The following is a 204,043-nucleotide window of genomic DNA, read 5'->3' on the forward strand; positions in this document are numbered from 1 at the left end:
CTGGGAGCTGGAAAACCAGGCCTCTTCTACTGAGGTGCCTGGACATTGACTTTAGGCACCCAGCTTGCAGAATTCTGACAATCTTGCCTATACACAAAAATAAATTAGACTTGTTGATAATTAAAGCCATTGGGAGTTGACTTTGCCAGCCTCCAAAAAACAGATCACAGCTTCCTTCCTGGAGTTACTGCTCCCTCTAGGGCCAGATTCTCAGCTGGAGGAAACCAGCAGAGACCCATTGAAGTCAATGGAGCTATGCCAATTTACACCAGTGGAGGATGTGGCTCACTTTACTTTGTTTCGTAAATTCCGTTCAGTGGTGGTAAAAGTTTGTAGAGGCAGTGAGTAAGCTTCCCCAAACAGCCCCACGGCTAACCTGGCTCAGGCCACTTACAGAGACCCATCCACTGCTTGACCTCTCTGCTGAGGCTGCTAACAAAGGTGCTAAGTAGCGCCAACTGTGATGTGGATCTCTCTCCACTAGGAACTGCACAGAAACCGAACAAGTCTTGCACATGAGCCTCCAAGCCGCTGCTGGGCTGAACCAGCCTTCAATCACTTAGTGGGCTGCTGAATTAGGAACCCCACAACTCAGAGAGGTAAAAAAGCTCCCTAACCCATCACTGCTAGATAACCCCAGCAAGCCAGTCCCTCCTCCCTTTCCCATTTAAATTAGATCCTCCATGCCTTTAAACACCTCCCCAGAGAATGTTTTATTTCAGTGTCAGTTAATTCTCTGTGTAAGAGGCAATGGGCCAAGTTCACCCAGCTGTCACGCTGTCAGTCTAGCCCATCAGGATTGTACCTGGTGTTGAAATTTATCTATATAAAAACATAGATTAGAGAGGATGTGGGCGGGGGGGGGGTAGGTAGATCTAATTAAAATAAAGGAGACAGCTGTGGCCAGATAAGGGGAACTTCCAGCCTACTGAAGTGCTTAGCAAGGGGAGAGGGCAGGGGGCATGTGATTGGGCAGAATGGGGAAGGACAGCGGCTTACAATGGCTGCTCTTGGGAGTTTGCTTGCGCTTCTGGCTGAGAGGAACATGTTTGATTTGGCAGCTCTCCCTCCTGTCCCTGTCCCCATCCCCATCCCCATCCCCCTCAGCCTGTGCATGCATAGTGACGCCAGCCTTGGCCGGATCCCAGGGTTCTGTGAGAATGGCAGCTCTTTCACATGGCCCACACGAGCCTGGCCTCTGGCTGCTCGCAGGCTAAGGGGCACCCATCACTGTTCACATTGCTGCAGAGACACGGCTGCGCTCGCAAAGCCAAAGCGCCTGGAGTTGGGTAGGTTTCAAAATGGGCTTTAGTCAGACCCTCCCACAGACCTGAAACCCGTGGCAGGGTGAATGACTCCACCATGCAAGCATGTAAAGAGCTACTTCCCGCAAGTCACCACCACTAAGGGCAGGGCAGGGTTTGCAAAGCTGAACCATGTGCTTCCCCAACCTTTAACAGCTGCCAAAGGATTGTTTGGAAACTGGAGACAATTCGGGCTAGATGGGGATGTCCTTCTATAGACTAGCATGGCTCCTAACAAGAGTCAATAAAGCAAAAACTGGAAATTCAGTGCAAAAGCAAATATAGGGGCCTGATCCAAAGCCTTTGGATTAAACAGCTCGGCTTCCATTAATGGGTGTTGAATTAGGCCAGTGGTGCACCGTGTTTCTACAGAGCCACCTTTCTGGAGTCTTTCAAAGCATTTTACAACCATTAATGAATGAATCCTCATAAAACCCTTGCTACTCTTATCCCCACTTTACAGATGGGCAAACTGAGGCACGGGGAGGTTACGTGACGTGCCCAAGCTAACACAGAATCTGTGGCAGGGCTGGTAAGAGAACTCCAGCCTCCTGAGCCCTGTAATTTGACAAGTCCATCCTTTCCCATATAGATACAACCATGAATGTCTGTTTCATTTGATCTGAATACTCTTCAGAACCATGGCACAACACAGGTCCACCAGCGAATGGGACATTACAGCAAAATATCTGTCAAAGGGTAAGACAATTGCAGTGTTTGAATTAAGTAACTTGGAGAATAAGGGGTAAACTTGGGAGGTAAGAGTTCCAGGTGGGGAAATTAGAAAATAAAGATTTGGTGTAATCTGATTTATTCCAAAGAAATTACTTTTCAGAGATATCTTGTCCTCCTCCTGAACCATGGATGCCAGTGGCTGCTGTTATCACTAGACAGGGCTGGCCACTGGCACGGATGACTTACAGGTAGAAGTGGGTGTATTTGGAGACAGAAATTTCTCCCACCCCCTGTCCACCTGTATAGTTCAAACACCCACCAACCACATAAGCACACCTTCTGCAAGCACAACGTCCTGGTGTCAAAGCAATCAGTTTGTCTCACGCAAAATACAACCATTTTTTAAAACAATTAAAATGTCGCAGCTTCAACACAGCATTTAGAAGTGCAAAACCTTAATGAAATTAAAGTCACTGAGACCTGCAAAAGCTCTGATACTTGAGAGGGGGTGGGGAGGGGGAATCTGATGCTTAAATGAACTACTAGGTTTTAGCAGAAAACTTCTATCATCCTGTCTTTTGACATTGAAAAAATAAAAAAAACTTGTTCAGAACTTACCTCTCTGTGTGATGCTTAATTTGATCAGATGCGTAAAACATGTCTTGTATCATTACCTTATGCACTAGAAGGTTTACACACAAGCCTTAAACTGAAAGAAAGTTATTACTGGCATTCAGGGGACATCGCTGTTCGTTACCTTCTGTTTCTCCTCCCCCCACTAAGTACTTTTTGCAGCCTCTGCCAGTCCACAGTGTTCCTTTAGGAATATCTTTCGACTGGGTTCCTAATTCAGCGTCTGATATTTTTCCAAGAAGAGCTTTTGTAACTCTGAACTTACAGTTCTTTCAGTACAATCCCTGTGCCCAATAACTTTCTACATAAAAGCCTTCATTATGAACCTCTCGGTCACCGTCCCTTGCTGACCAGACTTCTGAGCCCTGGATGGTACTTCCAGTACAGTTTAGTCAAACCCCAGGGAGAGTTTCAAATACTGTACAGAGTAAACACTGGGGTGGGGGGGGGGGATTTGAATTGTAATTGGCATCATTGTAGTCTGCCTGTCCTTCCATTACTTCCTGATGGCTGCCATCTCATTTACATATTTTTTCAAAAGCCTTTTCTTTGCTATGTTACATAATTTGTGTTTATCCAGATAAACATTAATTATTTCCAGGTCTGGGCAATAGTGGATTTTTTTGTTTTGTTTTGTTTTTTGGTATCGGCAGAAAATTAACCACAGCGAAATGAACTCTGATTTAACAACAACACTTAGCCCATGTGTGGCATTCTGGAGAAGCTCTGCAAACATTAGCTAAGGATTCTTCCCAACCCCCCAGTAAGGTAGAGGAATGAACGTTATCCCATATTACAGACAGAGGTGAAGGCTCAACATTTTCAAAGTGTCCAGTGACTTTGGGTATTCAACTTGAGACCCTAGGGGCCTGATTCACCAGGGTCCTGCACCTTGTAGTCAATTATACCACTGCAAAAGGGGTGCAAAGACATTCACTTTGCACTGGTGTAAATGACCCGGGGCAAAGCAATGAAGAATCTGAACCTTAGGACCTAATTTTCATAAGTATTGATTTGCCTGGGCCTAATTGATGAGTAAAGACAAGCACACGTGAAATAGGGTGACCATCTGTCCTGAATTGGGTGGGACAGTCCCGAAACGCAGAGTTCAAGCCCTGGTCACAGACTGAATGACTCCTGCAGCTCTTGTGCTGTGGGGCTGGCTTGGCATGGCTCTCCACTCCTGGTGTTGCAACCTCTGGGGTTGCAGTGTCGTTCAGTTTTGGCTCTGCCCCCCTGCCTAGACCAAATTTGTGAGAGTGGAGTTGTGACCTGGCTCATAGGGTTGCAGGGCCACTCACTCAAATTTGGCCTCCCCTGCCTCCCCTCACCATGACAGCTGGGTTAAACCTGAGTGGTGCTGGGACCCCAGAGGTTGCAGTGCCTGGACCAGGGAGGTGAGCCCAGCCACCCCCATGGAACAGAAGCCACAGGCTCTGCCATGCGACCCTTTGAAACATTCTGGAGATCCAGTTTTGGGTCCTGACCCACAGGTTGAGAAATCCTGCTCTAGGCTGCCCAGGTACAAGAGCAGAAATCCAGATTATAGCAAATCTTGTTGCTTTGCCCAGAAAATCTTCTTCCTTGAGGTTTATCTACCTGTCCAACTGTCCATCCTTAGACTAAGCCCCTGAGTGTTTTATATGTCTGGAAAGCACCTAGCAGATCATGGGCACTACAGTAAATAATAAATATGAAGTATAATCCTTTGCTGCTAATATTTTTGAGTCACTATATGTTAAGGTCCCATTTACAAAGGTTAACTAATATATTTTTAATAGATGGCTAATCAATTGCTATAGATTCTTACAGAATCCAACAAATCAACAGGTATCTTATAAACATCTATATCACACTCTGGTGTGCTTATTAATAGGTCTCTAACCTATTGCTTGTGTCTGTAACATACTTATAACACCTACTAACTCTTTATAAACCATTTATAAATGGAACCTCAGTGTAAAGTGTGACAATTTGTTTCCATTATTAGTGCTGCAGTAATCTCATGTTTCCATTCACTGATACAGGCTTTTCGGTCGTCAGGACATAGGTTGTCCACCAGATAGTCCTAACGAAAATAATTCCACCAGGATTGAAATGGGGAAGCGATGCGATGGAACAGAATTCTACTCCTACTCCCCCTCGTTTATTCCCTGTAATTCATTAGAAGGGCATCTCTAGAAATCTAGAGCCTTATAATGATTTACACTTGGTCCAAATTTCATGTGGATCAGCAGCCAAAAAGAAATATTCCAGCACAGCACACACAAGCCTTCTTCCACAACCAACCTATATCCCCGTCAGCTCACGACACAACGAAAAGAGAACTTGCAGTTTGACTGGAAACGTCAACGGATCCCAACTGTGCTGGACCAATGGGAGAGAGTGATTTCCACAATCAAGCACCAATCACTGAAAATGTCCTGTCACGACCCTGCCTTTTAAATCTAGCATGTCTGCAAGTTCATATGCCCCCACAGATAGGGTGACCAGATGTCCCGCTTTTATAGGGACAGTCCCAATTTTTGGGTCTTTCTTATATAGGCTCCGATTACACCCCCACCCCGTCCCGATTTTCCACACTTGCTGTCTGGTCACCCTACCTACTGATCCCAACCATCACAATATTTGTACTGGGGCAAAGGGGAGGTTTGATGCCCACAGATTAAAGATTTGCCTTTGTTCATACCAAAAAAGTTCTCCTGAAGTGGATTGAGGGTTATTAGGCAAAACAAAAAGCTAGCCCAAGGGTGATCTGGAAGGTTCTGGAAGTGTTATGCTCACGAAACTCAGGACTTGTCTCCATGGTGAGGCAGTGTGCTTAGGGAATAGTGCACTGGAGTGGGACTTGAGAAACCTGGGCTTTATTTCCAGCTCTGCCCCTGGCCTGCTGGGTGACCTTGCTGGGCCCCTCCGTGTATGTAAAACAGGGATAATGATCTCCCTTTATGAAGTGGTTTGAGGGCTACTGGTAAATAGTGCTCTATGAGCACTAGGAGTTATTAGGAAATGCCACAGGTACCAACCATCTTTCCAATAGTGAGAAGCACCCTGTGTCCACATGCAAATTTTTCCCCATTGATAGTTCTCTGGACAGACAAGGGGAGAATGAATGAAGCAAAGTGACCCCATTGGATTCAGACCTGTGGCCTGATGCAAGGTCCAAATGCTAATGGGAAACTGAAGTTGGAAACCAGGCCACAGGGCTCTTTCTGATTGGCTGAGATAACAATGGACATTGTCACATGGTCAGAGACCAATGAGCTGTACTAACAAAGGAGGATGTGGCTTGGAGGAGATACAGACACCATGGGGGATCGGTGAGGTTGAGGGTAACATTTCTAAGCTACCTACTAGCACCGAGCTGTAAGTAATCTTCCACGCTAGTAACAAAACAGCCTGAAGCCCACTCAGTGAGATTCATCACGAGATTAGCCTAGAGTGTGTTAGATTATCCGCTTTTTATTTTATGATGCTCTGTCTACTTTCTCCTCCACACAAACTCACTTAAATTAGGGCTTATCTACAGCACAACTAAAACCAAGTCTCCTGATTCCTAGTCCTGTGCCCATCCATTAGGATAAAATGTTACGGATGGAGGGAAATTTGCAGCGTGTTTATAAGCAAAATGTCATACAAGGTCAGTTTAACAGCCCGTGGATGCCAGGCTCCTTTTAAGACATTTGAGAAAATGCCCTAGGCGTGAAACATTCTACCAGTTTCCCATGCAGTGAAAACTTGAAAACAGGTTTGGATTTTTTTCCTTTGGTCAGCTTGCTTCATCTGTCAGGTCTTTGTCCTGAGTCAAATTAATATTGGAAATGTTCACATCATTTCAATTCCTGATGCACCTTCTCTTAGAGGACTGTATCCTGCACTCACATGGGTTCTGGTCTAAATAGGAGACGGGAAAGACCCATTAGATCAGGGCTGGGATCCTATAGTGCTGGCCACGCAAAGCCTGGATAGAGAAAAATAAGAGGAAAACAAGGGGGGGGGGGTGTTCTAACTCCACTGAATGCATTGGATGCAGTGAGCTGTAGCTCACGAAAGCTTATGCTCAAATAAATTGGTTAGTCTCTAAGGTGCCACAAGTACTCCTTTTCTTTTTGCGAATACAGACTAACACGGCTGCTACTCTGAAATCTAACTCCCTCTTGTGGTCACCAGGAGGGCTGTCTGCCAAGGAATCCACTGAAGGCTATTCATGTTTTCTTTGTCCTCAGGAAAGGAATTCACAGCAACAGGCAGGAAGGGGGTGGAGGAACAGATCCCTGTGCTGTCCCCTGTGACAAGGAAGATTGACTCTGCAGACTCGCCATCGGATCACAGGCAGCCTCAGGGCTGGAGCCGAGCAGGTGAAGAGCTCCCCCTCCCTCTAGAGCTTTCACAGCCCCAGAGAAAAAGTCTGCATGCAACTCGGCAAATTACTTATTGCAGTGATTGTCAACCAGGGGTACGCATACCCCTGAGGGTACGCGGAGGTCTTCCAGTGTGTACAGCAACTCATCTAGATATTTGCCTAGTTTTACAACAGGCTACAGAAAAAGCACTAGCGAAGTCAGTACAAACTAAAATTTCATACAGACAGTGACTTGTTTATACTGCTCTATAGACTATACACTGAAATGTAAGTGCAATATGTATATTCCAATTAATTGGATTTATTTTATAATTCTATGGTCAACATGAGAAAGTCAGCAATTTTTCAGTAACAGCGTGCTGTGTCACTTTTGTATTTTTAAGTCAGATTTTGTGAGCAAGTAGTTTGTAAATGAGGTGAAACTTGGGGGTACGCAAGACAAATCAGATTCCTGAAAGGGGTACAGTAGTCTGGAAAGATTGAGAGCCACTGCCTTATTGTATTCAAAGTAATTTGGGATACAGAGGAAGGAGGTGGAAATACCACCCCAAACACATAGCACCTGGAGACTAGGTTGGAGCTGAGTCTATTCCAGGACGGGGGCTCACCCGAACTCTTGGTAAACAGCAACCACCAAACACTGCCCCTCCCTACTCACACCACGCTTCCTGTTTCACAGATTTTGTTGGTAGAGCCCTAGTTTAGGGTTGGGTTAGTATTACAGGCAGTTTCAGTTTCGTTTCTCTCCCTACAGCCTGACCAAATAAATAATGAAAGACAAAGAGGGGCACAGCCCGAGAGAAACCATGGAGGAGGAGAGCAAATTCTGCAAGAACTGGTAAGAAATCCTTTATTTCCCCAGTGTGATATTTATATTTGAGGGTTGTAGGGGCGCTAGACCAGGGTACGCAGAGGTCTTCCAGGGAGTACATCAACTCTTCTAGGTATCTGCCTAGTTTTACAACAGGCTACAGAAAAAGCACTAGCAGAGTCCGTACAAACTAAAATTTCTTACAGACAATGACTTGTTTATGCTGCTCTATATTCAATATACTGAAGTGAAAGGACAATATTTATATTCCAATGGATTTATAATTCTATGGTAAAATGTGAAAGTCAGCAACTGTTCAGTAATAGTATGCTGTGCCAGTTTTTTATTACTAGGTCAGATTTTGTAAGCAAGGAGTTTTTAAGTGAGGCGAAACTTGGGGGTACGGAAGACAAATCGGACTCCTGAAAAGTACTCTGGAAAGGTTGAGAGCCACTGCTCTAAAACAATGAGGAGTTGGCACCCTAAAGACTAAACAGATTTATTTGGGCATAGTCTGTTAGTCTTTAAGGTGCCACCAGACTCCTTGTTGGTTTTGTGGACACAGACTAACATGGCTACCCCTCGGATACTGCTCTAAAGAGCTCCCCTTAGTCTCTCTCAGTGAGGAGGAGGTCAGGGCCAGGGCAGGCTCTTGAAGCTCACCAGCAGCAATGAGGTGGCAAGGGTTGTTATCTGCTTTGTGTTAAACTTTGCAAAAAAGCTGCCAAGAGTTTTTAAACTATTTTTTGTATTTTAAAAACACGTTTCCCTTTATCATGGGCAGATCCTCCCCCATTGGTTACTGTCCACATTCTGCTTCTATATACAAACATCTAGGAACACAGGAAATGCCACAATGGGTCAGACCAGAGACTCATCTGTCTCTGGCAACAGCAAGTACCAACTGCTTCAAAAGAAGCAGAGGGAATTCCCGGATTATGGAACAACTGGCCTATAGGGAAAGTTAGTTTTCATGGAGTCTGGAATAGGGATCTGTAGCAAGGTGCCTCCAAACCCTGCCAGTGCCTCAGTTTCCCCTCATGCCCAATGGTTCTGTCACCAAAACGACTTAACTCTCTGGCTAAGTCCCCAGAAGTTCCCACATCCAGGCTAATCAGTCTCTTCAACCTCCCATTAATAGCATGGGTCACTATGGTAGCCTAGGGTAGTGGTTCTCAACCAGGGGTACGCAGAGGCCTTCCAGGGGTACATCAACTCATCTGGATAGTCACCTAGTTTTACAACAGGCTACAGAAAAAGCATTTAGCGAAGTCAGTACAAACTAAAATTTCACACAGACATCGACTTTATACTGCTCTATACACTGAAATGTAAGTACAATATTTATATTCCAATGGATTTATTTTATAATTATATGGTAAAAATGAGAAAGTCAGCCATTTTTCCATAATAGTGCGCTGTGACACTCTTGTATTTTTGTGTCTGATTTCTTAAGCAAGTAGTTTTTAAGTGAGTTGAAACTTGGGGGAACGCAAGACAAATCAGACTCCTAAGAACATAAGAACAGCCATAGTGGGTCAGACCAAAGGTCCATCTAGCCCAGTATCCTGTCTCCTGACAGTGGCCAATGCCAGGTGCCCCAGAGGGAATGAACAGAACAGGTAATCACCAAGTGATCCACCCCCTGTCTCCCATTCCCAGTTTCTGGCAAACAGGGGCTAGGGACATCATCCCTGCCCATCCTGGCTAAGAGCCATTGATGGACCTATTCTCCATGAACTTATCTAGTTCTTTTTTTAACCCTGTTATAGTCTCCTGAAAAGGGTACAGTAATCTGAAAAGGTTGAGAGCCACTGGCCTATCGGGAACCCATACCTATCTTCCCATCCTTGGAAAGCCTAAACAAATGACCATAATCGGGACCAAAAATCTAGGGAGATGTACGTTGTCCTAGGTCCATTAAAGACCAAAGTTCTCCAAACCTGAGGACAGCTGGAATCCACCTCCAAACTTTGCAGGTCCCCTACATGAATATAGGGCCCAATCCTCCGCTCACATCAACTTCACCCCTTTGTGACTCAGTCGGAGTTATTCCTGATTCACACATGTGTGAAAGGAGAATCAGACCCAGATATTTTGGGCCTAAATCCACTGACCGTGCCTGTCCCCTTTAAAGATGTTCATAGGAGAACAGTGCAACCTCAGCAACGGAGTCCAAATGTCTCAGTCAAACAGGGCACAACTATAAATATTCATCTCTAATTTTCAGGGACAAGCCAGTTGAGTTAAAGGAGGTCCAGTAACATTCCTTTCCTTCCCCCTTCCATGCCATACAGTAAACGAGATGTGTCTGCTGCCAATTTCTCTCTCCATGAGGCCCACTGCGTGCGGTTTCTCGCTATTTGTCCAGAGTGTGATGAACCTATAGCTCTAAAGGAGATGGAGGAGCATCAGCAAGACGCACATAAGCAGGTGGGAGTTGCTCTATTTCCTGAAACAAGAGCTCCCAGTTATGAGCTATGTTTCATTTTAGTCTGGCCATGCTATTGGATGACAAATAGCAACGAACGTCTATAGCTGAAGAGCAGAAAATATCCTCTCCTCCCTGCTCACAGCTCCCATCCAGCCACATGGCACTTACATGCTCAAGCTGAGGGTCTGTGGCCTAGAACACATGGACCTGACTCCACTTTGTTACACCTGGTATATGCTGGTGGGACTCCATTGATTTCAATGCATAAAACTAGCATAGCAGAACTAGCATAGGAATCAGGTCCTACAGGAGCCATCTTCAGCAAGCATAAATCTTCTTAATTCCACTGATGTCAACAGAGTGATGATATCTTACCCCAGTTGAGCATCTGTCCCTATATTGATGGGGCTATAGGCTCCTAACTTCCACTAAAATCAATGAGAGTTAGGACCCTACATAAATGTGAGGCTCTTGTCCTTAGCATTGAACTTGGGGAACTTTCAGGCTCGAATGCCTGAATAAAGTGGCCAAATCCTGCATTTGAACAGCCAGATCAGAACTGTATTTTCCACTAAATCTTGCATAACATAGCTCAGTCCCTGCTGCAAAAACTACAATCTCCACTAGCTTTTCGTCAAACGGGATGAAAATAGAAACACCACCCTAGGCAATGAGCCTGAAGCAGAGTTGGCATGAGATGCCACCAGACATCTTTGAAGTGTTCCCCCATGATCTGTTTCGTATTTTACCCTAAGCAACCTACTAAATCTTTTCCCCCTTCACTTTCAGGTCAGATGTAAACTGTGTCACCAAAGCATGCAGAAATACCTACTGGAGAATCATGAGGTGAGTAGAGTGATGTACAATATCAGAATCCTATTCAGATGATTTCTGACAAATCACCTTGATATGCACTGAAGAGGAATGACTTCAAAATAAACATCTTGCCTGCTGAAATGTAGCAGCCCCAGAGTCAGACAGCTTAAGCATGACAGTTGTTCCTTAGTTTAATTTAACAGAACATTTTACATTTAAATTAGCATGGTGAGCACTGTCCCTACCCTCTTCTTCCCACATAGATTCTCCTAGCCAATCCCTGCAGAACTATCACCTCTGCACATCTCAGGGGGCCCACTGTTTTCATGGATAGTGACACTTCTGCCCTGCAGCCCAAGCTCACATCTCACAATTCCAGGGAGGAGGCTCTGAAAAGCGAGAGGCCGTTCTAAGCATAGGGATGGCCTGCAAGAAGGTGCAACGCTGTGGTGGGAGAAGCAGACAGTGGGAATGGTTGGGAAGGAGATGTGGAACGAGAGGAAGATGGAGAAGTTAGCGGGGACATTTTCAGAACCGGCAGCAATTGCTGCAGCCCAACATCCTTATGCTTTCAGCTTTGATTTACGGTTTGCAATAATTTCCTCTGCCCACATGCAGTCCAATGAATGTAATGAGCGATCACTGAAATGCACATTTTGTGAGCTGGAAATGCCCTTCAATAAGCTACAGAGGCACCTGGAGGCCTGCGGTAGTCGCACTGAGCTCTGTTGGGAGTGTAACAAATACATCATGTACAAGGACTTGGACAAGCACAAAGACGTTTGTCAGAATGGCAGTAAGCTATCAAGCAATGGTGAGATGCACTATCAACCCAGTGAGGAGTCTGCTCGTCAAACCTCGATTCTCCCACCCTCAGGTATCCAAAATCCCTCATGATCTGCAACAGGGTCAGGTCTCTCCAGCACCTGTTGCTTTGGAAATTCCCATTTATCTGTAATTACTGTATTCACAATTCTCTATGAATCTTGATAATCCACGTTGTTTTGTATAGTGTGAAATTCCCCACAAGGGGTTATTGTCTAACCAGCCACAGCTAAGGGGCCAAATTCTGCTCTGAATTACACCAACAATTGTAAATCCAGAGCAGCTCTGGTGATGTCAAGCGGAGTTGCTGTGCATGTATAGTGGCATAACTCAGAAACATGGGGCCTTATTTTTGTCTGCAAGAGGCCCCTGGCAATGTAAAGGGGCCTTAGTGTAAATAAGAATCACACCATTGACTTTTCAGCTAGAGTGACATCTTAGGGCTTGATCAACCATTCCTTATTTCCCCCAAAATTCCTGTTGGCTTTAAGGGCAATTTGGGTGTGCAAGAACTGGAGGACAGCGTTCTCTCTCAGGCAGGGACCCCGATCCCATTAAACCAATCCAATTAAGTTGGCATAACAATCCTACTTCTACTGCAAACTGCTGAGAGTGACTAAACAAGCAGCTTTGCAAACACTAGCTAAAGCGCAACAAACTCACCCCCTTCCTGGGGATTGGCTTAATCCTCAAGTATTCAGAGTCCATGTTGCCAACCTGTTACAGTGACCTTTAAAAGTAGCACATTTGAGATGGACTTTCTTCCTACTGAAGTGTCAACAGCCAGGCGCATTACTGAAGCATTCGATAGCATCATGCTCCCCTGGGGCTGGGGACGGTTTTCCGTTGGGTAAGAGAAGAGGCCTGACCAGAGGGTGATAGGATAAGTGGGTGAACATTTGTGAACACTGTCCTTCCTCAGAATTATTGGTAGGCACCACAAAGAACAATGGGAGACAGAGAGCAAGAACGTACTCACTGGGAAATATACAATCCTTTGTGGGATAGCACTATGCAGAGATGGGCCTAAGGGGCAAAATGTGGATCCAGACTCAGATTTCAACCACTCCAAAGTTCAGCAGGGAGGGAAGGTCAGAACTTGAGTTTATTTAATAGGGGTCAATAGTGAAATCCAGGTCCATATCTGCCTTAGGCTCTGGTCCCTTGAAGTTCAGTGGTGTTTGGATCAGGTGCCTCTGGTACTAGCCAGCGTGACCCGAGTTTGAGGAGCCTGGGTACAGTATTTTACGGACTCGTGCCCGCTCTGCGTATTACCAACAGATCGCTTTCCCTTTTTCCTCTGAAGGTCTCAGTGACAATCTTTGTCTGCAGTGCAATAAGTGCTTCCCAGATGACCAGTACCTCCAACACCTGGTAAGTGGTTTGGGAGCTAAACCAGCAAAGAGTTTGGGCTTCATTCAAGTCAGGCCTTTTCTGTCGAAAGCCACATGTTGGATTCGGTAGGACAACATGTTTTGGCTGCTCAGTTTGCACAGCCATTGCTATCCCACGTCCAGCTAGCAACAGCTACACATGCCCTCGTGACCATGAGCTTGGCCGTTAGCACCAGTCTGTGTTTGGCAGCGCTGCCTCCAGGGCTCTTAGCCTCTCACTGCTGATGCAGAATGCAAACAGCTGTGACATTACATGCCCCCTGCGTCCTTCTCACCCACTGCCTAGGAAGTGGCATATCGAGATAGACTGGTTAAAGCAGCCCTGAAGAATGTAGGCCCCAATTCTGTTGCCCTGAGGGGTCTCTCTGTTCTGAAAGGGCTGTCACTAACCTTTGAGCCAGTTTGATGGTGCCTTTGCTGCAGAAGCTCCTAATGAAAGCCTCACTCCCCATTGGAGCATCTACCTGGACTCCATCCTCCTCGCTTTGTAAACCACCTGCAAACCCTGACTTCCCCACCCCAGAGGGGACTTTTAGTTGTAGTCTGCTTTATAGAATCTCTCTCCCTCCCTCCCCAGTATTTTTAAAGACCTCCATCTTTACTGGCGTTTAAAAACATCAGAAGGAGATAATGGGAGACTAATTTTCTTATATTCAATCGCTGTGCAGACTATACCTTTTCCCAATACTATCAAGGCCACCCATCATTGGTTCACCATCTGGCTATTTCCTTTGTTCTCTCGTGATTCTTTTTAACTGTTCTCCACAGAATGAGTGCAGCCCGCTCTCCAAACTCGCGGAGATTCTCGCCAGCCAGTCTGTTACAAAATCCCGCCCGCTCCCACCTCCCTCTCTGGTTACGTCTCCCCCCCACGAGAATGCAGCCGCGGCGTGGAAGGACGTTCGCCCAAAGAGGAAGGAAAAAGACTTTTCTGCCTCCAGGCCCTTGCTCAAGCCACTGAAGAACAAAAAGTCAGCAGGCCGCCCTGCTTTCACTGCCACGCTGGATCCTGTACTGCCTAAGGCTCTCGAAGACCCAATGACTTACGATGTGTTGGTGACCTGTTCCCAGTGCAATATCCTTCTCCCTGGTCCGACTCTAAGGAAGCACGAGGTGAGAAATGCTACGTGCCCCCTGCACGCTCTTGGGGGTGGAGGACAGCGAAGGGGTGCTGGGGACAGCCGGACTTTAGACAGCCTCAATCTAGAGACCAATGATACTTCAGCTGTCACACCTGCCTCTTCTATTATTCACTACTTATTGAGAGCTGGCAGCGTGCGCTGCCCTGAATTGGGCATGGAGTGGACAACCGACCAGATTCCATTTTTGTTTACACTCATGACAATCCAGCAGAACTTCACTACTGTTTAAGCTGAAGGACAACGTTGGCTCTCAAGAGCAAATGGGTATAAATTGGCCATGAATAAATTCAGGCTGGAAATTAGAAGAAGTTTTCTAACCATCACAGGAGTGAGGTCCCAGATCAGGCGTGCAGTAGAAAGGGCAAACCACCTAAGTAGTTTTAAGATGGAGCTTGATAAGCTTACGAACGGGGTTATATGATGGGTTTGCCTGTGGTAGCAAGGGGCTGGGCTTGATGACCCTGGAGGGCTCTTCCAGTCCTATGTTCCGCTGACTTTAATGGAGTTACTCTGGATTGACACTGCCCAACTCTGCCCTCCACAACATCTCTCTTCTGCCTGATTTGGGGGAAGTTACACCAATGTAAAAGCTGGTGTAACAGTGGAGAATCAGCCCTTAGTATTTAGGGCCTAGTCCTGCAGCTGTGACTCATGGGTGCAGACTGGCATAGATCCATGGAAGTCAATGGGGCTACCCCTACTTTAAATTAACTGAGAATCTGGTCTGGTAAATCACACTGGGCTTGACTCTCAGATACGCTAAGGGCCTTTCAGACTATGACCACGCAAAGGGGCCTTAAAAGGGGTGCAAACAGTCCCCAAAGGAAAGCCCCTGGGCAGAGCCAGTGCAGAGCTAGCATAAGGTTTCTGCACAGCCCTATTCCCATTCCCTGGTGTAGGAGGGGGATCTGTAGTGTGACCAGGTGCATGGCTATTGCCTGCTTCCCAGGGTTCATAAGGGGCCATGGACAAGCTCCTGCATAGCTCCAGAATACAGAGGTGGCAAAGATGGCTTAAAACCTCCTTTACTCTCCCTCCCATCCCTGCCTCAAATGCAGAAATGGAGGGTCAGATCCTTCAAGGTACTCGGCCTCTTCTTCCCTCTTCACTTCCCAATATGCTTCCAAATACATAAATACAGCATGATGAGTGTGATTAGGGTTATTTTGTAGCAGGGACAGAGCTTGCCTCAGGTCTCAAGGCCTGGTGCAGGGACCCAGTTGTCTCCTAACCAAGTGTGGATACATAAAGGACGCAGGGCTATGTTCTTTTGTATTCATTGTCATTATTATTCATTTGTTCAGACCAAATGTCTGCGTCTGGCTTCTTTGCAAAGTCTCAGGAGGAAACCAAAATGGAATCCTGGAAAACAAGGTACTATAATATTTCTAAGAAATACAGTATAACTCAGTTAGAGCCATCTACAGTTACTAGGTGCTGGGCTAGTCGGGGCGATGGGGCATTTCCCATAGCAGGTGCCTCTGGAAATGTTAAAGATCAAAGCATCACAGGGCAGTTGGGTATTTCAATGTGGATAGTGGTATGTTTTCCTAGACCATCTCCATGTTTAGAAACTATGCTCTGATCTTCAAGGCCCCATTCCCTAGTCAAGCTAACTCAGTAGGAATGCTTGAATTTGGCCCTAGCTGCATTGCAACTGCCCATAGCTATACGTTAAGGCAGAGGCAGAGAGACTAGAACTTGGGTGCTCCCAACATCTATTCTTATATGCTTGCCACTTGAATAAGCTGCCACAGGTCAATACTGAATTTTATAGCCACTCTCCAGTTGGAGACTTTAAAAAATATATATATCTGCATTTTCATACCAACTCAGTTACACACAGGAACTTAAAATCAGCTCCCTGCTGTCCTTTTATAAAGCATGAGGTCTTCAGCTGTCCTAGCAGACAGGATTTTAGGTACTCAAGATGCACGACAACACTGAGAACCAACCACAAGTTTCTAGTAATCACATCTTAATTAAGGGCTTGTGCACCCGCCCGTGTTATATGACTTTAATTACAGTGTTATAATAAAAACAGTACAACCCCACTAGAATGGGCACAATTATGCCAGTCTAAAGATGCTTATACTAGTAGAGTTTATTTTAGAGTATGCAAAGGGGCATAAGCTATACCCCTTTATACCGGCACCTTTATACCGGTATAATGGCATCCACACTAGGGGTCGTACCAGTGTAACTGTACTGATAAAACCATAATAATAATTTCCCTGACAGTTATACCAGTGCAAAAGCTGTGCACACACCTGGCCTAAGTGATGTTCACTATAAGGACCTTTGGCCTAATCCTGCAGTCCATACTCAGGACAATCTCCCATTGCTTTGTGTAATATTTTCCATAGACAAAAATGCTACCTTCTACTTTTAGCCAGAACTATCATTGTTTTATATCAAGGGGAAAAAACAAGAACAAAAATCAATGAAAGAGCATACAGTGTATGTCTCTCCTCAGACAGACTGCACCAACCTGGACACAAAATGGCTGCCTTTCTCTGTAGGCAGCATATTTACATATTGAAAGATGCCATACAACTAAAACAGAGAATGCACCAGAGTGTGAAATTAAAGGGAGTTTTGGCTGACTAGGAATATGGGATCGTACCCTGAAATAATTACCCATCCATTACATAGTTTGTACTCACTTTCCTTGTACTTTGGACTGTTCTAATGGACTCAGTCAAAATGGGTCAGGGGAGGTAAGGGCATAAATTCATGGGCTTACCGGTTTTTTTTTGTTTTGTTTTGTTTTTTTTTAAAAACAATGAGAGACATTGGGTTTTGTTTGTTTTACAGAGGAGCCTTTCTAAGGCACTCCTGGAAGAAACTGGAACCAGAGATGCCCCACCAGACCCCAGGCTTCAGTTCAGCGCTAGTAACGGCATTCTAAACACATGGCTTTATACATAGTGAATAAAAGCGTCATGCTAGACTGAGAATAAAGAACCATTCTCGGAAATTTATTCTGAACCAAATAGGCTCATCGTCAAGCTCCACCAGAAAGGTCTGTACAGCTGTGCCCCAAGTGCCATCCTTTTGGGCATTAACATGTAGTCCCTCCTTAGGGACTCACTTGTTCTCTGTGCCCTGGCTGTCACAAGAGCGGAGGTTAAAGGTTGAATTCTCCTCTCAGCTATGCTGGTGCATCGTGGCTGAAGGTGCAGTAACGTGACAGAAGTACTTGGCCCACAGTGCTTACACTGAAGCCTTCAAGGTGTTGGCTTTCAACTTTGACCCTAACTTCCCATAGTGATCCATCCCACACCACTAGACAGGTTGTACTCAGGTCTGTTGGGCTCGTTCACAGCCCTTCTCTCCCAACCAAACATACACACCCCTCACCACTGAGAGCAGCTTATGCATCATAGTGTCTTATTGGGGAAAATATTTCCCCTCAAGGAATTCATAAGCACTGTAGATTTGCTGAGCATCTGCCATTCCCATTGACTTCAATGAGAGCTGTGGGCCTCACTGACTCATAGCGCGTGGCCCAGCACAGCAAAGGGCTAAATACTGGTCTCATTGAACTTTATGGGAGCTTAGTCATTGACTGCAGCCCACGCGGTTTAGCCCCCAAGGTTCTGAGCACCCTCATTGGCAGATGAGAGTCTTCAGCCCCTTGTACGACTGAGCCCAAACTGCTTCCACATGAACTGATCGATACAAATGGTGGAAAAGTTAAATCTCCAGAGCAAGTGGGGGTTGTATATTGAGGCAGATGTTGAACTCTAGTTGAGTGGGAACAAATAAAAATGTTAACTGTGAATAAATAAGGTTATTTAATTGGTACCGTGTTTTCCCTGCACTGAAGCACTCCTAGCTGTATGTGATCCTATCCACTGGTTGCTGGAAGTGGAGTGAATCAAACAAGTGACCTTGTTTGCTAAGTGCATTCTCACCCAGTTCATCTGAATCCATTTGAAAATGAATGTTGATTTACATTATCTGAAGAAGCCATGCTGCCAAGCCACTAGTACGTAACTGAATACCCTTTGCTTTGCGTCTCTGATACCTGGACGTTTTGCTGATGAGAGCGTCAATGAACGAAATTTGACTATCAAAATGAGACCTTCAAGATAGCTCTAAGCAGGATAGGATTTTCCAATGCTGCCAGCACTAGCCTCACTCACTGCTTCAACTGAAGTCAATAGCTGACTTTTAAAGACGTCCACCGGTTTTGACAAGCCCATCCTAAATATCTGCTGAACATCTCTACGTTATGGAATATGGATAGCTACACAATTGCTTTTTTGAGAGAACGGGTGTGTAGCTGGGGTATAAGGGCTAACTCACACTCTGTAGCAGTTTCTTACATTAGTTTTACATTCAGTGTTTTACAGATGTGCATAGGATAATAAATTTAGTATCCCAAGACATAAAAGTCATTGTAATGTGCAAAAAGCCATAAGATCGTAATGTCTCTCAAGCAAAGTGTGTTTAGTGTCTGTGCAGAGCCCTACCACGATGGGGCCCTGATCCTTGACTGGGGTTTGTTCCTCAGTGCTACTCTAATAAACTTTTATTATAATAGAAAGATCTGCTAGATTAGTCTCTTCATTTTTTGTCTGCACAGCACACTGAGGCCTAGATCTGGAGTCTTTGGGTCCCAGACTTTTATTTGCAGTAAATGAATTATAATTGGGCCTGTTTCAAACACTTTGAACTAAAAACAGCTTTAATTTTTTTCCCCACAGAAATACTGCTCTAACCAGCACTAGTCATGAGAATCCCCTCCCTCCTTTGAAAGGGAGAGCTGGGGTGCGACAATACAGCATAGTAACTACAGCTCATGTTTCAGACTTTGGGGCGGGGGAAGTCACATTCCTGGGCTGATCGCGGTAATCATGTTAAACTCCACATCACCAGAAATAATAAATGTAGTTTAACATAGCAGATTGATTATTGGGGGGGGGGGGGCCGCACAGGGGCACAAGGAGAAGGGGGTAAAGTGAATGAACAATAATGTTTTAAATGCCACTGGAACAAAGTTTTCCACTCCCACAGGCCTCTTATTAATTCCCCAAGAGTCCAGAACTAAGTCTGCTGTCATTCTGCACACACACACCCCCAACAACCCCCCTTATGTCAATGGAATTGTACAGGTTTTAACAGAGAAGCATTTAGCCCCCTGCAAACAAGGGCTGATAGGAACGAATTGAGGTTTAACTCCACTGCCTTCATGGGGTGTTGGCTCTGCTCATAGCAGGGATGAATTTGACTCATAACAGTTCAATATGGACTGAATCCACCAAAGAAATGAGACTTCAAAAAAGCCTGCTTGCTTAGCCCTGGGAAGCAGATAGAGATATAGCTGCAGGGGGCCTGGATTAGATAGAGGCAGAATCGTTAAAGGCTAGTTTGGTAGCTAGGCTCCTAGTCTAGGAAGTGGGAGAGCTAGGTTCAAATCCCTGCTCTACCACAGATGTCTTGTGAGAGCTCAGGCAAGTCACCTAGTCTCTCTAGGCCTCAATTTACCATCTGTAAAAGGGGCATAACAGCAGCATTTCTGTAGCCCATTGGCCTGACACCCTTCCCAGAGTCTGGAATAGGCCCTCTTCCTCACTTCATTATTCAAACACAAAACTCACCCAACAAAGCTAGTCCCTTGGCCAAAGCAGACAACAAAGGCCTCACCTTCTGTTCCGAGGCCTACCCCAGAAGCCTGTTTGCTTTCTGTAGTTTTCTTCTCAGTGAGCCCCTTTCAGCCCTTATGGATCACCTGATCCCTTCCCAGCTGGGTGTGATAATGGAACAGGGCTGGTGCCCTCTGGCCTTTAGAGGAGCAGGCCACCTTGTTACAACTACCCTAACTCGCAGGGGTATTGTGAGAATAACGACATCAACGACAGTGAAGTGCTCAGATAACTACAGTAATGGAGAGCTGATAAGTATGATAACTAGATTGGCCCTGCCACCAACTGCTACATCTTCTGTATGGGCTAAATTTGATCTTCAGACACATGTGTGCAATTCCTACTGAAGTCTAAGGGCAGAATTGGATTCTCTTGCTAACGGCCCACTCTGTTTAATAGCGGCCACTTGGGTGTAGTAACATAAGGACCGTCATCAAAAAACAAGAGATGGAACTTGGGCTGTAAATCAGATCTGTATTTCAACACCACCACCACCACCCCCACTCACACACACAAACTCTGGGATGCTCTTCTCTGAGCACAGGCTTTGGCTCAGGCCCATCAGAGTTAAAAGCAACGTCGTAGAACCCTGGTGCACTCATGCTTTAACTTCTCTGGCATGTATGTCACATGTAAAACAAAACACTGTGGTACAACAATTAAACTAAATGGGCTGGGGTTGAACGGAGCAGCCAGCTTGTGCTCCAAAAACTAAGCATTTGTGTAAATATAAATATATATCCCTTGTTGTTAGAAAGAGAATTTTCAAAAGTTGTACTTACAAACAGTGACAAGTCTGCCTGAGTATGTGGACAGCCTGCAGCCGTAGTGCAGGGAGCTGGGAGCTGCTCTCATTCTTCTCAATTGGGGGTTAAACCTGAAGTTAAGATTGACCGTTCAAATGGCAGCCTTGTTTACTTCACAGCTAATCAAAGCATGTAGGGATGATCATATTAGGAAAATCTGAACAGTATACTGTGAGTAGCATCTTATACTGGTGTCACAAATGGGTGGGGCTCATTTTGTGGGTGGAGCTTGAGAGAGTACAGCTTTCTTTCCAATTTCACTGCCATAGGGACAAAAGTGATTTTAGCTACTTAACTTAAAGCTTGAGTATGGTGGAGCTATTTTGTTTAAAGATAAATTCACTCTCCGGTGACTGCAAAAATAGTGACAATCCACCAGCTTCAGATGCATCTGATCCGTAACACGTTAAATAAGTGAGAAAGTATAGCCTAACATCTTCCTCAAGCAGATCAAAACCCAGTGTCAGAAAACTGAGCAAATACTTGCAGATTATTCCATGCACTTGTTTTGCATTGAGTGGTCTATAAAAGGATGGAAGCATTATCTTGTCATAAGTGGAAACCAACTTGCATTGCATGCATGAGGTTTGGGTCCCCTAGGTTAAAAGCTGGAGCAAGCACCACTTTCTTCCCTTGCAGTTTGCGGCTCAGCTTCCAGACGCATCACCTGGTTTCATAGAGGGAAGGGGAGGATGTACTGCAGCAGCCCCCAAGATTCCTTGTATGCTGTTTGCACTGAGCTCCCAAGCAATGCATCTTTCTCTCCTTCCTGCCTTCACATCAAGGACACTGTTCAACTGACTTCCTCCCCATTTGTACTGGGATAAAGCCAGGCTGGGCCTGCGACATCACAGAAGCTATGTGCTGTTCCCTCATAATGGCTGAGTGCAGGCACATGACATGTCTCAGTGCTCACTGAGCCCTGCCAGGACAAGCTCAGAGAGGGAAGGGTGCTGGGGTATGAATGCCTTCCCACCAGTCCAGCATGGAAATCAGAACCGGTAACTAACTCTTCTTGCATGACATGCCTTGTTCATCTAATTTTATAACCCTCCATCAGGTTTCCTGACTCCCTACCTGTGCCCTATCCATTGGACCACACTGGACTCCTAAAATGGACTGAATAATTGGATCACTCCATTGGCTGAACAGCTTAATGTTTATTCCCCTAACTCCCTGGATGTGATGTTTCCATAGACCAATTTTCAAAGTTTTTTGGAAAGCTTCAAAAAGCTTCTTTACAGTACCTCCCAAAATAGGCTGTGATGTTAACCCAGAAGAGCAGCTGAAATCAGCAGGTTTAGCTGGTTCATCTCAGGCAGTGCAGTTAATCTGTGCAGTACAAAGGAAATCAACTCTTTGTACAGTACCAAGAACACTGAGTTGAGGCTGCTCAAGAAATAACTGATCATGCAGAAAAGCCATCTTCAATTACACTGGTGTTTTCCAGGAGCTTCTGGAGTCTGCATAGATAGAAAATTTAACAAATTGATCTGGAACTTCTATATCATTTTACCATCGAAGGTTTAAGCATTATTGGAGGTCAAGGAACTGAAACAGTACCTTTTGGTGTTACATAATTTTACAATTGCCCCTTTGGCCACAGCAGTGAACCAACGCTTGGAGCTTTGTAGGGTTGTTTCTGCTGAGAAGAGAAATTGATTATATGAATCAGGTATTTCTTTGTTGCAATCCTGTTAACTTACAGAGAATGTACATAAAGTACTGTCTCCCTAAACAAAAACGGCAGGCAATTTCCTTGCTCAGAAATTTCCAGGACTGCCACTCCAGCAAGTTCTTTGTCCAGAAGCTCTGTCTCTCTGTTTCTTCTCAGGCCTCGTCTACGCTGGAGAAAACGAGGTATATTCCTAACACGAATTAGCTAACTTGAAGTAAATCCTAGTGAAGACGAGGCAGTTGTAGTTGTCACACAAGTGAGCAGGTAGTTTTTAACTTGACCTGCTAACTTGCGTGAAAACTACAAACTGCCTTGTCTTCCCCCGGAACTTACTTTAGTTAACTCAAGCTAACACACCTTTTTTCCTAATGAACACTCAACCTCAGGGTTGCACTCACAATGGCTTCTTTGGCTTTCTGTTGGTTTCCTTTAATTCATGTACATACTTGTGTATCCACACCTTGCAAAACAATACCCTAGCCCCTTGCATTGGCAATCAACTAAGCCTTTCAACCCACATGATTTTAGCTCTGCTTAGTCCTCATGCCTTTTATTTTCTCCAGCTATCACCACATAAAGGGGGTTAATTGTTCCTTCCATTGAGCTTGAAAGAAGGGTGCTTAGCACACACATTGCTTTAACCTGGTCTGCCATTGTTTTTGGATCACAGACCCACTTGAAGGCAGCCATTAGCATCTTTCAGCATAACAGTATTATGCTTATTTTCTCTTTTGCTTCTCTTTTGGTTAGATCACAGTTTAGACCCAAGAGCTCATGTGGTCACCGTCGTTCGGATGTAAAGAGGCAGGATTTTTGCTATTCACTTGGAACGTTCTTGTTCTAGCAAACAAACTACCCACAGCCTTCCTGATCCAGAAACCATCTAGGTTTGATTCTGCACCCAACAGGAACTGACTGTCTCCTTCATGGAGGATGACAGTGAACCAGAGCAGAGTTGCTGGGCCTATTTGCCTGACGTCTGCCTGAGCAACATGTTCTGGTGGCTAGATGACAGGGACAGATCTCGGGCTGCTTTAGTCTGTAAAAAATGGAATCAAGCCATGTACTCAGGCTCTCTCTGGAGAACCAGAACAATCACCTTCAGTGGGCGGCCATCCAGGTCAAACACATCCGAGTTTGAATCTGCTCTGTGGTACGTCAAGAGATTCGGCAAGTACTTGGAACACCTAGAGATCAAGTTCCTGAATCCTTACAATGCTGTTTTGACCCGAAAATTTCAAGTGACTATGAGGGGGCTTCTCTCGCGCTTGGGCAAATGTAACAGCCGTCTGGTATCCCTGACTATTCAGCACCTGGAGTTGGACCGATTGGTCTGGAAAAATGGGATCAGGACTCAGTTTATCAAGAACGTAAGTACTTTCCTGAAAAGAATGAGCAAGCACCTTGATTATCTCAACCTGAAAGGAGCAAGAGTGACACTGGAAGAAGGCTGTGAGCTTTTGAGCTCTTTGAGCTACTTGAAAAACAAAAGTTTTGCCTCTGAAATCAACATAGAAGACTTCTTCAGCCACCATCTTTCCATCTACAGCAGCCCCTTGTTCCACCAGACTATGTCCACGTTCCGCAACCTGGTCATCCTGACTCTCAATTACAACTGCATCTCCGATGAATTGCTGGAAATCCTGTGCGAGCACAACGCCCATTCTCTCTGGACTATAAACATCAAGTGCCACATCCATGACCCTCACGGGCAGGTGGTTTGGGGGATGTCCTGGGCCAACCTAGCCAAGAGAGCACCCAAACTGAAAGTGAACTTCTTCTTTGAAAGAGTCATGAAGCACAACAGTCTAGCCAGGATACTCTTAGTGGAGATCCCACTCAGGAGCATCAGTCTACGGAGCTGCTATTTCAGTGACCCAGACTGGTCGATGAGGCCGACCCTCACCTATCTCTTACCAGCCTACAAACACATTCTGCAGGTATGGTGGGAACAGCAATGTTTTACCGTTTTGTCACTAATCTAACCAGGTGGCCGTGTGGGCATTGTACCAAACTATCGGTGTAAAAATGAAACCCTGACCCATGAGGTCATTAGAGCTCCACAAGGCAGTTTTCACAAGAGATGAGTCCCATACATAACTGCCCTGCCCATTGGTATAGACATTGACACTGTTATTTATTTTCAAGAAATTAACACTAGAGTTCAACAATGACCATGAATTGCTGGATGAGGAGCTGCTGCAGCTCGTGTTATCGTGCGAGAGGCTGTTCTTCCTCAAAGTCTGGGCCTTCCTCAGTGTGGCATTTGTGGAGAGGCTGCTGCAAAATCGGGCAGAGGGGAAATGTGTCTTGTGTACCATGAAGGTAAAAATCTCTTTCCAAACCTCCCACCATCCACCCCGTCGAAATGTAGTTTACGAACATACTAATGCAGCAGTGCCTCTGAATGTGGTTTGAAAGTTACTATTAATATGCAGGGAAAGGGATTGTGAGGAAGTGTAAGAATCCTGCGTGTATTCCCAAGGTCCACTTGCAGAGATGGGTCTCCCATGTCCTGACCAGCCCCACAGAGAATGCTCAGAAACGGTACGATAAGGTGACAACCCCGATGTCATCTCTTCCAGAATCCCATGCTCGGGAGCCCCTATAAAGAAGGTCCTTATTCAAGAAAACATTTAAACACGTGGTTAAGTCCTATTGACTTCAGTGTGACTTAAACATGTGCTTATATTCTGTCCTGAATAGGGATGCTCTCCTGAATCATGGGCAGGGACAGCTGCAGCCAGGGGAAACCATCCTGCCAGGGAGACAGCAGAACCCCAGAGCCCTGATCCTCCAGCAGAGACCCCAAGAGCTGATCCTGGGGATCAGAGAATGAGGCACTCGTTTTCCTAGCTATTCTGCTGTTGAAATCCCCAAAGGCGGGGAAGTCTAGGTTTTCATTCAGTCTGTAATAAGGCAAGTTCTCACTGATGGCCCTAGGAATTTTGTCTGAGCAAAAACTGAGTAAGGACTTCAGGATCTGACCACATTTACTAGCTGGCTGGCTTATCTAGCAGTCTCAACAGCCACCTGGGCTTCTCCCTATTACGAGCTTAACTGCAGTGGCAGCTTTGTGTGTCTATGATCCATCCACGCAGGTGAGGATTTACACAACCAGGCATGAGACCAGTGAAGAGGACCGACTGCTGCGAGACATTTACAAGAAGTTCAGAAACCTGATCGACTCAGAGCTTAATTATTTTGTCATCGCCTACCCAATGGTGTGAGCAGTGTGTGATGAGCCAGGAGTTAAAATAAAAACCAGTCACATTAGGAAATGTCTGATCTGGTCCTCTGAGGAAGTCTGTGGGGAGACTAATGGTATTAACAATGTCCCTGAAAGAGAAAGCCAATGAAAGGGAAAGACCACTAGAACTGTAACAAGCAGCGAGCAATTTTAGAGGCCCACGTATTAAAATTCTGGCTTTCGCAGATGGCCCGCAGTGTCTCATCTTTGTTATTTTGTCTTGTCTTTGCAATGGCACCGAAGGAAGAAGAGAATATTATTCTGCCAGGACAGTCACATTTACAATAATACCTAGCTTTTATATAATGCTTTTCATCAGTAGAGCTCAGTGTGCTTTACAAAGGAGATCGTTATTCCCATTTTAGAGGTGACGAAACTGAGGCCCAGAGTGGGGATGTGACTAACCCAAGGTCACCCATCAGGCCATTGACAGAACCAGAAATAGAAGGGAGGTCTCCTGAGTCCTAGTCTAGTGCCCTATCCATTAGCCAACACTGCTTCTGCCAGCAGTTATCTTACGTTTGGTTGAAGTACATTCTCCATCCAGTTGTCAGTGGACAGGTGTACACATCACCACAGCTGGCCCTAACTAGCATGATCTGGCTTCCTGTCTGTCTAACATAACCAGTGACTTTGTGTAGGAATATCTGTTCATGCTTATGTAGTTAAAAAAATCTGTTAAAGAAAAACAGTGACACTGACAGCACCCAAGATATGCTAAGTGGCTGGAATGAAGGATTTTTTCTTGTTGTTCCATAACTTTAATGTCTACTGGAAAGCTTCCAATAGACTTTCTGGGACACAGGCAGCTGTGGAGGAGGCATTTAGGTCTGTTTTAATTAATTCACACACCTAAGCCAGGTTCTGCTCTGAGTCACACTTGTGTAAACACAGAGGCGCTAGGTTAATGTTCAGTGGGCTTACTCCGTCTTTGCCCTGGTGTATTTCCCAGTAGAATCTGGCCCAGTGTGGGAGAATGCTGTATCCGACACCAGGGCTTCAGAAGTTGTTAATGGAAATGGACTCCCTCATCTGCATGCACAGCACTTCGTCGATGTACAGTGTGTTCTCCTTGACCTGGATCTCCTCCTCCAGTGAAAGCTGTCGACGGCTCAGACCTTTCAGCTCCACCTCAGCTTGTGCCAATGTGTCCTTTAGTCTAGGGGTGAAACAAAGAGCGACGTTAGTTTTGACTACATGTACCTTCTTGCTATTGAGCGGCATCACTTCCTCCCAACGGGATGGGTGGGAGGAAATCTCTGTGAAGATCCCCTTATGGTTTCTCCCCACATTGTTCCACTGCGGGGGTGGCCCATCCATGCAGGACAGATGCCCCCGCACCTTGCAGGTCCCGTGGCCTCCTACAAGGAGCTTCTGTGCCTCCAGGTGTTTGGGCCTCTCTGTCCCGCTTTGCTCTCCAGCAATGCAGCTCTTTCGGAGCCATGCTATCAGGGACTTCTCCTGGCCATGGTTGTCCAGGAGCCCTTCCCCTCTCCCTCTTAAAAAGGGGTATCAAATGGCAAGATAATATGTCTCCTGGCTCCATTACCTTTTCCTTATAAACTCTGCTGGGTACAGGGGGATGCCACTAATCCCCAAACCCCCATAACAACCCTGCCCCGGCCTGCCAGCCCTTCCACCAGATATATCATCTAATCAGCAAAGAGCACTCCACAGAGACTGGGAGACAATGCCAAGTGGGAGGGGATAAGTCCATTGGCTAAGGGTCTCTTCCACATATGATCCAAGAGGCGCAACCTCCCTCCCTTTGTAAACAGCACCATTTGATTGGGAACACACTGGGTACTGACGATTTTGCAGAACTGACTCTCCCAATTAAAATGATTTGAAGGAGGTTGTTAAGCCACAACATCGAACAGTCCTCAACATTCGCTCTCCTCAAGCAGAAGCAGATGGGAAATGGTATAATTAAAGGACAACAAAACAATGTACAAAGTACAATTTTTTCTTGACAATAATGGCAAAGCTGGGGCTGGGATGCTCCAGGCATTCCCATCACATCTTCTTTTTAATAATTTAAAGATCTAACGAGTGGAAAAACCACAGTAATATCCATAACTCTCTCAGGGAAAACAACGTGGCACTAAGGGTACGTCTAGACAGCTAAGCTGTGCGCAGGCTAGCATACCCAAGCTAGTTTGAATCCAAATAACACAGGTAATGACTGCAATGAAAAGAGCACAGCACAAGCTTCAGAGCAGGCTAGTGAGACAAATATGTAGCCAGGGCCTGGGCTGGGCTTGTACTACCCATGCTGCGCTGTCTTCACAGCTGTTAGAAGAAAAGGAGGACTTGTGGCACCTTAGAGACTAACCAATTTATTTGAGCAAAAACTTTCGTGAGCTACAGCTCACTTCATCGGATGCATACTGTGGAAAATACAGCGGGGAGATTTATATACACAGAGAACATGAAACAATGGGTGTTACTGTAAGGAGAGTGATCACTTAAGATGAGCTATTACCAGCAGGAGAGCGGGGGGGGGGGGGGCGGGGGGAGGAAGGGGGAAGAAAACCTTTTGTAGTGATAATCAAGATGGGCCATTTCCAGCAGTTGACAAGAACGTGTGAGGAACAGTGGCTGGATTCAAATTAATTCACGTAGACTAAGCAATGCATAGCTTTTGCTGTGTAGACATACCCTTTAACAGGGTTCTGTTACTCTACCACCATATCTAGAAAAATAGGTATACAGAATATTGAAAACATGTGGTAACTGTGTGCGAACAGGTATGTCTGTGCGTGTGTCTGTATTTATTACTTCTTTGGCTGGTTACATTTGCCCAGTGACCAACACCACTGACTTCTTGCTGTTTCACCATTTCACTTACCTCTGAATATTGTTTGTGATCTCCTGAACCTCACTGATCAGCCTGTATTGGACCATATCACGACACAGCTCCACGTTGGGACGATGGGTCCTTGTCTCCAAACGTGTGTGAGCAACCTTGGCAGGTCCTTCTTTATCGATTATAGCTTTCTTTAAGGCCGCAATGTTTTTTTCCTGGGATGTAATCTCATCCATCACCTTAGTAAATCAACAAAGGGAAGTGCTGCACGGTGCCACTTGAAAACTTGACATCCTCTTTAATAATGATACTTTGCAATTCTAAGGCGTTACTTCATAGGTGGATCTCAAAGTACAGAGGTGAGCAAGGATTATTACCCCCATTTTACTGATGGGATAACTGCAGCACAATGGGCAGCAAAGGATTAGGACCAAGATTTTCAAAAGTGGTCTCTAACACTCAATTTTTGGGTGTCCAATTTGAGATACTTAGGGCCCGATTTTCAGAGGTACTAAGCATTCACAACTCAAGCTGAAATCCATTTGAATTGTGGACACCTGTGTTGTGGAGCATCTCTAAAACTCAGGGGTGAAATCCTGACACCATTGAAGTCAGTCACAAAACTCTTGTTGAGTTCAGTTGACCAGGATTTCACTCCAGGGGTCGTAGGTTGGGCACCCAAACACTGAAGAATCCATAATTACAGGCCACTTTTGAAAATTTGGGGTTAAATGACTTGTCCAAGGTCACACAGCAAGCGTCATCTGATTCCCAGGTCCAGACACGGCCACTAGACCATAGCTGCCTCTGAATGGCTACTACCTAATATGTAGCACTGTGTTATCATCAAGAGCCTCCAAGCTTTCATGTGCCTTGTAACACATGCAATCATGAGGATTTGTATAACTGGGAATGGAAAAGCCAATGGTACTTTAGCTATAAAAACAGAAAAAGCACTGGACTTTGTCCAGCTTAGAACTGCAAAGTCAGAATTCTTAAGGCACAATAGCTCAAGACATTGGATCAATAGAACTGGCTGATGTCCCTGTCCTATTTTCTCTGCTGACTGTCCTCTAGTGCAGGAGTGGGCAAACTTTTTGGACCGAAGGGCCACATCTGGGTGGGGAAATTGTATGCAGGGCCATGAATGTAGGGCTGGGGCAGAGGATTGGAGTGTACAAGGGAGTGCAGGATGTGGGAGGGGGTGTGGTGCGCAGGAGGGGGCTCAGGGCAGGGGGTTGGGGTGCAGGAGGGAGTGTGGGGTATGGGAGGGGGTGCGGTGTGCAGGAAGGGGCTCAGGGCAGGGGGTTGGGAGTGCAGGCAGGGGTGCGGAGTGCAGGAGGGGGCTCAGGGCAGGGGGTTGGGATGCAAGGTGCAGGAGAGGTTAGGGGTGCGGCTCCGGCCCAGCGCTGCTTACCTCGAGCGGCTCCGGGGTGGCAGCGGCGCGCAGCAAGGGTAAGGCAGGCTCCCTGTTGGCCCTGGCCCTGTGTCGCTCCCGAAAGTGGCCGGCATGTCCGGCAGTGGCTCTTGGGGGCGGGGTGGGGCAGGCGGCTCCGTTGCGTGCTGCCCTCACCTGCGGGTACCACCCCGAAGCTCCCATTGGCCATGGTTTCCCGCCTGCAGGCGAGGGCAGTGCATGTAGCCCTCTGCCCCCACACACACACACTCCCCAGGGGCCGCAGGGACATGGTGCCAGCCGTTTCCGGGAGCGGCGCGGGCCAGGGCAGGCAGGGAGCCTGCCTTAGCCCTGCTGTGCCACAGGGCCGGCAATCCTGTGGGCTGGATTGAAAGCCCTGACGGGCCAGATCCGGCATAGTTTGCCCTCCCCTGCTCTAGTGTTTACCTTAGCAAGGTGGATCTCCAGTTTGTTCTTTGCATCTTTTGTCTCCTTCACCCTGTTCTTAAAAGCAATGTTCACCGTCTCGCACTGCTTGCGCATGTCACTTGCTGTCTGGGATAAGATTCGGTCAATCAAGGCCCTGAGCATCAAAGAGTTGTTCCTCTGCTTGTCAGCCTTTTCAACATTTACATTTGAGAAATCTACCCAGTCTTCAGGGCTCACAGAACTATAATAAAATAAAAAAAGTCTCTTTATGTATCTTCAGCCCTCTTTGTGTATTCATAAATGCATTAACGACAGCAGATCTCTATTAATATGAAAGAAGCAGTATTATTATTGCTTATTATTATAGGTTTCAGAGTAGCAGCCATGTTAGTCTGTATTTGCAAAAAGAAAAGGAGGACTTGTGGCACCTTAGAGTCTAACCAATTTATTTGAGCATAAGCTTTCATGAGCTACAGCTCTGTAGCTCACGAAAGCTTATGCTCAAGTAAATTGGTTAGTCTCTAAGGTGCCACAAGTCCTCCTTTTCTTTTTGCTTATTATTATGTTCATCATTATTAAGCATCATTATAATTATTGGCCAGAATCAACATCAGGCTCAATGGTGCTAGGCATTGTACAAACATATAGTAAAAGACTTTAGCTTAAGAGTTAAACAGACAAAAGTTGGGTGGGGAAACAGAGGAAGCAACTTGCCAAGGTCATACAGCAGATTAATAACAAAGCCAGAAATTGACCCTAGATCTCTTGACTCCTACTCCAATGGCCAATCTACTGGACCACATTCTGCAATCATTATGAGGTGGAACTGGAAGTTAGATTAGTAAATCCATTGTGGGTTTCCAGTGCCATGAAGTTTTGCTTTCATAAACAATTAGCACCAGATCCATTCAACAGAACAATGGTCCATTAGGAACTTCGTTGTTAGTAGTGATTTTAGATGAAAAGCACTCAGATACCATGGTGATGGGCTGCGATATAAATCCCTAAGATAGACAGACAGACGGACAGACAGACAGATAACCTTATTATAAACTGGAGTGGGTATGTTAGGCTTTGTATTACAGGGACAGTTTATATTATGTCTGTATAACTACTGGATGTGTAGCTAGGGAAATAACCACTTACTTTCCTTCAACCTTCAGTACATTTCTGGCATATCTTATATCAGGTGTATTATTTGTCAAGTTGGAACAATAGTTATCAATTGTCAAGGCGGTGAACTTGTCTTTCAGATCCATCTCCAGATTGTATTTAGCTGAACGGTTTAACCTCGGGGGAAAACAATTAGACTCTCTTAATTTGAAACCTAACAAAATACTTATCCCCTTCTCTTTTTAATGGAGGTAAACCACCACTAAAGGGCCAAATTCTGCCATCCACTGGCACTCAAAAATCCCACTGACATCCATGCAGCTTGTTGGCAGGATCAGGTAAATAAGAAAATATGAATGTTATTATCATAATAGGCAATACTGTGAGTTACAAGTTGTAAAAATCTAGGGCATGCTGCTGCTGCCGCCATTGAAGTCAATGGTAAAACTCCCACTGGCTTCACTGGTGTGGGACCAGGACTGGGGCCCTGGGAATCAACGGATGCTGGGGCATATTGTGCCGTCAGTGTCTAAACAGAACTCTCCACTGAAATCAGTGCTGTTAAAAATCGAATGGCGTGGTCTAAGCCCTGAGAAGTACTAACTCCTGCAACTCCCCTCTGATTTCAGCAGCTGCTTAGCACCTCTGAGGATCTGACACTAGCCCTCCTCCAACCTCTCCAGAAGCACTCCCCATTCTGATCTATCCGGTGGTTTGTTCCTTTGTTGACCCCTTGATACCTAATTTGCTCATTGGTTTGTTCCAGTGTGCGCTCAAGCAAAGCCATAATCCCTTGGAGCACTTCAACTTCCTTTATCAGTTCCCGCTCCGCTGCGTCATGGACCAAGTCAATCCCAACTCGCCTCTGCCTAAGAGAAAGAGGAGAGAGCCATCACTCTGTGTCGACCATTTGAGTATTGCAGCTCTGGAGACCCAAAGCCCTTGTTCTTGTTATAACTGATTGGACATAGCCACCTTTCCACTCCTAGGACCTGATTCTCCTCTGGTGTACATTAGCGTAAATCAGGAGTGACTCCATGGAAGGCAACCAAGAAGAGAATCAGGCCCTTCATTTGCAGGGTCAGGAATAATGCTGCTTTTCTCTTTCCTGGCTTATTTTACAAAGGTTTTTTTAAGATGAATTAAGCAAAGAGTTCTGCTCAGAACACATGACGAATGGGCCTGGGCCTTCAGCCTTTCTTCACACGCTTAGTCGCAGTGAAGCACAAAAAGGACGGGATTCTGTGACTCGTTCACTTTGCTTTCATATATTGATCATGTTTCTTACATACTTGTTTATTTAGGGCCTCATCTTGAGGGGTGCTGAGCAGCCTTAATTCCCACAGAAGCCGATGGGAACTGTGGGTGCTCAGCACTGTTGAGAATCCATCAGGACCTGAGCTCTGAGGGCAGTCCTCCATGCCTGCTATCAAAGTCCTAGAATTCCTCAAGTTTCATCCACTTTACAGCCTGAAACTTGATGACCCGCTTCATTGTCACCATCGTTCCAGAGGAGGAAGACTGCAGTGCACTTGAAACCTATCAGCGCTGCTCTCCACTCAGCCCAGTGGGATGCTCTTGGATTTCCCTTATTTTCCCTGCAAAGGCCTGGAAGCACTGTCTCCATAGCACTGCCAGCTCCTGCTGCCTGGAGCCATATGGGAGACGGAGGCTGGGAATGGGAATCTAACCCAGATCTCCCCTGCTGGAGCACAGGGTACAAAGCATTTCCTTCTCTGTGGGTGTCTGTCTCTCTTATGAAGAGCCTAAATCTGCAAAGTGCTGAGCGCCTGCAAATCCTGCTGACTTTGGCTGGGATTTCTAAAGACATCTACAAGAGCAAAGTTCCCAACTCCCATCGGATGTCAATGGGAGCTCAGTACCTATTTCCCATATACCCCCTTTTAGAAACTCCATCTTTAGCAGGCGTTGCAGGGGCTCTGCACTTTGCAGGATTGGGCCTTACATGTCATACATCCCAGACCCAGACATATCATTTATCCATAACACGGTCAGGTTTTTGGTTTTTTAACAGCTTAGCAATTCATTTTCTTACCCCCTTAATTATTATTATTGTTGTTGTTGTTTTGCTATTACTCTTACCTGTTCAAGAGACACTCTTGAGCAATGAATAGTGGCTCTTTACAGCTCTCCAATGCTTTCTCTAGCCTTGTCTTAAAAGTCAACAGCACCTCTGTCTCATTAAAAACCTGTTCTAGTTTGTCATCTAATTCTTGCTTCCAGAATTTTATTTCATCAAGTCTCTGTTCTGTGGAATGAAGAGAGATTTCACATTAATTATAAATAAAAGCCCAACTTTTTCTACAGAGCCTCACGGCCCAGCCTTAGCCCTGGGCAGAAAAGGACTCGAGCCACAGAAAGTGCCGTGCACATAGCTCTGTATGCTGATGTACTGCAATGGTTTTGCTAAGGCACTGGACTATGAGCCAGGAGATGTGGTTCAATTCCTGCCTCTGCCACAGACTTCCTGTGTGACCTTGGGCAACTTGCTTGATTTCTCTGTGGCTAAGCTCTTTATTTGTGAAATGGAGGGGATGATAATGATACTTCTTCCTTTGTCTGTCTTATCTCATTAGACTGTAAGCTCGTTGGGGTAGGGTCTGCCTCTGACTACATCTAAGTACAGTGTACCATGAAGCTCTGGCCACACTGGGTGCCTCAAGGTACTACTGTAATAAAAATAATAATGCTTTCAAAGGGTCAGATTGTAACTGGCCTTTGCAGAGATACATGGGTAAGAAAGAGGATTCTCAAAGGCAAATCACAACTGCATCCACCTTACTCCTGGCACCCTGATGCACAATTTCTCTGAATTCCCCATGGAACATGGTGGAGCTACACCATTTCCAAGCTGGGACAATGTAATGTATGACTCAGTGTGAGCCAAGATATGTTTTTTTTTTTCTTTCTTTACTCAGTCCAGGCTCTTGCCTTAACAATTAGTAAATATTATACCAGGACTGGATTTATCTCCCTATATCTAACAGATGCCTGAAACTGTTTGGTTATAAAAATATAAAATCCATCACAAAGTGTTTTTAAAAGGATTTGGAAATGCATCCCATTTTTCTAAGGGAAGGAGAAATAAGCCATTAAAACTTGCTACTATTTAATATTTCCTGCTTTTGAGAGTCTCCCTTAATCATATCAATAAAATAACAAAGCCCACACGATCACCTATTTTCTTGTTAACATCGCTTTGGGTTTTCTGAGTTGTTTTTTCGATTTCATCCACCAGCCTCTGGCTCTCAGCTACAAGTCGCTCTGACCTGGATCTCTGACTCTCTGCACTGGCATATTGTGTCTTGTTTGCAATATGCCACTCTGGGGGGAGGAACTTGGGTGGAGCTTGCAACAGTTTGGCCATTGTCTTTTTGAAAGATCCTGAACGTGAAGCAGCAGCTTAGCTCTTAGGATGGAGAACCTGAAAATGGGATAATATTGCATCAGGTCATTGGGGCACAGATAGCAAAAGAATCTGCCTTCAGGTCAGGGAGGATAGGATGGAAACTGGGTAAGTAGTAGCCCCTGAATGAAGTAGGTGAAGATTTCACGTGGACCAGACTTTGGGTCAGCTTGGAGGATGATGAAGGAGAGGGAAGGCACTGGCAGCCAAATGGCTCATGAAAATCTGAGGGATTGAATAAAGGGCGAGATGGGGCTTGTAGGGCAGGGAGGAGTAGGGAAAGACACTGAAAAGGAATATGGAAGAAGGTGAGAGATAACCCAGGGAAAGAAAGAAAACATGGGAAAAGGAGGGCGAAATTACTCAAGGGACAAATAGGGAAAATAAAAAAAAAGAGAGGAAGGCAAAATCAGAAAAAGTCTCTTGAAGAGAAAGAAGAGATGTAGAAACAGGCATAGAGGTGAGCTGAGCTGACCATTTTAAAAAGAATTAAGCAGAAACATTAGGCTAAGGGAAAACAGACCTGAAAAAGATGGAGGAGAAAATACACCAAGAGGTACAAGGGAAGGAAAAAGTGGAAGGAAGGACAGAAGAAAAGAAAAGAAAAACGAAGGCCCACTAAGGTAATTTTTGTTACTTATGGAAATGGTGATGCCAAGAGGTCATGATAAAATACATGAATTTGGTACAAGATATAAACATATTATAAAAAGAAAAGGAGTACTTGTGGCACCTTAGAGACTAACCAATTTATTTGAGCATAAGCTTTCGTGAGCTACAGCTCACTTCATCGGATGCATACTGTGGAAACTGCAGAAGACATTATATACACAGAGACCATGAAACAATACCTCCTCCCACCCCACTCTCCTGCTGGTAATAGCTTATCTAAAGTGATCACTCTCCTTACAATGTGTATGATAATCAAGTTGGGCCATTTCCAGCACAAATCCAGGTTTTCTCCCCCCCCCCCCCCCTTTTCCAAAAACCACACACACAAACTCACTCTCCTGCTGGTAATAGCTTATCCAAAGTGACCACTCTCTTTACAATGTGTATGATAATCAAGGTGGGCCATTTCCAGCACAAATCCAGGTCCCCCCCCCCTTTTCCAAAAACCACACACACAAACTCACTCTCCTGCTGGTAATAGCTTATCCAAAGTGACCACTCTCCCTACAATGTGCACGATAATCAAGGTGGGCCATTTCCAGCACAAATCCAGGTTTTCTCACCCCCCCCCCAAACACACACACACAAACTCACTCTCCTGCTGGTAATAGCTTATCCAAAGTGACCACTCTCCCTACAATGTGCATGATAATCAAGGTGGGCCATTTCCAGCACAAATCCAGGTTTTCTCACCCCCCCCACCCCCATACACACACAAACTCACTCTCCTTTGGGGTGGGAGGAGGTATTGTTTCATGGTCTCTGTGTATATAATGTCTTCTGCAGTTTCCACAGTATGCATCCGATGAAGTGAGCTGTAGCTCACAAAAGCTTATGCTCAAATAAATTGGTTAGTCTCTAAGGTGCCACAAGTCCTCCTTTTCTTTTTGCGAATACAGACTAACACAGCTGTTACTCTTGAAACATATTATAATACACCCTTGTGCTGAAAACGAGATTTTGTGCTTTCATCCAAGTGTTTCCCCAACAATCCCTCCCCTAAACACACACAACACACCAATCCCTCCCTTCAAATCCACCCCCTCCCCAACAAATACAGACATACATCAGTCCATGCCGCCAAACCCACCCACGCCAATCTGTCCCCTCAAACTGCACACCTACTTTTGCTGTCTGGCTACTGGCCTGACTGTTGCTTATGGCAAAAGCTGGCCAAGTTCTAAGATCTTGGCTTCCCTTAACTTGCCGAGTCACTCCAGATTGTGACCTCAGCCTCAGTCGCTGCAGCAGTGAAGCATGTCCCCCCCCCAGACTGAATATTCCAGGAGCAGTCTCAGAAACAGCCTGGAATATACACAAACCAGTTCCTATGGGAACAAGGCAACACTTCACCTTGGCAACAGGGGCGGGGTTCTGGAAGAGGCACATGGCTGGAGAATAATAGTCCTTTCCCTTCCAGCACATGAGCATCTATCTATCACGCAGAGACTTAATGCACTTGTATTTATTGTTACAATTAATTATGTTAGGGTGCCTACAGCCTGGGATAAGCGGCTTTATTATTTTAAATCTAGCTAACTAACTAAATGAATTATCATCTACCTTGTACTGAAACCTAGTTACAAGAGCTTTAAATGACTGTCTAAATTGTAACTAATTAAATACTTTAAAAAACGTTAGACTTTCAACATATTTTATGAACACTATTTTGTTTTTAAACAGGCAATTATATGTTTTTTCCTTTCAGGGGACAAAAGGAGATCAGTAGCCAGAGACAAGAAAAGATGGAGCTGAACTGAAAAAGGGATTAGTCTAGGCATATTAGGATAATTCTATGGCAATCAGTGCTCTGTAAATACCAGATAGCTATAGATTACTGAGAGGAGAAGGATCTGGTATTTAAGAGATGGAAAGAAGGGAGAAGAAAGGACAGGAAAGAGAGATGTGAAACTTGGAAGGAGACAGAAGCTGGAGCTGAAAGAGTCAAAAACTGGGGAAATATTCCAGATCACCCTGAGAGCTGAACTGTGCACATAGACCTAAATCCATGTCTCAGTCACCCCAGATTGTAAAGTCCACCCCAAAATATTTTAGTGTGATCCAGTGGTATCCCATTAGCTTTCTTTTGATTCTGGAACTTTTGCTCTGACAATCTAGGGCCTGCTCCTGCTCCTGAGAGTTAAGGGCACTCAGCACTTTGCAGGATTGGACCTTTGTTTATTATCTGTTATGTAAAGCCACTAAGAACTGGTGAACCTCTTTACCTGAAATAAGTGTTCTGTATTTCTCTTGCAGCCTTCATCATTACCCTCTGTTAGTGTCATCAACTGGAGGAGGGAAAACATAAAACTTTGAATTCAAGTCCAAGAGGAAATACACTCAAAATATTTTGCTTGTAAAACATATTTATTTGTAAATATCAAGCCTACACATATTCTGTTTATTGGTTTATGTATCTAAAACTGCCTCTTTATTTTTAAAACATCTCAGTGAACCCTTAAAGAAACATTATCAAACAATTTTATTCCCTAACTTAAATTATGGTTAACACAAGTTTTAATTAAACTTTTGGATGGAGAGGATTTTTTAAAATTAAAAACAATGAGAATAATTTTATTCTTAGTAATTAGAACAATTTTTAACATTCCCAGGCTATTGTGAACCCAAACACCATCTCATGTTAGTCCATGAGAACCAGAAAGAGAAACTGAGCAGTCAAGGTTCCCTGTTTGAATGAAATATAATAATAAACAAATGAAAATAAGCAACTGAACAGCATAAAGGGAAAAAGAAATGTGATCTTTCAAATTTTTCTGATTTTAATAATTTTTTAAAATAAATAAAAAGAAGATATGTAATAACATCAGACAGAATCATAGAGATGTAGGGCTGGCAGGGACCTCAAGAGTAGAGCCCTGCATGGATACAAAATTTATAACCGAGGATGCTGATATCCACGGATATAAAGCAGATATCCACGGAGCTGCAGGGCTCTACCAGGAACCGCAGGGGCATGTCGGGCCGCTGGTTGCAAGAGCCAGCGCCCAGCCCCGGCAGCTCCCCCAGCATGGCTATTCTGCCCCCAGCCCTGCCCACGGGGACGGGCACCAGGCTCACCAGCAGCTGTCCCTGATCACACTAGTGTGTGCAAGCGGCTCGCATGCTCCCAGACAGGAGACACACCCCGCTACGTGGAAGGGACGCCTGTCTGGGAGCCACTCAAACGCTCGCGTGACACGGGACGGTTGCCAGTAAGCCTGGGTGGGCAGGGCTGTGGGGGCGGTACGGCCATGCCCGAGGAGATGCCCAGGCTGGGTGCTGGCTCCTGCGAGCAGCAGCCCAACATGCTGCTGGTTTCACGGCTGCAGCTCCTGGTAGAGCCCTGCAGCGCCGCAGATCTCCGCTTTGTATAGGTATATACATTTTGTATCTGCGCAGGGCTCTACTCAAGGTCATCTAGTCCACCCCCTCGTGCTGAGGCAACATTACTATACCTGGCCACGCCTGACCAGTGTTTGTCTCACCTGCTCTTAAAACCTCCAAGGATGGGGGCTTCCACAACTCCCTCAGAAGCCTGTTTCGGTATTTAACTATCCTTAGGGTTAGGTTTTCCCTCCCTTTAATCTACCTCTCCCGTGCTGCAAATTCAGCCCATTACCCCTTGACCTATGAGGCGTTATTGTGAGCCATGTCACCTGATGAGGCCCCCTTCCCAGACCCCAGACCCCATCCCCCTCAGTGCACTGGGCCCTGGTTGCAGCATCCCCCCCAATGCACAGAGCCTGCAGACCTCAATGCACAGATCTCAATGCACAGAGCCTGCAGCATCTCCCCGCCCCGCCCCCCTCGCCTCACCCACCGCCAGCCAATCCCAGAGCCGCACTATCCCCGCAGCCAATCAGTGGCCCCCAGGCTGAGCCCGCCCCGCGGCACCACTCATCAATATTCATAAGGTCTCATGAATACGCAAAGAGGGCGGCCGATGGGGGCTGCCCAGCTCGGTCCCGCATTGGCGGGCAGAACAGTGGCGGGGGCGCGATTGAATTGCGATGCGGGAGGGCGCAGACAGAGCCGCCTGCATGTCCGCTCAGCCAGCGGTTCCTCGGGCCGTGGCTGCCGCCGCAGCTACCGCAGGAGCCAAGCTCACCCACCCGGGCAAGGCGATCCTGGCCGGTAAGGAGCCTCCCCGGCCAGGCGCGCGTGGAGAGGGAGGAGGAGCCGCCGCCTCCCGCCCGCCCCGCCCGATGCGCAAGGATAGGGCCGCGAGGGCGGGGAATTCAGACTCCCTGAGCGCCCGCCCGCACCGCACCTCCGCTGCTACAGGCGCCGGGGGGTGTCACCGTGTGTGTCGCCCGCCGCGGCCGCGGCTTTCCCGGGTCCCAGCTGTGTGTGTGGGGGGGGGGGCTGGTGGCGGTGATGCGGGGGGTGGGCGTGGCAGCGCGTGCTGGTGGGAGGGGGCGTTGGCTCCAGTCGGTCTCAGCGGGGCTGCGGGGGGCGGGAGTGCTCGGCTTCAGTGGGGCTGTTGGTGGGGGGGGCCCAGTGGGGCTGGAGAAGAGGGGCTGGTCTCAGTGGGGCTGGGCGAGGGTGGGCCTGTTGGAGGTGGGTGGGTGGGGGGACGGTCTCAGTGGGCCTGGGCGAGGGTGGGCCTGTTGGAGGTGGGTGGGTGGGTGGGGGGACGGTCTCAGTGGGCCTGGGCGAGGGTGGGCCTGTTGGAGGTGGGGTGGGGGGACGGTCTCAGTGGGGCTGGGCGAGGGTGGGCCTGTTGGAGGTGGGGGGATGGTCTCAGTGGGGCTGGGCGAGGGTGGGCCTGTTGGAGGTGGGTGGGTGGGTGGGTGGGGGGGGGGGGACGGTCTCAGTGGGCCTGGGCGAGGGTGGGCCTGTTGGAGGTGGGGGGGGATGGTCTCAGTGGGGCTGGGCGAGGGTGGGCCTGTTGGAGGTGGGTGGGGGACGGTCTCAGTGGGCCTGGGCGAGGGTGGGCCTGTTGGAGGTGGGTGGGTGGGTGGGGGGGGACGGTCTCAGTGGGCCTGGGCGAGGGTGGGCCTGTTGGAGGTGGGGGGGGGATGGTCTCAGTGGGGCTGGGCGAGGGTGGGCCTGTTGGAGGTGGGGTGGGGGGACGGTCTCAGTGGGGCTGGGCGAGGGTGGGCCTGTTGGAGGTGTGGGGGGCTGGTCTCAGTGGGGCTGGGCGAGGGTGGGCCTGTTGGAGGTGGGTGGGTGGGTGGGGGGGGACGGTCTCAGTGGGCCTGGGCGAGGGTGGGCCTGTTGGAGGTGGGGGGGGATGGTCTCAGTGGGGCTGGGCGAGGGTGGGCCTGTTGGAGGTGGGGTGGGGGGACGGTCTCAGTGGGGCTGGGCGAGGGTGGGCCTGTTGGAGGTGTGGGGGGCTGGTCTCAGTGGGGCTGGGCGAGGGTGGGCCTGTTGGAGGTGCGGGGGGCTGGGCGAGGGTGGGCCTGTTGGAGGTGGGGGGGGACGGTCTCAGTGGGCCTGGGCGAGGGTGGCCCTGTTGGAGGTGGGGTGGGGGGACGGTCTCAGTGGGGCTGGGCGAGGGAGGGCCTGTTGGAGGTGGGTGGGGGGATGGTCTCAGTGGGGCTGGGCGAGGGTGGGCCTGTTGGAGGTGGGGGGGGACGGTCTCAGTGGGGCTGGGCGAGGGTGCGCCTGTTGGAGGTGGGGGGGACTGGTCTCAGTGGGGTTGGGGTGGTTTGGCTGGAGGTGAAAGGGGGTGTTGGCCGGATCATGACAGCTGTAACTTACCCTGTACTGGGACAGCCATGGAAGGTGTCACTGCCGTTCCCCTAGCTCCTTGCTGCTCTAGCCTCACCCCAAAGACAGTGGTGCTGACCTGGCTGCTGAGTCCCACTTCTTTTTGTGTTAATTTCCTTTAATGACACAGAGTGAGCTTCCCCCAAGGGGTAGGGAATGGTCGCAAGGAGGGGGCTGTGCTGTGCAGAGAGATTTTTGGGGTGCGTGGAGCCATATGAGTTTCCTTCATCCTCCCTTCTGCAAGAAGTTGTCAGTCCCTGGGACTGAAGGCCAGACTTTCAAAAACTCACATTTAGGGACCCAAGTAAGGGCTGTATTCTCCACTGCTTTGCACCTTGTTTAATCACTCATGCATATTCAAAGAGCATGTAAAACTCTACTGTTTTGCTTTAGTGGACTTTTTACAACTGTTTTGCACTGGGATAAATGATTGTATAGGTACAAGGCAGTGGAGAATCAAGTTGTAAAAAAAAACTGATTTGCAGTCATATCCATCACTTGAAAGCTGGAAATACACACCCTCGAACTGCATTGAAATATTATAATTTGGAGGGGTTTCTGGATTAATGGAATGGGGGTAAAAATGGTAAATTAGCTTAAAAATCGGGACTGATCTCTTGAAAAGCATGATTAGCATGTGTGCTATATAAGGACTAGGCGCCTGATACTTCTAACATTAAAGTCAACTGGAATCCTTCCTTTAACTTCAGTGGGAGAAGGATGAGGCTGTATGGAGATCCTGAAAAGTGATCTCATTCCAGTGAGGGCTTCTAAAAGGTTATTTTGAAATTAGCAGAAGCCTGAGATGAAATATTCCTTGGTTAATTGTTGCTGAGTAATATATTACTCTAAGAAGGATTCTGTGGGTGAAGAGAGAAAGGGGACCTCTTAAAGTTTTTATAGGTATGGTCCCAAGAATAATAAAACCTTCAGCTGGATATTAGGAAGAGTCAACGGAGGGGAACAAGATTTCCAAAAATGGGTATCTATAGATACTGGGCTGGATTTTCACAAATGCTGAGTACCCACAACTCCAGCTGAAGTCTAAAGTGAAAATCATCTGATCCAACTCCCACTAAAATCAAGAAGTGTGGCTGCTGGATTTGTATTAGTGTGTCTGTTGGTTTTTATGTCATGTTTATTGGTTTGTTTAATGATCTGTGTGTATATGTGAGCTGGGTGTTAAGCTAAAATTATACCACCATCCTTGTGATTTCCATAGTTAATATTTTAGCCTTTTTGGTGTTGAATGGAATCTCTCCTCTCTAACTGCACTTAATCTTCACTAAAAGTAACCAAGCTTTTTGTTTTTGGATTGTTGGTGTATTGCATTTGTAATTTAAGAATTATTTCTCATTGTCTCAATGGAATTCTTTGATCCTCTCCCCTTTTGTCTTGGCTGCTTGGTTTGTAATAGTTACTGGCTGAGCCAGTAATTTTTCTGGGTGTCTTCTGGTTTTGAAATGTTTCTGCTGTGTTGCTGTACTTTATTGCATTGTTGCCAAAACTGTTAATAGGATCATTAGCAATGTTGATTGGCACAGTGCAGTTTGGCACAATGTGTGTGTTGCTTACTTTTTGTTTCTATAAAATAACAGCATAACATTTCAACCTCTCTGTTCTGTGCAGGTGGCATTGCTGGAGGTATTGAAGTCTGTATCACTTTTCCCACAGAATATGTAAAAACACAGTTACAATTGGATGAAAGAGCAAATCCCCCTCGGTATAGAAGCATTGGTAAGAGGATAACAACTCGCATTTGTGTGCATTTAAAATATCAAACAAAGTTTCTAGTAGACTGTTAGCCTGGCAGGCAAAGCTGTATGATTCATTTGTAAAGTAAAAGTTGGAAATTGTCTTGCAGGTCACTGTGTGAGGCTAACCATTCAGGAACATGGTGTCAAGGGTCTGTACAGGGGCCTCAGTTCTTTGTTGTATGGCTCTATTCCAAAATCTGCTGTCAGGTAAGATGATCTCTAAATTATTATTCATAAATATAATAAAAATGTCAAGATTTGTGGAAGGACTTTGCTGATGGGTTTTCATCAATTTTACAGCATGATTTTTTCACCTATACATCTTAAAGTGCTAAATGAGACTGGTTTTTGCTTTCTGCTTTTTTTTTTTTTTTTTTTTTTGCATCTTATTTGTAACTATATCCTTTTCCACCATTTCCCTCCTCTCCCCCCCCCCCAATTTCTAAAGAACTGTGGTGTGCTCAGTACAGTTCTCTCTCTTGAGCTCTATCTGTATCTTATTTGCCTTGCAATGCGGGTCTTGGAAAAATAATGTTCTGTATTGAAACTTTAAGCAGATTTTTAGGCCACATGAACATCTTGGGGGGAAAAAAGACACAACATCAGTTTGACTGTTACACCATTCGAAAGAGGAAAATAGTGAGTGGTCCATTTTATAAGTATTCTCTCTTGTTAAAGACCCAGTTTGGGATCATAGTGCTTTAAATAAAGTACTAGATAATATAGATTTAACATCACGAGGCTATTTGTGGTATGCACTGGATCAAACATTCCAGGGTCAGATAGTGATCGCTGCAAAATGTCAACTTCATTATCTTATTGGATGCTGCTGGTAAGAATAAGATGACATTTTTACTTAGACATGTGATATTGTTTCATTCTGTATTTCTGTCTTCTCTTTGCATTTTTTAGCTGATGCTTTACTGAGCTTTATCATAGCACACAGTCTCCTTTTGACTTGTTTGTCATAGTTATTACTTCAGTAATATTAAGGGAAACTCGCCAAATCACACAGGGTAAGATTGAGGAAATTTGTGGTGGAGAAAACAAAACTCTTCTGTTCCTTGCAGGTTCGGAATGTTTGAGTTCCTCAGCAATATTGCAAAGGATTCAAATGGGAAATTAGACAACAAAAGGAGTTTACTTTGTGGCCTTGGAGCTGGTGTTGCAGAAGCTGTCCTAGTCGTCTGTCCAATGGAAACTATAAAGGTGGGCAGAATGTTAATATTCATAGGCTATAACATCTACTTCTTGGAAACTTCTTCCTGTCAGCTAAACAAGTCTATCACTCTTTCCTCATTGTGGTTCTTAAAATGGCCTACCACATTTTAGCTTGTGCTATTTTCATCCGTCTTAGGGCAAGTAGACCAGAGTATTATCACTTTACTGTGAAAACTTATGTAGTTATGAAATTTTTTTTGTTTAAAAGGCAGGGGAGGGTTTTTCCTGTGAATTGTGAAGTTGGCAGTATTGCAAAACCTAATAAAATAGCCCCTATTCATATTAAATGATGGACTAGAGGATAATAGTCATGAGACAACGTTGTGCTTAAAGTTTTGTTTTAAATTGTTACAGGTGAAGTTCATTCATGATCAGTCCTCTTTAAATCCAAAGTATAGAGGGTTTTTCCAAGGTGTCCGGGAGATTGTTCGGGAACAAGGTATAATCATGTAGCAAAAACTATTGTGGTTTTTATCTCTGCATAACTTAATGGGGGAACCATAAACATCCTTTGTCCTATTTGAGCCTAATAGTATAAGATTAATGTTTTGAGAGAGATCACTGTTTGTTCCAGTGAATCATCCAGTGTTTCAGTAGACTGGCAGATTCATTCTGGCTGTCTAATTTTCACTCGCATTTTTTTAAAATGTGTATATATAAAATGAAAATTACGTAATCTTTTACAGGCTTACGTGGCACATATCAGGGGCTGACAGCAACTGTCCTCAAACAAGGTTCAAACCAGGCTATCCGTTTCTTTGTGATGACTTCCCTTCGCAATTGGTATCTAGGTAAAATGAGTCAGGCTGGCAATTGAATTATATTATGAGAAGTAGATAAATCTTATTTAATTTTTTTAAACTTGCTTAAATGGCAATGTTATAAAAGTTTGATCAATACTTCCTACTGTTGACCACTTAATTGAATATGACAATATATATTCTAAATTAAGTACAAATGCTAATGCTTTTAGAAATTTAGTTGAGGTATATGGTCTAATTGCCTTATCTCCTGTATGTGCTTGATCAGGTGATAATCCCCACAGAAAGGTGAATCCATTTATTACAGCTGCATTTGGTGCTACTGCAGGAGCAGCCAGTGTCTTTGGCAATACTCCATTAGATGTCATCAAAACCAGGATGCAGGTAAAAATCACTACGGAAACTAATCTTAAAATGAACGGTCTCTCCATTCTCCGGACACTTAGTTAGCAGAGCTCTGATCTTTCATTTAAGAAGGCAAAAAGAACCCCATATGCTGGTCTTTTACAGCTACAATTTCTCTGGGTTACTGTGACTCTTGAGGATTATTATTATTATTACTGTAGTTGTGGACCAGTACCCCATTGTGCTACGCACTGAACAAACACCGAGGAAAAAGACTCCTCACTTAACAAATTTCAGAGTAACAGCCGTGTTAGTCTGTATTCGCAAAAAGAAAAGGAGTACTTGTGGCACCTTAGAGACTAATAAATTGGTTAGTCTCTAAGGTGCCACAAGTACTCCTTTTCTTTTCACTTAACAAAGTTTGCATTTGACTTCAGATCTAGCATAGTGCTCTGCTAGTGGCTGTGTCAGGTACCACACATCACAACTACCCTAAAGGGAGCCACATTTTTGTGAAGAAATCCTTGGATTTGATTGGTTTCTGCTGATGTTTTAAAAGCTTAATTTCCATTTGTAAAGGAAAGGTGTATTAATGATGGCACATCATTGGATTTGTCTTTAAAAATGAAAACTAGGCATAAAAGCTTCAAAATTTGTGACTGGGATTTTTTTCACAGATAAACTAATCCAAAGTGGCAGGTAGAATTTTGTGGAAATCCTGCACTTTTCTCTCTGGGCCTCCCATGTTTTTCCACTGTTCATATAATTTTAGCAGATAGTACTGTGACAATTTTGGGATTCTAATTGAGGGGTGGGGAAAAAGCCATTTCTTAATTACAATTTATACTGGAATTTGCTAAAAGCTGAGATCTCTAATCACTCAACTCACTTCACTTATATTTTTCATTTCAGGGCCTGGAAGCCCATAAATATAAAAATACACTAGATTGTGCCTATCAGATCCTCAAAAAGGAGGGCTCATTAGCGTAAGTGGATTCAACTATTGTCAATATATGTGGGATATTATAGCTGCAATATTTCAGTGAAACTATTGTTTTCCATATTTTGATGGGTAACACTTCTTAGCCCACCGTACACCTCTTTGCTAGAATGGCATTTATGGATATTATCTTAGTACTGTTTTGGTGTCTGTCTTCATGGGTTCACTTTTAGTGCAGTCTAGAACTAGTATATGCCATTTACAACTACTGTTCCTTGCCCTGCCCCAAATGACTGTCTGTCACATGCAGACTGGTCACAGAGGAAAAGAAGATGGAAGCATATTTGATAACTTTCATTCCTCTCCATACATGCTTGTGGAACAGTTTATGCTGTTGATCTTTTATAAGAACTATTGCCTATTTGCCAACGGATGGGACTGATCTAACAGGGTTTTTTCATTGCCAGTTTATGAATCTGATCTAATCAGTTACTGTAGGCAACTTGTTTTAGGAATACTTATTAGAAACTATTTGCAAAACTGTAGAAGTTCAACTTGCCCTTGAGATTGACTTTGTGAAATAGATTTATAGCTGTATAGGCAACTTTGTTGTTCAAATCATCTGAATTTTTATTCCAAAAACTAAAAATATGTTCTTCTGTGAAGCATTTTCTTATTTATAATTCTTCTACCTACAGATTTTACAAAGGAACAGTTCCCCGTCTTGGTCGAGTCTGTTTGGATGTAGCAATTGTGTTTGTTATTTATGAAGAAGTGGTCAATGTTCTCAACAAGGTCTGGAAAACTGCCTGATGCTGCTTGTATAAGTCTAACGAGGACAGTTTGGATAGCTGGCTAGCCAAGGCCAATGAGTGCAGATCTAAATTGAACTTATTGCCTATGGTTTATTATCAAAGGGGTTTGAAATGCAAAAACTATCACTCCGTCCTCATTCTTTAAAGTGACAAAACTGTAATCCAAACATTACACTACTTCAAAGTTTATAAGTTGTATGGTATAGAGAAAAGGTTAGTAGGGCAGCATTACTAACTGCATACATACTGGCTCCTAACACAGCTGAAATTGATGATCTTGGTAGGCAGAAAACCAATTAAAGTAAAAACATTTGGCTGGATTCTGCTGTTTACATGAGTGTATCTCTGGATTAATTTTATTGACCATTAAACTCGAAAGAGGCCCCATCGAAACACAAAGCTGTGTCAAACAACTAAAAGTTTTTTGTTTGGTTTTAAATGGATTTTAGTTACTGTTAACTCGTGTATGGACACTCTCATTTAATTTAAACCTGGCTTATATAGATTTTACCCTGACGCATAAACTAGTTTTAAAAGTGCACTGGTTCCAAAACAGATTTAGGTAATCTGATTTTTAAACATGTGCAACTTGTGTGTGTAGACAAGGCTTGAGTGCCTTCAATAGAGTTACTGTTTACTTACACTGGTATAAATGAGAGCAGAGTCTGCCACACTGTTCTTGAAAGATCACATATGCTGAAAAATTGGAGAAGGGAGCAAACTTTCCATGCTGGCTGACAGCATCTGTCAGGCTGAATAGCAAGTGTGTAAATAGGGGTTTTGTGTTTTTTGTTTGGGTTTTGTTTTTACTTTTGAGTTTGATTTCTGGGCCAGGAGGAAGCTGCCTTTTGGGCTTCTGCTGTGGAGAGAATGCTGGACCAGCTTTCTGATCTGAGGCATTAGAAGCGGCAAGGAATGCTTGGGACCAGATCACTGGCCTATAATAGGGATGTAAATATCAGTTTAAAAAGTTAACCGGTTAAATGATTAAAATAATATTGTTTAATTGGTTAACCGAGGTCACTCCGGGGCAGGGGGCCCACTGGCCGGGGCTGGGGTTGTGCTGGGGTTAACGGTTAAGGTCCAGTTAACGGTCAGCGTAATGCTTACCAGCTAACTGTTTAACCTTTTACATCCCTACTATATAAGGGCCCAGTCCTGCTATATTTACTTAAGTAAAGCTCATGTTGAGTTCAGTGAATCTTACTTGAGTAAGGACTGTAGGTCTAGCACTATTCTAAAATTGCAGAATAAAGTTTCCAAAACTTCTGCAGTGTTTTATGCTCTGTCTGTATTCTGGTAACTTTACTTGGCCATTGCAGTCTTACTGGAGATCTGGCCCCAGATTTCACTAACCCCTGCTTCCAGCTTCTTGAGGGACATCACTGAAAGTTGCTCTGATGTTCTGTCTGGTATAGGAACTCAGGGAGCTGCATCTTCAAGGGTTAGATAATGCCCTAAAACATATTTTGTAGTCTTGTATTTATGAACAGATAAATACGTTGGTTCTTAATATATGCTTTAGTAATCAGCCTGCCAAACTGGAACACTGAGCATGGCAAATGGGGTTTTTTCCCTGAAAGAGAGAATAAACTTAAGACATTGTAACACTTGTTCTTCAAAAATGATTCTAGTTGACCTCTTTATTTTGGTGTTACATTAATCATTAACGCATATGAAGACATTTCATTTAACCTGTGTGCATGGATCCTCCGGGAAATGGGGGCGGGGAAAATACTTCTCTCTTACGCTAGTGTAAATTCAGAGTTACTTCAAGGGTTACACCAGTGAATCTGAAGATAATTTGGGCCCGAGGTGCATATAGTTTTAAAAAGACAAGCATTAAAAATAGTTGTTGAAAGGTCCAAATCAATGTAGATAAAATGTCATCTAGCGTACTCTATCCTACAGCATAGACTTGCTATGGCATTTAGACTTGGGCAAGTCGGAAAACGTCAAACTAGAGCTAAGCTCACGGCAGTTTAGGCAAAGGATCATGTCAAAGCAAAGGTACTGCCCTGTCTCCTATTATCCCTGTAGTATATGAACCATCCCTTCCTCTTGTGGTTCTCACCATTAGCATGTCGTTGGATTTGTCACCAAGTACAAGAGATTGGAAACTTAGTTGTAGAAGCTTCCTTACTCTATAGGAAACTTGTGCCAGTCCACTCACTTGCCCTCAGCAAGCATTGGCCAACAGAGTGGTGCATGTTTCTCTATGAACTGGCCATTTACATTCTATATTAAAGTATTTCTGTAATCTGCGATTTACAGATAATTTGCTGCTGGGTTTTGGTGAATACAAAGCACATATAGAGCATATTAGGAACCCCTCAAGAATTGGGACCCCATGTTACTACCTATAACAGGTGTTGCTTTTAACTGGTCATCAAGAAATACTGTATTTAACATGTCTGCTGAATTATTGGAATTTTAAGCACTCCACTCTAAAGCCATATGCATTACTTCATAACTGCCATAACATGGCTCCTTTACATAGTCACTGTTACCTCCAGAATAGGCAGGGCTTCCACCTTCATAACTTAAAGAATAGTTTATTGCCAAAGTCATTACAACCCTCGTTACTGTCTCAATAAACAACAAGGTTGTCCCCATGCACTATTGACTGGAGTTTCCACATTGACCAAAATTGTGTCCACTAAAATCACTCTGTAGTTGCCAAAACTTCTTGATCCCCAGTGACCCATCTGTCTTAACTGCGCCATCAAAGGGACGTCAGGTGAGTTCTCTTGGCAAACTGTTTTCTGTTTCTACAGCTCTACTTTCAACCTTAGATGATCTGCCATTTATAGCTGTATCAGCCACTTCAACTCTGATATAGATAACCAGTTCAAAGCCTTTGTAAATGTCCAAATTCCTCATTGCCACAGAGCCTAAGTATGATTCATTGCTAAAAATGGCTTTAGTGGCCACTTAGTTTCAGAGCTCAGCTGAGGAGGAAGCAACACCTAAGGTGACAAACTACAGTGACTTAAATAGTTATAACAGTGCCTATATGAAAGGAGTTGGCTCTGGCCTATCAAATAGAAATAGCAATAAGACTAAATACTAGGACATTAAGCTTAAACAGGAGAGGAGAGCTGAGGAAGTGACAGGAAAGCATCAAGCCTGATCATGAAGTTTAAATGTTGTTGAGGGGGCTGACTTTTATAAATACTGACAGCTGTGTTAAGTTGTATGTGGGTTTGGGGACTAGTGTTTTTAGCTTTGTTCATTTAGCCATACTGGCTCATTAGCCGCCTATTTTGTAATCCCGAATCGGCTGGACCAGAAATAGGAACACGTTATCTTCAGTTGTAGCAAAATCAGAATGATTGTGTTCACCTACAGACAGCATCTTTACAAAGCTACCACACTGGCAAGTAAAAATACTGTACAGAGTTATGCTTATTTGTACCTAATATTGGTCCAGTCAGTAGTACATGGACTTGCCAGTTGTTCTGGTCTGTAGTACATGGAATTACTAGAAGGTCTCTAATTTTATCCATTACTGGGCACCATAACCAGGAAATGCTATGTTGATCAATGCTTCAAGGAAGCCACTTTCTAATGTTTGTGCCTTTTTCGGTGTTTCTTAAACATTTCTAACTTGTTTGCTCCATTTATTTTTAATGTTAAATAATTGTTTACAAGTTCAATCTTTTGTTTCTCTCAAAAAGAATTAAATCTAAATATGGAGCTTCTTAAATTTTTGTTTGTGGATTTCATCAGAGAAAACAAATGAGAATTTGATACATTTCAAAAGTGTTTAATCACTGGGTGAGAAGATAATGGACCAAATTTTGTTTTTCTTTATACCAATGCAATCTTGATGCTTTCACAAATAAATGAGAGCATAACTTGCCCACTGTAATCTGATTAGTGATGTAGTTCATATTATTTGGGTAAATATATCCAACTAAAGTGGAATCCCTGCTGCAAAAGATATTTGTTCTATATACCTCTATATTCTCCACAGCTGGATGGTGCAGAAGGAAACAATCTCAAATTCAGTAGAATTATATGGATGGGAAGGTAATTATGCTGGGACATCCTCTTCTCAGTCAGCATCACTGCCAGTGTTCTCCTTAGAAACTCCACATAACTTCTGGATGGAACAGAGGTAGGAAGCACCTATCCAGCTACTGAAGGTGATTATTTGTTTAATTTGTTAACTTGTTCTATCTCTGCATTTTTACTGTGGAGACACACTTGGGGCCCTTAAATAGATACAATGGTAATTGGTTCTTGAAATCTAAATATGGGTTTCCTTGTAGGCTGCACAGTGATTGAAATATAGAAATTCATCATATGAAAATGCGTATTCACAATCTATACTGATCAGATTACAATGTTCAAGCACGCCAAAGGGAAGTGTGTTACATACAACTATTATGAATGCATTCTTAAAGTCTTGTAAGGGTTTCTCATCTCTCACTAGCAGGGTCGCAGAGGAGTATGGTTTGAGAGAGGCTGGGGGAATGGAAAGTGAAACCATGTTCTTCTGAGTGTTGCCTGTGGCCCTCTCTAGGGGAGGCAGGTATGATAGTGAGGGTCTGGCTGCACTGAAGTTTGTTGGAGTTCCTGGCAATGTAGCTTCTCTCCTTTGTTCATTCAGACCCCCCTGGTGCTACACATGTATCTTACTTTGTCTCTGATGTAATAATTAAAGTTACTATTGATCATGTTTTAAAACGTCATTATGGATATTTCAAACAATGCTCTTAACCAGGAGTGGGTGAACTATATGGCCCACGGGCCACATCCGGCCCCTTAGACCATTTAATCTGGCCCTCAGCTCCTGCAGGGGAGCAGGGTTGGGGGTTTGCCCCACTCCGTGCGGCTCCCAGGAAGCAGCCAGCAATCCCCCGCTCCGGTTCCTGCGTAGTATGCGGAGGTATGGCCAGACGGCTCTGCGCGGTGGGGCTTTGTCCACAGGCGCCGTCCTTGCAGCTCCCATCGGCTGTGGTTCCTAGCCAATGGGAGCTGCCAGCGGGGGGGTGCCTGTGGACGGGGCAGCACGCAGAGCCGCCTGGCTGAGCGTTGGAGCTGGAGGGGGGACATGCTTCTGGGAGCCGCCTGCCCTCTGAACTTATTGGTCCCAACCCAGAGCACTCCAAAGCCCGCACCCCAATCCGGAGCCCCTCCTGCACTTTGAACTGCTAATTTCTGGCCCCACCCCAGAGCCTGCACCCACTCCCTTACCCCCAGTTTCCTGAGCATTCATCGCCAGCCATACAATTTCCATACCCTGATGTAGCCTTTAGGACAAAAATTTTGCTGACCCCTGTTCTAAACTGTACATGCACAGTGATGTCTCTTAATTTTCAGACACTGCTTTTAGTCTGGCTTTGAAAGTAATCAGATAATTCAATGCATTTTATTTATTTATATGAGATATGCGTTTGGGAATGTGTTCAAATGAATTTGCGTAGTTGAATTAGCACTACACAGAGTGATCTTGAACTGATTTCTAGCCATTAGAGGTCAGTGTTCTACTGCAAATGCTTAGAAGTACAGCAGAGAAATGTTCAGTCGCTGTTAATACTAGATCAGCTGCTTGCTACCAATGTTTAGAGAGGTGTGTCTGACACACTTTACAACCAAATAAAACATGGCATGTCTCTATCCTAAGGAGCCTACAATTTGATAACTATATTTACTGAAGGCCTAAGTCTGCAAACCTGCTCCCAAAAGTGAGGATTTGCAGGCTTGGGCCCCCTAATCAGTTACACTGAAATCCAGGAAATCTCTGAAAAGGAAAAAATTAACATGTTTCGTGTTGCAGAAATTGAATGCAAAATAATCTGGTCTTATAAGGAGGCTTGAAGTGCCACTGAACAATATGATTGCTCTTTTGTATGCATTGAGGACTGGCTCTGAAGTTGTTTTAGAAGGACATTAGAAAACCAGTGAGCCATCTATTTCAAAACTGCCATTTGCCGTTGACTCTGATATATACCACTTTTATTAATCTCTATTAAATGCTGGTCTCCTGTTCTCCCTTTTGAAGAATAGGTATTTGTGGAGCCGGAAAAATTAATATAAAGAAATCCAGCAGAGGTGTCCCTTAAAGGCTTCAGTTTTAGTGCAAGCTCGTGCACAACTAATTTTATATTTCATTATAAATTAGATCACATACTATTAACAAATTGAGAAAGCCGACAAGATGAAGAAGGCGTAAAAGTTGCCAGTGCAATATACATACATGTGTGTGGTGTAGAGCTGGTTTGAAAATTTTCAAAATTTGCAATGTTGATTTAAAAAAAACAAAAAACTTCTGACAAGGCTAAATTTAGCTGAAAGTGAATTCATTTTTTATAATGAGCTCTCATATTTCTTCTTTTTTAAAACAGATGTCCAAGAATATCTCATAATTGTAAAATAATAGTTACTTGCCACTAGCTAAATGCAAAAGACAAAGTCAGTGGCCACGTCTGAAACGGTGAAGGAGAGGAAGTCTGGTGCTGCACAATATTTGGCCTGTGACTGCTTCATGAATATATCTTCTCTATAATGCTATTAATCAGTGTATCTTGCAGAGCTCTGTACAAACCAGGTCACTATTATTATCCCTATTTTTACAGATGGGGAACCTGGGGCATACAAGCAGCATACCCCCACCATACAAGTAGTAGAGCCAGGAATAGAACCCAGGTTTGCTGGAGGACCTTGGGCAAGTCATTTCAGCTTTCCGTGCCTCAGTAGATTTGCATTTGGCTTTGATTTGGCAAAGCACCTAAGTTCATGCTTGTGTCCTATTGAAATCAATGGAGCGCGAGCCCTTTGAGTGGGGGCCTATGTGAATGAATCTGGGGTGATGCAAGGTATATGGCTAGTAAGAATCATACTGTAATGCCCCTACTGACCATGTTAATGGAGAAAATAGTGATGCTGTGCTGTGAGAAAGGGTCTGTATGTTCTGGCTCTAAAGACAGGTTTCCTTTCAGAGCATTTCAACAGGATAAAGACTTTGACTATTACTGTGAAATAGCAATCTAGAGCTTTCCAACTCAGAACACATTTTGCTGAGCAATAGTTGTGTATACATCTTTACTCTCCATCATGATTTTGGTCATTCAGGACAATGTTAAAACTCAGAACACCAAAGTGTTATCTGACAAGTTGGCAAAAGCGTGCCAAACCTCCATCCACTTCCGTAAAAGCTAGAAGGTTAGCAGTAACTGGGATGTGGCACCTTATATTTTTCAGATGTGCATAAAGGCTTTCAAATTGTTTCCACTGTGACACTAGCAACAGGATATCTGCATTATAAGCAACAGGATGCCCCCCAGCTTGAACTGTCAGTTTACGTATTCGGTTAATGGCTTTTCCTTATTCTTTTCCAGTTTGCTAGAAAAGCAAGAGCCCCAGCCTTGTTTATATTGGGCAATAATGTATTCTACAAGAGATGGGGCCTGAGCCAAACTCCCACTCCAAATGCCATTGAACTTTGGGCTGTTTGGTACCTGATCCAAAACTCTGACCAAACTATTTGGATTGGAAGAAAACTCTCTCCATCCAAATCCTTCTGAACTTTGGGAAAGTTCAGACCCAGATTGGAATGGTGTAGCTTGGGCTCATCTCTCTGATTGAATTGATCCAACACTTTTCAGCATGAAGGGGGTAGCAAAATATTTCACAATTGAAGTGCAACTAGGAAATCTCAGTGTGTGTTTCCTGTTTGAGGGATTCCCTTTGAAAACTGTGAGGGAAGTGGTGGGGGTAACTACAGTCAATAGCTCTTCTGTTTGTTGTCTTTCCCCCAACCCCCATGTGTTGGTTTGTTCAGTTTCAGGCCAAACTTAGGCTGATGCAACTGAGAGAAGCTCCTTGGAAATTAATGGAGTTGCATGTGTTTACACCAGCTTATCAACTGGCCCACTGTTCAGAACAACCAAACTTTAGAAAGTTGTTGTAGTGAGAGAATACTTGGTTATTGCCTGGTCTTTGCTATGCAGTTGGCAAAGGAGGGGCTCAGCCCTAGGCTTGTGATGTAATTATCTCTGCAAGGTATCTGGAAGTCCTGCTTCAGATGTTGGAACAAAATAGGCTGGATAAGATGAGAACGTGGCAGTGAGGGGGAGAAGATCTGTAACTCAACAAACTATGACCTGGACCATGTAAAATTCATTTGCTGAGTTCAGTCCATTGGACGAACAGATCTGGAACTGCCTGAACCACCTCAGCCTGGTAATTTTTTCGACAGTTGCACGCACATTTACGCGTGCTGGTTCTCTAGTGATTGCTCACAGTGTAGTTCTTATAAGGAAGAGAGTAATCCTGCTCTCATTGAAACCAACAGAAGTTTTGTCATTGACTTCAACAGGAATAGGAATGTGGCCAAAGGAGTGAAAATCCTGCAGGGATGGTGCATTTAGCAATCCATGTTAGCATCATGTTAGCATCATTGTCCTTTCTGGGCTGGCTCCTAACTCTGCAGTGAGAGGCCAGCCTCCTGTCCCTCTGTGTTGACTCAGTTGAGCAAGCTTGTGCATTGTACAGAAGGGGACTGCAGTGACGTAGTTGGGCCAGATTACTGTAGCTCCATTGACTTCAAGGGTGCCATGGTGATTGACCCCAGCCGAGGATCTGGCCTGGTGTATTTAGCAAGTCCAGCGTTTAAGCTGCACATGCTTAAAAACTGTAGTTTCAACTACTATTTACATTTTAAAAAACTCTTGTTGCCAGTTTTCTGTAAAGTGGGGTGGGGAGGAGTGGGGGGAAGCAGGCAGCAGTTGCTGGCTCTAGAAGCCAACTGAGGAGAAGCAGGATGATCTGTGGGACAGTCTGAGCTATATCTATCTTAGGTACCCATATGGCTCCCATTATCATAGTATCGACACATCTTACCATATTTACCCTCACAACACCCCTGGGCAGTAGGACAGTGCTGTTTACCCCGTTGAGCCTCAGTTTCTCATCTCTACAGAGAGATTAAGTGACTTGGCCCAGGTCACACAGGATATCAGTGGCAGAGCAGGGAATTGAATTCAGTCTGAGTCCTAGGCTACTATCCTTAGTAGTGGGTCATCTCCGTGTAGATGAAGGAGGAGCCTTGGTAGGGAGCACAACACTCATACAGAGAGCAGGTGTGATAGTCCCTACCATGCAAATAGTTGTAGCCTACTAAATATTACTATCCTTTGTACTGCAGAAGGACCCAGCGGCGTCAGTCACATCCTGAAGCCAATGACGTTGCTCTGGATTTACAGCCCTGTGACTGAGATCACAATGGGACCCAGTGTGTTGTTTTTTTTTCCTTTAAATTCTAAATATATTTCAGTTTTGAAAAAACTTTTCTGGGAATCTCTTTCCTGCTCTATCCTCCACTCAGCCAGAAGCACTGAACCAAAAGGAGTTTGACATATATTTTATTATAAATGGTCATCAATACAGAACCAAAGTCATTTTTATAAATATCTGTGAGGAACAGAAACAGATACAGGTAAAAAAACCATTCTTTAGCAAGAGCAATCTGCTTGCCTGGCAGTTGTTACGTTCTATTAGTTTGTTCGGGGGGGTGGGACTTCAGTTTTTTTACATTCATTGCAAAAACAAAGCTGCTGATCTAGTGAACAGAAGCCAGAGGGTGGAATCTGATCTTTTTTTTTTTTTCCCCCACAAGTGTAAATTTGGAATAACACCACTGACGTTACTGTGGGTTAACTGAGATCAGAAATAGCCCAAGGTGTTCCAAAACTCCCAAATCATTTATACTCAGTGGCACCTTAGCAGGCCCCCTCAGCAGGGAGGCCGAGGAGGGAATGGATCATGGAGATCTCTCCTAGGGCTGGGGTGGAGGCACGTCGCTGCTGCCTGTGCTGCACCTGTTAAATAGGACTCCCGAGGACTCGCTGGTTTGTAAGCACTAAATTTATGAACACGTACATAAATGCGTACAAATAACAGCCCTGCTCCCCCCATGCCTCCTTAGCAAGGACTTAAGCCAGGACCTGCACAGGCCTCAACCAACCACTGGAGCAAAAGATTTTCAGGTTTGGCCCCCCCACTAGCACACGCTGGTGGAGTATGTTACACAGTAATAGCCCATATGGGGATTTGAGCTCAGACACTTGGGTTGTGTCCCTTGCCCCTAGCAGCTGATTCAGATAAAAGATAATAGCTTACTACTGCTGCAAGTGAAGTATGTAACTCCTTTAGCCCTGGGCTGTGGTTTCAATCCCCATATGGGCCACTGATTTTTAAAAACCCCCACCAGAGGCTGTCACGTTGCGCGCACACACATAACATAATAAGCACACCTGAGCACGGTGATATTGCAATGGTGGAAGTCAAATAACTTGTATTCACTAGAGCAGAGGCTGCCTTCCTTTGTAAAGTCTTGGTGTAAGCTGCCTTCTGTTTCTTGTGTGTTACACTGGGTAGAGGAGTAGAAAACATCATCTACATTCTCCTGTGTGGCTTAAACGGTGGTAGGAGAGAATGACTTTGAAGCAGAGGTGCTCTTACCATACAGAGCCATGTGTCCCAAGCTGACCAGAAGGAGACTTATAATTTAGCTTTCTTCAATCTTTTAACACAACTGTATTTAAAACAACTTATCACTAGCACCAGAATGACAATTTCTGCCTTTCCCTATATTTTACTGGCCCGTTGCTGTGATCAACACTATTTGGGGCCCTGCTTGGCAACAGTATAAGCAGGGACAAGGCTGAATGCAAGCACAGGGACGATAACGAGCTTCTGCGTGAACAATAGTGGCCACATTCTATTCTCAAAACACTGCTCTCCTTTTGTTGAGAAAACACTGGAGTCATCTCAGTATGGGGTTGTATTCAAGCTACCCTGGTGGGTTTATTCAAAGCGACGCAGGTGATTATACAGTGACTGCACATAGGTGAAAACACACATGGGATCTGGCTTGCGTCCCATCACCATCATGTCATCCACTTCTATCAGGCGGTCGCAGTGAGCCAGTTTCCTGCAGTAACACCAAAACAGATCCATCAAACAGGGTTATTGCCAACAATTTCCAGTATCCATTTGCTACCCCGATATCGGAATCACTTGGGCTTGTATCAAACAGTGGAATTTTCTATCAAAGAAATCTCAATAACACTGTAGTTAACACTGAAACAGTCAAGCTCATGTATTGCTTGAAGGCTGCCATTTTCTGTAAGCAGGGAACATTCGTGTTCCACGTCTCTCCTTTCTTCTCATGGTCTGATTCAAAGCTCAGTGGGATTTTTTTCTGTTGGTTTCAATAGACTTTAGATCAAGCCCTTAATGCTTTGCTGGATGCATCCCTATCTCTCATCATGCCACAGTACCCCTGCCTTGCCCTGGGCCTCAGCAAGCAGGGTCCCTCGGGTTTGCAAATCCTCTTCTCCCACTTGCAGGAGAAAGGAAGCCCAGGTCACTCCAGTTGTTCAGAGGAGAACCCAGGGCTGTTCTGTCAGCCAGTAGGGATGCTTGCAGGGGACAACAGGGGTAAGTGAAATGGCCAGGGAATTCATGAGGAAGGCCTGGATGTTTGTTTTAGGTGGGAGTGACCCAGGCAGCAGTCCTGGATAGTCATCAGGATCAGGGCTGACAGGCTAGGATCCAGGATGAGGCAGAAGAGCAGATGTCTGTTGAGGCCTGGGGTGACAGAAGGGCTGTGGAATGATGCACACTGAGCAGACAGAGGTTTGTCCAGTAGAACCCAAGTCATGTGGAAGGAAATGAGAGAGACCAGTCTTTCTCTGGTCTAAAAGAAAACACCAAGGTCGCAGTCAACAACAGCCAGGGGGAAGCCTACATTTCCACAGGCAGCTCTTCTCTAATAGGTTACTACTGAATTTTCAGAGTCTCTTGTGGTCTAGCCCACATTTATCTCGGCACACCATCTTGGCTATAAAAAAAAGCTGGGTTTGGGCCACAGGATGACTGGTCCCTTGGAGAGGGAGGGAGGGGTCCAGTGCACCTGGGACTGATTACCTGCTGCCCAACTGGGCTTAAGGGAAAGCACTTGGGCCTTATAAAGGGGCAGGCACCAGTAGGGGAAGGTTGACTACCCACGGATCTCTCTCAGCTCCGGCTGGGGAGACGGCTGTGGTGGAGGGTACAGAGCCCAGGAGCCCCTAAGGAATAAGGGGAGGGCTAGTGCGTGAGAAGGCTGAATTCCAGCTAGGAAGGACCGAGAGTGGCTGCTCAGTGAAGAGCCAACAGGGACAGCAGAAGAGCTCCAGGACTGGCTGTACATGCTAAAGCTGAGTATGAATGTGTGTGTGGTGGTGATGGACTTTATCTGAGGATTTTTTTTGTTTTGGAACTGTAAATATTATTGAACCAGCCCTAGGCTGGGATGGTGTTAACCATAAGGAAACCTAAGAGAGTCCTGAGAAAAGGGGAAGCCCAAACCAGGGCTGTACAGAGCCACCCTGTGACATGAGAGAGGCGTGTGGGAGGTAATGCATTCTATTATAGTTCATGTCAGAAATCAACCAGCTAAAAAATCTTGAGGCTTACTCACGGGATTGTTAATGAGCAGCAGGAGTAAGAAAGATTCTTCCCCTATCATTTTATTTATCTATGACTGACCTCGCTTGCAGTGAGCTCAAATACGGTGCATGGCCTTTATAGTGCAAGTTTTGCTTCATGGCAAACGGTGATTCCAGTTCTAATGAAGTTTTGATTTGAAAAACTTCACTCCGAGTGGGGCCTACTGTACATCAGTGTTACAGTGTTTGAAGCTACATCAAAAGCTGTAGGTGCCTGTAGCCGTGCATTGCTGCATCCTGTGATTATTTGGAAAGAGCATGCTGAACCTGACTGTGTATCCCATGGAGCGCTCTTATTGTTACCCGAGTTAAACTGCACCGCAGCTGAGTATGAGTCATGTTTACATTGGGTCAAGCAGCTTAAAATTTCCTTCCTTCTGTAATTGAACAAAATTATCAAATAGCTGAAAAATGCCCCTTTGTTATGAATTTAGCAAACCCTGGCTGGTCTCACTCACTGATCCGGTGTGCCAAAACACGCAGGATGACGCAACTGCGTGGTGTGATCCCTCAATCTGTTTTACAGAGCTTCGCCTAACAAGCAGGGCTGAGATTTTTCAGAAATGCACAGCACTAGCCCCTCTCTGCTACCACTGAAGTCAACTCTCATGGACATAACTAGGAGGAGACTTGCAAATCTCACTCCAGAAAACTAAACCACTTGCTGCATACTTTTGATCTTTCCAGCGGGGCGAGATTCGCATGCAGACCTCATCTAAATCGGGTATTAGGGTGGGATTTTCAAAGGGGTTTCAGAGTTCGTTGCCCAATTCCCGCTGAATGTCAATGAGAGTTGGATAACTAACTCCCTGAAGCGTCTGTAAACCTCGGTTTCTTTGTTATGATGGTTACTTGAAAAGTTCAGGTTTCAGAGTAACAGCCGTGTTAGTCTGTATTCGCAAAAAGAAAAGGAGTACTTGTGGCACCTTAGAGACTAACCCATTTATTTGAGCATGAGCTTTCGTGAGCTACAGCTCACTTCATTGGATGCATGCCGTGGAAACTGCATAAAGTCTTATAAAGTCTGCTGCAGTTTCCACGGCATGCATCCATGAAGTGAGCTGTAGCTCACGAAAGCTCATGCTCAAATAAATTGGTTAGTCTCTAAGGTGCCACAAGTACTCCTTTTCTTTTTGAAAAGTTCAGTAAGAGTCACCTATGACTTGTATCATAAAAAGCTAGAAAGGATGTAGGTTCTTCTTCTCTGTCCAAATAGAGGATATAGAGCCCATTTTCCCAAAGAGTAGTGAAATAACACTGTAAGGCTGGTTATAAAATCATCCCACTGAGATGGCACAGTTACATTGCAGCCATTACCTAATAAAGCTTCAGTATAATGTCAAACCCCTTAAGACCAGTAAATGTTTTTTTATGTAGAAAATGGCAGAACGGAATTTAGTGGAATGCTTTAAACTGTTAAAATGAGCCACTTTCCATAAACTCAGGTTTCAGAGTAACAGCCGTGTTAGTCTGTATTCGCAAAAAGAAAAGGAGGACTTGTGGCACCTTAGAGACTAACCAATTTATTTGAGCATAAGCTTTCGTGATAAATTGGTTAGTCTCTAAGGTGCCACAAGTACTCCTTTTCTTTTTCCATAAACTGTAGCACTTCAGAGCTTTCCTTGTGATTTGCTTTGACTGCTGTTTGATTCTTGATTTTAACTTTGAACGCTCCCAATACATGTTGACGACTGGCCTAATGGAAAGATTAGCTTTTATAGCACGACCCAGAGTTTCAGACATCAGGTCCTTTATGAAGCTACAATGAGCTAGAGCACACTAGGGTTTTAACAAGAAGAGTGCTAATACTACATTCTCCATTAGGCCATCTGCTCCTTCTTTAGCTTGGATTTGGTCTTTGACTAGGCCAAAGCTTTGTTGATGCTTACTCTTGGGAAGAAAGAGAGGAAACATCATCTGAAGTTCCCACTGGCCTGCAATAGAAGACACAGCTGCAGGAGTCTGGAGGGATATATCTGCAGACCTTTGCAGCTGGGAAACGCAATTAAATCGGCTCTGCCTTTAATAGCAAGTGAACCTGTACTCCATGTGACACTGGGAGAGTTCTGTGATCTATAATCAATAGTCCACCAGCTGGCATCCCTTGGTAGTTTTGCTTTTCTTGCTACCGTCTATGGAACAAAATAGTACTGAATATTTTTCAAGTCCTAGTTAAGAGACTTAGAGTATATAGAGATAAAAGACCCACGGCATGGCTGCAGTTGGCCTGGGGTCAGCTGACTTGGGCTCAGGCTCCGGGGCTACAAATTGCTGCGTAGACCTTAGGGACCTTCCATCTTTGCAGGATCCCGCAGCTTGAGCTCCAGCCCAAGCCTGAACGTCTGCACAGCGGTTTTACGGAGCCCAAGCCCCGTGAGCTCAAGGCAGCTGGCCCGGGCCAGCCGTAGATTTTTTTACCCCTGTGTAGATGTACCCCAATATAGACAGACCTTAAGGGTATTTGTGCCAGTGTAGCTACACCAGTGCCAACGACTAGTGTAAATGTACTGCACTGATGAAATACTGGTGGCTTGTCTACACAGTGTGTTAGTCTGTATCTAGAGTGTTAAACATTAACTGGCCTGTGTGGAGCCCCTGGCGTGCACTAAAAGTTCCCTAGTGCATGTTAACATAGTACTGTTTGAAACAGGACTCAACACACACTAAGGAACTTTTAGTGTAGGTTAGCAGGGTGCACGTGGGCCAGTTAGCGTACAACATGCTGGTGTACACTACAATTCAAACCCCACTGAGGCGCACTAACGCATCGTGTAGACAAGCCCTGCTGCAGCTTACTCCAGTTTCAAACCACACTAAGTTGCACTGGTGCAGCACGTCTACACTGGGATTTGTGCCTGTCTAACTACACCCGTACAAATCACTCCCCAGCAGAGACGGGCCCTTAGACAAATGCGTGTGTTAACAACAGAGCCCTAGGCTGACATTTTAATTGCTTTAATTGACAATGATAAGAGTGTACAGACATAACTTTCGTCCCTCCTAACAGTATTTCACAAAGCAAAATAAGTGTTGTTCTAAACAACAATGGTATTCCACTAAAACAAAAAAACCAAACGTGAGAGTCTGATAGTATGTTCCTTAGTCACCCAAAAGTCAGGAGAAATTCAGTTTAAGGAAAGTGTCGATTGCAGAAATGCAAGTACACAGAATCTTGCTGTGTATATATGCCAGCGGCATACTAGTTCTGTACATCCTATAAACACACATAGCAGGACCAGTAAAAGGCCTTTGGTACTGCATTCCACTTTCCTCGCTATTTCGTATGTTAACACCACAACTAGTGTCTGCCCAAAGACCACTCATATACAGCCTCTTGACCGATGCATGTTTTACCTTTGTTTCACCACTTAATTTTGTGTTTATTTCACGGATCAACATCATTTTACAGCTACAGAAGAATAAAGACAACGGCCATGTCTTGCACATACTTTGCCATGATAGGCTTATTGAGAGGTGGGGGGGATAATCTCTCATTGCAAGTGTCCTTGCAATAGCCACCCTTGTTCCCTTTCAGGGGATGCCAAAAGGCAGTTGTCCTATCTGCCAAGTTAGAGTATTGTAAATGTGAGTTTGACTGATTAGGCACCATGGTATCATGACTCTTGGGACTGTTGTTTTGGTTCCTGGTTCCAAATCCTAAACTTTTCAACTCAAAGGCAAAGAATCCTTGACCTCGTAAGTTAAAGTTGGAGGGGCAGATCCCAGGCTGCTGTAAATCAGTGTAACGCTGTTAAAGTCAATGGAGCTAGACCAGTTTAGTCAAATCAATGGCATCCGCCAATTTACAGGATCTGGCTGAGAGTAATTTTTAAAGTGACCCAATTTTCTAACAATGGAATAATAACTTCTTTTAAATTCAGTTTGTATCTTCCAGTGCTTGTAAGTCACCCTGTATAACCCACCCTCCAGCTGTCTCAAGGAAAGTGCATGTATTCTGTTCTCTGCTACATTGAAATCCAATAGGCTGTCAACAGTTACAAGTCATATGGTCTGATCTGGTTACTTTGTCATAGTTACTACTAATCCATCTTAAGACCATTTCTGGTTTTTTCCAAATCTCAATTAATAAAATTTATAAGGTTTAAGAGCTTTCCAGATGGATATTTACATGGATTTAGAAAAGCCACCTGTCGGGAACATGCAGTAATAACTGTCAGCAGAATTTGTAAAAGCTATTTTAACTTATTTCCCTCAAAGGACTAGAGGGAAACAACATCCGATTAGATAACAGCCCAGGTTAATTTAAGCTACTGAATGGAACCTGAATGGAAGCTCTATGATGTGCAATAGAAAGGTCAAGTTAAGTCTTCTGAAAGTGTTAAAGTGAAAACCATGAATTTCCAGACCTAAATCAAGTGCATCAGAACTTCATGTTAGTGCACGTACCCACACTCTAAAGACACAGTCCTGCCTCCCACAGATGTCAGTAGCAAGACTGCTATGGATTGCTGTGGGAGCAGGACCCAGCTATTAGAAGCTACAGTGATAAGTGCTTTATAGATACTCTGGTGCTAAGCGTTATGGGGGAGATTTTCAAATGGTACTGATGCTCCTAAATCCCTTGTGTATATAATAGCTCTGGTTGATAGAGAACTGGAGTTGGCAGGCAAGAATCTGAGTGCATGAATCCAAAGACAGACTGGGACACAGAGCCCTGGAGTTTCTTTGCAACAACTTATTACCAGTCATCTGCTAAAAATGCCTCTTTTGATTCCTGAGCCTCCTGCTTCATGTGATGTCTTGTAAAGTCTTACTACCCTTTTCTGGCATAAGAAGGGTGAGCTTGTGATGGAGGGTATGAGAGAGAAATGATCACACTCTGTTGCCGCACAGTCTTGTGAGACTTTAATTGGATGCACTTCACAGAGATCTAAAGTGATACTCACTCAGCCATGGTGAAAGCCAGCTCAAAGTTCCGCTTGCGGTTAGCTGGGTCAAGCGCATTATAATCGAAGGCTTCGGGGAAGAAAGAATGCACCAGGGCACAGAATGCCATCCCGTCATTCCAACTCGAGGAGAAGTTCTGTAGATCAAGGTGCTGTCAGAATGCAAACAGAGCTTTAGGGCCATGTACAGAGCTGGGAACTGCAGCCGTCTTCACTCATGGCTGTATTCTTGCCCTTCTCTTACTCACCAAAGGGAACATGCAGAGTACTTGGCAGATGCCTTATGTTTTTTTTCCTTGTTTGTACACCCATTACGTTATTTCAGCTAAGAGGAGAATTGGCATCCTCAGCCCTTTTGCGAAAGTTAGCACAGGTGCAAAGCAGATGTTTAGTCTACGGGCCTGGTCCAAAGCCCAGTGAGGACAATGGAAACACTGCCATTAACTTCAGTGGGCATTGGATCAGCCTCTGTCTTTATCTACTCTTACTCGAGAGTATTACTTATACCTATGGAGTAGTCACTAACCGGAGGATGGTATTTTTCTGTGCAGTGCTTAGTGTCGTATAAAGACTAACCTGTACTTGCTTGCTTCACATTTAGGGTCAAATTAGTACTGACTTAGCCCTGTTAACTTTAAGGGAGTTGTATGAAGGTAAATGAGGGGACACTTTGCCCCAGAGGGACTGCACACAGTGTAGGACAGTGCAGAAACTGGCCCATTTGCCGTTACAGCAAAGAGCCAGAGTCACTCTGGATTTGCACCCATGTAACGAAATGGAACGGGGCTCTTTTGCTTCATGATGCTAGACTTTTCCCCACCCTACAAAAGTCAGACTGATGGTTTCATTATCTGTTGGAACATACCCTTGAGTTTAGTGTTCAACAACAATAATATTTTGTTTTCTCAGAATGGAACTGTAGCATGGGCATTCTTTTGTTCTTATAAATCTAGGAAATTGTCCCTTTCCCTCACAATTGCATTAGGCAATGCAGTTTAATGCTATGTAACATTAATGGAACCTCCCCCAGGTCAGATTCTCTTCAGTTACACTGGAGCGATCCCATAGACACGAACATGCTGAAACTGGGAGAATTTAACCTCAAGCATTTAATATGATTAAACATCTCTAATTCCAATGGAGAGTAGTCTGGTCTACTGCATAACTAAGTTATCTTTGTCTCCAGGTAATAGTACTACTGAGTAATCTCCAGCCCTATCCACATCTCACTATATAGAATAAAGGAGGCACACACTGCCATTAGCAGAGAGTGCACAAACGTAAGATGGATCCTGTAAACGCAAACAATTCAGACCTCAATCCAGCAAAGCACCGAGGGCCAGATTTTTAAAGAAATTTAGGCATCTAACTCCTATTGCGAGTTGAGTGCCTAAATATTTTAAACAATCTAGCCCTTAAGCACTAACTTCAATGATGTGAGTAGTCTCATTCACTTCTAATGAACTAAGCAATACACACACCGTTTCTTGGGGTTTTTGGAGACCAGTGATAAATGTAACCCATGGTCTAGTGTATTTTAGATTCACTAGCTGTGGAACACACTTTTTGAGTACAGTTTCTCTAGAAATACTCAAAGAAGTTCCTGGAAAGAATTAAAATGGAAAGCAGTGACGTCTTCTCACCTTGTATCCTATGGTTTTGGAGCGACACCAATCCAGTAGAATCTGCTTAATGCTGCTTGCACTGGCAACCCCAAAACTCTGTGACCGCTTCAGCTTTGCTTTGGACTCTCCTTTTCCTCTAGAAGAAGAAAAGGGAGAAAACCTTGACTAGAGGAGACTAATCCGAATGTCTTCACATCAGCTGCGTGCCCTGACATAGACAGTAAAGAACCCATAAACACAACCTTTCTTCTTCCACCCCTTGCCTATGTGAGGCATGCATAGGGGAAACCTGGTCCTAACCATGCTAAAGGGAAAACCCCTGTTGACGTCAAAAGAATCAGAATTTCACCTCTACCTTCTATTTACAGTATAAACATTGAGGCAAGGACCATGTCCTGTAAAGCACAGTACATATTGTTGGCTCTCAGATAACACTATAAGACCATGAAATCCATCTCCTTTTATGAGCCATCCAGAGGGAGGTTTTTACAACACTCCCTTCTGAACAACACCCACTGGGCCAGGGGAGTGAATATACAACAGCTTGAGCTCTGAATTTCCTGGCTTCTGTCCCTTTCAGATTGACCTCCTGACATTACCGGATCTTCATTCTTGGTTGGAAGTGTCCACCAAGGGCTTGAGCCAGCACCCACTGGAAATTCTCCCACTGCCTTCAGTGGAGTTGGATCAGGCCCGAGCTTTCCTTTGCTCAAATTCCCAAATCTGGAGATCCCTCTGCTATAAGCTGTTAGCAGAATATTTTCCCATTACTGAGCCCCCTTTGGATGCAAGAGGGACTAAGGAGTGACATACTTCCCACTGTCCTGCTCAAATTTCTCAAAGAGCGCTTTCCTGGCCTGTGTTCCTGAAGTGCGTGGCAATGTCTGAGACCGCACCAGTTCTCGCCTCCTTTCCACTTGGCGATGTACAGTCGGAGGTGGGGAGCAGGATTTGGGTGTCACATCATAGTAACTGTCAATGGTATTGCTGAAAGAGAACACCAAAAACACTCTAAGAGAAACTATCCGGAACATTGGGTATCGCCACCAAGCACTGAGATCAGTAACAGCAAAACTTCAGCAGCCTAAACACATGGAATAAACATTTTCAAAAGCGTGTGAATAACTTAGCCATTTTCAAAAGTAACTTGGGTATTTCGGAACCTAAATCAAACTGAAAGGTCAGAGGACGTAGACTGCAAAAGGCCAGGTCTCCAAGGGTATTTAGATGCCTAACTCCTATTGAAATCAGTGGGAGTTAGGTGCTTAAATAAATATCTAGGCCTAAATCACTTTTGAAAATGGGACTTAGCCATCTAAATCAGCCGTTGCAATTCTGAGCAGAGCAACTCCTAAATCCCTTTAAAAATCTAAGTGTTGGGCACGTAAGGTCTGAATCCTTATTAATTTGCAATGAGATTTAGGCATCTAGGGGCATAAGTCACATTTTTGGTACTTGGGCTCCTAAATCACTCATACCAAGCCCAATCCTCAGCTCCTGTAAGTCAGTGTCGCTCCACTGCCTCCAATGGACCCTGGCCAATTTACACCAGCAGGCCAGTTGGATTATATTATACAGGATTATCTATCACTTTGCACTTCTATTTGAGGTTCCCAAAGCACTTGACAAACATTAGTGATTTAAACCACATATTACACATGTGAAGATGGGTGTGTTCCCACCATTTCCAACAGGGGGAAACTGAGGCACAAATGGGGGCACTGACTGGCTCAAGATCACCCATTATCCATGACAGAGCTGTGAATCAAACGCAGATCTACTATTAAGCCCACGATGATCATTCTCCTATGACTTAGCCACCAAGGAGCGGGTGTAGCATCCTAACTTATTAGTTGTTCAAAAGAAATGTAAAACCCTGTGCAGGGAAATTTTCAGGGCAGATGCAAGCCCAGTTTAAGAGGTTTAGGTAACCTGTGCTCCCCTGTTTCCTGATGAGGTTTTGCATGCTGAGGTTTTGCATGCTGAGGATGCCTTGCTATTGCTGCAGTAATTGTGATACCGTGTAATCCTATACTAAACAACTGTGACTTTGAGTTAATCACAAAGGTGTGGTAGTCAGCCTTTTGGAGTGAAGGCAGAAAGTCATAGTGTGTTCTGCAAGGAGTTTAGAAACTTAAAGCTGCAAGCTAAGCTGCAGGCCAGTCAAACTAAGGATGTTTGATAGGGGTCATGCATTCAAGTGCCAAAAATAGACCCAAAATAACAACTTTTACACAGCTGAGTGCTTTAAAAGGAGCTTTCAGAGGCCCAGGCATGGCTATTAAAGGACATCTCTAAGCTTTTTACATCCCATCTGTGCCTGTTCACGCTGGGATTAGAACAGGGCTAGCAACGTGGCAATTAATAGCAAGGTTCTGAACTTGGTGCGTTCTGACAGTGAGATTTGTATGACGGTGGAACACTCCGTGCGTGAAGACATAGGTCATTAGCCTAGCTAAAGCACAATAAAGTATACAGCAGGGAACAATCCTGCACTGGCTGGGGGAACCGGCTAGATCAAAGGTTATCACATTATCTTGGTAATTATATGGCCCCCTCGCTGAGCCCCTCACACAAAGTAATGGACTTATCTTTCCAACATGGCTGTGATGTAGGGAAATATTGTTACCCACATTTTACAGGGGGGGTGCTGAAGTACAGAGAGATTAAGGGTCCCAGGTCACACAGGGAGTCTATTGTAGCACCAGGAACTGAACCAAGATCTCCCAAGTCCCCATCCAGTGCCTGACCCACAAGCCCATCCGTCCCTTATCCTGTAATGCAGGGCAGGTAACCACATGCTATTCCCAACCTGCTCCTAACACAGTAACCCATTTCTGGGGTTTGCCTTTGCTGTTAATTTACGTTACAAACTAATCCCAGTCTAAGCATCATTGTGAGCTTGACAGTTCCTGAGAAAACCTGCAGGATCTCTCTTTGTTCCGGTCTCTAGTTCCTTCTGCCTCAGATTTCAGAGTAGCAGCCGTGTCTGTATCCGCAAAAAGAAAAGGAGTGCATGCATCCGATGAAGTGAGCTGTAGCTCACGAAAGCTTATGCTCATATAAATTTGTTAGTCTCTAAGGTGCCACAAGTACTCCTTTTCTTTCTGCCTCAGAGACACTCAAACTCTTTTTTAGACCGAAGCCAGTAGGACCCACTTGGTCTGGCTGCCAGGGTGAGTCAACAGAAGACCTCTGCATTTAGACTATGTTGAACACACTCAGAAAAAGTCTCACTGAAACAATCAAGGAAAGATCCTACCTTTCACTAGCTTTGGTTCCACTAGTCAATCCATAGCTCATGGCTGACGTAGACTTTGTGACGGAAGTGCTTTTCTCTGTATAAACAGCAAGAAAAACAAGATGCATCAGTGTTGAAAGTATTTTCTCTCCTTCCCCCACATGTTTTCAATCTATTTCCTGACATGTGGCCACACATTTATTCTTACAGCAATGAAAAGTTGCAGATTTCTCTATAAAAGACCTCTGCCAGTATGAGCTAATGATTTCCTGTGGAGAGATTCTCCCCGCTGTCCCAGGCACCACTATAGTCGCATACAGGGCAATAAACAGCTCCCCAGGGGCTATGGGACAATTCCCCTGGTGCAGACACTGGGCTGGGACACCGCAGGCAGACCTACACTGGCCCTCCCGCCAGTCCCAGAGTAGAGGGCATGCTGGAGATGGAGCCAGGGCATGTCAGGGCAGAGCATCAGGAAAAGGTACTATATCATAGGCTGCTGTGGTCACTCTGGCAAGTCATAAGCAGCTGTGGGGAGGCTGATATAATTTAAAGCAGCTGCCCCACAGGCTGCTTTAGTTCCACCAAGGGCCTTTCAGCCCCCCCGAGCAGCCCAGGTTCAGCAGGGTGCAAAGGTGGCTGACAGCAAAGCTTTGCCCCTGCCTCTCCCTGGGCTGCATCTTCTGTATCATGCCTCCTGGAGACACAACCCAGGGTCTCCGCCCTGTTCAGTACTTGTGCATGGGAATGAAGCACATGCTCACCCAGCATTAACACTAAGGGGCCGGTTCTCTTCTCCATCAGTTTCATATGCGTGTAGCTGCATCGACCTCATTGATTTATTCCCTGGTACTGGAAATGAAAAGGCAATTGGGCCCTAGGTTTTCAAGTGTAAACTTAATCGCCCTTTGAAAACTGAATGTAAAGATTCTTCATCTCAGGCTTAATCCTTGGACGGTAAAGGGACAAGTTTTCCTGTGCTCCTCTGCCCACAGCTGGTCTGGATCCTCAACGTGCAAGCCTGTGGGAGACCCTTGTGCTAAGAAGTAATGTGTTTTCTAGGCTGTGTCGTTCTGCATCCCTGCAGAACTGACTATGCAAATCGGTTCCAAATGGCATTGCTGTCTACAGAGAGTAACAGCTTTGTGATGTGGACTAACAGCATTCTAGGATAGAGTTCAAGTCATTTGTTTCGACGTGAATTGAGAGGCTGAGGCATTTTGTCCTTTTACACATTCGTGACTTGAAGAAGGGGTGAGATGTTGAAAAGAAACGTTTTCAAACCCTGCTACTCATCTCCAGTGAATTTGCTTTGCCATGGTGGTACCAGCAATTTCAGTCTCCCATGCTGTGTGGCTGCTGTACCAAAGCAGCTCTGTTTAGCAGCCTTCCTGATATGTACCAGGGTTTGATCTGCCTTCATTTGTATACCACCCATGTTAAAGTCTTTTTCCACCAGCTCTACAGGCTGCAGCTTCACACAGCCCTTACTCCCTCCATGTTCCCCACAGCGGAGGTATCTGGTCATTCTCTCCTCTAGAAAATCAAGTTTGCCCCAATATACAGCAAAGAACGCAAAATCAGTCTGATCTGGTAGCACCATGGCCTCAGTGCTAGACAAACCATTCGAAGGCTAAGAGAATAAATTCCCTTCTGGGAGTGTGATTTATGAAGTGTTTGTGGTAAGGACAAAGAGTATTGTGGAAAATCCAAAATAAACTGAAGGCTTTTCTTTGCTCTGGCTGGATCATCCAAACCCCAGTGGCAAACTACTCCAAGGGCATGTCTACACAGCAAAAGGTGTGTACAGGCTAGCCTACCAGAGCTCTTTTGAATCCAGCTAGCACAGGTGAACAATAGCAGTGAAGACAGTATAGCACGGGATTCAGCGCAAGTAGTTCAAGACTGGCACAGACCCTGGGTATGTACTTGGCATGCTAGCCAGCTCTGAAGCCCACGCGGCACTATCTTCACTGCTGTTACCTGCACTAGCTGGATTCAAGAGAACAGCTTTTGCTGTGTAGACATGCCCTGAGTCTGAATGGACCATTGCCCTCTGCTAAGAATTCATTTATTAACTCTCACTGAAGTCAATGGAAAGACTCTCCTTGACTTCAATGGGGCTAAATTGGACCTCTGCATGCAGCCTTGTAACGCTCTTAGTGTTACTACATACTGATGTAATGTAACCATCCAATTAAAGATTAGTGGATAGACAAATCCTACTCAGCAGAGATGGGACCAGATCTGAACCCCCAAGCACTGCAGCATTGGCTACCCTGTACTATTTAGCATAATAATGTGAGTTTTGGATATACCTTCCATGCTGAAGGGCAGAGAAAATAACACCCACCTGCAGCTATGGAGGTGCCCATTGTTCTCACAGAACTTGAATTCCAGGTCTTCACAGCAGTCACTGAAAAGCAAAGAAGACAGAGGAGGGGTTTGCTTGTTTCTTTGTTTTAATAAAAGGGCAGGTAGAGAGGAGGGATTTTTTTTTTTATTTGGACACAATTTCTCTCGTTGGCAATGAGGCTGGACTTTCCTTTCACAAATAAGGAGTTCAGTGACGTTCCATCAGTGTCAGACTGGTGCATTAGGAGAATCAGGTCCATAGCCCCTACCCCACTCCTATTTTCCAGCCCACTCTAGTCAGGATTCCTTTGTTTTATTCCAGGCTGCATTTCTCACTCCTCTTTGAAATCTCAGGCAGGTCACTTGAACTTTCTGCACCTGAGTTTCCTCATCTGTAAAACAGGAACAACAAGACTTTCCTCACGGGGAAGTTGTGAGCAAACCACTATGGGCTTGATCCCAAAACTACTGCAGTCAATGGAAAGACTTTCATTGTCTTCAGTGGGCTTTGGATCAGGTCCTATCTAACCCCAATGGGAGCAACGTCTATGTAAAATCTGCAATGTGTGACTTAGACTCAGATAAACTGGACTATAAACATCACAGCCACTAACCTTTGCATGAAGTGCAGTTCAAAAAAGAACACTGAATAGTGTGAACAAGAATCAAATTATATGAGCTTTTTTTTTGTTGTGTTTTTTTTTTAAATCAGAGCTGGCTTCAGTGAGCAAATTATTTTCATATCTAGAACTTTCTTTTACCTGATTGGCTGGAAGTTTTTATCACAGCCTCATTCTGGCTCCTGCTCTGCCCTATCAGGCCACTGGTAGCATTACTAGTTCCTGATAAGGTGGAGGTTTCTCCTGAAAACTTCTCTGATACTCTTGTTATTGCAGTAACTGGAAGGTGGGGCATCCGTAAGGTTACTGCAGGGGCATGTGCCTCGGGGGACGAGTTTGACATCTGAAGGGAAGAGGTCACTTCCTGTGAGACTTTTGTCTGACCTAGGGTATTAAAGGAAACAAGTAGAGAGAAATACTTTTATTGACAGATATCTTTAATAATACACAACAATATCTATTCACCATGGCTTTATTTAATTTTATTTTAGGAAAGACTGGAATAACAATCAAATTTTCCCCTAGCAGATTATGTCATTTATTTCACAGACTCAGATATAAATTAGAAGTAACTGATCATATTCTACTCTTTAAAATTCTTAATTAGAGAAGCTTCTTCAGACGACTAATCCACTTGTGTTTTCTTTTAGGGCCACTAAGTCTAGTGCCTACTGCTGGGGATTAGGAAGCAGGACTCCTTTATTCTTTCTTGGTTCACTTAAACCATCCGTGCCTCAGTTTCCTCTTCTGAGAAAGAGAGATAATAAGACCTTTCCCACAGACAGGTGGTGAGAGTTAATTAATAGTTTTCAAAGTCCTTTGAAATGTATGGACAGGAAGGCATTCAGAATACAAAGTCCTGTTATAGTAATTGGAAGTCATGCTGATGATGGGTCTTAAGCATGTGCCTAAGGGATTGCAGAACCAGGGCCGAACAAGTTAACGGGGCTAATTATGGTAATAAAACCAAGCATATACCTAAGTTTTCAGGGTCAGGGCCTTAGTACAGTATCCATGCAGAGCAACTTCCAGAGGAAGACACTGGCTACATTAGAGAGTTACTCAGACCCTGACAGACTTGAGCTCTTGACCAGCAGCAATATTTTGCATTCACAGTTGATCTTGAAAAGACTAATTTCGAGCACTTCTCTCCTCTTACCTGACAAAGACTGGTGTCCGTTTTCAACTATGGCTGAATTAGAAACTCTTCTAGTCTCAGGTTCGTTGTGGTCATCCAGGTCCACGCTCTGCCAAAACATGACACGCAACACTTGAACGATGTTCTGGCTTTCTAATTATTAATGGTAGTCACTGTCATAGCATCCAGAGGCCCCAGCTGAGATCAGGTCCCATTGTGATAGTCTCCAGGCAAAAGAGTGGGAGACAGCCCCTACCCCAAAAAGCCAAATTATTCAGGAGCACAGTGTGGAAAGGAGGGGTTTCTGATGCTTAATTTTTGCCAGGGCTGAGCCCCAGCGCCTCTGGGTTTGGCAGTTCAGAGCCCCGACTACTCTGGGCTTGCTGCCTCAGTTATAAATGTAAAAAAATTGTTTGAGCCCTGGCACCCCTTTCATGACAAATTACGCACGGGGGGTTTCCCGTCCTATGGCACATAGAGGATACACTACGCTCAGGTGGGGGACTTTCTGTAATCACAGGGGGCATCACACAAAAGACTAATTTCTGCCTTTTCCACCCTCTGTTACTTTAATACCTTGGAAGTTCTGGTGCTCCTTCCCCCTCCCCCCACCCCCCAACCTTACAGAGTTGTGTTGCAACTTAAAACAAAGCCCTCTGCTATACAGAAAAGACGGGCAGCTAATATTAAAAGCTGACATGCTTTTAATATTAGCAAATACCACTGCCATCCACTTGTAGGGAACTGTAGGTGAGCACATCTGCTGTTAATTTAACACAGTGTGGAAAATGAAGCCTGATCATGCTCCAAGTGAAGTCAATGACAAAACTCCCGTTGATTTCTTTGGGAGCAGAAAGAAGCAGGATCAAAATCAGTGCTGTCTACTTTAGATCAGTGGTATGCACACCACGGGTGAAATCCTGGCTCCACTGAAATCAATGGCACAACTCCAATGGACTTGAAGAGTGCCAAGATCTCACCCCAGGACAAGAGACGTGCAGTCTGTACCTTTCAGTGAACTGAGTGTGATCTTTTTCACAGATGCACATACCAGTCATGCGTCACAGTTCTTCTGCACAAAGTTAATTTATTCTGCTTTATAGCCAACTTTGTCATGTCTTCAAATGATTCTGCACTGTCTTTGACACAATATCTCCATCCTGCAAAAGCTACAGCATGTGCATATCTCTACACATGTGGGTAGTTCTGTTGAAGCCAGTCTGACTATTCACATGTGTAAAGTTAAGCCTTTGTAGGATCAGGGCCTAAAAGAGGTGCTGGGTGTTTAGGGTGCTCAGCACCTCACAAGATCAGACCCAGGATTTGCATGCACATTATGAAAATCAATGCAGAAACAGAGTGAGGGCCCAAGTCTGCAAGCACTGATGCAGATGTAAAACTTCACTGAATTGAATAGCCCCATCCACTTAAACAGGTCTACTCCTGTGAGTAAAGTTAGTCACACACATCAGGACTGACTGCAGGAGTGAGGTCCAAGTTATTACAGCAGTATCCCAGTAAATCTATTCCCCCTCCTGTACAGGTTGGGCAAAATAAAAGACAACTTTTTCTCCACACAGACAATCCAGTTGCTGAGCCTAACTTATTGTAAGTTTAAATCCTAACGTAGTATTTTTACCTTAGGAATGATTTAATGGCCTTTGTGTACAGCGGTGGTATAATTTATGACCCGTAAAAGTTTTCCACTGGGACAAGCTGTGGAGTAAAGCCCATAACTCTTCTCAACATTAACTTGAAGAGTCCCTTATGTTTACACATGAATCTTCTTTATACAACATGTACAGGACATTGCATAAAACTGCTTAATGTTCTACACAAGTTCTTTCGACTTAAGGCAGATAAAATGACAGTCATTACAATTAGATGACATATGGAAAGAGTATTAGGGGAAAAGTAAATATCATAGCACTTTATGACTCAGTTACAATTTATAACTTTTGAAATGTTGTTTTTGGAAAGCTACACTACTTTTAGATGTTTGCTAATTTAATTCCAGGCAAATCAGCCAAGAATGTTTTGGTTTTGTCATCCAACAGAAAGTACACAATTTTTGGTTGCAAGGGACCAAAAAAAGATTTTTTTCGCAGTCACATGATTATTTTGATTAAAAAATGTTTGTGGTATTTATACCTGTTCATGGGAAACTGCGAGTTCCCTAAGTTAAAGTCCATGGGAAAGTTTGATGTCACTGTAAATAGACTTTACACCAGACTGGCCCAAAAGTTTAAAAAAAAATCTGCAACACATCCGTGTGTTTACTCAATCTAAGCAAATTATGAAAGAAAACAAAGCAGTCAGTTGTGCAAGTGGGTTGTCACATTAGATGCAACAGTTTATATGTCAATTTCTCTCTCCCTGGATTCAGAGTGCAGGATTAAACAAAGCAAAACAAAAAATCCCACCAGACGCAGGGTTGCACACTCACATCATTTTATCCCAACCCTCACAATATTTGGTGTTTATCTTAAAGCCTCAGCTCCTGGAGGCAGGTGATTTTATGAGTCTCTGTTTTCATTTTCTTTTTAAATGGAAATTTCTAACCATTATGGTTATGGAGAAAAGCCTGAAAATGTGAACTGAGCATGACCTAAAGATGCAGAAATCTGGAGGCAAAGAAAAATAACGCCTTATTATTATTATTTTTTTTTAAAAAAAAATCATAATTAAGCCAATGATGATTTTAGAGCCTGATTCATAACTTGTGAACTCTTGAAATTGGCAAAAATGCAGAAGGACATACTCTATTCCCAGTTACACCAGTGTAAATCTGGAGCAACACAGTGGATTGAATGGTGTTCCCAGAATTTACCCCCAGTGTTACTGAGAGCAGAGTTTAGCCCAACATGTAGGGCTTTATTGTTTACACTTGTGACAGCGTGTGGGGTAAGTGTAGCTATGTATCACAGTGAAAAGCCAGCTGCATCCACACTGTGGTGTGTAGCTACACGTGGCAGTGAAAGGATCTGGCAGGGCAGAGGGCAGCAGGACACTACACTGCTAAAAATAGCGTAGACGTAGGTGGGACTGCTTGCACGTATAGAGAGAGCCATGTAGGATATATATACCCTAAGCCTCGGGTGTGTCTGTATTCTACTTGTCTAAGCAGTGCCTCACCATCGACACTGCTATTTATGTCTGTGCTAGCTGGGTGTGCAGTATCTGTATGCTACACTCCTCTGTAAATGTAGACATAGCCTAGAATGCTGTTAACTTATACGTCATTAGCCAGATCCTCAGCCAGTGTAAATCAGCATAGCCCCATAACACTTGATTAAACTACACACATTCACAGCAGCTGAGGATCTGGACCCATAAGTTATAAACAAACACATTTTACCTCTGTTGCTATTAGAATTTTAAAAATCCAAATTACCTGCCACTAGTTACTCACTTCTTGTGATTCACACAAAACTTTAGAGAAGCCAGCCTATCCTGACCTCAGTGGTACTACTCATCATGTTAAAGTTAAGCTCACGCTGAAGTATTTAGCCCGTTTGGGCCTGTGCAGAATTGAAGCGTAAGGCTCATTTTAAAATGAAAAGGGCCAGGTTGTAACATAAATGGGGACACCTCTGACTTGTGTTCTGTCCATTAGCCAAGCTTTCTGCTTTGGCTTTTGCTATACAGTAAGTTACTTCACACAGATGTTAGTCATGTTGCTTTATCCACTACTGGAAGACACTCAAATACTATGGTAATGAGGGTGGTATAAGCTCCCTCTGCAGCAGTGATCAGTTCCCTCTGCAGCAGTGCTCAGCACTCCCATTGGATGAGGCGCTCCCGCTCAGGCGGTGCTCAGCACTCCCATTGGATGAGGCGCTCCCGCTCAGGCGGTGCTCAGCACTCCCATTGGATGAGGCGCTCCCGCTCAGGCGGTGCTCAGCACTCCCATTGGATGAGGCGCTCCCGCTCAGGCGGTGCTCAGCACTCCCATTGGATGAGGCGCTCCCGCTCAGGCGGTGCTCAGCACTCCCATTGGATGAGGCGCTCCCGCTCAGGCGGTGCTCAGCACTCCCATTGGATGAGGCGCTCCCGCTCAGGCGGTGCTCAGCACTCTCATTGGATGAGGCGCTCCCGCTCAGGCGGTGCTCAGCACTCTCATTGGATGAGGCGCTCCCGCTCAGGCGGTGCTCAGCACTCTCATTGGATGAGGCGCTCCCGCTCAGGCGGTGCTCAGCACTCCCATTGGATGAGGCGCTCCCGCTCAGGCGGTGCTCAGCACTCCCATTGGATGAGGCGCTCCCGCTCAGGCGGTGCTCAGCACTCCCATTGGATGAGGCGCTCCCGCTCAGGCGGTGCTCAGCACTCCCATTGGATGAGGCGCTCCCGCTCAGGCGGTGCTCAGCACTCCCATTGGATGAGGCGCTCCCGCTCAGGCGGTGCTCAGCACTCCCATTGGATGAGGCGCTCCCGCTCAGGCGGTGCTCAGCACTCCCATTGGATGAGGCGCTCCCGCTCAGGCGGTGCTCAGCACTCTCATTGGATGAGGCGCTCCCGCTCAGGCGGTGCTCAGCACTCTCATTGGATGAGGCGCTCCCGCTCAGGCGGTGCTCAGCACTCTCATTGGATGAGGCGCTCCCGCTCAGGCGGTGCTCAGCACTCTCATTGGATGAGGCGCTCCCGCTCAGGCGGTGCTCAGCACTCTCATTGGATGAGGCGCTCCCGCTCAGGCGGTGCTCAGCACTCTCATTGGATGAGGTGCTCCCGCTCAGGCGGTGCTCAGCACTCTCATTGGATGAGGTGCTCCCGCTCAGGCGGTGCTCAGCACTCCCATTGGTAGGGGTGCTGGAACAATCTGTGTAGTGGGGGGTGCTGAGAACCACTGAACCAAACTGTAAACCCTGTGTATGATGGAAACCATTTCAAACCAGGGGGTGCACCCATAGTTCTAGCACCTATGCCCATTGGATGAGGTGCTTCCCTCTAGGCAGTGTTCAGCGTTCCTATTGGATGAGCTGCTCCCGCTCAGGCAGTGCTCAGCACTCCCATTGGATGAGGTGCTCCCTCTCCATATCATGCAGTAGCAAGCCCCATGGTCCAAATGTGCTCTTATCCACTAAAATCCATTGTAAGCATGGAACCGGAAGTGAGTGGAGCATCTTCACCTTGAGGACCGGAGTGTTTTACCAAGGCTCTGTGCGCTGATGTCTAAAGAGCATGCAGCCCTCCACCCATTACTGACTTAGGCCCTGGTCCAGCAAAGCACTTAAGCAATGTGCTTAACTTTAATGGAACTGCTCACAAGTTTGAAGTTAATGATGTGATAAGTGTAAACAGTCAGTCCACCGGCCCAGTTCAGCTTTCAATTACACTGGTGTAAAACTGGAGCAACATAACTTTAGGGAAGTTACTCCCCATTTGCGCTGCTGTGGGGAACAACATTTGTTTCCTGGGGGTTGCCCAGAGACAGCATTCTCTAGCCTCCCCTGAGGGCAGGGATTGCACTTGTTCTTGGTCCTAGAGAGGGGTGAGAGGAAGGGCTATCGCACTCTGGCACCAGCCAGAGACAGTCTGACCCTAAATAATGGCCCATCTATTCAAATTTCAACAGGGCGTAAAGTGGACTCCACACATGGTTCCCATCTGCACAAGTCACAATTAGCATGTGGGCCCAATCATCTTTGGCATAGCTCCATTGATTTCAGAAGTCACGTCAGTGCTGATGGTGGCGCATAGTCGGTAACGAGTCGGAGGTCCCATGTTTTGATCATGCAGTGAGCAGGGATGTAACATGGGGGTCAGGCTATGCCCTGGTGTTCTGATTTGCTGCCTTTACACTTTGGCCGGGTTGTTTGCCTCCTCTCTGTTGTGCTGAGGCAGCATGCAGTCAGGGTTCAAGATCAAACTTCGCTCCATAGCCCTGCAGAGCAGCTTATCATTGATGACAGCCTCCTCCTGAATGCTGAGCTGCTGTTGCTAGGTTTGGGTGGGATTTTCACACATGCTCAGTACTGGCCTCATTCTGCTCCCATTGAAATTAGTGGTAAAGCTCTGATCAGCTTCAATGGAAGCAAAGGGAAATAAGTGTGGCGCGCTTCTGAAAATCCCATCCTTTCATAATAGATGTTTGTAAAAACCACTGACTTTTTTTTTTAAGGAAAACCCACAAAGAATTCCACAAGCTTTACAAACAGACACAAAAAAGGTAGCTCAGTTCTTGATCCTTCTACCCTTGATAATGTCAATTTACAAACTGTAGGGAATCATTTTCTCATCTGACAAAATATTTCCATGACTGGTTTGCCACAGATGAGGCAAGCAGAATAAGAGTTACAGAAACACCCCCATGATGCTGTATGTGCAAGATAAATAACAGCAAACCTCCACTGAAACAGAAAGTACAGCTAACCCAAGTGTTCCTGTATAGCATGCTCATTGCTCTGGCATGCACAGAAACGGATGCCTCCGACAGTAGACACACTCACTTTCTCCGGTTTGCAACAATTCAAACACAGTTTAGTTAGGGAAAGGTGAAATCCTGCTCCCATTAAAGTCAACAGTGAAATTCCTGTTGGCGTCACTGGGACTGGAATTTAACCCACTTTGTACAAAGTGGCCGGATTGACTTTTTTTTTTTTTTTTTTAATGCCAAAGGACACTCTGCTGCCACTGTTCTCTGTACAGAACTCACAGTGACTTTGATGGGAGCTACTGGCCCTTGGCTGGTAAATGTGGAGAATGGATTTTTCATTGTTGGTTAGAGTTGTTCAGGGGGGTCTTTATCTGTTAGCATCCCCTTGCAGAGGCTTGCCCACCTGACTCCATCCTCCCCTCTGCTGTCACTCTCAACTCTGCATTTGTCAAGTCCATGTCAAGGACCAATCCTTCCTCATTAGACTCTGCCCCTGTAGGATAAAGGGGAAGCAGAAGTTCCATGGCTTGAGTAGGGGCTAATCAGCCCTAGTTTTCCAGGATTTAGGAGTTTCTTCTCTAAGATGGGATACACAGGGGAACCCAGGCCCACCCACTCCACTTGGTTCCAGCTCAGGACTTTTGTCAGAGACAGCCAGACCAGGACCCCCTCAAACCCTTGGTGTTCCCTGAGCTACTTCCTACCTCTGTAATCTTCCCCACACCGTCTCCCTCTTTGGTGGGTTGGTTTGTCTAGCTGCGTCTCACCAGTCTGCTGGAGGGATCCTCTCTCTGCGGTCCCTCCGTCCCTCTGGCAGCCTCCCTACCTGCCTGTCTTGCTGCCCTTTTATCTTCACAGCACAGCTGCCATGTGGGTCTGCCAATCAGCTCTGGCTGAGCAGGCGGGCAGTTGCTTTGTCCGCTGAACCAGCATGGGGTACATAGACCACATGAGACCTACGAATAGCACAGTTGTAAGCTGAATGTGTGTAAGAGGGAACTGATTGTCTATGAGCCAGGGTTCCATTTCCAGCCCTTCCTTGGATTTCCTCTGTGGCCCCAGGCAAGCCACTTGTGCTGAAGTTTTCAAAAGTAGCCTCTAATTTTGGGTGCCCAACTGTAGACCTCTGGGGCCTGTTTTCCCAGGTGCTGAGCCCCTGTAGCTCCCACTGATTTCAGCTGGAGTTATGAGTGCTCAGGAGTTGTGAAATGTAAACTGCAGGTGTCCAGAGCTGGGCACCCCAAAATTCATGCACTCAAATTTAAAGACCACATTTGAGAATGTATTTTTCCTCCCGTGTAAAACAATACTTTCCTACCGCCCAGGGATACTGTGAGGTGTCATTCATTAATGTCTGTAAAATGACCCCTGGATAGAAGGTACAATTATCATGAGACCCTGGTGATTGAGAGCACTGCTCTGAATCCTTCCGTTCTCTCTCTCTGCTGCACCCCGGAGCTCCCCAGCACTCAGATGAAATGGTTTTGTTTTAAAGCCTCTTCAGAAAGGTAACAGTTCCTTTCAGCTGGATGAGCCCCCTGGTAGGAACACAGGTGATGATGACATCGCTCTCCAAGGAATGTGCTGCCTGGGGTTGCTGTATGGTTTGGAAAAGCTGAGAGAACAAGCATCTGCCTGAGACACCCGGAGAGACACTTAATTACATGCTCAGAAAATTGCCTTTTCAGCCCGGAGCTGTCAGTCTCTCTCAAATCCATATTTACCCAGACCCCCGAGCCCCAGTTAAAAAGAAGTCATTCTTTTTAAAAGGAACACTTAGAAAGAAACAGATTCCAGACGGAGGTACGTGTTGATTCTAATGGACCCGACGACGGCCGAGAATAGGCCAGTGAATTCACTGACAGCAGCAAAACAGAATTCAGGCAGATTACGCGTCATTCTTTGCAGACAGTGCATTATCCTACCCATTACACTGACTTCCTACCACGCTGACCATTGTTCTGTGGATTTACTGTAGGCACAGTTGATAATTACAATGTCCTAGATATCAGCAGTGTGGGGGAAACCAAGGTTGTGTTAAAGGAGAAGCTGGCTTTGTGGTTAAGATAGTGATCTGGGATTCAGGAGATCTGGCTTCAATTTCTGGTGCTATCCAGGCAGAGTACTACTATTTAGGTGCCTAACTGGGAGCTGAGCAATTCTGAAAATCTGGTGCTTTGCACTTGAAAAATCTATCCCTGGGCTCTTTGGAAACTTCGGCCTTTAACCTCTCCATGTCTCGGTTCCCCATCTTTGACCTGGGGAGAGCAATATTGCCTTTGTCTGTCTTGCCTATTGAGATTGTTTGTTCTTGGGAGCTGTCTCTGATACGCCATATTATGTAAATCAGCTCCTTGGACAATGGAGTGCCGATGTTGGTTGGGGGGCTTTGAGTGCTACTGGGAGGCACAAAATAATGATGGGGGTGGGGGAAAAGACCTGATAACAGGAGAGAAGACGCTTAGACTCCTGAGTTCTCAGACTCCACCCCTAGGTGCATCCCATAATCTCTCTTTGCCAACTCTAGCGATACAATCGTTAGTCTCTTGATAGCTGGTGTTTTTATGAAAGCCCCCTCTCCTGGAGGCATACGATTCAGTGACAATATGAGCTTCCCTTTAAAAAAGGTAAGTGTCTAGCGCTCGTGATTGCAGAGACAGGCTTGAAAATGTGAGCTCAGGGCAGCCTCGAGGCTCAGAAACCAGAGGGCAAGTCAAAAGAACGCAACATTTGTTATTTTTTAGAAAATTTCATGATGGTGGGGGTCTGACTCATGATTTTTGAACATTTGGCGTTGACAATACAGCATAATGGGGCTTTGAACTTCTCTAACTGCTTCCGCCGGAGGAGCTCAAAGTGCTTTGCAAACTTTAATGAAATGAGCTTCCCAGCAGCCCTGTGAGGTAGCAAAATGTCATCATCCCCACTTTACTGCTGGGCAACAGGCACTGAAGTCAACAGCAAAACTCCCATGGATTTCAACCGCGCCGAGAATTCACCCTCTATACCTAGCATATCACAGATCACTGATACTACAGAAAAGGGGAAAGGCACAAAAGATGGGGGGAACACAAGCAGGCCAGGAAGAAGCATGACATGGTCATTCCCTCTTAAGTCTTGTGTCAGAGTAAGAAGCCATTAAAGAAAATGATCTATTAGATAACACTAATATTCTCCAGTAGCAAATGACCCTGCAGCTTTGAAAAAGCCCTCAGCAGTGACTGTTATTAGCACTGCTACTGTCCTTGGAATCATCTCCCAAGAGATGAGACAGAAGCCCGTTTCTTGGCACATTTTTAAAGCTAGACTGGCGAAAACAGTAGTAAGTGTAGAATAGGGTGCAATCCTGCACTGGCCGAGTGATAGACTAAATGGACTACTAGCTCTTTTCCAGCACGAGGCCAAATTTGTCCTTAGCTGCACCAATGTGAATCTGGAGAAATTGCACCTAGATCAGTGGGGCTTCTCCCATTTTGGAGCTGAGAGCTAAACTTGGCCGTATGATTCCATGACAACATCAACAGGAAGCTTCTTCCTTACTCCTCCTTCACGTTTTTCCATCTGCTTTTATAAAACACTGTGCATGTCATATACGAAAGGCCATTGGTCTGCACGGCACACTGGGAAGAAAACTGTGTTAGCCAGGTTTTCTGTAGCAAACACAGGAATGTAGAAGATTTCATAGTGTTTAAGGTCAGAAAGGACCATTCGATAATCTAGTGCAGTGGTGGGCCACAAGCGGTTGGCAGGCTGTAAGACAGTTTATTTACATTGACTGTCTGCAGGCACGGCTGCCTACAGCTCCCAGTGTCTGTGGTTCTCTGTTCCTTGCCACTGGGAGCTGCGGGAAGCGGCACGGGCCACAGGGATGTGCTGGCTGCTGCTTCCCACCACTACCATTAGCCAGGAACGGTGAACCGCGGCCACTGGGAGCTGTGGGCGGCCGTGCCTGTGGACGGTCAATATAAACAAACTGTCTCGCTTTCCGCCAGCGGATTACCCTGACGGGCTGCATGTGGCCCACGGGCCGCAGGTTGCCCACCACTGGTCTAGTGTGTCTTCCTATATATCACAGGCCCATTAAATTTCACCGGGTTACCCATATGGAGCCATCTCTTTACAGCAAACCATTCAATAACTGCAAATGCAAGACAAGCTGATCTTCTGCCAACCCAACCAGGTACCCTGTCACCAGAGTTAGGGATGGCAAATGACAGTTAGGTCATCTGGTACAGGAAATATTGACCAGGTGAAGCTCCAGCCCACATAACCTCGTGGGCAATGCTTTGCAAACAGATCTTCCTGAGCATGGCTTTTGCAATGGTGCAAGAGGAATGATGGGAGAGGCACTCCTCATCCGATGCCACCAGTTGGTATTCGATAGAAAGCCCTGCCAGCTGTTCCAAGGCCTTTCCGAGAAGGGACATAGAAGCAAGGAGTTACCGTGGTCCCTGTCTCAGCCAAGCTTGTTTGCCAGTTGGAGTGCAGAAAGTATGTGGCGCATGCCGAAGGAACACTGGAGTGACTCATGAAGATGCTGCCATGTGTTTGGTGGATGGCATGTTAAACACGATGAAAGGGGACTCTCCTACAACAGAATCCAAAGAGAACACTGTTGCTACATTTTTAGACTATCCTATTCAGACAGGCACGGAGCCCAACTACAAACACTACAGAAAGATCATCGGAGATAGGGTTACCACTGGCATGTCAGAGGTGATTAGTGAGAAAGGACAGAGGACTTCTTCTTCCACAAACAATCAGAGGTAGGGAGAGGAGGGAATGCAGGGATTAAAAAATCTGACAAACAGCAACAGATTTCCCAACAAGGAGCTGATCCTCAGCAGCACTGCTGTTGCTCCAGCAGCCTGCTTTTAAAATCATCCTTCAAACATATGACATTCTTCTCCACCTTCACAACAGTGGTTCCCAGATTTGGGTCCATTATGGTGTCACATAAAAGTTTGGTGCCAAGAAACCAGATCAATGGCAGAAGCAGGAGTGTGCAAAACAAAAGCTTCTGCTCTAATAGCAGGAGCAGGACCAGGGGAAGAGAAGTGCTGAGCTCCAGACTGTAGATAACTATTTTATGTTGTGTGTTCTCTCTGTCCATATGCGATATTCATCTTATGGCATGACCAGATTTAAGGATGGCAATCTGAATGAAACAAAACTCTGTGAATATATATTGGTATCCTCTTGTTCTTTCTCTGCGGATATACCTTTCGGCATTCCCCTCTGAGGGATGTAGAGGATGCCAGACTTTACATCTGTTCTTTCTACATTTATACATTACATCTTTTGTAAAAAAAAAAAGAGGTAGTCTGCAAAATGTTATGAAACCAGTTAGAATCTGGTTTATTTCTTTATGGGAAGTTTTGAAAAGTGGCCTTTAAAAAACAGTGATTTCAGATGTAGTTCTCAAGAACTGGTAGTTTACAAACTATCCTAGAAGTCAAGGTAGCTCAGAGGCAGGTTGAGTTGTTTGCTATGGAGATGAAGAGTCCGGAAACCTGGATTCTTTTGCCAGTTCTGCCCCTGGCTTATCAGATGGCTGTGGTCAAAACACTTATTCACCCGGGACCTGATTCTGATTTCACCAATGTAGAACAGGATTCAATCCACCAATGGATTTATGCCAGCGTACACCCAGTTTAACTGAGCTCAGAATCTGACCTTCTCTGTCTTAGTCTCTTTTCCTGTAAACTAGGGTAATCAGACTTGTTACCCACCTTTGCAAAGTTCTTAGACAGCCTCTGTCAAAAGGTGCTATATACATGCAAGGTATCTTTATCTTGAATGAAATACTCACATTAGCGCTAGCTCCGACATAAACTTGTCTGTTTTCACTTCTGTGTGAAATAATGGAAGTTAAAATGAATCACTTGTCAATACTTTCCATCAGAAATAAATGACCTGCCATTTTCTTCATTTAGATTTCTGTCAGCACGCAGCTGTACTCAGCCTACTACTTCATGAGCTAAATTATTCCCTGGAAGTTCAATGGAGTTACACCAGAGATGAATCTGGCCCCTTCAATATGCTATCGGGAATCAATATGCAGTTGAAAGCACCTTGCTGAGATTTTAAATGCTGCCTATGGGACTTAGACACATGGTTCATGCCAAAACTAATGGGAGTTGTGCCTCTAAATCCCCTGGGTAGCTTTGAATATCTCAGCCTTTATCGCTGAAGGCGGGAGTGCTAATTTAACCTGAAAACACTTACACAACCCCATAACACTGTCACCTTGTGAACCTTTAACTCCTATGTTTAGCTTCATGCTGAAGCATTGTAAATCGACACTATTTGTCTCACGAAACACATTTTCTGGTAGCTACAAATTTGCAATGAGGTGCAGACATCTGGAGTAATTACCAACTTCCCTTATTGGTTCTCTGATAGCTGTTTCTGTTGGCAATAAGAATTTCATGCTGGGGTGTTAAGAGAGAAAATAATGGCAAATAAGGAAAAATAGATGCTAGGGACAGGCCAGAACCAGCATCTCAAATCTGAACCCCTTTGAATTTTGGGAAGGACGCTGGGGTGAGCTTGCATTTGGAAGTGGTGACATTCTGTGATGGGTTAAAGTGTGCCCAAGGGATCAGGCTGCCGGACTTCCAATTCCCCAGGTAAGCCCAGAGGGGAGGAGAAGAATGCTGACTGAACAGAAAGTGGCGATAGGCGTAGGCTGATGACTGCAAGGGAAAGGGACAAGTCTCAAATGATTGTCTGGGCAGGTAGGAAGTCATTGTTGCAGGGGATCCTTTTTATTGGAAAATGGGTTAACTCTGAAGAATCAGACTGTTCAGGTCACAGAAAAACAGAGTCGGCTAGAGCAGGAGATATAATGGCAGGAGGTTAATGAACTGACATCAGCTCCAATTCAAGTCTGAGAGACAGGGATCAAAGTGGTGCACAAAGTCAATCAAACAGAGGTGTGGACTGGCCCGTCTCTCCTTTAAATAGCTCTGTCTGGCTTCTGAGGCCAAGATGCTTTGTTGTTCAGAATAAAGAGGAACTGTGAGGATTAAACAACAGGCAAGTGTGTGCAATGCAGAGGAAATCCCCTCACACAAGCCATACCCACAAAAGGGAAATTGTATTAGCACCTCCCTGACTGCATGCAGTGCTATGTAGGAAGGTGTTAACACTTTTCCCCTAGCTAGCCACCAATGCAGGACAGCAGCTTGCACTTCAGCAAGACTAGAAAACCTCAGTGCAGCATGCTCCTATGACCAAAGCACGGGCATCATCACAGCATCGGATCAGATTTTATCACAAGAGCCAGCAAATTAACCATCACAGCAGTACCCCATCTGTAAAACTGGGATAACAGAAATATTTCCCTACATTGCAGGGGTATTGGGAGGATAGATATTTGTAAGATTGTGAGGTGGTCAGATACAACAGTAATGGGATCCCTAGATAAAAGCCTGCTTGGCTCAGAAACCAGGTTTTGATCCCTGATGTTCAGCAGCAGAGGAATTCTCAGGACTGATACACAGAAACCTCCTACACATAGAAAAACAGAAAGCAAGTGGCCTTTGTTGCCAGGGTAGCAACATGACAAATGCAACGATAAAACATTAGCGCTAAACCCTGGGAGCTGTTGGGTTTTAGTAAGTGACACTTGGATTTGTTTCCTGCAGACAGAAAAACACAGCTGCTGTTTTTATTGACTGCACCATACTGGATTATGTACACAGTGTTAAATACAATCATACACATTACAGTTCATGGACCTAATATGCAATCTCAGCAGGGCTTTGACGGCACCATGTGCTCTCTTTCGTTCAGGAGCAGTCCCGCTATGTATGTTTACGCTGTGATAAAAAACCCCGGCACCGAGTCTCAGAGCGCGGGCCAGCTCACTGGGGCTCTCGTGGCAGGGGTTGTGGCACTACAAACACACTGAAGCCCGGGCTCTGAGACCCCACAAGGCGGGAGACATCTACATTGCAATTTGATTGCCCTGCAGTCCGAGTCAGCTGATCCAGGTCAGGCTGCGGGTCTTTATCACGGTGTAGACACACCCGCTCTAACCTATTGCCTGGCTTTCTGAATATAGCTTTAATTTACCCATAACAAAACATGCCTTGTGAGAGCAGACACAGCCATGATTACTGAGTGATGGGCAGGCTGCCTGAGAGATGAACGGATTGGGGGCATTTTTGGAAGGCAAACGGTTTCAATTTCTTTAAAACAGCAGTCCTTACTTGAGTAAAACTCCCACAGACTTCTATGAACATCTTGCCTGAGTGAGGGCCACAGGATTTGGTGGATAATTAATGATTACTAATTGCCCAGATTTTCAGACGTGATTAGTGATTCTGGTTGCCCAACTGAAAGTGGCTTGATTTTCACAGAGTGGGTGCTCAGCACTTTCTGAAAATTAGCCCCTTTACAGTGTCTCAGGTTGGCACCCAAAAATGGAGGCATGCAAAATCACGCTTGAGAATCTTGATTCGTCATAAAATAATAATAAACAGGTATCTAGAGAGCCAATCTTGCAGTGGATATCACACTGCAGCCTTCCAACTGGTTTTTCATGTGCACAGTACCTTACAAATGTGATCTAACTGGAAATCCCATAGCATTGTGAGAGGCATTGTACAAATCCATATTAAAAAGAGAGTCCCTGTCCCAAAGAGCCTGTTTAACCCATGAAGGGTCAGAAGCGCAACACTGAAGTCATGAGGATTATCATCACTGACTTCAGTGGGAACAAGATTCCTGAAAGGGCCTAAATGTTCAGTCCCGCATGATGCTGAGCATTCTCCAATCCAGCAAAGCACTTAAGCACTTGCTTAATTTTAACCATATGCTTAGTATCACTGAAGTCAACGAGACTGCATATGTATGTAAGTGTTTCGCTGGATTGGGACCAGAGTGCGGGATCATGCCCAGAATGCTTTACCATATCTGTTCCTGTCTAATTTGCTTTTATGATGTCTTTGGTTTCATGGTGAGGCTGTCACTTGTTTCTGAAAATGATCAGGGGGAAGATTATTTTTTCCCCTTTCAAGGCACCATCTTGCACTTCCGACACTGGCAAAATTTCCATCGACATCACTTTGGGCCCGATGTTCAGAGGTGCTGAGCATCCACCACTCCCGCTGACTTCAGGAAGAGTTCAGGGCACTCATCCGCCCTTCTGAAAATCAAGCCCATAAGAAATGTTGCCTTCAGAACAGGGCCCTTTGCAAATTCAGTGCTGGTGAAAGGAGCTGGCTTGCCACTCTTGGAGAAGGGGGGCGGGGGAGAGGAAACCTGTGATGTGAGTAAAGGGCTGAAGGAAAGACAAATGGTACTAAAATGTAGGGGATTGGGGGGGTTGGAAAAAAACGAGAAGGCAAACAACGTTATCTAGAGAGAGAAAGACGGCAAGGACATAGAGAACACCCACTGGTCCGAATTCACACCTGGTGTAACTTCTCATGTTTCTGAAGCCAGGTTGACCCACCGCCTGCCATGCAGAGTGTACAAATTCCAAACAGCTTGGCTAGTGCGTGTACCTTAAAAGGTTATCTAAAGGATCTGGCTCCCACTTCAGAAGAATGCACACCAGCAAGGCAGTAATTTGGGCAGCATTAAGAGAGCAAACAAACTTCATGCAGAGGAAAAAAGATTCTGGGAACTGCTTCATGCTGTTATATTCTCACCAAGGTTTTAGGGCCAAATGCAGCTGAGACATGACAAATGGCTCTTAAATGAATGCAGACAAATGCTGCCAACACATTAGTAACGTGCCCCTCCATAGCCTCACCCATGGGCCAAATAAAATAAAATAAAATAAAATAAAATAAAATAAAATAAATGGAGGATCAGGCCCTTGGAACAGAAACAATTGGGCCCCAAAAGATCACTCAGCCGCTTGACCAGATTTTACCACAAAACAATTTAATTCAAACATTGGTGGAAGATTCTTACCAAATTCACCCCAAGTATTTAACCCTTTTATCAGTGCAACAGGGTGGTTTGCCCCCAAAAGAAACAGGGGGTCTGGAGCCGGCCAGCCCTGTGCAGAGGCAGTGCCCCTGTAAAAACAAGTGTTTGTGCATAGCAGAGGGAGTGATCAGAACCAGCTGCAAAGGGGTCAGCTGATTTCCTGCTGAGCTCCTGTTTCCTGTAATGGCTGTAAGAGTGGGTATAGGAGAAGCTCCAGGAAGTAGGATGGTTTCTAGAACAGGGGGATTCCCTGGCAGGTGTTTTCTAGGAGGACTGGTAAGGAAGCAGGGAGACTGGTAAGGAAGACAATGGGTTGGGGGAAATTACCTGTTGGATTTATGTTGAAGTGGTTTGTTCTGGGGTATGCTGAACATTAATGGTCCTACTATGACATGGTGTCCTGAAGAAAGGGCCTGAGCAAGCTCTGGGCGTGGTGTTAATCCTCCCTGGTCTGGAGACAGGCCAAAGAAGAAAAGGAGTACTTGTGGCTGTTACTCTGAAACCTGTTATTATCCCTTATCTAGTAACTACTCTCATATGTGAAGAGGGAGAGAGAGAGATCTGTTTTATAGAGCACTTCCGCAACAACACTACCTATAACAAAATACTGTGGGCTCATTCAATGAGGGCCCTATCCTGCATGGTACTTAGCACCATCTGTCAGTGCCCATTGTCCCCTGTCTATGTCAGTCGGAGTCAAAAGCACTGAACACTTCATCGGAGGTGCTCAGCATCTTGTGGAATCTATCCCTAGGGGGTCAGTTGCATCTAGCCCTGCTCAGGTGCACTAGGGAGGAAGAGCAGAGGTCAAATATGTGCTGCAGTGACGGGTGACAATATCTACCCTTGAACCATAAACCCTCAAAACAAAGTTAGAATATAAGGGTGATCACTGGTGGTGCTGCAATAGGCTAGTGTGAGCCTAAGTATGCCCTCCACATTATGATCCCAGGGCCCAGCGTGCCAGCCAGCATGCCACAGGGGAAGAGTACGCCTTGCACTTTATTCTAAGGTGGCAGAACAGCTGTGCTTGCCTGGCATACTTCCACAGCACACATTGGGGCATTGTTCCTGCTGCAGGCTGTGGTTTAATGCCACAACTGAATCCAAACCTGGCATTGTTTGCATGTGGCCTTTCTGCAGTGGAATAATACACGCACAGTCTTATCAGAAAACCTGCATTAGCTCAGAGGGTTCTCTCCCCCCCCCCCCATCTAATCAGTGCAATAAATCTCTCTACGCAGCAGACCTAAAAAGGCATTATGCATGAGCTGTTGTAAAATACATGGATGGACTCACATCTGCCTTCCTTCCCAACTCCAGGTACTCTCCTGTATCCAGTTAGGGTGAAATTCAGCCTGACATAATGGCTCTCTGTACCACGTAAGCCCCACATAAGGGAGAGCCTGCATGGGGGAGCACAGACAAAGGAATACTCGGAGCTCCAATGACAGGCTCTAGGTTGGCTCCAAATGAGCTGGTGCTGAGCAGGACTTGAGAACAGATCAGGTGCACTGAAATCCATGACCTTGGTGGTCAAGTGGCTCAAATCCCTGCATAGATGGCTAGGAGGGTTAATGACTTCTCTCCTACTCGGCGGTGTTGCTCAGGTGTATCAAGCGTGGATTCTGGTCATCCTTCCAGTCTTGTCATGGGGCTGCTGTAACTGTATCTGCACATTATCTATTACTTGTATGGCAGTCGCGCCAAAGGGCCCCAGACAAGATCAGGGATCCATTATGCTAGGATATTGTAACAAACATACATAAAGACGTGAGGTGAAATCCTTCACCCAGGGCCCCCACTCCAGTGAGCTTAAAATCTAATTCTCTGAGGAAAGCAGGAGTACAAGCAACAAGTACGTGGTAGCTCAGGACATACTAAGTTTAAGCTGTGGATCACCTCCTGACAACTGTGTAATGAACACTATGAACACTCCTCCCAAAAAGCTCACACCTTGGTAGCAATTGGCCGTCCAGGCCAAATGGGGTGCCCCAGGCAAGGGACAGCTTCAGTGCCCTCTCCCCTGCATTGCATTGTTAGCCTATTTCACAACTTTGATGCATGATTTGCGTGCATGATTTATCCCTGTCAGATAAGACGATACATTTGCATGCTAGGATCTGTAAATCTGTATTTATTCATGTCATATATTTAAGCAAACAAATTCCTCAATTTTTTCTGCACTGGGATGATTGCTACTGCCTAAAGCCCAGTGTATGTTGTTTTGTTTCAGATATTTTTCCCATCAAATTTGCCCCTTGCTGCAAACTAGATTGCAATTGAGCTTTTCGCTTCCTATACTGAGCTCCTGAAGGCATCTTCAGGAGCATCTTTTATTTTCTGCAGGGTAAAACAGTATTAGGGAGAGCAAAAGTCTGTGATCCACAGTATTCAAACATTTCATGCTAAGCATGGCAAAAGAAGTAACAGTATTTCTTTTATATTGTTGTGTAGATAGGTGTTCGATAGAGATCTCTGGCATCTCATTAAATATGTCTTTTTATTAGTCGCTACTTACACTCTTCAAATCTTAAAACACAAGTATACTTTCACAATTACAAAATAAAACAAGGTTCACAACATCACAACTAGGCTCTCGCTTCACTTCGTTCTTATATCTCACTGACTGACTGGCGACACCCCGCCCCTCATATACCCGCACGGGCAGGGCTGACAACATTCTAGGAGGTTTGAGGAGACTGTAGTTCTCAGAAAGTCTGGAAGGTTCCACAAGATTCTACTAAAGTCCAGAACATTCTAGGAGGTTAGTGAAAAATGAACCCACATAGAATGTCTGAAGTAACATGTTTCAAGTATTCCCTATTTTCCTTTTTGTCACTAACAACAAAACCAGCACTCCAAGCCTGGCACCCCCAGGCTATCGCCTGGGTCACCTGCCCTTAAATCCAGCCCTGCATAGGGCTGGACTGGCTCACTCATAATTTAATCTTTAATTTTTTTTCAGGAACACAACAAATTGCAGCATAGGACTACCTTGCAGTGACTGGGCCAAAGGGAGCTATATTGATCTACCCCATTGGAGGGTCTGGCTCATTTTCTCTGGGTAGCTCAAAGTTGCGAATGGATTTGTGCCAGGGTGAGCTGGGGGGGGGGGGCGAGGTCAATTATAACCAAAGTGCAGCCGGAAAAGTCTTGTAGCAGACTAAGTCCAAGTGCTTGCAAGTGTCTCTTACAGAGATGGTGGGAAAAACCTGTTTATTTCCCACCCCCCCCCCACAGTTTCAAATGAAAGTTAAACTTTTTTTAAGAAGTGACTTTTTTATGGGAAAATTTTGAAATAATTCAAACGGAAGCAATGATTTTGATAGTTATCAAAAATGGATATCAAGATTTCAGATGTTTGGGGTCTCCCTCCCCCCTTCTTAGCACTGAATGCACTAGGCACATAGGACTTGCTAGACTGGATCAGACCCCAGGCCCATCTAACTTAAGATGATGTCATCCACAGCGGTTGGTACCAGGTGCTTCGGAAGAAGGAAGGTGTAAGAACCCCAGAGTAGGCAGATATGGGATCATCTGCCCACACTCTTAGAATGTATGTCTGGTAGGGTGACCAGATGTCCCGATTTTATAGGGACGGTCCAAATTTTTGGGTCTTTTTCTTATATAGGCTTCTATTACCCCGCACCCCCTGTCCCAATTTTTCACATTTGCTGTCTGGTCACCCTAATGTCTGGAATCTTTCACTTTCCTCTTCGTCTTTGCTTTTTTTCTCTCCAGATTTTCAAAACTTCATCAGCTTCTGCAAAGCTAGAGTTGCAGCTTTTCATTTTTCTCTTTACTCTGTCGCTTATTCATTTTATTGTACTGGGGGCGGAGGGAGACAGGAAAAAAGGAGAAACAAATTTGATATTTTGGAAAACTTTGGGTTGCAGAAACAAGAGTCCTAACATTTTCCTGTGGAAAGTTTTGGTTTAGATAAAACTCCATTTTGAGGGGCAGGAAACTTGTGTTGATTGAAAAACTTCAGCCAGCTCTAGAATCCTGCCTGACCCTGCAGTGGGAAGTGAAGAATCAAAATCTGGAGGTGACAGACATGATCATACTTTTAAAGAATGGGCCTAACAAGATTTTCCCAAACTTTGGGAGTGTGTCACTCTCGATCGGAACTTCCCCAGAGTTCACAGGTATGCAGTTCAGGGTCTGAGATAAAGTGGCAGGTTCTTCTGTTGATCCACTTTGTAAAGTGTCCCACACAGAATTCCTGTTGACCCACTGTGGTGGGTGTTGCTCATTAACTCCACCTCGGAGGTGAGAGGAGGTGAGAGTGACTCTTTCCGGCATAGGAAACTAAAGTCTGAGACAGGGAGGCCTTGGAGAAAAACCAAGTACAGCCTAGCTTTCTTCCCACAGATACTTCAACTGCTGTCAAGGAACCCCAGGCAGAGGGCTGTGTTCGGGCACTAATTCTGCAGGTACATATATGCATGTGATGGATTCAAGCAGGGTAAAGGACTCTGCCTTTCATAGGGGTTTTGGTACAAGCTCCTCTTTCTAGCTTATATGGACACAAAAACGATGACCTCTTGCAGTGTGCACCTTTACATGCCAGAATCTGAAACTGGATACATACAGTTCTGTATATCGCTATAACAGAGCAACCAAAAATCACCCTAAATAAAAAGTAGCATGTCAGCATTTTTCATGGTCTGTGTGTATATAAATCTCCCCACTGTATTTTCCACTGAATGCATCCGATGAAGTGAGCTGTAGCTCACGAAAGCTTATGCTCAAATAAATGTGTTAGTCTCTAAGGTGCCACTAGTCCTCCTTTTTCTTTTTGCGAATACAGACTAACGCGGCTGCTACTCTAAAAGCAGTACTGTGTGTTTGTTCTGTTTGAATGGGGAGTTTCCAGACATGGGAACCTTAATCCTTCATCCGAATAATCATATTGGCCTGGAAGCACCTAAAATTGACAGGAACCTGTTAGGCCCGATTTTCAAACATGGGACCCTATGTTACCTTTTCATTCACATAGAAAGTTGCTCTTTTCCCCCTCCTCTCCAGCAGGGCTGGTGACGGAGATCAGAGAGTGAAATCATAGTCGTATTGAAGTCAACAGCAAACTCCCCACTGATATCAGTGGGGCCAGGATTTCACCCGAGTACACGTCTGCGCTGTAGGCAGAGGTGTGACTGCAGCGAGTCTAAGCGTCCCCACACAGGTTTAATCTAGCTCGCGCCGCTAAAAGTAGCAGGGAAATTGCAGCCGGACAGATGCTGGCGCGGACTGGACACGCCCACCTAGAACGCTGGGCACACACTCATTGCCTGCCTAGCAGGGCTCTGCGCTCTTGTGGCGTTGTTACTATTTTTAGCTGCGGTAGCTGGATGAAAGCTAGTGTGTTGTGTGCCCACACCCGCTGCAGTCACAACTCCAGCTGCAGCGTAGACAGGCCACTGGAAGAGTGCTGGGGGGGGGGGAGGCTCTTTTGGAGGCAGTTCCACCGAACTACTGGCGTGAGCAGAACTCCGCAGAGGGTTCGTGTTGGTCTCCGGTGATGTGCGTGCTTAAAAATGAAACAGACCCCTGAAATCACTTTCAACAATTGGTATCCTCCGGCCGTTCTCCCGAGACTTCAGCGTGCCATACAGAACCACACCAGGCACGCTCATCCCTGCACAAGTCAAAGCCATCCATCATATGAGTGTACATTCAATACGTTTGTTGTCTTTTAGGGCTGCTCGAGGTAGCTCCAGCTGTAAGAGCTTTCTCACCTCTCCCCAGGGGATCTGCAAAGCCAGCTGCTCTGAATGACATCACTGGTAACTGGGAATGACAGCTCAGGCCAAGAGCTGTCTGAAACATAGCACAGAACCAGTGACCTGCGGTAAGCTGAAGCTAAGAAATCCAACCCCATTTTCATAGCACTAGGAGCGTGCACTATGGATTAACATGCACCTGGTCTGGGGGAACCTATACTACTGTAAATAATGGACGCCCAAGACTCTTCCGGTGTAAGTTTCCACCATCTTCTTCGGAAAATACAAAATGATGAGCCCGACCTTGCATTTTGGGGGTGCTCAGTGGGTTAAATTCGATTCTCACGTGCACGTGGCAAAATAAAGAGCCACCAGACCAGAGGAGTGTGATGCCTTGGGAAGAAAGCTTCCATCAGAGAAATAAACAGGGTGGGTTTCTTCTGCGAGGCAACTTATTAAAGAGGGAGAAATAAAGCTGTGAGGCAGCATGGTGAATTACATAGGGCCCTGCACTGGGATTCGGGAGACGTGGCCCTGCCACTAGGTTGCTGTGTAACCTTGGGCAAGTCACTTGGTCTCTATCTTGTCCCTTTAAACTGTAACCCCTTTGGGACGGGGACCGCCCTGTACTGCGTCTACACACAGTACTTAGCACAAGGGGACCCTGCACTCAGTTGGGTCTTGTATTCATGAATGCCGTGACAGTAGTGCCTAATAGTAATGACATGAAAAATGCAATATTTTAGTTTTGCAGAACTGTGTTGAAAAAAGCCTGGTGGCCCCACAACAATATGTACCCACAATAGCTATTAACATCACAAATATGCAAAAAGACCCTTTACATGCTACTGGATGCAAAGCCATTTTTGTTTGAAAATGAGCCAGTTTTTGCTTTTTTTAAAGCATCCTTGTTCTTTAGTGAATTGTGAAAAATTCCTATTTTTAATTCATAACAATGTGCAGGAAAAGATTTGCGCAGCTTTGCACTTTAAGATGTGTTTTGTTAATCACTCCTTTCCTAAACTAAGAAAATGCTTAAATCTCAATTCCCCACCATCCCTGAGTTCAAAGATGGGGAAACCGAGGCAGAGAGGGTAGCTAGTGTCAGAGCACCCAAGCCATTGCCCATTGAAGTGAAATATTTCTACTGACTTCAGTGGGTGTGGTCTGTTTGTGGCCCCATTACAGTACCACCGTATCTGAGCACTTCACAGTCTTTATACTGATCCTTACAATACTCCTATGAGGTAGGAAAATGCTGCTATTCCAGTTTTACAGATAAGGGATTAAATGACTTGCCCAAGGTCACAAAGGAAGAACAAGGACTTGAGCCAAGGTCTTGAGTTCTAGACTAGCACCGGAATCATTGGACCGTTCTTTTTCTCTGAACTATTCTCATCCTTATTGTGAGCAGGACTGGACCCAGAAATACATGCATTAGTAATACAAACAAAACAGATAGCAGTATCTCAGTTGTTGGTATTCTTGTGGTTCTTTTCCCTACTCTGGAGCTGAAGTCTATGAGGCCAGAATTTCACCCTAGGGCTCAAGTCCCAAAATAACAGTAGCTACTTCTCAGTCAAAGAAAATATATGAACTACCCCAAACTATTTTCTGTTCGCCTATATTATATTGCATAACATAATTCATGCACAAGAGTCAAGCCACTGCTGCCAAGATATCAGGTGCACCCCTAGTGAACTGGAGATATCTCCACTGATTCAGCACCCAATTATGGATTGCAAAGTGTTCCTTTCTAGCAGTAGAAAGGAAATATTGCTGATCATAATAGAGCTGTAACTAGAACATTTATTGGTCTGTTCTATCCGGGCAATTATACTCTGCCCAGCACCATGCCACCCGAGTGCCTCTTAGTAGTACACTTGCATTTGTTGGATGTGGTTCTTGTCATTAGGGAACAGCCACGAGACTTTTTAAAGTTGTTTCTAGCTGCCCGTGTTATCAAAGTGTGGTGGTTTGGTTTTGTTTAATTGCAAGTCTTGTGATATATGAAGCCTTAGCTCTGGGAGTCATGTTGATTATATAAGAATCTCAGCTGTCCTTTTAAAAAAAGGAAGTGTCTGGTTCCCAGGACTGTAGACAAAAGCCTGAAAACGCGACCCAAGTGTTCAAAAACCAGATAGCAAAAAAATCTTTTTTTTTTTTAAATCTTGTGATTTTTTTTTTTTTTTTGGATAGTGGGGATTAGCGATACTAAATGTAGTGGATCTCTTTCCGGTCAATAGCCCTGAAATCCTCTGGACTCAGTGGAAAGATTCCTATTGACTTGAGTGGGCTTTGGATCAGGAGCTGTGAGATTTGTTATGTATGTACAACAGGCCAAATCCTTAAGTATTTATCTAGTCCAGTGGTTTTCAAACTTTTTTTCTGGTGACCCAATTAAAGAAAATTATTGATGCCCATGACCCAGTGGAGCTGGGAATGAGGGGTTTGGGGTGTGGGAGGGGCTCACAGCTGGGGCAGAGGATTGCGGTGCTGGGGTGAGGGCTGAGGGGTGGGGCCAGGAATGAGGGGTTCAGGGTGTGGGAGGGGGCTCTGGGCTGGGGCAGGGGCTTGGGGTGCAGGAGGGGGACAGGGCTCTGGGTTGGGGCTGCAGGCTCTGGGGTGGGGCCGGGGATGAGGGGTTTGGGTTGCAGGAGCAGGCTCCAGGTCTGAGGGTGAGGGGGCTCAGGGCTGGAGCAGGGGATTGGGGCATGGGGTTAACTCAGGCAGCTCCGGGTCAGCAGTGCCACGGGGGTGCTAAGGCAGGCTTCCTACCTGTCCTGGCACCGTGGACTGCGCTGCACCCCAGAAGCAGCCAGCAGCAGGTCCCGCTCCTAGGTGGAAGTATGCAAGTGGCTCCGTGTGGCTCTTGCCCTCAGACACCGCCCCTCTAGCTCCCATTGGCCAGTTCCTAGTCAATGGGAGTGCAGAGCCAGTGCTCGTGGTGGGGGCAGCATGCAGAGCCCTGTGGCCCCCCAACCTAGGAGCTGGACCTGCTGCTGGCTGCTTCTGGGGCACAGCACAGTGTCAGAACAGGTAGGGACTAGCCTGCCTTAGCTGGGCAGCACCGCGGACAGGACTTTTAACAGCCCAGTCGGTGGTGCTGACCAGAGCCACCGCAGCCCCAGTGCCTTCCATTCCGTGACCCAGTACTGGGTCTGTGACCCGTAGTTTGAAAACCACTACTCTAGTCTATAAGCAAATCTCCACTACCTTCAACAAGAGATTTCCCTAAGGATTGAGGAAAGTCTGACAATGCATTTTGGGAGTTAGCTGTAGCAACTGCCAAGTGGGCTTGTCAGACCTTTGTGAAAGCATGAAATGAGTTGTTTCATTCTTAGTGTTCAAACACTTGCAGTGAGACTGGGAAGAGTGAGCAAATCTTCCTAGGGCGATGCCTTTGAAGATTGCAACAAATGAAATTGCCCCGTAAAACAATCTTGGCTCAACTCAGTCCAGTACAGTCACTTGATATCCAGATTACCCTACAGATCTCTCTGCAGGAGGCAATGACGCTGACACTTGCCCATGGTGATGCTCTTTAAAAAGCTCTCAACTGTTCCCAGCCAAAGGCCCTTTAAATAGGGTTAGTACTCACTCATGCATTGATCCTGAGCCTCAGTTACCTTAGAACAGTTTTGTGCTTCTCCACTGCCTTAAACTACCTTCCCTAGCACCCCTGCATAATCTATTGGGCATAAGGTGATCCTTGTGGCTGACATGGGGGGTCTGGTGGGGTGGGAAAGGTGTTCATTGTCTGACTGCGACCTCCAGGTGGTAGGTGCTGCACCTGGCCCTCTGTTCTTTGTACTGTAATAAACAATTTGTCTGGGTATCATGTTTCGGGCAGAGTTTCTGCTCAACTCTGTGGGGTTTCCCTGTACCAAGCTACAGACCAACATAGCCCTGAGACAGCACTTTTATCTGCTCTTGCAAGATTGTGACCTTGGAATGACAGCATAAAAGCCTTATCCTCTAGGGCCCATTCTCAGAGCCATACCACTGTCCTGCAGGGGGGTGGGTGCCCAGGGATTCTGGAGAACACTACATCACCTCTGGCAGGGAGGAATTCTATTGTTGCTCATAAATAGACTCCTGAAGAGAGGGCTTCATTTTGCCTTTGGAGCACACCAAAGGGCGCGCACAATTTCCTTGGGCAACGATTCCACTGGACGCAAGCTCAAGGGCCTTAGATATATAGCCGTGGCTCTCCCAACTTCTCTCCTCATTCATACAACCCCCTTTGACCCAAGGGGCCTGATTCAATGGAGTTATGCCAATTTATATCCTCCGGGGACCTGGCCCCACATACATAAAGACCAATGATTTTGTTTTAAAACCATTTAAGGAAGGAAACTAGCAGAGATAAAAACAATCCTTAGATGAGCTCCTGTTCGGAGAGACATTAGACAGTAACATCATCAGATTTCAAACAGGCTGTTTGCACTATTTTTGATCTGTCCTTGCCATTTGATTTTGTTAAAGGGAGTGAAATCTCCGTTCAGGCCTAGTTCACAAACTGGCCAGGTCTATCAAATGTTCTGTTCAACACAAGTGGAGGGGGGTGCTGAGATTTTTTTAAATGCCTGGATTAGTCCCTCCTGTGCACCGGTGCTCCCCAGTTGGGGGTAGGTGCCCCAGCCACCCCTGTCTCCCAAGCACCCTGCAATGCCCAACCACCCCCAAGGGGGCACCCCAGCACAGCTCCCCGCTCCCAGCTGTGCTTACCTGGCTCTTGCCGGTCATGGATAAGGTGGCATGGCTGGAGAACCTGGCCCGCCTTACGCCAGCTCCTGGAGAGCTGGGCCCCCCGGTTGCCCCGCACTCCGCAGCCCAGCTGTCCGGCAGCCCCGCCGACCTGCTGAGGGCTTCCACCTGCCTGGCCAGGCACTCCACCTGCACGCGCAGTCGCTGGTTCTCCTGCTGTAGCTCGGCGACGGTGCGGGCCAGCGGGCTGGCGAGGCGCAGTACCTCGTCCACTTGCCGGTCCACCCCTTGCTTGAAGACCTGGATGTCCACGTGGATCTCCCGCACAGCGCCCCGCAGCGTGTCCTCGTAGCGCCCCAGCGCCTCGCACACGCTCTGCGCGTCCTGGCTGCTGAGGTCTGCGATGTCGCTGGCCACCGTGTCCATGATGGGGTGCTGGGGACTCTTGCCGGGCTCCGGGCAAACTCCCAGCCAGCGAGGCTGGGGGCTGCGAACGCAGGACACCCCACTCCTAGAGCGTCCTGGCACCGGTCCCTGAGATCTCCCTGACACAGTTTAGGAAGGCAGCAAGCCAGTCCCTGGTATCAAAAAGGTTGAGAAACACAGGGCTAAGGAAAGCCCCCAGCCCCTGCTGTAGGGCAACCTCCTGCCCGGGGCACTCGCATGCTCACTTCCCCGGGCTCCAGCTGGCTCTGTGCATTCTCCCCGCTCCGGGGATGCACAAGGCAACTCTGGCAGCTCTGCACAGAAAAGCGAATGAGGGAGGGCGAAGTTGGGGGAGCCCTGGCCGGGAGCGAGAGCAAAGCTGGCTGAGCAGCAGGGCTGGCTGTGTGTGTCTCTCTCCAGCTCCTCCAAGGAGGCGATGCAATTTCAGGAGGGGACAGTGCAAAGGGGGGGGAGGGGGGCTGGCTTGTTCGCAGCTGCCAGAGGCTGCTTGGCTCTGTCAACAGCTCTTGGAGGAGCCGTGCAGCTGCAGGGGAGATGCTCTGGGGTGGGAGGGGACAAGGGTGGGGGGAGAGGCAGGGTGGGGAGGGAGGATCAGAAAGGAAAGGCTGTGGGTGGGGCTGGAATTGTGGGAGGAGGTGACTAGGAATGAGTGGGAGCCAGGGGAGAGGACTGAGCAGGGGGGTTGCATATCTGGTCTTTCCTGTGTTGCTTGGATGCTCCTGCCAAAGTAAACATTCCTTATCGCTCCCTGGGGGAGCCTGGAGGCAAAGGGAGAGGGGACTGGATTCTGGGAGAGTAAAGGCACACACACTCTCCCACATAACTTGTACACGGGCATGTACGCGGCACTCACATAGACCTGCTCACATAGACCTGCTCCCATCCAGACACAGCTGCACACGTGTGGCGCTCCCCTTGCCACACGCTCTCACATGCCTACCAGTGCACAGCCAGGGAGATTCTTGGTATGGCAGGCCACCCAGGTGTTTCCCAGAGATCCAGGTCTCTGGCAGAGGTAGGTGTGATCTACAGAGACACACACGTGTTTGCATTTATTTATGGTATTGACTTATTACCAAAGCTGGCCTTAACCTTCAACCCCCACTGATTTCTCTTTCCTCCTTGATTTGTGTTAACACCCCCTTTTCCTCTCCCGTCTGTGGGAAGAAGGGGCCCAGTTTGCAGCTCTGAATCAACCCTACAAGCAAATGCCAATGGCCTATAAGACAATAGATGCTTTCTTGCCATAGAAAGGGGTCAGCGCTCAACTGTTGTCCCCTGACAGGCAGCAGCAGCTCTGAGACTGTGGAGTCCAGAATGAGTTGCAAACTTGGTTAAATACTGACGCGATGTATGCCCAAGCAGTAAACCAGGGCAGATCTGGGGCTATACTCGGCCAGGTTTATTCCTGGGGTGACGCCTGCAAAGCCACTCCAGTTAGGAGCCAGCTTTAAATGGGGGCTCGTCACAGCATTGCCATCTGTCAGGCTTAAGATTCTTTTTGTTTTTCTCCAAGCCCCCAGCTGCAGGAATTAGGATATTCACTGGGACATCAGCTTTCATTTATTTAAAGAGAAAAGCTTGGCAGCCTGACCTCTATATGCGCCAAAGAAAAAGGAAGTAAATAAAAAGAATCCCCCGTTCATTTTTAAAATCTCATGATTTTTATGCCAGTTCTTGGGATTTCGGGGGGTGGGGGAGAAGTTGATCAGAATATTTTTTTCTCATTGAAAATTTGAACTTTCAATAAAAATAAAAAAAAAAATTCTTTCAGCCAAAACCTGAAAATTATAATTTTGGAGGCATTGCGTTTTCCATCAAAAAGTTTTAAAAAATTAAAAGGAAAAAAACCCCACCTTTTATGAAAAATTTCATTCAGTTGAAAGCTCAATTTTCAGTCAAAAAAAAAATGTTTTGATCGAAATTTTCCAACAAGCCCTAAGCAGCACATATCTGTTCCAAGAAAATCCACTTCTTTCGGTGTGTCTGGACCCAGACAAGTAAAGAATAATTACATCATAATGTTATTTATAAAACCACTTCTCTCCTTGTTCTTGCATGTGGAACATTGCACAATTCAGTAAATACAGCAATGTGGAGGCAGGGCCTTCCTGGTTTTGGAAGAAATTAAAATCCAGTCTCAAAGTCTCTCTCTCTCTCTCTCTCTCAGGATGAGGGACACTTGCTGTTTGTTTCAGACATTTAAAATCATGCCCAGCACTTATTTTTGTTTGTTTGAAATCTCCCTCTTCCAAGTCATCGCAGCTGGATGCAGCCCTGGGAATGGAGCGGCCGCCACAAACAACGACAAAGCCAGCATTGAACAGATAATATAAAAAACAAACACAAGAATGAAAAAAATAAACCAAGGGGCAGCCTTACCGGGGGAAGAAGACAGACACACTTTGTCTGAAAGCTTCAAGGCTGTCTACGGGATTTAGATGCCGGAATATCATCAAGAACGTGATGTCCAAATCTCCTAGACAACTTGGAAAATCCTCTCTCGCTCTGAGTTTTGTTCTTTCTGCCTGTGCCTCTTTGTTTAAGTCATGCCTGAAAATAAGATTTTTTTTTAAAATCGAATAATGTCGGTCATCTTTTCGTGCCTGAGCCAAAGCCCCCGAAGTCCATGGGAGGGCATCCACACACTCTTGTCCTTAGTTGTTTGTGCTCTACCTTTTAGGATCAAGCCTAGATTAGACAGGAGCAAACAATGCGTAAGAGCAGCAGTACCATGCCATCTTGTTAGAACAAAAACCACTTGGTTTGTTTCTTCACTCCAAATGAGACACTTCTGGAAATCTGTCCAGTACAATGAAATCAACTCTTTTTTTCCTGCCAGCATCAGACAGGCCTTCACCTACACTGGGCTTTTCACAGGTTTTGGAACCATGGTGAAATACAGTTCCAGCTGAAATGGTTTCTTGCATGACTTGGCTGACCAGCATGGTTGGGGACCGAACCATTTTAAAAGTGTGAGCTGTATTTAGAAATGGGCTTCTAATCACAGTGTGGAAATTACTTTGCCCCATCCACACTGGCCAAGCAAACCGATACCCAAAATGATTTAGTCAGAATTGTCTCTCCAGCCTTATGAAAAATATTGTGGTGATCCCAAACACCGCAGTTTACATGACCATCGTGCTTTGGATTGTTTGGACTATTACTGTAGAATGGTGGTGTGTTTTGTGTAAGGATTTTGCAGCATTTCTAAATCACCTAGCACTATAGCATCCAGGCATTAGTGCGATTCCAATACATGTTTTAAATACACAGTGTAGCTAGAGCTTTGGGGCATGTTCTGGCTCAAAGAAAGGTTCCGCTCTGAAAAGTGACTCTGCAAATGGCATTGTGGGCCTTACTGCATCTCAGTGGGTCCCAGATCAAATGTGTTCAGCTTTCAGTTTACACATAAAAAGGTCTGGTTTTAATAACTGCCAGCGCAGCAAACTCCATCCGGGCTCCGAGAATCAAGTCGTTCCATCTTGCACATCTTCAGTGGTGACAAAGATGTTGCAAGCCCAGTTATGCCCTCCCTGACATCTGGCCGAACCCATTGTGTGCAGTGGTCTCGCAAAGGAGTTCCTGACTGTAACCCAGCACACAGTTCCGTCCCTGCTGCATGAAGTGGAATGTTACTAGTATTTGTTTCTGGTAGTGCCCGTGATAGGCTAGCGCTGTACAACCCTGAGTCTGCACCTGGAAAGCTTACACAAAAATGGATTCGAATCTGCAGCTCAACACTCCATGGGACCAAGACCTCAATTTATTTCTGTCGCTTCCGGCTGTAGTGCTAATAATGTGATAACATTGCCTGCAAAACTGCCTCTGTGCACTCCAAGAATCAGTGCATCAATGGTAAGGGGACTTACCCACATTCATGTGGAATTTTTAATTCAATTTTAATATTTTGGCAACCGTGGGGCACCTTTAGGGAGCCTGAAGTTTTCTTAGAACCCAATCCTGTAAGCCTTTCAGGTGACTCACCCTTATTCATGCAAGTAACATGCATGCAAATAATCCCATTGCAAATAGATCTGCTCCCATAAGGATTATTTGTCTGAGCATTGCAGGTTGCCTAAGCTTTTCCCTAATGTTTGACAAGAGAGTTCATCAGATTTAAATATATTTTCCCCCTAATCATTTCTTTCATCAGTCGATCCATATTGTATTCCAACTACTATTACACCTTCAGAGCTGGTCTGTCATTTTTTAAGTATAGAATGTAAACACTTCCATGAAGCTCGTAAGAATCCTGCTTAGATCCTTTAAAAGAAAAAATCTGTCTCTTTTGATTGGGAGACAGGAAAGAACACTATATTACCTAATCTATTAAATGTTCCAACAGTTATTTCATGGTAAAGCTTACTGCCAAGGTTTTTGTGCGTGCATGTGTTTTTGTAACGACCTATGGAGCTATTTTGGCACATCCGTGCTGACCTGTTGCCATATTTTTTCCCCGGTGTTTGGAATCTTTGATATCAGCAGGGCTAGCGTACAACAATGTTAGACAAAAATAGATTTATTTGCAGCTATAAAGCTTTAAAAATTTCTCCTTGAGGTTTGAGAGTGAAAATCTGGCACATCCCCCCCCTCATCCCCCCCAAGACATGAGCTCATCCAAATTAAACTTAATCCAATCAATTAACTTCTACCCCATAAATGCCGTCAGTAAATGTAAATGCAAATGCTATCAATTGTCTTGCACGCTTGGGTTATTTGCGAGGACGGATACAGAATGACAAAATAGCCTTTTATTCAATCAGCAGTGTAACATAGAGCTAAAACAAGTATGAAGTCAGTGTTAGTTGGCAAGAAGAAATTCTGCGGTGATTCAGATGTTCCTTTTAACACTGAAATTTGAGTTTGGGATCTGTGGAAAGAAAAAAAGTTGATTGTTATGGGTTCTGTGTGCTCACTCTTTAGTTCCAGTTCCTGCAGAGTAACTGCTTTTCCTTATATTTGGATACTGTATTTGGCATTTTGGATACATATTTGAGGAGGGTGTAATTTGGTCCATAAGCATTCATAGTGTACATTGCAACGTGCAGGGCAGGGTCAGCTGGGGGAAGATATACATGAGGCAGAATACAATGTCCAGGCCCAACAAAGTAGTTTTTGGGGGGATTTCAGACACCAGTCTGAAACCATCCTTCTGTTTCTGGACCAGGTCCTCAGCAGCATGTGTAAACTGGTACAGTTGATCCATCCAATCCAGTGGCCGTACATGTTTACCAACTACTCTGAGCGTTATTGGAGTACATGTTGGACTTGATTCTGGTCTGACGGTTGTTTTATATCAGCCTAACTCCTGTGATTTTAACAGAGATAGTCCTAATTTACTCTGGTGTAAGGGAGAGGAGAATCAGGCCTTTTCTTTTAAGGTAGCTGAATCCAATGCCCCCTACATGAGTTTCTTCTGCTCAGGGGCTGGGAAACTCTGCAGGGTGAAATTTGCTCTCTGTTCTCCTCTCGGAGGGGCAGGGTGGGGAATGGAAAAATCTCAGCAGCTGCAGCTACTGGTTTGTTTTTATTGTGAACGAGGCAGCATAACACAGGGTTAAAAAGGAGGCTCCCAGCCTTTGTTACAGATCTCCACGGGCTGCCAGTCTGTTTTCACTCACAAGATTTACGTCAGTGTGTGCAGTGACATCATGTTCTTTATCTCCCTTGGAACAGGCTGCAGTGCCATAGGGGGCCTTCCAAGTTCCTCTTCTCCTTTCTTTTCATCTCCAGAGTCAGCCTTTGCTGCTGTAGTCCCAGCATCTCTTCTGAGCAACCCTAGCAATCATCAGACTGTGTAAGGCCCTGATTCTGGAAGGGGCTCCAAGCAGGCAGACACCAGCACACCTGCAGGGAGCTGCTTGCCGGATCAGGATCTAGATTTGTACCAAAAGTGCATATAGTAACTGGCTCAGATTGTGCTGGGGGTGGGGAGATGTCTACTTGTCAGTTATTCCACCCAGTTAAAAGAGGTTGCGTGACTGTAACTCAGGACATAATTTTGCCACAATTATCTATTACAGTCTGGGCCAGATTCTGCACAGAGCTACAATAGTGTAATTAACTCCGGAGTGACTCCCCTGACTTCCATGACTTGCTCCAGGTTACCGCTGAGATGAGATGTGGTCCTTGTCTCGTGTTACTAAGGTAACCTTTGAGAAGACTGTCTGCTACAATTGTATCTGGCCATAACTATTGTAATTCAAGGCTAGTTGGGTTTAAAGTAGAAAGTAGGGACGATCTGAAGTTGGTGGAGTTGCACTCACTTACACACGTGGTCAGGTTAGCCCCGAGGGCCTGACTAGCCCACTCTCAAATCAGGAGTAACTCCATGAAGTCAGAGGCATTACAGTAGCGTCAAACTGATTTCAGAGAAGAATCAGGCCCCAAGAATCTAACAGAGATGTGTAATCTGCTGTCTTGAGCACAAGACTCTGGGTTAGAACAAAGCCTCTCTCTGCTGCCCTGTTGCTGTGGGATCTTGGGAAAGCCATTTAAACCCCGTGCCTCAGTTTCCCCCTTTTAAACTGAGGTTAATTATACTGACTTGGCATTTAGTGATACTGGGGGAATTCATTAGTTATTGGGCCAGATCCTCAGCTAGTTTAAGTGGGCTCCACTGAAGTCAATGAAGCTACGCTGATGTACCAGCTGAGGCTCTGACCCAGTGAGAGTCAGCTGGTTTGAGGCATTGCATTATCCAGTCCTGTAGGGGTTTAAGTTGACGTTGGTTCTTTAAGTTAGCACAGTACTGGAAGGATGACAGGTTATTTTGCAATTAGTTCACAAAGGCATCTTTTGTTGCCCTTAATATTGTTCAAAACTTAACATGATACATCTGATAATGTAATATTATCCAGCTACTACATTAATTTCTTAAAACCCAAATACAGACTCGTTTTTTAAAATAGTTTGAGAGGGAGGGAGAAAGGAAGGAAGGAAGGGGTAGGGCTCTCCTGGGAATGGCAGTACCATCTGTACTGAAGGATTCTTACGCAGCATTGTCCTGTCCTCTAACCTCTGTGTTTTTGCAAAAAGTCCACATCAGCACAATTGGTTTTCCCCACAAAATCCCAGAAAATGAGATTTGTAGGGTCCATAATGATATGAAGACAATATTTATAACAAGTGGAAGAGTGGAAAGCGGCTTAGACAATGAGGAGCCCAAGTTCCAGTCTCCTGTTCCTAGAAAACCCCAGACTTCGAGCTGAATATTAGGTCCAGTCTATACGCAGTTTTGGTACTGATATAACTAAGTTTAGGAGTGCAGGGTTTTTATTATTGAATTTTACCAATGTAGTTAAATTGCTATAATCCCTAGTGGAGATGCAGTTACGTCACTATAAAGGCACCTTATACTGAGATAGCTTATTCCCCTTCCCATCTAGGAAAGAGCTATATCTTTATACAGGGATAGCTGGGTCCACACTAGGGAGGGGTTGTACCACTTTACTATACCTGTTGATAGTTAAAGCAGGACAGTTCAGGAAAGTTTTGATTCGAGATAGCTAAAACCAAGACTTCAGGGAGGTTCTGATTTTTTTCTCCCAAAATAATCATGCTGAGCTTTAGTCTCATGTACTCTACGGCCACTTTACGCTGCTCTAGTGTGCCGCAGTATAAAGAGGCCTTGAAGAATATGTCTTCCCTGCAGAGTTAACTCAGGTGGCGGGGAACAGGGCTAGCTTAACCCAGCTGTGAGTAGCCACACTGCAAAGCCCTACCTGAGTTACTGGAACCTTTGTGTTGCTGTGCTTATTCATGTGTGTCCCTAGGCCTTCTGGGGGCCCATCTGTCCCTTGGTTCTTAACACTGCAGTAAGTTGAGCTGCTGTACAATTCTGTCTCAGCGAGCTCTGGGAGAGCTTGTCTCTCTTTCTGGACATGTGGGGGAACTGTGGGAAGGTGTTGGAGGACTGTCAGCACTTCCGTGATTTAATCTGTATCTTCATTGCAAAGTGGGAGGGTTACCAGCCCAAGTGAAAGCAGAACCCAGACTCTAAACCCACCAGCAGGGCCAGCTAGCCAGGGTTAAACTCACCACATAGGTGAGAGGGTTTTGTGTGCAAATGGGAGTGGGGTTAGGGGCAAATAAGAGCCTGTGTTAACTCTGCAGTGAAGATGTACCCAACCCAAGTGTACTTGTACTTACCGATCCCCTTCTTACTACCGTAGTAATGTAAAGTGACATCAGCGTAAAGGAGACTCTGGTCTACTGAGCATGGTGGCCTGAATCCAGGCTGGGAAGCTGAGTTCTAAGACTGACTCCAACGACGTTTGTGACCTTGGGTGAGTCACTTGTCTTCTTTGTGTCAGCTTCCCCACCACTAATTGTGGATAATGGCACCTGCCTACCAGTACTTAAGGGATGTTGCAAAGACTGAGGGACTGATTGTGCTGACATGAAGAAATGGGTGTGTAAACACTGGCCTCAAAATCAGGTTCTAACTGACTAATGTTTGCAAAGCACTTTGACTGATGCCCCAATCTTTATGCATGTCAGTAGTCCTTACATGGGTACATGAGGCCTGAGTAATAAGAATTATTTCTGTACGTGCTGCAGGATTGGGTCAGAAAAGTGCCTGATCTAAAACTCAGCAAAGTCAATCCAAACACTCCCATCGATTTCAGTAGGCTTTGGATCAGGAATGAGACATGGCGACTATAATGTCACTGCTGCCCTAACAACAGAAGCAGTGCCAGGATTTGTGCCGGCATGCATGATGACTATGCACACAGGAGATGGTATTTACAGTAGGTTGCCATGTACATAGAAAGTTTAAAGTTAGTTTGTCCTGCAGACAGATACATTCCACAAAGCCCCTGCAGCAAGCTGTCCTCTAAATAGAATATTTACAACAGGCCACACTGCAGTTGCCTTAATCCAGAAATGCTCGGCAGCCTTGTGAAATCTTCAGCCTTGTAAAATATATAAATATGTGATTTATGCCTCTGGTCTCGTCCCATACTGGGAATTAGACTTGCAGCTCTTTTTCCCCCTTTCTTACAAAAAAAACAACGAGACAACAGGTGATACAGATGGGGAGCACAAGGAAACAATGAGACATTAATATTTGTCAGTGGTCTAAGAGCACAGTTGTATCACACTGGAACATGATTGCGAGGAGGCAGATGAGCTGATGTGATGCTGACTATGATTATTGGTCAGTATAGCCCAGGGCAAATTATGTTCAATATTACATCAGCTAATCATAACTAAGCCTAGTCTACCCTGAGCGGTGAGCTAACTTGATTCTTCAGGATAATGTTCGAACAGGATACTGGTTTACAAAAACTCCCATTAGTTTCAGTGGGGTAGGACTGGACCCAATAGCAACTGTAAGTGCTCACTTTGCAGGTCAGATCACTGATCAGAGACACCAGCAGGGGATATGTACATTCTCCCATTCCAGTGCCACCTGAGAGATGTGGTTTCCTCCAAACAATCAATATTCCTTAGGCCCAGCTCTTCCAGTTATTTCCAGTGCAAACAGAGCTACTTCCTTTTGGATCTGATTTGGTGGAATGTCCTGCATTCCTGCCAGCTGTGTAGATAGATATCTGCTTTGGCAGTTATCCTCTACATTTCTGAGTGTCTTCAGATAGCTACGGACACAGCCCTTTTCACAATTCCTGCAACATGTATAGTTCATGAGTAACCCAACCCTGCCACCGTATAATTCGATCATGTTGGGATGCACTAGAGGGCAAAGGATAATGCTGTCACATCAGACATTTGAAACTAGAATGGACAAAACGCTAGAAAACAGACTGAAGGAAACTATCCTGCCCTGACTCACAGATTGGACTAAAAAACCTCTTAACTAAAAGGTCTTCAGTAGCATCTATGATTCTGCAGTTCATCATGCAAATCCCTTCTCTGGCTTCTTCTTTGAGACCCTCTGTTTTTGCTTTCAAGACTGTGCCCTGTTTAGCACCCCTCTTACCTCTCTCAACTCTTGTTTCTTACACAAGTAATCCAGGGCCACACTGTCCACTGTTCTATAGTGATGCATTCTTCTTGTCCTCTGTGGAAGCCTTGAAAGCATTTGTGGCTTAACCAACAATAACCTTTATTTATTATATCTGGGTGGTTCGCCAAACTCAAAACTCTGCAGGCAATTAGGAGGTCTGGCAGCTCATGGGGAAAACATGTTACCCCACAGGAAATGTTGAGCATTTCTTTACTCCATGCTCATTTATTAGCATGTCAAACAGGAGATACGACCTTTTGCAAAACTCTAAAGCAGCATGAGCTTGAAAGGGTATAGGATGTGACGATTGGGTTTTTAACTTTTCTCGTTCGTCTTCCAACCTTTTCCTTCTCTAAGGCCTGCTTTTCACTTGAAAGTTAGCTATAGCCATGTCAGGTAGGGGCATAATTTCTTACCAAAACAGGTAAGTCGGTAAAAGCCCCAGTGTGGATGCAGTTATACCAGCTTAAAGATGCCTTTTGCTGATGTAGTTGTTCTCCTTCCCGCTTGGAAATAGCTACGCTGGTAGAAAGCACCTCCTTTATACCAGTATAATTGCAGCCACACTACGCGGCGCTGCACAGCTTTAACAATACTGGTATAATTAAAGTGGTACAGCTTTCCCGTGTAGCCAAGGCATGATTTCTTGTGCACAGTATTGTTAGTGGAACATGCTGCCCATGAGGGTAGAGGACTCCCATCTCCAGAGCCATCTGTCAGGCACCTTTCAACACTAAATGCACTACAAAACAAGAAAGAAGCCTCCTATTGGGGTAGAAACATAGAAATGTAGGGCTGGAAGGGACCTTGAAAGAGCATCTAATCCAGCCTCAGTACTGAGGCAGGACCTAGTAAGCCAAGACCACGATGAACTTCTTTGGACACCCCCCAGAGTTTTCACCATCTGTTACTTACAGTAGGTACGTCTGGTTCAAAGGGTTTTTGTACAAACTAATGTGCCACCCGACACGCTAGCCCATCTAACTACAGAATCAGAGAGGGGCCTGAACCTCCAAACTCTGAGGTATCAATTTCAGGGTCTGGACCTGCTTGTGGTGGGTTAGGCCGAAACGAACAAATATCTCCAAGTCTCAGTTTGGTTTCCTGAATGACCCCAGAAAGACCTAGTCTGAGTAAGAGCGTTAAGCTGCCTTTGTGGAATGGATTTTAATCAGATATTTCTACAGCAGGCAATTGTTAGGAATTTATTCAAGCATACATGCTATTAGTCAGATATTCTGCTTTCTGTGATTTTTCTGCTGAGTCTTTCCTTGTTTTACGATAAAGGGCAAATCACCACAACTACAGAAGAGATGATGACAGTCAACTACTTACAGTACCATGTTGCTCTGCACTTTACAACAGGTAGAGATTAATTATGAAAACAATGAGGTCACTAGCGTTGTCAGACTTGAAAGCTCTGCAAACTGTATCATTTATAATTAATAGGCGACTAACTCCTAGGCTTTTGTAAATATGTACTTTTGGGTGATATCATTTTATCCTCCTGAGGTTTGCTCTTATCTTTTCCTGCCAGAACATTACATACGCTAGCCAAGAATTATGAGAAGTATGATCCTTAGAATTTCTAGATAATGGTTTAGGTGCCAAAAAGTTCCCAGGTTACACAGAGAAGCTCTTGCTTATTTTCAGTTCTTTTACATTTCTAGGGAGGTGAGCTCTAGAAAGAACAGGGGCCCGGATTCCCATTTACACTCAGGACTTTTTACAACGCTTTGGCAGTGTATAGAAGCCTTAAATTGCATTCACACCCACTCTAAGGCTCCTTTACACGGTCAGAGCAGAGGAAAGGGACCGTGGTGTAAATGAAAAGCAGGCCAAGTATGTATTATTTCTTCTCGAATGACAACCTATTGGAGGAAGAAACAATAAAACAAATGTAGGGCTACCGTACAGTAACAACTTCCAAGAGGATGTACAAGCCCCATGCTATTGTAACACATCCCTGAGACCTTCCAGCTCTTGCTATATTGCACACCAGGGTCGCTTAGAACTATCATGGGGGAACAGAGGTAGAACTCCGATTCTGCAGCTCAAAAAGCAGAGGCCACTGCTAAGCTAAGCTACTGGAGAATCTCCAGGAGGGGTTAGCACTAAGGAAGTTACGAGACAAAGGTGAGCCGGTCAAATGTCAGCAGGCAGAGAGGACAATGGTGTATGGTTTTGGAAGTAGTAGGGTTGCAATCACTATTTAATGCACCTAGAGGCCCCAACACAGGTGCCATATACACACGTAGTAGAAGACATTCCCAGTCCCCTAACAGTGACAATCTATCGACAAGACAGGCAAAGGCTGAGAGAAAAGAAATATTATGGCTGAGCTGAGGCCCAAAGCTGGTAAAGGGCAGGTTTTCAGAAGTGCCCAAGGAGGTTACTGCACTTGAAGGCTCTCCCCCTGTGTGACCTTTGGCACGTCACACAGGAGTCTGTGCAAGAGCCAGGCACTGAATGCAGATCTCCCAAATCCCAGCCCTGTGCATTCTAGTTGAACTGGCCTTGTAAATTGGACAAGATGTTGCATGTGATAGATAGGAATTTGATGTAAACACCACTTCACTGCAAAAACTTGGGATGTGGAGGGGCATCACTGAGATCAGGGATTTGACCCTAGGCTCCCAAATAGAATTGCCCTTTTAAAAAAAATAATAGCTACCAGGAGAGGAGGCATGAGCCAGACAGTGGCTTTTTGTGGCTGTAACACAGTGTGTGACTGGAGTATTGTCATTCCATAAGACAGGGAGTGTCGCTCCTTCACTCCTTCCTAAGTGGCCATCAGTCTGAATGGTGCCAAATGCTTGCTTGCACCTTCACATCTTGGCTAGATGGGTGGCTACTGCTGCTTGAGTTAGTGACTGGAGCCTTCTCTCTTCAGTGTCAGCATGCTGCGGTGTCCAAGCTTGTGCTGTGGTTTGGATGGGAGACCCACCCATGAAACAGACACGAGAAGCAGACAGGCCTGCAGACAGGAGGCGTGTTGCACCAGGCAGTGCTGACAGTAGAACCCACAGAAGTGAGGCTGGCCCAAAAGACGACGAGACTGATGCATCTCCACAATGGGATGAGGTCATTCCAAAATGTTTCCATTTACTGGGATTATTTGCTAGCACCCCATAATGTGCCAGGTCTTTACATACATGTATTAAGGTGGGTCCTGCCTTGAGGGGCTTACGGGGTCTGATTCATCACGGTGTCAGTCCACTCACACTAAACAGACATGTAGGGACAAAGAGCCAGGAGATTGAAGACACATGTGCCCAGCACCAGCTTTCACTGCAGCACCCTTAGAGAACAGGGTCCTCACTGCTCTGCGCCCCCAGGATCTTACCATATAAAGACATGGATCCTGATCCTGATTCTCCTCTCACATGTACCACCTGGACACTAGCGGGTAATTCCAGAGTCACACCTGCATAGAGTGTGAGAGAGGAGAATCAGGCCCCTGGAAAGAAGCAGTGAAGGTAAAAGAAACACAGAGTCTGATTTCCCTCTCCCATAGACTAGTGTCAGTCAGGAGTTGCTCCATTGAAGTCAACTGGCGTAAAGCTGGTGTAAGTGGGAGGCAGTTTGGGGTCAGGGGCCTAGGAAGGTTGTTGGTGCTCATGGGCGTCACAGGTTTTCCAAAGGGGAGAAGATGGAACATGCTAACCAGGAGGCTGCTCCATCAGCAAGGGAGGAGAGGGCCAAGCTGGGGATGGGAAAAGAGACCAAGGGTCAAATCCAACCCTAGAGTAAGTAGGAACAATTCACTGACTTTGAAGGAGTTGAACCCCCTTGCACCCAGGCTGAGTTCAGCCCCAGGGGAGAAGCTTGGGCAGATCCTAGGTTAGACAGGAATGTGGGGAGGCAAGGCTGGAGGAAAGAGCTCCTAACGGCGGTTTGATCTATTTAAAATAAGTGCACCCCTCCCCAGCTATCCACAAGGGAAGGTCCAGAAGGTGTGACTTCTTCTACTTGCAAGGTCAGCACTACCCCAACACTAACACTATTTCATCAATGTAGAATTCATTGTGCTGTAAAATCTGATCATTTGAGTTACTCCTCTTTAGAGGTGAACACAAAGCATGCTAGTAACTCTAAGCCAGGGCAGTTTAGAGCAGAATCACTCTATCTTATTTCAGATCATCCTAAACAAACCATGCATGATTCTTGATGTATTTAATTTGTGAATTACGGCTCTGAAATCAGGAGTAGCCAGTACTCCAGCAGGACTGAAATATGCAGCCAACAGACACACCTCTGCTTCAGGAAGGTGTCCAGTTATAGATGGTTCTGCAGGAATATTCCACAATTCCAAATCGACTGGAAGTTTTCACACATGTGGCAAAAGGTACTAAAGAGAGAACGGAGAGTCCTTGCAGAATTGGTAACTGAGCGTTAGACAGGAGACGGGGTGTGGAAAGGGGAACAAGAACAACAGAAGATGGGTGGGGAGGAAAAAGGTGGGAGCTGGCAAGACTCAAAGAGAAGGAGAGAACAACCGAAAGGGAAAGTGAAGAGTCTCATATATTAGAGCTAATTGTTGTGCATTATCTGTGGAGCATCGACAATGGTCTCAGCACTGATCTGTCATATAAAAAGACATGCTTATTGTCCCCCAAAAGGACCATCTCACTCAGATGCAGACAATACAGGTCACACACATGTAATACACCAGGTGCCTGATCCATAGCTCGCTGAAGGCAATTGGATACTTTTTTTTTTTCGGGGGGAGAGGGGCATGGTTGCCTATATAAGACAAAGCCCCTAATATTGGGACATCTGGTCACCCTAAGGGAGGATTAGGCCCTCTATAACAGGTAAATGTAACATAGAGTACTGTGAAGATTGAAAAAGGATAGTGAGACAGTGTGCAAAATACACTTGGAACAATTCCAGTGACAAGGATTAGAAAAAAAGAAAGAAGGAAGAAAAGGAGAAGTGATAGAGATGAGGAAGGGTTTATGCAACAGGGAGACATTACATCAAACCATTCACCTTTCCGTTTTGTAAGGCTGACACAGTCTTTCTTTGTGTCTGTCTATATCTTTCTCATTCCTTTTGTTTTAAGCATTTATCTTCTCATAGGAGGCTTCTGAATGCTTAGATTAAATTCCTCTTGCTCAGGGCTTCTCAAGCTTTTTTCTTAGTTTGTGCCACATCAACGGCTTTTTCTATCCCTTCCATTGTCCCCTTCATTATCTTTCTTGTTTATTCAGGCCCTAATCCTACAAAGACTTTTGCATTTGCTTAACATTACGCACTGTGAGTAGACCCAATGAAAATACAGTGCATGAAATTAAGCAGGTGCATAAGTCTGCAGGATGGGAATCTTAGATGATAAGCTGTTTAGGGCAGTGATCATCTTTTAAAAATCTCTGACGTGCCAAGCGATGCTATGATGTTATATAAATATTGATAATACCATTAGAATTTCCCCTAGACTTGCTGTAAGATATCAGATTTGAGCTATAACCGCAAGATCACTGCCATTTTTAACGTATCCATAGCTCCGATGGATTTGATGTACTTTGACAAATATAGGACAGGTCATGGAGTGGGCAGGAAAAGTAGAAGTTATTTAAAATAGCTTGACTATTCTAGGCTGTTCTGATGTATGTCAGGGCCAGAGCCATGGCGGCTTGATTAGCAGGTGGATTTATCGACTGGATTTATCATTTCATCAGATTGTTACCAAACGGAAATATGTCCTCAATGAATAGTGTTAAGATAAAGGGCCAGATCCCCAGCTGGTGTAAGTTGGCGTAAATCTAGTAATTTCAGCCTTCAGTGGAGCTCCGCTGATTTACAGCATCTGAGGATCTGGCCCGAAGTCCACATGACAAACAAGGATCAGGCTAATTTGTGCCTTGTAATTAACCTATAGAGCAATGTATACCGCTTTCCAAAACATTTTCTATCTTTAGCTTCATGTTTTGGCACATACCCCAAATTTGGAAGCGCGAGTGAGACAGTTATGAAAACAATGAGACAGGATGGATTGATGCAACTACCCAAAATGCTCCTAGCCTGCATGCATCTTCTGTATGCCTTTTAGAAATTATCATGCCTGTGAAATAAGGAGGAATAACAAATAAAACCCTAAGCCAAGTGGAAGGAGATCACATCCATAAGGCAGAAAGAGTGGCTGCAAAATGGTATCATTCTGAAAGCTGAAGCTTAAATGGTGTAAGGCCAAATCTCCTTCCATCAGCTGAAAAGTATACATTGAGAATTTCTTTTTGCAGTTCCTGCATAGGTCAGTTGCTTTAGCGATATATTCTTGTCCTGCACAAGGCAACAGATTTCCACTCTTCTCCAATTTCTTCCCTGGAAGTTTGTGTGTAATTGGCCCTTTTCCCGCCCCCCTCCCAGTGCTTGGACTGCTGATGTGTATCAAGGTTAAAGTCTAGTGCTGCCTTTAATGGTAAAGTCAATAGCAACTGGAAGGCTCTTGTAGTTTAGTTTCTTTACTGATTTGTATCTTCTCTTAGTCAAATCTCCTGCTAGTTTCCTCTCCATAAAATCAAGCTGCTCTGCTCAAGGGGGGAAACTCTTAGCAGGTTTGTTTTTTCAGCCTGAAGGGAACAGATGAAAACTCACGTAGCACTTTCCAGAATCTCCTTGCCCTCATGGCCGAATTTGGGCTTGAGTGGGAGCCAAGGGTGAGAATCCTATTTCTCTGAAAATCAGACCTAGTCCAGTAGCCCCTCTTCCCCATCCCCTTTGATGTACCAGGCCGTGGGATACGGAACAAAGGTGGGACATCCCCTGTGAAGGAGTTTCTCTAGCTGAACCAAATCATCATTAGCATTTTTCCTACTGAACCCAGCGAGCTGCGCCATTCCTCAATCTAAAGCGCAAGGGCTGCCAATGTCAAAAGTAGTTTGGGCTTTTCTGTTAAACCACCTGGCCCAGAATTTTCAGAAGGGCTCAGCATCGAGAACTGAGATCAGGTTTTCAAAAGAGCATTGGCTGCTGAGCTCTTCTGAAAATCTGGCCGTAAGTGTCAAATAGGAGGAGCTGCTGGTTGTTGAGCTGCTTTGAAAATGTGGCTCTTATTTAGAGGCCTGGATGAGAGCAAAGTTATTCTGAAAACTGGTCCAAATTATGGGCAATGAGCTCCTGAAAATCTGGCCTCTCATGCCCAACTGACATGAGTGTAAAGATTTCAGGAGAGATTGTAAGCTGGTGTAAATCAGCATAGTTCCATGGAAGCCAACGGAGCGACCGTGATTTATGCCAGCTGAGGATCTGGCCCTTCCTTAAAAAAATATAAACTAAAATATACTTTCAATCAGGTGAGGTAGCGGGGAGCAATTACTGTGTTCCCTGAAAGCTCTCCATTGTGGCAAAGTGTGTTGGTGTGTGGGAATGCTGCTTCCAGGATGGTGTTAGAGGATCGTGCTCCAACTGGCCACAGCTAGGCTAGACTCACATTTTCCATCTCTCTGTCTTTCTTTCTCATGGAGTCGTTTGCATGCTTTATCTGACTGGAGGGGGAACCGTTTATCTCCTGCAGTACCATTGCTCCTCAGGACAAGGCTCTCTAATTATTTTTTTTTAATTGGAAGAAAAGGAGGGCTCTTAATCCTTCAGATAATTGGGCTTGCATCACCTCTCATCATGACAACATGCTTTCCCCTTAGGGCCTGAGCCTGCAGCCCTTGCCCAGGCAGAACTCTGTGATCCTACTGGGATAAGCCCACAGGGCGGCCTAGGCCCCTCACTCCCATGGCGGGCAGGTCTGCACTGGCCTGAACAGGCCTCCTGATGGGAGACGCTGCTCAGCTGCTGTAGCCCCTGTGGAGTGACGGTCTTTTGGAGGGCAGGGATTTAATCACAGCCATCAGAGTGGGGTGGGGAGCTTGGAAGGGTGGGGGACCAGAGCCCTACTGCTGCTCTCTCCACAGCCCCTGGCTCCTGATTGTCTGTGAGGAGGGAGTGTCTTCTGGCCAATGGGTTGTGTTGCTATCTGACAGCTCCACTTTGGAACCAGGCGGTGTGTGTGGAGGGGGCTTTTGACCCCTCCTGGTCTCCCCCAGTTGTCTGGAGAGAGCCTCCACTCCACAGAGGCTCATCAGGAGCAGCCCCATATTCTCCCTCCAGAGGACACAAGGGAATGTAACCTGGCTGCAGCTGGCTAGCCTACCCGCAGTAGAGGGGAATTCTCAACAGAGCCGGCTCCCGGGATGATCCCCACCCCCTGCCTCCCGCGGCACAGGGCTTGCAATCAAGCCCTGCAAGTCCGGTTGAATTGGTTCCTCCAAGAGGACTCGGGACTTGGGGTGGCCAGGCTTCTGCAGCGGGGTTGGATGCATTTATTCTTTAGACAGCCAGTAATCAGCAGCCACGCAGGTTGTATCATGAGAAACCCAGTTGGGTGAGGTGATGCTCCTACAGAAACATCCCCTTCTGCCCCCGCATCACCCCTAACAATCCTGTTTGCTTGTTTTCCCCCCCCCTTCCTGATCCAAATAAATGAAACACAGTAACTGCAGACAAATCGGATTCCCCAAGCCAATCCTAGCCAGTGTAGACAGGTCCTGGTTCCAAAAAGCTCTTCCTGTGCTGTTCAGAAGCCTGTGATTGCTCCGGCCTTCCTTGGGGCTAGCGAGAGGGAACTGGCAAAGGGCTGGAAGGGACCCCGAGATTTGTAATTGCCTCTCCACTACTTGTGTAAACCTGCTCGAGTTCCATAAATATTCTACAGGACAAATGTTTTGCTTTTTCAGCCAAACATTTACAGTAACAATTGCCATGTAGCTCAACAAAAGTCCCATCTGACTAACATTTTCCACTCTGCTTTCCGCAGTGAAAGTCCCTCAGATAAAACAAATACAGGGGTACCTCCCGTGCCCTGGCTGCAAAATGAAAGGGAAAGGATGTGCTTCCCCTCAGAAGAGGCAGTCGGCCACAGGCTGAAATGCTGCAGTTTGAGCACCTAGTTACCACATAGCTGGAAGGATGTCCTGTGCCAGAGAACTCATCCAGAGTCGAAAAGGAATTGGACTCTTGTATCGATAACAGAGTTACACTAGCTAATGCTAACGAAAATTTTGGAAGGGATATTAAGCCTCATGCTTCAGAGCTTAAATCAGTCTCTTTCTATTAGAGATTGAGAGGAGACCTAATGTCTATCTAAGATACATCTGTGGTCCCAGTTACCATAGTAATTATCTTACAGTGTTTACTGTGTTTACCCTCACAACACCCCTCTGAGGCAGGGCAGTGCTGTTGTCCCCATAGCACAGCTGGGGGACCTGAGGCACAGAGATTGCTAAGTGACTTGCCCAATGTCACACAGTAACCTGTGGCAGAGAAGAGAAGAGAACACAGCTCTCCCAAGGTGTCCCCTTCCTCTCTAATGTGTATGTGGGGGTAGATTATCCCACATCTACCTGCTGCAGGGTTCTTACCCCTTCCTCTGAAACGTCTGGTTCTGGTCATTGTGGGAAACAGGTTACTAAACTAGATGGACCAGGCATCTGATCCAGTTTGGCCAGTCCTATGTTCCTACGTTGCCTGTTTGGCGCAAGTGAACTTGGGTTTTGCCTGCAGAGTGTAGAGAGGTAATTCGGTCCTCGGGTTTTATTTCTGGCCTGTCACTGTTGTTGTTACATAAGGCATGTAGTTGTCCAGGTCAGATTTTGTGTGTGGGAGTGAATCTCATCCTGGTGACAGCTGCTAGATTGACAGCCTTGAAGCCTGGAGTCCTCTCTCTAACCAGAGTCACCTACAGAAGTCCTGGCTTTACTGGTAGCCATCAGAGATTTGCTTGTGAAGAGACGGAGGATTTGGCCCCCCACAAAAGCAACAGGGGCAGACCAGAGCAGAAACCTTGGGCGCTTGGTATTGAAAGCAGCAAAGAGTGGAGGACCAGGAAGTCCACTGGGGTTGAAAAGGAAAATAGCCCCTCTGGGGAGGGGCATTGGGAGGAAGAGTACCTTCGTAGGGGGTGGTTTGGGGGAGATCAAGAAGTGAGTTTGTGGTGTGGGGGGAGTTTGTGAGGCGACTGGTATCTCATGAGCACCTGAGGTTTTGATAGATCTATGCTCCATTTAATCTTAATCAATCCCTGAGAATAGATACAGCGTTGAGAGCTGTCGTGGTGCAAACCTCCGCCATGCTGCCCCAGTCCAGCTGCCATGGAGGGGCTGGCTTTAGCCAAGAGAGAAGAGTTCAGCCTCCATGACCCAGGCAGTCCTTGGCTCGTCTGCACCAACTAACAAGGGAGCCAATTGCAATGGTGGTTTTTGTCCAGTGGACACTTCAAAGCATTCACGAAATCGTTCTTCCAGTGCTGGTGGGAAGTAGCTTGGTATTGTCTCCATTTTACAAAGGGGGAAACTGAGGCACAAAGTGATGCAATTACATGGAGGATCAGTGTCAGAATTAGAACTCAGGCGTTCCTGTCCGGCAGGCCAGCACTGACTTCACGAGGCCAGCTTGCCACTCAGTTTGAAATTACCATCAGCACTCTGCTGTTGTTGCAGTTCTCTCTCAGGCTAGGGAACTCAGCCTAGCTGCACCGGCTGTGTGTAACAGCGCACCTCCCTCAGCAAAGTAGTGAGGGAGAAGGGAAGGGAAGAGATCAGCTGGTTCCAGTTTTCAAATATCTTGGTACCCACTTGCTTTCAATGCCCACAGTACAATGGCACATTCAGACATCCCACAGTTATTGAATATTACAGTGGCAAGAGGAGTGCACGTTTTCTGTCTCGAGCAGACATCTGCAGACCTTCCCGCTCAATGGAGCCCTCAGTTTCCCATTGAACGTTGCTTACAGACTGCCTCATTTTGAAAGGAACCATAGAGAGCGGTTTATTGTGCATGTGTTTGACTGTTACACGTGTCTATACAGGAAAAGCTAATTGTGAACTCTGCCCTAGTTCTAAAGGGTGATATTCACCCAAATGCAGGTCCTACAGTGCATAGGCCTTGAGCTGGGCACTGGCCTCTACACAGGCTTGGATATCACCCGCTAAGCTTGCTATGATAGAAGTAGAGTGAATTCATTAGCTGCCCCAAGGACCAGAACTGACACCAGATCAGCACTGGTGACATTTTTGTTTATGTTAATCTCACCCACTCACATGGGCTCTTCAGCTGATTTGACAGCCCGATGCTGATGTCCTTCTCGGACTGCAGGCGGAGGGGGGCGAGGGGGGGAAGAGGGAAGGAAGGAAGTGGGAGGCCGGCTAAAAATAGCTTTGTGACTTATTTGTGAAAAACATAAATATCCATCTCCTTGTGCTCCCAATGCTGAGTGTCCCCCAGGAACTCTGGGAATGGCTTTTTCCTTTGAGAAGGGAGTCGCTTGGACGCCCTGCCCCTTATTTCCCTTTGTGCTTTGCTGAGTCCACTGCGTACACCCTCTCACCCCTGCTGATCCAGAGGGAGTTGGCCATTTTCCATGCTGTGCTGGGAAACAGACTAAATATAGAAAACAATTAACCAGCTCGTTGCTAGTTGATGTGCTTTGTGAGGACCGCTCTGGTCTGATCCTGGCTCCCCTCAACCCCTCATTGAAGCTGTTGATGAAACTCCCACTAAATTGAATGGGGCCCCCATTAAAATCAGTGGGAGTTTCACCAATGACTTCAACGGGAACAGCTTCAGGACATATCTTCTAAGAAGGGTTAAGTTTATTGAGTAAGGGCCCATTTACCCTACAAACCACCGAGACTGGGCCTGGTTACAACACAGCCCAAACTGTGCAGGGTGGACTGGACCCAAGTGAGGAACAGACAGGAATGCCCATTTTCATTAGGGGTGGAAAACATTAATTTTTTTAAAACAAGCCAAGTTTTTGGTACGAGGTGATTCTAAAATGAAACATGAGGATGGTTAATGCCCCAGCTGGAGACTCTGGAGACTGACAGTTTGATTCCCAGCTCTGCCATGGACTCCCCATGTCACTTTGCTACTCTGGGCATCAGTTTCCCTATCTGTAAAATGGGGATAATAACACTTCCTTCCACCCACCCTTTGTCTGTTGTGTATAATTAGATTGTAGGCTCTATGGGACATGGACTATCTCTTACTATTTGTATGTTCAACGCCTAGTGCAGTGGGGCGCAAATCTCAGTCGTGGCCTCTAGAGGAGACCATGACACAGAGAATGATAACAACACTGAAGTTTTGTTTAAAAGATAGCACATCCTCTTAGCCACAACAGCACTGGGCACCTTCACAGTTAGGACACTGCCGGCTTGGAAACTTGCTGAGTGTAGCTGCCTGCCAGCGTTTGTGCCCCGCTGTTAGTGCATGGCATTTTGCCCACCTACATTGTTTAGTTACATGCCCTCTGAGAGGTTCCATGCAACCAGAAGTTTAAATGGGCAGCTTGCGTAACAGCATGAATCCCATTTCTTCCACAGGAAGGCCCTCCTCTGTGCCAGCAGCCCTGGTGTCTTGGCACCTCCCAGAGCTCACTCCCACCTGTTGTCCCTCGTGTACCAAATGATAATCCTTTAGCAGAAGAGGGACAAGGGAGTGAAAGGACTTTGCAGTCCTCGCCAGCTGCCAACAAGACAGCTTGTATTACCACAGGCACATGTCAAACCCACTAAAGGCTGGCGTGTCAAACTGTGGAACAGAGAAATCCACTGTGTGAAGCAGGCAGGCCCCTGGCATCAGGCGGGGAAGCTGAACTGCAGAAGGAATTGATACAAAGCCTTAACCACTAAGGGCCAAATCCTCAAAGAAACTTTGGCACCTAATTACCATCGATTTCAATGGGAGTTAGGGGCTTAAATGCCTTTGAGGATCTGGGCCTAATTGTCCACCTGTGCCCCAGTTCAGCCAGGTACAAGCACATGCCTAACTTTAGGCATTGGCTTCAGTGAGCCCGTGCATGTGCTCGGAACATAAAATTAGGTATGTTCTAAGTGCCTTGCTGAATGGAGGCCTTACCAGGCAGCCACTCCAAAAGTTTGCAATCCTAACTCTCCAGCCCCATGCAGGGACACCTATTTGTATGGGGTGAAGGCAGCCCTCCCAGAGACCTTGCTTAAACTGTGTGAAACACCCTGATTGCCAGTAACGTAGTGGAAGATAAGTGTATGTAAGGTACATTGTTGTCTGAGCCTTTGTTATAACTGGTCAATGCAAGTAAACACGTCAACACTCTGAGTTGTGATCTAGCGCTCTTAAAAGTGCCCTCACGCTGGAGGCACATACCTCAGCTAATTTATGTTTCCCCTTCAGACTTATCGGCTGCAGATTTAACCTCCCCTGTGTATCATTATTACCATTTTATTTACAGCTTTATAAGTTGTGTAAATCATTTCTCATCCATTTAAGTGATTGATTAGAGCAGGGACTAGCAACTAGGACTCCTGGGTTCTATTCCTGCCTCTGCCATTGACTTTCCATGTGACCTTGGGCGAGTCATTTCAACACCCTGGGACTGATTGCATTTACACTAAGGTCCTTTTACGCCTCTCTGGCAGTGTAAAGGGGTCTAAAAGGCCATCTAGTCTGGCTGCATAACACAGGCTATAAAATTTCCCCGAAATAATTCCTGTTTGAACTAGCTCATATCTTTTAGAAAAACATCTAGTCTTGATTTAAATCTTGATTGTCAGTGATGGAGAATCCACCACATCCCTTGGTAAATTGTTCCAATAATTAATTACCCTCATTGTTAAAAAAAAAAATAAAAAATTACACCTTATTTCCAGTTTGAACTTGTCTAGCTTCAACTTCCAGCCATTTGATCTTATTATACTTTGTCTGCTAGAACCCATTATCAAGTATTTGTTCCCCATGTAATACTTATAGAATGTGATCAAGTCACATTATGTGCAAGGAAGTGTGAGGCTGGTTTCTTACTCCATGGTAGCTGGGAGGATCTTGTTGGAGCCTGTCGTCTGATCTTCCTTGTCAGTGTTGCTGGGTGACTTTTAAATCTGGAGTCATAATTTGGACGTTGTGGGAAACAGATTAGAGTCATTCAGTGGAGTTTCCATACCCCACCCTTCAGAAATTCCTCCTCTGCGGGAGTGGTCAGTTCATATCCCACCCTGACACCAGACTATGCTAGAAAATTTCAGGCCTGTTTGTCCCCTCTCTCTCAGGTGACCAGACGTCCCGATAAAATCGGGACTATCCCGATACTGAACAGTTTGCCCTGTGTCCCGACCAAAGCACGGTCAGGACGCCATTTGTCCCAATATTTTGTTTCGGGCACATCTGTTTTTTTCCCCTTAGGCGGTGGTGACAGGCAGGGGGGAGCGCTTTTTCAATTGTTACACTCACCCGGCATGTCTGGGTCTTCGGCGGTGGGTACTTCAGTCACTGATGGGCTTCGGCAGCATTTCTGCGGCGGGTACTTGTTTCTTCGCCTGCAAGATTTATTTGCCGTCGCCGAACGTGCCGGGTGAGTGTAATGATTGAAAAGGCGCTCCCCCTGTGGCAGTCCCGATATTTTGTATTTAGCATCTGGTCACCCTACCTCTCTCAAACTTGAGGAGTAACTCCATCATAGATTCAAGGCCAGAAGAGACGACTGGGATCATCTTGTCTAACCTCCTGCATAATGGAGGCCAGAGAACTTCCCTAAAATTATTCCTAGAGCAGATCTTTTCGAAAAACATCCAATCTTGATTTAAAAATTGTCAGTGATGGAGAATCCACCACAACCTTAGTAAATTGTTCAAATGGCTAATTTTCACCCTGTTAAATATTTGCCTTATTTCCAGTCTGAATTTGTCTAGCTTCAACTTCTAGCCAATGGATCATATTATCCCTTTCTCTGCTAAATTGAAGAGTCCATTATTAAATATTTGTTCCCCATGTACATACTGATACACTGTAATCAAGTCACCCCTCAACCTTCTCTTTGATAAGCTAAATAGATTGAGCTCTTTGAGTCTATCACTATAAGCCCTGTGTTCTAATCCTTTAATCATTCTTGTGGTTCTTCTCTGAACCCTCTCCAGTGTATCAACATCCTTCTAGAATTGTTGGCACCAGATTTGGACACAGTGTTCCAGCAGTGGTCACACCGTGCCAAATATAGAGGTAAAAAAAACCTCTCTCCTCCTACTCAGTATTCCCCTGTTTATGAATCCCAGGATTGCATTAGCTCTTTTGGCACTGTGTTACACTGGGAGCTCATGTTCAGCTGATTCTCCACCATGACCCCAAATCTTTTCCGGCATCCCTGCTTCCCTGCAGAGAGACCCCCATCGTGTAAGTATGGCCTTCATTCTTTGTTCCTAGATGTATACACTTACATTTAGCTGTATTAAAATACAGTTGTTTGCTTGTGCCCTGTTTACCAAGTGATCCAGATCGCTCTGAATCAGTAACCTGTCCTCATTATTATTAACCACTCTCCCAATTTTTGTATCACCTGCAAACTTTATCAGTGATGATTTTATGTTTTCTTCCAGATCATTGATAAAGAGGTTAAATAGCATAGGGCCAAGAACTGATCCCTGTGGGATCCCACTGGAAACATACCCAACTTGATGATGATTCCCCTTCACAGTTACATTTTAAGACCTTTCAATTAGCCAGTTTTTAATCCATTTAATGTGTGCCATGTTAATTTTATATCATTCTAATTTTTTAATCAAAATGTTGTATGGTACCAAGTCAAACAGAAGTCCAAGTATATTACATCAACGCTATTACCTCTATCATCCAAACTTGTGAGCTCATCTAAAAAAAAATATCAAGTTAGTTTGACAGGATCTATTTTCCATAAACTTGTGCTGAGTTGAATTAATTACATTAATCTCATTTAATTATTTACTAATCAAGTCTCATATCAGATGTTCCATTATGTTGAGATCCAGGATTGATGTCAGGTTGACAGGCCTATAATGACCTCGGTCTTTCCATTTACGCTTTTTAAAAATTGGCACAATGTTAACTTTCTTCTAGTCTTCTGGAACTTCCCCAGTGTCCAAGATGTATTGAAAATCAGTATTAATGGTCCAGCGAGCTCCTCAGCTGGTTCTTTTAAAACTCTTGGGTGCAAGTTCTCTGGACCTGATGATTTAAAAATATCTAACTTTAGTAGCTTCTGTTTAACATCCTCCAGAGATGGAGGCCGTTAAGCCAATGGAGCTGAACTCATGTAAACCAGTGTAGGTGAGAGACGTGCCCAGGCCATATTGTAAGGAGAAATTTTGCATTGGTTGTGAGAATTGAGGGTAGATCCCATTTGTGGTACCTGTGATTGTGCAGCCCATCATGTTAAACTAACATTTCATATTGGTGTTCAGCCCCCAAAAACAATGGCACTGGTAGTGAAAGTGAACACTTCATTTCTTTTTTGTTTGTTGTTTTCACAGCCTGTCACTTCTCTCCTTCCCTCATCTCTGTCCTTTTTCAATTTTCTCTTTCTCTCTTTTCTTCCCCCCCTTCATTTCTCACCCTTCCCTGTCCTCCCCTTTTCTTCCTGAACTTCCCTTCTTTTCCCCTCTCCCAATTTTGCTCTCCTTTTTTGCACCCTTCATATGGCTTTCTCCCACTGTCAGCCCAATCACTCAAAACAGAAGGAGGATTTTTAAAAAAAACTGTCTTTCCTGTAATATTTCAACATCAAGACTCCCAGAGAGGAGCCCAGAGGACCAGGGATGACACAGGAGAAGGAAATAGTGAAATTAATAGAACAGAATGGAATAGCAGAGCAGGTCGATCTTCAGTGGATTTTACAGGGTCAGAGAAGAGTGTGTATACGTGTGGGTATCATGTCTGCATGTGTGTATGTGTACAATATAGGTGTGGGTAGGTCTATGTAGCTGTGTATTTTTGTGTGTGCATAATAGGTGTGTGTAGGTCTATGGACTGTGTGTGCATGTGTGTATACAATGTTTGTGCGGGGTGTGTGCAATATGTCTGTATATGGATGTGTCGTAAGTGTAGAATATGTGTGTGTATATGTACAATGTGTACGTGGGCGTGTGTGTGTGTGCACGCATGCTGGGGAATCCTCATTTTCAAAATGTATCCTCGTCAGCCCCATCACAAATCTCCCCAATCTCAGACTGTGCCAAAACATTTGTGAGTCAAAAATAAACTATAAGGAAAGTAATCCATCAATATTTATTTACAAGGACCTTAAAGGCTTGCCTAAGACACAGACAGACTTTCGTATGATCTAAATAATATGGAAGCATGAAAAGTGTGGTACGGAACTTGGTGCCCCAAATGCACATATACAATAACTGTTAGCAAGAACTGTTCACAGGTTGGCAGCATGTAAGGCTACGCAATTTTAGAGATTTAAAGAACATAATTATGTTAATTTTAACATATTATTTATCTTCTTATTGCCTGCCCCAGGGATACCAAAATCAAGCCATTAGTACTAATCTGCAAAGCTTATTTGAAAACAGCTGAAGGTAATATTCAGTTCATGTGGGCTTGTCGCCAAGGGTCTTCAGCTGTTTAAAATAACTGATAGGCAACTTTTCTGTGTCATCTATGTTTGGTACTGGGGATTATCACAATACTAAGTTCCTGATGGCAGAGAAGTAACAGAGCACACATTCTCTGAGGGCAGGTGCATGTTCAGGTTCAGAGAAAGGAGCAGCCGTTCCCTGCTTTGTGCTTCTGCTCTTGACTCCTAGCTCAGCCAGTCTTTCTATTATTCCTCATGCCTAAGGGAGCAAGAAGCACCTATGGAGATATCCTGAAATGTAAAGTACATGGATGCCAAAGCCCTTCAGCCTGTAACATTTGAGAGCGGGGGAGTGCTACCATGGTTGCAAACTTTGTTTTCCCAATATTGATTTCAGATAACACCAAGGCCCAGTCACCCTCTCTTCGGCCAAATGTTACCCGACCGCTGGTTTGACAGCATGCCGCAGGTGGCTCCAATTCTTTCCAGATCAAAATTCTAGCTGTTCACAGCGTAAGGCAACTTGACACCCTGGCACAACTCCAGGTGGGGGTTGCTGGGGTGGAGGGTGGTCTTGGAGATGGGACACTTGGTGTCAGCACCTGTCCCAAAGCGCTCTGTTACAGAAGAGGTGGAAGAATGCACGGCCGCTTCCCTGACACCACTTCCGTGATCGCTGTCTCCTACGTAGCACCTGCTTCCTCATCTACATCTTACTATTAGCTATTATTTTCCATGGGACTCTGTTTAATTGAGGGCCTTTCGCAATTATTTCAACTCGGCCAGCAGCCCAGGAATGACAGTGCTGGAGATCCAAAGACGGAGACGTAGGCGATCCAGACTGAGAAGGAGCCACAAGGCTTGCAGTGCTCAGGTGTGTTGTGAAGGTGGCGCTGGTTTATACTTGGAGGGCCAACCATCCAAGTGCTAACCACAGTACTAATCGCTCCTTGGCTTCTACCACAACAGCAGCTGGCATCAATTTTGAAAGAGCCTGGTTGCCCAACTAACCAGCTGGTGGAAGACAACAGCCTTGGGGTTACGGCACCAGAGTATCTTTGGGGCAGGAGCTATCTTTTTTGTTCTGTGTTTGTACAGCGCCTAGCACAATGGGGTCCTGCTCCATGACTGGGGCTCTTTGGCACGATCACTGTACAGAAAATGGAGTGGGACTCAGTCCTGGTTCTGCCTTGCACTGCCTGTGACGTTGGACAAGTTTCTGAAATCTCTTCATGCCTAAGTTGCTGAGAACAATAGAAGCTGTGGGGGATTGAGCTCTTTTCAAAATCTGGCTTTAGGGCTTTTCAGAGAGATGGGCTGCGTAGCTGCCCAAGGATACAGGTACCTCAAAACGGAGAGGGCTGGTTTTTTGCCACCAAATAAATTCGCTGTAGGGCATGCTGCTCCCTTGTTTTAATCCTCATTCCAGGAAGCATCTTTCCCCGAGCAGCTGAATAGCACCAGAAATATTAAGTGGCTAGTACAGGGGTGTCACTCCTCATTCCTTTGGTGTAATCTGCTTTGGGTTCCCCACTATCTCCCTCTGCATTCCCAAGGCACTTCATAAACTACTCAAGCTTCCATTATGGCATTCTTCGGGGCTCTTCTGGGGTTTATCAGACCCATGCATGATAGTGGTTTTCCTGCCTGATAATACTCGGATTGCTGTGCTCCTCAAGTATCCTTCACAATCCCTCCAACACATTCCTGTGGTATGATATACAATTCCTGCCATTTGGATCATGACGGGTGTCCTGTCTGTCTGTCTCTTTCCCTATGTGGGGTTCCCTTGTCACCAAACACGTAACTTCTCTGACTTGTTGTTTTTCCAACATACTGCGATGCCCTCCTTTGGGACCCTCCCATCCACCAAAGAGCCCATTTCTATGTGATTTGCAGAGACCGGAAATCCAGGGTGTGAGCAGATCCAGACAACCCATGACTCAGTCTTGGATTTGGTTTGCTGTCCATCTATGCAGATTGGCACCGTCCACAAGATGAAGCGCTGCTTCTCCCATGTTTCTCTGGAGAATTTTAGCTCTCCCTGTTTACAAAGCTGGGGTTTATTGTGGCACCCTTGTTAATTTGCATAAGGCCACTGTCTCCACCAGCTACTAGCAACAGTGTTAAGCCTTTTACCAATGGTAGCCATAACGCGATACCTTGCTGGCTGGGAGGAGTTTCTAATGAAACAGAGAGCCAGAATTGTCCCTTTTGCTCATAAAGTTTCAGGGCTCATCTACATGGGGACACTCAGGAAATTAGTCTAAATTAACTAATAAGGGTGTGAATTTAAAGTGGATTAGTAAAACTGCATTAAAACCCCATGTGAACTAAAGTGGCCTTAATTTGGTTTAGGCCTTGGGAAGTGAATTAGGCTAAACTAATTAGAGACTTTAGGGGCTTATCTACACTGCACCACAGTGTGGACTGCAGGGGTGGGAATCGCAGAGCACACCAAAAAGTTGCTCTCTAACTTGCCCTGTGTGGACACTGTTGGCACAAACTAAAAGGTGTCTAGTTTGCATTGATGTAGTCCTGTTTGAAAGAGGAGTATATTTAACACCAACGAGGTACCTTTTAGTTCTTGCCAGCAGTGTCCACACTGGCAGCTAGAGTGCAACTCTTGTGCACTGTGCAGTTAACATGCCTGTAGTCCTCACTACAGCACAGTATAGATATAGCCTTTATTCTGAGTGAGAATGTCCACAGCGGGATTTAATGTGATTTTATTAATCCACTTTAAAAGTTAATGTGGATTAACTTTCCTGAGTGTCCCCATGTAGACAGGCCCTCAGTTAAACTCAGTGGAATTCATTAATCTGTAACTTTTAATAAAGGTAGATATGCACAGCACTTTACTGGTACATTAAAAGACACCAGGCCAGATTCTGATCTCCACTATAACTGTGTAAATCTGGAGTCGCTCCATTCATCCTAGTGGAATTACTTGGGGTTTAAACCCTTGTCACCAAGATCACAATGTGGCCCATGGTCTCTATCCTGAAAACTCTTATACGCTAAATGAAATCAAAGCACAAAGGGTAGGGAAGGGGAATAGTGGGAGGGGAGTGATATAAATACACACACAGAGGAATGTTAAAGGGGAAACTAAAAATAAATGGGATGGGTCAGATGAACCTCTGGTGTAACCCACTTGACCTCACTGGAGTTGCGCTTGGGAGTCACTGGGTCCATTATCTCCAATTTAGGCTTCCTATGAAACCTTTGCGATTGTGTCATTTTGCCAAGTGCTCGCACCGTCCTCCCTTGCAGGCTGCTTAGAAGGCCTTAAACTAAAGCAAGCCCCTTAGCCTGCCCCAGCTGTTTACATGGCAGTGTTCGTAAAACTACTGAGCACTGTGCAGGGATTGCATTTTGAGTCTAGCAAGCTATCGCCATCACAGTCATGCTGGTGCATTATTTGGATGTGGAATTTTTGGCACTGTAAACCAGTAGAACCCCATGGCAGACATTAAACTTAAAGGGCAGTGTAATATCTTTCCAGAAACCAGCTGTTCAAATAAGCAGAGGAAAGGAGAAAGAGCGAGAGAATCTCAATGTGATTATTTTTTCTTGAGTACTCAGGTCCCCAGTGAGGAAAAACAATTCGGGCTCAGAACATTCTTTTTAAAGCTGCACACGTGGTTTTAATGCAAACTCTGTGTGCCATAGACCTGATGCTGCTCTCACTGAAGCTAGTGTAAGTCCACCGATGTGGGTGGAGGTATTCCTTGTTTACATTGGAATGAGAATGGAATCAGGCCCTGCACGTATATTCAGACCCACCGCATAGTCACATTTTGCTAACTGCAACGTCTATCGAGTCAAGTGGCAGAAGTCCCACTGGATGAGTGATTTAAAGCTAGGTTGGCCAAATATTAGCTGCCGTTGACTTTACTGGGCTTTGGACCAGGCCCTGTTATACAAAGTTCACGTGACTCAGATGTAGCGCTAGTGGATATGGAGATGTCGGGGAGATCCTCCGCTGGTATAAACTGGCATCGCTGCAGTGAAGCCAGTGGAACTAGGACACTTTCCAGCAGCTGAAGATCTGTCTGTGTGTAAGTGCAGTAGCATCAGGATGAACTGGGCTAGTGATTCTCAGCACTCAGTTGGTCCACAGGGCGATTTCAGGTGGGTCTGCACAATGGTGATGCATCAGCCAGACTTCAAAGTTTACAAACGATGACCTGGAGAGATCAGGGGCTTGATCCTGCAGGGTGCTGAACACACTTGACTCCCACCAAAATCAGTAGGGAGTGGAGGGGCGGGCTCAGCCTTTTGCAGGCTGAAGCCCAAGAGCAGTGGAAAGGACATGCAACAAGAAAGCCCCCTGCCAAAGTAAATAACTTGCATAACATTTCTCAGGCTGTTACCAAGCACTTGAACAGCTTATCTGAGCATTTCACTCAAGTAAGCAGTTATGTTTTGTTCAAGTATATCAATTCGCCACTTGGATCATCAGGGAGGTTTGAACCCATGACCTTCAGCATGAAGTCCTACCATGTGAGGTGATGGGACAACACCATTAGCTGACAGTAGTGGTAGATTCTTCCTCTTATGTAGACCAGCCACCAGAGGGGAACAAAGACTCATATTCTCAGTCTAGGTTATAGATTTCAGAGTAACAGCCGTGTTAGTCTGTATTCGCAAAAAGAAAAGGAGGACTTGTGGCACCTTAGTCGTTGAAGTCAGTGACCAGTGATTGGTAAAAGCACTGTCTACATTTCTGTTCAGTAAAGGACTTTGATCTGAGTACTTGCTAACCTTTTGCTAAGCATTTCCCAACTGCTAGAAGGAGCACTGCAGAGGAATTGGGCCACAGACATTAGGTCCTGCCCCCAAGGAGTGCAAAAGAAGGGTTAGACGTGTGTGTGGAAACTGTAGCCTCACTCTTCCTATTACAGAGTGTTTATTTTCATCTCATCTATTTTATTTAATTTCACAGTTTATTCTCATCTTCCCTAATTAGTGCTGCCCCCAAACTACATGTTAGAGGTAATCAACAGTAATAATACCCAGCTCTTCTATAGCACTTTTCATCAGTAGATCACAATGCATTTTACAAAGGAGGCAAATGTCATTATCCCCATTTCACAGGTGGGGAAAACTGAGGCACATAGCAGTGAAGTGACTTCCCCAACATCACTCAGCAGGCTAGACGCAAAGCCAGGAATGGAACCCACATCTCATGAGTCCCCATCTTGCAGGCTAGCTGCTAGGTCACATTGCCTCAATAGGTTTCGTACAGAAGTTGCAGGAGGCAGTCACCGTCTCCCCCTCTTCCCTAAGATGTGGTCCGTAGCATGGAAATGTTTGAGATTCCATGGTGGAGATAACCTAATAGGTCTTCACCACCCTTCTTTCTGTGGCCAGTGGGAATGGGCTCCACGGAATCTTGCAGATGTTATGGCTCTAAAAATGTCCCAAGGGAACCGTATCTTTGGAGGCGGAGGTTGTTTTCATGTCTTTATCCTTATGACGACAGCTGTGCGGGCTGGTGCTGGAAGTGGCTCTACTTTTACCCTGATCCTAGAAGGAAGAAGGAGCCATGTGTGGGTAGTTTTTGGAGCTTTGTTCCTAAACAGCATGTTGAGCAACCACCCAATGACTTGAGGGTAGCACAGTTGAACGGCAGGCACTCCAAGGCTGTTATGCCAGCCAAAGACCACCAGAGCTTAGCATGCTCCCGCTGCGCCTTTTCCCCCAGCCACGCCCGTGACCTGCTCTGAACACTAGGGGCTGTGGGGACTGATACAGGGCTTTCTAAAGAAGTTGTATGCCACCTGGTCAGCTCTCCCCATCAGGGGAATCTGCACTGGCGTCGTCAGTACTGGCGGAGTTACAGGAGTGCTCCGAGGCCAGCAAGAGCTTCTGTGATTGCATGGCTAATGATGTGGTGGGTGGTGTAGTGGGGTCCTGGTAAACAAGGAGTTAATTCCAGCTCAGTTTCCTCCATGCCTTGCATGGGTGCTCAGGGGATAGTCTATGTGAGTGGTTGTATGGGGTGGGTATGCTCTGTACTTAAAGGCTGAGAGGTCTTGTAGTTAAAGCCCGAGCCTGGGACTCAGGAAAGCTAGGTTCTAGTTTTGGCTCTGCCACAAACTCCCTGTGTAACCTTGGGCAAGTCACTTAGGGTCAAATTTGAAAGGTATATTGATGCCTAACATAAAGAAGGTCTCTGATTTCTCAATCCAGAGCTTCTCTACCCATTTTCCCTTCAGCAGGCCTCACAGATGACTTGGAAACAAAATAATATCACAGCATCAAGAGTAGAATCTGATTTCTATTGAAATCAATGAGAGTTAGATACCTCCGGACCTTTAAAAATCTGATCCTGAATCTTTGGGCCTCAGGTCCCCATCTGTTTGGGGGGGAAACGCTGGTGTAACAATACTTCCTTTGTCTCATCCGCTTCAATCATAAGCTCTTGGGAACAGGGAATGTGTCTCAATCTGTGTGCACAGCACCTCATACAATGGAGCTCTGATCTCAGCTGGGGGCCTCAAGGTACCACAGTAATATAGGTCGTCCTCCTCACTGTGATCCAGGCTTCTGCGGGGGATAACTTTACCCACAAATGAAATACAGCACAGCGGCCTATGGAACACGACACAGTTTGAATGCTCTGTCCATTTTCTCTGGGGGGGAACAAGTGTCTCACATTTGCTCTGTAGATGGAAAAATCTATGAACACCAACAATGAAAGACTGTTTTGTGCCTGGGGGTTGGTACCTCTGGCATGCAGAATGAAGGAGACGCTTTCTAAATAGTGAAATGTGGGGTGATCTCAACGATACAATAAAATAAAAGGGTGATCAGTAAGGCATTTAGGTCCCAATCCCCAAAGATATTGAAATCAGTGGGTGTTAGGCACCTAAATATCTTGAGACCCGAGCTATAGAAAACCTATGGACAGGTCCATAAATCATTGGACATGTCCATAAATCATTCAATTTTTCATTTGAAGCTGTTTATGTGAAATGATAATTCTATGAGTGATTGAGTTGGGGCTAGATTAGGGGTGGGAAAACTATGGTCCTGGGGGCCACATCAGGCCCTCCAGACATTTTAATCCAGCCCTTGAGCTCCTGCGAGGGAGCAGGGGTCTGGGGCTTGCCCTGCTCTGGCGCTCCGGCCGTGGAGCAGGGTTGGGGGTTTGCCCCGCTCTGTGCAGCTCCTGGAAGCAGCAGCATACCCCCCTCCAGCTCCTACATGTAGGGGCAGCCAGTGGGCTCCGCACGCTGCCCCAACCCTAAGCGCTGCCCCTGCAGCTCCCATTGGCCAGGAACTGCAGCCAATGGGAGCTGCAGGGGTAGCACCTGTGGATGGTGCAGTGCGCAGAGCTGCCTGGCCGCTCCTCCGTGTAGGAGCTGGATGGGGGATATGCCGCTGCTTCTGGGAGCTGCTTGAGGTAAGCACCGCCTGGAGCCTGTACCCCTGACCCCTTTCCGTGCCCCAAACCCCTGCCCCAGCCCTGATCCCCCTCCTGCCCTCAAACCCCTTGGACCCAGCCAAGGGCATCCTCCTGCACCCCCAACCCCTCATCCTCAGCTCCACCCCAGAGTCTGCATCCCCACCTGGAGCCCTCACCCCCTCCCGCACTCCAACCCCCAATTTTGTGAGCATTCAGGGCCCGCCATACAATTTCTATACCCAGATATGGCCCTCAGGCCAAAAAGTTTGCCCACCCCTGGGCTAGATGGAGGATTACCATTTCTATCAGCTAATTATGCTAGTCATGATTTATTTTTATGCAGTGACGGGCTCAAACCAAAACTCCAAGCCAAATGCTCCATGAACTTTGGAGAAATTTTGATCTTGATCTGAACTAAGCTGGGAGGTCGGGGGTGGAAGAGAGCTGGAGCCATTTTTGACTCTGTGTGTGTGTGTGTGTTTTAATGCTTCTCCTGTTCTCTTCATTATTCATTTACTCAGTGATCTGTGGAGGTAAGTCCTGGCTATGTCTACACTAGGAGCACTTTGCCAGTATAGGAAAGTACCAGTTTTACCATTATGTCTTAGCTCAGCTCCCTGTTTCTGTCCATCCCCACAAAACTAAACAACCTGTGCTGGTAAAAGTGCAGCTTTGCTGATATAACTGGGGCTCGTGCTGGCAGAGCTATGTCAGTCAGAGATCACACGTCTTCAAGCCCTAGCCGACAGCTATGCCAGCAGAAATCTGTGGTATAGACAGCCTAAATCTTAATCCCCCCCAACCCCCCCCACAAAACCTATCGATTTCCTTTTTCATAATGCACTTGTCACTATGGTATGTGAGCAATTAAGATAGCTGCATCAGGTTTGCATATTAAATATATTCCAAGCTTTGTATTCAAGACCCAATGCTGGCTTTTTGTTCTGGGGAGCCATTTGAATATCTTCTGAGAACTGTTAATGAGCTCGTAATTATTCTGTGTTCGGGCTTACTTATGCTATCTGCCTCTTTGCCTTATTTTAATCCAAATATGAATGAAAAACTAAATTATCCACCTCTTGTGGGGTACATGGCAGTGTGAAACAACACTATAAAACGGTTTAGGAAATGAAGAACACCATCTCCAGCAGAGATGGCAGGGGGAATTTAGGCAAGTGAGATTTAATGCCCTGAATGAGAATTTGGCCAAGACTTTCATTAAATGTGCTGTGGAATCTTTAATTGCCACAAGTGGTCAGCACCTGGCTCTTACTCCTCGGAAGCTCCCGCAGTTCAGTGACCCATAATACCAGACTCATACTGACTCAGGTAGCATGCAACCTACTGATTCTCAAAGGCGTTGCTTTACATCTCCCATCAAAGTACCAACCTACCCACATTGGTGAGCCCTGGCACCCAGTGGTGGGGTAGGTGGTTATGTCTTCAGAGCGGTATTATGCCCTACCAGTAAAAAAAGAATGCTCAGATTTTATTTTTTTCTTGAAACAGCCAAGCACCATTAATTCATTATGAAAGCTGAACACAACTGCATACTGTGGAGGTAGAGTGTTAATATTTTTGACAGGTTTCAGAGTAGCAGCCGTGTTAGTCTGTATCCAGAAGTATATTTTTGGTAGGCATGTTGCCTCTAAAACTTTCCCTGCATAAAAACAAAATCCCTTCAGGAGCTAGTGTCTCTGTGTATTCTGCAACGTGCTGGACCAGACGATGGGTTTAGCCAGAGATTGACACCACTGGGGCCCCGTTCATTAAACATCACTATGGCCTTGCCGAATGGACATGACACTATGTAATCTGAAATGCCAAATGCCCAGGCAGTGTTAATGAGAACCAATCTCATTCACCACCCCAGGAGGAACTGGGGACACAACACACGGCTGAATTCACTGAGGAGCTGACATTTCGGGGGACCACTCAGCTTTCCTGTCAGTGCCATGAAAGGTCAAACAGGGGGTGAGATGGGGAGGGTGCAAACCAGGGACAAATATTTCCAAGTAGTTTACAAACCAGGTGCCAAGAATTTCAATCCAAGCATGAGCTGTCTGAGGGGGCTGCCTAATACTTAGCACTCACTCTGTATGGGGCATTCAAAGCCTGGGGGTGACTTGTATATACATTGTCTATTGTTGCTCCTCTTGTCTCACCCTGTGTCCCATGGTCTGCCTGTCTTTAGATTGTGAGCAGGGAACGGTACATCTTGAGTCTTTGGAATCTGTTGAGCACACGGTGGGTGCTACTATAAATAAACTGCAAAACAATAAGAACATTGTGCAAACTCTAATTAATCCTGAGTAAGAGTTTGAGGGTTGAGTTTTAGATTATAGAGGCCCCGCCTACACTGGAATAGAGTCAGGGGATGCACTTACATCAGGTTTCAGGGCCTAATCCAAAGCCCAGTGAAGTCGATAAAAGTCCGTCCATTTCCTGGGATGAGCATTGGATCAGACCCTTAAAAGCCATCATTTAGACAGGCCCTGACTGGGTCTCCATAACTGGGTTAAAGGCTTGATGTAAGTGGTTATGTTCTTCTCCTTCTTTCACTTAAACTAGAGCTGGACCTGAACTAAAACGCTCCGAAGTCCAAATACCCCATAACCTTTTCCTGTGGTAGGGGAGAGGACAGACAGGAATCTACACCCAGATTAAGATTCAAATTTTATGTTTAGCTCCTCCCTCCATTATGAACGAACCCCCCAGATCTGGACTCCTCCAAACTTAGGGTTGTGATCTGAATTCCAAGGCATAGGATCTATCTCTAGGGCTGCCAACTGTCTAATCACACAAACCCAAACAACCTTGCCCCGCCCCTTCCATGAGGCCCCGCCCCTTCCCCAAGGCCCTGCCCCGATCACTCTATCCCCCCTCCTGCCGTCGATTGCTCTCCCCCACCCTCACTCACTTTCACTGGGCTGGGGCAGGGTGTGGTTGTGTGGGCTCTGGGCTGGGGCCAAGGGGTTCAGAGTGTGGGAGGGGGCTCTGGGCTGAGCCTGGGGTAGGGGTTGGGGTGTAGGAAGGGTGCGGGGTGTAAGCTCTGGGAGGGAGTTTGGGTGCTGGAGGGGGCTCAGACCTGGGGCAGGGGGTTGGGGTGCAGTAGGAGGTGAGGGCTGCAGGCTCTGGCTGGGCAGCGCTTACCTCAGGCGGCTCCTGGTTGGCAGCAATGTGGGGCTAAGGCAGGCTCCCTGCCTGCCCTGGCCCCGCACCGCTCCCAGAAGTGGCCAGCACGTCCCTGCGGCCCCTGGGGCTCCGTGCACTTCCCCTGCCTGCAGGCACTGCCCCCGCAGCTCCCATTGGCCTCAGTTCCCGGCCAATGGGAGCTACAGAGTCAGCACTCAGGACGGGGGCAGCATGCAGAGACCCTCTCCCCACTCCCAGGGCAGGCAGGGAGCATGCCTTAGCCCTGGTGCGCCACTGGACTTTTAGTGGCCTAAAATCTCCCAGTTTGGCTTCAGTAGCCTCTGGGAGATAGAGCCCAATTCCGGGAGACTTACACCGAAACTGGGAGGATCGGCAACCCTACCCATCTCTGAGCTGTGAATTTCTTATTCAATATGAAAATCAATTGGCAGGTTTTTAGAAAGGAAGGCAATAATTCTGCCTGCAACAGTGAAAAGGGACTCAAAGCAAGGTAACATGCTGAGTCAGGATAACTAAATATGGAGTTACAAGAAATGCCCCAAGCTCCAAGAGGCCATTTGGGGGAAACTGTACAAACACATGGGCAAAGGAGAGAAATCAATTAGCCCAGCAGGGAGTTTGAGATGTTTAGCAGATCAGCTGATGTGAGGATTTCAGTCTTTGCTGTTCTCTGTGTGAAATGGATTCAGACCAGAGTTCTGGGTTTGACATCCATGAGCCTTTGAAGCATTTGAACTCCAAACCTGGATCCAGTTCCAAACTTTGCAAATAGCTCCTATCGTTCTAACGGCCCAAACCAAAACCTCCACTGCATGCCTCGATCCAAACTTTTGAGTGTTTGAAATCTGAAACTTTCAATTCAAGCTTGAGGTGTCAGAAGGACTTAGCACTCACTGTACGTGGGGTGTTACTTTTCAAAGCACTGGGAATCGATTGATCGAGGTGATGTGTATATAAATTGCCAACTCTGTAATCTGAACTTTCTCAGGGGCTGGTCTGAGATTGTGGAATGAACTCCTCCAGGACTAAGGGCCATCACAAACCTCACACCTTCTGCTCTGAGTGGAAGGCACGTTTCTTTGACCTACCTTCTCCAGCATAAACACTGAGCACCAGGTATATTAAAACAAAATAAAAAAAAACATCCCCTCCAACAAAATGGAAGACAAAAAAAAACCAACAACACAAAATACCCCATCAAAGCAAGACATTCCTATACTCGTGTATCTTCCCCTGGGGAGAGGATGAGAGAGCAAATGTGCGATAGATATTAGGCATGTCATTTAATGCACTAGTGGAAGGTGCTCAGATGTTACAGTGAGGAGTGTGGTATACGAACCTTATAAAGAAGAGAAGCCAGAGAATTGAGTGAAAGCCTCAACATTTGGAAGTAAAACCCGAATGAATAGAATCTTGTGGTAAGAGAACAACTCAGGGTAGGGCTGATAGAAGTAACTCACCTGACAGTATTTGGCTGTATCAAACTTGCCTGGTGCAGGAATCAAAGTCAGATTGCCAGTTAATAGTTTCTCAAGTTAAGGCAAGAGCAGCTAGAGGAAACTGCCAACGGCTATTTGTTTTTCAGCCTCTGAGAGAGAAGTTTCACTCTGTTACGTAAGGCTGTTTGTGGTGCTGCCCAAGGCAGGAGGGAAGTAACTCCAGCTCAAGTGAGCAGCCGGACTCAGTGCTAACAAGGTAAATGATGTTACTTACAGGAACGAGGTATAAAAACAGAGCACATGTTGCGATGTCGTTACTCAACATGAATGGACTGTTCACCGGGAGTGGTCCCACTTTAGTCAATGGGACTAGTGTGAGTAAGGTATCCCGCAGTGTGAGTGTAGGTATCACAACCTGGATCCAAAGGAGTTGAAATTCTCTGTCACACTATCCCAGGGGGGCTGGAACAATTTGTACAGTGGGGGTGTTGATAGCCATTGAACCACACTGTAAACCCTGGATATAATGGAAACCTCTTCAAGCCAGGGGGCGTGGCGGCTCCTCTAATTCCAACACCTATGCACTATCCCTTGTGCTTCCTGGTCTCTGTAAAAGGGGAAAACATGCAGCCTGTGAATTATACTGAAGGTCGGGAAAGCAGATCTGGTGCTTCCCAAAGGTGGATACTAGCAAAGAACTGACCCACTTGGGAATGGAAATAGAGCAAGGTTTGAAAGCACCCGCCAAGGGCTGATGCAGCAGGTGGCATGCTTCCATCTGAATCAGCCCTGAACCAATGCCACAGAACACTGCGGTGCTCCTGGAAGTGTAAAACTCAGGTCCTCATCACTCGTGGTCTGTCAGAGGGAGACTGGCCCCTTTCAGAGGAAGTGGGGTCCAGTTCACCTGTAACTGCTCAGCTGTCTCCCATTTGTGCTTAAGAGGAGGCAGCTGGGCCACAGAAAGAGAGCAAGTGAGGGTGCACCCACCATGCATGCGTCTGACAGGCAGGCTGCCTGAGAACAGAGGAGAGACAGTAGAAGCAGCAGAGAGTCCATGGGAAAGAGCTGAAGGACACTTGAAGGAGAGCTGTAACTGTGAGCTGCTGGTGACACATTCTGAGGAACACTATTGAGAGGAGTGGCTAGAGCTGAGGAACCCTCCTGAGTTTCAGGAAGGTGAGTGCAGAGGCCCCTTTAACAAGGGGAAGGACCAGTTTGGCCGGTGTAAACTGGGCCCAGAAGCAATGGGCTCACTCAAGAGGAGCAGCGGTAGAACCCACAGGCATGGAGGCCAGGGGAATCCAACACTGCAGGGAGCCCTCTGACAGAAGACTGGGGTGGAGGGCTGTGGGAAGAGCCCAGGAACAAGGGTTGGTCCTGGAGGGAGTTTGCCCTGAGCAGGGATAGGATTCACAGGACGGAGGATAAGCCTGTGGAGTGAAACTCTGCAGGGACCCTCTTGTAGGAGACCTGATCTGTGGCTACAGGAGACAGCTCCTGGGACGGGAGAGAATCCGGTCTTAGAAATCTCAGGTTCATGGCCTGGGACGGGGAAAGGAAGTGGGACTGAGTTGTCAATGACTCTTGGGTGGGTGACCTGGGAACCTTTGAATGGGATTGGAAAGCTTCTGTGCTGTAACCTTGTTTTACTTTGGGGTTTGGGGAGGAGCTATTTTGACTTGGAGTGATTCAGGGACTATGTCACGTTGTGTGAATGAAAGGGTTTGAACCCTCTGCCAAGAGAGACAACATTCCGTTTCCTGGATAGCTGAAGGGAAAACTGGACTGTGGGAGGGTGCCTGTGGCAGGGTTTCACTGTCACGAGATCATTAATTCACAAAATTTACCAGGGGTCTTTAACATCTATATCCTGGCCAAATTCCAGTTTGATTGCTGATATTCTGCTTATCTAAAATTCCCTGTGTTGCCTTCAGCTGCATATGATATTCTTCTATTCTTGTCCTAAATTGTTGTATCATTTTGCTATGTGTTGCTAAACAGCTGCTGCATACTGCCTCAGAGGTGGTTGCATTTTAGTGCTGGGCAAATAATTCCTAAATTATAAACCTGGAAACCTTAAGGTTGAAAAACTCCTCTAGAAATGTAGTGTCCTTGTTATTAACTTATTACCAAGAGAGAGGCATATTCTGAAAGCCTTGGGATAGCTCGTGCACTGCTCAGGCATATTATTGTAATAGCACCGACAGGCCTCAGTTAATAGATTCATAGATTCCAAGTTCAGAAGGAACCATTGTGATCATCTAGTCTGTCCTCCTGTATAATGCAGGCTATAGGATTTCATCCAGTTCCTCCTGCATTGACACCAGTAAAGGATCAGGTCCCCCCAGCTAGGTGCTATATAGACACAAAATGTAAGGAGAGTCCCTGTCCCAAAAAGCTTGCGGTCTGCGTAACGTGAAACAATAATTGGGGGGGGGGGGGGCGGGAACAGCACAGAAAATGACTTTACGTATCTGCAGTAGGAAATAAAAGGTGAAACTGAAGTTAGTGTTGGCCGGGTGATGTGAACCACATGCGGATGGCTCAAAGATCTGCAGCGCCTCAAAACAACAGTCAGTGGCTAAGATAAAGTGGGCTAAGTATAAAGGGGTTAGTGCAGCCAAGATCTGTTATCAATAAGGACCTGGGAAAATCACAGACGGTGCAACAGAGTATATTACCAAGGGTGACATGTCATTTGAGACTGAAGAGTAATGGGGAGACATAAATGACAGCAGACTAACCATTAGAAATGCCATGATTCTGTTTTCAAACAGCTGCAAATTATGTCAGTTAATTAACTGAAAGACTTGAGATATTGGGCTAAATTCACTCAGTAGCCCTCAGTGGGGTAGTGACCACTTACACCTTTGGAATATTTGGCCTATTAATTTTACAAGTACTGCATTATCTTTCATTTGTCTTACAGCAGTGCCCCAGGCAAGATCCGGGCCCCATTGTGCCAGGTGCTGTACACACACATAGCAAGAGACAGTCCTTGCCCTGAAGAATTCACAAAGGTAATTGAGATGCAGCAAGAATGACTTGCCCTAAGATACACACTAGGCCTGGCGGAGAGCTTAGAAGTGAATGTCTTCTGGTTCTAATCCAGGCCTTTAACCACAAAACCATCTTCTTTACTGTCTGTGACTAGTTACTTTTTACACATATAGTCCCACAGTGCAGTCAGAACAGTGCGAGATCAGTCAGGAAGACAACAAAAATTAACACCCTTGGGACTGAGAATCATTGCAGCTAGGGGGTTAGTTGCTAGCAGGCAGATTTGCTAACCTCTTCCTGGCATAGAAATAGACAGACAGGAAGTTAATCCTGTGATTCGAATGCACTGTGCAATGTAACTATAATTTGCAGCCATCCCTGGGCGGAATATCATAGCTTAAGCAGGAGTGAAAACTCATCTCCAGAAGTACCCTAATCAATCAAGTCAGTCACAAAAATGTCAGTCAAAAAAAACCCAATCTCCCATCTCAGCCAGATAGAGTCACTAGCGGGACTTGTATATATCTAAGGAGCTGAAATAACAGATGAGTGAATTCATTCCTAGCACTAATCGGTATAGCAGCCACCCAGACTTGGATGGAAATAGAACAGAGACGAGAACAGCAGTTTTGGCAAGCATGAGAGTGTGCTGGACGCAGCAATTTCCCTAGGACACAAGGAACAGTTGCAGAATCATCTGGGAGAGGAGGTGCCAAACCCATTGTCCTGCAAGCTGTGCCATGATTCAGAACGGGGGGGTGGGGGGGGATGAATTGTCATCATGTATATGTTTGATTTCGTTCCACCCCACCCCAAAATGTCACCAGAAAAGCAACAACTGGTTTCTCAACAGATATAGCACAAGTTACAGCATGTAGACAAGCCCTCATGGGAAAGCACATTAGTGTAGGCAAGGAACCACTAATCAACCCTTTGTTAATGAAGCAAAACAAAATAGTGCCTTGCATTAACCCTGCATACTGGACGCAGGAGGCTGACGTTAAGTGGTTGTTAGAATCTGGATGGAGACAGCTACCATCTGAAAGGGCTCCTTGCCTGACTCCCATCCCGAAGCACACCAGCAAGTTGCTGTTTGTTTTAAGGACTGTTGTTTCTTTCCAAAGGTTTCAGGTTTTAGAGGTGGGAAATTAACTGCATACGAACGCCCATACTGAGTTAAACCAATGATCCATCTAGCTCAGTGTCCTGTCTCGGACAGTGGCCAGTGCCAGATGCTTCACAGGGAATGAACAGAACAGGGCCATGTTGAGACCTCCATCCCCTGTCATCAAGTCCCAGCTTCTGGGAGTTGGAGGTTTAGGGACACCTGGAGCATGGGGTTGCATCCCTGACTCTCTTGGCTAATAGCCCCCTCAGCTTACCTAAAACAGCACAATGCTGTCTCTTCCTGAGCTTCCCAAGCACCAATCTGCTCCCCTGCAAGCAAGAGAAGTAAACATTTCCTGCATTCTCCCGGGCAGGGGACTCTGGCAAATAAGCCCATGGCCACTCGTTCACTCAGCTAGCTCACCTTTCCCTGCAGTTAATTCCAGTTTGGCTTGCAATTGGTCACCAACATACGTCCAGATTTTCCAAACTGCTCAGAGCGCTGGGCACTGAGCTCTTCTGAAAATCCAGACCCAAGCAGCGTGCCCTTCTAACGCAGGCCTGGAGCTCTTCTGAAAACCCAGACCCAAACAGCGCGCCCTTCTAACGGAGCCTGGAGCTCTTCTGAAAACCCAGACCCAAACAGCGCGCCCTTCTAACGGAGCCTGGAGCTCTTCTGAAAACCCAGACCCAAACAGTGCGCCATTCTAACGCAGCCTGGAGCTCTTTTGAAAATCTGGGGCCGTGACACAATCTGCCTACTGCATTATGCATGAGATTCCTACTCCTGCTGAGAGAAGTTCAGGGAGCTCTGTGTGAGGACAGGACAGACTACAGGATCAGGCCTTTCTGAGGTGGATATAGGACTTCCAACCCACGAGAGAGGACAGAAGGTAATAGTGTTTAAACTGGATTACTGCCTCCAGATCCTGTCCTCAGTGTGTGAATCAGCAGGACCAGAAAGAGACACAAGGGAGCGTGAGGCAAGTAGTATTTGTCAGAGCTTTGTTTTCAAGAAGCGTCAGACACCGAAAGGGACGGCTGAGGCCAGGAGGGGGCTGTGTGTAAAGCGAATGATATAACATTCATCTGGCCGTAAGCACACACTGTCATTCTGACTTCATCGCGTTTTATGAACTTGCAAAACAGCCCTTTGAAATAACTCATGTTTTCTCCATTGACCCGAGTAAAACTCCCTCTAGGCCTGTGAGTCTGGAAAACTTGCTTGCTTGTCATATTATCGCCCCTTTCATTTGGGTGCAGGAGCAGAACAGGGTATTTTATGTCTTGTTTTGGAAATGTACATAAATGAATCCAGAGGTCTAGGGCTCTGTGCACAGAACCGGGGGCTAGGAATGCGTGAGTTCTAACACCAGCTTTGCCACAGACTTGCAAGTCACCTAACCTCTCTGTGCTTCCATTTCCTCATCTGTAAAATGGGGATAATGACACTTCCCTAATTAGGGTGACCAGATAGCAACTGTGAAAAAACGGGATGGGGGTGAGGAGTAATAGGCGCCTATATAAGAAAAAGTCCCAAAAAAGGGACTGTCCTTATAAAAATGGGACATCTGGTCACCCTATCCCTAATTCATAGCAGTATTCTGAGACTAGTAATGTGGTGCTAAGGTTTTAACAAGGGGGTCCCTCAAATATTTTCTGCCTCCTCGGCTCTGAAGGGCCTGGAACCTGAACTGCTGGCCTGGTCCATTAGACAGGCATTTTAATAGCATTGAACAATGTTATCGGTATTCACGTAATAGATTTTTAAAGGCAGAAGGACATCATCTAGCTTGACCTTCTGCATCGCACAGAATTTCCCCAAGTGATTCCGACACCAGGTCCATAATCTGTGTGAGCTACAGCAGATCTTTTAGAAAGAGATCCAGTCTGGATTTTAAAAGTTCAAGGAATGGAGAAACCAGCCTCTCACTAGAAAAGTGCTTCCAATGATTAACTACCCTCACTGTAAAAAATATGTGCCTGCCTTCTTTCTAGTCCAAAGTCCAGCCTCAGTCTCCAGCCATTGGATCTTGTTATGCCTTTGCCAGCTGGACTAAAGAGTCATCTGTGACAGACCGACAATCTCCTGAATGAACTTTCTTGAATTGTTAAGTTAAACCTTATTGAGTTAGGTTTAGTACCTAGGGTCCATTGTGTTAAAAATGCAGTGGTGTATGGGTGATTGTGGCAGTGTACGTACCTTCTCTAGATGGAGCGGGGGTGCTAACGTACTTCCTCTGTCATCAGCTCTTGGAAACCACCCCCAGGAGCGGTGCACCTTTCCTAGCTCAGCCTGGATTCTCCAGGAAGCAACAGACAAAGGATTTTTGGATAAATAGCCTGTTTTTAAAAAGGCTCAGCACCTTCCCTCCTGATCCGGCAAATGGGCAGGACCCCTGGTCCGTGGAGGGCCCCAGTGCTTAGGGACTGGGCCTACAGAGGCCCCATAAAACTATGTGCCGTTCTGAGCTGAAGTTGTGATGAACTTAAAACCAGAAGGAAACCCCTAGGATGGGGGGGTTGAAGGACTGCTCCTGCCACAGCCTGTGTTAGGGCTGGGCTGGCCTCGGGTAAGCTTGTGAGGGTGCATGGAGGTTTTTATTGCTTTTAATGTTTCCTCTCTCCTGCTCTTACCGTAGGAATAAATCATGGGACGTGCTGTGTGGGTAACTTGTCCCTGTAGCAATTACACCTGTTAACCGTCTCTAAAGAGAAAGCCAGCAGGTGTCCTTGCACACAGCCTGTCTGTGCTGGGAATAACACAGTGAAAGCAGGGACCTGTGCAGTCTGGAAATACACCACTCAGGAGGATGTGAGACACCCAAGAAAGGCTGCAGCTGGAGGCCTGAGACATGGACCACTTAGGGGAAATACAGGCGCAGTTGCCCTGAATTGACACCATCATCTGTCAGAATTCTCTTTCCCTCCCATCGGTGCTTGTAGATGGTGCTCAGTAGCACTAACTTGCAATTGTTTCAGTGTGCCCCAGAACCCTCAGCACACAGCAAATGCACTCTTTCTACCAGCCCGGACCCCAATCCCATCTCATGTTACTGCTCAGTAAAACGGCACGAGCCACACTCCGTTCTTATCCAGCACACAGTGGGAAAACCCAGCACTTGACCGAACAGCCCCAGCACATAAGGTTCTTGGAGTTTATCACTTGGACGTTGATTTTGGCAATTGCTCACCCTTGCTCGTGGGAGCTGCTTTGCGATCCCATGGTCGCCTGTTAATACCAGCAGTGACGTTGTAATGGACCTGCTGGACTATCTGCAGCCGCACTGTTCCCTCTTTGCCTAGGGTACCAAATAGAGGAAACCAAAGGACCCAATTGCCTGTCATTCTCTCTGTCCCACTCTATGCCGCAAAGGGGATAACTTGTGTCACATAGTCTCCGGTCATACTTGTACTGCTGTGTAATTAACCTTGCACTCCCTTCAGTGCTGCACAAGGGCTAGCAAGATCAAGGCCTTTCTGGCCCACAGGAGATCTCTGCCTGATGCCGGCAAGTTCCCAGAAAACAGCGCTGCTAAGAATGGCGTCCTGAAGATGTTGATTTCAGTAACAGGACACAAGTGGAACCAAGTAGCCCAAATGTGGCAGTGGGGCATAGCAAGTCAACACCCCTTGCTTCCCACACTCTCTCAACCCCCTCCCTCCCACAAATCTGTACCCATTGGTCCCTCATAAGGGAAAACACTGCCCCATAATAAAGAAACAGAGCCTTATTTGTGATTTAAAAGCTGGCCCATCATATGTTTCTCCCAGATACCAATCTGCACAGTCAGCCACAACTGATAAGTAATTGAAACCATACGTGTTCCAGAAGATTTTTTTTTTCCTTTCCCATGCTCTATATTTATGGCTTTGCTAACATTTACCGTATATGCAGCTAGGGCAAAAAGAGGGCTGAAACAATGACGAAGAACTCCTAGCATCTCTGGAGGAAAAGCAGACATTTTCAGGTAGGGTTGTTATTTATTCCTTCCTTTCTTTTAACCCACGTGTAGTTTGCATGTATGTAGCTCATCTCAGTTGCAGGTTTCAAAGAGCTTTAGAAAATGTGACTTAATTCTCCTATGCAGTGTAGTTGAAGCTGTAAGATGTCTAGTGTAGCCGTAGCCTAAGGTATAGGAAGGGCGTTTAAGAGTATGTCCACAGTGCAGCTGAGATAGGATTTCCAGCTTGGGTAGACATGCGCACACACTGGCTTTGAACAAGCTAAAATGCTGAAAACATCAGGGTAGCCACTGCGGCATAGACTAGCTGCCCAAGTACAGTACAGCTGGTCCTTAGGTAAACACTCGGGCAGCTAGCGCCCCGTGCCACTATGGCTACATTGCTAGATTTAGCATGCTGCCGCAGTCAAAGCTCCCGTGTGTGTGTCTACCCAAGCTGGAAACAACTCCTGCAATGTGGATATACCATAAGTGATGTACCCAAGTCTATCCAGGGAGCCAGTGAGAGGAATGGGGAGTCGAGCCTATGAGTTAGGGAGTCCCATCCTTCGCTCTAACCATTAGACAGCACATAATGTTGATGGGTCACTTCCTTTAATACCCTGCTCAGCATGTACTCGGGCAAAACTTCACTGGGTCAGACCCCTAGGGGCTGAATCCCTATGACTCCCAGTGAAATCAATAAGCTGGGTCTTATGACCCCTGAGCTTTGGGGAAGTTTGGATCTGGCTCTGAACTCTGCAGCTCAAGTGCTGGCAGCTACTGCCTCTCGCTAAATGCAGAGAGGAACAGGGGAGGGCTCCAGGAAGTCATGACAGCTTCTGGATTTTTTTTTTCTTTATCTCAGCGCCTTTGTGACTTAATAGTGTGAGAGGTTTCCAGATAGTGAGGCCTGAAAGGGAGACTTCAAAGATACCGTGGGAATGTAATGGTGTGAGAAACTAGGGCCAGGCACCCAGGCCAAGAACCGAAATGTAGCGGACTAGCTCGGCAGCAGCAGATCATCTGCACGCACCCCAGTGTACAGTTCTCATTAACAGCCACTCACGTGAGATGTTTCTGCACTTTCTGTGAACGTGCCAGATTTTGGAGAGTGAGGTTGGCAGGCATGGAAGGGGCTGCTCCATTTCTGAAAGTGTGAGCATTGCACGCACAACCTAACGTGTGCAAGGGGGAGGCTCTGCCCTACAGTTTTGAAACCGATCGCCGAGACCGGAGCTGGAAGGTGCTTGCACTGGCATGTCTCCTGAAGAGTGAATTTACGCCTTCCTCCTCTAGTGTAGACATGTCCTGAGCCACGAAGCCGTGTGAGCTTGTGCCTGGTGCAGGGAGAAGACCGAGAGCTTCAGATTCCCATTCTTTCAACCTACAGTTAAGATCCATAGGGTGAAATTCAGCCCCTTTCTACTGGCGCTGTAGAAAGCCAGTGCCAAACTGAGGCACCATTTAGGTCCACTTAAACCCTGTTTTGAGGGCTAGTCACTACTGCACACCTAGCAACTGAGAAACGTCTCAAACAAAACAAAATTAAGTTGTTTGCTTCGGCCCAGAATGTTAGCAAGAGGCATGGGATCACCCTCGGCCTCCCTGCTGCTGCAGAGCAGATTTGGAAATGATTCCGGATCCACCTTTACTCTGAAACTTCAAGTCTGCCAGACAAAACGCTGATGATTTGAAGAACACAGGCAAATAGTTCTGCCTTGATGTAACTTTTAAATACCATCCTGGGAGAACTTTGTTTCCCTGGTCTGTTTTACCCTGTTTCAGTCCTCTCATTTCTTAATTTTTTTTCTTTTTTGCAACATTAATAAATAATACAGAATCAAAACTATAATTAGGCCAGTTCCTCAGTTGGTGTAAATAGGCATCAGTGGAATTAATGCAAAAAAAATCATTATAACCAATATCAGGTCAAAGGAAAGTAAACAAGTGCTTTAATCTTTCTTTCTTTTTTCACAAGCAGGCTCAGAGCCAGATCATGAGATCAGCGTATTGGGTGAAATCCTCAGCTGGTGTAAATAAGTAACTGTACCAGCTGGGGATCTGGCTCACCATCTACAAATTGATGTTTTTGGAACTGAGGTGATGCATGTAAGACACAGGGCATTTATAGCTGCCTTAATGCATCTAAATGACGCCAAATTTTAGAGTTCCCTCTTATGTTGTCACAGATTCAAAGTAGAAAGAAAAGGAGGACTTGTGGCACCTTAGAGACTAACCAATTTATTTGAGCATAAGCTTTTGTGAGCTACAGCTCACTTCATCGGATGCAACAAAGTATCCGATGAACAAAGATTCAAAGTAGCTTTCTCCAAGAGAGCAGTTAACCTGTGGAACAGGCTTCCAAGGCAGGTTGTGGACTCCCCATCATTCGAGGGTTTTAAGAACAAGTTGAACAAACACCTGCCAGGGATGGTCTAGGTTTACTTGGTCCTGCCCCAGCACAGGGTGTTGGATTTGATGACTTCTCGAGATCCCTTCCAGCTCTACATTTCTGTGATTCTATGTGATTCAGCCGTTCTGAATACCCTGTCGGTGTGTTAGACGTCTGTTACCTGGGTATTACAAGTTTTCTACTAATCACTGTATTCAGAACTGTGGGGAAATCTTTGTATATATCGCTCTGATATTTTTAAAAAGAAAAGGAGGACGTGTGGCACCTTAGAGACTAACCAATTTATTTGAGCATGAGCTTTCGTGAGCTGCAGCTCACTTCATCGGATGCAACATGATATTTTTGTAATTGGTGGCAAGAAAAAATAGTGGGGACAGGTTAGCTATCGGTTGTGGCATCTCCCAGCATTTGCAGTGGGTAGCTAAAGTTGTCAGGGCTCTAGTGTCCAGAAAAATCTCTTTACGATTTAGTTCTGGAAAAATTGTAGACATCATCTGCCCGATTCTCCTCTACTATCCTCATTCCCCATTGTAGTTGTGACTTCAATGGGCAATGGATCAGCCTACTGTCCCCAAGCTGGTTGGTGGTCAGACATTCTTAGTGGAGGGTCCTGAAGAGTGGAATTCACTCCCTGATGCTGGTTTATTAGAGCCAGGCTCTGACTTAAGACCAAATCCTGGTCCCATTGCCATTGACTTCAGTAGGACTAAGGTCTGTCCCTCCAGCCTTTCCCAGAAGGGTTGGGTGAGTACTGAATTACGTAGGGGAGGGAATCCATCCAGTCCATAGGAACAGGATATTTAAATTTTTGTACCTGTGCTCAGGGCAATTCCTGCCACCCTTTAATTCTTGTGCGGAGGGCCCCACACACAGAAGGGATGCAGTTCTGTAGGACTGGGCAAAGCCCCACAGTGGGTGACTCTCCCCCGCACAGCACTGGACCCAGATCCCTACTGCATCCCCTGCATGCTGCTGCCCAGAGGATGCTCAAGGCTGGGCAGGGAGATGAACTGCCACACACCTGGAGAAGGTGCTAGAGCCGTTGGAGACCACTGCAGGCCTTAGGCCTGCTCTTACACCTCCTCCTCCTCCTCTTTCGTGCCCAGATGAATGAGCAGGCTGGGCCCGGGCTCTGGGGCGGGTGGGTCAGGCCTTTAGAAATCCATCGGTCCGTTCATTAAGAATCAGGTGAGGAAGCAGAAGGATCCAGAGAACAGAGTAGTCCAGCCATCTTGCAGAACTGTGAATTGCAGAGCCCTAGATCAGTCCTGAAATGTCCCATATAACTCCGAAGCCTTTCAACCAGCTGTATTTCCCTGGAATACAATGTCAGCTGGTGACTGACTAGCTCCCCTCCTCTCCAAAAGCCTTGGCTTCATGCTGCAATCTGTACTGTCTGTCCAAGCATATGCTACTTTTCTCTTCAGACATCCCCTCAGCTTGGAGAAGGCTCAGGATCCACAGAGCCCTTTGGGTTCCCTTATCACGCATAGCTGTGATCACACAGCTCTCCCCCCTGCTTCAATATCATGCCGAATCAATGCTCGCCCAGAAGATGCAGCCTGAGGCTTGCCAGGAGACAGAACCCCGCACCACAGCCACCCTAGCTTGTCTTGGAGTGAGACGGGAGCTTCTCTATGCTCTGACGTCTGCGCTTCAAATATTTCCCTGTCCGCCCAGCCATTTGGTTCCGCCAGCCCCATCCATAAGGCCTCCTTAAGGAATTGCATCTCTAAGACAATCTGAGATCTCAATTCTGTGGCGTACATAAGTCCTACAAGCCTGTCTCTAAGTTCCAGAAGAGTTGCATTGGCTACTCACGTGCTTATAGTACCTTCCTGAATTGAGACCCGAGAGGGAACACTGTGCAATGAAGGAGAATGACAGCCTTCAGTAATGCTGGTACGGTTTGATCCTGCACAATGCTGCAAGTACAGGCACAAGATTGAAACTGCAAGTCAGGTTGTGTTGCAGCTCTGTCTTCTGTGTTAAGGAGAGCGCTGCTGCCTAGTAGCCGGAGTGAGGCCAAAGCGAGGAGTACATGAGCAACTTCTTTGGCACGCTGAGGATTGCTCTTACCTGCGACATTCCCCTTCTCTGTTCACGCCCTGTCTTTTTCCTCGTTTGAATTGTTGCCATTCTGCCAACCAGGAAGCAAATGTCTGTGGCTTTACAGGTCAGCTTCCCAATGCATGAGAAATCAGCATTGTGGCTCTATAAACATGGCAATAACAGGAGTTACTCCTGTCCTGGAGCAGAGGTAGTCACAAACAGCATGCAGGCAATCTCTTCTTTCAGGAATGCCAATGCCCAGTTCCTGGGGAGGACCTTTGCTTCAAGAATTGAATCCAATCAGAGAGCAAACTCTTTGGCTGTTCACACAGGTCTTACCACCCAGAACCCTTGCATGACAAAACCAACTGGATACCCAGCTCTTAAAATCTTCCCAATGTTGCCCTTGCACTTAGATAACATTTCCCTGGTATTTCGGATCCTGCCTAACTTCCCCAATCTTAGTACACTGAGACAAAAATACTCTGTTTTCTCAGGCAAATGAAGTTTTTATGGGTAGTCTCTAGAACTAACCTCTCTGAACTCATGCCAAGCAGGATAGGTGTCCGTAAACTAATGCAAATCTTAGTACTTTGCACATTCTGCAAACATAATCTAATGAATCCCAAAATTGTGTCTACGTGAGAAGTATTATTCCCGTTTTACAGTTGGGGAAACTGAGGCACAGGGAAGTGATGTGACTTGCACAGCAGGTCACCCAGCAGGTCAGTGGCAAAGCCATGGCTAGAACTCAACAGTTTCTACATTTGATTTCCACTAGTCCATGTTACGTCCTAGGTCTAAGGACCAAATCCAGCCTTGGGATAAAGTTGGGGTGTTTGGCTCTGAGTTTTCATTTTGATCCATCTCTACATACAAGTACAGTCAATTCCAGTGGTAAAATTCCCCCTCTGTGCAGAGGGCCAGTACAAGGTCTGTGCACCATTAGAGTCCCACTTCAGCCCTTAAATTACGCTTGAGACAATGCCTACGCTGTGTGCTGTCCCTTTCCACCAGGGTGAGTTTCATCCTTTGTGAACAAAGGAGTGGATTAGAGCTGGCTGATCTCTCTTTATAGGCTAATGAGACGGTAGTTTTCAAAGACAAATATGTTGCTTTGAAAGTAAACAAGGAAGTGTTATTTACTCCTTCTCATAACACAAGAACTAGGGGTCATCAAATGAAATTAATAGGCAGCAGGTTTAAAACAAACACAAGGAAGTATTTTTTCACACAAGGCACAATCACTCTGTGGAACTCCTTGCCAGAGGATGATGTGAAGGCCAAGACTATAATAGGGTTCAAAAAAGAACTAGATTAAATTCATGGAGAATAGGTCCATCAATGGCTATTAGCCAGGATGGGCAGAGATGGTGTCCCTAGACCTCCGTTTGCCAGAAGCTGGGAATGGGTGACAGGGGATGAATCACTTGATTACCTGTTCTGTTCATTCCCCCTGGGGCACCTGGCATTGGCCACTGTCAGAAGACAGGACACTGGGCTAGATGGACCTTTGGTCTGACCTAGTCTGGCCGTTCTTATGTTTGCTGATTTGGTAGAAAAGTCATGTGGTAGAGGAGAAATAAAGTCACTTGAAAGTGCAAATTGCCTCAGGAAGATGCCTGTCGTTCTCATTATCCTTAGATGGTCCATAAATGGCTTTGTCTAGTCTTGGCATTTCTCTGAAGGGGTAAATCATTGGACACACTAGGAACCACAGGCCTGAGCATGTTTGTAAAGGTCCGCAGGGCTGCTGTGACCTATGCAGGGTAATAGAAAGGCCTATGGGAATGACTTGCACCAGCCACGTGACAGACTAGATGAACTAACAGATCGTCTCCCTCCCTAATTTCTACAATTCTTATTTCCTGTGATGATCCTTACCGTAGAAAGAAAAATAATTTCACTATACTAAGCAAGGTTCATTGATATTTGCCAGTCCTAGTCAATGGGAAAAAAAACAGGGCCCAATCCTACTCCCAATTAATGTGAAGGCAAAACTCCCACTGAATTCAATGGGGGGCAGGATTGGGCTCTTCTATAGGTTTTATGATCTAGTGGTAAAAGAGATGACCAACAGAATTCCAGTTACACAGAGATCTCAGGCGACACGTGGGGGAGAGGGTTTTACAGAAATGAGAAGTAACCTCTTGTAAATCAGCATTCAGAAGAGTGTTAACACTCCTTGTACTGAAAGTGCAAGCATCCATTAGTGTAATTAACATCCTGCTGCAGACGAAATCTACAAATTAGAATCTTGACATTAAGATCTGACCGTGCCAGATGATCCAGTGGAGACTCATTGTCAGGCAAGGGGACACAAAGGCATTTTGAAAAGGGTGCTGGAACAATCTTTATAATGGGGGTGCTGAGAGCCACTGAACCAAATGGTAAAGCCTGTATATAATGTAAACCAATTCAAGTCACGGGGTGCTGCATCACCCCCTGCACTCCTACTTCCAGCACCTATGTTTTAAAAAGAGGAGAGTTTTTAGTAAATTTAAGCTTCATCCAATGTATTCATTTATTCATTATATTAATTTTTAAATGAGCCCACACATAACACACACAATAACATGGGGCACCTAACTAACCCTTGTGGGTGCCTCGGAAAAATAAACACAATGCATCCAAAAAAGAAACAGCAAGCCCTGTCATACCCAGTACAACTAAATAATCAGCAATGTGAAAATTTACCTAATACACCATTTTCTCTATACTTTACCCCCCATCAATATTTGCTTTGTCAGCCACTCTCCTAAGAAAATGTTGGAAAAGTTAGCCAATTCAGGCTATTTCACACAAGGTTTGGGGGTGGGGGTGAGGGTTCCACTTATTTTGGAAGTGGCTTCCTTAGGACAACCAGAATTGGATTCAGCCACTTTGACTGGGAATATAAATCCTACGAGGGATTGAATTTAAACTATAGTAAAAAAAAAACTCAGTTAAAAGAAGCATATCTAGGGTTTGGGGGGCTATTTGTTGGTGATCTATTATTTTTTGTTTCTATTGCAGTAGCACCAGTCCAGATCAGGTCCCCATAAAGCTGTACAAACACATAGGTATTATTTATGTATTTGTATCACCATAGCAGCCCCAGTCCACCATTGTGCCAGGCGCTGTACAAACATAGAACACAAAGATGGTCCCTGCCTCAAAGAGGTCACAGTCTCATTACTTTCTACTGTCTTTATCTGTACTGTTGTGTTTTATTTCTTTCCTTTTCCTTTCCTTTTTATAATGCAGAACTTTTGATTTTGCACCAACAAATTCAGCAGAAACGAGTGGGAGATAATGACAAGCAAGCTCTGCTCCGAGGCAGTGGGTGAAGATTATAATTTATTGGATTTAAAACAGGATAAGCAAACCCTTTCTCTCAGGACCCTCAAGTGACAGAGGAGATTTATATATTAGTGAATGGTTCTTTCATGATTTCCCCCTCACACACAGACAGCAAATTCCGACCAGAGGGTGGATTAAGATGAAAGCTGTATGTGTGAAACCCCAGATTAAATTACTCTGACCATTAGCTCCACATTGGTCTAACAGGACTGTAAAAATATAAAACATTGGGCCTGATCCTGCTCCCACTGACGTCAATGGGCAAAACTCCCTTGACTTCATTTGGAGCAGGACTCAGACAAATTTGTTCCTGGTGTAAAGTTATTGGCTTGAGTGGATACACACCAGGGATGAATTTGGATATTCATATTCTGAAAAACAAAAAGGTTTGCTCCAGCTGTAGCTTTTCGAGCCACTGGCAAGGCACACTGCTAATACACTGCCAGGTGTGAGACTCTAACCCATGTGATTTACAACAAGATAGAGCTTCAGATTCATTTAAACAAGATTTAATAATCAGATCATTTCAAAGCAAAAGTCAACCTGCTAAGGCTGAGATTTTCCACCTGCAAACACTGATTCCACTGCAAGAAACCAGACACTGCAGCAGGATTGTTTTAAATTGAAATATTAAAGGGCTAGGGAGTCTGTATTAAAGAATGGGAATTTAATCTCCATCTGTTTATATTGCCTTGGTGATTAAAACTTTGATGCTAGATCTGAGAGGAAAAGAAGCTGTCTGCATGCAAATACACATAGCTATTTTAATAGTCACATGGAAATAGCACCGACACAACAAGGATTTCAAAGCACTTTTGAAACGTTAATTAATTACCCTTAGGAATGGCCCTGCGAGGTAGGTAAGTGGGGTTTCAGCCACGGTATGTGTGGAAATTGAGACACAGAGATGAAGCAATTAGCCCCCCCACTCCCACTGAGGGCTGACCCTTCCCTACTGTGGGTAGCACCCATAGGAGGGGTGAATATCACTGTGAAGTTTCCCTTATAGAGTTCTTCCCCAAGCATCCCATTGCAGAGGGTTTACTACTCCCAGAATAAGCCATGGGACAGTCGCAGCTCCCAGTCTATAAACTCCCCCTAGATCAATGGAAAGACAGGACCACCCATGCTGGGCCCCTGTTCCTGGGCCCCAGTTTTGTGCCCCTGGCACCACTCTGCATCATGGCTTCACTGGAGTCTATTACAGTGGGAAATTCCACAGTACAGCCCCAGGCTGTTTCTTTTCCTGGAGACTTTAATCAGGGCCAAAGGTGAGACAATGAAAGTCTCACCGGGCTCCACCTCCATCCAAGGCGAGGCTGCTCACTCCTTGCCTTCAGTCTGCCAAGTCTTCTCACTTCACCCTGTAAGTGGCTTTCAACCCCCAGGACAGCCCTCTGTGGGGTCCTGGGAAGGGGGGGAGGGATTCTGGGCAGCAGGGATAGGATACACACACCAAGAGTCTCCTCTCCATGCAAGTCTGGGGGCATAATCTGGCTCCAGATCAGGAGCTGAATCAGAACTAGAACCCAGGTGTCCTGATTTCCTAGACCCTGAACAAACCACTAGGCAGCATTCTTTCGCTGTTTGCCATAAACATCAGTCAGTCTATCCTCACTGTGGTGATTGGTCAATATTTTGAAAGGAGAATGTGAATGCAGCTTTGAAAGAAAGGAATAGTGGCTGAATTGTGTCATTTACAAAAAGCGCCATGTTCCTCCATGGAGGATGGTACAGCTGTTCTTTAATAACACCTTCCTCCAGAACCCTAAGAACAGCAGCCAATCAGATCTGCCTGTCTACTTGCTGGCTCTGTCTGCTCACATATGGAACTTATAGCTGCAAACTTGGATCCACACGCCTGTTATGAAAACCTTTCCAAATATCTGTCTCCTGCTGGCATTTCTGCAGAAGTTGTTTAAATTGAAAACTCTAGCTTCCAGCCACGGATTTATCCTTGATCTGAATGATAGAACTCAGTCTGAGCAACAAGGTACACCATCGTTAACAAAGTGTGGAAGCCCTGCCATAACTGCATGGGGGATATTAAGGCACACACCTTGTGTGTGCGTGTGTGTGTGGTAAGGATGATACCTATAAACATTACTTTAGAGTTCATAATCTCTTTTTGCTGTGAACAGAAAGGGATTCATTTCCTTTTTGATGCTGCTTAGTATGCTGTGGTTTCAAACCACTGTCCATGGCAGTAAAATGTATGAAGGTGCACTGCTCTGCCAAGAGCTTCTACAGACATTGTACCTGCGCTCACCACCATCCTCGCTACTGAGGATCTGAGCCAATGAGTTCAAGGACCTGATTCTGCATCTTTGAAGTCCAGGGGATTTACGTCATTGGCTTCAGTGGAAGCCAGATCAGAGCCCAAGAAGGCTGGAGGAGTGCACACAACAGCAGAGCCCATTACACCAGCGGTTCTCAACCGTTTCTTTCTGAGCCCCTCTTCCCCCAACATGCTATAAACACTCCACAGCTCACCTGTGCCACAATAACTGGTTTTCTGCATATAAAACCTAGGGCCAGCATTAGGGGATAGTAAGCAGGGAAACTGCCCATCACATAACACCACAAGGAGCTCCGCGATGCTAAGTTGCTCGGGCTTCAGCCCCACCACAGCAGGGCTTGGGCTTTCTGCCCTGGGCCCCAGCGAGTTCAATGCCAGCTCTGCTTTGTGGGCCTCCTGAAACCTGGTCATGACCCGCCCCTCCCCGGAGGGCACACAGACCTGGTTGAGAACCGATGAACTACGCCCTTTCAACCAGGGCAGGAGGAAGGCCTGCCCAGGCCTTGTTAAGTTTCTGAGACTGATGTCAGGGGAATGGTGCCATGGTTTAAACACAACTGTAGTTCACATGAATCGGATCCCAGGACCAGTCCAGAAACACAGCTTTGAAAACAAGGTGCTGCATATGGGCTTCCCTATACGATGGTATTGTTTTGGTAACTAAATCTCAGAACTGTCTTTACTGAGTCCAAGATGAAAGGAAACACAGTCATTAACAGACTTTTCCATCTCATGTTTATTTGGCCAACTGACATCTCTTTCAGTGACCTTTTTCTGGTCATAAATCTAAAGTGTTTGTTGCTCATGTGGACAAGACTACACTGTTCTGTAACACAGCTCTTTTATCCATTAGGGAAGGGCCTTACCAAAATAAATAGACCTTTGTATAGGTTTTCCAAAGCAGCCTATAAAATTTATTGGAGAATTCTATAGGTTCAAAAACCCTGAAAGGAACTGATTTTTGATATTCCATAGGTTTTTAGAGGAATGTCTATAGATCCCTATTTACATTTCTGTGAAATTCTGTTTCAGCCCTGTTGAATTCTGTAAGACTTTTCCATAAGGTAAACCACATTTCAAACTGTTTTGCCTCTTCTTAGCAGCAATAAAAAAATCACATTAGAACAGAGATGCCCCATCTGTGAGATAGCTGCGGTAGCACCCAATCTCTCTCAGCCTGGGTACTTGTATGGTCACCATCTCTGTTACGCTGGAGGTTAAACTTGTAGCACATACAGGCACTGATTGTCTCATTCTTGCCATGTAACAGATAAATCTATCCAGTTGAGGGACATATATGGGCCTCTGTTACTGTAGTATCTGAGCACCTCACGATCCCCTGTGAGACAGAGCAGTATGATTATCCCCATTTTATGGGTTGGGGGAGGTAGCTGAGGCTCATTTAGATTAAATAATTTAACTAGGGTTACCCAGGAAATCTGTAGTAAAGCAAAAAGAAAAGGAGGACTTGTGGCACCTTAGAGACTAACCAATTTATTTGAGCATGAGCTTTCGTGATGCATCCGATGAAGTGAGCTGTAGCTCACGAAAGCTCATGCTCAAATAAATTGGTTAGTCTCTAAGGTGCCACAAGTACTCCTTTTCTTTTTGCGAATACAGACTAACACGGCTGTTACTCTGAAACCTGTAGTAAAGCAGGTTCCCCTGAGTGCTAAGGTAACACCACTGACCATCCATCATTTCATGGGCTTGTTACCCTTCCAGATTTGATCAGGATGTTTTCCTTTGGGTAATTAGATAGCCATCTATCAGTATCAGCTCTGCACTCCTTTCCCATTTTATCCTGGTGATTCTATGGGTTCACCAGTTGCAGAAATACCTCTCCTTGATCAGCTCCCGCACTCGCTCATTGTGTGATTCACTGCGTTTTAAAGGGCTGCAGCTCTCAGGTCCCGCTCTGAGTCATAGTGGCCAGACAAGATAACAAAAAAATGCATTGTGGTGAGTAAAATGTCTCTGGTCTCTTTGAGAGGTCACGGGAACTTCGTTTACTGTCCCACAATAGCCAAATTTTCCATCTTTGAAATTCATTGCAGATTGTTCCAAAAAAGACCCCTTTGATCCGGTGCCCTCAGAGTGCTCTTGCTCTCTACATCCCCCTATTTTTAGCTTACTCACAAAACTGACAGTGCAAACTTTAATTATACTCTATCCTTCATCCTACAGCGGTTAGGGAATCTTGTTGCAAGACCTCCCTCTGGTGGACAGTTATAACCCAAGCACTTTCATACAAAAGCACAGGAAAAAGCAAATACGGGTAAAGCCTCTAGGACAAGGTTGTTGTTTTTCAAAGGTTATTTTAGGATCTAGGCTCCATTTGATCCAAATTTTCAGAGTTCAGGAGTGTCGGGGGGTGGGAGTATTGTTTCCAATTTAGGCCTGACTCTAAAAGTTTGGAGTTGGGAAGCTACCTGACCTGATACCGTTCAATGGGGCTTCATTCTCCAACACGAAGATCTCTTTTGGAAGCTCAGCTAAGTACATCCCATTAGGTGGATATACAGATACATACACTAATAAGTATTTGGCAGTCACAAATCCCCACAGATCCCAATAATATTGCAACTAAAGACGAGCTAAATCAAAACCCTACACCCAAGATTAACTGCATTAGGAGATGACCATGTTGTGACTGAGTCCCTGGACACTGTAGTTTTTTAGACTCGACCACAGAGTCTTTTCATGGAATTTATTACTTCCTCAGGGATATAAACATGCATTTAAAACAATGCTTCAGATTGGGCAAACGATCCCCATGTTATCCTTCTGAGGCCTACACTTAAAACGTAGGTCAACAGAGCTATGGCGCTCAAAAATTCACACTCCTGAGCACCACAGCTCTGCCAACCTAAGCCCCCGGGGCCGAATGTTGGCACTACGGTATCACGAGGACGTGACTCGAAGCTCGATCTGATACAAGCGGACAGTGCTGTTGTGCTGTGCCATATCACGCCAGGCCCCCTCATGCTAGGCTGTGGGGTGCCAGCGGGGTGACAAGCCAGGGGAGGCCCCTGCTCTGGGGCCAGGCTGTAGGGTTTTCTGAGGCGGGCAGAGCCAGGCTCCAAACAGGCAACTGGCCACTCTAGCCTCCTCTCCGAACTCCATGGCCCTGGAGGACCGAGCTGGTCGCGCTCCCTCCCTGTCTCTATGGCATTAAGAGCGCTCTGGCCGGCCAGCTGCCGTCTCTATGGCCCTGCCGGCGGCGCTCTATCCGCCACTCCGTCTCTGTGCTCGTGGAGGCCGGCTCGGAGGCGGCGCGGCGCTCAGTCCATCCGGCGGGCCGCTCTCGCTGGTTGTGTCCTGCGGGCGGGCGAGCCTGGCGGAGCGATGGCGGCCGTGCGGGGCCTGCGGATCTCGGTGAAGGCGGCGGAGGAGGAGCAGGAGCAGCAGCAGCCGCCGCCGCCGCAGCCGCCCCCCCGCGGCCCCGAGCCCGAGCCCATGGAGGTGGAGGAGGGCGAGCTGGAGACCGTCCCCGTGCGGCGCTCGCTGCGGGAGCTGCTCCCGGTGCGGGCGGGCGAGGAGACAATGGGGGGAGGGGGCAGACAGTGGAGGCGGGAAGCTGCCGGGAGGGGGAGGTTGGGCAGTGGGAGATGGGGCGGGGGGGGGGGGCGAGGCGGTGAATGTGCGGCAGTCCCTCTCCGGGAGGGGGGGGGCCTGTGTGGGGCGGGGGCCGAGGTAGCGGGGGCGAATCTCTGAGGCCGTGCGCTAGGGAGTAACTCGAGCGAGCTAACACGAGGTGGAACCCTAGTGAGGACGGGCCGGCGTGTCAGCCCTAACAGATCGGGGCGTGGGGCGGGGAGAGGCCAGGGGAATGCTGAGGCCTCAAAGCCAGGACGAGATGGTCAATGGCCATTCAGCTAGAGGGTGGAGGAGAAGAAACTGGATTATTGGTGTACAGTCTACATGGGCTAGTGCGATCTGGTGAATTCAGCAGAACTAACTGACGACAAAGAAAAACCCTGGGTTTTTCCCCTCCACGTCGCACTTCATTTTTATGACATTAATAAGGTGTTTTAACAAAACAAAGGCAGTCATTTTGACTGCTATATTTTGGGAAATGGGACTGGAACCAATGACACCAAGAGGCTTAAAAGTTACTTTTTTAATATGAAAGTTGAGTTTAATGTTATCTTGTGCTAAAAGGTTGCTTGATAACTTAATATTGGTACGTTGTAACTTTTAGAGAGTCTAATGTCTTAATATGATTATGTTAAACACACACATTTTTCTGTTGGAAGACAGTTATAGCTGCAACCATGGAAGTTAGAGTTGGTAAAGCTGTTTGATTATCACCTCCCCTTCCTTCTGTGGCAGAATATATTTCCCCCTGTGATTGTGGATGCATTAGATTTTTAACTACTGCTAAAGATTACTTACACCAAAGGAAGCTGCATGTGTTTTGATCCATTCTGTTGGTACGTAATTCCACTGAGTGTTGTACACATCTGGGTCAAGAACATACTGGAGCTAAGAGTTAGGAGAAAGTAGAAAGGAATGGATTTATTTTAGAGCTGATTACCAGGCGAGATTTTATCAGTCTAATTGGTTTGTTGCATTTAGCCTTCATCACAGTTCTGCTTTTTTTCAGGACACTAGTAGAAGGTATGAAAACAAAGCTGGAAGTTTCATCACAGGAATAGATGTCACCTCCAAGGTAATATTGTGCTGTGGGTCTTTTTCAAGTTTTGTATTACTATTGTTGGATAGGAAGCATTGTTAGCTGGTCTTCAGGAAATTCAGATAAATGGTCATTTTCAGGTACACTTAGACCAGTGATTGGCTCTTTAATGTGCCTCCTGCGGCTGTTTTGATGTTAAAACACTGTGTGATTTAATTATTAATAGGGCTACAATTATGTCATGGAATCTGTGACTTCCAGAGACCTCTGTGACATTTTCTGTCCCAGGGCTGGACTGCTGTCAGCAGGCAGCCCCACAGCTTGTAGCTGCTGGGCAGCAGGGAGACCCCGGAGCTCTCTGGGGGGTCCCCTAGAGCTCCCACCTCCCATGGGAGGCAGGAGCCCCCCTGCAGCTGCCCAGCCGTGGGGGTAGGGGGAACCCCCCCCAGCAGCCCAGCCGCAGTTGGGGAGAGCAGGGGAATCGCCCCCGTGCGCGCACACCCCAGCAGCCCAGCCACTGTGGGTGCTGGACCCTCCTCCCTCCCCATTTTGTCAAGGATATTTTTAGTAAAAATCACGGACTGGCTCCCTGAATTTTTGTTTATTGCCCGCAACCTGTCCATGATTTTTACTAAACATATCTGTGACAAAATATGAGCCTTAATTATTAATCAATCAGGATGCTTTTACTATGTTATTAACCAATTGTAGTTGATAAAATAATAATACTTGATCAGTCATTTTGCTGTGAGAATTGTATATAGTACAATAGTAAATGAAACAATGAATTCGCACTACTGGAGCTCTTTTGGGCAATGCTGATCGCTAATTTGGCTCCTGGACCACTAATTACTGACTTTAGACACTCTTTTGTAACTGGAGAGCTCTTGTTTTGACGTTAGGTTGGTGAAATTTTTTCTCCTGCTGTGATGTCTGTCTCGTGTAAATTATTAGAGTCATCAATTCGTAAGTCACAAAATATACAAAAATAAACAATCTCTATGAAAATGCTGAGCCAAACATCTCTTTCTATGATTTTATACTGAAAGATTTATTTGTAGACAAAGTTCTCATACCCCGACAAGAATTTGTAATACTGTTTCTAAATGTTCAGTGCGTTTGCCAAAAAACAAGGAGACTCTCTTGGAATTGCAGTGATGCTACTCTGTAGCGCAAAGCAAAGCCCTTCAGAGTCAGGTCAGCTGAATTTTTCTTATTGTGTGTGTGACAGAGAAAGAAAAACAAGCGTTTGGCAGGAAAATCTAGTTCCATTGTCTTGAGTCTTCAAAGGGCATCATTGTGTGTTTCCACACACTGGGCCTTAAATACATACATTAGTGGCCACTTCAAAACAAGGTTTGATCATTTTGTGGTTCTTTGGAAACTTAAACTTGCAGCTGGTCTCCCTGACACACTGCAATTTTTAAATAATTGGCATCACTGTATGACAGATCACTGTACGTTGTATCAGGAAATTGAAAATAAAATTTATTGTTCCATGTTCTGTGTTAAGTGTTCGGTGGTATTATTAGGACTTTACATTTTCAGAACATGATAAAATATGAATCTTCACAACAGCACTGTGAGAGATGGTGCATGAGTTTTATTTCCATTTTGCCTAGAGAAAGCTTAGCCAGAGAACTTGTTACTTGCCCAAGAGCACAAATGGAGCTGGTGTTAGAGATGGAAAATCAGCATTCTTGGCTACAAATCTATAACTTCTGTATGTCAGAGACTTGTAGTTCAGGAAGCAATTAAAGTTATAGTATCAGTGAGAAAATCTCCGTCCTTTCTTACATTCCTTAATACAGCTTCAAAATGGCATACATAATTATGGATAAAGATATACAGGGCTGAATAATGAAAATGAGTTGGCTGGGAAATCTAATAAAACTGTGATTAAAAGGTCAAATTTATCTTGTAGTGATATCAGAGAGCAGTTCTTGCTTAAGGATATTTTTATGAGACAAGTTTCATTTTAGTTGATTGAGAGATATTTAAAACACTCTTATTATTTTTTTTAGATGGAGGCATTCTTAATCAGTCACAAGAAAGAAAATTACCATTTCTGGGGGCTTGCATAACATCTTTTGTATTACTGGCGTTTAGAGAATCTGTTGATGGGCTCCCTGGAAATAGTTTGGATTACCAATCCCAGCAAGATTTCTCTATGCAGGATTCTAGTTAGTACTAGTGAAGTGCAAACACAAAGGGATATTCCCACAGGCCACAGTGCAGACACAAAGGGATATTCCCAAGGGCCACAGATCTCCACATTATTTTTTGTAACTGTCTGGAAACTCTGCGTGATCTGTGTCTTCTCAATGTGTTTTTCTCTTTTCCTCCAAGTAAACAAGCCAGCCTTCTCAAAATAAAAGATTAGTCTGCCTGGTAGAGGAAACATTTGTTTCAAGTAAAGGTTTGCTGAATTTTGCCTTTGATGTATACTCATTTTAAGGATAAGTTAATATGGTTATCCATCAGAAAGGTTAAGCACGTGTCCAAGGTCACACAGAGTCAGTGACAGACAACACATCATGATTCCCGTTATGCTGTTTGGGCCACAAGACAATAATCCTTTGACTCTTAGTCAAGCTGTGAAAGAGTTTTTAATTTTGTCCTTTTTAACATAATTTTCTTTTTTTGTTGACTCAGCCATGCCTATTAACAACTAATGGAAACTTTGTAATGATTAATTTCTGGCCATTTGTGTTTTATTAAATGTCTGGTATTACTATGAAACTTGTTTGGACCAAAGCACCAATTTCCTCTTCCATTGGACCTTGTTTCCTTCAGGAAGCAATTGAGAAAAAGGAGCAAAGAGCGAAGCGCTTTCATTTTCGAGCTGAAGTGAACCTTTCCCAGAGGAATGTGGCATTAGAGCGAGACATGATGAAGAAAGGTAGGGAAAGTACCATGAATTTATCAAACTGAACGAAAGGCAGAATCTCTAGATTGCTTCCTTCCCGTTTCCTGCCTTGATGGCCATTCTACCTCACTCCCTTCCAGATGCTCCTGAAAAAGCAAGCCTCTGTACGAGTAATATCTTGTATTTTTCACTTTCCTTTTTTTCTGTTCACTTTCCCATTTTAAAAAAAACTTGAAGACAATAAAAAAAAAATAAATACAATTAAAATTATTGTGGGAGGATGATGACACTTAAAAGAAACAGAACCATTTTGGGCAGACATCATTTTTTTCCTGACGTGGCAGCAGTATTCACAGCTGCAGGTAGATTGGCTGTCCAAGGCTTTTCTGTCAGTTGACACAGCAGAAGCTGTCGGCACACACACGGTTATAAGGCTCCAGTAGGATGTCCGTTCAATATTTAATGAAAGCGATGTTATCAACTTCAAATTCTTTTTTTTTAAGGGTTAAAAGTCGTCTGAAAACCGTTCGGCATCTGCCTCTGAATCCCTTGCCAATCTTAGTGGTTTTACGACCACGTTTTCCCATATTATTTAAAATATTTCTCTTTGTTGCTGTGTGAAGAACATACAAAAAAGAAACTAAAGCCCCAGTCATGCAACTGCATTAGTGCAGGTTGGATCCATGTGCATGTTATCCTATTGAAGTTAGTGGTGCTCAGTGTGGTCATAGAGGTCCACCTATGTGGATGCAGTTGCAGGACCTAGGCCTAACGGTCCTTCTGTGCAGATACATTTGCAGGATCAAGACCTAGGCCATTGATTATACAGAGGAAACTTGAAACTGACTGTACAGATGGTTGTGAAATACATGAAGACACTGAAAACAGAGGAAAAATAATATAATTAATTTTCAGTTATGGATAACCTTATTACTGCTTGTAACAATACTAGGTAAAAAACTTTCAGAATGGCATGATTTGTTTTTTTATTTGATCATGTACCTTTAAATTAAGCTGAAAATTTTACATTCTTATTGAAAAGTTAATAACCACTTGCATGCTGTCTTTAAAATTAAATTATAATCAGTGATTGGCAGTAGAATTTCTATAGCAATACATTTTAATATTCCTAATGATTTTATGTTTATAGTATCCAATTTTTATTTTCAACTAGAAAGGTCAAAACATTCTGAAATTATAAGTTAAGTTCCAGGCCATTAGACTTGAAGATCATGCCTTTAAATTGGTATAGGATGTACCTGTCTTTAATAAACTATTCTCCATTTTTTAAAAATGATTTTGATTTTTAATTGAACATGTTTCTAGACATAAAACTCATTTTGTAAAAATGAGCAGTGGTTTTGTTTCTTGTTTACAGCAATCCCTAAAGTGAGGCTGGATACAGTCCACATTTGCGGGGTAGATGAGATGAGTACCCAGGACATCTTTGCCTATTTTAAAGAGTATCCTCCTGCTCATATTGAGTGGCTAGATGACACTTCATGTAAGTAAACTAAGTTTTTAGCCTATAGTTCTTAATATTTTTCATATTCCAGAGCTCTTGGATTCTATTACTAGTTCTGCCACTAGTAGTGGCTTTGTGGCTTTTGGGCAAGTCGCTGACCCTTCTGTGGGTTAGCTTCCCCATCTGTAAACTTACTACCTCAAAGGGGTGTTAGAAAGAACTAGTTAATAAAGAACTGTGAATATCAAAAGCAATATATAGCTAAGTTATTGGTTAGTGAGAAAAATTACCCCAGCTCTAGCAGGTTAGGTTGGCTACACCCTGCTGCAATATAGAATGTTGTGAAAGAGGCTAACGCTGGTGAAAATGACAAGCTGCAGCAGTGTGTCTTAAATTGGTGCAACAGTATTGTAGCATTTTTAAAGGTCCGAGACATACTGAGGTAATGTCCTTGTTCTTCAGAGTGAGAAACAAAAAAAAGGTGTAGTCTTCAAAAATCCAAATGTTGAAGGGCGCTTTAGGTATTTGGTTTATATGTAGTTTTTCTTTCTTTAGCCTGCCTTTACATTTAGAATATGAGTGTTTTCCCTTACAGTTAATCTTATCTGTTCAGGCTTCTTAATATAAAACAAGATAAAATTTATTGCTCTGGTTTTTCCAGAATCATTAAACAGCAGAGCAGCATATAACGCTTGTGGCTGTATCTGGACTGAATGCATCTCAATAAAAGGATTTTTGCTCAATACTTATTTTTAAGAAGCACCTCTCAAATCTTCTTTTTCCTGTCTGTCATCATCACATTTCTAACAGCACTATCATCGACCTGACATATGATCAGTTTTACTGCATATAATTTTAATTCTGTCTCTTCTTACAGGCATTGTTCTTATATGTAACAAATCTGTATTGTATTTTCTTCAGTGCATGAGAACCTTGCTAATCCTTGCATCACTAATCTACAAATTTGATAATCCGTACAAAAAACCCTTAACAGTCTCTCCTTTCTTCTCAGCAAAGATTAACAGCAGAGTTCTGCAATGAGGTCTCTAGTTACTTAAACTTAATTATTTTACAAAATATATTTCAGTCATACTTCTAGAATACTGTCAAGAGTTTTACACAGTGAAACTAAACAACACTCTTCAAAATAAATGAACAGAGCATTTTATGAGCCTGTATCCTTGATTTGATCATAGTTGCTCACTAGCATATTCAGAAAGTGCAATACTCTTGAGTGGGTCTTCTAGTTATTGGTACAAATAAATGAGCCCCTATTATTTATGTAGACCATAATCATTTCAGCGTTCTTTTAGTTTTGACCAGAAAATAATGTGGTTTATGGCCTTTGTAGTGCTGTGTGAAAAGAGTTGTCTCTTGCTGATCAAACATGCTAAAGGATTTGTTTTCCCTTTATGAAACACATCTGATAATCTCCCTTCCTACTGGTGCATATAACTTATTATGTGACTGAAGTTTTATACTAGTAATTTGTCTTCTACATAAAGGACTGTAAGATAAAGGATATAATCTTAAGAGCCTGTGTGGAAAATTTCAGCTAACTAGAACTATTTTTGTGTGGGTTTTTTGTTTTAGGTAATGTGGTCTGGCTTGATGAAGTGACAGCAACACGAGCTCTTATAAATATGAGCTCTATGCCTGATCAGGATAAACTCAAAAACAGAGAAAACGAGGAGAAAGCAACTGAAAAAAACAAGAAAGGTAGATGCACAGAAGATACAGGTCATGCAGTGAAAAATCTGCATTCTTTAAAATATATTTTCTTGGCTTGGGTGCTGCATAATTTGAGTTACTGAAGGAGGTTCTGTCATGTAGTTTCAGGTAATGGTATTCTGCCACTTTAAAAAAGGCTTTCATCTTGGAAACCTTTTGAAGGAGCTGCTTCCTAAAAGGTGGGTTGGAGAGATACCAAAATCAGTAATAAGGTCTGTACTGAACAGTCTAAACATAAGGACAAATTCAGAGGCGTTGTGAGTAGTGGGGAAAGTTACACAGTACTTGTAACTCACAAGCTGAGTGGGTGGAAGGGTGGGGTGGTAACAATGAGAAACAAACAAGTGGGTGTAAGAAGGTGCTTTATCTTCTTAAACCCTCCCGTTGGTTGTTTTTTCTTGTTACTACACCGTCCTTTCTGCAAATGACATTGATTTACCAATGTGTAACTTCCATCACTATTTATATTATCTCTGAATTTGACCCTGTTAAAACCTGACCCAGTACCCCACTGGGTGTTCACAAATCTATTGCAAATGGACCCAATTGCTGGGTCCCATGTGCTTCCAAGCCAACTGCGTCTGGCTAGAGTCTAGCCACTGTTTCTAGCTTTGAGACCCTAGGGCACATTCCTAGGCTCTGACCTCTTGTCTAATGCCCTTCCTTGGGATGTGGGATGCCGCCATCCAGGACTTTGAAATCAGTGTCAGAGACCTCCTGAGTCCCGCAGTCACATACACTCCCCAGAGTTCCACCTGGGCTGTGAGCACTCTGGGCTTGTAGCTTTACCCCGTTGGGGACAGCATGGCAGGAAAGCAAGTAACACAGGAATTGTTTAACCACAGTGACCTTATTCTTAAAACATTTGAGTTAGATCTTTGAAAACAAAAATCCTGAGACCTAGTATGAGCTCACCCCTTGTGTGAGTCTAAGGTTTTATCAAAAAGAAAAGGAGTACTTGTGGCGTCTTAGAGACTAACCAATTTATTTGAGCATAGTGGTTAGTCTCTAAGGTGCCACAAGTACTCCTTTTCTTTTTGTGAATACAGACTAACACGGCTGTTACTCTGAAACCTAAGGTTTTATCAGTATTTTAAGCTGGACAGAGTCCGTCCTGTGCGTGTCTCTGCGTGTACTAGTCTCTCTCTCTTCTCCCTCCCCCCCCCCCCCCCCCCGCCAGACCTTGAATGTAGCCAGTGGTCACTCTCCCCACGCCCCCCCACCCCGCTCAGCAGAACCTCACCCTTAAATAGGGTTTCTTCTCTGAGCCATGTGCTCAGATTGAAATGCTAGTGACCCCTCAGTCATGCTTGCCCCTTCCCCACTGCAGGAGCCTGTGTAGAAAACCCATTGTTCCATGGGGATGGGCCAGTAGTGGAAAGGCAATCAAAATTGTTGACCCCAGATTTCAGTCTTGATGGCTCTTAGTGTTAGTCCTTTAAGGAGTCTTTGTGCATGTCCAGGCTTGTGCAGTCACAGTGTTCAACATTTTCACACATAGAACAAGATAATGTTCATAATTTGACTCTGACATATTCCACTCTGTCACAGTGCCCATAGTCTCCTTTTCCAGTCAGAGCATACTGCCAAGTAAGTTGTATAAACTGAAGCGGCTAAGGTGTACCTTCAAATTGTGATAACCGTGGAATCTACTTGCTGACAACATCCCCTTCATCATAACCCCATTATACTTCCACAGACAGGAATTTGTGGCTTTATTACTTTGACTATATCCAACTGTTTCGCTGCTAGGTGATGTGTTAACTTCCTGTGATGTGGTTCAAACCAAGATATTGAATTCCACATTATCAACCAATAGTGACAATGCAATTCATAAAAACGTTTGGTTTAACTGAGACACTAAATTTTGCTGAGGTATGAGTTGCATGAACAAAATCCAGATTACCAATCTTCACTTTCTGTACGTTATGCACTAGTAGAAGCCATCATATGTAGTTTGTTTTCACAACTCTGTTATGCTTCCAGATGCCTTCATAGCAGATTTCTCCTTGCAGCTTTCCACTGCAACTCAGGGGCTTTCTAGCAACCCCCTTCCTGCCTTGGGAAAACTAAGTCTATACAAAAATAGGTATTGTGAGGAAGATAAGAGTGCTTTTTATACCATTTTACCAGCCTCCTTTATACTATGTCTTATTTCTTTGTACTGAAAACTTTTTTGTGCAGTTTTAAAACACAACATAACGTTTGATTTCTGGCAAATACCAAGATGCTACAAAATGTAACTTTCTTAAAATACATCTTTGTGTTATTTTTGGAGACTAGGGAAAGACCTTATTTATATTGAGGACATATATTTTCACATTGATCCTGTCAGGTGCAAAGTAATTATTATGTATATCAACAGTAGTAAAATATGTATTGATCTAAACTCCCACATACATTTCTGCATCTGGAAAAGCAGGATACTGGGCGAAGTTCATAAATTCTTCCCAACTGAAGAAGTCTGAAGTAAGTTAAGGTATGAGGAATCTGATAAATCCAAACGATTAGGGAGGCTTTGGCTCAGATATATTCCTTTTTTAAAATAATTTTGGAATTTTGTCATTAAAAACCCTTGCAGTAATTAAAGATCCTGGGGCCCTTTTTGTAAGAGGCAGGATGCTAGCCCTGATAACTTGGCCAAATTCCACCGCAGTAATTACATTCTGCTGTCTGAATATCCTCCAGGGTTTCATTTGGGTTCAGTATTCCTTGGTTCCTGCCCATAACTTTTGTGTAGTTGCTGTGTGCTGTAACCAGCTGTTGTATGCACCCTGACAGTTGCTGCATTTAGTTGCTAGGTGAAGAATCTCTATATTTCCTTACTAAACAGGGCTGCTGAGACGCTTACCCAGTGTTGGTAAAGTGCTTTGAGATATCTGAGCGAGAGGCACCGTTAAAGGACTGTTAAGTTGTCTTTCAGAAATATTTGAAACAAGATTCTGCTGACAATATAAACAAAATCTTTTTCTTATCCCCAAAAAATAAACTGAAAATATCTGCCATCAACTAGTAATGCACAGTGTATACAGCCAATAGACTAGTGTAATCAGTTATTACTGGTTAAAAGGTTGCTTCCAAAATTACTTAGTTAGATTCTTGAAATGAAATGACTCATAATTTTTTAGCTGCAGAGATTATCTCTGTAACTTTCTAACTATTGAACATTAACTCAAATATTTTTAAGTGGCAGCTAAATTAAGGCATTTAATGACCTCTCTGCTATTGATAAACTGAAACACAGTGTGTCTTCTTATATTAACAGAGAATTAAACTGGTAATCCATCCCTACTGCTTCAACCACGTACATTAATAGAGAGCACCAGCATGAAGGAAGCTCTCTGATTAGTTACAGTTATCTTGTGTACACACCTGTTTAAAGTTTTTGCAGACGTTTACTATCTTAATTATTCTCCAGGCTACACAGGAACAATTGATAACTTACTCAGTTTGATTTCAGAAAATATAAGGAAATGAAAACCAAATGCTGGCGACATCATAAAATCAGGAAGAATATCCTAAAATTTGTTTATCCTTAGACCAACAGGAGGAAAGCTCGGATGATGAGACCGAGGAAGGAGAGGTTGAGGATGATAATCCAAGTGATGTTGAGGTCAGTACAGAAAGAAAAACATTAACATGAGAGATTCAGTTTTGGGTAGTGAGCTCGTTCCGATATTCTACTCCTAATGCAAAAATATTATACAGAATCTAGACTATTGTATCATAAATTAAATTGCTAAATCAGATTTAGTACGTATGAAAACATTTAAGGCAAGGGGAAGTCCAGAGACTTTGTCAGTGGGGATATCAGCCTAGGATGGCTTTGTGAAAGTGGGTTTTTAGGAGAGGGAGGGCATTTGGCATGTGAGAAGTTTGAAGCTGCTCTGCCCATGTGAGGACAGTATGACAGCAGGTATGGAAAAGACTGGAAGGAGGAGATAAGGGGAGTAATTAGGAGGAAGGATGAAGAGGAGTCAAGCTATTCGGTTTTGGCAAACTGTACATAAAGGTATGCATCAGGGGAGTGTATCTATTTAAGTCATACACTTATTTGTTTCACTCTTACAACAGTAAGGACAGCACATCTGGAATAATGCTGCTTTTCAAAAGAAACCAGCTGAAATATTTCTAGAGGTGCAAGAAATTTTTAAAAAGCCTTTTATTTTAAGATGACCTGCTTAATAGAATACTGTCAGGTCAATATAGGCCCAAATTTCAGTTTGTGTAAAACAAATTTAATATTAATAAATTTAATGGAAACTTTTCTAAACGTTTTTGCAGTCCAGACATTGCAGCGTTGTGCTAGTGTGTGACAAGCTGATAAACAGGCTAGAAACTGACTGTAAGCAAAAATAAAACTGACTAGTTGCCTTTCATTGTCCAGGTTTAATGCAACATAGATGGAGTCAGAAGTAGTGGAAAGTAAATTAGATGTTAAAAAGCTTAGTTTTAGTAACTTAGGGTTTTAATAAGACAGGGAGGGAAATCTTTTTGTTTTAAAAAAAATAATAATTTTAACCTGCCAGTGTTCCTTTAATAAATCAGTCTGTTAAAGAAATGCAAAACCGCTGAGTTCACAAATCTGCTGGAAAGCTCCTAACACAAAAATAAACTTTCTAGTAAATCATTTGTTAGCTTTACTGTTGAATGTAATCTGTGCTGAAAAACATTTTATTTTTGTATCTAAAATATTTTGTTTCCAAAGTTGGATGCGCTCTCCCAGGTAGAGGAAGATTCTCTCCTACGTAATGATCTTCGCCCAGCCAACAAGCTGGCTAAAGGAAACAAACTGTTCATGAGATTTGCTACTAAAGGTAAAAGATCCGCTGCACAGGCACTATACAGTGTTTGAAGGTGACTGATGACTAAATGATGTCTTTACAACACAGATAAAAATAAAATTATTAAAGTGTTATATTGTTTGTCTAGCATTATATGTTAAGATCTCATAGTACTTATGTGTATTTTTAATGTGCGAAGAACGTATATGTAGAACTTTATTCTGGGTGAAGTTCAGCCTGATGCAAAGATTCAGCAAAAGATCTATCTACCACTTCAGTTCCACTGAAGCCCACAAAATAGGCTCTGCGTAAGGGTGAATTTTGCCTTTTCTGAGCATCAAGAATTATTTGCCATTCTTATGGTGTTGGAATTCTTTATGTGGTGTTGGTGGAAGCTGTTACTGGCTACAGGCATGTCAATAGATAATATTAATGCATTTAAGGTAAACAAACTCAAGTCCTGACTTTTTTCCAATTTGACTATGTCCTTTTTCATACAGTTCTGACAGGGACATGTCTAAGTAGATAGTCTCCACATTCCAGGTCTTAAAGTGATACATAATACAACAGGAAGGTGATAAATGGAAACTCCTATCTCCATGGAATGAAATTAGTGGAAGCCAGTGTCTTTTTTACTGTTAGTTTTATTTCAGAGGAATTATCCGCAAGCATTGTAATCCATTTTGTTCCTAGTAAGTACACAGATCTTTTACTCACATGAAGGAGATTGGATATTTTATAGCTCAACAATAGTTGAGACTGCCTATTACTATATATGCTTCATATCTTTGATTGGGCACTCTTTATTTTTGCTCCAGTGTGGTTAGGGAAAAAGTATTCCTTTAACTTAATTACACATTTTCAGATGATAAAAAAGAGCTTGGAGCTGCAAGAAGAAGTCAATACTACATGAAATATGGCAACCCTAATTATGGTGGCATGAAAGGAATTCTTAGCAACTCTTGGTGAGTACATGATAAAGGGAAGTAGAACCTTGCATGTGTCCAGCCATGCTTACAAGGCTATTTACTTTGTGAGTGTCATCCCTCAAAGTTCTGTAGACTTGGGAGTGGGGAGCATTGATTTGTATTTTAGCAAAGTTGACCTGTTGACTTTATATTTATAAAAATTTTAATTCAAAATTAACAAGTGCTTATAGTTGAGATATTGATACTGGGCAAAATAGATCCATAGAGTAAATGCGTTCAACTGCCATTGAAGTCAATGGAAATTACAGCTGTTACTCCGAGGCTGAATTTACCTCACTTTCTTTTGGCCTTTTACGTGGCAGAAATGCGTTTGCTTTTGTTGGCATTCCAGGAAACGAAGATATCATTCACGTCGAATCCATCGTGATGTGATAAAGAAAAGGACACTCATTGGGGATGATGTTGGGTTGACACCTCCTTATAAACACCGGCATTCAGGTAATTAATGACAGTACTGGGAACATATATAGTGCTTTACATCTTCAAACCAGTTGCGTTGCAGCTGTTGTGAAACTGCAGAATGAAATAAAATATAGGTCTTTGTGCTTCACAGGTCTGCCTTTTCACTCCACTTCACCTCATTAAATAATTAACCAAAGCAGAGTTTAGTCCAGGAGAAAATGGTGGTTGCCACATGCTAGTTTTGGGTGGAGGCATTTCTAATGGTTAAAACATGGAGTTGAGTCAAGATACTAGGGTTCTTAGCCCTGCTTAGCCACTGATTTACTTGTTACATGACCTCGTTTTTCCTATCTGTCTAGCCACTTTATATGACTCATAGTATACGAACAAATCATTCTTACAATACCTCTGTGTGACAGGACAACATTACTCCCACTTTGCAGGTGAGGAACTGAGGCACAGAAATGAAGTCAGTTGTCCAAGATCCCTTAGGAAATCTGTGACAAAGATAGGACTCAAGTCCAGATGTTGGTCCAGTGCTTTAAACACTGTTCTTAACCTTTACTTGATAACTATTTTTCAAGGATGTTGTGAGAAATCAGAGTGTCAGAGTCCTTGTGAAAGGTGCTATGCAAATGCAAAATATAACCTAAGCATCAATATACATAATGTAAATTCTAAAATAATACATTTCATTAAATAAAAGCATCTTTCAAGTAAAGCAATAATTGAAATACTTATTAATGGAATACCTGCCAAAATATAATTCTTACTGTCTTTGGGTTTGTCAGCTTGACATAGATTGTGCATAATTAATTTGATAAATAGAACAGTGTCAGATAAGTGAAAGAGTTCTATGCTTTTTCCCCAGCACTTAGATTTCGTCCTATGGTTTTGCAAGCAACCGTTCAGATACAAAACATCAAATCACTTAGCTAGCGTAATTCAGTAGGTACTTCATTTTACTTGATGGTTTTCTTTTAGAGATTTAGGAAATGGGGCCTAGAACATAAAAGACAAAAATCTCTAATGGTTTGTTTACACTTCATCTTAAACTGTCATATTTGCCATTTCAACTCTTGTCTTACAGTACATGACAAAAATAAAGTAGTTGGGTGGTGTATATTCCAGGGGCATATAGTCCAGAAAACCCTATCAATGAGCTTCTAATTGGTATTTTAGCCTTTACAGTGGTCACGTGATTTATGGGTGTGTGTATTAGGGAGATAATATGGGAAGAAATATGTAAAGTGCTAAGGAAAAGCTGTACAGGAGGCTGCATGTCTGCTGACTGCTTTGTAAAAAAAAGAGACTGATACAAAGTGCATTCAATACATTTTCTAGAATATATTCCTGTATATGTCCATGAATATGAAGTCACATGAAGATTGGAAGAGGGTGCTGAAACTGTGCACAATCATCCATTTAACTGTGTATGATTAACACTGTTTTACTTGATGGAGCGGTGTTTGCCTCCTGTTGCATCTGACACAAGATTAAAACACTGTTTTACTTCTAACTGAGTATATATTATAGATTTAGAACTTGGGCAATACATGATGCACCTTTTCTGTTGCCCAGTGCTGAATATGGGATCCGGGAGAAATCTTTCTCTTTCACCAGCAGTGATCACCTTAAGGCACTATACAAGCATTAGAATTAATTATCTTTATTTTAGCAGATATCGCTTCATATTGATCATACCCTTATTCAGGCATTTTTAAAAATCCAGCTTTCCTTCTGAGACAGTGAATGGTACAGATTATGGCATGTTTTATAGCAGTTTTATTTTTTCCTGTATTTACTTGCCATTTTTTCTAGATCTTGATTTTTAATTAACTTTATGAAAAAGAGACAAGATAGGTGAGATAATATTTTTTATTGGACCAACTTTTGCTGATGAAAGAGACAAGCTTTTGAGCTCCACGGGTCTCTTCTTCAGGTCTTAAAGTTGGTCCAGTGGAAGAGATCACCTGACCCATCTTGTGTGTTGTATCCTGGGGCCAATATGAATTCAAAAAACCTGCAAATATTTATGAAAAAGATAAGCTGCAATCTCTCAGAAGTAATTGTTGTGCTTCAGGCCTAGTGAATGTTCCTGAGGAGCCTATTGAGGAAGAAGAGGAGGAGGAGGAAGATGAGGATATGGATGAGGATGACAGGGTTGTGGTAGAGTACCGGGATGAACTACAAGCTTTCAAACAGTCTCGAGATCGCAGTGCAGCAAGACGATCAAGTGCCAGTGCGTCTGATTCTGACGAAATGGACTATGACCTTGAACTGAAAATGATATCCACTCCATCTCCCAAAAAGAGCATGAAAATGACAATGTATGCTGATGAGGTGGAATCTCAATTGAAAACTATTAGGTAAAAATTTTAATTTGTTGCATTTTATTACTTAAAAACCCCAGTCACAAAGTGTTGCATTATATTATATTTATATTTTGATTTGGTTAAAATTATTTTTTTAAAGCTTGAAAGCTATTGACAATAATTAATGTAATCACTTATATGAATTGACAAAGTCAACTGACCTGCTCTTTTAAATTTAAAAAAAAAAAGTACAATAACTGTTCAGGATCTCAACTCATTAACTTAAGTGTTTTGAGTCACCGTTTAATGGTTAAAACCCATGTAGTACAGGCGTTTGATCCTGCGCATATGTACATAGTAATTTTATGTATCTGAGTTATCCTGTTGCATTCAGTGGGGCTACTCAAGTTTAAATTTACTCATGTGCACAAGTGTCTGCAAGACTGGGACTGTAATTTTTTAAGTATATACTGATAATGTAAAATCTGTGAAATAACTGTTTATTAAATAGTAAATATAAAAGAATTGTCCAAAAACATGTTCAATAGCTACTTACTTTTCTGTGCCCTGAACAATATTAACATCTTGTATATTAAGATCATTCCAGTTAGACCATGTATTTCAAAAGAAATGACTCAGTAGTACACATGAAGATCTTAACAACAATTGCAGTATTCTGCTTTGACTTGTTACAATACGGAGCCCTTCTGAAGCTACTATAGCATATCTCAATGTGCGGTATATTTAATGCTGAAAATCCTTAGCACTGAGTAACAACTCTCCTTGAAAACTTATCCCATTTGACTCTTGTTAAGATCAATCACTTGTCATTTCAGTGGCAGAGCTGTAATGACTTAAATGAAGTGGCAGCATCAGCATGCCCTCTTTAGCTCTGACATGATTTAGTGGAAGATATTTAAGAGAAGAAATACAGAAAACTCACTGAAATTGACCCTTAATCCAAACGTAAAATTGTTAAATAAATATTCCCTTGCAATGTTTGTAATCTGACATTGCAGCATTGTGTTAATGCATGAGAACCTGATTAAAATAAATAGAACTGACTGGTGTGTTTCCATTCCTGAATCTAGGAGAAATGTGCATAAAACTGACACCAACCACAAACCAACAACAACCCTTTAATGGTAAAAAGTAAAAGTAGGTTTTAATATTTTCAGTATTAATAATCTAATAAAAATCTGCTTGTCCTGTAAATAACATGATGGAACCATTATAACGTGAATTAAATCAGTCTAGTAATTCTGAGACTGTTCATTTACTCTGAATTACTTTGACCGCAGTGGAACAGCTGTGTTGACATTAAACTGGTGTATTTCTGTTTGAAACAGATACTGATTGAGCTTGTTCACATCACTATTTTTAGTTTTCAGAGTACCTCATAGTGGTCAGAATAGTGGTGATCACACTTATTACTAGAGACTGTAGCAGATATCTTTAAAGAATATACATTTTCTCTGTAGCGAAAGGGATTGCAAACTCTGTACTATCATAGCCTACAAATGTATCCCTTATCTGCATTATCCCTGAGAGGTAAGATGTTTACAAGCAGCCCCTGTGCACATTGCTTATAGTCTTGAGTAACAAACGATGATGAACCTAAACTTAGAGAAGCATTGGTACTCTCTCTATTGTTGTTTTGACAAGATATGCTTAAATCCTGGTTTAAAACTGGAAAAACATTGCTACCTATTTTTTACAGGATATGCAGCATATAATGCTCTGAACATATTGATAATTTGTTTGAAGAAGAGCTAAGACTGATTCTGGAATGCAGACTTTTTTTTTTTTTTTTAAGTGGTAGATTTTGTGTTTTCTCCCCCATTTCTTAATAGGGGAAATCTTGATATCACTAACTTCCAAAATGTGTTTACGCACAGGGGGCCTTCCTGAAGACTCTGTTGGGCTTCATTCATGGGAATTTATTTGCTGATTAGAAATACATTATGTCTTTATTTAGGAACTCTATGAGAGCGGATAGTATAGCATCCAGTAATGTCAAAAACCGGATTGGCAGCAAAGGGTCGTCAGAAAAAGTTGCAGATGTAAGACTACTGTTAGAGGAAAAACGTCAGAATAACACAGGGCAGCGTCAGCCAGTCAGCACTACAAAATCAGGTAATGGAAAACTAATCTAACACATTTTTAAATGGGTATGTTCAGTACTGAAATTTATAAACTTGTAGGAATTATGTTCAACTGTTGGTTCTGCAGATATGCAATTCCATATTCTCTCACATGTTTCACACCTCATAAGGAATATAAAGAATCTTACGTTACCAGGCTTTGACAGTTCATGTATTAGTGGAATTGCAGGTGGCTTGTATTCAGTTATTAGGAGCTTGTGGAGATAAATGTATAATGCCTACTTTGTTTTTTATCTGATGAACGAACTACTCCCTTATGCAGAGGGCAGATTACAGACATAAGAAAATTAGGGACAAAACTGGGGCTTGCTACAGGGAAAAATGAATAGTTGGATGGAGATGAAGAGTTTACTCTTGCCTGAATTACTTTGTTTATATCTGTTCTCCCCACATTTCTTTGTATTTGTCTTTTTAGGTTGCTGGCTCTCTAAGGCAGAGATTCTGTATTTCTGTGCGAAAATACCTAGCACGTTGTGGGGCTAACATGATACAAATAACAAATGTGAATTGCTTTGAATGTCTTGAATGAGAGATCCTGTTTAAGAGCAGAATATTTAGGTTGCTTCTGACTGGCAGGTTTTGAGTTTTAATCTTAGTTGATTGGTCCTTTTTTTAATTATTTTTTTAAACTTGAGCATGTGTAACTTCCGTTACTCTCTCATGTGCGTAATGCCTAGAGGTTACTCTTGTCACCTGGAAGGAATACTTTCTTTATATAAAGTTTACTAAATGATCCAGTTGTTTAATACCTTTCTCTAATCTTTCATGTCCTTCAGATTGACAGCTTTCTAAATATCTCTTCCTGTTCCATTTGCTTTCATGTTTTTGTCTGAGTCCTATGGCAGAAGCAGGGATCCAAATCTTAGGGCACGTTTACGCTTACAGGAGATCAGCAGCGAGTGTGGATTTTAGTGGGTCTGCTGAAGACACGCTAAATCGATGGGAGAGCACTCTCCCATCAATTTGTGTACTCTGCCTCCCTGAGAAGCATAAGGGAAGTAGACGGGAGACGCTCTCCCCTCGACACAGTGTAGTGTAGCCATTGCGGTAAGTGGATCTAACTATGTAGACTTCAATTACGTTATTCATGTAACTGAAGTTGCATAACGTAGATCGATTTAGCGCGGTAGAGTAGACCAGCCCTTACAGTTTTCAATATGGTATGGTTCACGTCATGGGTTAAGTATCTTTACAATAAGATTCTTTTGCTCTGATTTTCAGTTCTGCTCTCAAAGTTAGAGGACACAATACTGTAGTTTTAAAGCAGATTTTTAATGTATTCTAAAAAGTAATTAATGAAGGAGTCATACTTTTCATATAAACTGCCTCACACTGGACAGAGACCCTTTTCTCTTGCTTCAGTATTTATATTCCTAAAATAGAAATGTAATCCAAAACAAAAATAGCTTTTGGCGATCTTTAGAACAGTTGTTACTTTTTAATCTTTGGGACAAAGCCCAGCCGCTTGAGCATAAACATCCCAAAAGGGGTGCCTTGCAAAGATGCCGTGTGACAAATCTGTCATAGAAATAATTCAAGCCTGGATTAACTGTAATACAGGAATTCAGAATATTTCAAAGACAGTGAGCTATGTTAAGATTTAATGAAAAGACTTCAGAAAAAACAGCCATAGATAACCTCTCTAATTCCAAATTTTGCAAATGGATAAAGGACATGGGATCAGCTGGAAGAGTTAAAAATGTAGTACATGATTATTCAGTTTAATCACTGTGACATGTTATTTCCAGATGTACGGCAGAGACTAGGAAAGAGACCTCACTCTCCAGAAGTCAAGCCCCCAAGTAGCTCCTCCACCCCTCGTCGAGAATCAGTATCAGATGTACATAGCCGGTTAGGGATACCCAAACAAGATGTGAAAGGCCTGTACTCTGACACCAGAGAGAAGAAAGCAGGTTTGTTTTACAGAGAGAAAATGTGACTTTACTTTAGGGGTGCATATGTAGCTTGTAACTACAGATGACAATGATGTCTTGATGCTTTTAGTGACATTTGACTAGAAAATAACCGAAGGATATTAACTTAGAAACAGAATATTATTCCTAAACATTAAAGCTTTCCCATTCATGTGGATAACATTCTAGACTTTATAATTTTGCATAGAGATTGCATCTCATGAGCTTTATTACAACATCCTCATGTGAATAACTTGTAATAGCTAAAGCAGTTTTTGTAATGAAGATCACAAATGTTGGCTTATTCCCTTTAAGATACTTTACTGCTTTGATTCTAGGGAACAAGAGGAACCTCAAATGAAAACCTGGAGGAATAATATTCTGGTGACTGAAGTTAGAAATCAAGTAGTGAATGTTGGTGGAATGTTTTGAAATTGTAAAGCAATATATTAATGGTTATTAGAAGTCACAAGTGCCAAATTCTGCCCTGAGAAATGTATGCAATTCCCATAAAAGATAATGGGACTTATGCACATTTTTGAGGGCACAATTTGGTTGAAATGTCTTCAAAATCTGGTCTTGGAGAATATCATAGAATGATGGCTGAATTATTATCAGGGCTTTGGAGCGGAGCCTGGAGCCGGAGCTCGGAGCAGTGGAGCTGCAGGTTTTTGCCTAGAGCTGGAGTGGAGCCAGAGCACAGCTCCAAAGCCCTGATTATTATATAATTTATTGCATTTAATTTCTACTTTTCTCTCAAAATATAGACTAAAGGAACTTTTAAGACAGATTTTCCCTGAATGTTATTTTCTATCCTCAGTGCTGAACTTTTCCTGATTTTTATTTTTTATTCTTTTGCTCAGCTTGTCTGAACAGAGCAGTTGTTAAAGATATCTCAAACTCTGAGGTGTAATAATGTGCTAATAAAAAGTGCAAAACTATAGTAACCAAGGAATTTGCATTTCAAACTGTTCATTAGCGTTCCTAACCTTTACTCATTTCAACTGTGAATTGCAATTCAATTATTTATGTTCGCTGTCGTTCTCTTTAAAGTGTGGCTCTACTTTCAGAAGAGACTTCGTGGAAATAGTTTGATACAGTTCTGTAATTTTCTTAGTGAAGCTAGGTCACATTTTCTCAGTTTACAGAAAGAAAGCTTTTCTTGGTGACAGCCCTGAAAACTTAACCTGGGAATTGTACGGTCTTTTTTTCATACTTGTAAATCACCAGTAATAAAGCATCTATAGGCCACATAGAGGCTGCATAGATATAAGGGAAGTATTAGGGGAAGACTGTATTTGCTTTTGATGATGCATTTGAATCCTGCTCTCTTACAAAATCTGTGTGTAGACCAGGTCTATCAATATAACTGTGTTGTTAAGGGGTGTGTGGGGTTTTGTTGTTTTTTTTTTTTTTTTTTTTTAAAACCAATGTACATTTACTAGTACAGCTCCTAGCATGGACACAACATAAAGGTGTCTTCTGTGGGTTGCTATTCCCATACTGGAAGGAGAATAAGTTATATTACAGTACAAAGCACCTTTATACTGATATAACTGCCCACATTGGGTGGGTTGCACCAGTTTAACTATACTCGTATAGTTAAAGTGGTACCACTTTCTAGTGTAGACAAAGCCTTATTCAGAGATGTGTGATTCTACAGTTCTAACAGAAGTAAAATTAGTTAAAATGTACTATCACTCAGGCTACAATTTAATCATGGGTATTTTTAGCAAAAGTCATGGATAGGTCATGGGCAAGAAACAAAAAATCATGGTCCGTGACCTGTCCAATACCCCTGATTGAATCTTGGAGGGGAGGAATCTGGGGGCCTGCACCACCAGCTGCTGCTCTGGCTACCGTGGGGAAGGAAGCCCTGGAGGGCCAGCTGCTGCTCCGGCCACCCTGGGACCGCTGCTCAGGCAGTCTCTGGGGCCAGCTGCACTGGCCGCTGCTCGGGTGGTCCCGAGGACCAGCTCCCTGGGGCCATCAGAGCAGCAGCCGGCTGCAGGGCTCCTCCAGCAGCTGGCTCTGGAGTCAGCCACACTGTCTGCTGCAGAAATCACAGAATCTATGACTTCCACGACCTTTGTGAGAAACACAGAGCCATAACTATCACTGCTATAAGCAAGGATTGCTCTGGATACATACAGTAGCAGAACTGAATAAAAGCGCCATTTTACATAGTTACTTTTAAGAGTAGACCCCCACTTTAAAATATATTAAATTCTACTTAAAAAAATGTTGAGAACATTAAGGTTGCATAGTTGAAGTGTTCAAAATTTAGGAAATGCAATGGTTAAAATTGAAAGTTTTTCCAGTGTTTTTCATTACTATCCATTTCTGTGTTTTTCAAACATGTTGTTTTTATTCCAATTAGGTAATTTATGGACCCGCTTAGGATCAGCACCTAAGACACAAGAAAAGACTCCAGATAAATCAGAAAACTCAGTAACATCTCCAGAGGAGGATGATTCAGAGCTCCAGCGGGCATGGGGTGCTCTAATAAAAGAAAAAGAACAATCTCGCCAGAAGAAAAGCCGATTAGATAACTTGCCATCTCTACAAATTGAAATTAGCCGGGAGAGTAGTTCTGGGTCAGATACTGAATCATGATGCCCTTTAGACCCTGATCCTCAGGATTTGAACTCTGCAGCATGGCAAGATTTCCATTGCCCAAAGGCTGAACATTATGGAAGCGTGGCAGGACTCTGATTGAGGTTCCAGGAGCCTCTCCATTCTGTTTACACAGAAGTAAAGACCTGTATACCACTTGACATTTAAAGCAATCAGTCACATTTGTCTTCAGTATGTGTGGCCCTGTGTTGTGTAGGGCATTGTCATATACATTTATTACAGCAAACCTGTAGTTATTGCAAAACCATTTTTTCCCCAAGCTTCAAACTTTAAAGAAGGGGCAGAACTACTCCTGGATTTTGTAGAAGACTTTTTGTTCTTAATCTTTTTAACATGGAGTCTTTTAAGAAAATGTTTTACACAGTTCATCCAAAGAACAGGGAACTTCAGAATAATCACTATTGCCTTGCCCTTATAGCTGTTACCAGCACCTTTATTCTCCTCATGGGGTAATAACAATGATGCTTCCTGGGTGGGCAGCCAGTAAAGGGTAAAGCTTATAAAGGATTGCTGTCTCCCACTCCTCCAAAATACTGAATGTAAATCTAAACTAGACCTCCTAGTACAGTAATACTTCAAAATAACATCAGAGCAGCACCACTATACTAGTCTCAGAAAGGATTCTGCTTCATTCGTTTTGGTGATAACTTTTTGCTTTAAGTGAAGATTGACAAGTTCAAGACTGCAGAGTTGGATTGTTGACAGAATTGTGCAAATTTCCTGAGATGATTAATTTTTTGGAGTTTAAATGTTGAAACAATTTTAAAAAATTATTTCAATATAGCTGTATTATGTTTGAAGAAATCTAACAATTTAAAAGCTTAAAATAATTTTTATATTTGTGAAAATTCTGTTGGCTACAGTGAAAGCTTATAGTGGTGTTTTCATATGTGCTGTTAAAAGAGAAAAGGAAAATATAGGATCAGTGTTTCATGTCAATATTTTTTGAATGTCCTAATTGTATAGTACATGTGGACGTGCACATGGCTGACGAGTTACATTCACTTCACTTTCCTTACCCTTGTCCTCTTCCTTAGTAGGTAAAAAGGTTAATGAATGTGTAACTGGATTTTTTTTAATTGTGGCATTTATTTTGATTGCCCACAACTCCGGGAAAAGGAATAATGTCTATCACATTCTGGTAAATAGAACATGTAGCAAAATATTACCTGCCAAGATTTGACAGCCTGCAAATCTGTTTGCATTGTATCTAATTCATAGGTTCTGTTAGCCCAAAATGTCAGTGTCCCTTTCCCTTCTTCCTTTTTAACATACATTTTCTTCCCTTTTCTAATTTTTTCATACTATATTGAAATAGGTTTGGGGTTTTGCAAAAGCAAGGAATCTGCAGTTAACCTCCATTATGTCTGTGTGTCTGTATAAGAATAGCAGTATATAAAACTGAAGATAAGCTACAGTGACTAAATACAACAGGGTAAGCTGGGGACTGACTGGGCTTCTAGCCTTAACTATTTCCTTGCTTTTGTGACATTCACCCTTTTTTATATATTTAATATTGAATGTTGTCTGGTAAACATGGCTGCCTAAAATACTGTTCATGACAAGAGTAAATGACTGCAATATCACTGTAATGGATTATTTTGATGTGTACTTTCATTTAATATATTTCCCCTTATAAAGCTTTAAAATAGAATCATATCTAACAATACATTTGACACCTTATCAATATAAGATCCTGATAAAAGTTCCCTTAACTGCTGTGTTTCTGTCAGTAAATTACTTGGGTTGTATTGCTGGCTTGACTCCCATACCACATCTTACTCTTTCTGGAAGTAGAGATGGTGTAGGCCCCCGATCATGTAAGATGCACTGCTCTGGAGCCCTTGCAGATTTCTGCCTAGGCCGAGTAACTGGGCCTTTAATCTGCTTTTAGTGTTGCTGATGGGCATGTCTGCTGTGTCTTCCTTCTCAGCCAGAAAGTGGCTATGCCTTTCACGCATTTCACAGTAGGAGGGTCCAATATCTTTAAAATCTTTAGGTCTGAGTCCTCATAGCCCTAATTGTGAGTGTAATGTAAGTGTATTATTAAAGGGACCATACAAAAGACTCCTCTAGAATTGACCTTGTGCCCATTTTTGCTTCTTTATGAAGTACAAAGAGGGTTTGAAAGGTATTTGCCAGTATCACATGCATCAAGTCTGGTTTGGTTAGAGGACCCTGTCCGTTGTCTCAGATGGGGTGTGTATTGTTTTCTCTCATCTTCATTAAAAGTGGGTAATGAGTCTTTTTAACAAAGATATATCCTTTTCCCAAAATGTTAATTACTCAATGAAATTAAGCAGATGTTAACAAGGAAAAAGTATTAAGCAGATTTACTAAAAATCCTTCCTCTTCCCCCCCCACCCCCCCATTTTGCTTGGCTTTTTAAACTCTCTTGATTCTTGGTTGGTTGGCATTTCACTAGTTCTCAAGTCATTACTGTGTTGTCTGTGCAAGACAAATTAAATTAGTAACGTAAAAGGCAAGCTGGGGGGGAAAAAAATTAAGCCTGCAACATAATGAAGCAAAAAGCACATAACCAAAAAAGGAAAGGAAAAATGGGCACCTTTAAGTGATTAATGTTGATGATAAATGTTCAGATAGTGAATGTGAGAAATTTGACCTGTGTATGCCATTTAGAATAAATGAAGTCTGTTCAAAGTCTCTCAGATTTGGGAATGAATATTCTGGTTTTGCCGTAGGACCTACACCAAGGAAGGGAAATGAGCATTCCTCAATTCTAAGTGAACTGTTATAGAAACACCTTAAGACTTTCTTTAGATCATTTCTTATGAAAGGAAAAAAACCTCTTTTAGTGAGTGGTTCAGGTGACTTGCATTCTGTTTCTCAAAAGAAATGGGCATGTGGCATTTTAGGCCTCAATTCTCCAAGCTGTCTGCATGGGCAGAACCAGGCCTTAGGACTTTAAAATCAAGATTTCCTTTCAGGTAAGTACATCCAATAACAGACAAGAGGAAGAAGAGAGCAACATTACATTATATTCTTTGCCTTGAATTGGAAAAAAAAAAATGTGAAAATATTTAAACCTTTATTTAAGCAGATATTGCTGATGTCTGTTGGCTTGGTCTTCTTCCAAATAAAAACTGCTAGAAATTACATTAACGTCCAATTTTACTGAAATTCTGTTGGGTAGTCATATTAAATCAGTTCCTGAAAAGGGCTTATTGGGGTACAGTCAGGACCCTAGCAATTACATAAAGTAAGAGAAAAATATGTGATTATTTTAATATAGAGGCTGTGGGTGCATCAGTTAGCCCTTCATTGTCCTCTCTATATGGAGGTGAAAAACAAGTTAATCTGGATTAAACAACCTTTAGTTTTATTTCATGGTCCTGTAATTCAAACTCAAACTGATCATATGGTGTTTCAATGCAAACTGGTATTCCCTTATGTCAAGGTTAAAGGAGACTTACTAGTTTCTGAGGTTTGGGTAAAGGGGTCTTGCAAATTATTTAAAATATTTGGGTTTGTAACCCTTTTTTTCTTTTGTGATGTATTTAAGAGGGCAGGAACTGTTGTCATGTTTGTACAGTGCCTAGTGCAATAAGGTTCAACCGGGTTGTGGCTTTTAAGACACTACCCTCAATATAAATGTTTTATAATACTAATTTGGGTTAGATGGTCAATGGTGGACGGTAGGAGGGGAGTTTAAGGTTCAATCAGCTAATGTGTTTTAAAATACTTTGTGTTTTGCTGGCATGTAGGAGCCTCACGCACACAAGGATATCGTTTTGCTCTACATTGTACAAATACTTAACAAAAAGGCAATCTGCTCCAAGGGGCCTACTACCTTAAGCTTGTTTACGCAGGGATGTTATGGAATAGCTCCCCATGTGGACACTGTTCTGGAATAAAAAAGTCACCTTATGCTGGAATAATTAGTGTGTGTCCAGAGGGGAATAATGCAGAATAGTGTCCCCATGGACAGCTATTCTAGAATAGCTTTTGCAGAATAAGTTATTCTGCAATAATTATTTCAGTCAATTTTCCTGTGTAGACAAGCCCTAAGTTAAAAATAGATCTGATCAGAAAAAGGTAAAATGTTTTGCAAAAAATGTTGAAAAATATTCAATTAGTTTAGTTTTTGAAAATTGAAATGATTTTTTTCATTTTGCTTTGTGAAAAAGTCCACTTTCTTTCCCCCATAAATGGTAGAGAAAGTAGGGGAAACTACTTTATTTCATTTTACTTCTTCCCCACAGTCCAAAAAAAGGGTGGGAGGAGTTGAGTAAAGTTTTTAAAACAAAACAAAAAAAAAAAGTGAGTGGATTCCCCACCCCCAAAAATCAAGATTTTTGTCATTTTTTCACGTAGAAATGTCATTGAAATATGAGGAAATTCAATTAAAATTTGTCCAGAAAAAATGTTATCACAACCCCATTTTTCAATGAAAAAAATTCAACCCAGCTCATGTTAAAATATATTAATGTACTAAAAATGCACTTTTTGTATTGTAGTCTAGATAAGCTTTTGAGTGAGGCTCATGAGAGACCTTAATGATTCACTGAAGCTGTGTCCTTTTTCTTTGCCAAGTAGAATCTGAAGATTTAGGTCTGCTCTACACAACAGTGTTAGGTTGACGCAAGGTAGCTTACATCAATCTAACTGGAAGTGTCTACGTAAATTTCACTTCGACTGATGATGTTTCCCTGCTAGGCTGACTTAATAACTCCACCTATACAAGCAGCATAGAGTCAAGGTCAATGTAGCTAGGTTGACCCAGCATCAGTGTAGACACTGCGTTGTTTGTCAAGTGTTACTGGCTTTCAGGAGCCATCTCACAATGCCCCACACTAACAGGACAATCGATACAATTGCTCCCGGTGAGGATGTGTACTGCCAACATAAGGAGCAAAGTGTAGACACATACAAGCAATGTAATTACTGTGGTGGCTGTATGCCAATGTAAGATAGGTTGACTTAATTTTTAGTGTAGACGTGTTGGAAAACTTCAGCAGAGGTGTGTGTGTGTGTGTGTGTGAGGAAAAGCCCTTCAAGCAACGGGTGAATAAAAACCAACTGGTTCATAGCCTGAATGATTGCAGTGGAGAAAAGCAACCACTGGTAGATTGTAGGATGCCTCAGGTCAGCAGCTGTGTTCTGTACAGATCACGGTATGCTGATATTACCTAATAAAACACTGTGCAGAAAATTAGCCCAGGGTCTAGCAGGCTCATCTCAAACTCTATATGCAGTGTGGATGCCAGGGGAGGGGGACAGTGCCACAGTGAGTTGGTTATGCCGTGTCTGGGAGAACCTGCGGGGCGTACATTGTGGGACTTTAGGTAGGTAAAGGGATAGAAAGTCTTTCATCTGACTGCTGGTTTGAATACAGCCTAGGTCATAGTGACTGACTTAGTTGTTACAATTTAATGGGTGTTCAATGGTCTCGGTACAGTTCTCAATACAGGGCCCTGTATGTCACAAAAACTCTTGAAGCTGGGTTACTCTTGGTTCTAGGAGTCTGACAGAAATGGGTGTAAGGCCTGATGATGGGTCATGTAAGTATTCACCTTTTATCAAAGGTGAATTCTAGGAACTGTGTGCCCTGCTACATATTGTTATGAAGAGGATGGTGATTAATTGTAATGGGCTTAATTCTGTAGCTACGGAGATTTAGGCTGATAGATAACAAGGAGAACTTTCTACCTCCAAGGGTTGTTAAGATCTGACATAGGCTTCCAAGGAAATTGTGGAGGATTTTAAGGACATGTTGAACAGGTACCTGACATTTATGGTCTGGGTTTACTTAGTCCTGCGTCAGTGCAGAGGCCTAGACTTCATGTAATTTTGGGGTCCCTTCCAGCCCAATGTTTCTATGTGATCAATCAGATTTCTAGACTTTTAACACTAAAAATAATCACATCCATCCCTCTATCTTATAGCCGCAGGTTGCCTATACCCTACAAAGTATAAATAGCCCCATGATCCCCTTCTCCCTGTAGATAGCCCTAGGCTACTGTGACGTTTTCTTGGCACCCAGGTTTATAAATCACCTTGGTATCTCTCCTACCCCCGCCCTGCCTCAGCAAGAGAAAGATTTGCTGGTTATAAACTGGATGTCTGCTCCCTGTCACTCCAGTCTGTTAGCTACCCTAAACAATGTTCTCAGATGCAGTCAGTATTTACTTTGCCTTGCAGTTTAACTAGGTCCATCCTGGTCCCCAAGCCATGTTGAAAAGCATTCCCCTGTAGCATCCACCTCCTATCACTAGCCGCTCACAGAAAATACCATGTATGCTACCTCCAAGGAGAGAGTGTACACACCTGCTTTCTTGATTCGACCAAGAAGTCGCATCCTATGTAACATCACAGCACTGAGATGATTTTATAGTAAAAACAGAATCTGTCTTAGCAAAGACCAGAGATTCTCAGATTCAAGTAATAACTGAGTGTGAATAATGGAAACAGTGCTGGTTACAAATAAGACAAAACACAATAATATGCTTATAAGAGACTGAACATAACTTTAGCAGGCTACAAGCCCTGTCTAAGGAAAGTTGCTCAGGGTTACTTACCTTCCCCCTTTCCCCTCCCCACTGGGTTCAGGATTCAACTTTCATGGGGGGTAAAAAATGTTGTCCTTTTCGCTCCCTTAGCCATTGACAACTGAATGTTTCTTTTTCCTTCTTCTCACAGACCAGTAAACCTTTGAAATGTATCCTTTTGACGTGTACGCTCTGACAAGATTCTCCGGCCTGCTGCTTTCTCGTTTACCTCAGGTGCAAATGAACTCCTATTGTATTTGACGTATCCTACTTAATTTATGTCCGAGATCTAGGTAAAGAGGGAAATTAACATTTCTGTTGTTTGGGGAAAACATTTATCAACAGCTGCCTGGTTGCATGATTTAAAGGTATTTTTAGCACATGCTGGTACATCAAGGCTCAGGATGGTCAGGATGCCATACGCTTTCCTCTGATATCCCCCAGGAGAGTCTTGGGAGATCATTCTAGGTCAGCACTGCGAGAGGTGCAGTGAGCGTGTCAGGCCTGAAGAGGGTTGCTGACAGAATCGTGAGCCGCCAGGGGGCCTCCTGAGCTCTGCAACTGTCCGCTCTGCAGAGTGAGACCCTCGGTCCCTTCCAAGGGCAGGCAGACGAGCTCATGTTTGCTCCCCCGTATCCTGCGAGCGCGATGGTACGTTCCACTAGCGCTTGACGGCCTACGATGAGCCTCCCCTCCCCCACAGGATGGTACATTCCAACCCCTTAAAAGCCGCCGCCCGCTCGCCTCTCGCTCTCTGGCGCCGGTACGTTGCGTGCGAAGGGCAGCGGCTGAGGGGGGCAGCGGCTCGGGGGCGGGCCCGCGCCGGGAAAGCGGGGCGTGGGGCTGGGACCCTCGTGCACTACCCTGGGGGCAGCGGGGTGCCTGTCTCCTCGCCTCGCGCTCGGTGCGGGCGGATGGGCTCGCGGCAGCCGGGCCTGAGGGGAGCCCGTTGGGGACGGAGCGCGCGTGCGGCGGGCGGGAGCCGCTGGCCCCAGCGGGGAGGGGGCGAGGCTGCGCGCGCTGCGGGGAGGGGGCAGGGCCCGGGCCCGGGCCCGGGGCTGCTACTGGGGGCCGCCGTGCGTTTGTCTCGCAAGCTGGGTGAGCTGCGTGGCCCCGAGGCGCCGGGGGGAAGAGGGCGGCGGCGGCTGCCCGAGCGCGGCCGGGGCTGGGCGCCTCGTGCGCGGCTGAGGTAAGATGGCGCTTGCCCCTTGCAGCCGGGCTGGGGAGGCGCCCTGCCCGGGGGCCTGGCGGGGTCCATGGGGTTGTGCCCGCCCTGCTTCGCTGTCGGGCTCGGGACCCCCTTGTTCCTTAACACGGGGTCATGGGGGGGTGGGGGGACTGAGACTCGCTGCCGCAGTGTGACTCCCTTGTGTAAGGGGCCGGCTCGGGAATGAACCGCAGAGGGAGGGGAACGAGAGGTGCCTTCGGCGTCTTCGAAAGACGGGCTCAGGATTTCTAAATTCAGCTCTGGTCGCTACCCCTTTTTCCTTCAGCAGGCCTCATAGGTGACCGAAACAAAATGTTCTCGTCGGCATCAAGCGTAGAACCTGAGCAGGGAGTGGAAGGGATGATCAGACTCAGCCAGTGGCGTTTGTGCCCCATATTGTTGAAAACTTTTTTTGTGAAAGACACCCATGCTGGATATTAAGGGCTGAGAAGTTGGAGTAAGATCTGCAGCTCTGCGCTCCTCCAATCAGAAATAGGAATACAAGATTTAATTTCCTTAATAGTTCTCAGGCTAAAAAAAAGTTTGCCTACTGAGCAGACTACAAAACTTCTCAGTCATTGTAGCAGTGGTTATAGTTCTGGATTCTGCAGTGCAGTTAAATTCAGAAACTGAAGTTACGGCTAACGGATAGCAAGCTGTAATAAGGGAATTACTGAACTTTAGAGACAGTGATTCATGATTGGGCAATTTTTTTGCAGATAATTACGTGCAAAAATCTAGAGTCTTAAAGCTCATTTTGAAAGCCGTATTTTAATAATCCTATAGAATTGGTCAAATCAAAGGTGCATAATGATGAAATAAACCGAAAATAGCTGGAATTACCGACAGATTGTTGGTGGTGAGAAGGTTTTTCTGAATAAACCTACAAAATATCCTTTGTATAAAACTGTAATATTGTCATATAATAATTGATATTTCTCTTTTTAGGGAAAAATGGTGTCTTGAAGTATAAGGTAAGCTTTATTTTTGCACTAACTTGTATAAATTCTTAAGCCAGTTTTGGGATTTTACTTGCATATTGACAAACTCTAAAGTTGAAATATGGCAGTCCCATTCATCCACTTCTGGATGTGGGGGGGACAGACTCTGGTTAGGCGTTTGACTAGTAGTGCATCATTTGGACCTGGACTAATGCAAAAGGAAAAGCTGATAAAGATTTTTTTGGAGCTGCTCCATGAGGGTTGAAATAGAAGCACTTTGGTAATTTACAGGTGAATACTCCAATCTAATGCTGATCCTTGGATTTGATTAAGTTACTGATTTGATCAGCTAATGCCTTGCAACTTACTCCTAGTCAAGGGGAAAGTTAGAGCAAAATTGGCAAGTTTTGGGCTTGTGTTAATTGCTTATCTAAACCAACAAAAAGCTGTTGATATGATGATACCCTTGAATAGGAAGTGCCGTCAGATGCGAGAACTGACGATAACCTTCTCAACTTGTCTGAAATACAGCTATATGTATATTGAATTAAAGTTGTCTGGAGGCCTGTATGCTAGAACTTGGCTGTTTGTGATATGCTAAAATGACATTAGTACTAGGAGCCAAAAGACAATCAGGCATGCAGTTTATCTGAAGACTGGCTCTTCCATGCTTGCTGTTGTCACTCCAGCCTCGATCTACTCAGGGCATCATGTAATGTCCATTTTTGTTCTCTTGTTTCCATTTACTCTGCAGAATCTGTAGACTTCGATATTTCAGAGGAGTGAGATGCCTACGGGAGAGGTGGAAAGCAGCTCCCTTGAGCTGTGGTGGGCCTTGGACCAGACCTAATCTGGGTGGAAAGGAGAACTTGGGTCATGGCTTACCAAGACTTGGTGGAAAAGTGGAGCCTTCTATTCTTCAGACCCTCTTAATACACAGATTCAAGGTCAAGAGCTGAAACTGGATATTGCATAATTATGTAAGTTGTGACAGACCATCCTGTCCCCACAATACCTGGGCATCCACCACAGGAGGCAGATTTCTCCCGCTCTCTCCCCTCGCACTTGCTTATAGCTTAAAGTGTGCAAGGTGTCTGTCATATTTCACTAGCTTAATAGAAGACATGTAAGGGTTCTGTTCTACATAAGAATAGCTTCTAGTGAAATTCAGCTGTACAGTTCTCTAATATATGGCAGCAGTGGACTGGTAATGTAGTCATTCAGGAATCTGGACAGAAAAATTGCCTCTCCCACCATCTGTTGTCATTCCAGATCACTTGTCTGTGGGTACTTTTTTTCCTTTTACAGTAGCATCACATTTCAGCAGGAATTCAGTCTCTGTATATAGTTTCTAAACTGTTTACACATGTACATCCTTAGAAATCAGAAAATAAAATTAGGTCAGGCAACTCTTAATCACATCCCTTGTGAGTTTAGACCTTCAGTTTTGTAACTAATCTGCTTCCCTCCCCTCTTGAGTGAACTCTCAATTTTCCCTTCTTTACTAAACCTCTCCCCCATAATGAGTCTTAGTTCACAGAACCAATGTGTTTAGACATCACTAGCAGCTTCCTCTGCAACCTGTCCTTTATCCTTTTAATGTTGGTTCGGAAACTTGTGTGTTACAGCATTTGGGAAGTTAAATGAGATTCCTGCAGTAAAGAAAATACAGCACTAGAAAGTCTTTTTGGGTGAGTTTGAATACAAATATATTTTGCTTTCCACCACCAACTCTGTAAAACTTTTTTCATGAGTAATGTACGGATGCTAGATACCTAAACTGTATTAAATTCATTCACCTAAATTTTAACATTAGCTTTAATATCTTACATGTTGTGTTCATAAACTTTAAATGAGAAATTGTCAGCTACGCTTTCTATTCAATTTAGATTCTAGGGGGCATAGTTGATTAGCAGACTCAGTGTGATACCACCTTTTCTAAAAACATACTGATGCAGTGCTAGGTTAAACTTTAATGGCTAAAAAAGTTAACCACTGATGTGCTTGATGATGTACAAGAGAGTTGTCCCTGCATCATAATATTTGTTCACTGAAATCTTATCAAGTGCAAATGAGTGAATAATACTGAGGCATTGGTGAACTGGAGGTGAAAGCCCATGTGGTTAAGTGTGGGGGGGGAAAAAAGGGCCAAAAATGGCTGAGAATTTAAATTAAGTGGTAAGACATCAAATCCCAATGGTGATTGAACCTGATGATACTCTAAACAAAAAACCTTAGAGCCATGTTTGTAACTTTTTTCATCACTTCAAACATTGTAGGTTTCAGTGATAATCCTGGAATTTTGTATAGATATTTACAAATGTGTACCATTCAGTACAAGATATCAAATGATGAAATTCACCAAAAATAGCTGGAATTACCGGCAGATTGATTAGTGGTGAGCAAAGGTTTTCTGAAGACATCTTGTATACTAATGAATTGGTTGGGTAGAAGTTCACATTGCACTGTAACTTATTTGTCATATTGTGTTGCAGGTGTCCATATCGCAGACCCAACAGGCTTGCAATAGAAGAACATCCAAATGAGCCTGAGAATTAGCAACTCTTCTTCTTCTTTTTTTTTTTTGTGAGCACTACCAAATGTGTCTGCTCACTCTTTTACAAGTAAAAGATGCGTACTGTTGAGTGCACAAATTAAAATGTTCAAATCATTGTACTCTTGGTCTTTATTTCAAATAACTTGCATAACCGAAACTCATTGTTTATAATAGAAAATACCCCTTTATATACTTTAAAATACAGCATTGTTTACACAAACAGATTGGGAAAAAAAACAGCACTAAACATAAGGCAGGGGTTCTCAAAGTGGGGGTTGGGACCCCTCGGGGTTGCGAGGTTATTAGAGCGGGGGGGGGTCATGACCTGTCACCTCCACCCCAAACTCCGCTTCGCCTCCAGCATTTACAATGCTGTTAAATTAAAAACCCTTTTAAATATATTTATAAAGGGGGTTGCACTCAGAGATTTGCTATGTGAAAGGGGTCACTAGTACAAAAGTTTGAGAATCACTGCTCTAAGGTAATACAAATAAACTTTGTAACTAGAACATACTGGATTTTTGACTCTTTGCTTAGTTTAAACACAATTACCTTTTTAAAACACTACTTGTAGCTGGACTGTTTCCTTTAAAGAGTGCTCATCCTTTAAGCTAAAGTAGTGTTAATGAAACATTCCTCAAATATAGTCCAGGGAGTTGGGAAGGGGACACTTCACTTGTTCTCAGTTACAGAATCTGAATTTTCTGTTCATGTGATGTAATTCTAACTTTAAAGGAGAGAATGTCTTGTTGACCCAGCTTCTGTTGGAGAAAGACAGGTGGTTGTGAAGAGCTCTGTAAACTTGAAAATTTGTCTCCCAACAGAAGCTGGTCCAGTTAGGGATGTTACTTCACCCGCCTCTTTAACACCCACAACTGCAACACTGCATATAACTTTAAATGACTGATTGTTCCTGCAATGACCCTTTAGTTAGAGCAAGTAAGATGTAAAATGTGCTGAATGCACAACAGTCTCTTCATACCTAGCTGCTGCCCTTCATTTTTTACTGATTTCTTTAAATATTTAAAAGAGGAAATCTTCCTATGTGTTATAGATGTGTATCTCAATCTTTGATGTGGGCAGCTCATTGAATGATTGATACATTGCTCAATCATCCAAAACACCAGGTGATTAACAAGGTTTTGTAGACAGGTGTAAAAGCTTGAGCTCCAATGGAACTTTCAAGCAAGTAATTCTACAGCAAACAAAATTGAAAGAAGTGTTTCTGTATCACCACCCTCTTTGGCCTTAAACTGCAGGGTCTCTGGAAAAAATAGATGCTGAAGATCTCCTGTATACAGTAGGATTTGCAGAGGTAGCAGGGGCAGGGTAGCATTCCAGTCAGAATTGTGTATATTGCAGACAAATACTAATTTTGAACAACTGGTTAACAAATTTTGAAAGCTGTAAAGGAAATGCCTGCAAGATGTGAGGCCTGTGAAGTAGCATGCTTGGATGTAATGAAAATGGCATAGGAAGAAGCCACATCTCTTCACCTGTTAAGGAGACTGTTTTCTAGTGAGATGTGCACAGCACTTGGAATCCAGGGGGCTGAGCTCTGACATTTAGCTACTCTTTGTAGGGTAAGGCAACATTTCAGGTTTAATATTTGGCATCAAAGTTCCTTTCCTATAAGTTTGAAGTACCGGTTTCCTCCTTGTGTCCAATAGTTGTCAATGTCTACGTGTTAATAGGTTTTTATAAGCAAATAGCTTATATTTGTATTTTTTACTATCTCAGTTCATTTATGGGGTTTGGAATGAAAGGGTTCATAAGCTTAAATTTCAGCTATAACTGGTGTGCCTGTTTAGGAACTTGGAGCCAGACCGGCCTGCTCATTAATGAGATGCAGCTGAGGGGGCAGGGGCAGGTGTTCCCTATAAGGAGTCAGGTTGTCATTAAGGAAGGGGAAGCAAGAGTCATGGAAGGGGAGACAGTGGGAAACTGCTGTGGAAAAAGGAACCTTGTGGGAGACAGTGCTCAGCTAAAACTGCAAGCACCCTGCAGAGCCCAGGAACACCAAGCATGCAGAAGGGGTGCCTAAGAAAGGGGCTGAATTTAAGTTTGTTTACTAAAGACATGGTGAGACCATTGTTGAAGGTCAGCATGATGGTGGCAGAAGATTCCCTGTTTATGATTCCTAGTCTGTTGGACATTTTCAGATTTGGACTATGAGGAGTTTATCTTTGGGTTTGGAAGACTTAAGTGGGTCTTAATAGCCCAAAGACATGTTACCAAAATGCAGAATCTGTGAAGTTCCCTGCTCAAGAGCCTGAGGGAGAAACTGAGGCAGAGCACTGCAGTGCCAGATCTTGCTCTAAGGAGCTGATATGTGATGGTGTCATGTTCTGTCAGCAAACAGTGGTCAATGATCCTACTAACTGAAAGACAATCTACTTCAGGCCACCTGTCCTAGCTCTGACTGAGATGGATACAACTGCCTAGGTAGAAAATGGGTAACATTCACTTCCAGTCAGTGGACAACCTAGAGGAGACTCCGTCCAACTTACCCATGTTCTTTATCATTGGTAAGCATTTATATATTACACTAGTTCAGTTCTGTGTGAACATAACTAATCCCTGCCCTGGACTGCAAACTAAAATGCAAAAAGTGAAGGGGTAGCACCTGTGGATTTAGTATAAAAGTGAACCGTATGATGAATTGGCACAATTTTGTTCATTTTGACTTTGTTACAACCCTTGTGCAGGGAAAGTAAATAGGGTATCTGAGTCTGAGATCAACTTTGCTAATGGCTAAAAAGCTAGGATTCTAGTAATAGAGAAACTTCATGTCTGCTATCAGAGGGGTAGCCATGTTAGTCTGTATCCACAAAAACAACGAGGAATCTGGTGGCACTCATGTCTGCTATTCGATATGCTACCACACCAGTATCTGGTTTTACTGTATAAAGGTGGGGTATCAAAGATTACTTCATTATAATCTCTTTTGGTTTTGAACATGTTTGCTGAGGCTTTGGAACTAGCCACTTAACACCACTGAAAAATTACTGAAGAAGTTTGCCCACTTGGTGTCACTATGGGAGAGATTTTAAATTTAGTTTGCTTTTGCTAATATTGGCCTCCTGTAGTGCTGATTTTTTTTATCAAAAAAAAAAAATTGTTAAAGGTACTTTGCAAGAATTTGGACCTTGTTACTAGCAATATAGAAACCAAGCTGACTGTAGATATATTCAGCTAATTTAAGGAGATGCTCATGTATTCATAGACCAGAGACTCCAGCTGGTAGGGGCAGAAGCAGTCACAGTGGGACGCACTCTGGGGAAGGGAGAAAATTGGGCCCAGCCAGAGCTCCCCTCCCTTTAGCATCCCCTGGACCCAGAACTGTTCAGGGGAGACCCCCAAACTTGGAAGGCACTGGAACCTGGGTGGTTCCCAAAATCAACATGGGGCAGGGATGAAAACTGTAGAGGAGCCAGCCACAGACACTAGCTGGTAGTGGCAAAAACAGCCAAATCAAGGACTGCTGCACTGAGGGGATGGAGGTAAAATGGAGCCTAGCTGGGGCCACTCCTCTCCCTTCCCTGTGGGCTTAGGAGAAAACTGCAGAAAGGAGTCCGCCAGAGTCTCTAGCTGGTAGGGGCAGAAGCAGCCAAAGCACAGAGCTCTGGACATTGAGAACTTTCTGCAGTTCTGACTGGCCTCTCTCTGCTCTGTGCTGTGTGCTCCAAGCCTCTCCCTCCCTCACAATCTCTTCACTCCACCCTGGCCCCCTCACCCTCTCTTCCCCTTTCCTTACATATAGCTGATCCTGCCCCCGCCTCCTAACTAGCAAAACCCATTTAGAAAAAAAAATTAGAACTAACCTGCCATTTGCTGCCATCATATTGTTAACTCTGTTGTTATGTTCTATCCCTTTCCCCATCCCCTGGGTTTTGTCTATTTAGATTGTAAGCTCTTTGGGGCAGGGCCATCTACTAGTCTGTTTGTACAGCACCTAGCACAATGGCGCCCCACTCTTGGTTGATGCTTATGCACTACTATAAAAAACACGATTAATAATAACAGCATGGGGTCACTGCCTGTGAAAGGACTTCAAACTACACGCAGCAGTCCATTCCAGTGGTGTCGTCGCAGCTCCTACCTTGAAGTAGTATTAACAAACACCAAATATACGGTTTCCATGGTTTCCAACATCCGCACCCCCTCATAAAAATAGTTCCAGCACCCCTGACTCACTTCGCCTATCTCTGAAATGGGGATACTGCTGGCCTGTAAAATGACAACACTTGTCTACTTGGTTGTGGTGTACAATTTTTGTAAAAGAATTATTTTTGGTGATAGTGCCTATAGGCCCTAATGAAGATCAAGGCCTCCTGCTAGGCACTGGATAACACAGAGTAAGAGTCCCTACCCGAAAAAGCTTGTACTGTATTTTAAATAGACAAGTGGGAGGGGAAAGAAGATGTAAACATGAAGTGCCTTTTGTCAGAACGCTTACAACCCCAAATCATACCTAGAAAATCAAAATGGGCTGAGATGCAGATAAAATTGTTGCTTGAGAGAATTTTTATAACAATACGATCTTCATCTGATCACTTCCATGATTTGTTTTGTAGCAAAGGAGGTGGATCTGTAGGAGTGATTTGAATGACAACCACTTAGACCAGGATTTGAAGGAAATCCATATTCGAAAGAAACTACTGAGGCCATCTGGGAGGTAGGTTGTAATTCCCTAAACAACCAGTTTTTGGATAGCGTGAGGAACAGTTAATATAAAAAATAATCTTTGTTTTTTTCTAACCCCTGTTCAGCCAAAACTTTTATCTGAATCATGAGTTTCTTGTGCATCACAAGCTGGTTGGCCCCCTACCTTTCACGTTAACCTGTTTTGCTAAATGTTTTTGATGTCCCTAAAACATTGTAGTTGTACTCTTTTTAAATGGTCATTTAAATGAATTTTTTACGTAGATCTTTGTTCTTTGTTATCCCATTTCTTATTTTCTCAAATGGACAGAATAAGTATAAGGCTCCAATGTTGTGAAAGCTTTCGTCCATTGGAGCTACTCGCATAATTAAAGTTCACCACATACCTAAATCTTTGCAGGATTGGGGCTTACATTTTTAAATCTTATTTGTAATCCAGCGAGGGTACAGAATGTAGTCTGTGCTGAAGAAATATATCAATATTGTATGTGAACCCAGGAAGCACATATACAAATATTTTGAAAAGTCAGCATGTTTCTGTAAGCTACAATAAATAACAAAGTGAAACTATATTCTTGCTGGTACAAAAGAAGTGGCATAGCTATGCAACAGTTACCCAAAACGTTTGGTTTAACGAGAACATAGAGCACTATATATCACAGTAAGTTTCTGACCTGTTCAATGGAGCACGCAAACTGCATGTTGTTACTAATTAGATTCTTCTTTTTGGAATGCGGGAGCAGAGCGCTAGGAAACACTGATGGTTCAAACACAGTTTAATTAAAATCCTTAATAGAATCACAGTCTATTCTGCTGTGTTGTGAAATGCAAATGTAATCAAAAGCACTTTTTGTATTACAACAAATGTGAGGTGGGTTTTTTTTTTCTTGGCATGGTTTTAGTATATTGTAAACTTGTTCAGAGTTTTTGTTGAGACAAAACAAAATACATTTCTCCAATGATGTGTTATACAGAGAACATTTATTTATTTTAAAGGTTTAAAAACATCATCTGGAAAGAGTGCAAATTTGGGCTGCAAGGGAATCTGACCTCTGATTAAATAAGACTACAAACGCCGCTGATGTTAATGGCCATTATATACTCTCACAGACCTTGGGTAGAGTGAAGCAACTGAGCAAATGTTTACTTGATGGTTTAGCTTGCTGGGGTTTTTATTTTTATGTCGTCTGTGGATAAATTAGCTGCAGTCTACTGGCTAGTGTTTTGTTTAAAGCCTTTGTTTTTGTTAACATGGGGCTCTTTTCTAATATATGTTAGTTTATTGAGCTTGTGAATTGGAAGTGCTCCTGCTGAATAAACTATAAGGTGTTGATTTGGGAATATTTGTCTACATTCAGAAGACACTTTATTAGCTGGAATTTGGCTGAAGTTATAAGACAATGGTATCTATCATAAATAGCTATTTTAGATTAACTATCTTCACCATTAATGACCTTCAATTTGTTGGTGGTTTGTTGAGTTTCTCCTCCCTTGGTGTTCACACCTCACTGCTAGAAGAGGGCCTCATCCTCCCTGATTGAACTAACCTTGTTATCCCTAGCCTGATTCTTGACTGCATATTTATACCTGCCTCTGGAAATTTCCACTACATGCATCTGATGAAGTGGGTATTCATCCACGAAAGCTTATGCTCCAATATGTCTGTTAGTCTATAAGGTGCCACAGGACTCTTTGCCGCTTTTACAGATCCAGGCTAACGTGGCTACCCCTCTGATAATAAACAATATAGTTTCCCAGTAGGATGTGTAGCAAAGGCTCATCCCTATTAAAATTGTGCATTGATTGAACCAACTTCTGTTTCATAAACATGAAATATATAACTGTCAGTCCTTCTCTGGGGAAAATAAAATGGATTCATTTGCACTGCATTTGCAGTGTATTTGGTTCTGCAGGGTTATTAGGAAGTAAGCAATGGAAAGGTCTTGAAATAAAAATTATTTTGAGTAGCAAAAGCTTGAGAGAAAGTGGGGGCTTGTGCCCCCAGAGCTTAATGAGAGCTAAACTCAAGTCCATGAATAAATTTAAAACCTATCACAAGATTAAGGCAGCAAGAAAATAATGATCCACATTAGATGCTGAAAGCAAGAATGGCTCCCAGACAGAGATGGGAACGTCATGTTGCAATTCATTTTTGAGAGTATTCAGTGCTGATGTAAGGTGCCCTGATACACCAAACACATACTATAGGTTAGCAAAAAGAAAAGGAGGACTTGTGGCACCTTAGAGACTCTCTAAGGTGCCACAAGTCCTCCTTTTCTTTTTGCGAATACAGACTAACACGGCTGTTACTCTGAATACTATAGGTTATGACTGGAAGTTTCTATCCTGAGCCGGAGTGGCCACTGCCATGGTGAGAAGGTGATGATGCTTTTTTATGCTGGATGCCTTTTGTGGATGCCTTTTGTGGCTGTTTTTTGTGTTGCAGGTACTTGGTTAGTAGAAACATCACTGAGACCCCTGAGCTCATTTTCACATAGGCCAACAAGCAGCCATCAGATGATAGTGACCTTTGATCTCTGCCCGTAGAGTTTGTGAGGTGCCTGCAGTCGTGAAGGAGAGTCACATGCAGGCATCTGAAGGCTGAATTAGACCTGTAGTGAAGTGGAAAAGAACGGTCTCATGTGGAGGTTCCGTTTCCAATCTGGGTGCAGGTGCGTAACTACCCAGTGTGCCTGTAAAAACTTGCACTGTAAATGTAAGAGTAAAAGCTGGTGTGCTCTCAGGGAGGTAACAACTGGAGTTCCACCTGATACTTCTGTTTCCTTCTGTTACTGCAGGAAGAAACGGTAAATCCTCTATTTCACTGTCCCTCTGAGCTCTTGCTTTCAATCTCCCGCTCTCACTGCAGCACAAAGTCAATGGTACTTAGGCTTCTAAGTCACTTAGGTTAAAGTTTGGAAAGGTACCTATGTGAACTTCAGGACTGAACTGAAATTCCAGAAATAGCAAAGTTCTGCCACTTACCACTTCCATCAAGGGTAGGCTTGGTTGGTGGTTAAAGCAACCTGAGTTCAGTTCCCGGTTCCGCGCAGGCTTGCTGCGTGACCCGGGACAGGTTGTGGCATTAGCCTGTGCCTTTGTCTCCTCGTCTGTCAGATAGAGAGGATTCTTGTCAGCCCGGGGTGGTTCTACTACTTCATTAATATCGTTAAAGGTCAGTGAGATCCTCAGATGGTGACACTGAAGCATAAATTGTTATTACTAATAGGTTTTTTCCCCTCTCTCTGAGTGGTACCACTCTAAAAATTGCCACAATTTCTGATTCAATGAGCCATATCAGAAGGATCCCTACTTTGAAATGAGCTACTAATTATCTTAGTCAAGTGTAAAATCTGCACTTTTTATCCTTTGTAGTTTCGGTATTAGAAGCAGTAGGACTAAAAATGTGACACATCTCCTCCTGTCTTGTATTTGACAATAGGCTGTGTTCTTAAATATGATATATTTCATGATTAATTTATCCTGTGTAACAATTTTGTTTTAGAATTTAGTTTTTCATATTAAAGTTTATTTCGCCATCAGCAAGACTAGATCCTGCCTGTGGGAAGTGCCGCAGATAATTATGGATGGTTACTAAGACACGACCTTTAAAAATTGAACACAAAGACGAAATCCTACATTTGGGTGTGCTCATATGTTGTTGCTTTTTACTCTGTGACTGAAGGGGACTACTTCCATTATTTTAGATGAGCCATTTTGGCAAGTCAGGCTGCCTGCAAGCAACACACTCTGGCTCCATCCCTGCCATGAGATCTGCATGGGCACAGGGGTCTGCTCTCATAAGTCTCATTGCAGAATCAGGGCCTCTGAATTCAAGATACAGCAATGGAATCCCCTGATTTGTATATGAATCATTAGCCTTCAGGTGCACTGAACAAATAACTTTTGTCCTTCATAAAATAAATACAGGTTCTCTCTCTCTATCCACATA

The 204,043-nt window shown here is 44.4% G+C and overlaps 6 protein-coding genes, 3 long non-coding RNA genes and 3 other non-coding genes across 28 annotated transcripts; 9 read left to right on the forward strand and 3 right to left on the reverse strand.

Moving 5' to 3' along the window:
* The first annotated feature begins 6,883 nt into the window (after positions 1-6,883).
* Positions 6,884-19,158, forward strand: XAF1 (XIAP associated factor 1). 3 transcript variants are annotated; one of them, XM_073315479.1, is made up of 8 exons: positions 6,884-6,970; positions 7,730-7,813; positions 10,084-10,219; positions 11,010-11,066; positions 11,655-11,913; positions 13,168-13,235; positions 14,024-14,368; positions 15,702-17,203. In XM_073315479.1, exons 2-8 carry the CDS (start codon positions 7,746-7,748, stop codon positions 15,801-15,803), a joined length of 1,035 nt encoding a protein of 344 aa, XP_073171580.1. In that variant the 5' UTR covers positions 6,884-6,970; positions 7,730-7,745; the 3' UTR covers positions 15,804-17,203. The 3 variants fall into 3 exon arrangements, with proteins under 3 accessions (XP_073171580.1, XP_073171581.1, XP_073171582.1); XM_073315480.1 differs by lacking the exon at positions 6,884-6,970 and adding an exon at positions 6,998-7,242; XM_073315481.1 differs by lacking the exon at positions 6,884-6,970 and adding an exon at positions 17,215-19,158 and having other exon boundaries at positions 7,671-7,813; positions 15,702-15,771.
* Positions 19,159-23,461: 4,303 nt separating this feature from the next.
* Positions 23,462-25,768, forward strand: LOC140899864 (F-box only protein 39-like). The gene is made up of 3 exons (XM_073316048.1): positions 23,462-24,475; positions 24,684-24,860; positions 25,637-25,768. The coding sequence occupies exons 1-3, from the start codon at positions 23,462-23,464 to the stop codon at positions 25,763-25,765; spliced, it is 1,320 nt and encodes a 439-aa protein (XP_073172149.1). The 3' UTR covers positions 25,766-25,768.
* Positions 25,769-26,508: 740 nt separating this feature from the next.
* On the reverse strand, positions 26,509-39,969 carry TEKT1 (tektin 1). 3 transcript variants are annotated; one of them, XM_073315859.1, is made up of 9 exons: positions 39,902-39,969; positions 37,857-37,919; positions 34,731-34,977; positions 33,636-33,801; positions 32,273-32,401; positions 31,566-31,709; positions 30,438-30,660; positions 28,637-28,833; positions 26,509-26,944 (listed from the first exon to the last, which is right to left on the reverse strand). In XM_073315859.1, exons 3-9 carry the CDS (start codon positions 34,918-34,920, stop codon positions 26,785-26,787), a joined length of 1,209 nt encoding a protein of 402 aa, XP_073171960.1. In that variant the 5' UTR covers positions 34,921-34,977; positions 37,857-37,919; positions 39,902-39,969; the 3' UTR covers positions 26,509-26,784. The 3 variants fall into 3 exon arrangements, with proteins under 3 accessions (XP_073171960.1, XP_073171961.1, XP_073171959.1); XM_073315860.1 differs by lacking the exon at positions 39,902-39,969 and adding an exon at positions 38,710-38,777; XM_073315858.1 differs by lacking the exons at positions 37,857-37,919; positions 39,902-39,969 and adding an exon at positions 36,757-36,855.
* LOC140899791 (tricarboxylate transport protein, mitochondrial-like) lies at positions 39,560-103,335 on the forward strand. Of its 11 annotated transcripts, none has more exons than XR_012155454.1 (13): positions 39,560-39,765; positions 42,976-43,083; positions 43,211-43,310; positions 44,174-44,312; positions 44,679-44,763; positions 45,011-45,115; positions 45,354-45,469; positions 46,343-46,416; positions 47,069-47,165; positions 51,165-51,336; positions 94,279-94,340; positions 95,607-95,758; positions 103,044-103,335. XR_012155454.1 is itself a non-coding variant. In XM_073315861.1 (10 exons), the coding sequence occupies exons 1-10, from the start codon at positions 39,642-39,644 to the stop codon at positions 51,222-51,224; spliced, it is 1,008 nt and encodes a 335-aa protein (XP_073171962.1). In that variant the 5' UTR covers positions 39,560-39,641; the 3' UTR covers positions 51,225-56,702. The 11 variants fall into 11 exon arrangements, 3 of the variants coding, with proteins under 3 accessions (XP_073171962.1, XP_073171963.1, XP_073171964.1); XR_012155456.1 differs by lacking the exon at positions 103,044-103,335 and adding an exon at positions 102,958-102,981; XR_012155453.1 differs by lacking the exon at positions 103,044-103,335 and having other exon boundaries at positions 95,607-96,504.
* Positions 56,544-101,280, reverse strand: SMTNL2 (smoothelin like 2). Its single transcript, XM_073315857.1, has 9 exons — positions 100,362-101,280; positions 73,599-73,686; positions 72,581-72,823; positions 71,818-71,880; positions 69,486-69,561; positions 67,037-67,210; positions 66,242-66,359; positions 64,599-64,750; positions 56,544-58,130 (listed from the first exon to the last, which is right to left on the reverse strand). The coding sequence occupies exons 1-9, from the start codon at positions 100,764-100,766 to the stop codon at positions 58,004-58,006; spliced, it is 1,446 nt and encodes a 481-aa protein (XP_073171958.1). The 5' UTR covers positions 100,767-101,280; the 3' UTR covers positions 56,544-58,003.
* LOC140899792 (uncharacterized) lies at positions 80,244-80,775 on the reverse strand. Its single transcript, XR_012155460.1, has 2 exons — positions 80,655-80,775; positions 80,244-80,443 (listed from the first exon to the last, which is right to left on the reverse strand). It is a non-coding gene; the product is annotated as an uncharacterized lncRNA (long non-coding RNA).
* A 58,212-nt stretch (positions 103,336-161,547) lies between the features above and the next one.
* On the forward strand, positions 161,548-186,876 carry NCBP3 (nuclear cap binding subunit 3). 2 transcript variants are annotated; one of them, XM_073315047.1, is made up of 14 exons: positions 161,548-161,828; positions 162,913-162,978; positions 165,739-165,844; positions 167,190-167,315; positions 168,870-168,995; positions 172,547-172,620; positions 173,716-173,824; positions 174,657-174,756; positions 175,112-175,218; positions 177,266-177,551; positions 179,476-179,633; positions 181,411-181,575; positions 181,914-181,959; positions 183,956-184,039. In XM_073315047.1, the coding sequence occupies exons 1-13, from the start codon at positions 161,652-161,654 to the stop codon at positions 181,934-181,936; spliced, it is 1,623 nt and encodes a 540-aa protein (XP_073171148.1). In that variant the 5' UTR covers positions 161,548-161,651; the 3' UTR covers positions 181,937-181,959; positions 183,956-184,039. The 2 variants fall into 2 exon arrangements, with proteins under 2 accessions (XP_073171148.1, XP_073171147.1); XM_073315046.1 differs by lacking the exon at positions 181,914-181,959 and having other exon boundaries at positions 161,549-161,828; positions 183,956-186,876.
* LOC140899479 (uncharacterized) lies at positions 169,002-171,093 on the forward strand. Its single transcript, XR_012155351.1, has 2 exons — positions 169,002-169,115; positions 169,213-171,093. It is a non-coding gene; the product is annotated as an uncharacterized lncRNA (long non-coding RNA).
* A 4,585-nt stretch (positions 186,877-191,461) lies between the features above and the next one.
* Positions 191,462-195,542, forward strand: LOC140899647 (uncharacterized). Of its 2 annotated transcripts, none has more exons than XR_012155410.1 (5): positions 191,462-191,484; positions 192,877-192,902; positions 193,624-193,849; positions 194,498-194,560; positions 195,365-195,542. It is a non-coding gene; the product is annotated as an uncharacterized lncRNA (long non-coding RNA). The 2 variants fall into 2 exon arrangements; XR_012155409.1 differs by lacking the exon at positions 191,462-191,484 and adding an exon at positions 191,837-191,910.
* Positions 192,737-192,807, forward strand: LOC140899920 (small nucleolar RNA SNORD65). The gene has a single exon (XR_012155507.1). It is a non-coding gene; the product is annotated as a small nucleolar RNA SNORD65 (small nucleolar RNA).
* On the forward strand, positions 193,320-193,395 carry LOC140899913 (small nucleolar RNA SNORD49). The gene has a single exon (XR_012155500.1). It is a non-coding gene; the product is annotated as a small nucleolar RNA SNORD49 (small nucleolar RNA).
* LOC140899918 (small nucleolar RNA SNORD65) lies at positions 195,216-195,288 on the forward strand. Its single transcript, XR_012155505.1, has one exon. It is a non-coding gene; the product is annotated as a small nucleolar RNA SNORD65 (small nucleolar RNA).
* Positions 195,543-204,043: the final 8,501 nt, after the last annotated feature.

The sequence above is a fragment of the Lepidochelys kempii genome, chromosome 17, assembly GCF_965140265.1.
Source record: "Lepidochelys kempii isolate rLepKem1 chromosome 17, rLepKem1.hap2, whole genome shotgun sequence".
In the NCBI taxonomy this organism is placed as follows: Eukaryota; Metazoa; Chordata; order Testudines; family Cheloniidae; genus Lepidochelys; species Lepidochelys kempii.

Excerpts from the sequence above, each read along its gene's own strand:
- XAF1 (XM_073315479.1), top strand. The coding sequence starts at position 7,746 with ATGAAAGACAAAGAGGGGCACAGCCCGAGAGAAACCATGGAGGAGGAG. Across the intron at positions 10,220-11,009 it reads AGCAAGACGCACATAAGCAG|GTCAGATGTAAACTGTGTCA; the intron begins GTGGGAGTTGCT and ends CTTCACTTTCAG. Across the intron at positions 14,369-15,701 it reads CGACTCTAAGGAAGCACGAG|ACCAAATGTCTGCGTCTGGC; the intron begins GTGAGAAATGCT and ends TCATTTGTTCAG.
- LOC140899864 (XM_073316048.1), top strand. The coding sequence starts at position 23,462 with ATGGAGGATGACAGTGAACCAGAGCAGAGTTGCTGGGCCTATTTGCCT. Across the intron at positions 24,476-24,683 it reads CCTACAAACACATTCTGCAG|AAATTAACACTAGAGTTCAA; the intron begins GTATGGTGGGAA and ends TTTATTTTCAAG. Across the intron at positions 24,861-25,636 it reads GTGTCTTGTGTACCATGAAG|GTGAGGATTTACACAACCAG; the intron begins GTAAAAATCTCT and ends CCATCCACGCAG.
- TEKT1 (XM_073315859.1), bottom strand. The coding sequence starts at position 34,920 with ATGGCCAAACTGTTGCAAGCTCCACCCAAGTTCCTCCCCCCAGAGTGG. Across the intron at positions 31,710-32,272 it reads CAAACCAATGAGCAAATTAG|GTTAAACCGTTCAGCTAAAT; the intron begins GTATCAAGGGGT and ends TTTTCCCCCGAG. Across the intron at positions 30,661-31,565 it reads GTACTGAAGGTTGAAGGAAA|TTCTGTGAGCCCTGAAGACT; the intron begins GTAAGTGGTTAT and ends ATTTTATTATAG.
- LOC140899791 (XM_073315861.1), top strand. The coding sequence starts at position 39,642 with ATGCGGGAGGGCGCAGACAGAGCCGCCTGCATGTCCGCTCAGCCAGCG. Across the intron at positions 45,470-46,342 it reads TCATCAAAACCAGGATGCAG|GGCCTGGAAGCCCATAAATA; the intron begins GTAAAAATCACT and ends TTTTCATTTCAG. Across the intron at positions 46,417-47,068 it reads AAAAAGGAGGGCTCATTAGC|ATTTTACAAAGGAACAGTTC; the intron begins GTAAGTGGATTC and ends TTCTACCTACAG.
- SMTNL2 (XM_073315857.1), bottom strand. The coding sequence starts at position 100,766 with ATGGACACGGTGGCCAGCGACATCGCAGACCTCAGCAGCCAGGACGCG. Across the intron at positions 66,360-67,036 it reads TTTGAGCAGGACAGTGGGAA|AGGAAAAGGAGAGTCCAAAG; the intron begins GTATGTCACTCC and ends TTCTTCTTCTAG. Across the intron at positions 64,751-66,241 it reads CCAAAACCATAGGATACAAG|CACCTTGATCTACAGAACTT; the intron begins GTGAGAAGACGT and ends GCATTCTGACAG.
- NCBP3 (XM_073315046.1), top strand. The coding sequence starts at position 161,652 with ATGGCGGCCGTGCGGGGCCTGCGGATCTCGGTGAAGGCGGCGGAGGAG. Across the intron at positions 161,829-162,912 it reads CGCTGCGGGAGCTGCTCCCG|GACACTAGTAGAAGGTATGA; the intron begins GTGCGGGCGGGC and ends GCTTTTTTTCAG. Across the intron at positions 167,316-168,869 it reads GTGGCTAGATGACACTTCAT|GTAATGTGGTCTGGCTTGAT; the intron begins GTAAGTAAACTA and ends TTTTTGTTTTAG.